The 232226-nt window shown below is 42.1% G+C and overlaps 2 protein-coding genes across 2 annotated transcripts; one reads left to right on the top strand and one right to left on the bottom strand.

Annotated features, from left to right (window-relative positions):
* Positions 1-30683: 30683 nt before the first annotated feature.
* VWF (von Willebrand factor) lies at positions 30684-172125 on the bottom strand. Its single transcript, XM_032688784.1, has 52 exons — positions 172011-172125; positions 170429-170483; positions 169712-169870; positions 168742-168844; positions 168443-168651; positions 159645-159769; positions 151303-151516; positions 149327-149449; positions 146754-146865; positions 144865-144911; positions 141347-141483; positions 139849-139987; positions 138891-138991; positions 136231-136426; positions 135065-135280; positions 129288-129528; positions 128423-128517; positions 126720-126880; positions 117996-118099; positions 114633-114771; positions 113553-113687; positions 110472-110618; positions 109695-109835; positions 107957-108076; positions 107225-107381; positions 106493-106651; positions 105348-105483; positions 101075-102414; positions 100211-100330; positions 98242-98385; positions 89188-89331; positions 87882-88046; positions 85613-85656; positions 81108-81285; positions 77992-78212; positions 76821-77013; positions 75312-75653; positions 71873-72078; positions 67703-67805; positions 67518-67592; positions 66885-66989; positions 66203-66408; positions 64694-64843; positions 58395-58505; positions 56352-56535; positions 55076-55116; positions 49895-50008; positions 46617-46715; positions 45039-45167; positions 43846-43885; positions 32489-32586; positions 30684-31029 (listed from the first exon to the last, which is right to left on the bottom strand). The coding sequence occupies exons 1-52, from the start codon at positions 172035-172037 to the stop codon at positions 30841-30843; spliced, it is 8439 nt and encodes a 2812-aa protein (XP_032544675.1). The 5' UTR covers positions 172038-172125; the 3' UTR covers positions 30684-30840.
* Positions 172126-200126: 28001 nt separating this feature from the next.
* Positions 200127-220839, top strand: CD9 (CD9 molecule). Its single transcript, XM_032689107.1, has 8 exons — positions 200127-200328; positions 210589-210691; positions 213709-213806; positions 214996-215070; positions 215987-216079; positions 216640-216729; positions 218534-218617; positions 219344-220839. Exons 1-8 carry the CDS (start codon positions 200263-200265, stop codon positions 219407-219409), a joined length of 675 nt encoding a protein of 224 aa, XP_032544998.1. The 5' UTR covers positions 200127-200262; the 3' UTR covers positions 219410-220839.
* Positions 220840-232226: the final 11387 nt, after the last annotated feature.

A 232226-nucleotide genomic window follows, 5' to 3' on the forward strand; every position in this document is an offset into this window, starting at 1 on the left:
TGCACAGAGATTTATACCCTAAACAATTTTCCAGATGAAGCAGCAAGATCATGGAAGTCAATCTTTAGACCAGATAACAGGCATGTTACCAGTAGGGGGATTAATGAAACAGAGACTGAATCCCCACTCTAGTAGACTCAATTTCTAGGAAAAAACAGAAAAAGAAAAAAATAAAAAGAGTTAGTTAGGACACCAAACTGAAAAACAGAAGAATGGTACCTTAAAATATTACTTCATCACTCAATACTTGATCTGGGACATTAACAAACAAGCCTATAAAAGGATGATTCAATTTTGCATGGAAAGATTTTAAATTTCAATTCATTCTTAGCAAAATTATTTTAAGGGGGTTACTTTAATTTAGAAGTGTTAACAGATGGCACAAATGTGTTTCATGTAATAAGTATGTTCTCCTAATCGTATGCTACAAGCCCTTGCAGGGTGGTGTGTCCCTTCAAGGTCTCTTCCCAAAGATCAGTAGCAGTGAAAGGAAGGCTGGCTGTATTTGAAGAGGCTTGTCTAGGAGGGGATTAAGATGAAGATAATCAAAGTATTTGGGCTGGCTTGTTTGCTGGCAGGGAATTCAAAACCTCCCTGGACTGCTACAGGGAGAGACGGGGAAGAAGCACTGACAGTCTCACAGTAACATCATGTGACTCATTTTGGATAAGGCAACATGTCTTGGGGTGGATAAATAATCAGTTAAACAACAGGAAACTGGGTAGGAGGAGAACCTGCACTGCTGAAGAAAAGAGTCACCAAAGGGATTTTGCAGTGTCAGCACTATAAAACATCATATTAATTGGCCTGGAAAAAGATAAGCAGTAAGAAGGCAAACAACGCTGATGAAGGTCTTCAAGGTAGCAAGGATAAGAGCAGACTGTTAAAAATTGCAGGAAAGCTTTGCAAGAGTAAGAGCCTGAACAATGACAAGTGGCTCTCAACATAAATATATAAATAAAGCAATATCTGTGGGTTAAATCCAGATTCACACATAAGATGCTGGCCTCTGATTTGACCTATAGCAGTCAGCAATGACATCTTGGGGTTGCAACATAAAAATATCAGCTCAGTATTTTGTAAAAGCCAAGAAGTAAAGCAAACATTACATTCTATTAGGCAAGATAGAATAGACTCTAAAAAAACCCAACATTCAAACACAGCTGTACCCACCTCTTCAACTCAATGTCCACTCTTTGTCTCCTCACCTCCGAAGAGATAAGTTAGACCAAAAAAAAGGGTTCAGAGGAAGGCAAGAATCACCATAAAAGCCTTGCTATGACAGCTATAGAGGAGTCACCGAGGAGACCGAGACCTTTTGTTCTGGAAACTTAAGGAAGTTGCTGTAGAAGTCTATAAAGTGATGCATGATAAGCAGATGGGCTGTGGAGGGACAGCCTAGTGCCTCTTTCAGAGCAAGCACTAAAGGGCCTCAAAGCCAGACTAAAAATAAACAGAAGGGCATAGATATCAACGCAGTGGGTAAATAACTCTGCCTTGTCACAAGACTTTGTGGGTGCAAAAACTGAAAAATGTTTCAAGAAGAAACTAAACCAGACTTTGGAATAGAGATCCTCAAGGAGGATTTTAGGTAGGCAAACTACCTCATGTGAGGGAAAGTACCTGAAGTAAAAGTGTTTGTCATCAGGAGAACATTAGAGGAAAAGTGTCATAAATTTTTCTGCCATTCCTGTTGCTTCCTAAACATTTTACCATTGCAGCTGTTATATGCACAGAACTGCACTGATGCACTCTCTCAAACCACATTTTGTGGTAATTATGCCAATACCTAGAGAGGCAGTTCCCAGCCGGAGAAGCACAAGCCTTCTCCAGACACAATGTGGAGTTGATAAGCAGATGATCAGAAGGCAGCAAGAACAGAGGCAGCAGCCCTGAAATCTGAGCAAATCATCAAGGAAAGAAAAATATTTGCTTGAAACTTTGCAGCTGAGAAGTTTGGCAAACTGGGGAATCAGTGTCCAAGAAATACCTCGTTCATGGATGGAAAGTGTGGTATTACAATATTTCTGAGGCTCTAAGAGAGTCAACACCCTCAGTTAACATGGTACCAAGGAAATAGTATCTTCCCACAGGAGCATGGTGATCACTGAAATCAGACAGTAAATGGACAATGTTAGATTTTTAGAAATGTTCATTAGCCAGCACATTCTAGTGATCTCTGCAGAATGTGCTGAGTTATCAATAGTTTTGAAAATCAGGCCCCAGTATACCCAGTTCCCCAAAAATTATGTTCCAAAGGACAGTCACTCAGTAGATATCAGTGGAATATCTATTACAACACATACTTCAGTCATCCATCCTATCACTATATATGCCCTCATCTCCATCACCATAAATTCAGAGACACTCTGCAAATAAAAAAGAACATGACAGCCAGTCAGAATATACAAGTGCCAATTTGATCCTTTGTAACACAAAAATTAAAGGAGGATTATTAAAAAAAAAAATCAGTCACCCAGTCATTGTAACTAAAATGTGGGGTTTGTTTTCTATTACAGTTCTAAGAATAAACTGTCAGCAAATGTTCTCACAATACCAATGTTTGCTAAAGCTTGACACATTATAAAGTTCTAGGTTCCCCAATACATTTCTCAACAGCATGCAAACCCCCCATATTTTAGTAAGATTTTACTTTTGGGTTGACATAGAGATTATGAAGATTATTTTTATGTAGAAATCACTTCTAGAGATGTAAGGGTCAGGTGGATCATTAACTTTCAATGATGAAAAAGATACTTAGCAGATAGAATGCAGAATTTGAATATTAACCTGATACAATGCCAAAGTGTTTTGTGCCTTCAGGGGAAATGAATTAGCAAAGCAAAAAGGTAAGATTTGTTATTCCAAATCTGGTGGTATCAAACAAATAGAAATTTACAGGAAATCACTACCAGAGTTTTGTAATAAACATGATGCTATACACTGGTAGCTGTAAGTATCTTCCATCTTTCACATCTTAAAATCCAGTCTCATTAGAACTATTCTGCATTTTGTCATTTCCATAAATCTTTTTGCTTTTTTGACATCAGCTTACTCAAAGAAAATCACCTTGTACTCTGTCTAGACAACTTTTTAAAAATATATATTACATCACAGTGAACATTTTTGTACTTTTGTTTCAGCATGTTTGTGTCATATTTTTCCTACATTTTTACCATATTGATTTTCTGATAAATATTAGAAATTCACAAAAGGGAGGCCAAGCAATAAATCCATGTGCATACTATGCTGGGCTGTAAATTAATAATGGGAATATATGTTCAGCAACAGAACACCTAAATCACAGAATCATAGAATGGCACGAGTTGGAAGGGACCTAAAAGATCATCTATTTGCAAACCTCTGCCATAGACAGGGAGACCTTCCACTAGCCCAGGCTGTTCAGAGCCCCATCCCACCTGGCCTTGGACACTTCCAGGGATGGGGTAGCCACACCTTCTCCGAGCAACCTGTGCCAGGGCCTCCCCACCCTCACAGGGAAGAATTTCTTCCTGATATCCAATCTAAACCTCCTCTCTGTCAGTGTGAAGCCATTGCCCCTTGTCCTGTCACTACAGGCCCTTGGAAATAGTCTCTCTTCATCTTCCTTGTGAGCTGCCTTCAGGAAGTCACCCAAAAAAGTAACCCCAAAGCTTCTCTTCTCCAGGCTGAACAATCCCAACTCTCTCAGCCTTCCCTCACAGCAGAGCTGCTCCATCCCTGTGATCATCTTGGTGCCTCCTCTGCACTCACTCCAGCAGCTCCATGTCCTTCCTGGGCTGGGCCCCCAGAGCTGGAGGCAGCACTGCAGGGGGGTCTCCCCAGAGTGGGGCAGGGGGACAGAATCCCCTCCCTCAACCAAATCTTGCACAGCATAAGCCAGGTACTCTCAGGAGAGTTTTGTAAAGTCTGCCTATAGCTCAGTGGATGAGGATGCTCAAGACAAATCATTCCTGTACATTAGAAATTGTGATCCTCAGACATGTCCCAGAACACATTTAGTCTCCGCTGTATTTCCTTCTATACGTCACGATAGCAATTCACAAGTGCTAAGTCAAAGCTTTCAGAAATCAATAGGGAAAAAAATATCTCTTTATATCAGAGCTATTAAGGCCTGCAGAATGTAGCCATCACTTTTAAAGCCCTGAGAGAGTCACACACTTAAGCTCATATCTTAAGAGAGCACTTTAGGAGCATTCACGGGTTGAACATACAGGAAATCATTTCTGTAGCAGAAACTCTTCTGCTAAGTTTTGAGTGGCTCAGTAGGGTGTGCTCCTAAGGACTTAAGAGACTACTTACTGGAGAAAGAATGTCAGGACACATTCTTATAATAAACTGCTATATATATAGATAAATATTCACTGTCCTCACAGCTGGCATGGCTGGAGAAGTGTTACATACATGAACAGTTCAAAGATGATCACACACCAAGCGATATCATTAACTCCCAGTTTACAAGAAAGGAAATATCAGGACTGAAATGAAAAAGAAAAAGTGGGAGAGGGTTTTCTGGCCTTTTTCCCCCACCACCACTTGTTTTTGCAGTCTTCAGTAAACATGGATGTTTCAAGCAAAACTCTGGTCCATTTGCAGGGGGCATGACTGGGTCTGTCTGTTTAATACTGATCCCAAGATGCCTTTTCTTCTGGACATTTAATAGGGAGAGTATTCTGAGATGAGAGATTTAGAGTTATTTTGAAAAACTGGGAGCAAAAAAAACAAACAAGGGAAAAAATTAGCAGATTTAAGCAGTAATTGGCAAACAATAAGGGATGGGGAGACTAAGGCATGGCAGTGTATTAGCTGCATATTTTGGCTTGCTAAAGAAACAATACAGAAAATTGTGTCTTTGCCTTCCACTACCAAATATCCATACTGGCATTTCTATTACCCAGATATTTTATTTGTTGGTCAAGGATAGTTTGAATACACTGTAATATCTTAACCATAAATTTGGTCAGATCAAGACCTCATTTGCACAACTTTGAGAGGATGGCACATATCACTGTTTCTTTGTACTCACACCACAATTTATCTTGGCCACTCTGCTCTGTTCTTACACTGAAATTATGACCTTGGTAATACAGAATCCGTCTTTTTCTTCTGTGTTTATTTGGAACACGCTGGATTCTCATCTATTGTACACCACAACAGTAGTATAAATAGCAGTAACCACATAGATCCAGATCTGGTTATATAACTTTTGCACATGATGTGAAAACATTATAAATATAACTTTAAGTTTAGCATTCACTATTAAAAATATTGAGTGGGGTTTTTGCCAAAATATTCACACATCAATCACAGATAACTGAACAGATGTTTTGGCTGAAGCAGGTTTCAACTGGAACATTCACACATATACAAAATGACCTCTTAATACTGGTAGGATATTATGATTTTAGAGCTTTCTTAGATTTTGTTTTAATAAAGACTCTTAACTAAATATTTGCAACATGTGTTACCACTTTTCAAATATTTATAGAGAGGGTTTACAAAAAAAAATACAACTAATTGCAATGCTTCCTTTCAACTAAAAGCACAAACACACATACACAAGTTTACATAACTCTGAAAATCTAAAAAGTGCCTTAATTCCCCTGAAGTCCACATGTTAGTATAGATAGATACATATATATGGATAGATAGATAGATGGATATGCACAGTATACATACACACAGTTATATATATATATCCAAATTAGAAACCCCTGCTTGAACATTGAGCCTCCAAGGAAACTGCTTTGGTATTCAAACCTTCTCCTCCTGCTCCCACCACATTTGGGCTTTTCACATTTCCCTTTCCACTCCAGCACACTTTGGCTGCCTGTAGGTAACAAGCATAGATCAATGTGTGATCGTGATGTATTTGTCAAACAAACACAGTTTACTGGAGGAAAAAAATTACCAAATTTATGGAAGCAGTTCCCATCAACTGAACAAAAGAGATTGGCAAGCAATATTTAATAACTAGAAAATTCTACGTAATTTATGGATATTTATTTTATGATTGGTAACTAAAATTTTATAATTTCTAAGAAGTAGTCTGTAATAAATATAGCTGTTAGTGTTACAGGCAGCTGAGAGTCAGGATGAACTTTTCAAAGGCACTTACCCCTTTATACTGATCATATGAGCACACATCTGAACACAGGCACTTGGTTATGGAGAGTATCAGGCAATAGGAGTTTATTCTGTCCTCTTTGTACTTGAAAGAGCACCTAGGTTTGTACTAATGAAATGCCAGCAGGTTAAGAGAGGTGATCCTGCCCCTCCATTCATCCCTGTGAGGCTCATCTGGAGTGCTGTGTCCAGTCCTGGGCTCCTCAGGACAGGAGGGACATGGAGCTCCTGGAGCGGGTCCAGCAGAGGCTGCGGAGATGATTCAGGGACTGGAGCATCTCCCTAGGGAGGAAAGGCTGAGGGAGCTGGGGCTGTTCAGCCTCCAGAGGAGACACTGAGAGGGGACCTCATCCATGTGTGTCAGTGTCTGCAGGGAGGGGGCAGAGGATGGACCAGGCTCTGCTCGGGGGTGCCCAGCAATGGCACAGGAGGAACGGGCAGGAACTGATGCCCAGGAAGTTCCACCTGGACATGAGGAAGAACTTCTTTGTTGTGCAGTGACCGAGCACTGAACAGATTGCCCAGAGAGGGTGTGGAGTCTCCCTCCCTGGGGATATTCCAGAGCTGTCTGGACACAATCCTGCGCCGTGTGCTTTGGGATGACCCTGCTGGAGCAGGGAGGTGAGACCTGATGACCCACTGTGGTCCCTTCCAACCTACCAATTCTGTGATTCTGCTCTTACATTTCTTCCATCTTCCCATCTAATTTCAAGGGTCCAGGTAGCATGATGATGCCCATTGCCTCACTTCCTGCATTTGGTTTACAGCTTTTGATACATAGTTCCTTGGTTACACTTACTATTGTGATTTTAATTACAACTGGAGTGCTCCGTAATTATTATTTTCTTTGACGATTACCACTGATGTACAAGTGGAGGAGTAGAACTTAGAGCTACCTATCAGTCTTTCACAGTACTTAGGATTCTACTACATTAACAAAATTGCTTTTACCTTATCATTACACTTGCATCTTTTATGAAATAATGGAAGTTGGGAATTACAAGAAGCACAGTACATGACTACAGAATAGCTACACTGATATCAGGAGGATTATGAATCACTACATTATAAAACCACACCTACTTTTTAATACTAAGATAAGCTGCCTTTAATAACATAATCCAGCAAGTCACCTGATATGCAGGCTTTGTCCTGCATCGGATAATGCTCATAGAGCATTATGAAGATCTGGAAATTACCAACCATTTACAGCTGGATCTTGTAAAAGCATTTTTTGTGCCGATTTTTCTGTGAAGAGACTTGCCAGTTGGTGGCCAGATGTGACAAAACATCCCTAAACTAACAAATACTTTCCAGGAGCGTCACTGGTGAACTGTGGCTCACAGGTGAAAAACAAACTGGGGTCCCCTGTGGTGCAGGCTGTGACTTATGTCGTTACCATGGTGCTCTCAAATGCCTCCTGCAACAGAACAGTTGAAAAGTAAAGCAAGTCCTCTAATGAGCAAACTTTGGTGCCTGGCTAAAGCCAAACTTTGCCAGCTTCGGGAGAGCAGTTTCTCAAGCATGGCTTTACTTTAAAACAGGAGAGAATAAGGGAGGACCAAAACTTTTCACAGAAGTCTTTGAGAGGGAAGCAGCTGTGAAGTATGAAGTCCCTGTGTATGTAGCAGTGCACAGATTTTTCTCAGATGTCTTGGATGTTTCGAGTTCATGTCTGCAACTGCTGGACATCAGGGCTGACAAAAGAAAAGGACAAAAGAAGGACAGACCAAAGAAAAACTCACAGTCACTCTGAGGAGTGGCAGGACTGCTATGGGTATAGGATATGGAGAAGAAAGAGCATCATGGACAGAAATGGAGCCTCCTGGGAAGGGCAGAGGTCTGTGGTGGGCAGGCAGGCAGTCCTGTAGGAGACTGGTGTGAAGGTAGGGCAGTGAATATGCAGAGGCCAGAGTTAGGTGAGCAGGTCAAGCACTGGTGAGGTGAAGCAGTTACTGTGTGTTGACCTGTGTAAGCTGAGCAGTGTCACTGGAGGGAGAGAGTAAACATTATCCAGTGAACTCACAGAGACCGGTGACAAGCAGGCAGGCTTGCCAGAGCTACAGGGCACTTTGAGCTGTGCTGCAAAGGCTGACAATACACCTACAATCCAAAAAATATCATATAAAATTTCATAGGTCCCACTAACCCAACTGTGCACAATGAAAGGATGCAGAAGCCTTCCAGTGACCTTCCATAGGTACACTATCTTTAGGATATTGCTTTGTCCTGATGACCTAACAGGTTTCAGTGGCAGTTGAACATGTGCAAATCTTGAGAGGCAAGTAAACAGCGCTTATTCAAAGCCTGTAAATGGAAGTATGGAATATGAGAGCTCTAAAAAGAACAGGAACACCAGCAGTGTCCAAGTCAGGCATCAGGGCTTTACAATTTACAAATGAGTGAGAATAATAGGAGTGAGCTGAGCAAGGGAGAGAAGCAATTACACATAAATCTAGAAAAACTTAAACCTGAAAAACTAAAGGTGACCTACAGAACATACCTGGAGAAAGACAAGTAATCCCTCACATCCTGTGACCAGTTTCAATGGGAGCAGACTTTGAGTGATTTGAGGAAGACTCCTAAGTTATAGGATGGGGAAGGATATTCTTTCCCATTTTTAAGGGTCTAAAGAAAAATAACAGTAGTTTGAACTAGCACTTCAGAGATGTCAGGTTGGAATCCTCAAGTATTTGCAAGATCTTAAATATATATCCTATATCTCTGAGATGCTAATTTTTCTTTGTATTATTAAACTACTCCAGCTAAATCGTGATCGAGCTTACTGGACATGTAGACAAAGCCTGCAGAGAAATTCTCCCTGTCCCCACTGGTAAAATGATGCCATGTCTAAGGGAAGTGCACTGTGCTCCTCCAGAAGAGAAAGATGTTGGTATTCTTCCAGTGCACTCAGTGCTGGCACCAACCTATGGAAAATAATGGCCACCTCTCCATTGTCAGGAGAATGCTTATATGTGGTGCCCTTATGTTCCCCCTAGAAAGGTTGTTGTTTCCAAAGAAAAGAAGGAATATCAGTCTACAAAGCTGTTCAGTTGTTTCTCCCCTAAATACGAGTATGTCATTCTCTCTCAAACATGTTTTGCTCATTTGTTTTACCACTGGACACCTTATGAAATTCCAAGATCATCTAACTAAGAATTTCCTTAAAATATATAGTATATAGGTCTCAATCATTTTATTGATTCTATAATGTTATAACATAATTACAGAGACCCAGGGATTGATGGGAGAAGCCAGTAGGGAACTGATGAATTAATTCCTAGATGACAGATCTTAAGTATTAAGCCCAAAGCAAAAATATCCACCATTTCCATAAACAAATAAACCAAACCTCCCAAAACCAACTAACCAAACAAACAAAAATCAGAAGCCCCACAAAACCAACAAATAAAAATCCATGCACTGGTTCAAAATAAACAATTTTGTCAAACTGTTTGGTTTCAGGTGATTAAATCATTGTTATATTAACAGTAACCTGGAATAACTGCATTAAAATTACATAATATTACAGAATACAGCACAATATTGCATAAATCGAGCTCTAATATTGTTTTTTCTTTGGCCTATCACCATGAGCACACACCTGCACACAAAACAGTGATTTACTAGAGTGCACACATTTATCAGCACTGGATGTCAAGGAGAGAACCCACCCCAAAGGGTAAATTTTCCATGCTGTGAATGGGCATTTAGTCACCAAACTCCCATTAACATTAATGGGAAAACTGTGCAGCCTGATGCCACTCTGCTAAATTATTTTCTTTCCTTGTTGTTCTATTTGAGACAAAACGATTGCTGACCTGGGACAACTGGAACAGTGATACAGTTTTGCATTATTTACCCTGTCCTATGATTTAATGGACTTTGTAATGACTGGCAAAGACACATTGAAAACAACATGATTACAACTTCTATGTGGCTTAGATGTCACAGTTTCCTTTTTTTTTTTAGGATGTGGGCATGTGGCACAGGTAATTACCCTTTCCCTCTGTGGCAGCTTTCCCCCACTAAATCTGTGCTCATCCACAGAAACTATGACTGGGTGGCTGGAGCTCAGCCCCTACCTAGAATTTAGGTCTGCAAAGGATTTAAAAAGCAGTTTGTGTTGAAGAGGGTGTGCTGATTTCTGAGGGGAAATTACATTTTTTTTTTCTATAAAAGACCCCTCCACTGTCCATGCTTAACATCTCGGATATGAATCCAGTTTTTACTCCAAAATTTCTCCTTCTCATATACAATATAACACTTGAAAATGTACACAACATAAAATGTCTTGTTGTGCACCTGGAAGGGGAAAATTCCTTCTGTCCAGTGTCTCACTTCCTGGATGAATATGTTTGCCTGTCTAGGCACAGTGTCATGAGAAACAGACTTTCTAATAATAACTCAAATTTGGGCAGAATGACACACATAGCCATTAGAGTAATCAGCAAGACAAGAAGACCTTAAAAGATTTCAAACTATACAAGAATCCCACAAGCCTGAGTCATTATTTACATTACCTTTCCCTGGATCTAGCAAAAGACAGCAAATTCCACCCCCTCACTCCCCACACACACGAACAGTTGGTGTTTTCCCATAAGACAGTCCTATCCTTCAAAGATTAATTTCCATAGCCAGATTCCCCCCAGCCTTTTCTCTGCTGGAATCCACTCCTGAATCCGAGATGGTAGAAGCTGGTGAATGACACTTCGTGGAGTGCCTTTTAATCTGTTTTCTTACAGGCCAAAAAAACATGAGAAAATAACAGAGAGGCACAAGCTGAGCTCAGATCTTTTATAACAACAACATAAACCAGTACATAAATTAATGTATATATGTATAAAAGCAACATATTAAAAACAGGGACCACTTATCTACAGTGTTGCATCCACTCCCAAGAAGGATTCTCAGCACTCTTATTTATGCAAAGGAGTTGTAGGAAGGCCTCCCTGCTTTCCTTTGCATGATGTATGAAATCATGGCTAACCAGCAGTGCCCCTAAAAGATTAGCAAAACCACAGAGTAATTATCCAATCAGCAGAAATGCAGAAGTGAGCACTCCTTTGGTACCAGAGATACCCGGAGGGCTGTTTGCTGCTATAGACAAAGTAGGCAGTGGCCTGGGGACAGGAAAGCAAAGCCCCTTTTTCCCTACAAAAGAAACTGTGAAATTCAGGATGTCTGACTCCGACAAAGAACAGGTTGAGGTGCACGGGGCAGCAGTTTGGGGCAGTCCTCACACAGCACCTCACCCGAATCAACAGCAGCGTGACTTCTGTCCTTTAACATTTCAGAAAAGTGAAAAATCACAGGACTAAAATCCCTAAACTATCTCATATTTTACTACTTTATTTCCCTGAAACTAGTACTATTCAAGCTGCACTGGCCTAACCAGCTTACAGAAATTTTCACTCCCTCAGCCTCCTCCACAGGCACTCTGGCTACAGCAGCGTCACCAGCGCACTGTGACGTCCCTCAGGGCTTCAAACCATCCCCGTGGATTTAATTTGCAGATTAAAACTTCTGCTGCAAACAAGACCACTGATAATTAAAAAAATGTTTTCAGGGAATCATCTGTGCACAAGCCAAGCAGCTGATTTTGTTACTCTTGTTACTTTTCACTCCCTATCCTGCAAGCGTCCTGCTACGCCCTGACAGATGTACAAAGCCATTTCTGGGGGCTTCTCATCCACCTAGAAATGGATGTAGTTCTTCCAGCAGGTGACAGAACTCAGCACAGGACACAGAGAAATGAAGTCACGAATTAAAGAGTCTATTGGCCACTTCTACCAGGCAAGTCTGATAGAAACAGCATTATTTAAAAAATACATGGCCCAACTCCCACTGTAAATACCACCAGAATGTACACCCCAAATCTACCACCATATGAAATTCAGGATATTGATGCCTCCATTTCCCAGTCTAAAGAAAATTGATTGCCTTTACCACTGCTGGCCCAAGAGCTTTATAAATATTATTGATAGCACACAGGTGATTTTCGTACATCTTTTCAATTTTCTCTAAATCCCTTAGAAGCCACTTTGACTAAGATACTTCATAGCTGAGCATTAAGTGTCTGGATGGTAATTAAAACACACAGAGTGAGTCTGTCAGCCCATTCATCTATTCAAGTCACAACACAATCATTAAAAAACAGGATTCATAATATGGACTTTCCAGCTTTGACAGCAAAGCCATTTTAGCTCACCACCTTTTATCATGGAGCATTATTTTAATGCTGATTGAATCACACCTAACTCCCATGGGGCTACTCCAAAATCCTCTCTAAAATGGAGACATAATTTCCTCTTAAATAGTTCATCAACTTGTCAATATTTTCATCACATTCACTTCACTATCACTGAAAACCTTGCCTTGCCTGTTCAACTTTAATTTTATAAGAGCTGTGTATTACATTTCAGCTCCATATAACACAAAGGAGCAGAACATGTTTTAGCTAATTAATGTTTCTGTAACAAGAGTGGTTGAAAAATATGCATCAAATATTTATATAATTGGCTCCCCAAAGCAGTATTGCCTTGTTCTGAGTGCTGAGAGACTGAAATACAAAGTCCAAAGACCTGGAGCACAAAAGACCCCTGTCTGCTTTCAATGCTACATTACTCTGTGTGCATTCTCATTGGCTTTGGGAGGCATTCATTAACATGGATAAAGGTCTTGGACTCATATTCAATTTCCCTACCCTTTTAAAATTAATGTTAGCTAATATTAAGATTTCCTCTACACTTCACAGGAATTAATATTTTGAGACAATTAAAGCTTTCACACTGAGTACTTGCAAGATGTCTCACAGGTAGTAAAGGTATGAGATGTTTTTACTGGGATTATCCAAAAATCACGTTGATTTAGGAAGAGAACATCACTTTTTTTTCAGGGTTTTAATTACTCCTAAATTAAGGAATATCTATTATATTATTTTTGCTGCTTTTCTCCTTTACAGCTGGCAGAAGACACAGCCTTTTCCCACTGACAAATGGGGAGCACCTTAGTACAATGAAATATTGTAAATTTAATCCCATAAATAAAATGTAGCTGTAGCACTACAAGCATTTCTTTGGTTCAGGTTGGGGGTTGTTGGGAGGTTTGTTTGGCAGGTTTGGTTTTTAAGTTTGTGCATTTTTTTCCCCACAAAAATTCAAAACCACTCCTTGGAATATGAAGAAGAAAAATCCAACCACAACCATCACCATCAGTTATATTATTAACAGTGCTGCACAAGCTGATACATTGAGGATCTTAAGGATTTCCTTCCCTTGAAGTGTAATGCAATCAAGGAAGTTTAATGAGGCATTTTCAAAATGATGCTAGCTCTAAAATTCAGATTATACGAGTTTCTTGGAGGGTAATTTACACCTTGTTTTAGAATTGTCATCATCTTCCCCTTGAAATAATTTTCATTTCCTAGTTGCTTTTTAGCAAAGTACATTCAGAATCATAGAATCATTTCCAATGTGCTCAAAAATTATCCTACTTTGTCCAAATGCCAAGGTGCATCTCCAGCCTCTTCTTATTCTGTGCCTATTATGCTTTGCCATAAGTAATACTAATTGAATACAGTGTGTGTTGCATTTGCAGTCATTAAAGCAGCAGTGCAATTCAAACTTAAGGGAACTACTGGTGCTCCACATTAGGTAAAACACAACAGTTTCCCCAGAAAAAATAACTAAAAAAAAAAAAAAATCAATTCCAAGAACTGCCTGCAATATCCAGGACATTTATTGTCTCTCCTGGGAATCGAGATGCAGTTTTTAGGGCACATTCAAGAGTCCTACCAGGTTTATTTTATCTAAACTTCTAACTTTGTAGACTGGTCAAACAGGCCAGCCACAGATTCAAACATTATTTTAACTCATGTAAAACAGTAGTTTCTTATGCTGTTGTCATCAGAAGTGAGTAGGGAGTTGCCTCTTCTTTCCACCAAATATCAGTTCCACATAACCCTAAATTATCCAAATTCAGTTGTTTTCATGAGCACAGGCTATACTGGACCATCCAAATGTTCAGATTTAAAGAGACAACCAACCAAATTACACTTTGAACCTGATCTACCACTTCTGGTCCCTGACACACAGCACATCAAGACTGAAAATTGATAGTGGCAGTATTTTTTATAACACATGAACACATGTTATGGATCAGATGTGATTTGGACATACAAAATATAATCTCAGTTTAAAAACAGGAAAAAAAAAACCCAAAACAAAACAAACAAAAAAAAAACACCACTACAAACAAACAAAAAGTTGCATTAAAAGAAAAGAGTTTCTCTAGAGGATAGCAATAACAAATGATAGAAAGTTATTAGGAAGTTGAAAAATTAGTCAAAAAGTCCTTAATTCACAAATAATAACTGGGTGGTTATAGAGACAGATCATAATCTTATTTTCCACAAATTCAAAAAAGAGTAATCCACTTCTCCCCACACACAAATTATATGTCTTCACTTGTTTTCTTTTCTCTATTCTTTGACACAATGAATTGACAGTACAAATGAGAAAGATGTTTGTCAGTAGTTATTTAGCATATAACAACCATAATAACACCAAATGTTTACGAGCATCATGGAAATTCCCACTATTCCAAAACAAAAACAAAACTAAAAAACCTGGTGTTTTAGGGCTATTCTGAGTTTAATGAACTTATAGACACATATTTTTCCCACGAATAAAATCAAAAATTGTTCTCGTATCAGCTCAACATGCAATTTTAATCAACATATAAGGCCAGCTGTCCCCTTCACATGTTCCTAATCAGCATTTTCTATGAAATACACAACAAGAACCTTCAGCATGTTCCAACATGAATGAACTAACAGAAGAAAAAAAAACTCAACAGTGAAGTGAGAAAAAGAAAAGGAAGTAAAAGCCACATGTCATGGGCAGGGAAGAAAAAGGATAAGGTATAGTCCCTTCCAGTATTCTCAGGAGATTCTGGAGGAAAAAACCCTCTTTCCTCTTTTGATTAGATAGCTTATGTGTTGGGACAGGCAAAGGGAGGGCCCAGGAGTGACTCTGTACATACACAGTTAGAGAAGAGATGGAATTATATTTTTCATAATTTTCAAAGTCAATCGATTTTTTTCTCATTAAAAAACTGAACAGCAAATAGTTTCCTGAGAAATTCCCAGTTCATTTACCAAAAGCATTTTCCTCTTCGTAAGGAAAACAGTGACAAAAGGTTTTTTCTTCATCAACACTCTACAACATCATTTATCATTTTATATATTATTTAAGAGCATATGTCATCACTTGGAAAGGAGCTGAACCAGAATTTGTATCCAGCTGGACTTCGGGTAAGTAATGAGTCAAATAATCAAATCCAAATCTCCTGCTAGACTTTCTGGGTTCTGATGAAATTCGGAACTGAAAGAAGCCTCCAAAAACAGCTCTTCTCATGGGTTTTATGAAACTTGTTTATAAAAATCATAGCAGCAAGACAGCCATGTATTGAACCATAACCCAAATGTTCAGCATAAAAGAATCAGGATCTGAGATCACCCTTTTCTCTTCAGTGCAAGGATGGCTTAGCCAGGCTGTGCAGTGAAATACAACCCAGAGCCACCTGCAACTCAGCAAATTAAACAAGGAAAATGTTGAGTCAAAAGCCTTTTCTATTTCTTTCCATCCCTGCCAGTGATTTAACCTGCTCACACTGTGCCAAGTCAGTCGGACTCAAATTTTCAGACGCAATCTGTGATTTGCTCCATGTTTCGGAAGTGTTGATGGGATGCACTGGAAGCAACACGAGCTGTAAGTTCTCAGCACCTAAGTTCCTCAAGTTTGGTGTAACAAAGCAATAGAGCACCTCAAACTAGAACCCAGCAGGGACTTCCAACAGATGTAAATACCCATGGCTTTCAAAGAGGTACGGAGGGAGAGCACAGCACTCAGTGCTACAACAGGGGATTTGGAAGACCTGAGCCCAAGTAACGCAACCACAGCTCCCAGCTGACACGACCATAGAACCAGGCAACACCATGCACATGTGGGAGATTAAAAACATGAGAGTCTGGGAGGTTCTCCTGTTGCAGCACAGGAGCTGTTCATTTCACGGATGGAACAAAGAAAGGACACAGAACTTTCATATGGCTGATAAGAAAACTGAGAGTCACACGGAAAATCACTGAGTTATTCTGAGGAAATATGAAATGTCTCAACGGTGCTTTGTGTTCCAGTAAAGTACTGAAGAGATATTTTCTTCATTTTAACAATATTTAAATTTATTTTTATATATATATAAGAAAAACGTGTTTGCTGCATGTCATAAGAACAATAGATAAAGAAATATGTTTTCTGCTGAAGAGTGAAATTGCTACTCAACAGCACATTGAACAACAATAACAACCAGAGTTTTTTCAGGTAGTAAGAACCAAGCAACACAGAAACACCCGTGGCATCTTCTTGGCTTCACACTGTATTTTAGGCATGTATAAATAATATATATAATACACAAAAAATATATAATATATATTTAATAGCGTGTGCAACATATTTCTGGAGATCCCTCATTGGGGATGTTCAGTACTGAACCACTGTTCAGCAGTAACAAATTGTCTGCAGGACCAGCTCCTCAAACCGGGCATGAGACCCATCTCCAGGACATCCCACATTTTCTGTGTCTGCAGAAATGATGACATGGGAACCAGCGAGGATGCATTATGAGGAAAACAGCATATTTTTAAGAGATATTTAAAATATATTTATTTTTAAGATGTATTAAAGAGATGCTTTTAAGCAATGATTTTTAAGAAATAGCACGGGTGTGATTTGCCTCCCGATGCAAGGCGAGAGTGAAGCCACAGCCAGGCTCCTGGCCCAGCCATGGCCACGTCCTGCACGTGGCCACCTCTGACACCAAAGTGGCCATTCCCATCGGGACACCCAGCGCCAGGCACAAGGCTCGAGTCTCCCCCTCTTACCTCAGGGTCTTTCTCTATCTCCAGCCCCGCTTCCACCAGGTTGCGTTCGAACTCCTCCCGCTGCAGCCGCTTCTCCTCCTCCAGGGCGTCCAGCGGGCTCAGCACCATCACCTCCACCCCTGGCAGCCCCGGCCACTCCTGCAGGGCTCGCTGGCCATCGTCCTCCACACAGCCCTTCCTGGTGCCTCCGTTGGAAACCAGGGCCAAGGAGGCGGATCGGCGGGTGCGCTCCGGTGAGCCTGTCCCGGGCGGGGGCCGAGCGAGGCGTTTTCGGTAGTGGTAGGCTAACACATAGTCCACCTTCCTCTTGCTGTCCCTGAAGTGCATCCCACTTGGAAATGCCTTGTCCATCGCCCCTCTTTGTGTCCCATCCAGGTAGTTGTTGATAATCTGGGAGAGAAACACAGGAGTCTCACAGACAAGACACCAAAAAAGCCCAAGGAGAAGGTAGATGTGGGGTCTGTCTCCACACAAGCATGTGAATCATAGAATCAGCTGGATTGGAAAGGACCTCTGAGATCAAGTCCAACCCTTGATGCAACTCTGCCGTGGTTCCCAGACCATGGTACTGATGCCACATCCAGTCTCATCTTAAAAACCTCCAGGGATGGAGAATCCACCACTTCCCTGGGCAGCCCATTCCAATGCCTGATCACTCTCTCTGTAAAAAATTTCTTCCTAATATTCAACCTAAACCTGCCCTGGCACAGCTTAAGACCGTGAAGCTGTGAAGAATCCAGACTGGAGGTCAGCTGGGGGTAGGTGTGACCTACAAACATTCACTGCACACCAGCTTCAGTCACACTTCATTCCTCCTCTGACCATAAACAAATGGCTGGAGATAGTGGCCTTATCCCAACATGTGGGATACCTACCCCAAGGGGCAGGCACAGAGGAGCAAATCCTCACTGTCTCTCTGTCCTGCACATACACAGACCATACAGGAGAATACAGCCACACTTTGAAATGGGACGGAGAAGTGAGAATAAGGATCACATCAAACACTGGGAGATGAGAAAGCATGTGCTGTGGAGCAAAGCAGGGTAGGGAAGGGAAGCAAAAAACTGTGTCAGATGCCAAGAAACTGATCTTGGTTTGAACAAGAGAAATATCTTCAATGCAGTTCAAGGTCAAGAAGGGCAGGGATGGACAGAAACACTTCAGAAAACACCAGGGATTAGAAAGGGTACATCCCATGAATGGCTAACAGTGAGAGCTGACTTGTATTTTAAAGTATTATGAAAAGACCATGTTACTGATCAGTAACACTGCAAAAGGAAATCAATTATTAACAGCATTCAGATCACCTAAATTGCACTCAGTTTCCCCCTCAGACCATCCCTGTTTCCTCATCTCCACTCTCTGAACCTTTCTGGGGTGAAGCTGCTCCAAAGTTGACCCTGCCATCGTGCCCCATTCTGCAGCACCCATGTGGAACTCTGACACCTGGGCACTCACTTGCACTTCTTGTTCACTAAGGGAGCCCATAAGTTTTCCAAAACTGGTACCAAGCAACATTCCCAGCACAATCCTGTAGTGTAAGACCCTTCACAGAGCTCTCCACAGTGTCATTCAAATAGGGTCAGCCTGATCCAAAGCAACCTAATTCCAGACATTTATGGTTCCCATGGGTGGCTAAACAGGCAAAATCTTGACAGGTACCAGTTACAGGTTTCTTCTTTCCCCTTCCATCTCCCACACTGGTAGTTCCGAATGCAAAGTTAGCCACACATGCTGCATGGAAATTCTCTCATTTATTACCACAACGCACATTTTTGAAGGTATTATATAAAAGTCCATATTATTATATATGTAAATATCTCCCAGATTCTTGTTTGGCTTCACTTAGTTTTCCATAAAGTAGCTTTCAGCCATCATATCACTAAATGAATCTCGGTTTTGTATGCACACTACATCCTTCATTCTCTCACTAAATTACCACCAAATGATCTGTTCTGCGTATTACACTTACCACACATTTTCTGTATATACACTTCATATGTATACACACTGTGCATACAGACTTTATGTAGCCCCTTTAGGCATATCTAAACTTACACTTTCTGGCAGAATATAAAACTGCATTTTATTGCTACTCCCCATTTCCTAATTAGATATATTTTCATGTAGTACTCACGGGCAGTCCATGCAAACCTTCTGGATCCATCTCTGCCACAGTGAAGAAATACCCTCCTTGTGGAGGCAGATTTCTAGTCTCCCTCCCAGAGAGTTTCAGGCTATAGAGAGCAGGAGTGATGACATCACCACCACCAGGCCACTGGTACGAGGCAATGTATTAGCTGGTTCTGGAGAAGATGATCTCTAAGCATCCTCTCCTCCTTTATTGGAGAGTGTGGGCAGAAATGAGAAGCACAGAAAAAAAGCTTGAGATGGAACAAGGAGGTTGGAGAACACAAAAAGTCACTCAGAGGTTTTCCTGTTTATTACCGTGCGTAGCCAGCTGCCACATCCCAGCCACCTGAGAGAGCACCATAGCAACGTTTGGTGTTGCTGGAGTTACACAGAGCAGTAGGATGAAGAGATTCAACAACAGCTCTCTCGCCCTCTCTCTTGTCTCTTTTGCTCCCTCTTGCCAGCAAAGTGCTGTCCCCCACAACTATGGGTGTCTGTTGCACAGAATGCAAATCAAAATTCCCATAGATTTTAGTCAAGACATTTCCTGGCCCTAAACTGGCACTGCTTTCCTTACCATGTGACATTCTGGCTCAAGAAGACTTTATTAGGGAGGAATGCAAAGAAGTTACAATTTTCAAAAATGCCACTGAATAAACTATCAGGATCTTTTGCTCCTCTTTTCTCACAGCCATTGCAAAAGTCAGAAACAGCAATTTAAATTATTATCTTTGGTATCACTTTCACTGCTTCTAGTGACATTTTCAAGACAAGAAGCCTTCAAATAAAGCAATAAGAAAATGGAACGGTAGGATCAGCATTTCATGATGATTTTATTCTAGTCCTCTGGTAGCCAATATATCACTACAAATACATCCCAACAGCTCTGCTCTGAAGACTGCAGCCACACGACATTTCTACCTTCCGATCCAGGCCCCCCTAGCCCCTGGGCATGTGCTGGCTCAGGGTTTGAACAGACACACCCAATTTAGTCATCAACCTGCAGATCTTTTCCTACACTAGAGGTTATGGCAACACCCTTCTCTTGCTCTGAAGGATTTTGGCTAAAGCAAACAATTAAGAAAAGCTTGGTGAGATTACTACTGCAGCAATTAGTTCTTCCTGTACACTGAGAGAGACAACTGAACCACCTGAGGCTCTACTATCCATTTTATTTTTATAGTCACTTTCCCAGCTCTGGATGGATTTGATTAACGCATAGGAGGAGTGCACCATGCTTTGCCCACCCTGCTTCAATCCTCTGGAGCCTGTGGAGCAAAGCAGGGCAGGGAAGGGAAGCAAAAAACTGTGTCAGATGCTAAGAAACTGATCTTGGCTGGAACAAGAGAAATATCTTCAATGCAGTTCAAGGTCAAGAAGGGTGGGGATGGACAGAAACACTTTGGAAAACACCCGGGATTTGAGGTAAGTCAATGAACATTAAATCCTACTTACAGAGCTACTGTAGGATGCCATTTGTGCTTCACGAGCTCCATTGGTCCTGCTGCTGTGCAAGGAAGTCCTTTTGTGAGGAACAGTGAGGTATTTGCTGTTGTAGGCTGAAAAACAGTCCCTTGCTGTTTTTGCTGTCTTCTGTCCATTCAGAGTTGGGTATGAGGAGGGTAGAGGAAAGTCTGAGAATGAGAGATAAGTGTTGTTATATCAAGCAGGTTTAGTGCAGGTAGTTCCCTAAAGGACTGGGAGATACAGTTAAAAGACACTATTCAACTTCAGCTGCTGCACTTCAGTAAAGGGAGAGGGGCGAATACAACTGCAGAGGAACAACAGGTTCACCTGTGTGAACTGCTGGGGAATGGTGAACAAAGGGATACAGCACTACCCTGGTTGGTCAACAGCATTTGTACTCCTGAAATTTGGTCAAGAGGTTAGGAGCTGGAAAGTGTGCTTGTAGCTGGCTGAGCACCTCTCAGGACATCAAAGAACAGAACAATAGATTACTCTGAGTTGGAAGAGACCCACAGGGGTCATTGAGTCCAATTCCTGGCTCTGCACAGCCCCAGGAATTTCACCGTGCGCCTGAGAACATTGACAAAATGCTTTCCCAATCTGTGTGTCTCCAGTGACTGCACCCTGGTTCTCTGGATGCAGTGTTCATGGTAGGTGGAAGCCAAATGAACACCAACCAGTTGTGCCACATTTGCTTATGGCTTACAGCTAGGCCTGAAATGGATGGTGTTTCAGTTGTGGTGTGAGGTGAGCAGATCTAGTGGCATCGGGTCTGTACAGAAATTTGTGGATAATGGTCATTTTCCCCAAAGTAGTCTCTACTTTTGGACATGTAATGGTGTGAAATTCTCATTAAGTACATCTAAGTTTATACCTATATGTTTTGGTTTGAGGGACTAATGTCTGGAATCCTTTATTTTTAAACTTGTTCACCATCTCTTGTATTTGACAAATTACAGGGCCACAGTGCAGCATAACAGACCTTAAAGTTCATTTAGTTCCAACTCCCTGCCATAGCAGGGACACCTTCCATTAGACCAGGTTGCTCAGAGCCCCATCCAATCTGATCTTGAACACTTCCAGGGATTGGGCATCCACAACTTCTTTGGGCAGCCTGTGCCAGTGCCTCACCACTCTCACAATAAAGAATTTCTACTTAATATCAAATCTAAACCTACTCTCTGTAAGTTGGAGGCCATTCTCCCTTGTGCTGTCACTCCAGTCTCTCTCCACATTTCTTGTAGGCTCCCTTCAGGTACTGGAAGGCCACAGTTATGTTACCTCAGGCCCTTTTCTTTTCCAAGGCTCAACAAGCCCTTCCTCATAAGAGACGTGCTCCATCCCTCTAATCAACTTGCTGGCCCCGCTCTGGAGTCACTCCAACAGGTCAATTCCAGACAGGCAGTAGCACAGTGAAAAAATGCTGATAGAAATGGGTAGAGAAACTGTGTTGACATGCAAATGTTTCATACTCTTTCCCCCTCTAGTGGTACCATAACTGAAACAGGGTTGACTGATCTGTACCCACAGTTTCTTTGAGAAGCTCTTACTGTGGGGGAAAAACTACAGCTTGGTCCTTCCAGCATTAGTGTTTTATCCCAAGGAGAAGACAAAGGTGTGGTGCACCCATCTGTCCACTACCACTAGAGAGACAAAGTACCAATGCCTCCCCAGTCAGGTCGTTTGTCTTCCCCAGGAAAAAGGAGTATATCCAGATATATTAGTATCTCTGTTATATCCAGAGAGACACTGCATCCATGGTGTATTTCCGAAGTCTGGAATCCATATTTCCCCCTCATTTAACTGAACTCCTTCTATGCCCTGTAAATAAGCTCGATCTACTTACCCACAACTATGAGACAGTGGGGAGACAGTGGAATGCTGAAGAAGGAAAAGCTTGGAGATGGAGGGAGCTGACCCCTAAATGTTATGATTATTCTTATGTTTCCTATCAATAATAGATTAGGGTCCAGCAGCACTTGAACAGTACAGTAGATTGACTCACCAGGCTTCCCTTTCTGATCTCCCAAGGAGATTCGTGCTTGGTTTACTTTAATGAAGCACATAATGATGCCACAAGGGAAACTCCAAGGAAAATAATTAATAAGTGAAGGTTTCATTCCCAACCGCCACACACAATGTTTCTCCAGTATTTTCAGGCTAAGTCTGGGATATCTCACAAGACCTTTACACAGTCAATTAAAGACCTTTTTTCTTTCCAGTCCTTTTAACTAGACCTAGGAAAAAAGCTGCAGTTCATTTATAATAAAATGATTTCATTTCCATTATGCTTCCCAGCCTCCAGAAACTGTGTCACAAATCTGAGCTTAGCACTGGTAAACTGATGAGGCAGTGAGGGACTCCCAGTCAGAAAAAGTTTTTTGATGGAAATGCAATTGCCTTTTCTGAATTTGGAAGACTCCTGTTCTCCCAAAAGCTTTTCATCTTAGCAAAACAAACTGACTGAACCAAAATGTTTTGTTTTGAATTAAATCCACATTGATAGAATTTGCCTACGGTACTGCAGAGCCTCAGGGGCTTCTGCTTCAGATGCTGCCTGACCTCATTCTACCCTGTAAGGCTTTACTACATCTGGCCTTACATGTTCTCATTCTGTAAATATTCTGGAGGAATTAGTACCGATAGGAACAAGCTGTGTGTGTATGTATGTGAATATACATAAAGATTTTATATATGCACACATGCATAGCTTTGGTGTATATTTATATGTCTCCCCAGAGAGCAGCAGTACAGTGAATTCTTGAATTCAGACTGGAAAACAAATGTTCAAGAACCACACTCATTCTAGAAAAATAGCTGGGGAGCCATCCCTCCAGTCAAACTTCCTGAAGTTGTAAATGGCTTCCAAGGACAAGATACCTCAAGGACAGAGATCAGTGACCAGGTCTGACTCCAGTGCCAATTCACAGCCAGTCACCACCTGTCTGCTCATTCAGTCTCTCTGCTTTCCTTTGCTTCAGTTTTTTGTAAATTTAAAGGTTGGCCACACGTGCACCAGTTGACCCCCCTGCTTGTGTTTCCAAGTCCTTGTCCAAAGTGCCAGGATGAAGATGTTGCACATGCTGTCAAAAGCGGAAGGACTGAGAGGGTGTGTTAAAGGACCACACGGCTTGTAAAATAAGCAGTAATGGAGTCTGCCTAATTAGGAGCTCTGTATTAAATCCTGAGTAACAGCCAATTAACTGATCTGAGTGGTCCAGATGATCAGATTATCACAGCACAGCTACTTGCGGAATACGCTGTGAGTATCATCCAGAGCGCAGACAGTAGCCTGCTTTCATTTATCTTTCTCTCTTTCCAGTTAAGTATTAGAAATTACCTCCATTTCTGAAAGACACCACAGTTAGATTATTGCACAGACTCCTCTGAAAGGCTGTTCAAAAGATCTGCAATTTAGGAGCACTGTTTGGCAAACTTATTCCTTCCACCCTCTAAGAGGGCAGGAAAAAGAACTACTTGAATTTATTGTTTCTATGTAGCTTTACTCAAACACATCTTTTCCAAAGGATATATATATAAATAAAAAGATGCAATATGGTTGCTCTTTAGGTCTCCAGTAAACAAATGACTTCTCATCTCTAGACATGAACATCTAGAGTTGCTGATTTCAATAAAGCCAGCTGCACTTGTATAACTGATTTTAGATAAGTGCAGTGTTCTCAGATGCCTTATTTGAATAACAGAAGGATAGAATTTGACAGTTAAATTTCAAATATCTGGTATTTCTTTTTTTTTTTAGGATGGTTCAAGAACTATTTAGGTGTTTAGTCCTTTACTACTTAACTGCTACTAAAATCAGTCCCATAATTAAACTCTGCATTGTATGGTTCTCTTTATAAAGAGTATTTCTTCTTTAATCATATTCTGGAGATTGGGAAGGAAAGAGGGAAGCACCATTATGAAAGGTCAAATGCAGAGGAAGACAACTGAGATACTGATTCCTACCCAAGAGATCCACCTTGCTGATTGTCCTTGAGGCTCAGCATGTGGCAAATCAAACTGGGTGTTGGGAAGTGGTTCAGACAGGCAGATTCACCCAGGCTGTCCAAGGCATTAGTCAGGGCTTGTCACAGGTGGTTTTCCCCTTTCCCTCTGCAGTCTGAGAGGTACTCCATAAGCACTCAGATTTGCCTTGTGTGTCTCTTGGTGGAAAACAGGTGGGTGGGAACAGGGAAGAATTGGCACACCTGAAAAATTATTTTTTCTGCTTCTAGCTCCACTTCTTCCTCCCTTTGGTTACATCCCCAGTTTCATTCCCCAGGAAGTCTGCTAGCCCAGGGCATATGGCTGGGACAGGGTGCTGAAAATTAAAGTGGTCAGGGAACTATGTGGGACTGCTGCCTACCTCAAGCCTTAGCAGAACTGTCCATCTCTGATCATGTCTTAACCCTTATTTCTTCCAAGTCACACCTATACTTCAATTTCCCACCTATACTTCATACCTTCTAAGCTGAAATTTGCTTTAATCTGTACCATGCTGCATTAGACGGTATCAGAGACAATCAAAACAGCCCTGTCTTTAATTCCTATGATTCTTAAAAGGCACTGAAATGGTGGTTTTGAAGACACGGTTGAAGAAATCTCAGTCTTCTGGAGCTGTGTTGAGTTTGATGGAGATTTGCACGAGAAGTAATTCTGGAACAAGCTGGGCTTCTTCATCTACATAATACAACTCTGTCTATAACTTTTCAGACTCCTCTCCTGCTGTTTGTGGTTTTTTCTTTGTTTGTTTTGTTTGTTTTCCAATTCTACTGTACATGTAGAGATTACAGAAAGTACCTCATTTTTCTGACCTAAAGACCATATCAGGACTAACTTTAACAGTGAAGGACCTGAGACAGAAAAAGGGCACTGGAATAACTCAAAGATCAGCAGTAGACATTAAATCTAGTGCAGTGACATTAAATCTAGCACACAATGGTCTGCTATAGAAATAATTTTAGGAAAGGAACTGGATGGGAGAGCACAGAAATAGCAAGATTCTGTGAACTGTGTAACAGTTTGGAAATCACAGCAGAGATACAGCCCCAGCAAGGGTGAGATAACGTGGAAACAACCACAGAGTTTAGACTGTAACAGCAAAGCAATAGTGACTCAACATCAGCTGAATGTTATTCTAAACTTGAACACTGGGAACTCAAACACAAAGGTTCTATGCACTGAACAGATTTGCTCCTCCTGGATGGGAATTGAGAGCTCACTCCTGCACATTGTCTTCTGGAAAAGGATATTGCTCACTCCCCACAGTTGCATTGCAATAAGGCAAATGCAGGTGGAAGCAGCAGAAGTCCAGCACAAGGCATTTGCCTAGTGATTGTCTTTTCCACATGGATCACAACACTGACCCACAGCTGCACTTCCTGAGGCTTCAGAAGAAATGAACTCTGCATGTTTTATCTCTGAACTCTCTGGATGTAACCTGGGCCATAGAGTTCACTTTTTTTTTTTTCCAAATGTCCTGAAAGAAGCCAGAGGAATCCTTCCAAAGTATTCTTTTCTCCGTTCCCCACCCCCTTTCCACCTATTCCACCTCATAGGCAGCAATTAACAATGAAGCAGAGAATAAACTTACCGGGCATGTGTGTTTCCATGTTGCCTGGAGGTTTGGCTGGAAGTTGCGTCAGTGCTAATAGGATGTGGCTAACGCTGATCCTGAGCACAACCTGCTCCTGCACTGGCTTAAGCAGTGAGCAGCACTAGCAGCTATTTCCATCCTGGCTTGATCCTGCTTTAAGCAAACCACAAACAAGCTAATTAGCGAGACCTTCTGTTTTGGTGATTACCTTCATGGAGGAAAGAAGGGGAAAAAGACAATGTTCCCATGACATGAGGGGCCATGGCAATTCCCTGCTGGAACTTCAGCGTCTTGTCTTCATGCTCCACAACGCCTCAACAAGCAACATAACAGGCACAGGCATGTTTTGTCCTAACTCCCCAGAAGGCAGTGGAGAGGGAGTGGAAGAGAAGAAGCAAAAAAAACCAGCTAATGCAGAACCAGGGCTCTACAGCAGAGCCAGCTCTATCCAAAGACCCATCATTCGAGGGTTAAACCATCCTGGAGGTGGTTTCTGTGAGGAAGAGTGTCTTTATATCTGCAAAGCTTTGCAGTGCTTCCAGGTAAGAGGTAAGTGCAGAAACCTTTTTATAAAGCTCTATTTCAAGTTCTCAAGTTACCTTACTGCCTGGATGCAGCACTGTCATTCCTGCATGAAATATTCAGGGGATTATCTTGTAATCAACAGTCTGATCAGAATAGGTGATGGATCCTGCTTAGCCTTCAACCTTACAATTTAAGCAATATATTGGAAAGAAAAGTTATTGATGCCCAGTGCCATCTGAGAAAGGACTTTTAGTTGCTAATGTAATTAATTGGACTTCAAATATTTTTCTTCTTTTAGTTTATTTATGGTTTCTCTAATGTGAGAGGGAGAAATGGATTTATTCAATGACTGAATAAAGTCCAGTGGTTCCATTGGCTTGTGAATTAGGACCACGCATTTTGTCATGACCTAAGGAAGGAACAGAAGTCGTCTGTGTCACATACAGATGTGCTGATGCTCTCTGGCTGTGCTATCAAACATGCTGAGTATATAAAAGGAGCACTGCAGCTGTTGTGTCCCAAAAATTGGGCTGGGTGATGTAAAATTTTCCCAGAATGGTTGAGAAATGTGTATGGTGCTTTAAACTCATTCATTTACCCCACTGTTCTTAGTCCCTCGTTTGGAATAGCATTTCCTAATTTCTAAGTAATGTATCAACAGGTATCAAATACTTTTTTCTTTTTACCCCTGCTAGTAACTCTCAGAACTTCATTCAGAAGTTTTGAAAACAATTAATCTCTTTCCTAGCTAGAGAACGAATCTACTGCTTTCTATAGACTTATCTCAGGGAGAGGGAAATGAAAACTTTCTGAAAATTACACTATTTTATATCCACAATCTCCACTGCATCTACTAAGCACAAAACCAGAAAGGCATACCTGCTAATTTTGGAACAGTATAGGAATGCAGAGCCAGGTCCTGCTGGGACCCCTGTGGATTTATAGCTCTGCCTGCACAGGTTCAAATTACTATAAGCCATAAGGATGGGTGCATTACAGGTAACACAGTTAGCTCAGGTAATAAATAATATACACAGCACGCAATATGATAGGAAGCAATATCCAGGTGGTTAGAATGGAACTGGGATTGTAGTCTATTTTCAAGACTTTCCAATGGAGAAAATCATATCTTGGCATCACCGTGTTTCCTGAGGTACCTGGGCATGACATTAGTTGATAAGGCAGAGCTGTGACAAATAATACCAATATACTAGATTGTGTTTCACTGCTGTAGAGGAGTGGTGCTTGCAAGTCTGTAAAAGTTAGCAGAGAGATTAGGTGCTTTTAATTATTAAGAAGTTATGTAAGACTCCTCCCCAAATCCATTTGACATTCCTGTAAATCTATCCTGTAGCACACTCAGCAATCCAGACTGAGTTCTGAAGTGCTGGGATGTGTCCCGAATCATTGGTGGAAAGGCAAGGACTAGGGTAGCTCCAAACCATCCAGAATCACAAACAGTCTGTACAAGTTGGAAAACAGTACTTGAGGGAAAAAAAGCTTGGATTCATGCTCAGATTATGCAGCTCTGTACTAAGCAGAGTAGCAAGTCCAGAAATTGTAGGCTGGACTATGCTCTTCACTTCTGTCAGGGAAGGATGCTTCTGAAAATATTGGAGCTGCACTAAATCCAACTACTCCGTAAGAAAGGCAATGAAACCTCCATGAAGGGGGTTGGAGACCGTGGTCTTACCAGCACCACCTGAGCCTTAGGCAAAAGACACCTCTTTTTAGGGCAGGCTGCCTGAAAAAGTTTGATTCTCATGCCAGCAAGTCAAAGCCAAAAATGTATGTATACCTGCTCGGTCTGCTAAAGGAGATGTAATATTCCCTTCCTCTTTTTCTTTCCTGCCTGTCTGTTCCTATGACAGGATTTTCAAGGAAGAAGCTTCTTCTGGCCTTGAGCACAACAGGGATTTGGAACACATAGGTACTAGCCAGGCCTGAATAATAACACATAAACCACCCCAAAGGCCACAGGACTCTGTTCTGTAAGCAAAGCCAGCAGCTTCTCATGGTCTAAGCTGGTGCCTGACTCACACAGTTATCTGATTAGAAGACCTGTCTGCAGCCATGAAGCCTGAGGCTGCAATCCTGTCTGCTTTCATGAGATAAGAAGGGTCAGTCTGGGTGAGAAAAAAAGGAGCATTCCAGTAACAGTAAGAGGAAGACACTGCCTTTACCTGCTATCCACTCCTTTTCATGGAATCAGAGAATGGTTGTGGTTGGAAGGAACCTTAAACTTCACCCAGTTCCAACCCCCTGCCATGGGCAGGGACGCCTTCCACTATCCCAGGTTGCTCAGAGCCCCATCCAACCTGGCCTTGAACACTTCCAGGGATGGGGCAGCCACAGCTTCTCTGGATGAGCTCCTTTGAACTCTTTCTCTCATTTGCTCTGCACAGCTCAGGCTGTGCCAGTGCCTCACTGCCCTCAGGGGAAAGACTTTTTTCCTAATATCTAATCTAAACGCACTCTCTCTCAGTTTGAATCCATTGTCTGGCCCTCACCACTGCAGGTGGCTGTTCCAGGAGTTGCTGACCTGCAGCTTCAGGTGAACTGCTGTGCAATGGGTGACCCAAACCCATCTGTCAGGGAGCTCAACATTCAGAGCCAGCTCAAGAAGGAGCTGATGTGAGGATGGAAGTAACCTGGTGACAGAGATCTACTGCAGTAAGTGGGGCTGGTACCAATTAAAACTTAGTTTCTCTCCCTGGTGTTATTGTGGTCCCAGAGCAGAAGAAAGAGAGATGCATAGAAGGCCTGCACTTCTAGTACTGTGCAGCAACAGAGGACATCTTGAATGAATAATAAAGACAAAAAGGGCTTACAGCTCAATGTGTGTTGAATCCACAGCTGAATGGCAAAAGAGAAGAAGCAGGGATCTGCCTGGTTACACTACAAAAAAAATACATCTTACCTTTTTAGCTGAAAGCACAGGAGTTCTTGCTTGCTCCCAAAGAAAGCCTTTCATGCAGATGGGGAGGTGTTTTGACTATTTAAACATGTGACGGTGGCATTCATTATTTAAAAAATGTTAATTAAATGAGATGTTTAGATAATCCTTGTCTTTCAAAAATGCAAATGGAATTAACAATCTTCCCTCTCTCATATTTTTGAGAAATTAGTGCTTCCCAGTGAAACTCCTTCACTGACACCAGATTCCTCCAGGACCAAAAACATTCTGGAAAATCTTTTGTATTCCATGGCCTGGTCAGACCAATTGGAATTTAAATCCTGGTTAATTTATCCCTGCTAGCAGTAACTACATTAAACCTGCTACTGATAATTCTGCATTTGAAAGAACTCTAACTTTTGTAATTAATACAACAGATGAAGTTCTGGTATCTGGAAATAAGGGAGATCATCACTGAGCTTTCTCCTCAAGTTGGTCTGTGGTAGGGATGAAGTAAATAAGACTGTCCCTAACCCCGTTCACAAGTACTGAAGACTTGCAGAATTTACACAGCCTGTCCTTAGCACACAATTTCTTTGCATCCAGCTTCAGGAGAAACATGTTTATGCATAGCAGAAATGTATTTGGTTGTCTGAACCATTACCAGTACTGTTTGTGCATCAGGAACATCATGCTCCTACTATGAAGTACTATGCCATAAATACTGTAGTCCCTGAATAGAGCTGGGGGGAAAAAAACTTAAAGTGTGTCACTCAGGACTGAGGTGGGGAATGCAAGGGTAATGCCTCTGAAGACAATGCTGAATGATTTGGGATATGTTCTTTAAGTATAAGCAGCTGATTCGGGGTTTGATTTTTTTGTTTATGGTTGTTGGTTTGAGTTTTTCCTTGGACTACTTTCCATGGAGAAGATGAAGGGGAACAGTGCAATCTGAAATATCTCTAGTACAGAGCACCCCAAGATGAATCAGAAAATACTCTGTTGTGCTAGTAAGTTTTATTGTTTGCTGTGTTGATACAATTAGTTAGTCAGGATTCTACAGGATAAGACAGTCTACAGAGAAAATGAGGCTTGCACTGTGAAGCTCCTTCATGATGAAACTTCAGATTAAACAACTAGGCTTCTGGGAAAGACTCATTCTGTACACTTCCGAGAGTAGCATTCACACTGGGAGGCAGAAGGGATGTAGTGCTGCACCACTGTCCCGTTGGCACATCGGAACGGGATCGTGACTATGGTGGTTTGAGTGGCCTTACAGCAGCTGCACAGGTCTTCCCATTTCTCTGTCTCGAGAGAGTACCTGGTGTTGCTTCTGCACTTGCCCTAAATGGAAAAAAGAGATAGGAAGGTTGAACAGTGCCAGACCTCATTCCACTCAGAATCCCAGTTCTTCCCTTCAAAACATCCGTGGACGGCTTTGCCTGAGTTCTCTAAACATGAACTCAGAAACAGGGGCCTGATTCCAGAGTGTGGGATGCTGCTCAAAGAGTAATGTCTGATGAGCGTAAGCATAGGAGAGGTGAAGAAACTGGTCACACACAAAAAAAAGCCCATAACTTCAGTTATCACAGGTGATGTCCAGGGCTGCTGTGTTGGCTTCTGAGCACATATGGTTATCGTTCAGCTGTATGAGATCATACATTCAGAAAATGCTTTGGTCCAAATGGTGCAAACCACACATCCATTGTTGTCCTGCTGGTTGCTATTTTTTCTTGTTCTACTTGTCTGGCCACTTTAATAACTTAGAACAAGCTGTCAATATCTATAGCTATAACCTTTCATGCTTTAAAAAGAAATGGCCCCATATCACACTCTGTCAGAGTCCACTTCTTTCTGTGGCTCTGTGGTCCTATTTCTGACTCTAATGAAATAAAATAATACATATAAAATCTGTACTTTTTCAGGTGAAACTTCAATACATATCACTTTATGGCTAAGGACCACTGACTTTGTGGACAGGACAAGAGGTCAAGAATTATTAGTTATGTCATAACTTGGACTGTATACAAGAGTTGATTAAAATCCCTGTGTGAGGGTTGGTTATCTTGGACCGAGCAGCTTTCCCGCTACAACCCAGTCTGGGAAGAGAATGTCACCTTTGGTTCCCAGTCTCAGAGAGATGGGAACACCCAGAAGGGAAGCCATGCTCCTGTTTCAAAAGGAAGTTGCCCTATAAGGTATAAGCAGTGACGGGCTGGAAATTAACCTTTTAATCTGATTATGGAAGAAATGCACAAGACATGTAGAACACAACAGCTTAGTGCCAAGGCTAACAGAGAGTTATATAGCTTATAGAGCACAGAACTCAAAACATGGCACTCAAGTTTAAAGGTCTTTTAAAGTATCATTCATCTAAATACCTATTTATGTTCTCCTAATGAAACTCAGAGCCTAGGTGCTTAACTATAGACTCAGATTCAAAAATCAGCTTTACCAATGCAAAGATAAAAATTATTTTCTTTTTTTGCAGAAATTCCTCACAGAGCCACTTCAGAGTCATTAATTTCTGGTGGAAGCAAAGGAAAGTGGGATGAACACAGCCTTTGTGTCTAACATATATGCCTTTTCTTCATGCTGGCTTGAATAGGGAAAATTCAGCATCACCAAACCACTTTAGGAGATAAATGCCAATGAGTTTTACACTGAGTCAATCAGTGAGGACAGAAACTGATGCTCCACTCACTGAAGTGAAGCCATAGTGGAGGAAAATGTTTGCTTTTACAGGAGAGAAATTGGGGAAGGACAGGTCTTGGGGCAGAGGGTGGTTGCTTTTGTTAGTTACCTCACAATGAGAAATGGGCACTTCCCTTTCAGCCACACATCCGTTGATATTCCCATACTGCAGTCTGGTACTTACTGGCCGACATTCCACTTCCACACCTAAAATAAAGCAGAAGAAAAAAGTGTTTGACATTGTTGCAGAATGATTCAAATTTAGTAGTAGAATGGCTAAGGCTTAGTAGGAGAGTAGGCCTAGAGAGCAGCACTCCAAAGTAGTAGGTTAGCAGCCTTGTTCGTGAGAATGGAATGTACTGAAGAGGTAGGAACAATAATCAAAAGATTTAGCCAAGCATGTATATAACGATTTGTTACCTTAGATACAGTAAGGGTTTGCTGAACAGTTTCTATGGGGTTTCTATGGAGTAGGACAACTTAAACAGATTTATGATTAAAAGTAGATGATTACTAATTGTTATCAGTATGAAATATGAGTTTGTGTGTGTAACTAAGTGTAACTGCTTACAAGTAAGAACTGCACGTAGACATGTTTGTGTAAAGGTATAAAAACTGAACTGAAAATGAGGGTCTTCGGAATCCTGACTTGGGACGCTAGTCCTCAGGTTCCCGGGGCCCCGAATAAAGCACCCATAAACCGGCACTCTGTTGGTTTGTGTTTTCGTTACGGGCAACAGTTTTCTGGCGACAACCAGATGGGATTCCGGGGGTAGCTGGGGCGGCTCACGAGCTGATCCACTCCATGCCGGCAACCAGGTGATTTCTGGGGAGACATCGACCCGTGCCCGACCCCGCGCCCGCCGGACAACCATCCAGGTAAGCCCGGAGGTGCTTTATTCTTTCAGGTTTGTTGGTTGGGAGCCTGCCCATAAGACGGGACCGTGAGTTTACCCGCTGGGTTGGGCAAAGGTTTTATTGGGAAGCCTAGGCGCTGGTCGTAAGACGGGGCGAAAGCCGCGCTGAACCAGCACTTGTCACTCATAGCGAGACTTGACAAGTTGGTATAGGAAGGTATTGGTTTATACTGTTCGTATCGAACTGTTTACTATTTGTATTGTACTGTTTGCTGTTCGTATTGTACTGTTTATTGTGTGATTGTACAGTGTGTGTGACTATGATGCCTTTTAAAACCTTTAGGGCACTATCTTGTGCAGAAAATGATATCCCTAGCGATTCTCCGCTTGGTTGCTTGTTAAAACATTGGAAGGAAGGAAATTTCGGACAGGAGTTAAGTAAGAGACAATTGATTGATTATTGTAATAATGTATGGCCTCAATATGAAACAGAAGGAATGCAGTGGCCTAGGAATGGTACACTAACTTCGGAAATTATAACCCCTTGATGCAAAATTTACGAGAGAATGAGAGGTGGAATGAAATACCGTATTTAGATTTGTTTTATTATTTGGAACGTAAGACTGAATGGCAAAAGGAATGTGGTATGTTGGTGTTAAAAGAATTAGATGATAAATGTATAGGATGTCAAGAACCAGAGGAAGATGTGTTTTTGTTAGTCTCCCCCAGCATAACTCCAAGTGCGCCCCCGGGAGATAGTTTCTCTTCACGTGGGAGGGCACGATCACCCACCATGCCCCCGTTAGAATCGTCCTCGGATAAGGAAGTAACGAGAGGGCGAGAATGTGGTTTTGATAGAACTCCGCTAGCAGAACGGACTCGGAGGGGGCGAAAAGAAAGGGGAAGGAGTAGAGAAAAGAGACGGGGAGGGGGAAGGGAGACAGACGTTTCGCCCTCACCCCCTAGATTGATGGCCCCTTTGCGGGAAGCAGTTGGGGCAGCGGGGGGAACAGTAAATGATTTCGTGCTGCAGGAAGGTCCCGAGTGGGATCGGAATGTGTCTGGAGATTATAAAAGGTTAAGAATTTACCAGGAATTATCAGTAGAGGGAGAGTTGACAGAATTTAGAATAGATATTGGAGCTAGTTTTTCGGCAATGAATAAATTGATGGGGCCATTAAGTGATTCAACTGCATGGGTAGTAGGAGTTTCAGGACAAATAGAAGAGAAGACGTTTCTAAAACCCCTAGATATCAAATTTAGAGGAAAAGAGATACCGCAGGAAATAGAACAGGCTGTAGTGCCTTGGGTATGGGAAACAGGGGTCCCTGGAAAATCCAAAGCTGCTACTCCAGTTAGAATAGAATTAAAAGAAGGAGCACAACCTGTTAGAGTGCGACAATACCCAATTAGTTTAGAAGCTAGGAAAGGAATAGCCCCAATGATCTCACAGTTTCTAGTTTTAGGGATATTAAAAGAATGTGAGTCAGAGTTTAATACTCCCATTTTTCCAGTAAGAAAGCCTAATGGTAAGTATAGGTTAGTACAAGACTTGAGAGCAGTAAACCTCATTACAAAAGATATCCACCCAGTAGTAGCAAATCCCTATACTTTGTTAACATCTGTTTCTGAGAGATTTCAGTGGTTTACAGTGATTGACTTGAAAGATGCCTTCTTCTGCATACCACTGGCACCAGAAAGTTGGAAGATTTTTGCCTTTGAGTGGGAAAACCCAGAGACTGGACGAAAGCGACAGCTTACTTGGACTCGATTACCACAAGGATTCAAATGTTCACCTACAATATTCGGTAATCAGTTAGCAAAAGAACTTGAAGAATGGAAGACTACTCAGGTAAAGGAATCTCCTTTTTCATATATAATACTTCAGTATGTTGATGACATCTTCCTGGGAGCTACAGAACAGGGACTCTGTCGTCAGTTAACCATTAAACTGTTAAACATGCTGGGGCAAGCAGGCTACCGGGTTTCAAAAGAAAAGGCTCAACTAGTAAAACAGAAAGTTATTTATCTGGGATGTGAAATTTCTCAAGGAGTTCGGCGTTTGGGTGCAAATCGTATACAAGCAATATGTGCTATCCCAGTACCCCGAAATAATCAAGAATTAAGATCTTTTCTAGGAATGGTCGGATGGTGCAGGCTGTGGATTCCCAACTTTGGGCTGACTGCCAGACCATTATATGAAGCAGTAAAAGAGCCCAAGCTGACCTGGGGGACGAAGCAGGAGAAAGCATTCCAGGAACTGAAAAGAGCCCTCCAGGAAGCACCTGCCCTGGGACTACCAGACCTAACCAAAGAATTCCAGCTTTATGTCTGCGAGAGACAACGAACAGCTTTAGGAGTACTCACTCAGCGGTTGGGATCCTGGAAGAGACCGGTGGGGTATTTCTCCAAACAGCTGGACGCAGTAAGTGGGGGATGGCCGGGGTGCCTCAGAGCCGTGGCAGCGACGGTTATTCTAATTCAAGAAGCACGAAAATTGACTCTGGGGAAACACATGGTGGTGTACGTGCCCCACATGGTCATAGCAGTTTTGGAACAAAAAGGGGGGCATTGGCTCTCCTCTAGCCGTATGTTACAATATCAGGCTCTGTTAAGAGAGCAAGATGATGTTGAACTGAAAATCACTAACCATCTCAACCCAGCAGAATTCCTTAGGTCTACAAAGGAAGAAGGTGTCCTGGAGCACGACTGTGTAGAGACCATTGAACAGGTCTACGCGAGTAGAAAAGACCTGAAGGATGAACCACTGACAGATCCTGACTGGGAGTTGTATACTGACGGATCTAGCTTTGTGGAGAATGGCACCAGGTATGCTGGGTATGCAGTGGTCACTCTACAAGAAGTGATAGAAGCAAATGCACTACCCCCAGGTACGTCTGCACAAAAGGCCGAAATTTGGGCATTGGTGAGAGCTTTAATACTAAGTCAAGGAAGGAGAGTTAATATATGGACTGACTCCAAATATGCCTTTGGAGTAGTTCATGTTCACGGAGCACTTTGGAAAGAGAGAGGACTTCTTACTTCTCAAGGGACATCAATTAAACATCGAGAAGAAATTTTACAATTGCTAGAGGCAATACACAAGCCTTCGGCAGTGGCAATAATGCATGTCAGAGGACATCAAACTGATCCCGGACGAGAATTTCAAGGTAATCGACAGGCTGACCAAGCGGCTAAACAAGCCGCCAGAGAGGTATGGACTCAGATGGCTCTTTTACCCGTTCGGAATAATCCAGCAATAGCATATATGGAAGAAAAACCATATTATTCACAAGAAGATGAGAAATTAGCTCAAATAACAAAAGCAAGGAAAAATATTAAAGGGTGGTACATTACTCCCATAGGACAAGTAATCTTACCTGTCAGAATAATGAAAGCAGTACTCGAGATGGAACATAACAAGTGCCACTGGGGTGCAGAAGCAATGGTAAAATTTCTGAAAAATGAGGTTCTCTCAAACCAGATGTTAACATTAGCAAAAAGGGTAAATGCAATGTGTCCCATGTGTATTAAAAAAAACCCAGTGGTCAGAAAACAGGTACAAATGGGAAAGTTACAGATGATAGGACAGTTACCAGGAGACTATTGGCAAATAGATTTTTCTGAGTTGCCTAAGGCCCAATCCTATAAGTATTTGTTAGTATATGTTTGTACCTTTTCAGGATGGCCAGAAGCCTTTCCATGCAGGACTAATCAAGCAAAGGAAGTAGTTAAGACTCTTCTGAGAGAAATTATTCCGAGATTTGGGGTACCTCTAGGGTTATCATCTGATCGAGGGCCACACTTTACCGCAGGGATAGTGCAAGAAATATCTGCTATATTAGGAATAACATGGAATCTCCATACACCATGGAGACCGCAATCTAGTGGACAAGTAGAGAGGATGAATCAGACATTGAAGGGTCAATTAAAGAAAATTTGTCAAGAAGCAAAAATCCCGTGGCCCCAAGCGCTACCTCTTGCCTTGCTGAGAATCAGGATTAAACCCAGGGAGAGAATAGGAGTAAGTCCATACGAAATATTGTATGGCAAGCCCTATCATGCAGCTACCTATCAAGGGGATCCTCATGTGGTGGGGGATCAAGCAGTGTTTAACTATGTGTTATCCTTAAATAAAACTCTCACAGCCCTCAGAGGAGCGCTGCAGTGGAATCGACCTCTGCCCCTGGAGAATCCGGTTCATGACATTTCTCCAGGAGACCAAGTCTATGTGAAAAACTGGTCAGTGGAACCGTTAAAGGAAACATGAGACGGTCCTCGCCAGGTGATAATGACCACTTACACGGCGGTGAAGGTCGAGGGAATCGACAATTGGATCCATTACACCCGAATCAAGAAGGTTCCAGTCTCGTGGTCGGTAGAACCTCTCTCACCTACAAGGATGGTATTTCGAGCCAACCATTGAGGATCGTAGTATTCCTGGGGTTGATGAGTTTAGCAGAGACCACCGTGAGAATTGAGACCCCAGATCCTTATTTATTTGTACCAGAGTACACTGATGTGAATTTAACCTGTCTGTTTTCTGATGACCAGGGAGCTGAATTAAGAGATGTTAAAGTCAAATGGAGATGGAGAGATCAAGATCGAGCCATGACAGAAGGAGTGACGACAGTTTGGGATGCGACACAACAAAAAGGTTATACCGTCCTGCAGGTACCCAAAGTGTCTAAAGCTATGGAAGGAACATATATGTGTGTAGTTTGGATTTGGGAAAGTTTTGATTATGAACATATAGAAATACGGACAATAAACACGACCCAGAAAACGGTGACCAAAGTGCGAGTTATGCCCACTAGGAAACAATTTGACATGTGGGATGGTCCTCCCTTAAAAATCAATTGTGCCTTCCAATTTGATAATTGTCAGAAATCAGTTAAAGTAAAGTGGTGGAAATTGAATATGACAAATCAATCTTAGGAATCACAAAATCAAGGAGTTAGCTGGTGGTCTAACAGTAAGGGAGGTAAAGGGTGGCTGAATATTTCTGATCCCAGAGTAGGAAAAACAGAGGGTACATTTCTTTGTGTGGTCTCATGTGGAAAAGAAAAAGATTACGGGATAAGGACAGCAGTGGCCGTACCACATCAAGGAGTAAGAGTTAGACCAGAACACAGTGTTTACCCGGCCCAGGAAGGAAGTGATCTGACTTTAAGTTGCAAAATTTCAGAAGGACAGTATTCTGAATATGGGTGGTGGTTTAAGGGACAGAACTTGAAAGTCGGGAAGAGACATCAGATTGAAAAGAGGGCAGATGCAATAGTTTTGAAAATCAAAGAAATACGAAGAGGAGAAGATGAGGGCCAATATACTTGCTGGATAAATAGAGAAGACTGGTGGGATACTGGAATTACTGTCGTCTACATAAAGACTGAAAGAACAACCCGGCAAGTAAGTAACCTGCAGATTCCAGATCGAGAAGTAGAACAAGAAAACCTAGTCGTAGGCCTAATTCGTGATTTTGGGAGAGTACAGAATGTCACAAAAATCACTGCATGTCTCCCTATGCCTTATGCTGCAGGAGACCCAATCCCATGGGGAATAATTCCAGTGCCAGAAATTCCTAAAGTGTTTAAGAATACTACATGGAATTGCAGATTTGTAACCAAAACATGGAATGAAATGACAGATGCATGTTTATTAAAAGACAAAATGACCAAAAAACAATGTGAACAGATGCCCGGATTTTTCCGATGGGTAGTAGTTGGGACATGGGTAACAGGCGAAGACATTGGCCAATTAAAGGGATCTTGTTTAGTTACAGATTTGGTAACATACCCCTGTTCTAAAGTTCCAGTTCAAATAAAACGAGAAAAACAAGAAGAAGTATGTCAAAATATTACTAGCTCTACAACTATGGAGGAGTGGCAAACGATTTGGGGACCCAGCCTACTAGAGACTTATAGTTATATTGGAAAAGTACACTGGTGTATTCACTGGAAAGGGAAAAAGAATCAAACTTATTCTGCAGGAAATAGAGGAAATCATAATTGGAGGACAGAAACACGTACAAAGGAGAATTGGAATTGTATTCGAATATACACATGCGATACCCCAGACGATGAAATAGGCTTGATACCAGTCAAAACACTCTTGCAGTTAGGATGTGAATGTCGAGGATATAATCATACTATTAAAGGATCTGTGAGAAACATTGATTGTCGTACCACCACCGTTAGGAGTCCAGGAAATTTAGTGTGGGTAATGGGGCATGGCCAGTGGACCACCCACATGCCAATAGATGGTCCTGTTGTGCCTGTCACACTAGGGATACCTACTCTCTGTCCATTCTGGAAACAGGATAAGTTAACATTAGTAGAAATACAACCACGGGGAAAAAGAGAAATTAGTAAGGACATTGATGACTTGAGGTTGGGAGATTGGCATGAACCATCAGCAGGAGTTAAATTTGGATGGGTATTAGAATCTTTGTTTGCACCAATCTCAACATACCGAAACAGAGAGATGTTGTTTAAATTAATGGGACAAACTGAAAGGTTAGCAGCGGTCACTAAGAAAGGACTTAAAGATCTAAATTTACAATTACAAGCCACCACTAGGATGACAGTACAGAATCGAATGGCTTTAGATTTAATCCTATTAAAGGAACACAGAGTCTGTGGATACCTGCATGCAAAGGACGACCATTGTTGCGTGCACATCCCAAATGTCACTCAAGAAGTAGAGAAAGATATTAGTCAATTAGAACAAATTGACGAAAATGTTCATGAATTACAAAAGGAAGCAGAACACAATTGGATAGGAGAATTATTCAGCTCCCTAGGTCTTCATGTGTCAGGATGGATATCTTCTGTTATCCAGTACGGAATATTGATTGTAATAATTATTGTCATAGCCATGATTGTTTATAAGTGTCTTTTAGGAATGATTGTAAAAGAAGGTCAACATATGAGACGCATCATGAAAGCCATAACAAGAAAAGAAGTAATCTCACCGCAAGATGGATCACCTCCTGTTCATCAAGAAACTGCAGCCTGAAGATTGCTACATTTGAGCATCCTTGCAGGAAAAGCCTGAAGAATGCTCAAAAGGGGGGACATGTTGCAGAATGATTCAAATTTAGTAGTAGAATGGCTAAGGCTTAGTAGGAGAGTAGGCCTAGAGAGCAGCACTCCAAAGTAGTAGGTTAGCAGCCTTGTTCGTGAGAATGGAATGTACTGAAGAGGTAGGAACAATAATCAAAAGATTTAGCCAAGCATGTATATAACGATTTGTTACCTTAGATACAGTAAGGGTTTGCTGAACAGTTTCTATGGGGTTTCTATGGAGTAGGACAACTTAAACAGATTTATGATTAAAAGTAGATGATTACTAATTGTTATCAGTATGAAATATGAGTTTGTGTGTGTAACTAAGTGTAACTGCTTACAAGTAAGAACTGCACGTAGACATGTTTGTGTAAAGGTATAAAAACTGAACTGAAAATGAGGGTCTTCGGAATCCTGACTTGGGACGCTAGTCCTCAGGTTCCCGGGGCCCCGAATAAAGCACCCATAAACCGGCACTCTGTTGGTTTGTGTTTTCGTTACGGGCAACAACATTGCTGAAAACTGTTTTTTGTAACTCAGTTCCCCTTATTCCTGAGACTGCTGGTAGCAAGGTGTTATTCCTGGTAAGATCCTTAGTGAGGGGTGTCTCCTTAGAGGAGTTAATGTAGAGTTGTGTGACTGTATCACACTACAGCCCTAAAATTCCACTGGAGAGCAGGGTTTCCCTCATGTTTCTTTTCAATTGACTGCTTTGTTTTAAAGTCACCTTGGCCATCTAACACCCGCCTTTTGGTTTCTGTGTTACACAACTCTCCTTTTAAAGACAGTTCAGTGGTACATGAGGCAAGGAGTACAGGGAAGGGTGACACACAGGGGAACTCCAACATCCTGATGAGAGAAACAGAGCACCCTGACCTGGCTGTTCCTGTGCCTGTCACAGGAGAGACATCCCATTGCCTTGGGATGATGCCCCTTCAAGGACAGTCAGTGGGAGCAGCAGCTCTGCAGGTCACCTTAGAGACTGAGGAGAGCCACTGCCTTCTGGACTGTGTGGGACTCCTCATGCAATGCTAGGGAGGAACACCACTGACTTAGCATGGGATTTTTAGGAGAGGAACAAAAGGTGGGGGAAGAGAAGGACTAAGTGGTTTGGTGAGGAACAAGCATGGGGAAAAAAGAAAAGAAAATAAAGTCCGTGTTTCTGGCTCCAGGGCTGGAACTACAATTTCTCTTTTAATGATTTCATCACTTCAGTTGATAAAAATTGTCCACCTGGAAGGACGATTGTGTCCACCCAACTGAAAAGCACAAGCCAAATAATTGTCATGAGAGGAAACACAGCTTCATCCCCTTTTTGATCCTGACTTATCGACTTGCTTTTGAGTTACTTTATTACTCTCATTTACTTTTTTTTTCCTCGTAGGCTGTGCCTCCTCTGCAAAGGCAAATGCTTGTAACTTAACAAGACATATACAATTGGGATCAACAGAGAAAAGGTGTAAGAAGCAGAGATGCAACTGTTAAGTGGGAAAATAAGGAATATCCTTTGCAATTATCAAGCCCTCTGCCAGTTCCACAAAAATCCAGTGAGAAAATAAGCCTGTCCACTGACCACTGTCATGCTCCTACGTGCTTAAAACCTGGACCAAAGCTCTCAGATACACTAACAAACTCCAGTTATGACGGTATTACATAGAAAGGGAAATTGGCTTCTGAAATAACCTTTGCCTAAAGACATGTAAGACTCTACTGAGCCAAAGGCATCACCCTGGGCTTGAGAGGAGCTCTTTGCCCAGTTCTTATGGTACTGAGACATTTGGAAGGTAGACTCTCTCAAGATCTTGCAAGGCAATGTAATCTGTGTCCATGAGAAGCTAATTATGCTCTTGTCTGACTTTAAGAATAATTAAATTGCTGTGGTTTTGCAGTAGCTTTGCCAAGCCTTGGTGTTCCCTGGAGAGTATGTAACAGGCTGTGTGTTGCTACTGAGTGCCCTGGTGGCAAGATATAAATACAGAGGAGGGAAAAAGAGAGTCTGCTGTCTAAAAGTATCTGTTTGATTCAAAGCTATGTGTTAATCATCATCCTTCGATTGATAACCCACAGGTAGCTGGCTGGAGGCAGTATGTTGGGTTTTTCCTTATGAAAGGCCCTGAATAGGGAAGCACAGGGCTGTGCTGTAATACAGGGCTTTTCAGTTTTGACCTATATCCAGGCAAACAGCAACAGGAATAAGGATCTGAAGGTCCATACAATATGGGAGTTTTTACGTGCACACCATTTCACTTACATCAGTTTGCTTTTGCTGCTGCAAGGAGGTATCACTTTTAAATAACTGTTTAATGAATATTTGTGTTGAGCTGTGCTCATTTGGGACTGGGTTTCTCCTCAGTTACTGATTGGCACTCTCAATTAGTGCAGCCTGCCCACCACCCTTCTCTGAAATCTTAAATCTGTTTTGGTTAATAAATAATTTTGGGTATTCCTTACTTGAAGCCTGGTAGATCAAAGCTCTCTCAACTAAATTACCTCTTTGATCCATTTGATGACAGTCTATCTCAGTAGCTTTCTATTTCTCAAGCTAGAGCTCAGTGATTATATAGACAGGCAGTGGCTGCAAACTCCCTAGGAGTTGACATCCTTCATCAGGGGTATTATTGCAGCAGTTCCTGTGCCAGTGTGGTGATGGGCTGCTATGCTGGCCATCTTTTATTTATTAGCACATGCATAGCAAAAAAAAAAAAAGAAAATTAAAAAAGTAAAAGACATAACAGGACACAGGCAAGACGTTGATATTCTGACCTTATAAGAGAATACCAATCTTTTGTTACTTCTTTTAAAATTTTAAATATCTACAGTATTATTAATTTTTTACTTACAGGGGAGAAAACTGAGAGGTTTGCTGTTCACAAAAGCATCAGAGATTCATTTTAGAAATGAGAACCCAACCCTGCAATCCTTCCTTATGTAAGCAAAACCCTTTCCTACACTCACAGCCTGACTGACATTTGGATGCACGAAATTAAGAGTTGCAGGACTGACTCCTAAACTGCCAAATTTAAGATGCAGTCAGGCTGTTCCATAGGAGTGCACCTTTGTCAAGCATTTCCCCTACCATTTTTTGGTTATTATATCATCAAAAACTAGTACTGCTACTAGGTTTTGGGGGTTGGTTTTTTCTTTTGCTAAATTAATTTCAAGTTGATTGATTATTCATGAAGTGTTTTCCTCACATATTCAGTAGTATCAGGTTATGTGCCTTGTCAGGCTGTCTGTGCAGTGCTGTTCCTGTTATCACCAGATGAACAATAAAATAAAGCATTCATAATTAACATCTGCATAAAATGTGGAGAGTATCTATTTCTTTCTAAGCACTTGTGAATACTGTCAAAACACGTGTTCTAGATGACAAAACATGACAGCAGGATCCCAATCAGAGGGCGGAATTCTTTGATGGTTTATTACAACCACACTGCTGAGCTCTGTTTCATTTAACTGCACATTATGCAAAATGCAGCTCCTTACACAGTAGCTTACACTCTCTGCAATTTCTATACAAGACTCCTGGCTCATTTACTTACATGTGTCACAGCAGGTGTTACCAATTTTTGCAATTCTGCCCTAAAACAACAAAAAAACAGAAAATTCAAATTTTGGCACAAGCGATACACATTTGTTCTGCTGAAAGAACCCAAAGAATGTGTATAACAGGATATTAGGGAAAAAAAAACACCCACCTGTATCTATATTATATAAAAATATAAATCTACTTTAATAGTCTTTTCTTTATCCTTTTTAATGCTTTGAACTGGTGGCTGTATTTTCTGATAGCTGATTTGAAATAGTTTACTATATTAGCAAGTTCAACACCAGAAAAATCTTGCTTTCACCTTCTAGTAGGAGCTTTCTAAAGTAAAAACATTGGATATAAATAAATTCCTGGAAACCAGAGTGATAAAATCAATAGCATTCAAGTCTTATATCTGTTTAAGAAACGAAGTTAAACAGTCATTCATTGTTATTTCAGCAGTATAAATGAAAGTATGTCTATTCCACAGTAGCTGAAAATGTACAAACAAATCAGCATAAAACATCACATCTGTCAAGCTAAAAACTTTGTTTCTTGTTTCACTACTACCATTCAGAAAATAATTCTCAGAAATATGTGTATGGTGCAAATTGTTGAAAACCCATAGTGAAAGGAAAAAAGGAGCAATATTTACTCTGCAGGATGATGCCATTGTTGTACTAAACCCTGAGCTTCCTACAGCATTGTAAAACTTCATTTCCCTAACCTCAGAGAAAAAATGTCTTAGTATTTCAGATGCATATTTATTTGGAAAAAAAAAAAAAAAGAGGGGTTGATCTGATTGTTTTCTCAGTTTGTGTAATTATTTACTGAGTTTTCCTCTGGACATCAAACTGAAAATTATATATTTTATATATTTTACATAAATATAAAATTTTATATATATATAGTTAGAAGAACCATTTTCATATGTTTGATACCTCAAGTAGTCAGCTTCATGTTTGCTTATGAACAGAGTTACTTCTCCCCCACAATACTGCCCCACAAAAAAACAACATATATTTTAAAACGGAGAAAACTTACATCTTTCTGAATTTCAAAGGAAGTTCAAATTCAGTTTAGCCAAGGGGCTGGGAGAGGGCTGGGGTTTCCCACCCTAACACACATAAGGTACCCATATACAGCACCATAAACATGACAGAGTCCATTAGAAATCCTGGAAACAGGAGCCATTTCACTACTTACTCCTTCAGCCAAGCATCTTCTGGAATCAAATGGAGGACAGCTCGTGATTCTCCTTTCCCAGACAAATTCCCCTTTCTCATTGACTCTGCAGGAGTGACTGTCACAGCCATCCTGAAGGGTTTCATTTGGCTGTAAAGATTTAAGGGTTGTTAGCTTCACGCAGAAACAACTGGGGACAGGAAGTTTTCATTCATTTACTGATATTTCAATGAACCTACCATGGTGGTGACATTATAAAACACAGAAATCTTTAGTGAACAGAATTGTTTATCAACTATTTACTCATCTCCTATTTACTTCCACAGCCATATTGGTTACAGCTCTGTCAAGACTGCCAAAGCCTGACCTTTTCCAGCTCTCAAAAGGGAAGAAATTTCCATTAACTTCAATGAGAAACTTCTCTAAGTGAGAAACTTGGGAGTTTAGCCTATGAATTGTCTTTTAAAGAGATATACATTAAACTATTTACCTTCTGACTGAGTTGGGAGCTTCTTTAAAAAAATACATAAAAACACGCCCCCACCAACACCCAGAATCATTTAGGTTGGAATAAACCCTTAAGAACAAATCCAGCCACTAACCTCACACTGCCAAGCCCACCACTAAACCATGTACCCAAGTGCCACATCTACACATCCCTTAAATCCCTCCAGGGATGGTGACTCCACCATTGCCTTGGGCAGCCTGTTCCAGTGCTTCACAACCCACTTTCAGTGAAGATGTTTTTCCCCATATCCAATCTAAACCTCCTCTGGTACAACTTGAGGCTGTTTCCTCTTGCCCTGTGACTTGTTACCTGAGAGCAGAGCCTGACCCCCACCTGGGTGCAACCTCCTGTCAGGGAGTTGTAGAGAGTGAGAAGGTCCCCCCTAACCCTCCATTTCTCCAGGCTAAACATCCCCAGCTCCCTCAGTTGCTCCTCACAGGACTTGTGCTCCAGACCCTTCACCAGCTTCATGGCTTTTCCCCATTACTCTCCCCATCTAAAACTTCTCTCAGGAAAGGAAGGAAAGAAAATTTTACATGCTGTGCCTTGTGACAGATGATGGGTTTTAACCAGAAAAATATGCATTCCTGTTTAAGGACCTATCATGCATCAAGACCAGGTTGGATGGGGCTCTGAGCAACTTGGTCTAGTGGAAGGTGTCCCTGCCCATAGTAGGGGGTTGGAACAAGATGATTTTTAAGGTTCCTCTGAACCCAAACCATTCTAGGATTCTATGCTGGATTTTTTGTTTTTAAATTCCTGTTTTCAACTTAAATTATCTATGTCACATTTTAAATTAGATTTTAATTTCCTCTAAGTACTTGTATCCCAGTTAAAGTTCCTTGTTTGCAGGTACATCTGGAATGTCACTCTATAATTTTGCACTCTGGTATGAAGCAGCCTATTTTCTCATTTACTAACAGATTCACTTTCTTGGTCAATCATCCTGAGACATAAAAGAAAAAGCACTAGTAATCCCATGCTACCTAATCAAAAAGGAGGGGGGAAAAAGCATTTTCCTTGGGTTCAGCAAAAGCCTGTGATAGCTTTACATTTATTCATAAATGAAAGAAAAAGTACTTAAAACTTACCTGAAGATATTGAATCCTTCCATCTTTCAGCCTGATGGCACAAGAAGTTGGCACACATTTTCCACAGCAAGAGCCAGGGATATCCTGCCTTCTGTAATTCTAGAAGGTAAAGGACATTTTTCTGGATTTATTTTGTTTTAACTATGCATCCTACATTTATTTTAAGAAGGATTTTTAGAAAAACTAAAATACAGTGGACAAGGTGATAGCCAGCAAAATGCTTTTTTAAACAGTAGGACTAGACTTGCTTAATCTAATTAGCTGCATACTTTTCCTTTTTTAAAAGGCTGGCATTAATCCTTGTACTGATTTATTATACAATGGAGAAAAAAGTTTATTTCCGAGTACAAAGCCTCCTGTGCCCACAAAATCCAACATTTTTTGACTATAACAGTTGCAAGGTCAGGATCACTAAACAACACACGACAGCAGGAGAGGGTAGCTTGGAAAAGTAGTTGGAAGTGCTTAAATCAGGGAGAAAAGGGCAGGATAATCAGTGGGGAGGGAAAGGGGAGGAAAAGGTTGGGGTGGAAAATTTGGACTATGGAAAGAAAAAGGAAATGGCCTGATAAAACAAGAAATTAAAGGGCATCCGAGGGGCTATGATATAATAGGGAAGGGAGGAAGGGAGAGGGAGAAAGGGAGGAAGAAAGGGAAAGTTGGGAGAAAGGGGTAAAGAAGAAAGGAAAGAAGGAAGGAAAGAAAGCAAGGAAAGAGAGGAATATGGAGCCCCATAAACAGCACAGAAGGAAAAAACAGTGGCAAGGAAAAGAGCATGGGAGAATGAGCAGCACTATATGAAGAGGAAGAAAGATAAAGAGTGGATAATGGAAAGGAAAATAAAAAACCAAACCAGAAAAGAGCCAAGTTAACATGTGAGGTGTCCCACAGTAATGTCTCCAGCTGCTCCACATAACCAACAGCTGCTTATGATGAGCTGAACATTTTCAAGACAACAAATACTTTCTTCTTGAGTGAAGGCATGCATGTCATCCATATGTTTTTTACAGAAAGAGAATTTGGGAAAGGTGGGGGGTTACTACTAAATCATTGGGAGAAAACATAGTTCATTGTTATTTAGGTGAACTTGCTCTACTAGCAAAAATGTAAGCACCTAAAGTAGGTCGTAAAATGTCCAAAAAAAAATGACCCTCCTGAGCAGAATATGCTGCAGTTGGCTGCACTTCAATTACCAGTGCATTTACTTTCACAACTTCAACATCCAGGAGAAAACAGGTGCTCCTGAGAGAATATGTACTCTAGTACTTATCTGGTTTTATCCATTATGAAGGAATTGCTGAATTGCTTTTAATCTAGGTATACCATGAAGTCAAAGACTTTGAGACAGCAAGGATCCTAAGTCTGTGTGTGAATCCCACTGGCCTTACAGGGATATATTCTGTGTCTTATTTGATAGTTTTTACCCCTCAAGCTCCACAGATTCATTACAATGGCTAGAAAGGGATATCTATACCTAGACCTGCAACTTCCCTTGGGTAGCTGCACATCTCCCAAACACAGATTCATAGTCCTTAATAAGCCCAACTGGAAATGGCCCTTCCTCCAGGGTTTTTTGTTTAGTCTGTGCTTTTGGGTCAGGTGGGGGAAAGGAGCTGTTTGGGAATTGTGTGGGTGGTGAAAGAAGCAGGAGTGGAATGTCTCCTCATTCTTTTTACCACGTATTATATTGATTCCTCTACCTTTAGTTCCTACAGCTGGCTTCTTGCCCTGAACAGCAAGAATGAATGTTTGTGTATTCTGTGTGTGGGAACATACATATGCATACGTGCTTCTGGCCACAAATTCATTCTAGTGTATCTGGTTTTTTTCATGGATCTGCCAGGTTATATTTTGTGGAGGTGAGAAAGATGCTCAGCACTGAGCTTGGCCATTTATTTACCCTTCAGAAGCTTGTGTCTATAATCATACCTTACAGGAGGGGGTATTAGGGTCCAGAACCACAAAAAGCATTCCAGATTCTCTCTTTTCCCACAGACCACATCCACATCAGCAAATAAAAGGGGTCAAGGCCAGTTTTCTGGCCCTGCAGACAAGCAGAACACGTATGTATGACTAATCTACATTGTCCACACAAAACAGGTTGGCCTTGGGCTGTCCTGTGCCCAGGTACTATTTGGAAGTTTTCTAGTCTCAACAGGCCATGTGGGACACTGCAGACAATTCTTCAAGCTAAGGGGTGTCAGGACATAATCTGAGCCTGCAGTTTTGCTGTATTTTGTTTATTAGTAGAGACGAATCTCTACAGAAACTTGACTTACTACACTTCCCGTCTTTTCCATTTCTGCTAAGGGATTGAAAATTGAACTCATCCAAAACTCTGCCCCTTTTTTTTCCAGGGACCTTATCCATGTATGCCTGTCCTGGACATCAGTCAGGAATCCCATATGATCATGTTAGAGATGTGGATTTTTGGTGCTTGCACAGGCCCCTGGGTTTGGTTGGGCCCATTGGACTTCATCCATTATCCAGGAAAAGGCAGAAGAGGAAGGGGCATTTAAGCCTTTTTCTGTGAAACCTAGCTGCTGGTTTGTGCTCTTTGGACATGGGGAGATTAAACCATCCTCTACAACTCGCTCAGGTCTCCTTCTACTTGAGGTATTGGTGTCAAAAGAGAAAACTATTTGATTTAGCAGAGCTAGTCAGGCCCTCCACTCACACAGTTGGTCAGTGAAGTAAAAATGGGAGATATTTTCCTTTGGCTTTCCCAGCCAAACTCATTCCTTGCAGGTGATGGCAGCAAAGCGGCAGCAAAGACTTCAAAAATTCAAGTGGAACTGATGGAGACAGTCACCTCAAATCACCTAAGGCATGGCTGGGAAGTGGACAGAAATACTAATGAGCCCAGCTATTGGACAATTTGGAATAGTCATGGAAAAGCCCTGAAGGATGGATATCTGGCTGAGCTGCCAATCCCTGGAGAGACTGTAGGAAAGGGGACACAGCAGGTCCTATTTCAAATTATTTGCCAAACATTATACTGCCTTAAAGGTAAGTAATCCAACATACACAATAAAATGTGCCCATGGAGCTGAGAACCATGTAAAGTTATCTTTCCTGTGCTGTGGATTTAGATCAGATTTGGTCTTATATCATCTAATTCATGGGAAGAAGGACACAGAGCCATGACTTCTCAGAGAAACCTGAAGAAAGGCAAAAGGTCCCAGAGTTATACCAAACAGAAATTGGTGTATACAGTGAAAACAGGACCTTCTCATCAGACAATTCTTAACAAGAACATCCAGACTGCTCTCACTTACCCCTGGGCACGGTGGGCAGCTCACTTTTGTACATCTCAGAGTGTATTTCCGAGGCGTTGGCTGGAAGTAGCAGTCACATGTTGTGCACTGATCCACCATCAGGCGCCTCCCAGCCTGAAACATCAGAACCAGTTTGTCAGTGAGTGACTGTCTCTTCAGCAAAACTCAAATAAACAAGCCATTTTATCTAGGATAAATCTCTTTCATTAAATCTTGCATTGTAACTCTTTGCTAGACAAACGAGAAAACCAATGCCCTCAGTTTCCAGAGACCCAAACTTTTGCATCTCTGATTTCAGAACAAGCAGCATAGCACAAGACTATTTTTCAATAAAGCCCTTTAGAAGTTCTTAATCTGAGAAATGGCACCAGCATTTCTTACTCTGTTGCTTACAAAGCTAGCAAGCAAGAAAGGAATCCTTGAAAGTCAAGAGGAAGATCTTATCATGAGCTGTCCTGACTGTGTGGTTGCCAACAGTTCATTTTTCAACTGTAATGAACTGGTTTGCCAACAAGTTTTTATTCTTGAGCCACCACAACCCACAGATGATGGGCAGAAATTGCTTGTTATTGTTCTTGTACTAATACTGCTTGGAATCTCTAAAGGCCTAAAAGCTTAAAATTGAGAAAGGACGAAATAAAACAAAATCAGAAACAGAATTACTGATTGAAGAACCCTACTTGTCCATAGTTACAAGCAAACCAGTGGCTGAGCTGGCCCACAGTGCAAATTCCCTGAGCTCTTCCCCAACACCTTTTTTGCTGGATCCCATCACCTTCTCAAAGCAAGTAAACTGACATTTCAAATGTAGAGCAAAAATGCCAAATCATTAAACGGGAAACAAAAGGACGTGGGGTTAGTAATTGGATTCCCAGCACTGAAAGGATTTCTAAATACAAAGTCTTTCTTCTGCCCAAGTGCAGAGCCTTTCACTTCAACCCCAAAATAACAAACCACTAACACTGAAGGGACAAAGTGGGAGAAGTCTATTCAAGATTTTCACAAAGAACTTCTAAAAGTTAATAAATAAAGTAAACAGATATTTCATATTGCTAGATTATGAAAGCTTTGAGTTGTGCTTCAAAAATCAATGGAATGCCACTGCTGACTTCCTTTGGAACAAGAACTTCCCATGCTACATGCTATGCATATCCTTAGATTCCTTTTTTAATTATTACACACTAGTAAATGTTCATGGAAAAAATGGAGCAAAAATAAGAAGCTGGATAAAGTAATTGTGTAAAGGTAATGCACTTGTGGGTAGTTTAGAGCCAATACTCTGACATATACCCTCAAGGACAAATGTTCTGATTAAAGGATTTTAGCTACCTTCTTATTCTGTGCCCCAGGACAACAGAGATCCTCAGGCCTCAGCCATTTTCTATAAAGCACCAGCAACAGTAATGGCTTTTTTCTTGTTTTGTGGAGGCCTAGAAAAGAGATCCTCCACATACGACATGATGGAAGAGGCAATACCAGTGGGGGGAGATCTCACCTTGAGGCCTCAGCATGGGACTCAGCTTTTGTGGTTTAACTTTTTGCAGTGAATATCATTAAGCTGGAGCGTTAAGAAACCTCAGTGGATACAGGCATGAGGATACACTCCTATTTCGCTATGGGAGAGGGATGGTGGGCTGCTTTTGGCTGGGGTAGAGTTAATTTTCTTCCCAGTGGCTACTATGGGGCTGTGTTTTGGATTTTTAATGAACAAATTCATTGTGATAATACAGATGATATATATTTTACATACACACACACACACACACACATATATATGTATATGGTGATAATATAGAGCTGGTTTTGCTGTTGGTGAGCTATTGCTTGCACAGAGCCAAGGTCTCTTCCGCTTTTCCTGCTGCCATGCTGGTGAGGAGACTGGAGGTGCCTGGAAGGCTAGGAGGAGACAGGGCCAGGACAGGTGATCCCACATGACAAAAGGGATATTCCAGACCACATGGTATTGTGTATATAAAGTGAAGGGAAGATGGAAGAAGGTGTGGACGTTTGGAGTGATGGCGTTCATCTTCCCAAGTCACTGTTACACATGATGGAGCCCTGCTTTCCTGGAGATGGCTGAACACCTGCCTGCCCATGGGAAGCAGTGAATTAATTCCTTGTTTTGATTTGCTTTGCTTGCATGGCTTTTTCTTTCCTTGTTAAACTATCTTTATCTTAACCCATGAGTTTTCCAACTTTTACCCTTCCTGTTCTCTTCCCGACCCCCCTGGGGGGGGAGTGAGTGAGCTTGGTTGGTGGCTGGGGTTAAACCACAACAGATGGATAGCAAATACCATATCAAACTCCAAATGTTTTGTTTCATCTCAACATTGGAAAGCATTCAGGCACCGGAGTGATGGTCCTAGGACAGAACACGTGGCATTCAACCCAGTGACACAAGCACTGCTCTCCACGTTCGCAGCTCCACACGCACGTGTACATGTACACATATTGTGGAGTCAGTAATTGGATTCCTTGCAAATCTGGGAGATGCCCTCATCATGTTGACCTGCTTCAAACTGTGGCTGGATTTGTTCAGTTTAGTACCATAACCATACTTAATTCAGGCCTTCTAGAAGAATGCCTCAGCAGCTCCAGGCTTTAACACCACAAAGAAAAGGTTTATAAAGCCCCAACTGATATTATAATTGATATCCTTGTCGAATCTTCTAATAGTTCTGACATTCCAATGAATACAAAATAGATAGATGAAGCTGAGTTTATATCAAAAATCACTGTTACAGGCAGGAACACAGGGATTACTAGAGACATGTTGAAATGAAATCCTCACACACAAGCGCCTCAAACTTTAGGGGGTAGGTCTTACCTTGATCCAAAGTTTGCTTAGCATGGCAGAACTGAATGAAATAATGGATTGATACATCTTTTCTCCTTTATATAACACACCTATCCTGTGTTTTCTTGGCTAATGTGAAATGAAATGTCAATATCTGCTAACCCCTCGCAACCAAAATAACCTGCATAAAGCCCAAATCTACTCAGGTCTGCCTCAAAAAATGCCACTCAGTAAAAGCCTGGGAACATAGATGAGTGATACAAATAATTCTTTTGGTAAACACAGCAACCTGCTTGGAATTCTGCCGTTGAAACCCACAGCATTGTTAAGAACAGCAGAGTGAATGCAATGCAGCAAATTACTGGAATATAATATTGGTAACCAGACATAAGACAAAAATGTAAAGGGATTAAGGACACAGTCAGTTACCAGCACGGCAGTAAAAGATTCAAAATTTGGAACTATTTAGTGAATGAGTTAATGCAGCAAAGTTTTCCCTTGATATAAAATAAAACTTGAAACCTGTTCTTCAAGGACCCAGAATAAAGGTTTTGAAATCCAGGAAGTAAAAACTTCTGTGGACAGCACATCTTTCCTGACCAGGACTCTGGAACCAGTCATTGGAGCAGAGAATAATACAAGGTAAAGCTGTAGTAACGCCAGCTGCTCGAAAGCTTTCAGACATACAGAGAATTAACTTACAATATCTCATTAAATGAAGCTTAATCGAAAAGTTCATTCATTTTAGACAAGTTCTAATATAATAAGAATTAATCAAAATGTAGTTTTGTTCAGCTGAAACACTTCATAAATTTAATTACAAATTTGGATAATTTGATTAAATAGGAATTTTTTTCAATACTGTAGAAGCAGGAATGTTTTGAAGTCTCAGAAATACAGGTATCTCTCATTTCACCTTCAAAGTGGCATTTTGTTTCAAAATTTGCTTATACTTTATTTTAAAGTATTTTTAAATATTTCAAAACACTTGAGAAAAAAAAGACTTTACTTGACAGATCAGGTAGAGGTTTTGTTGGAAGAGGAAAAAAATTAGTTGGTCGTGAAAGAATAGCATGCAAGTGGAGAGACAACTGTTTGCAACACAGAATTTATATATATATGTTTATCCTATATAACAGAAGGTGGCAGGAGCTGGGAATTACTATCCTGCTTGACATTCCCTACAAGTACGGTCTCTAGAAAGCCACAACTAGTTCTAAAGACACATTATAGAGGATACAAGGAGAAGAATCAAAGAAAAGAAGATTATTTCAGATTTTTACCACTTTTAAGCAAGTGTTCTGACAAGAAAGGCAGAGTTATTCCTTGGACTTAGTTCTCCAGGGAAGTAATCCCTACACAGAATGATGGATGTTTGATGACATGACTTTAGCTCTAAAATACTGATAAACTATGAAAAAAAAATCCAAGCCAAGGGAAATAGATGGAGAAATGTTCCCCCGTCATATCTCCTCTAAAATAGAAAGAGATTTGAGTAAATTCACCTTTAAATAAATGAAAAAGGAAGACATATGTTGACAAAGCAGGAATACAGAGGCTAAAAGTTAGGTTAAATGACTAAAAGAGAACCTGTTTCCCTGGGGGATGATGAGAATATTTAGAGCTCCTTGACACCAGAGGTGCTGCCAGAATATGGATTTAGGGAAACAATGGACAATTGACAGAGCTCGCCAAAGATAAACTCGGCATAAATGAGATCAGATGCTTAACTCCCATCATTCCCACTGTCATGGGCTGGGTTAAACATGTCTTAATCTATCCATTAAATACACAGTTGAGGAAAAATTTCCTCAGAGGGCATATCAGCAGGGATCTTGAAAGGGAAAAGAGGTCAAACAGTGAGGAAGCTCAGCTTTCCTGTTCCTGCTAATAGCCAAGGAGGGATACCTCTCCTTCCACACAGGTGGAGCAAGTCTCCATCCTTTTTTAATCTGCCTTATCCTCTAAACAGAATATGGGAAGTTTTTGCTTCCCTAAAGTGGGCAAGGATCATTTCTGAGATTAACCCTCGCAGATAGTTTCCTGTGTGCTTGGTAGTCTGCAAACCATTACATAATGCAGATTATCACTATTTCTAAGCACTTTTCTCAAGCATCCTTTCAAGATAAGGAAACACTACTGTCCCTATTTTGCAGAAATACTCACTGTCATTTAGGAAGACCATGGCAGGGTCATGAGCTGGACATAGACATGCTGAGCCCCTTGCCACTGCTTTTACTCCAAGGTCTCCCTTGCAGAGATTGTATCTGAAAAAAGCTGCCCTTTATTCTCTCTGTGTATATTCTGGCAAGTGTGTTTCCTTCAAAAGCTCATTCATATATCTAAATCTCTTACCATCACAAGTAAAAGGAATTGTATCTTACCCCAATTATAGTGCCATTCAAAGGACAACCATTCAAGGGGACTGAAAAAGAAGACAATATTCCATTTAGCATTATCATTATAATGACAGTACCAAGATTTAATCAATCACAGGTATGACTTATTATAGTTCCAACTCGAAGAAATGTACACCAAGTTTCACTGTAAAGAGTCATATCTGAGCCCTCTTACATTACACCTTGAAAGGCAGCAATATTTGTCAGTTATCCTTAATTCCACATCAAAATATCCCTTGCTGAGCTATTTTTTAACAAGTAAATGGTACAATGTAAACTTTCCCCTCCAGTTCAAGCCTCACATTCTCAGAATATGCACCCAGGTTTTCTGCAAGTTACAGTGTGTATATCCTCTCCTCTTCCCACTGCTACCTCCTCACTCTGTGGTTGCACACATAGTTGTCAACTAAACATGACTGTGAGTCCTCCCAGATTGAGGCCAATTAGCCACATCTTTAGATTTGGACTTTGGAGCCAAGTCTATGCTAGGAATCACAGAATCATAGGCACATTGGAAGGGATGAAAGATCATCTTTTTCCAACCCTCCTGTCATGGGCAGGGATACCACTAGACCAGGTTGCTCAGAGCACCATCCAGCCTGGCTTGGAACACTTCCAGGGATGGGGCAGCCACAGCTTCTCTGGGCAACCTGTGCCAGGGCCTCACCATCCTCACAGGGAAGAATTTCTTCCTAATACCTAACCTAAACCTACTCTCTGTTTGAAGCCATTCCCCCTTGTCCTGTCACTACATGGTAAATAGTCTCTCTCCATCTTCCTTGTGGGTTCCAGAGCTGGAGGCAGCACTGCAGGGGGTTCTCCCCAGAGCAGGGCAGAGGGGCAGAATCCCCCCTACCCTGCTGCCCACACTGCTTTGGGTGCAGCCCAGGGCATGGGGGGAGTTCTGACTGCCAGCACATGTGGCCAGCTCATGCACAGCCAAAATCTCAGACAGGCAGAGGGTACCACGGCTGCCTGCAAACTCCCTTTTCCTGGTAGGCACTGGAAAGAGCTTTGAACCTTCATAGGCCAAAAGCATCTCAAGCTCTCTTAAATGCCTAGCAATGCAGAAACAAAGCCCAGTATGTGTCTCTGAAGCAATGCAAAAGAGCTTCAACAGCCCATGGTTCAACAGGAGACAGTGAACACCAGCTGGGAAGAAGCTGGAAGGAATGCTGAGTTGGAAGGGACCCACAAGGGTCATTGAGTCCAACTCCTGGTCCTGCACAGGACCATCCGTTTGTCATACACAAAACCTTACCACATCTGCAGGAAGGACAGCAGTCAATTATTTGGTTGCACTGCAGCTCAGTTCCCTCTGGGCAGGCAGGCACATCCATCTGAGCACAAGAAACATTCTTTTCCTGCACAAAAACCTCATTGTTCACCTGGACACAGGAGTTGATAACGCAGCGGTTGAAGGGGGATCGCCACTCTGAGCCGACCTGATGGGAAATTATAAAAGAATTAAATATAGGCAGCAGTATTTGTGCCACTGGAGAGAGAGAAAACCACCACGGCCAGCACGCTAGTTTGCCAAAAGCACATTTACTCCATCAGGAACACCCTGTTCTCCACAAATCCTTACCATGACAATCACTTTATAGAGCTGCTTTGTTTGTAGAGAATAGGAATTACAGGAAAAATTCCTAGAGGTGGAAAATAAAAGGACAGGTCAAATAACATATGTAAAAAGCACTTCTAAGTAGATTTAAATCTGCATTTGTTGCCTGGTAGCTGGATGCACTGCATTGCTGTGTGGCTGAGCTGGCCCTCTTTCTGCTGGAGCCTGCTGCAAATGAGCTCTGCTAAGCCCAAAGAAGGCTTTGGTAATAGGCTCTAGACCTGAAAACACTTGTAAATGTAGAAGAGACCAGATCCAGGATCTGTTGATAGTTTTACTGATTACAATCACCCATGGGGTCAGACAAAGCGGGAACTTCAAGTGCTATTTATGGGAAGGGACATCACCACAGGTCAGAAAGAAGATGCTGCCACAGTTCAGTGCTGGGAGGAGCTGGTCACTGCTTTGCAGCTTTATGCCTCCACTGGTACCATCCCAAACACACTTCAAGAACAGTGAAAGTAAAAATCAGACCCTCAACTGCAGTAAATTCAAACATCTTTGCTCTCAGGCTACACTTTCCTCTCGTGTGTTAAATATTTAGTTCTCAGTTAGTGACAAAAGATTTCAAAGAGGACACAGCAAGAAAGAGACTGCAGAGTATAACACAGTGGGACATTAAATAGGGCTTCTGAAGACTTGTTTTATGAAAATTATTGATCCACATTAAGAAATGGCCTTGTTAAAATCAGGGAAGAGGCAGGCTGCATACGTTAACATGTCTGGGGTTTTTTAAGACAGCAGCAGATTCCTTTGTCAAATAAGGAATTAAAAAGTTAATACTAAATATGTGAAAGTGAGATGTAGATAAAGACACAGATACGTTATAAAGAACAGCACTTGGAGGAAAAAAATATAGGATGGCCTATTATTTTAAATATATTTAAATTACTGTTCTTGCCTTTGTTGAATCCAAAGCTCTACACAGGATTAAGCAATTTAAGGCTACTGAGGCTGGCAAAAGCTTGCCAAGGGTGGCTGGGTTAGGGATAGAGTGCTGAATAGACTGAAGGAATTAAAATTGTACGGAAGAAAAAAACAAATGTCCAAATAGCTTTGCAGAATGGTAGAGTATCTGCAGTGCATTTTAAATGGGTGTTGCATGCACTCACTTCCTGGTGGGTCTTTGAATCCTCAGGGAAGAGGCACATTGCTGAAAATAAACTGTTATTTTGAGCAGAAAACAAGTGTGGCCTGGACAACTGTGGTCTGATCTGACATGCAGCAATCATCTTCAGCAACCAGAGAATAATTCACCTTTCTATCCTCATTGATTTCCTGATATTTCAGTGTGTACCAAATAGGATATCCTATTTGAATAGGTCTGTGAAAATCAAGCATTCCACTACCCCATCCACCTGCTGCTCAGAGAGCAGTACAAATTAATTGGGATAATTTAAGCAAATAGCTGACAGCATTATGTCCCACTAACATTCCTTCAAGCTACCATTTCTGAAATCAGTAATTTTACACAAAACATATTACCCAGAAAAGGGTGGGGAACGTTTACTTGTTAGAATCAAGTGGGTAGGTCACATGCCACGTGAACCATTGCTCCCCAGTGCTGCTTGATGTGTAGAAGAAATAGCTGGTGTCTTCTTCACCTCCTTCTGTGGAACATGAAACAATTCCAGGGTGTTTCTGCTGGAAGAGGAAGTGTCCACACCACTGGCACCTCACCTGATACAAAGGAGGATCTGCATCCCCCCGAGGCCGGAACCGCGGCTCCTCACAGGCAACCTTCTGGCACCTCCCACAGCACTCCCCTTCTGGGACAACATACTTGTATCCCTGTAGGAGAAAAGAAAAGGACTGACTGATCCAGGAACAGAAGACAAATGAGAAGATTGATCCTAAAAGGGTTCAATGTTTAATGTCAGCACCAGTTTCTGAAAAGGGGAGCTTGAAAAACAATTGTAAGGCCACACGTTGCTCTTACAAGTGGTTGACCCAGCTCAGCATCCTGTTAAACCTTTAACATCACCTGTCAGAAGAGATAAATTAAAATGCACACGACGTTAGAAGCAGAAATTCTCATCTCATTAGTTCCTGCCTAATCTGTATTTTGAAGACATGTTCACTGCAGCTACATGGACTAACTCGAGATGCTGTCCTTGCTCGGGTCATGCCAATCGACAGGTGGGCCTTGTGTAGTTTCTTTTAGCAAGCTGTAAAGAGCAAGTCTTTCCAATAATACAGCCCCACAGAGAAGTGCAAAAGAAAAAACAAGTCCACCTCTAAGGTTGCCAGAATTGCCCTGCTATTAGGTAAATTTTGAGAGAAGACTACATGTGAATATATATCCAGTTTAAACAAGCCCACTATGTTAAGCCACTGTTTTTCCATACAATACCTATATAGTTATGAGATTTATTTTTTATTTTAAAAATATTTTACATTACATATATATAAATATATTTATAAAATACATATTTTGTAAAAGAAAATTAAAGGGAAAAATTGTTCTTGTGGTGTCTTGGAGATTAATCAGCACTCAAAACTCCCCTTCCCACTCCTGAGAATTCAAGGGTAGAATTCAGTCTGAGCACATTCAAATATCTGACTGCCCTGTGCTTAAGAAGAGAGAAAAGGTTGGTCAGATGTAGTCCAGGGATCAGTTTTGATTGATCATTTCATCTTTTCATACAATCGCAGAATCATTTAAGTTGAAAAAGACCTTTAAGATCATCAAATTGAACCATTAACCCAGCACTGCCAAGTCCAAAGCAATATAAGCCCATACATTAACTGCAAAAGGTATTTTAAAAAAATTCTAGAAATTAAGATAACATAAAATGAAACTACTATGCAACACTAGAGATAATGTAACTTATCAAAGTCTAACACTTAATTATGGAAAATTAAATAAGCAGCATGAAAATTATAATTGAACAGCAGAACCTCTGATACATTCATAGAATAGAGAACTAAAAAAATCTTGTGAATTCAGGGAAATTATAAATAGGTCAACTAAAAAAAAAAAAAAAAACACACAAACAACAGGAATCCCAATTCTCACTTTTAATACATATTCATCTCCTGAAACAAGTAACCAAATACTTAAACATTGGAGTATCTAAGTGAAAGAAAGCAATGAGCTTTAATCTAATTAGAAATAATATATTCTACATTTAACAGCCAAGCAGTCTCCAAGGGGCAAAACATAACACTGATTTCAATACAGAGTTGAAAGAAAGATGTTCTGCCATAGAAAATACTGTTCATGTGAAAAATACCAATGAAAATAAGCATAATTTTATTTTGGTCAAACCCTTTGAACTGAATTACTGAAGTATTTCCAACTGCTCCCTCCCTTCATGAAATATCCCTGATTTGCAACATGAAGCACATTAGCAAACCTTAATAATCAGTGAACTTTGATATGGAAGTGTATTTCATATAATATTATAAAATGTGATGCCAGAGTTTGACCCAGCTTTGGGGGGAAAGTTGTTCTTTGTGTTTTATGTTACTTTTAGCTGCTAAATACAGGTCTGAAGCATTGGAAGTATCACATGCAGCTTTTTATTTGTGTGGCAAACTCAGAGAAGTAAAAATCCATGACATGTTTGTGTCTAGAATAAAGCAAAATCCAGCTGCAGGACCCAAATTTCACTAAATTGGTTTGAACAGAGACATCTTAAGTGCAAAGAGGTGCTACACAGCAGACTCCAGGGGTGATTTCCACCCCTAAGGCACTGACAAGATCACAGAATCATAGAATGGCCTGTGTTGGAAGGGACCTTAAAGATCATCTTGTTCCAGCCCCCTGTCATGGCAAGGGACACCTTCCACTAGCCCAGGTTGCTCAGAGCCCCATCCAACCTGGCCTTGGACACTTCCAGGGATGGGACAGCCACAGCTTCTCTGGGCAACCTGTGTCAGGGCCTCACCACCCTCATAGGGAAGAATTTCTTCCTAATATCCAATCTAACCCTCCTCTCTGTCAGTTTGAAGCCATTCCCCCTTGTCTTGTCACTCCAGGCCCTTGGAAATAGTCTCTCTCCATCTTCCTTGTGGGCTCCCTTCAGGTACTGAAAGACTACAATTAGGTCATCCCAGAGCCTTCTCTTCTCCAGGCTGAACAATCCCAACTCTCTCAGCCTTTTCCTCACAGCAGAGCTGCTCCATCCCTCTGATCATCTTGGTGCCTCCTCTGGACTTGCTCCAGCAGGTCCATGTCCTTCATGTACTATTGTAGGGTTTGGACAGTTCAACCTGCCTGAGTGGCCCTTTTGGTGCTTGGTGTGTTCAAAACCTGAGGACTCTGATTCCTAAGGGGAAGAAAAACAGATCACAGCTCCCAATCTCAGCACCTGCTGAACTTCTAACACACCCCCTGAACCACCTGCAACAGCCTATGAGCTCCTTAAAAAGCAGAGCATCTCTCTGTACTTGAGGGATAAGGTGGACAGTGACTCCTCACAGTCACAGATCCTCCACAGCTTTAGAAATATTTCATCATTAGAAAATCTCACCTTTTGCACCTCACACAGTGGAAATTTGGGCCCACAGGAACAACAAAAGCTTTATTTTACAGGACTAAACCAATTTTCCTGCCCCAGGAGGGAAGAGGTGAGGAACCACAAGGCAGCTCTTGTGTTTGAACTCCCTCCTTTATTCTAGTGTTGCTCAGGACACGTAGTTCATCTCTTCTAGAGAAGAGATGGCTTTGGCCAGAAAACTCTGTCCTGCCTGTTGGCCAACAAAGCAGGAAAGAACAGAAGTTATTCCTCAACATAGTGTTTTGAAGAAGGCTCCACTGTTTGCCTTTTACATATCGAGATGATGGTACCTAGAGAGTGTTGGGAGGAACCAAAGACAATGAAAATGGCACCAGTAAACTGAGAAAAAACCCATTGAGATGGATAGAAATCAACTTGAAATGCTGAAAGCAAAATCTTCAGTGGTGATGAGCCAGGACAATTCTGGAGACTTCTCTGGAGCTGCACTCATTTACCACAGGTGAGGACTTACAAACAGAGTTAAGTCTCTAGAACATTAAAGTACCATTTCCTAATTCCCATAACAAAATATGCTTTAAAATGCAAGCAGGATGTTTGAAATTACATCCCGAGACTTCCACAGATTTTAAATGAGATTCTGCACATCTAATATTCAAACAGTCTTCCTTTTACATTATTTTCTTTGGCCTCCCCTTAATATACACTATTAAGCCATTTACTACCATGCTTTATATGCTACTTCAAAGGAGAATATTCCTTTAAAATACTGGAGATTAAAGTCCTAGCTTTTGCAGTCAATATATATTATAACCATCATTCACTATGCTTTTGCATGTAAGGCACAAATATTCTTTATTTTAAGTTAATTAACCAAGATGCTTGGAAATCTAACCTAATTAATTTACAAACATTTGGCCAGATGGTTTTGTCTTAAACACTTACCCCAGAAACCTATGCTTTATTGTTCTCATAATCATCTAATACTTTAAATTATCCAATAAATTTGTTCATTTAAATGGAACATCCACCTTTTTTCCATAGCATTTATTTACCTTACTCCAAAATTACAGATACAATTTGATTGAGTTTTGCCATGCTAAGGACAACAGTACCATCTTTCATTCATAAACATGAAGAAGCTAGTACATATTATGGGATTTTGGGGTTTTTTTTCCTCTTTTTGTGTAGCTAGACAAAAAACCCCCAAACTGTTTTCACAAAAGTCAGAGGACACAGTCATACAAGATACTGCACAACTTTAACACCTGACAATGAAATTAATGACCATGAGCAGCAGAGAACCTTAGTAATGATCCATGATTAAAGTATGTATTTAATGCAAATACAACTTTCAATGCCATTTAATCTGCACTGAAAAATAAGCTTTAAAGTCTATTCAAACTGCATTACAGCACTACTGCTATCCTTGATAAGTATATCCATGAACCAGGAATAAGCAAAGGAAAAAAAATCTGAGCTATCCAGGTACTCCAACAGCCACAGTTTTGGTTGTACAACTTTGATACCATTAAAGGAGCAGAAGAAATAACAGATTCCCAAAAAGAACTGGCAGCTTTTCCACCTAGTCATTTTATTTGTTCTTAAACAGGTTGGGGTTTTTTTTGATACTGCAATGTCAAGGAACTGCAGCTCTGCAATAGTTTATTGACTAACAAATCATCGATAAAGCTATGGCTGTGAGCTGAAACACAGCCAGATATTTCAGATCTAGTATTTCATAGTAATTGCCATACTAGAAACAACAAACTGAAGGGATTCTCTTGCAACAGCTGAAAACTCTCACATCTACCCTCATGTTTTCACTGCATTTGGCAACCTCAGAACTTTCTCACCCAACTCTGGACTTGCAGAAGCATTAGTGTGGATTGTTAGTTTTTCTCTAATGGATTTGGTTTTAGCTCTGGTCCTAGAGAATGATGCAGCGTTTAAGACATAGCAGAGGAAAATATTATTCAAAAAAATTTATATCTTGTTCATAGCTTCTCAAGTACACACACATATGTGCTATCCAGCCTTGTTCTGATACAGAGACTATAAGTTAAATTATATTGAGATATAGTTGCATTAAGGCACTTGAAATTTTTTGAAAACCAGGGCACAATTATCTTAATAGAGTTCAGAAATGAGAAATGCTGTACAGATATTGGTTTGCTTAACTGAAAAATTCATAGTCAGATTTCAGTGCATGATTTACTGGTTTAAAACACATAAATAAATTTAAAAGATAATTGAAAACTACTTAGACAATTCGAGGTTTCTGCCAGAACATTGAGTCTTGAGGTGCTGCACATAAATGCTCTGTGCCCAAGGTCAATCTTTGACTCCCAGACACATTATTAAAGATGTTACAACACACATTTGGAAATGTTGCTTGGTCAACTGTTTGAATTTCGTGGGGGCTGATACAATATGTAGCCTTATACAAACATTTTAAAACTCAGATTTGAAGAGCATTAACACCAGCTCATCTTTGCTTCTGCACTGGGCAATAAAACAAATTAGCTGCTTCCGTATTTCAGTTCATGGTTCAAGGAAGGACAAACTCATGGGGAAAATCCTGGGTCAAAAAAGACCTCAGAGAATACTCTGAACCCCAAACAGTTGCTCCACATGGACCCTGCACAGCCTCCTCAACCTGCAGATTGTGAGCACGTGAGACCACAGACTACGGAGGAGCTGCTTCAAGTCATACAATCATGGAATATGCTGACTTGGAAGGGACCCACAAGGATCATCAAATCCAACTGCTGGCCCTGCAAAGGACAGCTCCAACAATCCCACCATGTGCCTGAGAGTGTTGTCCTTGAACTTCTTAGACAGGTTTGGTGCCATGACTACTTCCCTGGGGAGTCTTTTCCAGTGCTCAACCATCCTCTGGGTGAAAACCTTTTCTTAATATCCAACTTAAGTCATATTCCTCCACCAACTTTTTGTACCAATTATCTGTCTGTTCCTGCTTGACCAGCTATGTCAATATAACAGAGTAGCTCATACTTCCTTTGCAGGCTTCCAAAACACGGAATTTTATGACATGTAGCAGATGTCTGAGCGTAATAAAGGCCACAGCATGTGGTGTTATTACTGCTACAATGGGCTGAGCTGAGCAACAGACAGATCTGAAATGTGAACTTCAGAAAGTGAACTTGAGCTAGAACAGACATTTGTAATTGAACTTCAGACATCATGAGTACTTATTGTGCAAGTGGTGTAAATGACAGACACTTCAGGATGCAGTTTTTCTTTTATCAAAATACAAAATAAATTTGTCACTGATTTTCTTGGCAGCAGGATACGATCCTAAAACAATAACACTAAAATCAAGTCAGTAATGCTCAGGCCCTCTTAGACTCCGTTCCCAAGATAATTTTGTTGCTACAACACTTATTTTCTATTTTTCTCTGGTTTCTCTGTAAACAAGCAGGTTTAAAAGCAATCACTTCAGATCCCCATCAGGGCTCTGCTGGCTAAAGCACTGTTTAGATGTTTACTCACCCGAGAGCAGAACGTGTTACACACTTTGTCACGACATTCACTCATCTGAAGTCCCGTAACATCATCCCTCATACCAGTGCAAGAGCATTCCCTGCAACCATCTTCCCAGGTCGTTCCAACGGAGTAGATTATGTTGTTGTGCACACACACCTGTTAAATGCAACAATTAACACATGAAAGAGCACACTGCTGCTGTAAGGGCACACTGCTGCCTCCAAAAGGTTGCATTTTAAGGTGTGAAACCTATTAAAAATTTTATGGAATATTTTGAACCCCCTAGAAATGCTACAGGTCTTAAAATTGTGGCCATTCTGTTGAGGAAAGGAAAAATAAAATCTAAAGGTTTCTAAAGAATAAACTGGAGAATTTTATCTGCAGCCGGTGGAATTGCCTGGGGTCTGACTCAGCTTCCCTATAAGTATAATGTGACACAATATTTAGAGATACCAAACAGTGAGTCCTGTAGAAGGAGCCTTGCATGCAAAACTTCTTCCAGCTAAATCATCTGACCTGGAAAGATCCTACCTGGGGCTAAAAGCACTCATTCTCTTGTATCCTTAGGCCATCACAGCTACCCCAAAAAGCAGTGCCATCTCTTCCACTGAACTTTCTATTAGTACATTTTACAGCATGGTGTCAAAGAGAAGAGCACCACTTATTTTTACAGATATAGCAAGTAAGTCCCAGAGACATAAAATAAATTATGCAAGGTCATGAACTACTTAGAAATAGGAAAAAAAAAAGCTAGAACTCCTGAGATGCAAGAAAATGTAACCCTATGTTAAAGTTTAATGAGAAGGCTCGCTTGCCCTGCAATTTCTCCTCTAAGCAAGCTTACCTTAAAGGTAGACACAGTATAAAAACTTAATAAAAGGTATGCAAAATAAGAAAAATATACATTAGTGAAGCTTTAACAGAGTGAAGTATTATTAATTTGGCAAAATCTTAAAAGTGACAATATAGTTCTTATAAGATACAACACCTCCAGCAGTAACAAAGGTAATCAACAGGCACAAAGAGTTTAGGTCTAAGGTATACCATAAATTTAGCATGGGATTGGAAGAATATATATTAACTGTAGTGATGCAAAGGCATGTAGCTCTGTTATCCCAAACCAAATTGAAAATCTAAAAATTATCGTTGAAATTCCTGTTTGAATGACCTTTAAGTTTCAAATGGTTTGGTACATATATATATATATATGTATTTTATATATATATATAGGTATTCTATATATATGTAAGTATTTTCTATATATATGTTTATACTTTTTGGGGTTTTTTTAAATGTGGTTGTATCAAAGCCACAAAAAATGGATTGGTTCTGTCAGAAGAAATTACTGTAATAGAAGAAGCGTCAGTATGTCTTTCAGCCACATGTAAATTAAAAGTGCCCTGGCACCATTTTCCAGCAGTCTCATTAGTTTGTAACACCTGCTTACTTTGGTGCTGCCACTCCATGCACAAATGACACTGTCATCTGTGGAGAAGGTGTTTCTTTTTCCCTTACCCTGTCTGGAACGCAGGTGGTGGATACACAGCCACAGTCATTGGTGAGATATGTGGAGAGATATCCCAGAGGGCAGCTCACTGTCGAGTTCCTACAGTTGCAGGTACACTCATATTTATCACAGCACTCAGTCTTCGTAACAGTCAGCTCCCGATGTGGTGGGCAGGAAGGTCTTGGAATTGAGCTGCATGCTTCCCTGTTGCAGGCTACCAGGAAAAGGTGGGTACCATGTCAAACTCATGGAATTCCAGAGCACTGCTAGAGAACAAGACAGTTCTCCGGCAGCAAGGCACTTATTGCTACTGCAAGCTGTTGTAAATCTACTTAAAGACTAAGTAGTAACGCAGATATAAAAGGTTCAGGTCAAAGATTGTGCTGCAGGTTCAGGAAAAGTTCCTGCCCTGCCAAAATATTCTTGTCTCATATACAAACAAGATGTATAAAATAAGCATAAAGGTCAGAGTGCACGTGTCCAAGAGCAAAGTGTTTCTCTAGTCCTTAATTCAAAAGTGTCCTCAGAAAGTGCCAACAACACCCTTCTTTCAAGTATGTGAAATCATTACATGCCAGTTGGCTTCAAAATTAAACCTTTCAGAGGAGAAAAATATGTCTAAAGGAGTTGTCAGTGCTGCTCAAATGCAATGCTCCAGTCTCTCTCCCTGCTAAGAAAAAAATATCTTACCACATGTATAATTTGGTCTGCATTCTCCCGGGTTGGTCAGAGCAATCTGCTGGCCAAACTCACAGACAGGGGCAGGAGGCAAATGACAGGAAACCAGATCACAGACTAAGAACAGAAATTGAGAGTGTTTAAGACCGTGCCTGACTAGTCAGTTCTCAAGACACACACACAAAATGCACATCCCCACTAAACTTCTTTTTCCTACACTCAATTGCTGTCCTAAAATATGAAGTATATTAGAGTTCAATAGGTCAGAGTTTGTTTTCAAAATAGCTTAGAGAAGAGTTCAAGCTTGGGTTATGGGGATTAAGGTTCTAATGTTATATTTAATGTACAAATATAGACCATGCAAAAATAGATACTTGAAAAAAGACCATTTTAATGTCACTTAGACAAAAAAAAATTGCTCCATTCCCTTCCTCAACTGTTACAGAAAGAGGGACAAAGTTGGAAGTGAAGGGAGAATCACATCCTTAGGAGCTCTTTCTTTTTTCACATGGATGACTACACAGTCATTCAGTGGTTTCAAAAATGCAGCATTTAAATAAATTAAAAAAAAAAAAAAGATTGTAAATCTTAGGAATATCTGGTAAAAGTACAGACAGAAGAATCCAAAAGTTTATGAGAACCTACCACACTCATACTCGGGGCAGCACTGGCCGGGGCCCCAGCGCAGATGAGGGATTTCACATGGACCACACTGAGCAGCTGGAGCGAGAAAAAAGAATCCATAAAACAAGTTTGGATTAGAACTAGAAAACCAGGGTACCAAAAACATCAATTCAAGCCCAGTCATACTTAGAACAAAATGGATTTACGTTTGAGAGTTGGGCAAGGTCGGACCGTGCAGTTTATTTTCTGGTTATCGAGACACGTGCAGATCATGCAGGGCTCATCAGCAGGAATCCATGTTTCCATGTGCTGCAGGAAAAAAACCCAACAGATTGTTAGAAAGAAATCAAATATTCTGGTCACTGATATATTAGTGGTGCAAGTGGGAGTGTGTGAGAGTGAGCAACAGTAACTTGGAAAACCAGAAGTCTCTGTGGAGGGTTGGCTGGTTGCTCTGTTAACACTAAGAAACTAAGGAGACACATAATTCTGAAATGACTGTAGTGTACCAACTTAGCAAAGGATGTAAAGAATGCATGAGTGGGATGAGGAATTACTATTGTTTTAAGCACAAAAAATGTTCAGATGTTATACATGCAATTGCAGGCTATTGTGAGTAACAGTAGAGCAATTATATACCATGATTGCATGTTCAGGGGTAATAAGGGAAACATTATTATTTTGGGAAATACATAGAAGTGTCTGCTTTTCCAAATCAGTAATACTCAAACACAGAGAAATAAACAGTGCATTTTTTTTTTAATTAAGAATATTTGGAGTGTGAGAATCAAGAATCACTTGATTCTCCAGTGGACTGAAGCCTAGAAAAGCACTATAGCAACCCCAAAACTGAAACTATCATTGTAGTGACTACCTGGAGGTGATAAGCATGTTCAGAAACCACCAGTAAAGTGATTTTTGAGCCACTGCTCCTTCCCATGAGAGAGAGGAAATCATTGATGTTGAAGATGTAGTTGCCTATACAGAACTATCGACATTTAACACCAATGTGAATAGGGAGGTAAGAGGGAAAAGATGCATTATGGGATAATAATGTTCATTTGCACAACTGAACAGGTTAGGATGGCACAAAGGAAAATGGTTCATCCAGAAAACTCTGGAGCAAAACTAACGCTCTGCTGAGCCCTTGAGTGATGAGAAGAAAGGAAGGAAATATCTCAGCATGCTGCCACCTGTACCCAGTGATATTTGTATGTTTTAAGCCACCCTAGGAGTCCAAAAAGCAGTTTCTTTTCCAAGGTTAACCACATGGCAAGGATAAAATGCCAAGCATGTTAGAACAAGCCAACCAGAGGTTTAACAAAGCTTAGGAACCAGATCACATAGGGCTGGTTAATCTATAGAAAATACATCCCAGTCAAGAAAGCTTGCATCAATGTATTGACAGTAAACTATCTTGGGAAAACAACTCTGCCCTCTGCCAGGACACTCCATGGCCTCAGGGTTTAACAAGTCCTGAGAAGGCAGCAGACAGAGAATTCCTACATTTACAGGTGGGTGTGTGTAAAGATTGTGGCTATTTCATTTTTCTCTTTCTCTGAGAAAGAGAATCACATTTGCTCTAACATTTTCAGCAGGTTTGATCTTCATGTAGGTTTTCTTCAGTGTAAGGAGTAGTCTCTCCCTAATTACCAGAAGAAATTACAAGAGAGCACAGTGTTAGTAAAGCTCTTTATGAGTGCTGGTACTGAGAATCCAGGCACAACTTGGGCTAGAAAAGAACAGAGGAATGAACCCCAGAGGGAAAGAAGGGGGTTAAGGAAATCATGACCCATCCCCAATTGCACTGCCTGTTGTATTGCTCACACAACTAATCCTTCAATGATGGAGACACAAAACAACTGCCTGAGCTGATCCCTCCTGCCCTCCACCAGGCAGCTGCTCCTGAGCCTGGCCATTGGGGAATAGATGAGAGGTTGTTGAAGTTAAAACCCAATAAGGGACCTGGGACAACTTCTGAATTTCAGAACCTCTGCAACAACAAGTAGGTATCACTGCAGACATTATTTCCAAGGTGTGCACTGAGCTTTTCTCCACAAGTGCTTGAAACTATTATTTAAAAGGAAAATGCACTGCATTTCCTGAGGATTCAGGGATTTCAGCCACACAGATTCTAGACTTTAATCTACATTTGCAATAACTGTTTCATATAGAATCATAGTACAATAATAGAGTTGTCAGGGTCACCCAGGAGTTGTGCACAACTGATCTGTGTTTAGAGCAGCAATTATACATACTGCAAGCTATATTTTCCTTCAAGAGAATTAGTTATATTTGCAAGTCAAGGGGGGTGATCCTGCCCCTCCACTCAGCCCTGGTGAGGCACATCTGGAGTGCCGTGACCAGTCCTGGGCTCCTCAGGACAAGGAGGGACACGGAGCTCCTGGAACGGATCCAGCAGAGGCTGCGGAGATGATTCAGGGACTGGAGCATCTCCCTGAGGAGGAAAGGCTGAGGGAGCTGGGGCTGTTCAGCCTCCAGAGGAGACACTGAGAGGGGACCTCATCCATGTGTGTCAGTGTCTGCAGGGAGGGGACAGGGGATGTGTACTCAGGGGTGCTCAGCAACGGGACAAGAGGCCACGGGCAGGAACTGATGCCCAGGAAGTTCCAGCTGGACATGAGGAAGAACTTCTTTGCTGTGCAGTGACCAAGCACTGAACAGATTGCCCAGAGAGGGTGTGGAGTCTCCCTCACTGGAGATATTCTGGAGTTGTCTGGACACAATCCTGTGCCATGTGCTCTGGGATGACCCTGCTGGAGCAGGGAGGTGGGACCAGATGACCCACTGTGGTCCCTCCCAACCTGACCCATTCTGGGATTCTGTGACATGGGGCTGCATCAGCACAGCTCTGGCCTGGAACACTTGCCTCACTAAGTCAACTGCATCCCCTGATGGTACCCCACCACCTAAAGAAAGGTGTTCACTCTGTCAAGTTTGATGCTTTTTTCATTATGTTAATCAATGCAAACAAGTATTTAAAAGAGATGTTTCAGCCACTGCTTCCTTTCAGCTTAACCGTAATGTCATAATACTTCATTCTTTCTGAATGAAATGTGTGTCTAAATTTGCATGAGTAAAATGAAGTTATTCAGAATACATACATTCATTTAGCTTTTTGTAGTCTATCTTTTTACTTAAAGAATAAATATCCACACACAGAGCTTTCTGTTATTTACAGAAGATCTAAGTTAGAAAAACTATTATGCCTTTGACAACAAACACAAAGGTTTGGTGGGCATGAAAAAAATCCAAAAATCTCATTAAGAATCTAAAACCCATAAAACACTGAAAATAGAGTCCCTTCTTCAAATCCTGTAACAAAAATGTAGGTTTCAGAGGACTGGCTGATTTATGTGCAAATTCCCTGAGCTGAGTAGCTGGGGGTGAAGAGGAACCACCCCTGTTACCTGGAACAGGGGACACAGGGAGGAGCTGTCACACCCTCTGTTTGATGCTGGAATCAACAGCACCCATAGGTCTTCCCAATCCCACACTGACAGGGAGAGGGCAAAGTGGGTTTTCAGAAGAACTAAAATGATGAATTTCATCAAAGGAATAATTCTCATTGAAAAAAAAAAAAGGGATATAGACAACTGTGACTTGACATAAGGTTGTCTTGTTCTCACTGTTCCCCATCAATACTGAAAATATTTTGTAGAATCATAGAATATCCTGAATTGGAAAGGACCCACAGGGATCATCGAGTCCAACTCCTGGCCCTCGCACAGACACCCCAACAATCCACCCTGTCCTTGCAGGACAAGCAACAATCCCACCTGTCCTTGAGAGCATTGTCCAACACTCCTTGAGCTCTGGTAGCCTTGGTGCTGTGACTATGCCCTGGGGAGCTGTTCAGTGCCCAACCACTCTCTGGGGGAAGAACCTTTCCCAATATCCAACATAACCCTCCTCTGACACAGCTCCAGCCATTCCCTCGGGTCCTGTCCCTGCTCACAGAGCAGAGATCAGTGCCTGCCCCTCTGCTGCCCCTCCTGAGGAGTTCAGTAAACTTGGCCAAGACAACATAGTACATTATAGGTAAGGGTTCCAGATTTATGATTAAATTGTCATTACAGGCAAAAGGTTATGCCATCCCTCCACTCTTTCCTTAGACCTCCTCCACATGGATTTGTCATGCCTTTCCAGGTCTGTACAGTCCCAGCTGCGAATTTTATATCCATCCCAGCCAATTTCACAGTAGGGGAGCTACAAGGGGCTGACAGCCGGCCGGTTATGAGGAACTGAGCTAGAAGACAAAGCATCCAAAGGGGATTAGACTTACAGGACAGATTTACTTGTGAAAGTACAAACCCCAACCACTCACAAAGGTAAGTTGCCATGTACGTGGTTACCTGGTGGCGTGTGCCATCTTCAGTGACACACTCTGTGCAGACTTCCTCACTAACACAGCTGTCACCAAAAAGCACCTGTCCCTCTGGACAGAAGCAGCCTTCTGTGGGATAATCCTTGCAGACACTGACTGTGGTACTGTTCTCACAGCTCTTCACGCAGGCTCTGTGGCAGTGATCATATGTCAAGTATGTGGCACATTTCATTGCTGAGGAAGACAGAAAAAAAACCAACCACCTTTATCTAAAGAGATCTGAAATACAGATCAATCTTTCCATTCAAGTATTCTTTAGAATTCTTTGGATTTTAGGAGGCCATCAGCCTTTGCAGACACTAACATCCTGGAAAATACATTTTTTAAAACTAATAAAATCCACAGTGGAAAGTGATGGAAGGCATTTGCCTCTGTGACAGTCCATGCAGAATTCAGCAAACCACATGAATAGACAACACATGACTTACTCTGACAATGATACAATGCCTTGGGTGAGTTGCTCACCTGCCTAACTTTGTTTTCAACACTGGGCCAGAGACATAAGAATTTAGAACCACTTTTATGTGTATTAGAGAAGCACCGATAACTGCATGATTAGAAAACATCCAGGACAGACTAAAATATTGAATAAATTTTTGGTTGTTTTTTTTTTTTTAAACAACTTGATAGGCCACAGTGTTCCCAGGAAACTAAAGAAAGCTGAAAACCATTTTGGTACTTCAAAACCGCACCTACTAGATTTCTGTTTCTTTTAAACTCAATTGCCACATTAACAGAATTAGCTGAATTAAGGAAATGTGCATTCACCTCTAAGTCCTTCTAAAATTTTTACTGATGCATTCACAACACTGGGACTATTGTCTCTAAAAGCAAACACAAAATTAAGGTTCCAGCTATTCAAGAAATCTATGGATGCAGCTTCCATACTGTGTACTCCCTCAAGCCTACTTATTTTTCTCTACAGCTTCAATTAGGAAAAGTGTTTCTTATTTCCCAGTCTGTGACTGCTGTGAGGTTTAAAATTTTTTCAGTCCCCTGACAAAAAACACTGAAAGAAAATTACTGAATGAAGACCTGAGATGCCAAATAAACGTTCATCAGCTGAACTATCTACACACACCCTACTTAGCAGCCAAAGGAAACAGAAAAGTAATATATTTAACATTAACCCTTTCCTCCTTCAAGCCATGTTTAATCCAATTATTCCATAGAATCATAGAATGCTGGGAGTTGAGAGGGACCTTAAAGCTCATCCAGTTCCAAATCCCTGCCATGGGCAAGGGACACCTTCCACTAGCCCAGGTTGCTCAGAGCCCCATCCAACCTGGCCTTGGACACTTCCAGGGATACAGGGGTAACCACAGCTTCTCTGGGCAACCTGTGCCAGGGCCTCACCACCCTCACAGGGAAGAATTTCTTCCCAATATCCAATCTAAATCTCCTCTCTGTCAGTTTGAAGCCATTCCTCCTTGTCACTACAGGCCCTTGGAAATAGTATCTTCATCTTCCTTGTGGGCTCCCTTCAGGTACTGGGAGGCCAGAATAGGTCACCCTGAAGCCTTCTCTTTTCCAGGCTGAATATATATGAATTCCAGAGAGTATATTCACCTATGCAGGCAGAGCAGTCAGAAAGGTCTTGTACTGCTTGGAATTGTCCCAATATGGGATGACAAAACCCAGATCAAATGCTAAAAGAATGACAGGGACTCACTGGACTGGGGAGAAGGAAGCAAGGTAACCCAGAACCAAGCCATTGCTATTAAACATGTTTTGGTAGAGTGATTAAGCTGTACTATTTAGTCATTAATGTAATCTGTATAAACCAAATGTTGGCAGTTTTATTTTGGCAATTGCACACAGGCACGTGCTTGAAGGAAGATGATGATGCTGTTGTTAAGACACTAAAGACTTTTATGCAACTAGTATTAAAATGAGCAACTCTTTGTCTATCCCTTTACACACTGTGGCACCAGAGGGGAATTTGAAAAATGCAGAGAGTTATTAAGGTAATCCATTGACATCCAGCTTTGGATGTTACAATTTGCAAAGTCTGACTGAAGCACTAAGTTTGGATATAGGCTGGCAACATTCTCTCTCTGCTTTCTAGGACTATACTCCAAACAGACTGTGTTCAATATCCTATTATTCCTGAAAGATATTTTAAAAATTAACTGGAGGCTCAGACCAAATTCACATTCTTGACTCCCTATCCTATAATCCCCTCAGTCTGAGTTTAAAACATGAACAAAAGCAGAACATGGAGTGATTTTTTATTATATCAGGCCATTAGGATCCTGGTTCTCCAGCTGTGAAATGGAAACTACCTGAGCAGAAAGAGGGAAAGAAAGCAAAGCAACAAGAACCAACTAAACTAGAGAGGCAGGAGATGTGAAAACCAACTGGGACAATCAAGACAGAGTAACGAGGAGGTAGCTGGGAAAGAAAATACCTACATACATATACCTCTGAGATACTCATATGAACCAGAAGTATTGAGTGAATATCTGAATGTCCAGTGCCATCACTGCAGACAGTGAGAGGAGAAGAAACAGGAAGATAAAGAAGAAGCACTTGCCTATAAGAACTTAGGACAGTAGGCATACAAAGCAACAACTGTTTGAATTTGGCACTAGCATGCTTGTCTTGCTAGTCTTGATTGGGTTCTGGGTGATTTGCAGGACTCACATCCTGCTATGCTCCCTTCTCACAGCACAAACTTTTCACTTCCAAAACACAAGCAACACACAGGCAGAAAGAGAACCACATCTGCAGAGCAAATTACAGCTGGTTCAATCAGCGTAGCATGGCATGCCCTGGCAAGAAATGACACCACAGAGAGTGGCCTTTCCCAGTTTCTCCCTGTAGCAGAAACTTAAAATCTCACTGGCTCTTCCATCACATTCTCAAAAGTTTAGGCTTTGGTTGAAATGGAAGGAATTTTATGAACCAACTACAAAGAAGTCTTATTGCGTGCCATTATGCACACGTACGGGAAGCAGTTGCGTTAGTCCAAAGTATGAGTTTCCATGGCCACCTCAGACCCTCCAATGTCTGTATCAAAGCAAGGACATCTGCTTCTAAAACAGGCAGAATGAGAGCAGGCTATCAGCCCAAACCTGGCCCCAAAATGGTTCAGTGGCTGCAGAGTCAGGTACTGTCACACGGTTGTGTGTACCTGTGCACAGCTTTCACAGTATTTTTATCTCTCTAGCCTTGCATTTGACTAGTTAGCAGTCTACCAACTTTCTCCACAATATGCAGCTCAGTGGATGACAAACCAGTTATTTGATCTGCAATACGACCTGTACGATAAATGTGATCTGGAACTTCTGCCCTGTTGCAAAGCCTTCAAAAATCAATATTACACTGACAAGACAGTCACTGTCACCACCATCACACAGTAAGACAATTTCTACACCAGTTTTAACGCAGAGTGAAACCCTTACGACAAATCTCGGGTGTTCTCCAGTGCACGCAGACGTCGTGCTCCCTGCAGAGGTGAGCGTAGGAAGTTATCATCTCACAGGCTTCGTCCTCATAGCAGCTGTTCTCCATGCAGGCCTCGTAGAACATGTTGGGGGAGATTATCCTGTGGCACTCCACAAACCAATCGGAGAGCAGGAGGTGGCAGAGGCTCGTGGCGTGCTCAGAACACCTGTCTTCCCTCCGGATCTCACAGACCTTCCCTGGCTCTTCCACTGTCCAGTCTTGGATAAACACACTGCTGTCAGGAGTGACAGAGCCATTGCGTAACGTGAAGTCGTTGACGTGGTTCTGGTCACACACCCCTGTAGGAGGGTGAGTAAAAGAAAAAGGAAAAGTCTGAATACAGTCAGCAATAAAATAAACCTGGAGAAAACAGGGACAGGACGGATGACACTGGTTGGGGCAGTTCAGTGGCTACCAAGGGGGAGAGGAATGAATGTCATAGAATCACAGAATCAACTAGGTTGGAAAAGACCTCTGAGATCATTGAGTCCAACCTTTGACCCAACACCACCTTGTCACCCAGACCATGGCACCAAGTGCCACATCCAGTCTCTTCTGGAACACCTCCAGGGATGGTGACTCCACCACCTCCCTGGGCAGCCAATTCCAATGTCCAATCACTCTCTCTGTAAAGAATTTCTTCCTAATGTCCAACCTAAACCTCCCCTGGTGCAGCTGAAGACTCCACCCCCTTGTCCTACTGCTGGTTCCTGGGAGAAGACACCAACCTCCAACTGGCTACAACCTCGTTTCAGGGAGCTGTAGAGAGTGATGAGGTCTCCCTGAGCCTCCTCTTGTCCAGGCTGAGCCCCCCCAGCTCCCTCAGCTGCTCCCTATAGGACTTGTGCTCCAGTCCCTTCACCAGCCTTGTTGCCCTTCTTTGGACACGCTCCAGCCCCTCAATATCCTTCCTAAATTGAAGGGTCTGGAACTGGACAGTTATGTTCCTTACCATTCCTATTATAAATAGAGGCACAAAAATGGTCTCCATTCCCATTTCCTTTTTAATTGAGGTACAGTTTATGCCACAGAGGTTTAAGGTGTACCATAGATTATATCATTGAGGATACCATAGAATTAATTCTCCCGGATAGTAATCCCCCTCTCAAACATTTCACCTTCCCTGCAAGCATAGGTCATGCCTCTCATAAACATATATGCAACAACTTAAAGGTAAACCCTCAAGCAAAAAAAGCCACCAATCTCCTTGAAAATATGACTAAGAAAAACACGAGAGCAGTCTTACCTGTCCTTTCTAAGGCATTACTGGGAGTCAGTGGTCAGTGAGCTGTTACACTGCTGGTCATAGCAGAAAAAAACTACACAGATTTGCAGTGCTCCCTCAACAGTGAGGGATCAGTTCAGCCAGAAAGTTTACAGCTTCAAAGCCATACAAGTTACAATAAAATAAAGAGAAGCTTGAGCCCAAGTGGGGAGCTGTTAAAACTACTACCTTTGAAACTTACCACAAAGGCCTTTTGTTCCTGAAGAAAAGCTCTTTGAATTAAGTTTAAGAAGAAATTCATTGTTTATTGGAGTAAATGTGAGATTATGTCCAAGATGGAAGAACTGGATTTCATGGATTACCGCTCCATAGACAGTGACTCCAAACAAAGAGTTAGAGTAGGGGATACGAACCCTTTCACCATTAACAGTCACCTGTTTTCAAAAAAAGGCAAGGTCATCACATAAGTTTTAGCAAGCAGTTAAAATCAACCTAAATTTACAGTTGAAGCACATTTGACTTCACAAGTACTTGAAGGTCCAACTGAGTCTGGATATAAGAATCAATTTTGCTGAAATTTTCTATTGAGTCTGAAAACCTACAGAAGTACTTGACCTTCATTTTGTGAATTATATGAACAACTCTTTCAACATTTTCCCCTGTAAGTGCACTCCTTGAGCATCAAGTATTGACAGAGTAGCAATCTCATGCCATGAAGTTTAAATAATGCCTACAGGCCCTGATTTTCAATACCTCAGTGAAAAGTCAAGGCTGTCCAGCATCATGCAGAACTGGGTGTAGGTGTTTTGGTCCACCCTATTTTGCTACATGAGTCAGAAGTGATCATCTTTGCAAGTTAGACAAGTTATGTCTGTGGACCCAAAGACTGAAAAATGGGTCATATTGGGTTTGAATACGTCTCTGCCCATAAAACAGATGTAATGCATACTGAGATGCTCTTTCTTCTGACACTGAGGCCCAACCACACAAGGTAAAAACCAACTGTCTTCAGTGAGCCAGTCATTCACAGCTTTGTGAGGAGCAGAGTGCTCTCCCACGTACCAAACAAAAACATTATATAAAGGACCTCTGCCAAAAGAGGAGAATCACAGTGCACAATGTCCTGTCTATAATCCCTGCCTTTCTGGATGAAATGTCAGGGAGATGCTGCCAAATCCCATGTTCTTGACATTGTCACACCAGCACAACGTGGAGAACAAGAGGAAAAACGTGCCTGGCTCGTTATGTGAACATCGATTGTATCGTGAAAAGGAAAAGAGGCATTTGCTCAGAAGCCTAAAAATAGGCTGAAAGGGTTCAGAAATTAGATAAAGGGAAAAAATTGTCCTCATAACCTGGATTCTATAGCATGAGCAGCCAATGCACAGATCAGTTCATTGTGTTTAGCTTACTGCCATGTTACTGAAGAGCTGAACAGACACATCACGATGTTTCACTTCCATGGAGTCCATGCAGTTCATCTTTGGTGCTGCTCTGCAGGGTCCTTCATGGAGGAGAACTTCAACATCGTGTTGCATGTCTTGAAACAAGGTGTAGGAGCAATTGCCAGCCAGCTTAAAATTCAGTCCATCAAAGGTGACAATGTGTCGAGACGAACTTCCCATACAGACACCTGCAAATAAACAACAACCACCGAAGAAAGCCATAGAGGCATTTGCCTTAGTTTAAATTAAGACTATTTCTCCACAATCATTTATGGGCATGTGGAACCAATTAATTGGGAAGGCGAGGAAAGTAATGAATTGCAAATGATGCAGCACATCATTGACAAGAAATTTTGGTAAATACTTCATCACACGTGGTGTTTTTTTGAAATATCTTTGTCTGGAACAATTACTATTACAAGAGATTTGGATAAACCCATAGAAAATCCTTTTGCCTGAAATTTGCTCACATTGAATATGATTTAGTAATAGATATTATATGAAAAATAAAACAGGGAAAATCCCTTCCATATTTCTAGAAAGACCATAACACACTTTTTAAATTTTGCATTGTATCTTAACTATGGCATTCTATTTTATTCTGTGTAGTATTACATTTGAAACCAAATAACACTATTTCACTCCTATCAAACATATGACCCAAGTTAATACCTGGGGACTTTTTTTTTTTCCCAGTTGGAAACAGGAAAAAAGCAAGAGAAATAATATGCACAGGATAAACCAATGGTCAGCTGACAGCTCAGTGTTCTAGTCATTAGGTTGTAAACACCTCCTTGTCTTCACAAACTGGAAAACAAGAATTATAATCTCAAGAATACCAAAACAAAACCTGATGTTTCTGGCTCCTATATTTTCAAATCTCTTGCCTAAAGATAATAAGGACAATAAAAGCAATGTCAGCAAAACATGTAAGGAGGAAAATTATCATTGTTAATAATTCAGTACTTGGCTTCTAACTGAGATCTGAGAATAATCAGTTTCCTAATCAATGACCTTCAAACTTAATTTCCCAGGAAAAACAGCAAACAACTCAGAGGAGGGAAGGAAGCCAGTCTATCTTGTGTGCTGTTGGGCACTGAGTTGTCAAGAGATACATCCCTTTGAGAGCACTGGAGCATCCTCAGGCACTTTACTGTATCTGCTTATTAAGTTCATATATAAACAACGTTTATAAAAAAAGCTATAAACCCATGTTTTGCAACCTTTATTTATTCGTGGACATCTAAAAAAATTCTAAGGATAATGGGAATCCTTTCAAAATTCTCAAAGGTATTTGTAGTACAAAATGCATTAATGGAATTTATTTTAAAGTAGCCCAAGAGCACACAATAGTCGAGTCACACACTGCAAATCATGTTACTATAAAACTAAAAAGCTTGCAACAAGTTCAGCAAGTTATACCTTTAGTTACACCTTGATAGTCTAGTTACACCTTTATAGTGTAACTCCTGAACTGTTCTCTGAACTTTTAAATGACATAAGAACTCTTTTTCAAGTACTTCCTCTTTACAAAACCATTTGTCACATCACCCACACTGTCAAGCCATCACTTGAAAGCATGTTTTAGCTCTCTAAATAAGTGAATCACAAGTCAATTTAAGATGCATTGCCGTGATTCTGCTGTGGGTTTTGGCTCTGACTTCAGCACACACAGCACCAAAATCAGCCTTTCCACCTGCTATGAATGTTGCTTTAGCTGACCCAGCATCACCCTGGTTGCACTAAGTTGTCATTAAAACAAGGGGTCTTGACCCAGGAGTTCTTTAATCGCCTGGGTGGGTTGGGTTTTTTTAATTCTCTTCTTCTATAACATATGAAAATTTACTATTTTTCCCCTCACATTCTGCACCATCTTAGGGAAAAAAATATTTGGGTATTGTGGCTCATTAAATTCACAAAGAGTTGTTAGCTCTTGTTAAATACCAACAATCTCAAGTGAACCATAGGTCTTTTCCTGATAATCAGCTAACTGTGCAAATGATAATTTTCATTTCATCTTTTCAGAAATTTCTTATAAAGGCACATTTTGCATGCCTAAAGTAATGCCTTCATGTTGATCCTATGTATGTAGTAAGGATCAAGAAAATTATTAAAGATGGGTAGGTAACATAAGAATAATCTTTCAGACATTATAAAATATTTAAGACTATCTAACTCAAGTCTTTCTACCCTTCTGAACTACTTATATCAAAACAGAAAGGTTAGATTTAAAGGGTTTGGATAATCAAACACACTTTTAGGAATGCTAAAACTTGGGGTGTAAAAATTTTGTGTGTATAACAGTTCAGGGATCAAAATCCAGCTACCAGCTTAGTTATTTCAAGCAGTATTTGGAATAAATTGTTCTTAAATCAGCCAGTTCAGGAGAGGATATTTTAAATTCAGATTATACTTTATGAAGACGAGTTATATATAGGGTTGTGACTTACTTTCAAAAAGCAATCTTATTACTTAAGATGTAAGCCTATTTTCTTTTTAATGAACTGGTCACCAGCCTCAGGGCTGCATCTCTGTACCCTGTAAGTGTGAGTAGGTACACTTAATTTCTGTTCCAGTCATCCCAGCCAAGGCACCAATCACACAGAGTGTGAGATTATATGGAGACAGGGAGCATTTTTTGTTGATGGTTCTATAATACATGTGTGTGATTGAGGTCAGGTCAAACCCTCAAGCTTAGAGGCCGAGCAAGAATAAATCACTTGCTTACAGCCTGCCAAGGTAAATTCCTGTTTGCTTCCATACATCCTCCTTCCCAGTACACACAGCTTTGGAAATCGAGTGTTAGATTCCCTGATAAAACACTGTAGCTCCACTAATGCAAAAAATAAGCTCACAGTGGTCCCAAACTTGCAAACAGCACTGGACATTCCAGCAACAGGGCAACTGTCATGCTCCTAGCTATTTTGGTTAATCGCTGTACAGCAATTAAACAGCAATTCCTCCCATCCCAGCCACCTCTGATGTGTACAACGGCTGAGCAGCTGCACTCAGCATTACATTTCTGAGAAAACATTTCAAGTGATGGGGAAGGAGAGGCAACACATGCAAAGACAGATACTCACACGGACACATCCAGCGGCAGCCACACGTTTCTTCAACCTTCACAGCAGGGAGGTTGCTGTGACACACCGGCTTTGCCATCCTCTCACAGTTAATGTGGTGGCTCTCCAGAACTGTGTAATCTCCTGGAAGGCATGTCACAGTGTGGCACTGGTCTGGTAATGTCCATTTGTCACCAGGCTGGGTAGGGAGACACGGAGATTCAACAGTGAAAAGATGGGCAGGGGGCAGGAAAACACAAAGCTTGGCTGGTGCCACAACCCCACAGTTAACAAGTACAGGGACTGTGACTCAAATTAGCCTTGGAAAACTAAATAAAGGAATGCAGTGTATTAAGGACTCCATGACAATTAGAAAGTTGAAATTAGCAACACTAAGAAACAGACTCTGAAATTCCAAGCCAAAGGTAACAGTCTTGAACAGGAAATGCTTTGCTACAACAAAATGAAGTGTCTGATACTCCACCACTTGCCATCCTACAGCATGCGTGGATAGCAGAGTCAACAAAGAATTGCCCTCAGCTTTGCTTTAAATTTCAAAGCCTTTAGTCTTCATAAGCCACAGATGGTCATGGCACAGCAGGAATTAACAATATTTGTTCCAAGTTAGAAAGGCATAGAATATTGTAATTATCCAAAACTCTGAAATTTTAAAACAGTTCCTCCCTTCCCAAAGGGAATTTGTTCCTTTACCATATCAATGTTATTACATAAATGTAGTGGATTTGTAAAACTAAAAATTAAATGTAAAATATACTCTTAGTTTCTAAAGGCCAGTCTAAATTTTAAGGTACCAGGATTACATACTAATAAATGACAGAGAAATAGATGTGGTCACAACCTGGAGTATCTCAAGATTCCTATCTGCAAAAAACCGAGCTCCCTGGCCCAAATCCCACAGAACTCTATACTCCATAAACAGGCTCAATGAATTTCAAAACAGTGTTCATCCCTGAGGTCTGCATTCCCAAGAATATCCCCAAATGTGGGAAACAGCACTTCCCAGACCTATCTCTACAGAGGTGAGTCCAGAAACATCAGCACAAGTGAGACATTAGTTCTACGAACTGGGTTAACATTTCTTGATATCCACAAGCAGAAACACGTGGGAAAGAAAAAATTGCTATGGGGGAAGGTGATCTCCCATCATGTCCTTCTCACTTTAACCATCATTCCCATAAAAAAGAAGAGCAAAGGATTAAAACAACTAGAAAACAACATAATTCACAGATGAGTCTTGTCACTGAATGTTCAAGCTGAGAATAGCACTGTGAAAGTATTGCTCTGTATCTCTGAGCTATGTGATTCCATCAAGTCTAAACAAGAACAGTCCAAGAACAGTCAGACTTGCAGCCATAAAAAAATTACATATTAAATACAAGTTAATTTACTGGACCTGTTTCAGGACTTTGAGAAGGCAACTGAAAGTTGCTTAATACTTTTCAGGCTTGTGAGCCTAGAGGAAGCTGTGAAAAAGTGACAAGAGGAGCTTTAAGTATGGAAAAAGTATTTAGATAGGAAGAAATAGAATGTTTTTTAATTATAGTTGTCTCGCCTACAACTCACTAAAAGAGGAGCACCTGGAAGGGTACAAATACAGCTGTGCAAGTCTGGCTTCCATACATATTTAATTGTTTTTATTTCACTCCTTAACAGGACATCTATTGGAAAACATCTAAGAGCTGGACAAGAATAGCAAAGCACAGCACAGTAAAACAAAAATACCAGCTGAAGTATCACAAAAAAGCCAAGAATCCTGGTGCAGAGGAAGATGCAGGGACTCTGAAGACAAAGAAAGCCTAAATCCCAGTTGCTATGAAATCGTAGGAGTTAAACACGACAGAAAGGGAAGGAAAATCAGGGGTTTCTAAATAGTGAAGGATGTCTGCTGAAAGCAGTGAGCCTGCCAGGACACTGCAGGAAGCCTCAGACTTCCTCTCTGAGGGAGCTCTGAACCTACAGACCTGGACTTGTACACTCTTCCCTTGCTGTGCATCTGCAGGAGGGAGAGACATGTACCTCGAGCAGCTTTCTCAGCTGGCACCTTTTAATTTATTCAGGGGTTTATTTGTTTGTCTGTTCTGTAAGCCAAGAGCTGAGCTATACAAGAAAAGCCATGGTACAGACACTGCTAGTTTAGGAACGTGGTTTTTATTGCCATACATAGACTAGAAATGCAGAAGATCAAAGATCACTTCATGATGAAATGCTACTATTATAAGACCCACACTTTTATTATCATCTTTATGCCCGCTGAAAACCATCATAACAAGACTAATGATGAAAATTAACTACATTAACAAAAAACCTTAACCTACCATAATTGTTCTGATATTCTGTCAGATGGCAAGTTCAAATATGAAACCAGTGGCTCTTTGCACACCCTGTATTTAGCACTCCTGTAACTCCCTGCCACTGGATCTGATGAGTACTAAAAACTTACGTGGATTCAAAGAATGGCTGAATAAATTCATGGAGGAGAAAACTATCCAGCCCTATCTAACATAAAAAGGTGTCACTATCACCTGAGAGTGTCCCTGAGACACAAATTGTTCAAGGCTGGGACAATTCAAGGAATTTTCACACATATTTAATTACATTCCTCCCCTGGCTCCTATTTTTGGTCACAAAATACAGGGGGCTGGATGGGATTTTGGCCTGTCCCAGCACATTTGATCTGCTATCCTTCTGCTACTAACAGTGACCTTAGTCATGAATCTTCCTTCAACAATCCTTTCCAGGGTAGAGGTAATAACAAAACCAAAAAAAAAAAAGTAACAAATCATGTTCTCCATGATACTGATAGGATTTAGGGTGATATTTTTGATCCTGAGTGCTCTGATTTCCTTGCGAACTGCACGAGATCAGTTCCCACAATCTCCAGGTGCATGACAGACATCCCGCCTGGGGAACTGAGCCTCCTGCAATAACTCTGAGTAACCCCTGAAATACTGTGAACCCAATGTAAAAGCCTGTGTTTTCTGAATTAGGGAAGAGCCTTGATTCTTCATCCCCGTGGATTTGTGGAATTTGCTGGAAGAGGGGAACAGAACAGTGGCACCTTCCTGCCAGTGAGGCAGAGTGCAGAGTGTGGGTGCTGCCCCGGGACACTCCCACGGTGTCCTGGAGGCTCCCAGGGATGCTCAGCAGCCTGTTCCAAAAGGCAATGGCCACCACAGTGCCTTGTAACACCTATTTTTTTCTGGCTGACAGAAGAGGTAACACAAAATCCCCCTAAAGGCTGCCCTTTGAAAGTGTGGCTTGTTTTCCCAAGGACTGGAGCCCGGCCTGTTTTCCTCGAAGAGCATTTTAGCCAGAACGGAAATTGTGCTTTGAGTTTATCACCGAAAAAAATGAAACCTGACATGTCTGAAATTCAAGTTTAGCCTTCCTAGCATCTATCTCCACATACCTCTGTCTGCTCTAGGAGCCCCAAGGCCTGGACACATGCAGTTCAAATCACAAATAATCTGATTATTTTTTTGGTTTTAATTAAAGAAATTTTTCAAATTTATTTTTTGTTTGTTGGTTGGTTTTTTTTTTTATTTAGGCTGTCAGCCTCGAAGCCACCAGATTATTAGTGCCTGATTTAGCTAAAGCCTTTCTGTGTTCTCACCAGCTGACCGAGGCCAGCCCTGTAAGGCAGTTTTGACATATTTCCTGTGTCTAGACAATTCATAAGCATTTCTTTATTAGCCACATCCTTCCTTACAGTCATGTCTTCACAAGGGAAAAATCAAAGGAATATTTTTAAGGTACTAGAAATTCAAGATAAATCCTAGACTAGAGCTCATAACTGATCCCTACTAGAAAACATGGCACAAGCTTATGCTAATATTTTTAAAAGCATGAAGGATCATATGCTCTCAAAAACCTTGGTGTTTCACCTGAGATGAAGAAACTTAACCTTTTATAACGTCTAGATCATTGCTTTCTTAGACCTGGATCACTTTTGAGAGATCATACAGGTTTACAAGCATTTCTGAGCATTTTCTCGGGATCAATAAGAGCTTTTCCACGAACAAACACAGAGAACTTTGCTTCTATTACTTAAGAGATTATTTCCCCTAAAGAGATAATTATCACACAATAATTATCTTCCTATAAGATTTCCACAGGGACAAAGTATTTGTAATTTTAGCAGAAGGACAGGGTCTGCACAATGATGTTGCCTCCCCCTACACATGCACCCTTTTTTTGGCCATGTTTAGCTGTCCCAGAAGTTCTTTCACCAGGAGAGGAAATGCATTTTTCATTGTCAGGGAAGACACACATTATCACAAGTTTTGGTTCTGCACTGCCTTCAGTAGCATTCAACACTGCAAGATGAGGTGTCTCCTTTGTGTGCAAAGTTACCCCACCACTTCAAAAGGCAACATTTTCCTCCTAAAAACAATTCTTAATATTTTCCCATACTTTTTTTTTCATGTTATCTCTGAAGATATTCATGCTCCTGCACAGACTTTGCAACTTGAAAGCCAGATGGACAACCCAGGCAATACACTTACATTTTTTTTGTTTCCATCCTCATCCATACATTCTCTGACAGGGTCTGAAAGAGAAGAAGACATATTTTAGTCATCTCACTCCCTCACCCAGCCTTTTAAGTGGCAGTCACCAAAACACAGAGTGCTTATTTAAAAACATGATTTAGGCTGTAAGTTTATTTGTGTGTGTTAGAATGTGTGAATCCCTACCTCAAGACTGCAGGCTTTTGTACAAAGTGTATAAGTAACAGAAGGTATAAACTTTGTTACTGCTCCCATTTCGTTACTTTTGCAACGACACTGATCCCAAAACAACCTGTGAGCAATAGCTGGGCTGTAATTCTACAGCACTTCTTGCACTGACAGCTCCGCCCAGGTGGCACTTTAAAAAATCCTGACTTTAACTCTGAGTGAAGGTCCAGCCTTACTTCTGAATCATTTGAGGAATTGAGAATATTTCTAGGAAGTAGCAGGTGATGAGAATTTATGCACACACATTTATTAAATGCCAACAGACAAATACAGCATAAATGTGCAAATAGCTGCAATAAGAGTACTCAAATTCAGCTTCCTTAAATTCAGGCATTACTGTGATGAGCAGGTTTTTTATAGAACCAGTTAAATGGTCACAGGGCACCCACTGAATTGCAGTTTCTATGTTTATGTGCTCTCACTACACACCTAGAGCTATATGGGAAGGAATCTCATATAGGTACTATGGCATGACAACGTGATAACCACATGTCTAGGAAATTAAAACACTGACTAGCAAACTCTTTCTAGAATATTATACTATGCTATCTTATATTCACTATATGCTCTGTCTTTTCCAGGACAAGTAATGTATTTTGAAAGCATTTAGGAAATCTTTTAAACCTTTTTAATAGTATTATTTTTGGTACACTTCCATACATAACGCAAGACTCCCTCCGTACAAGAAATCCAACTGTGTGAGTCTGGAGGGGAAAATTATGCTTTACAGATTGTAAGAAACTTAAAACGAACAAAAAAATCCAAACAAGAAAATAAATCCCCACAAAAAAATAAGACTATAGTTTTCCACCCCACAGCAAAGGCTTTACCAACAGCAAAAGGAAGAGCTAAATTTTTCAAATTGAGGTGTTGAAGATTAGATATTATGATTCAAGTTTTTTTGAGCTGTTAGAAAAGCTTTCATAAAAATACAAAGCTCTCACCTCTAGTACTAATAGGTTATAGCACAGATTGCAATAAGAAAATAGTTACTGGTTCCAAATTCCTGCTCCCCATCCAATATCTTGGATCAATGTAATTTACAGCAAGAAAAATCACGTATTTTACAGTGTGAAGAGAGGAAATGCATCTTTAAAAGCTTATTTTAAAAGAAAAGAAAGAAAATGGCAGCTGTTTAAATCTAGAAAATGGCAGCTGTTTGATGCTCCGGAGAGATTTTAAAATGCCAGAAGTGATCCCAGCGGAGAACGATCGGATATCTCCAAGCTGGACTGTGAATGCTCTGCAACTTCCTCATTCTCAGTGGTACTTGGCTCTGCAAAAAAGTCCACTTATTGTAAAGGAGATGTAACTAAGCCCTTGTAATGCTGGTAAAAACCTGTGCAATGACTAACACTATGAGACAGTAGTTTGTGGTGAGAACACAAAGATGCTATTGGAATAGAAATAACAATATGTGTAATAAATATCTATATACACACAAATCAAGGCGGCAAAAGTAGTAAAATACTGGTCAGTGTTGAATCAAGGTTCCTTAGAGGAGGAGTATTTTCATGTATAAATAAATTAATATTTCGTTAAAATATTTTGCACTTTTTTCCCAGCATTGGTTTTCCTGGAAAAGTTAATTACTTCTTCTTTTTGATTCTACGTGGGCTGAATTTTTTGTAGACATACACATCATGTCTGAAAAATATGCAATTTGAAATCTGTACCCCCAACTAACGTTTCTGAAGCATGTCCCACTCAGTCATGACAGCTTGAGCTGTCCTTCAGTTGATGATCAGCCCTGATTATTAAGAAGGTGACAACTCAAAAGTTCAGGCCCAAGAAGTTCTAAAAACCTCGCTGGAAGTTGGCTGATTGGAATACCAACTGACTACACGCTTTAAAGGCTCAGGTTTTGTTTCACATGGAAGTGATGACAGTGGTCTAGGTTAACACTTGTGATGATTGTTGGTAAAACACCAGCGAAGGAACGCTGGGTTGACTTCTACAATGAGAAAAGTCATTCTGGTTTGGGCATTTCGAGGTTTGTGTTTTGCTCCAGTCATGCAGCCACAACTATTGGACTTACCCATGCACACTTTTTTGATAAATTGGCTATTCAGTGTGATCATAGTGGATAAATCTTCGAAATTCTGGAGCTTCATGATTCTGGTAGCAGCAGATGGCCCAGCCAAAGTCCTTAGTTGCTCTTCATCATAACTGTTCCCAACACCAATTGGAAAAAGGGATACCCCTAGGAAAAGAGAAGAAAAAGGTTTTAATTAGGCAATGCACAGGAGAAGGAGATCTTTGCTCATGGGAGTGGTGGAGTCATCATCACTGGAAGTATTTAAAAGGCATGTAGATGTGGCACTTGGGGACTGGCAGTGCTGGGGTAACAGCTGGACTTGATGATCTTGAAGGTCTTTTCAAACATAAATGATTGTATCATTCTATGGGGCTTTTTTTCATTTGTTTCTTAAAAAGAAAAATAAAAAAAGAACTGAGAAATGTTTTTCTCCAACAGTTAATTGTAACATATTCCTTGCATAATTCCCTCCACATTGGCTAAAGGCAACTAAGGGCTGAAATGGTAATGCTCTAATCACAGCATTAACTAGGATGAGCTCTATTAATCTCAAGCATAGTAAGATCATGCATGGTCAACAAAATGCAGCTGCAGACTTAATGAAAACATCTTCACTTTTTTAATAATGCAAAAAGTCTCAATATATTGTTTTCTTTTTTCAGTTACATGGCAATTGGATTATTTTCAAACCATTTAATTAAAAATAACACTTGATAGTTGCTATGTAGTCCATGCCTTATTCAATGGCTCCCAAAGCAGCCTTCAAAGTAAGTCAAAGTTCCTCAGCTAAACACCTGAGGAAGCTGAGGTCAGAAAGAACAGACAGAAAACTTGAAAAATCATCATGCAGCCCATACTGATAGCAGAAGTATTCCTGTACAGGTCAGTGCAGAATCTGAGCAATACCTCCAATTATTATTATTATTATTATTGTTATTATTATTATTATTACAGTGAACCTTTCAAGGATCACTGTCCTGCGACACTACTGAATTTATAATATCAGATACATTCCTGTCATCCCCGTCTATCCATAGTACTTTGGAAAATGAAATGCCACTAATGTGTGAAGCCCATGGAAGCTGTTCAGCTTAAACTGCAGATTGGTACTGAATTTACCAGTAACTCAAAGGCATCTTCATCAGGCACATTTTGTTCAGGTCTGTTTCTTACTGGAACATCGTGCACAGTAAGGCCAGAACTTACATGAACATACCAGTGTCTTAATTTTCCATCTTTTGTTATAGCACATTACTTAAAATGCAACAACCCTATTTAAAAATAGTGACAATGAAAGGAGATTTACTGTTGAGTCTTGCAGAAAGAGCAGCAGCCTCCACAGAGTCTTCTGACCTCCCCGACACGATGACTATGGCAACCTTTGATGCGCTGGGTCTGCCCCCGTGGGATTCTGACATTGCATTCTGGACTACAAAATCAATGGCATTTCCTGAGAAGAAATGAAGAGATAAATAAGAGATATGATAGAAAACTCAGAAGAGAGTATAAAACTAAATCTTATTTTACTGTTAGTATGTTATATTAGTAGGTACTGAAAACAGTGATTCTTAAAGGACTTTTAACGCCTGATTTATTGCTGCTACATGCAAGATCTCAGCTATTAAGAACCTTCCAGTACTATTTACACATCTCAACACAGGAGGACCATCCTCAGCTACCCAGTTTCTGCAGTAATGGGAACTTTACTACCTTTCCTTGGCCACAAGAATAAAGCTATGCTCCTCACTTCAGTGCAACGCCACAGTAAGACTTCTGGAAAAGGTAACTACTAAAGAAAAGAACATATTGCAGAGATGATGTTCTTATTTCCCAACTGCCAAGCAACAGTGACATCCAGTGGCGATCTGATGCACAACTCCACACCATGACGAGCTGTACACACAAGTTTCTCTTGCTCCTAGTGAATATCTATTGCTTCTTTAATTTCATCAACTTTTAGTATGGGTGTGAAAAGCACACCTTGCATCCCCACTACCAGCAACCTCTCTGAAGTCTAATCTCAGAGTAACCCATAATGTAACCGGGTGGTACATATTAAAAACAACCTAAAAAAAACCAAACCCACACCAGACCCCACAAAACTTGCAAAGAAATTCTACCTTAGCTAGCAAATCACAAACTGGCTTAAATTGTAAGCTGCTGCCCTTTCATTTAACATCTGTGAACACTCAGGCAAATTTTTGTTGAAAATCATAACCTCAACAAGAGAGCACTTTGTTAGTACTTGCATTTAGACATGTATTTGCACAAATATTTATACTGGGAATCATGATATGCAGCTTTCTTAAAAGCTCCTTTGGGCTTGAAAGTTATCAGGTCAGGAAGTAGAAATGGTACCGGGTGACTGATGTGACATTCAGGGCAAACAGTGAACAGTGAACAATAAACACTTTAAAAGACTAGTTCCTCTTAGTAATCTGTAATAACTGTGGAGCAGAAATAGGTTTGCCTAAGGAATTCACTGTACAATTTATAATAACAAACATATTTGAAAAACACTGGAAGTCAGACCATAGATAATTCACCAGCACACCCTCAGTGTACCTTAGCACACCTCAACACTTGGTACTTTGTCTGTCTGCATCATGTCACCCAAACTTATTCAGTGACAGAAGCAAAAATCCTTTTCCCAAGCTGCTGCAAGCATGGACAACCTCTAGGAATCTCAGTCAGCACACTGACTATTGATAAGGCTGAGAGAGCTGGGGTTATTCAGCCTGGAGAAGAGAGGACTCCAGAGAGACCCACTGTAGCCTTTCAGTACTTAAAGGGAGTTTAAAACAAAAGAGAGAGAGCGACTTTTTGCATGAGCAGACAGCGACAGGACGAAGGGGAGTGGTTTTAAACTAGAAAAAGAGAGATTTAGATTTGATGTGAGGAAGAAATTTTTTACTCAGGGGTGGGGAGACCCTGGCACAGGCTGCCCAGAGAAGCTGTGGCTGCCCCATCCCTGGAAGTGTTCAGGGCCAGGCTGGATTGGGCTCTGGGCAACCTGAGACACTGGGTGACATCCCTGCCCATGGTAGAAGTGTTGGAAAGAGATGATCCTTAAGGTCCCTTCCAACCCAAATCATTCTGAGATTCTATGATATCATGGCAACAGCAATTGGATATTCTACAAGGTTTCAATAAGAGTTTTAGGAAGAATTTACCCCTTGGAAGAATCTAGCCTAGAATAGATATCTGAAAAAAAACTCAAATGTTTCCTTTGCCACAGCACTGGTTTGCAGGTCAAGTTTCCTTCTCAAATACTGTTGCTTCCCCCACCCTTCCCTGTTGTCCTATACACCCCTACAGTCCCTGACAGCCTCATATCCCCTTTCCAACTTATCCAGTCACTTCTCCATTAGCCCATTATCACTAATTCCTCCACAGCCTCATGTTCAAGTGTCATCTCTCCACACAGATGCCCAAAACTAAAGATCTGGGACCAACCAGGAACAGCTGCCAGGCCCTGTTGGACTTAAAGCAGGAATAGGATCCACACCAATTTCCCCTTTTATAACCTTCCATCTCTCACATGGCGTTACCTCCACTATAAATCTCCTCTCTAGAAATGTCACCTATTTTCCCAAGCCCAACTTCTTAAACAGAATGATTCATGTTTGTTTAAATCAATTCAACAGAATGCTTTCAACAGTATTTAAGAACACAACAGGATGTCTCTCTTCTGTTTCTTGCTATGCAATTACCATCTTTTATTTAGTTCTTCCAACAGTGTAGATAAATTTCATTCCTATAATTTGATTTTCATTCCCACTATAATTCTGAATTATATTTTATATATGAAATAAAAATGCTTCTGAGTTTCTGTTCAGTGAAAATCTCAACATTTTGAATATTTTTCTACTTGCAAAAAACCACATTTTAAAGCACCATTATTGTTCAGGTGATGGTGATTCCATTTCACAAACTACTATTCCTGACCACAAAAATTAACTACCTCCAGGTATTAACTCATGTCCTCTACAGCTGTCTCACAACCCTTGCTACAAATGGTTTTGTGTCCGTAGAGGTGGAATGTTAGATGCAAAGTTGCAGGTTAGCTATAAATAACTGAGGATAAAACAAAATACAGAAAATTATTATGACTATATTCCAAATCCCTGAGATTGCTCCAGGATGGTCACTGTGCCAGAAGATTGACTCATTTCCCTTTTGTCCTATAAATAATTACAAAAAAGAAAGTATTTCAGGTTTTAACTTTCAAGTATTTTAAGTTAAACTTTTGCACAGTAAGAATCACAAATGACTTTTCATTCAATTTGTGACAAGCACTTGAAATTTCTCTGTTTGCTGTTTGGGTTTTTTTAATGACCCTTTGATTTTTGTGTGTTGGTGGGGGCACCAGCAGCTCCAGCTCCCTTTCTCTTTCTCACATTAATTCTGAAAATTTTCAGAAACTTCCATACATATTTGTAAACTGGAAAATCCATTATTTTAATAATTTCTCGTAAAGAAATCAAATACCACTGCAACAGAACCAGTGACTATTTTAAAGTCCCCCAAAAACAGTTACTCAATTTAATGCACGGAAAATTTGTTTTAGTGTCCTAAAAACTCTTCGGATTTCTCCCCTTATTTTGAAGCCAGCTCCCGAGAAAAGAGCCAGGTGTCTGAAGACATGATCAAATGAACACTTTTGTCCTGCTAGAGGGACTCAAAGTCCCCATCCCAAACTGGAAGCTGTCACTTCTCAGCTGTTTGTCTCTATATCTCACCACAGAGGGAAATACCAAATCCCTCAGAGACCACAATAAAAACTCTTCACCGCTAGTGAACCAGCCAACTTGAACATTTCCTTACTATGACACAACAGTAAACTGACATTTCCACACCAATAAAGGAAATTTAACATGTTTACACTGAGATAAACACCAACCCAAGGCTGTATTAAGACCGGAAAGAGTGTTCAAAGCATAGAAACAGAGGGAGAATCATAGAATGGTCTGGGACCTTAAAGACCATCTTATTCCAACCCCCTGCCATGGACAGCGACACCTTCCACTAGCCCAGATTGCTCAGAGCTCCATCCAACCTGGCCTTGGACACTTCCAGGGATGGGGCAGCCACAGCTTCTCTGGGCAACCTGTGCCAGACAAAACATCCCTTGGCAGCATTGACAGGGGGTATCATACAAGCCCCAGTGAATTCAATGGGAGGTTTGCTGTGGGCTTTAGGGCTCGGTTGCACATTTTTAAGCATTTTCTCTGTGACCCTAAGCCTGGAGTAGCAGCCAATATGTTCTCACATACTGAATACAAGAGTAAACTATGTTACTGTCACGTGTTCTTTTTACAAATGGTTTCTGTTTCTTACATACACAATGTGCTACCAAAAGAAAAAAAAAAAGGCAACAAACAGCCTTTGGAAGCCAAATTACTTCTACACTCACATGTATTTTAGGCATCAGACATACAACCTATGAGAAATCAAGATGGAAGTCTCAAAGCCAAGAGCATTCACTGCATGCAGGAGAACAGCAGAACTGAGAGCAGTGTGACACACAATAAAATATCTATTCCCAAAGGCAGTAGATGCTATGGGGAATGTGTGTCTAGTTGTCTGTTCCTGAATTCTTGTCCCCTCTTCTCCTTCTGCCTCCTAACCTGTTACACTTGTGGTGGCCCTGACAGGCATAATGAACACAATTAATTTCTCACATGCTCACACCCTCCCTTCCCAAATTTCACATCTAGACATTTATCTGAAGAACTGAACAAAAAGGCCTGGCCTGAAGGAGCACTGAGCCCTTCCAGCTCAGTCAGTAGGGCTTGACCCAAATCATCGGATATGTCCAGGGAAAAAATGTAAATAAATAAAAAGAGAAAACAAAATAGCAGTTGATCTATACAGGCTACTTTAAAAAAGGTGTTTCTAAATCAAGAGGCATTTCAGTCATTCCAAAGGCTGCCAGCACAGAATAGCACCTTCTCCCCATCTTCCAGTGCTGATACACTCCTGCCTTATTGATACTATAGAGTATAAAAATTGTCATGTTAGGAATAATCATTAAAGCAAAACCAACAGAAGATATCCCACAAGGCTGAAGGCTGGGGAGGGGAAAGGAGAAGAGATGGCATTACTCCATGATCCTCCCAGCTAAGATGCTGAAAATCTGATGTTCAACTTCTGACAGTCAGAAAGGGCTTTGTAAGAACCTTTTTTTGGTTGAATTCAACAAGACTATTTAATAAGGGTTAATTAGCTAAATAATTTTTTCCTATTTTTTTTTAATCACCTGATGGACTTTTAAGCCAGAATTGTATTCTGAAGTAATAATTCAGAATGTAGAAACCTCTACATGAACCAAAGACTGAAAGCTGGTTAAATGGACATAAACAAGCTTAATGATAAAAGACAATCTGCTATTGAGTAGGGTTGGAGGTGTTTACTGGGAGTCTACAGGGAATTACACCAGATTCTGCCTTATTGAACAGTTTCATTAATGATTTGGATAGAGGAGGAAAAATGTGTAAAAAGGCATGCTAATCTGAATCACAGATATTAGATTGGGAGCAGTTATGAACATCATGGAATGATTTGAAAGAGCACAAGGTGCCCAAGAAATGTATGAAATATATCCAAGAAGTAAAAATGAAGCTTCATCCCAGAATTAGCCAATCTGGAACACACAGACACGTGTCTGTTTGGTGGACACCTCAGGGAAAGCAGAAACTTCCTAAGAGCAATGTTTGCAATTATTCTCTTTAATTTTGTCTGAAAGGAGGAGTGAAATGTAAAGCCCCCATGAGGGTCTGGGAGTTGTGACAGACAGGGGAATCCAGTTGGACAGAGGTTCCTGCTGGGAACTTGCGAATTAGTGCCTTAAGTGGCCTCAGTGGTTTCTCTAACATTTCTGCAACATCTTGACCAAAAAAGAAAAAGTACTGCAAGAGACCTTAATCATCCACAAGTCCTGAAAGCTTCCTGGGAAAGAAACAAAAAAGAAATAGTTCCTCAGAACTTGAAGTGATACAGAAGCAGCCAACACTATCTGAATGGTGGATATTCCAGATTGGATCTATTTAACCAAGGACTTGTCTAATAAGGAGCAACCCTCCATAATGATAATCATGGAAACACAGAATGGTTTGTGTTGGAAGGGACCTTAGGTATCATCTACTTCCAACCAGGGAGACCTTTCACTTGACCAGGTCACTCAGAGCTCTGTGATCCTGAAGCTGATCTTGATATCTTAATTTAGGGTCTTGAAATTGAGTTGGGATTTTTTATTTTACTGAAAATAGAAGAATATTTTAATTTTGAAACAACTTAGCTATTGCAAATTGATCCCACAGATCAGTTCTTTAGATAGTCAGTTTTGAGCACACTGATATTCTGGCATTAACATGTGTCGATTAACAGAATGGCTGAACTTCTCATGAGCATCACAAATCTCAGTCCAACACCTCACCAACACTGAAAGGAGCAGGCTACAAGGCCCCAAAACCTCTCTTCTACTCTCCTGTCTCTGCAGGAAATCACAAATCCTGCATTTTGCTTACCACCAAGGGCTTTTGATGATCCTGGGCCTCACCAGGAGCACATTCAACCCACAAACCTTGTAAGAAATGAATTGCAAAAAAACAAGCAAGCAAAAAAACCCAGAGGACAGTGAATTAAATTAGCTCAGGCAAGAGATTAGTATGCACCCCAAGCCGGCTTCAGAAAGCAGTTGGCACCACCAGCTCAGAAATACTAGCAGGAAAACAAGTAAAGAAGATCTCTGTCAGTGAATGGGAGTCCTCTGATCAGAGCAGCTGCTGGCAAACCCATGGCCTTGGGTGGGTGATGGGGAGCAAGATTCTGGAAATTCTGTATAGACCACATCACCTGGGACACAGATCTGCAAAAGGAAAAGTGCTGTGGTGGGTCTGTGCTTCTTAAACTACAGTGAAGTTTAGAAGAAAAAGACAATTTATACCTTCTTAATCATGACAGCAAAGATGAATGCTGCTAATCAAATATTTTAATAATAATTGGAAGTTGCAGTAATACTATTGAAGTTTGTTTTTTTTCTTGGTGGTGGGGAAAACAAATTTCTTTCCCTGATGATGCTTTTAATACAGTTGAGCCACACTTCCTCCAAATTTTGAGTCTGAGGCAGACAGTGGGCATGGGAAACATCAGCCTAAATGAGAGACTTTTACTAGCATTATAAGCAAGCAAAGCCATGTTTTTATAAAGTGTTAAGCAGTATTTACTGTAGGGATTGCTCAATGTGCTCCCTGTGACTCTCCTAAACACCAATGAATGCTGAACAGAGGCACGTTTTTGTGATCCTCAGTTCTCTTGCACAGATCACTTTTTGAGCTGAATGAAGGCTTATTCAGTCAGCTCTTCTTGCAGTTATTCTTCTTTTTTTTTAGTTGTTTCTTAAGTGAAGTTGAAAACAATTTCATGACGTTTTAATATCCCCAGAGCTTCCTCTTGATAAGTTACTTGAGCCAAAATTTGCCTGATGTTATTGAATGTCCCCATTGCATAAGCATGGGGAAACTTTGTGGTATAGGCTGCTTTTTTCTGTTCTTTCTATGCCCTCAAATACTCTGCACTAAAAGGTCTCTCTCTCTTCTGGAGTTTCCCTGTGGTTAAGTGACAAAGAAAAGGGAACACTTTCTGCTGATGGCAACAGTCTACAGTTGCTCTCTGCACATACAGCTTTTTTGACTAAATTAGCCTGATTTGGATCAGCAAAGACAGAATAAAGATTACACTGGATTGTGCTTCCACCATAGGGAGGCCAGTGCAAATGAGAAGAAACATCACCAGTCTGATAGCAATGACATTTTTGATGGGTAAATCCTGAGCAAGCATAGGCTAGAAAAGATTTCCAAAGCTGCCTAAAGAACTGCAACATCCTAACGGAGCCATCTACACTTCTCAAGTAGCCTCTGCATTTCCAGAGGCTGGAGTACAGACACAAAGACATGAATGGTCTTACTTTTCCTGTCTCCTACACAGCCAGGAGGATTCACACACGTTACAAGGTGCAGGACAGGACCGCAGTGACTTATTTTCATTACTTCATTTGGGAGGAACTACTTCTACTCTATTCCATTTTGGTTCATTATAGCACATCCCTCATCACGGTCTCTGAGCATTTTCCAATGAGACATAAACAAATCACTAACGAGGATGTCATGTGGCTGCCTCTCCCATTTCATTTCCCAAAGGCCATGTTTGCTCTGTTTATCCTGCAGTTCCGAGTGCCTTTCTATGCACATTACATGGAAGGCTTCACAAAACTTATCTATGTGTATGCAACAACTTATCCCACAATGAGCCTATAGAAGTCTCATCAGCCATCTGGTATTTTTATTTCTCCAGGCTGAGAAAGCAATCATAGCTAATCCTCCTGCGAACTATGGAAGTCAAGTTTTATTTCTCACTTTTCTGGACCAATAACTCTTTACAGTCCAAAGTAGGCCAAAGACCCTAAAAATCTCTGTATTCCTTGACTCTTAAAGGACCCTAACGCTAGGTGTCTGCCAGAACAAATGTGGTTCCAATCCAGAAGAACAAAATTCTCAGTATATCTGGTGAAAGATCAGATATGCTGCAGGAGAATCATTTCTTGCTGAACCCTGCAACTGATACATGTGTGTGCACTGACTTTCCACAGACCCAGTGGGAAATCTGTGTGATGTTTTAGCACATGAAAATTGAAGTGGACCTGTTTTTCAGTTGTCTGGAACAGAAGATGACATTTCACAAGGAACTCTTAGCTAAGGTGCCGCCTTGGGCAATCCTTGCTCCCTGGCACCATCCCCAGTCCTTGTGCCAGCCCAAGTCCTTGTGGAACCAGCACAACAACTTGGATGAGGGAGCTGAACCACAAAGAATATAACTGCTGTTTTCCTGGTTTTCAACCAGGTGGGTTAGACTGGCTCAGCACAGACATCTGCAAGGGCAGCTACTGAAGTCAGTGTAAGCAGTTCTGCTGCTAAATGTCTCATCAACTAATCAGCACTGAAAGGTTAATGATCAAAGTCTTTACTTCTTAATTATGTTTTGCTGGCTTGGAAGGTAATGAATGCAAATCCTGAGAATTACTTCAAGGCTTCTTTCCAAAATACATTAAGATAAACTATAATTTGTGTAACCTACTAATACATTTTAATAGAGAAAATTGAACCTTAATAAGCAACATACACATAATAAAGGTATGAATGAACAAAAGAAAAAAACCAACAACTTAAGAGTCCTACTCCAGAACACTACCACAATGGCACTGGCATAAATTGCTGCTTGGGGTCAGGCTGTATTTAGCATTTCTGAGGGGTGGTGGATTTCCTCCTCTTGCTTAAACATCAACAGGCAAAAAATCACTCACCTAGTCTGGTAGGACCTTGCTCCCTTTGTTGAATGGACTGCACCATGTCTACAAGCCTTTCAGTCTCTTGAGGCACGTTCCACGAGATTTCTAGATTATTTTCCCTGGCATATTGCAGAACTGACACATGAACTGAAGTATCACCTGAAGCAGAAAGAAGAAAATAAACACTTTAAGCAGTGCATATGAATGCCTTAAAATAAATCTAAAGGATACCTTGTGCTTGTGATTTACATTAAGCACAACTAGACAGTGATTTTTCCATCAGAACGTGAAAGCTGCATTTTCAATCAAAAGATCAAAACTGAACAATACCCATATGAAAAAAATATGCAACTGCTGGAAACCGTTGATTTTCTGTCAGGAGTCAGTATGCAGTGTTTTACCCCAAATCAATTTGACCATGATTGGAGAATTTCACTTTATTGATCTCCAATATTATTCCTTTTCCATTTTAAAATTGTCTAAACATCATTTTTTTTTTATGTGCACACTGTTTTGCACAAGCAGTAGTTTGATGTCCCATTTGTCAGGTGGGCCAAGCTCCCCGGATGACAGCATTCCATGCAAAATTCCTTCTGTCACACATCACTGGAGTGACGTGCATGGGACATAGTGCATCCAGGGGGCTTGAGCAGCGCAAGCAAATGAAGAGAAATTCCAAGTTCTGCTTTCTTCTGACATCCTGGTTCTGATTATACATTATGTAAGAAGTATCAATAAAACTGTTAACTGAGAGTTGATATAGATAGTTATAAAATATCAGATTTGCAGAATTGAACCAGGCAACACATTGCTTATAATGATTGGCTGTATCTCTCCTCATGGCCTTAGAAGGACCACAATTAGTCTTTACCAATTCGTTGCAAAACATTTATGAATGAAGTTAATCATGTTATTTCATCTACCCAAATGTTGCAGTCCTATATTGATCTGAATATTGGTTACCATCTACACTTTATAGTTTTTTCATGGAGGAGTATTTCATAGTTAGTTTATTGATGTCCTTTTGTTAATGATATAACATTTGCTATTACAGGTTTCAAAGATAAGGAAGACACCTGGACTAAAAGAAATTGCCTCTTTATTGTATAGTTTGTGTTTATTTCACTTGTCTTGCTTCTTTATATCATGCGTGAATGCAATTTTCAGAATCAGAGTGTCTTCCATGTAGGATCTCTAAAAAATCCAAGTTATTCTACACATACAGAAATGCTATACTTTTCCTCTGTGAGCTCTCTAATTATCACCTCCTTTGGAAGCACAGGTATAACACAAACATGTGAGAAACACCACCAGTAACAGCAGTTGCTTCCTGGAAATGGTTTAATGCTGAACTGAAAAAGTACAATTCTAATTAAGAAAAATAATCCAGGTTTGTTAAATGCTACTGGGAAAACAAAGGATCCTGTGTAGCCCTTGCCATGTGGATGGACTTGGTACAATGGCACACAAAGACCAAAACCTTGCAGTCAGACCAAACCTGAAGCAAAACCCCTCTGAATTACCCATTCTGACTTGGACCAGAACTGAACTTGAGCTATTATTTTCAAGTATGTTGAACCCAATTCAGAACTGAACCAAAACTATGTATTTTCACTTTTCTGTCACAATAATATTTAAGTAAATCTCCATGCTGTGACAGAGACCCCTTGTCCTGTTTGGCACACACAGTATTTATATGGAAGTGCTCAACATCACATGTCCAAGCTACTCCTCATCACACGACTCACAGAACTGGATGTCAAACTTGTATCTCCCTGAACCACAACAGCTTGATTTGGGAGGAAACCGAACTGTATCTGAACAAAAAACTTGACTAGCCTGATTTCCCCGATATAAACTTCAACTGGAATGAGTTATTTAAAAACAAAAATTGAAAAACCTACGCTGAGGAGCTGCTTTGTCCTGTACAAGTAAAAGAACACCAAACATCTCCGTGTGTTTTAGTTAAAAGACAGGTACGTACTGATCACGACACTTTCCATAAATGCCCGCACAAAGCTTTTCATTTCCTCGAACTCTGCTGTTCCAATATTGGAACTTCCATCCAGAAGAAACATGACATCCATAGGTTTGTTGCACAGCTCTGAGGGTGGGGTGGAGGAAAAGGGAAAAAGGTTATTTTATACATGATAAGCAGAAGTAGCATCTGCTAATCTATGGGTAGGAGCAGAAAGGGCAGATATATTTGTATCTTGGGAAAACAAAGCAGGATAATGACCAGTTAAAACAGTAAGTGATGCCCCTTTAATGAAAGCCCTGAGATTCATATTCAGTGGGATGCATGAGTATTTCAATTCCTGCTTTTGTACTAATTTTATTTAACTCTCAGGGGACTAAAATGAAAACCAACAGCAAACAATGACAACAAAAAAAACCCAATATGAACCAACAACAAACAGAACAGAAACAAATGAACAAAACCCAAAAAATAACTTCATCACCCCCAAACAAACAAACAAAAAAGCAATAAAAAAAAGAAAAACCCAATGAAGACTTCAGGAAACAGAAAGTAAATTTTTGTATTATATTAGAGAAGAATAAGTGGTTTTCTCCTCTGGTCGATTTGAAAACTACTGTACTTTACTGACAAAAGAACACAAGAAATTCTGAGCCTACAGAAGGCTCACTGCAGGTCTGTGCAGAGTTCTGCTGAACTGGGGCAACATCTTCATCCTCCAGTGAAGACAGATAGTCCTTCCCTGGCATTTGGACAACAAGATACCAAACCAGACACAGGGGCCCTTCAAATGTCATCAATTTGAGGGGTAAAGGGAAGAGATAGGACAGAGGAAAGAGGAAATTACACAGAAAATACATCCAATTTTACCCATAATTTCGGTCCAACGTCTGTGAGAGCAGCATGACTGCAGCACTAATTCAGGTGCTTCTTCAATAAGTCTGTTATAACTATTCAAAATAATTGGGTTATTAGGCTGGCTGATCCTTCTGAGCTCTTGGATATTTGCACCAGGGGTTATGCCTATGGGAATAACATTTATGCTCCTGGGGGGTCGTGTGATAACATCTGTGGAAGGACTGGATGACACCATATATACCAAGCGAGGAACATCTTGCCTGCCCCCATTCGCTGTTGTAAATGTGTGTTTAGAAATATAATTGAGGGCATTTCCAGTGTTGGTAGCCTTCCCTCCTTGGTAGGGTATGCCCCTCACCTTCTCAATAATATCTTCCTTTGACTGCATTTCCCTAAAGGAATACTCCAGAGTGACAGTCTCTGAATACTGCATGATTGTAACATGAATATCGTCCCATCCCACGTTCATTCCTGTGACCACCTTCTCAATGAACTCCTTCACTTTATTGAAATTTTCCTCCCCCACATTGTCAGAGCCTTCCACAAGAAAAGCAATATCCAGCTTTTGGGGAGGGGGCTTTGCTGAAGAGGGTGATGGGGCTGTGGATCCCAAAGGGGGAAGCAGGACACCAGACATGGTTGGAGCGGATGTAGCCAGTAACAGAGAACTTTCTTCAGGTCCCAGTTCACAGAGACCATCAATGAGATCATCTCCCCTGTCCATTAGTTCTAAAACATTGCTCACTCGGTAGGATCTATTAAGTGGTGACTGCCTTTCAATGAACTTGACTTGCTCCACGTTGATGTGGGGCCCGATCCCCACAGGTATTACTGCGATATCTCTGTTCTTCATTAGTTGGAGGATGCCGCGGACTTTTCCTGAAGACTTGCTTGCTATAAACAGCACTGCAATTCTGGCAGCATTGGTCCTTTCTGCTTTTCCAAACACGTGAAACACAGTGTATTTAAGGACTTCAGAGGCAGACGCTTCTTTATCACCAGTGTATTTTATGCCTTGGACAATTTTTCTCATCTGGGAATTTGTTTTAATGTCTTTAAGGCCAAGATAGATTGTGGGACCGCCCCTATACACTAGAACTGACACTCGGATTTTCTTTTGGGAGATGTGGAGTTTCTTCATCACACCAATTACAAAAGACTTCAGCTGTTCAAAGTCCTCCTCTGACAGTTTATTGGAGCCATCAATTAGGAAGGCCAAGTCCATCATCTTGCTGCACGAGTATTCACTGGCTGGTCGCTCAATATCCTCCTCTGGAATAGGAGTTGTCATTGTTAGGGTGCTCTCCACAGGCTCACAGGCTACACAGGTTAAGTTCTTCCCTTCACATAGACTACAAAAATTGGAAGCAACTGTAAATAATAATGCTTATAATAACACATCATCCACATATAATAAAAGAATGTTCATACAAAACCAATTAAATATCTCAAAAGCACAACAAAAATAAAGTATGACATGAAGGATTTTTTCCCCCTCCAGCCCATTTCCCCACAGCTCCTCCCCTCAAGGTATTGTACAGCTAAATCCTACATGTTTATGCACGTTTGTCCTTACATCAGCCTTTGGCAGAATGTGTAAAATCCATGTCTGAAAACTGTCTAGGAACCCACCGAGCATCAGCACAGATGCCTACAAGCTATTGGTGGACTGAACTGGTTAATCCTGTTTGTTTCACAAGGAAGCAAACCATGAGGCAAACTGGAGGCAGCCAACACAAAGTAAAATCCTAGAGTAGGAAAGATGTTTTAGCTCTGATACGACTCCGCACAGTTTGTACAGGGGCCTGGTTTACCCAGCTTTTAACCTTGGTGAAATTAGGCCTTTTTTCTTCCTCTGAAGTGCTCCGAATTCCTGGGTTTTTTTCCGACTTCATTTTGTTCTGAATACAACATTTAGCACATGTTTGTCCTCCATTGTTTTTTATGTCTCTTATCTTCCTGTTATTTACCATGATTTCTTTCAGTCCCTTTTCTCATATTAAATGGTTTATTTCCAATGTTTCTACTCACCTCCATTTTTCCCTTTCTAGATCAGCTCCTATTTTCGTTTTCCCCCATCTCTGCCTTTTCCACTATTCACCCTTCTGTACCACTGTGAGCTTTTTCACCTCTGTCACCCTCCACCTTTCAGGAACTTGTTTATAATTCATCCATCTTTAGCAAGTCTTTAAAACTTCTGCCCTTCTGATTCATGCTTGCATGATTCTCTTTATCTCCTAGAATCATAGAATCATTTGGGCTGGAAGGGACTCTTAGAAGCCATCTAGTCCAACCCTCCTGCAAAAAGCAGGGACATCTTCAACAGATCATGCTCCTCAGAACCCCATCCAGCCTGACCTGAAATGTTTCCCAGGATGGGGTATCTACTACCTCTCTGGGCAAACTATGCCAGTGTTCTACAACTCTCATTGTAAAAAACTTCTTCCTTATATCCAGTCTAAACTGGCTCTCTCTCAGTTTAAAATCATTACTCCTTGTCCTGTCAGAGCAGGCTCTGCTAAAAAGTTTGTCCCCATCTTTCTCATAGGCTCCCTTTAAGTACTGAAAGGTCACACCAAGGTCTCTCTGGATAATTCTCCTCTCCAGGCTGAACAATCCCAACTCTCTCTGCCTTTCCTCACAGGAGAGGTGTTCCAGCCCTCTGATCAGCTTCACTTATCAGAGCAAAGAACATGACTGTACTCACACACAGGGTGGAACAGAGTCAGTCTATATGTTCTCCTTGTCTTACTGGACAGTCCAAGAAACAGAATAGGGAAAGGTGAAAGAGCAAGGATCGAAAAATGCTTGTTTTCACTGCCAGAGAAAACCCAGGATGTACGAACTAAATGAGTCAATAATGGAAGAAGGTGCCATTTTCCAGGAAAATGCTTCACTTTACACATGGCACCTTCATTTAAGTTCTCTTAGTTTAAGTGTTCTGTTCTCTTCAGCCTTATTGCAGTATCTTCCTAATTGCAAAATGCACAGCTACTTCTGGCATTAACATACAGCAGCAGGAGATTTATTATTTTAATCCTAATATAAACAAGGCTCTTCTAGTTTCCAATTTCCTTTGGATATTTGCTATGAAATTAATTTTGTGCAATATTTTCTATTGTTTGTACAGATGGTGTAGGCATCTAAATTAGGTGACAGTTATGCAAAAGGATGTTTCCCTAGTGAGGTAAGTTTTCCTAATGTTCTGAAATCTTTTGTGAGCAATGGCCAGTGTATCAACATTTAAGATAAATTATTATTAAGGATTACAAAAATTAGAGAACAGAGACTCATTTATGGAGACTCTTTTTTGACCTTTTGATGGAATTCAAGGTTCTTTGTGTATATTGTTAAAAAAATATATATTTAATTGATCAGCCTTAGGGCTCAAGCCCTGGGTTTATAGCACAGACATACGTGAGCCCTGGCAAGAGACCAGGAATTGGAAGTTTGTACCCACTTAGAGCTTCTGTGAGGTTCAGAGCACTTGGAGTTAAGGTGTTAGTTTGGCCTAATAACTGCTGAGGTTTCACAACTCACTTTCCATTAAATCTGATCAATTTACAGGATGGAAAAATCTCTTGTATTCACAGCATTATAAGTGACTGGTGAAAGTATCCATCAAGGGTCCAGACACCTGGAGAATGCCAGACTTTCAGACAATACATAATATGCCACAGGGCATTATACAGAATGCAAACAGTCTCTGCTGCACTGCAGCTGAGGGCCCTCATCCTGCTCGGTGCACAGCACCATGCACCCTGCACCCTGCCATGCATTCCATCACATTTGGAAATGCATGCATGCAGGATCAGACTGCCTTAAAATCTTATGGATATTGGTTTTCCAGTAACAGTACACAATTCCAACTGCTAATATTCTCAGAAAGTTCTACAATGAGTGCACACTCGGACCCCGCGCCATGCGCAGGATATTTTTTAGCGCTGGCAGAGGGAAAGAGTCTGACAACTTTATTGACGTTGAATCACACATTGCACAAAAAGAAGTGAAACATCTGAAGCCAGTGGGGCCACCTACACATGGGAAAAGGCCTTTTTTGAAAGGAATTTATGAATTTTAGTTCAGCTGACATCCTATAATCCCTACCGTCACTGAAAAACTTCAGCTTTGGGCTCTATGTGAAGGGGAATTGACGTAAAAAGTGGCTTCCAAGCTTCTCTGTCAGTGATATATTTAAAGTTAAACCCATAAACTTATTAATGTGGATGTACTTCACCCCTGTCCCTTCATCCCACTCAACATTCACTGCATAAACCCATCATACCAAGATTGACAGCGCTGTAGATCATCTCTGTTCAAAACTACTCTCCTTCCATGTGGGATCTTGTCATCTCCAACTGCACACACGGGACAGTCTTCTGGACTGACACAATCCAGGGACAGTTCATCAAGTATTTTCCCTGTTTCAAAATAGCACATCAGTAAAAAGATGCCAATTTTCACAAATTTTAAAACTAATCATTGCACTAAAAACATATTGACTCTTCGCAGGTGGGCTCAAACCTTCTGAACACTGTGTTTGGTTTTATGCCCACTGCCAGCTCAACACAGAGCAGTATCTCCTTCCTTCATAATGGCTTCTATTTAGATATTGGAAGTACTTAACCGGGTGTATAACCTGCAACAGCCAGCACCACATGGAAGGTGAACATATCTTTAGAACAAAACAGGGGAGATGACAGGAGAAAATGGCATTTCCCTTTGTACATGTGTATTGTTTATTTCTCCCCCTATCCCCTACCTCATTCTGGTCAGAGACATCAGGGCCCAGAATAGTCATTTTGGTTCTTAAAATACCTTTTTTCTTTGCCTTCATGTCTTCTTGCTCTGTCTTTAGGAACAATTTATCTGAGTTTTCACTCTCCTTTTGGCTCTTGTTTTGCACTATTTCTCTTTCACTCCATCTTTCCTCTCCCTGCCCCATATTTACTGTATTTTTTTCCTTTCCCTTTTCTACGAGATAGTTGTTGGGAGCAGTTAAGCTGGAAGCTCAGGCTCACAGGGGGATGCCTGCTGGGCACCCTCAGGAGCATCTTGGAGGTATTAAGCCCATCAAGGCAATGGGTTACCCCCACTGTCATAGTTGCTCTGAAGGAGAGTATTTTATCAATGTCCAGGACAAGTTCATACCCTACTTTAACCACATAGCCAACAATCTCTGTTGCCACAGAGCCCCTAATCCTCCTATCCTCCTTTCCTATCCACCTGTTCCCATCTTCTCTTGTTCTTGCTGGCAGTGTTTCATCCTCCTCTTTTAGGCACCACTTCATGCCCTCCCCCCTCAAACTAAGATGATCAACCATCTCCCTACTTAGGCAGTAAGAAATTGTGGTGAAAACACATCAGTAAGCCTGTCAAGCAGAAGAAAAAGATAAGTAACTGTTTAAGTAAAGTAAAAGATGGACTTACCTGCAGGACAGTGTACGTGGCATCCTTCCACACACTGCAGAGGACACTCCAAAGGCTGTGGGTGTTGGCACGTTATAGGACAAGCAGGCCCACAGCTGTTATATCTCCATTCACATTGATAGTCTAATTCATTTTTATTCAGGTCCTCACAGCTTTGTGCTATGCAGGGAAAGAATCAGAGGCAAAAAATGTCAAACCAGAGTATTTATTCACCATGCCTCTCAGAACTATGACACCAAGTGTCATATAAAGTGGACCACATATTCCTAGAAAAACAAATATTTCCACCTATAAACAATTTTTATTTATTTATTTTTTTTTACTACATGCAGGGCAGGCCACTTCTTCACACTTGCATCTTTTTTTTACATAATGAAGTACTTGCTCTAGACCAGAGATGATTGGGTTTGATAACTGCAAATGCAAAAACTCCACAAACTTTAAGCTTTAATTAATGCACACATATATATATGTATTACAGAGAACATTTCTGTCTCTAGATTTGTTTGCACCACACATTATGGCATCTTCTAACTGATGGAATGGAGTTTTGAGGTACGACTCTGAACAGAAATAGAAAACGGAGTGGAAATGCCAGCCTGAGCTGCCAGCCCGGTCCCATTAAGGTGAAGCCCTCTGGACATCAGTGGAAGCAGAGAAGTCTGACCAGCTTATCTGAGCCAAAATCCTGAACCTTTTCACCCAGTTCTTCCTCATGTACCCAGTACTTACGGCACAGGGTCTGTGACCTCCAGTGAACAGCGACCCCTTTCTGTGCACAGACATGAGCGTAGGCTGCGATGGTGTCACAGAAACAGGCACAGTCCCCAATAGATTCACAAGCACAAGTGTCATACATGCAAATGTCTATGTAGGGCTCAGGATTCACCTACAAAAGAGAAACACGGGGCACAGTACACTCAGTGATTCCCCTCATCTCCTTCCTGTAGACGTATTTAACCTTCAGATGGTTTGAGTGCTCCACTTGTCAAGAGTTGAGGTGCCACATAAATCAGTGCTGATATTCCTCCTGATGTCAGCAAGACCACGCCCTCAAAGTTGCTATATAAACTGCAGTTTGTTGTCTCTTACTATTCCCCATATGAAACAATTTTATATGTTTTTAGGTCTCATTCCCATCCCTCTTGTGCAGCACCTTGGGTATTACATTAGCTCAGCACCCCCTTCCCTCAAGTCTCAACCCTTATGTTTCACTTCATGTGCCAGCCTCTGGGCTGTACAGTAAAATCTCCCTCAGTTACTCTATAGCTTACTCCCACGCGGTATTCTGCATTTTCCCAGGAAGCATCAGCTACAGGACAGGACGAGAGATGAGAACACGAGTCAGCCTCCTCCAAGTCCCACGTGCTGTCAGCACAACCACACCTTTCCCCTTAGCTAAAACCAGTGTCAGCACAGACCACACAGAATTGAAGAATGTGAAACACATGACCCAATACTCACAAATTTTTTGCATTCTTTGAAGAGATCTCCAGACAAAATGCTGCATGATGTTTCTACCATCATCTGTTTCACTATGTTTCCATTACACAGTGGAGACATCAAGGTCTGTTCCAGGTTGGGCTTAATATTGTAAGAGACAATAGAGATTGCATTAGCCTTGCCTTTAAGACCTCAGTACTCCTCAAACTGAAGCAAGAGGCTCACTAGCAATTTTTCATGACAAAGGTAATTGTTTCTTTGAGTAAAGTTTCAACTTGTACAACCCACACAGATCCTGCCATGGCAGAATGCAGAGCAGAGTAGATCACCTCCTAGATTTTCTCCAGCTCTTATTTGTACACTGCAGTTTTAACTTAGACATTTTGGTGACAGTAAGACACTCTGTACCAAACACTCATCCTGAAAAATGATCATCCACATCTCTGCAGAAGGTCAACAAGGCTCAGAAATATGACCAGACTTCAGCAGACAATATCCAAGGCCACTACTGAATGGTTCAGTAGTCTCTCTCTCTCTCCCATTTAATTTATCTAAGAGCACAGAGCACTAGCATTGACATGGCATTTATCACTGTGACACTCTACAGGTTCTGTCCTGTGCCTGTGACACTGAAATGAGAAGCTGCTCCTTCTCAGCCTGACTCCTCAGTATTGCAAATTCCTCTGTGCTCCAACCAACTCACATGAACAGTGACATTCAGCATTCAACAACACTGTGGCTATGTCACACTTGCACATAATTAGCAAAGCAACCCAAAAGATTTCATGTGATCAAGAATAAATGTTTCATTTCAACTTTCTGATCATTTAAATATTTTCTTAAAAGATCCAAGAAAGGCTTTTTGTCTTCCCCCCACCCTCCTCTGACCAGTTAGACAAATTTTCAAGAAAAAGTTTTTAGCCTTAAAAAGCATCAGCTGAATGAGATGCTTCATTTTACAAATGTCAAAACAAGTTGTCTTCAAGCTGCTTCCCCACATTTTTTGATTTGGAAATACTATGGGTTATTATTATCATTTGCCAGCTCAATATAAATTTATTACTCAGTTCCATTCTTTCAAAATTCTGTATTTGGAAAAGAGAACACAGACTCTCATGTGTAATTTAATTAGTACCCTATGAAATCTCCAGCACTGGGACATAAACAACACTTCCAGATAGCAGGTACCCTGCCCAAAATTCAGATGCAACCATAGATGGCAATAAAGTCTCATGTCCCCTCTCAATATCCTGCTCTTTCTGATCAAGCCATTCCAATTTTAAAACAATAACTGAATGCTCTTTAGAAAAAGAATGAGAAGCAAATAGAAAGAAATTAACATATGTATTCTGTTGTTTGTAATGGACAAACTAAGATTTGGGATATAGAACTTTGGATAGGGAAATATGAAATTTTTATCTGAATTCCCCGTGACTGAAACTTACAGCTGGTTGTCGTCAGGTTAAACAGTAAAATGAGATTTCCAGTTATACCTTGATTTCAAGCATCTGGGTTGGATAACTCCATGAACAGCCCCTGCACCATACAGATTGGCTGTTTTGACATTCATCTGAAGCCAGGCAACACAGCAGCATTGTGTAAGTTAATTGATCTCTTATCAGATTTCAAGAAATAACATTATTTGGCAAAAACATGGGGAAAGGAGTTAATTTCTACTTATCCTTTCAAACCTCTTTGCCCACTCCTGAGTGATACTGTAACTCTCATTAATTAGTTTTCACAGTTCATTCACACTCACCTTTTCAACATCAGCACAGGATGGACTAACTTTCCAAGAATTCCCAAAGTCAACTGGATCTACTTCAAGATGTTCACTGCTGCTGGTCAAATCATTGTTTTGGATTCCATCAAAATTTCCACACAGACCACACACTTGATCCTTGCAGGGAAAGAAACACAAACCACATAAATCTTACATCTGTACACTGGCTTAGGGTTTTGTTGAGAAGTCTTTTTAGCCTAGAGCTTTAATGCCATGAGGCTTAAAAGCTGAATTACCCAGGCTCTTGCCAAGTCCACTAAAATAGACATGGTCTTTCACAGAAAAGTTTAGCTCTTGTTCCCATTCTGCTTAGCTGAAAGTAGGACCACACCGTCCCCAGAAAGCAAGACAACTCTAATCAGCAGTGCCTGCTGGCTGTACTTGGAGTATGGCCCTACAATCCTATTTTATTTCTGGAGATGACAGTCCTCAGGAATCTGGCTCCTTACACTGCTCTTCCCGAATACAGAAGAAATCGCTCAAGGTACAGTTATTCTGAGGCACCTCAGCATTCAGCCTTTCTGTCATAGCTCATCTCCAGTGAGCCAGGATTTACACCTCACAATTGAACTACCAGGAAAGCAAGGCAGCCTAATGGTATTACCAAAGAAAAGCCTTTATTTTCAAGCAAGTGCCTAATACTCCATGGAAATCTATCAGCAAGTCTGCATTAAAAAAAAAGAATGCTGTTCCCCAGAGAGAGGGTAAGGGCATTCTTTAGCGAGAATAAGAAGAAAAGCAAAAAACACTTACTTTGAAATTGCCTTTTAAGATAACAGAGACTCCCATGGCCAGATCCCAGGTCACACTGATGCTCTTGCCCAGTAAAATGATGTAATAACGGCCAGACTTCATGACTTCTAAATTATTTTCATCATTAGGAGGTATCTTGATGTTCACCTTAGCAAGAGAAACACATTGTGTTATCAACAGTGGCTCTAGTTACTATTTCAAGTCCCAGTGGAACACGTGCTCATAGGTTAACAGGTACTTTCAAACATGCTGTTCTCTAGAGAGTTCCCACACACTATCCAGATGCTCCAGAGCAAAATAGAAAATTGGGATACAAGTGCAGCATTTCAATCTCATCCCATTTCTATAATTTTTGGATGTGGTCCCTCGTGCTCCCAGGATATAACATACACTCACCACAAATACTGACACACAGAGCAGTGAGGGCTGATAAAGAAGACAGGGTATTCCTAATTAATGATCAGTTTAGTATTTGGGCAATGGTTCACTGAATAATTGCGTCTTGGTTTTTAGTTTTTTGTTTGGGGGGGGGGTTATATTTCATCTTTTTAGGAAACTAATTCTGTGCTCCTGAGGGCTGGCAACAACTAAGGGATTGGCTAAGTTTGAGTTTAATAGGAACTAGAAAAACCACATGCATCAGTGGCTTCTGAAGGACCAGAGTCTGATCTTGAAGTCAGGAAGAACTTTCTTCCCAACTCTACACCAACAGGAAAAATCCAGAGAGATTCCTTTCAGCGTATCTTCATTTTTCCATCGCTTTCCCTTCCCCTGGGACTATTTCTCTTCCATCTGGCTGCAACTTCACTGCCTCCAGCTTCTAAGAATTTAAGAGATTAATTTAAAACACTTTCTTTCACACCATAATCCCCTTTCAGTGGGTACTCTAATAGAATTATTAACCACATTTGGAAAGAAAAGTCTGGTACAGCTGTTACTTTAAGCACCATTAATGCATTAACTGTTTAATTGTGAAAGAGGCAGATGAAAAGTTTCAATCAATACAATCAAGGGAGAAAGAGGAGCCCACAAACTATTCATCCACTCCCTAGTTTGAGGGAGAAATATTTCCTTATTCCACTATTCTTTCTTTCTCAATTCGGCAAAAGCTCAGCAATGAAATTCAGTTCTCTTCACCTCTGAGTTATCATCAGAAACTTTTAACTCCAAAGAAGAGAGTTCACATCTTCCATGGATCTCCTAAGGAGGGCCTTCAATGTTTTTAGAGGAGAACATGTTAAAAATATTTAGGTAATGGAAGTTCTTTTACTTTCTCCTATGTCCCATGTATGACTACACAGCCTAGTCACTTGGTTGCTACTAGAGCAGCTTTTGTCTTTCCAAACTCAGGCAAAAAACAGAGGACAAAGTTGAGCTGGGAGGTTGACCTACATTACAAAATTTCTATGTTTATGGTGGCTTTTTTCCCAACCATGAAGTCCAACTTTTGACCTTGCAAACTGGCAGATTTATTTCACAAATCTTGGCAAAAATTATTTCACAATTTTTTTTTGTAAATGTCAGCCAGAACTGTAACATATACATACTTCAATTAAGTCCCCATTTACCTAAAATTAGAAGCTGCTCTCAAAACAGATCATCTTAAAACAATGCTATTTGGAAACATTTTAATGGAAAAAAAATAGTCGATACCCGGGCTTGCTTTTAAGAATTCTTGTGGATGAAGAATGCAGGAAGTCATCACTGGGTGAGAATTTGCCTAAGAGTTGTTTTCCCTTGATCTCTATTTTGTTTGCTGTTATTTCTAGGCAAACTTGTTCTAGATACTGTTACACTGAGAATTAAACTCTCTAAAAAGACAACTAAAAATTCAGTAGGGTTGTGTGGACAGTGTAGTAATACAGATCCAGCTCCTGCAAGGACAGGCTCTCTCAGGAACCAAACACCCTCTGTTGCTGGAGTCACTGGATGCTGAATCACCTCCTGCCTTTTCTGGCCCTTTCTTAGGTGTCCAAATGGAAGCACAGCTTTTCTGAAAATCTGTCACCTAAAGAAGCTTTCAGACAAAGCCTGACTTGATGGAATGATCCCTGTACTGCTACTCACCCTCAACCAGGCAGGGAATTCTTTAGCAGTAAAAATAAAGAATTGGGTAATCAATATGTCCTATGTTCATTCCTCCAGCATCCCAAAGCCTACATGGATCATATGCTGCCAAGATGCCCTGCCCAGACACTATCAATAATGGGCATGTTTTCAGTCTTCCTGTCAAGGATCAGTGGCACTTTGCAGGCAATTCAAAACCTGGTACAGCTTTGTCTGTTAACTCAAAATAAGGTAAATGTAGAGTGGTTTCACATTTCACTGGGAACATTCTTGCAAATTCTCTGGTGCAGATGCCAGTTCAGAGCACAGGACTTCTGAAAATGGAGCAATTGAAACACTATAATCCACTGCAGCTCTGCAGTGTTTGAACACAGAGGGCCTTAATTGTTGCAGTGCTCAAGGCAAAGAGCTGAGTGACTTCTGCCCTCTGGAAAGCTTGTTTCCTGCTGTGGAGGGACATGGGAGATGGAAGTGATTCTTGGTCAGTTCTTCAGTGTTTGTGGGTAGGAAAGGGGAGGAAAAAGAAGAATCCAGTCATCTGGATATTCCATCTGGCAATTTAACATTCTGCATTATCAACTCATTTGAGCCATGACTTCTTTTTTTTACTGTGTGTTCAGTCCTTCAGATTGCTAAATTAGGTCTGATGTTTTACTAGTTATGGGTCAGTGACTGGGTTGTCCAGAGAGGTTGTGGCTGCCCCATGCCTGGAGGGGGCCTAGGTGAAGGTGTCCCTGCCCACAACAGGGGGGTTGGAACTAGGTGGTTTTAAAGGTCCCTTCCAACCCAAACCATTCTGTGTGAGATAAATTTGTTGGCATCAAGGAGAAATACCAAAATGGCATTATACCTCTTGGAGTAAAATGGGTCATTATAATCCTCCTAATCTTTTCATTTTATGATCAAGAACCCCTGAGCATGAGGTCATTTATGCCTCATATCTTACTAAAAATTTTGAAATTCTTTTCCCAAAAAAAAGAAAAAAGGAAAGCAAGAGAAAAGAAGCATACATACATTTCCATTAAACAACTCTATTTCCCCTCCTCCATACAGAAGGATAACTCTTTTGCTGCACTTTTCTCCAGTGAAGCCACAACCTTCATTTGCAATTAGTATCCTGAATGTTCCAGAGTCATCCCTGCAGAAATCCTATCAGATAAAAAATAAATCAATGAGTCAGTAACATGGTACATTTTAAAAACACGTACAGAGAAAAACACCTAGAGCAAACAGAAGCCTCAGATAACACCCTGTGTAATCTTGGCCAATAGGATATATGTTGGCATGTCCAGTATTCCCATATTCATTTATTTTGTGCTTAGCCTTGATATTCATGAGGTCCATCCCTGAATACACAGATATTATTTGATTTACAAGACTCTACAGCTTCAGTGCTAAAATTAAAATACAAATCTAGAAGGTTAGGTTAGAAAGAAGAATTAGGAAGAAATTTGCACAGTCTTGAGTCAGAAGTTTGATACCCACGCTTTTCTACCTGTACATGAAAAATAATTACAGTAATGCCAACCTATTTCTTGGGGAGCAATGATGTATCGTAATATATTGATTTTCTTTTCTTTGTGAGGTCCATCTCTCCTCTTTGTTGTGAGGGAAATGGATATTTTCAATGTATTCCAAAAGGGCTGGTGCATGGAAGAGGACAGTGACTGTGCCAGAGGGAAAGAGCAGAGTCTCTGTTCTGAGGGAATTTAGGGAAGGTTTACTGAGCATTCCTTGTCCCAGCCAGACAGTAAGCCACTACAACAGGATAGAGAGTCTAGTGGAGAATGAGGAAAAATTGATTTTTTATGGATATCCACAATTCCATGTTAGAGATGAGGTTCAGACAGCTCTTCTGTCATAAGGTTTGTGACTGCCAGCTAGACACGTGACAACCTAAATTTCTATACAACAAAATGCAATCTTCAAAATTCTCAAGACATCTTTGAAGTCTGAAAGCTCTACTCTCCTCTACCATCCACCTGGCTCACTAATTAAAATATTTTACTGTGATTTATCCCAACATTGGCCTTCTCACCTGACGTAAAACACCTGTATATTATCAGGCAGCTTTAGCATTTGACATGCTCTTACCTGAACTAATACATACAGACAGTTTCCTGGAAACTTGTATTTCAGTCCATCAAATGTCAAGTAATGAGCTGTGCCAATAACAGTGCAGGTCCCATCACACAAATTTTTGGTGCACTCCCACTTCCGACCCTGGCACACACTGTGACAGAGAGAACAAGTCAGTGACAATCATCATTACTGCAATGTATATAATAAACAACAAAAGGCAAGGTGCTTTAGGCAAAGTGAAAGTGCCACAGTTTCTGCCCCCAGGAACTCATTACCACACGCCAGATGAGAGGCTCTCTCATCAATATAAATTAGCATATGTCAGCATTGGGTGTATAAATTCAAATTATGCATTAATGTTAAGTGAATAAGGGATATGTTTCTCTGTTTCTTAAAAACTGCATGTAGGAATACGAGCTTTTTGAATCTCCCTATTCCAAAAAGTGGCCTGGACAGGCCTCTTTTGGAGTAATATTTTGTAATATCATTAACATTTTATTTTGGATATGCTGCTGCGCTTCAAGTACCATTTTAGAAAAACAGGGCACCAACTCTGTCTATTTGCCCTTTTCCAGAGATATCCTGGAGGACCACAAGCCTTGCTACAGAAGCTGAAGGTATGAAAGGGGATCTTTCCCTCAACACCCAAAGGCTTTTGATCAGTGACATAAATTGATTTGCTAACTAGCAAGAGACTGAGCAAATAAAATAAAAACCAAGGTCAATGGGGAGTTAGAACAGCAGCTGACACCATATCAAATAATACGACTTTAATAACATAATAAGCAATATCTTGCTTGAGGGTAGCAAAACATTCGTCTACTAAACACTCTATGAACGCAGATGGACACCATCGGTGCCCCAGGAATTTTCTAATCAAGTTCTGAAAGGGCAGGGAAAGGGGAATTTTATCTGTGCTTTACAGAAATAAAAACTCAGGGATAAAGAACCTGAAATACTTTCCCAAGATCAAACTGCTACCCAAAGAAAAACCAGGCACTGAACTGAGTTCTCCAGTAATGCCTTAACCCAAACATCAGCGTTGTTTAATCTTGGTAACATTTCACATTATAACAAATATTCTGCAATATATTTTCTTCGACAAATGAAACTTCAGTAATATGAAACCTATTACACCCTCTGACATTAATTCTCTGCTAATAGTTAGAGTAAGACCAAGGTTTTGTCTATATGTGCACGGGCAGATTATAAGGTACGTGGCAGAGCAAAATTCAGATTAGCAGATTCCTGCTGTGTGCTGCTTCCTAAGTGTTACTCCAAAACTTTCATTGAGCTCTGCAATGAATTCCCAATACGTTGCATAACAAAAGTTTTGCCACTGGCTTAGGCTTGGAGACATTCCGTTGTTCATGAATTAGGGCCTCCCATATGTCAAGCTGGATGTAAACGCCAAATCTGACACCTCTGGCTCATATATTGCGTTTGCAGGTGTTCACATCTGGCTAAGAACAAGTGAGAATGAGAACTCCTGCAACAGCAGTACAAAAAGCAAAAACAAAAGGAAAGGAAGATCTGACCTCCAAAACGCAGACTCTCAATTCTTATTAATTCTCAAAGCAACAGTAATTTCCTATATCACTTTCTAAATGACATTTGACTTGATATTTGCTGAGAACTATCATGAAACTTTTCAAAGACACATAGTTCAAAAAAGCCCTAGTGGCATTTTTGAGGGACCCTATTTCCAATTTTACTTTCACATACAAGAAAAATACCTAAAATGCGAGGAAGAACTTTTTATCAATGAGACAAAGCCTGATTTCTAACATTTTCTTAACCCAGACATTGAAGGAAATTCTATGTATTTGAGGAAATGTCACTTACAACAGGCAGTCACAAGAATGAAGCAACATGGTTATGACTATTTTAAGATCAAAGATTATAAGAATGACTGAAAATAGAAGGACTGTGCATGGTTATTACAAAGAATCTTGCAAATTTCACAACAACACCTAGGAGTTTTACTCTTCTTGTTTCAATAAAATTTTCATCATGTCTGTTTTTCATCTGAGTCACTTTTACCTATACGAAATGTAAGCAAGATTATAGCACTGGTATCTACACAAAATATCAGCTTCTCCTCCATCTTTCTCCCTTTCAAATCTACTTTTCCCCAGGTTTAATTACAGTGGATGATTCACAATGTTATATGTAGCTACAAAGGAAAGAAATGAAACAAAACACTGAAAGGTCAAAATTTCCACATAAAACCTTAATTCAAATCTAACTTACACTAGTTAGGAGTGGTCCCACTAGTTTAAGAATACAAGACTTGAAATCACTGTTACTCAGAGGTCAATGTACCAAACAAAATCCAAGCCAAAAGACTATTCGACAGTGATTCTCTGATCCAACTCCACCCAGTCACACAGAGAATAACAAACATTGTTCCTGGGGTGCCACAAAGCTGGTCAGGGACATTTTGGATAGAATTTATGACAGATTCTGAAGTGTAAATTCAAGGAAAACAGAGTTTTCACACTGTTGGTGGCTCAGTGTCCTACACCTTGGACTCTTGGAGCTCTGCAGGGGAGAGCCAACATTCCCTCCACGCACACATGCAGAAAGTAAAGCACCTCCAGTGCAGCCAGTGTGCTGTGCAGGCAGAAGTCAAGAGTGGCAAATACAATCTACCTCACCAAAGGCTGTGCTGAGGACTTCCCTTCATGCAAATTGAACAGCCCATCACTTTCTTGTGAACCTATAAATTCTTTTTCATGGACCACACAGGATAAGGGTGAAAGACATGGAGCACTTTTTTCTTCTAAGCTATCAGAGGTTTCACTCTTTTTTCCCCCCAATGTATCAATGGGCTGAGCACTCTTTAGAGATATAAGAGGTCAACTCTGTCTCTGCCTAACTCTTTAATATTTTCCTGAAGGGTATCTATCATATTATAACTGGCACATGACACCCCTTCTGCTGATGCAGCTTCTGGCTGAAAAGGACTGATTTGAAGGGTCTCAAGTAGCAAAAAAAAAAAAAAAAAAGGGAAGCATGACAGAAAAGCTTAGTGACAAAGCGCAGACTCCATTCCTCCCACCCCAGAGGAGCTCCTATATTGTTATCTTGTGCTGCAAAATCAAGGAGCAAATCCACTAGCTAGTGCCTACAGAGGATTTGCACAGTCACACAACCTTTTTGTAAGGTACCAGGTACAGGTTGTTAGATATTACGAGGAGTTTTGCTGGGTCTTCATGCAACATGCAAAGGGAATGTGATGGTCTGTGCCACATGGGCTGCAAAACCCGAGTTCCTATAAAACAGACCTGTTAAGCCAACAATACTTGGTGTTATTAGAAACATGTCAGATGCCCAAGAGAAAAACAGGAAAGTGATGTTCCAGTGGCTCACCAGGTGTTGCAGTCCTTAGTCACTGTCTCTCCCTTGGCATATTCTCTTCCATTGTGGAAACACGGGCATCTCTCAGGAGCAACACACCTGTTTTCATGTCGCACCTACCAAAACACAGAGTTTGTCACCACGTGGGTCTGTTGGTACCTGTCCCAACAAAGGGGAGCAAGGAGTGAGGAGCAAACAAAGAACATGGGGATAAAGAGTAAAGGAACAGATAGACAAAATGGTTCAGGACTATCTAAGGTAAGACAAGGTACAGCACTACTAATATTTTTCCCCATAAACATAAATAGAACTATGGGCAGATATATTACATCTTGCTCCCACCAGCTTGAGCTGCTGGGGGAATGGATTAGATTATACAAGAATGTCACAATGAGAAAGTCCAATCTGACCCAAAGCAGGGTGCAGTGGGGATAAAACAGGTGAACCCAAATATGGAGAGCAGGTGAATAGCACGTGCTTCTCACACACAGCAAACTCAAGGAAGGCCTACCAGAAAAGCAGCCAGACACAGGGCTCAGCTGGACTAAAACCAGAAATAGGATCACTGAGGAGGAGACCAGGAACCATAGTGCCAGAAGAATCCATGTGCAAATGCAGATGCTGTTGTCACAGACAACAGACCCTTAACAAAGCCCACTCTCCTCTGTCAGCTCCCCTCTGAAAATTGCAGTAACCATTCATTTTCTTTCAAATCCTTACTTACTTCCTAGAAGGTAAGATAAATATCAACCTACTTGAGATTTTATTCCACTCTCACAAACTCAGTTGCTGGGAAATAGGTCATTATGAACTATCTACAATTTTTTCTTTTTCAGTTTTACCCTACTGATCTTAGTTTCTCTTTGTATAAAAACAAATAGTTTTCCCTCTTAAATGAAAAAAAAAAAAAAAAAACAAACCAAAACCCCATTAACCAAACAAAAGCAAGCAATGTCTTTAGACTATTTGGGTTTTTCCATTCTTTTTCTGTTTTCTTTTTCTGTGATCACTTTCCATTTTGAAGACACATAGTTTTAGAGAATCAAACACAACCAAAAGTGGCTATGCTGAATTTTCACTCAGTCGTGGTTCTGCAAAGTCAGGGATAGGTTTGGCTCTTGCTTCATGGAATACCTAAATGGAGAGCCCTTCCCCTTTCTCTCATTCAAAAGTCACAAAATATCACCTTCCCACTTAAAACTTGTTCAAATCATTAAAATAGTTTCTTTTTTACCATTAAATATGGGCCAATGCAGTCTGAACACCAGGTTAATAAAGAAGAACAAATCTGCCTTTTCCTATGGGGACCTAGAACTGCCACCCGGAACAACTAATAAAAAAGATTTCACAGCCCGGAGTCCCTTCAATCCCATGCAGTTTCATGTGCTCTGTGGCTTGTGGAAAGCTGTATTATGCCAAATAAAAACCCTCCAGTAGAAGCAAGATGGAAACAAAGAAGTGCTTTTCTAGATGATAGAGCTGCAGCTCTGCCTCAGACTTAATAGTTACAAAGGATGGCGAGAAAACAGTCCAGAGAAGACCACATGTTTCCAAGGGAGTTTAATTCCTTCTTTTCTTCCTTCCTGGTGGCATTTAGAAAAAAAAAAGCACTATATGACTTCACACTCTTGGCTACGTTTGAGTTTTTGCAGAGCGTTCAGCAACACAGTTCACAATAAACTCGGGGGCTTGCCTCGGGATACAAAACTTGGGATTAGACAGCTGGTTAGTAAAAGAAGGATTAGGACTTATTCTACTTGCTCCTCCACATCTTCACAGACTAGCATTAGTATTTCTATCACAACCAGTTTAGCAACTGTTGATCCAGTGACAAAGAGGGGAGAGTACCTTGCCTGAACACTGCAGAGTGGGTGGGTTGGATTTAGAAAGCAGGACATAAAAACCCAAAGTGGACTTTCACTAGATGACTAAACATTTTTTGCTGCAAAACTCAATGAATTATGATTTTGTTAACAGTAACACACACAATCTACTGGTTATACTGACACCACATCCAAAAGCTGGTGTACATCTGGCAGCCCAGTGCCATGCACCATTACAAGCACTATCTGGTACTACAAGACCAGTAGCACTATCCACAAACAGCTGAGTTTTCTGGGGAAGTCATAGAATCATAGAATCATAGAATCAGCTGGGTTGCAAGGGACCTCAGAGATCATCAGGTGCAACCCTTGATCCAACACCGCTGTGGTTACCAGACCATGGCACTGCTGCCACATCCAGTCTCATCTTAAAAACTGCCAGGGATGGAGAATCCATCACTTCTCTGAGCAGAATTTCTTCCTAATATCCAACCTAAACCTGCCCTAGCACAGCTTAAGACCATGCCCTTTTGTCTTGCTGATAGCTGCCTGGGAGAAGAGACCAACCCCCACCTGGCTAAAACCTCCTGTCAGGGAGCTGTAGAGAGTGAGGAGGTCTCCCCTGAGCCTCCTCTTCTCCAGGCTCAACAACCCCAGCTCCCTCAGCCTCTCCTTATAGGAGTTGTGCTTGAGTCCCTTCACCTTCCTTGTTGCTCTTCTCTGGACCTGCTCCAGCCCCTCAATGTCCTTCCTGAACTGAGCGGCCCAGAACTGGACACAGCACTCCAGGTGTGGCCTCACCAGCGCTGAGTCCAGGGGAAGAATCACTTCCCTGGACCTGTTGGCCACACTGTTCCTGATCCAGGCCAGGATGCCATTGTGCCACCCGGGCACACTGCTGGCTCATGTTCAGCTTCCTGTCAATCCTAACTCTCAGGTCCCTCTCTGCCTGGCAGAGGTCCCTCAATATAACAGTAGATAGCAGTTAATATGGAGATTTAGCAATCCTGAGTGCTTGACATGATAGGAGGCATGAGCTCTGGGGAGGCAGCCTCAAGAAAAGACAGGTCTGTAATGAGAATAGCTCCTGTTTGCACCAATAAACACCTGATGAAGATGCTCTACATCCATGGGATTACAAGTGGTTGACTAGCTAATGATTCCCCCACTACTGAGGGAGAAGACAGAAATGTCCATCGTTTCCTTGCTCTGCCTTATTAATTGCTAAACAACCAAGTCTTGCAAAGGAAAGGACAACATTACAGATATCAGAAGCTTTAAGATTCTTCTCACCTAAACTTACAGGGGGTGATTATCCCACACTGCTCTGCACTGGTGTGGTCTCACCTCAAGTATGGGGGCAGTTTGGGGCACCACAATATGAGAAGGATCTAAAGCTGTCAGAGTGTCCAAAGGAGGGACACGAAGATGGTGAAGGATTTGCAGAGGAAGCCACACCAGAAGTGGCTGAGGGCACTCGGTCTGTTCAGCTGGGGAAGAGGAGACTGAGGAGAGACCTCACAGCACCTGCAGCTTCCTCACAAGGGGAAGCAGAGGGGCAGAAACTGATCTCTTTGTGACCAGGGACAGGACTCGAGGGAATGGCTGGAGATGTGTCAAGGCAGTTTAAGGTTGTATATTGGGAAAAGGTTCTTCCCCCAGTGGTTGGGCACTGAACAGGCTCCCCAGGGCAGTGGTCACAGTACCAAGACTGACAGAGCTCAAGGAGTGTTTGGACAACACTCTCAGGCACAGGGTGGATTCTTGGGGTTGTCCTGTGCAGAGCCAGGACCCAGGCTCGATGATCCTTGTAGATCCCTTCAAACTCAGGAGATCCTCTGATTCTAAACTCCATCTCAATAAGCCTAAACTTTGATCTCTCCTGGTCAACACAATTCGATGAGTATCTCTGTGTCAAGGGAAGCTCAGACATTCACTCTGTTCCTCCTGACACCTGCAGGGCTTCAGCAGAAAGTCAGCCAAAGGTATAAAGGAGTACAGGATTAAGCAAAGGAACTGGGTCATATTAGAAGCCAACAGTTAATAGGCTTTAGAATAATAGACTGGCCTGGGTTGGAAGGGACCTTAAAGAACATCCCCTGCCATAGGCAGGGACACCTTCCACTATCCCAGGTTGCTCAGAGCCCCATCCAACCTGTCCATGGACACTTCCAGGGATGGGGCAGCCACAGCTTCTCTGGGCAACCTGTGCCAGGGCCTCACCACCCACGGTAAAGAATTTCTCCCATAAATGTATTGTTTTAACTAAAACAGCCTGTGACCATTTCTGTGCAGACAAAGACAAGTCAAAAACATGTTAGGAGAGAGCATCAAAATGTGCTGGTTAACACTTGACTTTTCTTTCTTACATTAGCTGTACGCTTCTTATGTTTATGTACCCACCTCCTCATGAAGACATAATACAGGATAAGCCTCCACTGAAAAAAACCAACAGAGCTAGCTAGCTGGAAAAATCAAAATAACACTCAGGTAAATTTTAGCTGAAAACCAGTTTGGAAGGGAAAAAAAAACAACCTTCCAAACTTTCCTGATTAATATGTTTAGGGTTTATATTTTTTTCATTTTTCTACTGATATAAAGTTCTAGAATTAGTTTTATTTCAGCAGTCAGAATGTAACAAAATGTTTCATTTCACTTTAAAACCTTAGTTTTTCTTCAGTTGTTGGAAATTGAAAGAAACTAATTTTCTAGTTTTGGAGCGTCTGGATTTTGTGCTTTCTGATTGTTCTGCTCCTCTTTTTCCCCAGAAAGGTGGTTAACACTCCATTTGTATATTTATTAATATTTTCCAATGGGAAAAACCTGGAGTGCAGTAAACTAATCTGAGAAAGCATATTTTCCCCCACACTTCTGCACATATGTTATGATTTATCTTTTCTGCTCTGCAAACGGGTGACAAGTATGGAGAATTTCCCACCCTCCAGATGATCAAAGACAGAAAAAGAAAAACTACTTTTTGTGACATACTGAACATTTTTATTTGCTAGAAATCAAAACAATGTAAAATACTAAGTCAAGATGAACTGGAAAACTTATTTTTCAGTTGAAAGAAATTAGGTTTTATCTGCATTTTCTGGGGAAATAATCAATTGGTTGGCAATTTCTCACCCCAGCAAATTTTCCAATTCAAACCAAGCCAGCTGGAGCATCATGTTCATGAGCAATCATTGATTTATTTCTTTTTCATTATTTTTCAGATATGTAATTGAAAATTGGCAGGGTATTTGTCCACACAGATTTTAGACTATGGATTCCTCTGTTTAAGACTGATAACTAACTGACCTGTAAATATCTCTTTACACGTGTAGGGATAACTTAATTACACATTAACTGCCACATACACTTGCAAATTGTACTGGAGAGTACTGTAGTTTATGTAAACTACATATCTGACTGTGTTTCCTGATGGTATCATACAATCATGGAATGGTTTGGGTTGAAAGGGACCTTAAAGATCATCTTGTTCCAAGCCCCTGCCATGGGCAGGGACACCTGCCACTAGACCAGGTTGCTCAGAGCCCCATCCAAACCGGCACTGGACACTTCCAGGGAAGGGTGAATCCACTACTTATGAACCATTTTAGGCAAGCAAGAAGATTAATTATTTTGCTAACAAGTTATCCATGATCATTGATAATTTTCATATGCTATAGTACCACAAAAAAGTCTTTAGTAAAAAGGCACAGTTTCTTCCAGAACATGCAAATATTTATGGGAATAAATATTCACTAATCAATAATTCCCACAGACCTTCCTGCAAACAGTAGCTCACCTCTGTGAGTGCTTGTAAATTAATCAGGATTACAGAACACCAACAAGGGAGACGAACCAGTAAAAGAAATATCCATTTCTTTTTCCACTCCCCTATTGCTACCTTCTGTTGGCACAAGTCTGGAAAACACAGACTTTGTGACTTTGTAGAGCTTTGCCTCATTGTGCCCAGCCTAAGTTAGAAAGAGGTAGGATGGAAAGGAGCAGCTGGTCACCACCTCAGATCCTTCTCACATTGTCAGGTAATTCTGGGAGCACAAAGGCTCACTGAAGAACACAGAAATAAGAAAGAATTCTCCCCCAAACCTCATCCTATTGGTGAGGAGGAAACTGTTCTTTGACAACCAGCTGGCAGGTCCTGTGGAGCCAGGAGTAACACATGGAAAAGGGGAACCACATGGCAAAGGCACTGGGGTTGATCCCATCTTTGCATGGGATTGTCTCTACACCAGCTTTTCCCAGCATGACTTTGGTGTATCTCCTAAATTCTATTCCTCACCAGATGGGAAGCCAAGGAGAACAAGTAATTCCAGGCCGAGCTTAGTGGAAGATTGAACCATACTGTCATCTAGTGGACAAAGAACTTATTTTACTAGTTCTTTAAAAACAAAAAAATACTGAGCCCGACTCTTCTATCCAAAACCTGACAAACCATCTTGAATTCAGGGGTTTGTTCCACACCACTGAAGAGTCAACTGGAGTTTCCAATTCCAAAAGGCCAAAGACTGCTCCCGTGGCAAGAATTTTATGAAGGAATTGTTTGTTCCAACTTACTGAAAAGGAATACACAATTCTGTGCTAAACATGAAGGTTAATTACCAGGAAGCTGATTTGGGGGAGTTTTCTTTTTCCTGTTGTGTCGCTATCATAATTTGTTTTCCAGAACTATGTCCAAAGATACTACCATATCCTGGAACTGAAACAAAATCTCAAGCCCCTTCACGAAATCAAAGAGGTCTGACTGTCACATACAGAGAAAAAACTGTTCACCCTGGCAATCTAGGAACTTTACAAGTCCACAAGCTTTTCTAAGTTTAGTTCTCCCACTACCATTTAGGAATATTCTTCTCTAAACAGACATACATTTGAAAACTGAAACGTGAAAAGAAGCAATACTTTTTTTTTTAAATTGTGGTGAAAATTTATGGATGCTTTCAAATTCTGTTCTGTATTTTTCACTTTGTACCTCCAAGACATTTCACAAGCCTGAGCTTTTGCCTACAGCTGCCATTTTATTCTGGAGTAGCATCTATTGATATAAATGTGTATATATCAGCAAAATATGGTAGTAATGTTCAAGAAATACGTTAATATTAATGCTAGAAATTACTGTATTATGAGAATTTAGGCGAGGGCTGTTTTTCTAGAAAGATAATGGAAGGAACCTGGGGTCAGAAAACACCTGTATTGATACAGAAGAGGAAAAAACAACATACCTTTATAAAAAGACAAAGTTCCAAGTGAAGTCAATTGCTTTTTAAAATGGAATTTAAAGTAGTGAAGTAAATTCATTAAAGCTGAAGCCTAAGCATAAACATACATCTAAACCCTAGAAGTAATAAGCCACGTTTCATTTGCTAACACTCAATATCCAATTCATATTCATGAGCCTGAACCTTGAGCAGGTATAAAGGATAAAAAAACCCTAAAAATAATATTTTTCATGTCTAGACTTCCTGGGATGCAACATTTGAGAACATCAGGCTTTCTTATGTGCTTCTCTCAGTCTGAAAACTGTACCAGTAATGCCTCCAAGCACCACAGCTATCAAAAACCATCTCAAACAAAATAAAGACACAACCTCAATTCTTTTTCCAACATATGCTAGGTATGTTCATCTGCATTTCATGCATTGAACATCTAAAGCTTCTTAGATACCATCACTTTCCCTGGACATGGAACTCAAAATTGCCATTTACTGAACTTCATAAAGAGTGTACCATGTGCTCCACCTCTATCCTGGGCTAAACCCCAGTCCCCTCTGAGATCCTGCACGTGACTTTTCACCTGCCCAGATGTCTTGCACAGCACTGAACTGATGCTTGTTTCTACTGCTCAGAGAACAGCATCAAGAGAACTGCTCTCATCAAGAGACAGAGAACTGCTGTTCTGTCTACTTTTTATCAGGGTTCTAAATTGACACTGAGTTCACGGTCACTGACTGAGTAAAAACCTATTTGCTCTATTTAAAAAATTACTAAACTATTGATTAAATTTGAGGGTTGCAGTGGGACATAAACCTGAACTCCAGAAAGCAGCGAAAAACCATGCTCAGCACACCACCTGCAAGTCCAGGACACCTTGTGGCATCTTCTTAGCAAGTTCTGTGACCCACATTCCTTCACGCGGGGAAGTCTCAGTTTGGTAAAACACACAGGATGGAAGCAGTAGACATGGAAACTTGACAAGGGCAGGGACACCTTCCACTAGACCAGGTTGCTCAGAGCCCCATCCAATCTGGCCTTCAACACTTCCAGGGATGGGGCAGCCACAGCTTCTCCGGGCAACCTGTGCCAGGGCCTACCACGGCACAGGTGGTAGGCCCTGGCACAGGGAAGAATTTCTTCCCAATATCCAATCTGAACCACTTTCTGTCAGTATGAAGCCATTCCTCCTCGTCCTGTCACTCCAAGCCCTTGGAAATAGTCTCTCTCCACCTTTCTTGTGGGCTCCCTTCAGGCCACAATTAGGTCACTCCAAAGCCTTCTCTTTTCCAGGCTGAACAATCCCAATTCTCTGAGCCTTTCCTCATAAGAGAGGTGCTCCATCCCCCTAATTAACCTGGATGTGGGGTCAGTATTTGGGATGTGGGTGTCTGTGTACTTCTAGCTCTGACTAGGAAAGTTCAGAAAGACTGAGGCGGTGTTTAATAGCAGAGTTGAAGAAAGATATAAACTGGTCTTAAAAGTGAGTTCTTGAATTTTGATTATTAATTATTATTACAAACTAAAGTTCATCTTCTATGAAGATATACTAATACACATTCTTTAAATCAGCCACAATTTGACAGTCAATACCTCACAACCACCTATTTCCAAGGTGCAAGAAGACTGCTGGTAGAAAAGAAGGAAGGCAAGGAAGCAAAGAGAATCTGCTTCTCTGTGCAGTTAAGCCTGCTTACCATCCCTTTTGGACAGGCACATCCAGATATGCAGCCATGGCTGATGCACTCCAAGTCATAGTTCTGGCAAGTCTTGGCACACTCCAATCCTTCTGCCCTTGGGTTGTTTGCAGGACACAAAATCGTTTCCATGGGGGGTCTGCACAACAGGCTCCTTTTTACTTTAAAGAATAATTTTACAAAAATTGCAATTAGAACTCAAGTATTGCTAGCACAGTATTTTTTCTAAAAGATGGATCAACGTTTCTAATAGAAAACTAATTTTTAGAATATAGACACTACACCACTATGCCATGAAATTGTAAAGAAAACAGTCCCTACTTGCCATGAAGCGAGCTCAGTTAGGCTGCCATAAAAGCAGCCTAATACTGAAACAAAAAAAGCTGCACTAAACATAACAGTGCAATTCCAAACATTAACCATGTCAGCAGAAAACTGATATTCCAAGAAGCAACAGCATCACATATGATTGTATTTAGAACCACTTTCCACACAGAGTATAACAACTTTAGTGACTATAAATAACAACACCCTTAACTTAAATACAAGCTCTTTGAGACTTCCAGATTCTGTCAGAAGGTCAGAATGTCCCAGGAGACTCCAGGTCATTATTTCAAGCACTACTAGCAATATGCCTCTCTGAGGTTTTGGTAAGTCTTAGCACCCTCATATCAGGAAAAGTATGCCTTAACAACATTGGTTAGAGATACACCTAGAAGGCTTCACCTGAAGAACAGGTGAGCCAACCTGGTGGTCTAACAAGAAACATTAAGCAGGTCACTACCCTGTACCTACAGTCGGATTTACAGTGTTTTCCACTAGGAGCTTTGGCAACAAGGATGCCTGGTAGTTTATCAGAAGTTGCAAAGATCAACAATAACCCTTTGTCTCTAAGGCACCGGTAAATACCAACCAAAAACCTTCTCCAAGCACCGTGCATTTGGCAGTGTGCCATGGAAGACACCGTGTTTGACACTACCCCTGGGGTTCACAAAGGGATCATAGAATCCTAGAATATCCTGGAGTTGGAAGGGACCCACAAGGATCATCAAAGTCCAGCTCCCAGATATTCCCAAGCCTCTCCAAATCCCCACTAGCCCTGTCCCCTCTGAGATGCCTCCAGTCTCAAACCCCTTCTCTGATCACAACCCCATAAATTCTATCCACATATCAGTGGGAAACTCCAAAAAATCCCATGGTACTGCTGTTCTGTCTCCACTGCAGTGCCTAGCTCTGTGAGGCAGCTGTCAGTCTCCAGGAGGTTTTATGGCTGGAAGGCACAGTGGGAGCCTGGCAGCAGTCTGACCTTCAGGCCACAGAAAGCTTCATTTGCACCAGGAAGAAGAGTTTGCAACCTGCCCGTCAGAAGCAGGAGGTATAAGCTGGTTAGTCACTGATGGCATGTGATCCTCAAATCTGGGGGCCTCAGATCACTGCCAAGAGACCCTTTAATCTCTTCAGCTCAAGAGAGATTACAGTAGCTAATTATGATTTTGAAAGGTGAGACTCAATGAGTTCTGCATCCTCTCAGGCAAACATTTTGTTTCTATCCTATAACCAAAAAAAAAAAAAAAATTAGAAAAATACAAGCTCACCAGCCATTGCAACCTCTGGTACTTCTTCCCTAATCTACATTATCAAGAAATTGAATAAGAAAAAAAAAACAAAAACCAGGAAATAATTATTTTTTAAGACATACTAACTTCTGGCAGATGGCCTCTCATCAGCAAAAACATCAGGCAGGAAGGCACCAGGAGCTCTGTTTGTACTGCAGTGCATGAAGCCATTTTCACAATAGCTTAAAAAAAAACACAAATAGAGCTTATAGTTAATCCAACAACATTTAGCTTTCACTCACATTGTGGTTTTCAGACAACAGGGAACTTGTCAGTACTAAAATTACACCTCTCCCTGGGGCTGATTTGTTCTCTCCATCCACTATGTCTGTCAACCTTAGAGGCTTTCTTTAGAGTTGATGTGATACACTAACATAGTAACCCTACTGCCTGCTAGCCCTGCCCTGCTGAATCCAGTGCATCTGCACAGGGATAAAGCTGGGCAAGGTAATAGGCAGTTTTGCTGTGGAGAGAGGTAAGGGTCAATCTAGTGCATGAAACTCAGGATTTTTGTGGTAAAGGGGAAAAGGAGAAGATACTGCTCCCAAAACTGGGCTTGCCAGGAGCTGCCCAGCAATTACATTCCTGCTCTCAGTGTGCCACTACTCAACAATTAGAAATGCTCTTTAATATTTGTATCTCTGATAGAGGTAATTAAGTTTTAATGTTTAAGAAATGTATCACAGTACATTAAAGTGACATTTTAAAAGCCTACAGAGTAGGTATTGTCAGTAATTAAACTCCATTTCAAACTGGTAGGAACTGTTCATAGAACAGGGCTAAAGACTGTTTTCTGACTAAGGTGGCATTTGAAATTACGTGGATAGAGATGCAATAGCAAAACTCACCACTTGGTTTTTTGGAGGCACAGGAACTGACCCTGTTAACCACTCCAGCTATCCAAAAATTTGAGTCACAGTGTTGAGGGATGAGTTACGAATGGCACACTTACCACATGGTGTAATGATCCGAAAAAACATCCTCTGGCTGAAAGATCTCCCCATCATAGTAACAAGAGCAGTGAGACTTTGGCACACACTGCTCGTGCTCGTCCAGGTAGTGCCCAGGGGGACAGTAGCAGCCTTCCACACAGAGCTCCTCACAGTCCTCATCCGGGTAGGACAGGGAGCGGCAGGTCTGGTTGCACGGTGTCCCGCACTGCTGGTACACCTGCCCTTCAGGACAGGCCATTGCTGTGGGAAGACAGGCACATGAGGGAGACTGGCATTTGATCCGAAGCCAGCCAAAGGAAAAGCTGCCTACACCAGTTTGGGAAGTGGGATTGAAAGGCCTTTATCTATTATCATCAGTAGAGGCCTGTATTGCGCTGTCTCTCCTTAACTCTGCAGCACCAGTGCAGCCAAGGGCACTGCTTGTGTAGGCACAAACAAAACCTTACTACATGCAGTTCCCAATAAGTGTCAGGACTGGACTTCAACTCCTGCAATGGAAACCCATCCACAAAATTTCATCCAGAACAAGAAGCACGAGCGCTGTCCAACTCCTGTTATTATTTGGATAGAAGCCTTCTGGTACCCGAAGATGAAGAGAGACTATTTCCAAGGGCATGGAGTGACAGGGCAAGCAGGAATGGTTTCAAACTGACAGAGAGTGGTTTAGATCAGATGTTAGGAAAAAAAATCTTTACTATGAAGCTAGTGAGGCCCTGGCACAGGTTGCCCAGAGAGGTTGTGGCTGCCCCATCCCTGGAAGTGTTGAAGGCCAGGTTGGATGGGGCTCTGAGCAACCTGGCATAGTGGGAGGTGTCCCTGCCCATGGTAGGGGGTTGGAAGAAGATGAGGTCCCTTCCAACCCAGGCCATTCTACAATTCTACATGTTAGGAGCATTACAAGTGTCATGTACATATTCACACCCTCCTGCCTTTCCAACATGGTTAGGGACAATTTGGTCAAAATAAGCATAAAAGTACTTTTCTGCCTTGATAAGCAGGTGCTGCAATACTTTACAGCCTCACATCCCAGAAGCACTTAGTGATTTCCATGGAAACAGGTACAAATAATGAAGTAATTTAGCAATCATGGAGCCAAACCCTGGGTACTAACGATTTTCTATTATGAATTCACCTTTATGGAGACCATACGGACTTTGGAGCCACTTTGGCTTCTTTGTATAACTTTCACTTCCAGAGTGCTGATTTTGAGGCGTCCACCTCTGCACACATCAGCATCAACACTAGGTGGCAGCTACGACAACACATTGCAGAGGAGAAGAAAACAGATTAGTATTATTAAGGGCTTTAATTTAACAGGCCTCCTGATAACCAGGATTTACAAAATCTATCGTGTATAGCAACCTTCCACAGCAAACAGTCAGATTTATAAGATGATGAAGAAGGATGTTCAGCAGAGCGAGGGAAGCAGCTGCAAATAAAAGTTGGCACATTGGTACCTTGCTAAAACCAAGATCAAAGGGTTACATAGAAAGCTCTTCCTCTCCTTATACCTGCAGAATGATGTGATAATCCCTACCCTCTCTTCTGTGAACACACAGCCCTGGGAACTGTGATGGCAGTGGCAGGAAAACAATAACAAGGCTACAGGCCTGCAGCCTCCTCCAGGTGTCAGCTGGGCTAACAAAGCAAGGACTTCATGCCAACAAACGTCGCACAAAATTCTTCTGAAATGAAGAATTACTTCTGCCTACTGAAGACAGACATGGTGGCACCAACATCTCCCCAACTTCTGTTGAGGCTCCTGCATTCCCATAGACAGGAACACAATCCCCTAACTTAAGGATCCAGCCCAGAGGAATCTAAGGTGGCTTGAAGCCTCCTCCAGAGCAAAGATCTCCCAAGTTTGCAACTTGTGCCCAAACTATTTAATACATCTTTCAAAACACAGCCCAAGAAATTTACGTTTGCTCATCCACACAGTAGGCAGAGTAAATGCTTCCTAACTCAAAACTAAGTAGATGAAATGTTCACTCATAGTAACAGGAGTCTCTGGCAGAAGCTCACAGAAACGTGCTTCTAATTTACATAAACACAATCTTTGCAGTAAATCAAATACTGAACGGGCACAGCCCAGGGCTGAGGACCATTTTAAAAATAACTTTCATCACTAAAGGCGTGTCCAAGCAGGAACAACCATGAGGCCTCAGCCAAAACTATTATTTGCTACACATGAACCTCTAGAAACAAGGAACTGCTTTGACAGATTTCAGGCACGTACATCAGTTTACTATACAGGATAACTGAGCCCAGAATTCTGCCCTATTTTCTAGTCAGTGGTGACACTCCCTGTCCACAGTGACTACTTTACAGTGGATCCCTTTCTTAGCTCAAATTTGTAACTCATTTGGGTGAATGGCTTCAAACTGAAAGAGGGCAGGTTTATATTAGATATTAGGAAGAAATTCTTTACTGTGAGGATGGTGAGGCCCTGGCACAGGTTGCCCAGAGAAGCTGGGGCTGCCCCATCCCTGGAAGTGTTGAAGGCCAGGTTGGATGGGGCTCTGAGTAACCTGGCATAGTGGGAGGTGTTCCTGCATACTGCAGAAGGGTTGGACCTAAGTGACCCTTAAGGCCCCTTCCAACCCAAACCATTCTGTGATTTTATGATTTACTTGCTCATGCACCTACTAGGATTTTTGAAACATTCCCTCTTTTTCCAGCTATGCAACCCAATGCCATGCTCACAGTCCATGTCCCACTCCACTGCTCCATCACCTCCCAGCAACATCTGTTTTTAACAGCAAAAAGGTGAGACAACTGACCTGGGAGGGGACTTGTCTGTACACTGTGTAATACACTGCCACTAAAAAAAAAACCTCCATCCAATTACTGCCAGGAAAGTGAGAGGAAAAGGCAAGGTACATTCAGTCTTTGTGGATGCCTGTTATGAAAACTAAACAGCTCAACACTGTGCTCTGAAGCACAGCCTATCCCAGGAATAACATGAGAAACAGTGGGAACACATTGGAAAAATGTGTATGCAGCAGACAGCTCATGCAGCTTTTGTGGGTGGAGTGAAAGAGGCATAAACCCCAACCAGTTTCTTGGGTAACACAAGGTGAAAACGTTATCGCGTCCAAGTCAGAGGCTCTGGGTGAAGGTGCACCCTGTCAGGACTAGATTTAACACAGCTCCTCCCTCCATGCTGAGGCTCATCATGTGATGTAGCCACCCCCAAACTCTGCTCAGAGCCTGCCGTTAATTCCCCACTCCATCACTCTTGGATTTATCCTATACAGATCGTCTTACAGAAGCCATGCAGACAAGGACTGTCCCAGCACTACCACCTCAAGGAAAACAGTGGGCTTAACAACAGGTCCTAAAAACTGAAGATCAAGGGACCTGTTGACTGAATCCTCTTTGCCAAAGAACAATACATGCATACATATAGACATGTGCTACAGAGAATCACAGAATCATTTATATTGGAAAAGACCCTAAAGATCATTAAATCCAACCATTAAAGTAACATTATCAATTCCAACACTAAACCATGTCCCTAAGTGCCACATCCACACTTTTAAATACCTCCAAAAATCACCACCCTGGACAGCCCATTCCAATGCTTGACAACCCTTTACGTGAAGAAATTCTTCCTAATATCAAATCTAAACCTCCCCCGGTGCAACTTGAGGCTATTTTCTCTTGTTCTGTCACTTGTTACATGGGAGAAGAGACCAACTCCCACCTGGCTACAACCTCCTTTCAGGGAGTTGTGGAGAGCAATAAGGTCCCACCGGAGCCTCCTGTTCTCCAGGCTGAGGCCCCCCAGCTTCCTGAGCCCCTACTCATAGGGCTTATTCTCCAGACCCTTCCCCAGCTCTGTTGCCCTTCTCTGGACACCTCAATGTCCTTCCTGCAGTGAGGGGCCCAGAACTGGACACAGGATTTGAGGTGTGGCCTCACCAGTGCCCACTACAGAGAGACAATCCCTGTCCTGGTCCTGCTGCCACACTATTGCTGATCCAAGCCAGGTGCCATTGGCCTCTTGCCCCCCTGGGCACACCTGGGCTCACGTCCAGCTGCTGTCACCAGCACCCCCAGGGCCTTTCCCAACGGGCACTGGCTCTGGTGCTTAATCATGGTGGGCTGCAGGGGTGTGAGTCAGGCCTTAAATAATCAAACAGCAACTAAAATAATAAAGACATGGGAGTTGTTAGCCTGACACACAGCAGAACTGCTGTGCTGCGTTAATGACTTTCCTCCCTGACACTCCTCCACTTCAAATCAAGCAAACTGGTTCTGTCAAGTCATTTCCCAAGAAAGCAAATCTCTGTGGACCAAGGCAGGAGTGGAGCACACATTCAGTGCAATGGGCCATCAGCACAAATTACACGAGCTGCACATTCACATCTTGAGACCATTAAAAGAGGGATTGTTCTCCTTCATGTGACAGGAGATGTCTTGGGCATCAGAATCATTTAATGGGGGCTGATGGATCTGCAATCAGGGAAACCATCACAGTATGAGAGCACAAAGCTCAGAATGTAATGCACAGATAGGAAGGAGCAGCTCTGCACTATTAAAGTTTAATTGTAAAAATTGACTTGCTCAATTACAGAAAGACCAATGGTGCATTATCACTGCACCATTTGTTTCGGCCTCCAGACCTGCAGAGTTCTAAAAGGATTTTTATTACATTACTCTTCCACTATCTGAACATTTACATAAATTAGGTAAAACATTATGAAACCATGCAGCACTTAAACACAAACTGGTTTGTTCTCATTCGCAGTAAATATTCTCCAGCCTCCAGGAGCTGTGGTTACTGACTTTACTTGCACAGACCCTACCAGGTGGAAGGCCAATGACCCCTCTTTTTCACTCTTTTCCAATTTCTACACACTCAGTTTATAAATGTTCTTCCCACCCTCTGTTTGGAAAGAAGCAGCAGAACAGATCTGGAGAGCTGCCAAGTACACATACTTTTCCCCAAAATTTTCAATTGTCTTCTTTCCTTAATAACAAAGTTGCTCAGGAAAATGGAAAAACATCCACTTCACAAATATTTATGGGGAAGAGAGTGTCCATGCTCAATCAAAATTGCATTGCAATGGATTTTTTCCTCCCACACTGACCTAACAGAGAAAGAAAAGAAATAAAACGTGTTGGATTCTTCTGCTCCAGCCTCTTAGCCATTTGGCTGCTAATCTTGCACTGGATAAAAGACATGTCAGAGAGCCTGTGGGATCTCCATCCTTGGAGATACTCAAAACTTACCTGGATATGATCTCAGGCAACCTACAGTAAGTTAGCCCTGCTATGAGAAGGGTGGTATCACAAGACTGCCAGAATTCCCTTCTGATATAAGTTTGTCTCGACCAAGTACCTGCCTTTGTGCTTTCTCCAGCCCCTCACATTCAGCTACATCAGGAGTCACTGATGAGGTCAGGACATGGGAAGCATGGGCCTCAAAAGTAGGCAATTCATGGATTACTGCAAATCACTTGGAGATTCCTACCCTGGGATAGTCAGAAAGTTTCCAGGTGAATACCTAAAGCTTAAATACAGCTGAAAATGGAAATCCAGTTAAAAGTTGTGCAGAGGTATGGTAGCTGAGTGCTTCTCTCCCCCAGTGTAGAGCAGTGTCTGGGAAGAGTTTTTGCATCCTTGCTAGTGTAGAGGACAGACTCTCTCATCATGCCATGTTTAGCACCTTGCAGGAATCATCTCATTCTAGATTTCTCATCCAACATTGTCAGAAAAATTCCTTCAAGACAAGGAATATAAGTGGGTGTGGCAGCATTTCACTTACGGCAGAAGTCAGGTTCTCTCCACTGGACCAGGATGCCCTTCCTGGCACAGGCTGCTGCATAATTAGCAATAGCAGAGCACAGGCAATCCTTGCCACTGGAGCAGGAGCAAACGTCAAAGCGGCAGTTCTTCACGTAGGGAGTGGGACTGACTTCATGGTGACAGGTTTCAAATGCAGGAGACATCAGAATTGAGCAGGAGTCCTCAGCATATTTGGCTACAAAGAGAAAAATTACATGTTTGCACTGAATCAATCAGTGGCTTGCAAGAAAAGCACAGAAGAAGAAAACAGGATCAAGCAGGCACAGATAACATCACAGCTCATATGTCATGAGCTCTACTGAAAGAATAATGTTTCACTAGTAAAACAAATCAAGAAAAAGCAATGCTTTTATATTCTGTTACCACTGTTTCTGGTGCTGTACTTCCTTTTACAGGGCCTTTGCTTTCTGCTGCTTTTTATATTTGCAAAATTAAACCCTCCAGGCTGCACTACACTCACAAATCACCAGTGCCTGCTCTGACCTACAGCAAGAAATTTTTTTCTGAGCTTGCTTCTCCCAGGAATCAGAGGTTGCTGGAGCACCTGGGACAAGAAAATTGCTCTGAGAATTTATCCCCATTGTCCAGCCAGGAGAGCCAAGCAGTGTGGAGGGAAGAAGGAAGGTTGTCTGTTGGGATGCAGTAAAATGAGGGAGACAAGGAACTGAGAAAAGTGTTTAAGCTCTAAGCACAGAGGGACCAAGAAAAGGTGTTTTCTCCATCCAGAGGGTAAACATGGTATTGCTCACACTTGCAAGATGTGTGCTGTGACTGTGATGGTCTAACTCCAGCTGTGGTCCAAACTGATCAGCAGCATGATTCCACAATACTGACTTTTGTTTTCAATTCTCACAAAATATTACATTTTCCTGCATTGATCTGAGCCTCTGGGGGTTGTTTTTGTTGTTGTTTGCAAGGTTTTTTTAAACATATTACAGCCGCCCTGCTGGTAATGTAAGCACCATTAGCTTCTTCTCTTTCTCTTTATTTTCTTTTATTTATTTTCAATTGTTATTGTAGCTTCTTCTCTTGTTCTTTATTTTATTTTAATTTTAGAGGGTTTTTTTATGTAAAATTAAAGATCACAGTTTGCAACACATTTTCATTTTGGATGGATTTCAGTACCTAAACGAGGATTGAGGTTGCACGGGTCACTGTCTTGTTTTAACAAGTCTTGGCAGTCTGCATTGAGCTTCCAGGAGTTTCCAAAATCTTCCAGAAGAGATTCCACCATGCCAGAAGGTGTAAGAAAATCATCCCCTTGGTTTCCATTGTAATTCCCACATAGGCCACACATCCTTTCAGAATAGACTGGAGACAGCTGAGGAACACAACATTAGCCTGGTCATCCTGCAGAACAGGTTACCACGGTATAGCAAGATTTTTTAACGAATTCACCATACACAATTCAATAATCAAGAAAATTATCATTAACACTCATTAAAATACTACAGATGATGTAATTCCACTACATTTTTAAACTCCTAGAAAAATGCTATTAGTAGCAGCAGGACAATTTTTGCCCAGTACAGTGATAATTTCAGATGGTAACTGAAGGTTACTAGGAGAAAAATAGCTTATTTTTGTGCCTTGATTATCAGTCCAGCTTAGTCTTTCCCTGTTTTCCCACTTCATGCATATAAATGAGCAGGGCAACACTGGGGGTTGCATATTTTTAACGTAGTGAGATGATTATACTTCCAAGGGTAATTTGGGAAAAGATACTGCACCTGAAACCGTTTCCCATTTTAAAGGAAAATTTGAAGATGAAGGAACTTTAAACAGGCTGTCTTGTCACAAAACAGAGGCAATATCAGAGGAGATGTTTTCCTCAACATTATTGAGGGAAAATCAGGAAGAAACAACTACCCCTAAAGCTACCTCACATTAGAACTTCCTCCTGCCTAGAGGAACTTCTGACACGGTAAAAGCAGCGTTGTTAACAACCCATAGAGCAGATGCACTTTTCACCATGCCTTATTCCTGCTGCAAATCCAGGGGCAGCTGAAATGTGACCCTAAACCTAGAGGTGAACAGGGAGAAATCTCCTAAGCAAGATCTGCAACACAAAGGCACCAATAGGTTTTATTTTAGTAGGAACTGTCAGTTTGTATTAGAAGTAAAGCTCTGGGACATTACAAGTACTACCAACTACTTGAGAGCTGACTCACGGTTTTAATGCATAATTAAAGATAAAAAACATCCTCCAAAAGATACCCTAACACTACCCACCATTCAAACAAGGTGGTCAGAGAGTAAATATGCAGCATCAAAAGGAACAACCACGAATTATTAGAGTATATGAGTCCTTACTACTCCAACAGTCAAGGAAGCTACTCTTTCATGTACTCTGCAGATGGAACAATGACTCATAGAAATCCCAATTCTGGTGTATTTTAGAGAGGAAGCTCAAATCACAAATATCAAGCAGTCACAGAAAGGGGAGCCTTCTTGAGGAACACAGAAAGAATTTTTGCCAGAAGCCTGGCCAAGGTAATGGAAGTGTATCACTTCCCCCAATTGTCAGAAATACTTGGCAACGGGTCAGTCTACAAATCCAGCATAAATTAACTCTCCAAAAGCAGTTGAAAAGATGCTTTAGATACCCAGCAAGGGAAGGAGGAGATGATTGGAGAAACTTCCACCACTTTTATGAGCAGAGGATGTGGGGAGCAGAAAATTAGATTTGCTTTAAGGGAGAGAAAAAATTTGCCAGGCAATACAGGCCTCTGACCAGGCAGAAAAATACTTTGAATACTGAGGAAAGTCAAAACTTCTGAGATGTGCCAAGGGACTGAAGTGAATCATTCTAAGCCCAAAAAGAACTTGGAGAACAGAAATACAGGTTAAATCAAAAAAAAACAACCACAAAACCACAGGTGCTTTCCAAAGTTATTCTCGACTTCCCTTATCTGTTGTCTTTTCAATTCTTGAACTCAATTGTGAACCAGTTTCAGGAACCTTTACACTGTGCCAGATGTGACATTTAAGCCAGATTTCAGGGCAGGCAAGGAGAATGCAAAAGCAAGGCCATGGTTCAGAGAGGGCAGCGTTCACCGCTCGGCAGAAAGTCCCAGGAAAACTGACTTTCTTGGCAAAACTCCTCTCAGTGAGCAGAACCACCCCACACAGGGTCCAGCTGCAGATCCCCTTTTACGAGGGGGGTTCAAAGGCAGCACAGGCTGTGGTTACAGCTTCCCTTACAGCTCATTTCCTTTAAACCTGGCTTGGGTATTTCTACACTCTGCTCTGGTCTGCAGCACCAACAAACCCTAATTGTTAATCAAGCCTGACTTCAAACATTCCTCACGGTAGAAGGAGCACGCAACACATCTACAAGCTAATTCCTTCTTCCTGGAAATTATGAGTAACTGTGTCCGTGGAGCCATTTTATTCCCTTATTTTAAGTCATTCATATCCATTGCTTTAGACAGGACAGTCAAAGCAAATAAAAGCAAAAACCGAGTTTGGAGGGTATCTGCTCAACAAAACACAAAACTATTCCTGGTTAATAATGGCTGTCAGAGCACTAAAAAAAAAAAAAAAAAAAGAATATAAAAAAAGAAAAGAAAGGAGAAAAAAAAGTTACCAAGTTGCTGTAGGATCAAATGTTTGTTTCTGCAATACAAAAGGACCTGTGTATCACTCCGGGGGTAGCAAAATAGAAAGGAATTTCTAATATGCAACACAAAGCAAGTTCTCACTTCGGACAAGAAAACCTTTGTACACAGGGTGGGAAGAGAGGAGGGGTGAACAGTCAGAAATAAAACAGACAGAAAGAGTACCTTCACCAGGAGTTCACCACGGCCATCCCAGTCAATCTGCAGGTGCTCCCCATAGGAAAGGCGAACTGAAGTCCTCACCACACGCTGGATACGGAGGGCACCTGAAGACAATCCCAGAGTGTGTCAGTCAGTGAAGGCAGGATGTGATGTCTCATTGCCTGGGACAGCTGTGTCGTGCTGAAAGGGCCAACAGAGCAGGGGGCACACAGGCCCACCAAAGCCGGGGTGCCCGCAATGCCCACATCACATTTCCCAAGCTTTGTGCCCCCTCAGCAGTTGACATCTACATGAACTTGCCCACAGGCTCTGCTTCAGGGCACTAAGGGGCCCTAGCAGAGGATATATGTGCATTTTGCCAAACCTCAGGCATTAACTGTGACATTTTGCAAGATGTAGAGACAGGACAAGGGGGAATGACTTCAAACTGACAGAGAGTAGGTTTAGATTGGGTATTGTGAAAAAATTCTTCCCTGTGAGGGTGGGGAGGCCCTGGCACTGGTTGCCCAGAGAAGCTGTGGCTGCCCCATCCCTGGAAGTGTTCAAGGCCAGGTTGGACAGGGCTTGGAGCAACGTGGTCTAGTGGAAGGTATCCCTGCCCATGGTAGAAGGGTTGGAATTGGATGGGCTTTAAGGCCCCTTCCAACCCAAACCCTTCTATGATTCCATGATTTCAAGCTTCTGGATAAAAAGTAATAGTTTCAAAAAGAATAGACTGACAGTGGTTTTCACAAGTCTGATAAATGTAGACCAGCTTAATTCTCCTGATTTTAGAGGATCTGAGTCAAGATGTGTTGGCTGCACAGAGAGAAGCTAAAATGACAGAGCCTGTAGAAGAGACTGCATGTGAGAATTTGGTACTAAAAACACTTTTTGATTGACCTGGGCTAAGGCACAAAAGGAAACACTAGTAAGTAGGACTCTTTCAGTGGCTGGCCAGAGTCAGCCCATGAGAACACACCTTGTAGCAAAGGGATCTGTATGTCTTGTCCATTCAGTGAAACTCCTCCACCATGTTTCATTTTAATGATGCTGTTGTCCATATCCCGGATCCGGACAGAAGCTGAGCGAGTGCACACGGCATCAGGATCATCTGCACACTACAGAGAAGGGAAAATCTGCCTCAAGCTTTCACTTTATTGGTGACTCAGCCCCAGGCCCCCAGAAGGCATTTCAGCATCTAAATTTGGAGGTGTTGGGTGTCACAATGCTTTTATGGATCTGGTTTCTGCATCCCACAAACACTAGGCTGGCAGCCTCCCCTCCATTATCCCACTAATCACACACCAGGGAGCTCCCTGTCTCAGAGCCTGGAAAGCAATCTGTGGGTGCTACACCAGACCCCAGGGAGCAGCCCATGCCAATGACAAGCCCCCAGCTGTGGCAGGGGCAGGAAGGGGTGGAGGTATCCTGGAGGAGAATGTCACTTCACTGACCCACACAGCCCATCAGCCTGGGAAACAGCTACGAATTTCACACCACCCAAGACTTGTGTGGTATTTATTTTCCTAGCTGTGGGTTACGCAGCTGAGGAACAAGGATTGCAGGGCCCCAGGTCTCCTCCCTGGTTTCGAAAGGGGAGTTTCAGTGGAAACCTGTTCTGCAGGTTCTCAAGCACAGATGATCTCAGAGCTGCACTATCAGAGCTTACTAATGCATGACACAGACATCGATGGTGTGTAGAACCATTACAGCCCAGTTCTCCAAAGTCTGGGACTTCTCTGTTGCTGTAAAACAGACTGATACTCCCCTTCTCTCCTGTCACTCTCCTGACTCAATCACACCTCTCCCTGCCCTCAGTTCCTCCATTCCCATCACCTTTCTTTCTCTCTGCTTCTTTCAGTGCCCTTTTCAGTCTCTGGCTTTCACCTATTCCCCATGGTCAATTAATCATGACCACATTAACCTTCCTGTGACACCGACCCAGGATCTCCATCCCTCCCTGCACTGGCCTGACTCCCTTTCCTGCCCCTCTCCAGCTGTCTCCACTCCTTGCCTCCAGCTGCCTCTCACACATCCATGGTGGGGGGGACGGACGGCAGAAAGTCAGGAGCTGCTGACTGGCTACAAAAAAAAAAATCACCGGATAATATGACTAAATGGAAAGCAACTCAAGGCACTGCTCTGCAAATGCACTCCCTTTGGTATCCAAGGAAATGTCCTTTCCCCACAGGCATTCCCCAGTGGCCAGGGTGCTTTGCAAGGGGTGAACCCTTTCCTGAGTTTGTTTGCTCAGCAGGCAAAGAGGTGGTGAGGGCCCATTCTCCAAACCTCCATCTCCAAGTAGGCTTCTGGGAATGTCAGCAAGGAGAATCAAAACACTTATTAACTAAGGAGAAAGACTGTTATTTAAACTAATTATTTCACAGGGAAATTGCTCCTGTTGGCCTGTGCATCTGCAATTCCTGTCACGCTCTCCCAAGAGGATGCGCAGATGCTCCAGCCAAGGCTGCTGTTACCTGCACCGTCTCAATGATCACAGAGAAGGAATTTTCCACGCAATCCTTGGCAAATAAGTACTGACAAATCCCGCTGAAGGTGAAATACTTGTTGTCAAAGCTTTTGAAGTGGGACTGGCCGGTGACAGAGCATTCTCCTGGAAAAGGCAAAGAGCCATTAATCACCCCCCCGTGCCAGTGGTGAGCAAAATCCTGCCTGGCCCCCACAAGCCACTGAGGGGGAAGAGTAGCCTGGTGGAACAGGTTGTACAAGGCCCAAGCTCCCTGCAGACCAGAAAGCACCAGCAAGATGCTTATCTCACTGTTTATTCCTGTAAGGCATTACCAGTAGTAACAGAGGCACCAACAACAGCTGGAGAATACAGCAAAAATCGCACTCAGGAGTTGAAATTTGTGCCTATGGAAAAGCCTGTATAACATTTCAAATGGATGATCATGAGGACATCAGTGAAAAATGCCCTGGAAATTTATCACTGTCATCTCATGGTCACAAGCTCATGGCAAACTAGGTCATACCTGGTACCTGAGATAGGTGCTGGTGGCACTAAACCATTTTAAACAGCAACCCACGCTCTGTCATATAGGAACTATGTTACCCTCTCCTTACAATGGGGAAACTGAGGCACAGAGCATGGAAGTACTAATGCCTAAGGCTGGCAAAGCTGGGAAACACACTCAGGATTATCCAGTATTAGTCATACACTGCATACAATTGGACATGTTGCCTCTTTTATCCATGTGCAGAAGCCTGCAACATCTTGACATTACATACTTTAAATCCAATTTGACTTAACCCAGTGGGGCACATCTGCATCCATGGAGCTGGCAGCAGAGTGCAGGTGTCTTTACAGAGTAGAAAATTAAAATTCTTAACAAAACTTGTTGGACTCTCATGGCTGCTTTACTCTGAACCATTACCTCAATTAACTAGCATAAAAGTTAAAAAATTATTCTATAATTACAATAGCTACATCTAAAGTCCTTACAGAAAAATGTGGAAGTCTGGCAAGCTCACTCTTCCAATACAAAATGGGGCTACTTAAATATATCAACATTTTAAGATGTTTTGGTAAGTTGTGGCTTTTCATTTCCAGGAAGTCAGTAATCCAGATGCCACAGCTGGGATTTAGTACCCTGTTATGCAAACACGGGGGAAGCTCCAACTCCACAGACTTTGCAAAGAAAATCTTTCATATGAGAAGACCATCACAGTTAGAGATGATCCCATAGCAAAAAAGGTGGGCAGAGACATCCCTGTCCAGAACAAAATTCGGGTGCTGGGCCTACATTGGCAATCTCCTGACAAAGGATGGAGAAAGATTAAATGTTACAAGCTGGCAGGTGAACCCCATGAGTTATTCTCTCTTCACTGCCTTCGAGTCCCACATAAGATCTATTCAATGACCATCACATGGAAATTTCCCTCTTCAACATGTTATTCAGTGTTAACCATCCTAAACCAGTCAGTGCTAAAGCACAGTTTCACAGATCCTGAGGATTCTTAGCCTTGCACAGCTCTGATTTGCCCTAAGAGACATCTGCACCATCCAGACAGCTGTCTGTCATCCCCTGGAGAATAAAGCAGCTTGGCACTTACTAGCTGACCTTGGAAATGCTACTTTCTGTTCAATTAAACTTGGACAAAGGTAAACCAAGTATTATTGTACTCAACTTCAGAGTCAGTTAACTGGCTATCAGGTGGGGAAAACAGATCTAAAGAAAACTAGGCCTAACCCACCATATTACAGTTTGATTTCCAGGGCATTCTCTGCAACCAGGAACCAACAGGACAGGTTTGCAGCACACAGAGCTAGGGAACTGCTATCCAAGACAAGTCCCAGCCCTTTGGCATTGCTCCTGGAAGGGAAATTTCTTTCCTGAGGCAAAGTCTCTCCTTATGAGTCCCTCTGTCTGCTCCATTTTGGTGTAATGCATCCCAGGAAATTTCCTGAAACCTACTGCCTTCATAATTATTTCAATTATGATATCAGCTTGAGAGCTTCTTGCTAGTGCCAGCCAGCTTCTGCTAGTTGGCTGCCCTTCCTCCATTTGGGGACCCAGCTTTATCACCAAACTTACTGGTGCCAAACTGGGCAATTCCTTCCCACAATATCAAAGCCATCTTTCCTAACAAACAAGTTGGTTAAAAAAAAATAATGGAACTACCTAGAGTTTATATAAGTACATAAACTTTCTGGACACATGATTTTAGAAATATTTGTGGTAACCAACCAACAATAAAAACATGCTGCAATATTGCTGCAAATAGAGACAAACAGCACAGGGAGCAATATAAATCTGGCTACTTTGGGAAGTTTTGCTGCCCTCCCATACTGTCTCAGCACAGTTTACTGTTGTTTGTAGGCACATGTACAACAACGAACACCTCAAGCACAGAGCTCACTAAAAACATCACCTCTGGTTTGAACATTTGCATAGATCATCACCACCCCTTTTTTAAGTGCTGACACGTGGAAGCAAGTGCTCTTTCAGTCTAAAGCAGGAGGAAATGGAGCATTGATGGGTCAGGCAAGCTTAATGTTTATAAAAAGACAGTTATTTTTATTGAGTATTTTAAGACTGTTGCGACGTTCCTAATTTGTGAGTATTGCACAGTCTTATTTGCTCTTTTCCTGTCCAGCCCTAACCCCAGTCTCTTCTCATCCCTTCCACTCTGAGTTCCCCAAATCAAGGAGAATAATGAGTTAAAGGAGCTGTACTGTCTCCCTGCAGATTTCTGCACACAATGCAAGAAGGGTCAGATGCTGTTTCAGGTCAACCAGATCGTTCCGTGGCCGAACATGGTGCAGGAACCAAGGCAGGGGTTGAGCCACAGGACTAGCAGGAGGAAATAATTTGCTGGCCAATGCACAACACGAAAAGCCACATTCTCCAGGCAGACAAAAATCTGGGACAGCAGCCATCAGTACCCATGAGTTTGGGAGGTGGAGGGGGAGGAAAAGGAGCAAGAGCACCTGCAGAGCTGCCTCTCCAGTCTGTCACCATCCATGGAAGGCAGGGCAGCCACTTTCTCCCCGGGGCTGTAGCTCCTTCACCCACAACATGACCTTTGGGGCCCAAATCCTGGGGGTATTGAGTAATCCAATCTATTCTCAGTACTTCCAATTGTCCCATCAACACAAGTATGCTGATTCAAACAATCAATTTAGGAATTGTATCTGGTCAAAGAAACCCAGGAATGTTCCTCTACCTGAAAGCCAGTCCTCTGAATACACAGACCCTTATATCTTGGTAAATCAAGTAAATAAAAAAAGAACCATTCTTCTCACCAAACAGGATTTTTCATTGCTGCACATAAACCATACAGCACAATGTCTGACTTGTCTCACAAGAGGAACCTACAAGTATGATCCCATCTGGATGCATTGGAGCGAGCAAGCAAGAACAAAGACAGATTCATCTTTTTTGTGGAAAAAAAGAATATAAGTGGGATGTAAGTGGGAGGGATGTAGGCAAGGCTTGCTTGTCAAAACCTGAAAAGAGTAAAGCCAACATACCTGGGCATTCCCCATTGCTGCAGAGCCAGGTGCCACGCCGACAAATGCTAGAAAACAAAAGGGCAAGTTAGACAAGAGGATGTGAATTCAAATCCTCTGTTGCAATTTTTTCCCAAACTACTGAAACACAGGCCCCTGTTCCAGGGAAGTTAGACCGGTCCCCAACATGCTCTCCATCTCCCATAACCTCATTTCTTAATGTATTCATCCCTTCTTACCATTATTTGACAGCAACTGTTGGTGATATGAATGGAAATGGTTGCAAAATTCAAGAATTTCTGATGTTCCCTGCCAAAGCTCTGTGTTTAACATATATATTCAGCTGTATTCCACTGATGTGGAATGCGTTTTCAATGCAGTTCTCAAGGTATGTTCATCAATACAACAGAATCACAGGGGGAGAAAAAATGTTTGAAGGGACCTTTAGAAAAATCATATACTACAACTCCCAGCTGAAAGAAGGCAATGTCAAAGGTATATCAGGTGGCTGAGGACCTTGTCCATTTGAGTTTAGAAATATCCAAGTTGAGGTCCCACAGACTCTTTGGGCAGTTGTCCCAGTGCAGCACCATCTCAGGGGAAGAATTTTTCCTTGTTTCAAAACAGAATTCCCTCTACTGCAGCTTGTGTCCATGGCTTCATACTCCTCTGCTATTTGCCTCTGAGAAGAGTTTGGCCCAGTCTTCTTTACAGCCTGTCTTTAGGCAGTGACAGTCCCCTCATTACTCTTTAAACAAATCTATTCCCCTTTGCTTCTCCTCACAGACTCCCCTGCTGCAATCACCTCCAGTGTCCTCCACAAGACTCCCTCCAGTCCACAGTCCTCTCTCTTGCATTGCTGGGCCCTGGTAATGCTACTCCTGTCATGTCCTCACGAGTCCATCACTGGAGAGCAATAATCCCTCTCCTCCAAGTCAGTCAGACTTCTGCTAAAGACTTGAAAACCATTTGTGGGGAGTCAGTGTATTAAGGATAAATGCAGAGTCAATGGAACAATCTTCTCCACAGCAGTATCAAGTTTGAATAACAGGAAGCAAAAAAAAAAAAAAATACAAACAAAAAAAATAGCCTGTCAGGCAGCACTCATCTCCCAAGAGCACTAAGTTGGAACAATGTGGCCAAGCTCCAGAGAGCTCCAGGGAAAAAGACAAAATGCTAATGTTATGGTTCATGTTTTGTGACACGTGGTGCAGGTAATGAAAACGTTCTGATTAACAAAGATGATGCACAGACCACCTTTCTTCTGCATATCATGGTTTTCACTGAGTCCTCCTTCTGTACTCTAATTGGAAACTTCTGAGTACAGAGTTGTCTGAACTCCTTCCACAAATGTGTCTACACTTTAAACAAAACCAGATCAGGAATATATTAGTCATTCCCCTTCCTTTCTTTAGACTGCTAGCCTTCCCTTTCAGGTTGGCATTCCTGAGTCAAGGAAAAATTGTGGGCCATGCTAGGAAGACTCATTAGCTTTGTGATAAGTTCCAAGGACATGCCTCAGGCTAACCCCTCTTGGAAAGAAATGGGGCTTAGAGGTTAAATAAATGTAGGAAGTCAAAACAAAGACACCGCTGCTGACACTAACCAGACAAGGGAACCTGCCGGTCAGTCTTATCCACAGGAAACAGGTAGTTCTGTCTGTTTGAAGGAGTGTGACCTCCACATTGTTCTATCAGATCAAATATCCCTTTAAAAGCAGAGCTGATTTTGCCTTTGTGAACAGCTCACTTCTTGGAAGGGGCTGACAATTCCAATAAGAGAGGCAAGTCCTTTGCCAATAAAAGGAAATTTTTAAAAAGTAGAGCAATTTCTAGAAAGATCATCCAAAACAGTAACCAGTGACCCACGTGCAGTCTATGGCAGCCACACCAGAACAACACAGAGTTTACCATGAGTTGCAGTCCTGGGAGATGGTGAAGCCAGGAGGATAATGTTTTCCAGAGTGGATGCAGGAGCACTCGGAGCTTTCAATGCAGTGTTCACCATCAAGGAGCAGCCCCTCTGGATAGGTTGGGTAGCATCAGATACATGTACCACACACACACAGGGACAGAAATGCAAATACAATTAGATTTTCTAGTTCTTCATATATTTTGGCAAGACTTCATGTGCATTGTTATCCATACTTAATCACATACAGCAATAAAAAGGAATGAGGCTTGCCAAAAAGCCTCACAGGGGCTGCTGTCTGCTTTCCCTCTAGTGCTGCCTCTCCCTCAGATGTGCTGAGCAAACCATTTCTGGTGCTCCCAGTAAAGCTCTTTGCTTAGCAAGTCCCCAGGTCCAAAACACCTGACTGTTGGGAAAACTCTGCACTGACTGCAGTAAAGGGTGTCCAGGCAGGTTTTGTATTAGACATAAGAGGACCAAAGGGTAGGCAATGTAGGGAATGAAGAAACAAATTTGGATACCATGTCAGTCTAGCAGAGAGGTCTGAGAGAAAGAAACACTATCATGAGGAGCTGTGGAATCTCTTCTCAACTTCAGCAGAAGCAAAAAGCAAAAGGGCCAACTTCCCTTGAGGTTTCCATATTACAAAACTGTAATTACCTGCTCTATATAGAGAGTATTTTATCTACAAAGATAAGTGGAGGCACAAAAGAGTTACAGGACTTGTCTGAGGTAGCACTACAAGCTAGAAAAAGAAAAAAGGACAAGTTTCTTTCTCTGCAATCCCTATATTGAGAGAGAGTTGAGATTCCTCCATTTTTAAAAGAGCTGCTGTAGCAAAACATTTTGTTTCTTGAAAACCTCTCTCCCTTCTCCTCGAAGGACTCCTTCCAATAGCCCACAGAGACTTTGGTTCTTTTCCCTGGCAGGAGCAGTCACCACAGACAGCAAGACACAGGTAAGTGCCCTTTCTCCCATTCTTTCCATAGAGCTGCCTGGAAAGATCTTGGCTGTTTAGAAAATCCTTTCAGTGAGGGATATTCAAAAGAAGATCTGAGCATTTAAGAGATGTATGGCTCTCCAGAGAGCACAAGAAAACGGAATGCCTGCCTTTTTTCCTGGCAATAGTAATTCCATTTACAGTAATTAAAGGAACTGTGAAGCATTTAAGGGAGGAAAAGACAAAAAAAAAGAAAAAGACATTTGTTGAACAGATCCTTCAGATCCTTTTTACACTTGGAGAACTAGAAGAAAGATAAACAAAGGTATAATCCTCATCCTAAATCCCTCTAGCCATCTGCCAGATCCTCCTGGTTTTCTATTAAACTCAAATCAAGGTTCTTCCCTTTTGACTGTGCGCTAAGTAAAAGTTTTGAACCCCTGATTGTTATTTCTTTCCATGCAGTTCCATCTACCCATCTACTTGTTCCTCGTGCCCTATGCCCTTCATGTGGAGCTCCTGCTTCTGTGCTCTTCAGTGTCTGTCCCCTTAAACCTTTCCTGTGCTGAACTGACCAGTGTGCCTACCAAGGGAAGAACACAGTGAGAGCCCTTGTGCAGCCAGTGGATTCATCTCCTTCAGCTCTTGCCAACACCCCCAGGAACTGCACAAATGTAGCAGCCAGATCCTTCCCAACAAAATAAGCTCCTGTGTCTGGTTATATAATCTGTCACCCTCCATGGGCACCTTCCCAGGTCCTGCCACAGAGTGACAGCTTTGAACCTCCAGTAAGTAAGAGACTGGCAAATAAATAGGAAACTACTAAGCTCTGAATGCAATGACTCCTCAATTGTCATTACTGCCTTGTTGTGGAAAGCAAATTATGATCTCCCTAAACCTCCACTGCACTTGGTATCTTGCACAGAAGGACAGTAAATACCTCCGTGCATTCACACCAAGTCCAGATTTGACAGGGTGAAAGGCAGAGACAGTCCTATTGAAAACAAACAAAACCAATCAAACCAAAAAACAGCCAAAAATCAGCTTGGTCTGGAAGCATGTGGAGCTTTGCAGACAGGAATCAAACTCTCCCCCTGCAGTTAAGTACAACAGACAGAAGAGGAAGATTGTGGTGGTTGAGCTTCCCCCTTTAATCCAATCTCATCTCCTGTATGAAAGATTCAATAATAAGTGAAATTATTCATTTGAAATCACAAAGATTTTTGAAATTATATTGTGAGCTCTACATGGACTGTTTTTTTGCAAGAAATTCCTTCAGTATATGCTCTGTTGTTTCTTCCTCTAACTGCGTGCCTCTAACCAAAGCAATTCATAAGGAATACATCAAGGATAAGCAGTCCCTCACCAAGAAATAAAGGCAATCCTAGAGTAGTAGTTGGTACTGATTTTCACAGAAACATTTACTTTTTAGTTGGGTCTGAAAAATGGCCCTTTCATGGAGTGAGCATACAGGCATTACAGAAACTGGTTTATTCTGGGGCTGGAGCACAGAAAACAGAAGTGTTTCTGGTTTAAGAAAATTTAGGGGAAGACACAGCTCTCCTTCTTCTAATAAAATAGGTAGCATGACTGCCAAATGTTTCTCTTTAAATAACCCAGTAAAAAAATTACCAGGGCAGCTGCAGCCATCAACACATTGTCCATGACACACTTCATTGATATTCAGGCTCTGGCAGGTTTTGGTACATGGGGATACACATTCTTTATACTCCATGCCAACTGGACATCTTGGCCCTGAAACAAATAAAAGAAATTAGAAATGCAAATTCTTTAATAAATCTTAAATAAATAAATCCCTTAATTATCAAAGGTTGAACCACAGAGACATCAAAAGGTCATACCCTCTCCAATCATTGATTCCTTTTTCAGAAGCAGGACCTTTAAGAAACATTTGATTTTCATTTTGCTGCAACATCATCACATGTCAGGTAGTGTAGTAGATACTTAAGACTTAATTTGTCTCCTAATAAATCGAGTCTTAATAGCTAAACCCAAGTGCATTAAGAACAATCAAACAATGGGGAGAAGTTTTGCAATAAGTCATTTGGACAGACAGTGTGTTCTGTACCTTTAAGCTATGCAGTTTGTGGAATTATACTCTTCGGTAAGACTCCTCCTTCCAGACAACTGCCAGCACAGGATAACACCAGTGCCATGGTACCTTCACAGCTGTCAGGCCATTATACAAGCACACACTACAGCCATTCCTTCATTCCAATGCACAGACACACCATACCCTTCAAGACTGCGTGGGCACGGAGTGGGAAGAAGAGATTACAGCCTGCCCTTTCCCATGAAATCCTCCATTGAAGGAGGTGGGAGGGTAATGGAGGAGTTGTCTTGCCCTTGGTGCCCTGGGCTTGGGCACCAGCTCAGATTTGTACAGTGTGCCCAGAACTAGAGCCATTCCCATACCTCCAGTGTAACACCATCATCATCTCCTGAGACAGCATAACAGCAGAGATGAAGGGTGATGGAAAATTAAGTTCCTGATGTGGCAGCAGGCCACTTCTCTTTTTCCTGACTCATTAAAAAAACATGGCTTGTGAATTCAAAGGTTAGAAATGAGTTTTAGAGCTCCTGGGATCACAGAAAGGTTCATTTCACTTGTGGCTTTAATCAGACTTACAAACAGCCCCAGCAAAAATGGGTTCTCTGGATCACACCCTGAGCCAGGAGATGAGCCTTCATCAGATCCCTTTTATGTCCCAATGGAAAGGTAACCAAATACTGCTAGAACTCAGACTCTCCTTTGTGTGCAATCTCTATCCCTGGTGTACAATCCCTCCAACGTGGTTGGCAGTATCTTCCTGCCCTAACCATCATCTGAAGGCACAGTTTTCTTCAGTGGTGGCCAGTGGCATAATGCCTTTACCAGAGAAGAAATTGTTGTCAGTACAAACAAGTCAGTTATTCCACAGAATCAATTTACATAAACATCCTGAGAAAATTGGGGGTTTTGTGTAATGAAAAGCTATGAGAAAAACATCCAAGCCAGTCTGTGCACTTCCCTGTTGCAAAATCTCAGCAGAGATGCAATCAGGACCTCTGACGAGAGCAAAACTGGGCGAATAAAGGCAGCAGTTGAAGATACAATCAGGATCCCTAACCTAGACAATAATTGGCTTAAAAAAGGCAACATCCCAATTTCAATGTAATTGGTTGAAGCAAATAAAAGGTGAAACAATTGTTTTTATGGAAAAAAGGTTAGAGAGCCTTTCACTAGATGCTGATTTACAAGTACCTGTTGAATAATGTCACACATTTGAATCATATGTGAAATAGCTCCTAAACATCCCAGTCTATACCTTTATGTACCAAATAAGTCTTCACAGACTTTGTAAACCAAGGTGGCACACATAACAGCTCAGGATCTTCTTTAAAGAGGATTCAAACAATTCTGTCTTAGGGACAAAAACTTCTAGAACAAAGGCAGGGGATGGAGAGCTGAAGGAGATTGTAACCCGCCGTGCCTGAACCAACATCCTTAAAAAGCACCGGTTGCTTTTAGTTGCAGGACATAAATCTGCAAGACAGGCATGATCTTATTTGGGATAAGCAGCCTAGGAATAATTCTGCCAGCTTACTGCATGAGCTCTCTTCAGGCCACCCATCCAAAATCACTCCTTCGTGGGCACAGCTCCTTGCGTAATCCAGGAATGCTGGGCAGTGACAGTCTGTGTGGGTGCAGGCACAGATGTCTCTCTCACAGAGACTGATGTAGGGCTCGGGATCTACTCGATGGTGGCACCGGGAGAAGGTGGAAGATGTTCTCAGCAGCTGGCAGGCTTCCATGATGCCCTGCACAAGAATTGAGGAGCAAAGGTAGAAAGGAGAGAGAAAAAAGAGACAAAATTACTTCCTATAATTGCAGGAAGAAGGGAGAAAACCCAGCTTTTCCAACATGCTGTCAGCACTGTTGTTAAACAACATCACAGTTATTATTTAACACCACCATGCAGTTAATTACATCATAGTCAAGAGGTAATAGTGATTAATGTCCATTCCTTCATCACATCCACATATACAGAGTTACATTAATACACTGATTATTATAGAATAAGGTGTCACACAAGGGGTGTTTCACGCAGAAACATGTCAGTCACCCAGCAAATGGATGGAAGCATACTACCTTCTTCAATCACAGAGCTCACAGAATATTCTGAGTTGGAAGGGACCCACAAGGATCACCAAGTCTAGCTCTTAAGTGAATGGCCCACACAGGGGCAAAACCCACAACCTTGGCTTTATTGGCAACACATTTTAACCAGCTGAGCTAATCTCAGGGCCTGCTTTCCACCCAGCAAAGAATCAGATGGTGTCTGGTTTACCAGGAAAAGAGGAGCCCAGGACTGAGGCATGGAGGAAGAAAAATTACCAGGTCATCTTTTGAATAACGGCGGAACAGGGTAAGTTTTAGAGTGAAAGACTGAGCCTGACTTGAAATCCCAGGAATGAAATTTGTTTCCCACTTCTGGCCACACTTGCCTGTTGCTCCTGCTGGCTTGTCCAATGCACAACAGCTCAGATAAATAGCAGAAGAATAACCCAGGGAAGAAAAGCAATTTTTTTCTGCTCTTCTGGTGAGTTAAATCAGCATGTTGACAGCAAGAGCGAGGGATAGACTGCACAGTGAGAGGGGGGGAGGATATCAACACCTCTCTTTTCAGACAGCAGCAACCTAAGAGGAAACTTAGCTGTATGTGAAAAGAAACCTAAGTGTATGACTAAGTTTTCCATGGGAGGCCCCTAAATAGATTCTTATGTGCACATTATATCACATTCAATAACTCCGAGGTCCTCAATGCAATTTTCTGAAAGGATGGCACTGAGTTTAGATAAATGGGAAAAATATTTCTTGATACGACCCTGGCACAGAGAGTTGAAGTGTAATTTTATTCTACTTATTTGTCAGTTTTTTATGTAATCGAGTTATGTTTTGTATGTTACATTCAGTGGTTGGAGGTGGTGAGCATGTTCTTCAGAGTATTTCACAGTAACATTACTCCTGAATACATTAACATGTACCTGAGGTTACAGCACATACAAGTTGCTGTGTAAAAAAAAAAAAAAAAAAAAAAAAAAGTCTTGCTTTCTCATTTTTGGGACATGAAAAATCCCACAGAGTTGAGCAGTCAGCAGAAATTTAGAGATCTTCTCTCAATGGCAGCTGTTATACCTGTATAGGAAAACTGCTGAGTAGAAAATACTTATTTTGCTAAAGGGTGCTTTGTTCAGGGGATCAACTCAAGCTAGTACATGTCTGAAGCAAGATAGAATTTCTTACTTATGAAAACAAACCAACCAGAAATGTCTAGTCCATTTTGAGTTTAGCAAAGGGCTCAGTGAACAACACAGAGGTTTTGAGCTTTCTGAGAGTGGTCTCGGGAAAGTTAAAACAATGTTAACTGAGAGCTGAACACGGTGGTCCTTCAGAAAATCACTGGAATAATTCTGACACCTAAATAGCAGCCACCATGCTGAATCAGAGGGGGGAAAAAGTAGAAGGGAGGGAGCAGGAACTACATAAATGGTGGTTGGTGCTGCTGCAAGACTACACAGAAGTACAAGAAAGCTGAAAAAGTGCCCTAAGGGTGGAAATAGCAACAACAGAAGCAGGCAAAAAAGCCATTAAAGCAGTGCTTCAAGATGAAACTGATATAACCAAAAGTGAGCTCAGAGCCATTCAGAGGATGAGCAGCACAGCAGCTCCTGGATCAAAGCCTTGATCCAGATGGCATCAAGTGCACCAGAAAACCAGTATCTGCAACAAGCCCATTTAGGGGCTGTTGTAATATAATTTCTTAACAAGGAATTAATTTGTTAAAAAGTTAATACAACTCAACTGTTATGTTACAGTAAAACTCAGACTGTATGTTCCATTAAAAGGAAAACTAGCAGAAACATTTTTTTGACCACGGTTATTACATATCAGTAAATTTTAGATTTGAAAGCAACCTAAAAAAATAAAGCAGTTTACATACACACAAAAAATTAAACAGTTTTTCTTTTCCTATAGTGTTCTTTGGTCTTGGACTTGTTCAGCAACAGCATAGCTAAAGGTTGAGCTCTAGTTGATTGTCAAGAAGCCAAGTCATGCGCTAAAAAGCAACAAAAAGTACTTTTTTTTTCCCATGTAAAGGTTTTCTTGCCATTCAAATTTCTTCAGATTTTCCAGTGACTTTACAGGAGAAATTAGAGCTGAAATTTTCCCATCCTTTAGTTATATCTCAACTATTGTGATGAATTAATGAACATAAGCTGAAATATTGTAGAATCATACAATATCCTGAGTTGGAAGGGCCCCACAAGGAGCATCCAAGTCCAACTCCTGGCCCTGCACAGGACACCCCAACAATCCCACCCTGTGCCTGAGAGCATTGTCCAAATGCTCCCTGAGCTCTGGCAGCCTTGGGGCTGCGCCCACTGCCCTGGGGAGCCTGTTCCAATACGAGTAAATCCAAAAAGATACAAAACAAAACAAATGAGGGTGGTCAAACACTGGAACAAGTGTTCAGAGAAGCTGTGGAAGCACCACCCTTGGAGACACCAGAAATGTGAGAGGACAAGGACCTGAGCAGCCTGACCTAGGATGGCCTTGTTGGAAGCAGGGAATTGGACTCAATGACCTCTAATGGTCCCTTCAAACTTAAACCATTCTGCAAACTCGTTTTATTTTCTCTCCCTTTCTTTAAAACTCAGCGGTTGGGCTGAACTGTGAGAGGTCCTTATTCTTTAGTTTAGGAGGCAGTGTGATATGGTGAGCATCAGATCTTGGCAGCCTTATCCACTGCTGTAACACTCCTGCTCGTGGATCAACAGCTCCAGAAGCTGCTCCACACAAAGAAATATTTAAACCCAACAGATCAGGGAGTGAAGCCTCAGGCTGAAACAGTGCTTAGAGTAAAGCTGTCTGTAAGATTAAAACTAGAAGAACTAACTGCAGTATCCAAAATACAGGTGAAAGTCATAAAACTTCTCCCTCCACTTCTGTAGAAGTTCTATTTTAAATGTTTCTTTAAATGGATCAGCAGCAGCCTGGCACTAACAACCCTCAGTGACCACAAACTTGCTGACCTTCCTTCTTCCCCAGTCCCACCACACAGAGCTGGAGGTGGAATTTTGTACATTCTTCCCATTTCTGTGGCATTGCCTTCTGCTGCTGCATGAACTGCATTTGTCTGTTGCTTAACAAATGCCATTAAAGAGATATAACCTAAAAAATAACAGCAGAAATCAGACACCCCCTCTCATTCCCTTTAATTTAAGCCCTAAGGTATATAGATGCACAGAGTTTCTCCAGATCATTCAGGAAGGGTATATTTATGGAATCACTGAATTACTTGGGTTGGAAGGGACACTAAAGCTCCTCTAGGCCAATCCCCTGCCATGGGCAGGGACACCTTTCACAAGACCAGGTTGCTCCAAGCCCCATTAAACGTTTCCAGAGGTGGGGCTGGACCTCTGGACCTTTGCTGGACCTGCTTCTGACTTCTACCATGACAAATTATGGTTCAAAGCTGAAAACTTCTGCTTGCTTTCCCATCTGGGGATGAATGCTATTACTTTATTGCATATGGAAGTACTCTGTGGGATAACGAGCAGGACTATTTCTTACAAATCACAGCAAAATCTGAATTTTGGGAAAAGTAGAAACTACTCAAATTTCACTTTCAGTCATTTTCACATCACGTGTTATAAGTATAATTTCCTCATAAGAAAGAAAAAAAGGAAATAATACAATGAATACAGTGAAGTCTGGCCTCCACACACCATTTATATTAGATGTGAAATCTAGAATACAAAGGTAACATAACAGAACACATAAATCAATTGCAATGTTTTAAAAGATAAATATTTTTGTTTTCAAGGCTGCCTCATTACTACAGTTTTCCACATTACTCTTTTATACTTCAACATCCATGTTACCCACGCCATTGGTCACCTGAGAGCTTCTGAGATTGCAGCACTTCATTGAAAAGACAGCCTAAATCAGCACAAGCAAGTGGTGAAAAAATGGATCAGACAAAGCAGTGAAGCTCCTTTCCAGTAACTAAAGAGCAGCTGCTGAGGGCAGGGCTTAATAGGAAAGCAGCAGCTTACTTCCTCCTTCTAAAACTACCCAGTTTGGAATGCTCTCTGGATCACAAGGCAAGGCAGACAACAGGTAGTCGCATATGCATAAGAGTGTGTGTGTGTATGTGTATGTGTGTGTGTTAGAGGTGGTGGGCAGGGAGAGTCCCTGAGCAACAGTGGAGTAAGAGTGTGAGCTGGTTCAAGATTTTCAGCTGATACACAGAGGCATTAGTCAAGACAAACCCACAAAATTTCCAGCGTTTTCTAGGATTTGAAGATAAAATTGCTACAGAGCTTTCTAATTTCACTGCATAGAATCAGAGTGGAAGGGACCTTAAAGATCATCTCATTCCAACCCCCGTGCCATGGGCAGAGACACCTTCCACTATCCCAGGTTGCTGAGAGCCCCATCCAAGCTGGCCTTGGACACTCCCAGGGATGGGGCATTTACGGTTTCTCTGGGCAACCAGGGCCTCACCACTGTCACAGAGAAAAACTTCCCAATATCCAATATAAACCTACTCTGTCAGCTTAAAGCCATTCCCCCTTGGCCTGTCACTACAATTCCCAATGAAAGAAGTCAGAAGTCATCTCTCCAAGGTTGCTGTTGGAGTGGGAAGGGGGACAGGGAGGCTGAGAGAGAGGGCAAAGAGAGCCACAGACCTCCCAGCATGAGGGCACAGGGGTGGGAGGAGTGCTCTGAACCAGAGCTGTTGTTTTCCTCACCTAACAGCTGATCGGGTGCCAGGGAGGGAAGGAGGCTGGGAGACAGAGGAGATTTACATTCCTGGAGCTGAAGTAAGCAAACAAAGCACACTATTAAAAAGCCCTACATTCTTCAGCAGGCACTTGTTTGGCCGGACTTCTATTAATAGCCCTGTGTTTATTCTTGCACGGGGAATAAATTAAAGCAATGTTAAATGCTGTGAGCTCATGAACTCACATGGGAGAGAATATAATTTCATTCACTTTGCAGGAAAGCAAACTTTACCACAAAACATCAATATTTAATATGATCCATAGAAGACTCACAAGTTGCAGTCGACCCATCAGACTGGAGTTTGCCCTGCATGCCACTCCCCAGCCTCAGCTGCAATTTTGACATTTTCTAAACATTAAACTGGCCTGAATAGACCAACTTCCCACATCCACAACCAGTCACAAGAACTAGCCCTGAAACCATGTTTAAACAACCATAGAACAGCCTGGGTTGGAAGGGACCTCCAAGATCATCTTGTTTCAATCCTCTGCTATGATCAGGGTCACCTTCCTCTAGACCAGGTTGCTCAGAGCCCCATCCAACCTGGCCTTGAACACTTCCAGGGATACAGGGGCAACCACAGCTTCTCTGGGCAACCTATGCCAGGGCCTACCACCCTCAAAGGGAAGAATTTCTTCCCAATATACAATTTAAACCTCCTCTCTGTCAGTTTGAAGCCATTTCCTCTTGTCCTGTCACTCCAGGCCCTTGGAAATAGTCTCTCTCCATCTTCCTTGTGGGCTCCCTTCAGGCACAGGAAGACCACAATTAGGTCACTCCAAAGCTTCTCTTTTCCAGGCTGAACAATCCCAATTCTATCAGCCTGTCCTGCTTTGCAGTCCTGTCCCTCAGAAGATCTCAGCCAGATAGGAACTCCTCGTGCTTTGGTCCCACCCTTGGCACCACACACCATTTCTCAAGCCAGGTGTTCAATCAGTTCTGACCGTGACAGAAACAGCCCACACACACCAGGTCTGCTCAAGCAAGAAGCACAGGCTGGAGATTCCCAGCCTGAAATCAGGGCTGTCACTTCCTCAGCCAGTTTTACAGGCAGCGAGGCTGAAGCACCCCCATCCAAAAGCTTAGTGGAAATATAAATTTAGGGTCAGAACTTTGCAACTTGTCCAACTCTTAGTTAGCCTTTTCCAGGAAACTGTGAAACCAGCACTCAAAGTAGCTGATTAGCAGATATGCTCCAGGAAGTGTTACTAGTTTTGAGAAATTATTTGAACCTAGTTTAGCAAGTATCAGTCTACAGGACTTGAATAGCAAGAAACTAACAGTTCAGTTTTGTCCTCAGTTACTCTGGTATAAATCTAAACCTGGCACCTACCAAGTAATTCTGATTTACAACAGAGTACATGGAATCAGATGTAACCCCTCAGTGGGTGAATTCACCATGACATTCATCATCTGTAACACCACATGTTTCAGTATATATTCAAAGCTACTTTCCTCCCTGAGCTGATAACCATCTTCCTGCATCCACACTGTGTCTAATGGAAACAAGGAACTTATTTATATTTATAAAAGACAAGGAAAAAATAGGTTGATGCAGCAAAGGGGGTCACAGAGTTGGCCAAGACAAACGGTTCTGTGTTTCTTCAGTAAATCAGTACTGCTATCTGTATGCATAGCTGAAGGAAGCATCTCCTCCTAGCAAGGGAAATAGCCTGGTGGCAAACAGTTTTTGCAACACCTACAGAAAACATCTCCTCTGTCAGAAATAGCCTGGTTGGAGCATCTTCTTGCTCTGTTGACTCCCAGGTATATAAACTGCAACACATTCACAAATACAGTTTGGGTGGTGGTGCCTACAGAGGCTTCAGAACTGACAATTCCCTGATGGTAGAGTCAGAAAGGGAATTAACTACCTCATTCTACAGGCATCACTGAAACACACCTTTCCTAAGTAATACCAAAGTTTCTTTGGCAGCAACTCACACTTCAGGCTCAAATAAGCTGTTGCATTCTCTGCTTGATTGATGCTTGTGTGTTAGGTTTTGGGGGGTTATTTGGGGGGAAGGAAAGGGGGTTATATATATATGTGCTGCAGCTTTAGAAAGAACAGGTAGGGTTCAATAGGAGAGAAAAATTGCATTCACTAGTGAGTGAACAGTTCCTTCCTCAACAACTTACATAAAACTGGTCAGAACATGCAGCCTCCAGGGTCACTTCTTCACACCTTTACCATACAGTCCAATTACCAAACTGAAAACCAGAAAGGTTAGCATTAAAAGAACAATCCCAGCGTGCAACAACTGGGAAGGCCAGTGCAGAAATCCTCCTGCCAGCACCAGCAGGGAGGGCACATCAGCTCAGGAACCGCAAGCACACGGCTGCATCCTGCACTCAGCCTCACGCTGACAAGGGCCCAGAGGCAGCAGGAGCCAACGCTGAGGACGTGTCACTTCCACCTTCTGCCTGCACCTGACCCTGCTGCACCACAGCAGGGCCCACAGCCAGCCACCATCAGCCCTGCGCTTCACACCTGACAGGCTGGAGGAGGAGCTGCACACCTTGCTCCAGTGCAGCAGCAAAATCAGTGCCTGGCACAGCTACCTCACACCACAGCACCCCAGGAACACAGCATGGGTATCTCCTGCATCTCTCATCCTAACCACTTGCTGGGGGAGGACCACGTTAGGTAAAGATGCGGATTCAAAAAAACATTACCCTCGTTGCAGTCCACAACTTCCTCAGGAGGGGAAGTGGAGGGGCAGGCACTGATCTCTGCTCTCAGTGACAGGACCCAAGGGAACTGCATGAAGCTGTGTCAGGAGAGCTTCAGGTTGGACTTTAGGAAAAGGTTCTTCACCCAGAGGTTGGTTGGACAGTGGAAAAAGCTGCCCAGGTCAGTGGTCATGGCCCCAAACCTAACAGAGCTCAAGGAGTGTTTGGACAACACTCTCAGACACATGGTGGGATTCTTGGGGTTGTTCTGTGCAGGGCCAAGAGTAGGACTTTGATGCTCCTTGTGGGTCCCTTCCAACTCAGGATATTCTGTGATTTGTGTTCTCCTGCCAGAGGGCAGGTTAGTTGCCTTTCAGGTAGGGGAGGACTGAAACCGGAATAGCATCTCACAGCACCAACCTTCTCTGCAACATCAGATGAAATGTTGCAAGTGTTGCTTGGAGTCTGCACTCTCTTGCAGCGCTTGTTTTCACTGTGCAAAGCCCAGGAGTTTGCAAAATCATAACTGTTCCCCACCAGGGTCCCTGGGAATGAAAAAGAGGAGAAGCACATGGTTGTTGAGGGGTTTCAGCAACAAGTGGGCAGTACTGGCTATTCTCAAGGTGACAGTCTGCTGAAAGCTGTCTTTAAAAATAAAAACTGTCATATCAAATGGATTTCTATTCTAAGAAGACTAACTGTAGAAAAGCCATTATCAGTGATCTGGACTGACTCCTGCAGAGGAGCTCTCTGAGCTCAAGGACACACTAAAACTTGCAGAAGGCAGCTCCCAGCACTTCTCACACCTGCATGAATGTGGTAGAGATGTTGCTGGTAAGCTGTAAACTGCAGAAGCCAAAGCACACCTACACATCTTCCTACTATTTAGAAGTTGTCAATAAAACACAAGATATATTAGAGAGGCAAACAAAATGCAGCTGTTTTCCCCACACAAGCATTAGCATTCCTGATCCCAGCTAGCCTTGATTTTTCTCCTATCCAAAACTAAATCACGTATGCTAGGAAACTTAACATACGCCATAATGGTTTGAGCCCATCATCTGTGATGACGATGATGATACATCTTCCTGTGTAAGATTTGCATCCACTTTGCAAAAAAGCAGAACTGAAGGAGTTTGTATGGCTGCCACTTCCTGGGAGATGCAAAGCCACCTCTCTGCTTTTCTTGCTCCATCCTCCTCCATCCCAGAAAGAGAATGCTCCCTCCACCCCCTTTTCCCTCCCATGATCTGTCTCATTTCAGGACTAGCTCTGCTTCCTTCTGTGGGTTTCTGCTAGAAAACAGTTCATTTCATGCATCTCAGTTCCCTACAGTTGCTTTTTAAAACCCTGCTGTGCTGCATGTGAGAATATCAATTGCCACCATTAATGCACTCCCAAGACCTTTATGCAGAGAATGTGTTGAAATACAACCCTGACTGAAAAAAAAAAAAAAAAAAAAAAGAAAGACATCCCAAATATATCTATATTTTATAATATATGTAGATATAATAAAGACTCCATTGAGCTACCTGCTGCATGGTAAGTACAAAAACACAGAATACACTGACCACTAAAACTGTTCCTAAACTATGGGGCAGTCATGAAAACTGCACTGAGAATGCTATGGCAGATGCATTAAAGCCTGTAGCCTTCAGTAGACTTTTGTGCAAACTAGAAATTAGGGACTTACAAAGGTAGCATGTGCTAGGCCCACAGCAGATGTCAGAGCAGGAAGACTCAGAGGAAAGGATGGAAGGGAAAGGTGGTAAAAGGTGTGAAGTTTTCATCCATACAGCCAAGGCTTGGCACAGGAGAAGACATGCAGCAATAAGAAGAACACAAGCCTTTAGTTTAGCACAGATTATATACATTAGAGCAACAGTGGAATCCAGCCTGAGGAGAAGCAAGGTGCCAAATTAAATGTATCCCCTTCTGTTTGCAGTAATTCAGTCTTCTAGTTATGTAACAGGAGTTGGGCTCTGCTCCAAAGCAATACTCCTCTGGCCCTGAATGCACATCCATGCCAGGCTTCCTGCTGGCAGGGACCCATGGATGCTCATTCATACAGAAGTTAAGTTTTGAAGGCTGGGACAACTGTTGGCTCAGAAATGTCGGTCACCTGTTTTTCCAATTCTCCCCCTGCAATATATTTTTTTTTTCTTCTGTGGTCCTTGTAAATTTATACCTCTTATACAACTCTTTTACAAAATATTTCCGTCATACTATTTTAGTTCTTCTGCTGCATTCTATGATTATTACTTTCAAGTAAGTGAGGGGTCTAGAGAGTAACTCCTATGAGGAGCAGCTGAGGGAGCTGGGGGTGTTCAGCCCAGAGAAAAGGAGGCTCAGGAGAGACCTTATCATTCTCTACAACTCCCTGAAAGGAGTTGGAGCCAGGCTCTTCCCGCAGGTAACAAGTGACAGGATTAGAGGAAATGGCTTCAAGCTGTGCCAGGGGAGATTTAGGTTGGACACCAGGAGGAATTTCTTCACTGAAGGCATTGGAACAGACTGCCCAGGGAGGTGATGGAGTCACCGTCCCTGGAGGTGTTCAAGAGCAGAGCTCTCAATGCTCTTGTCTAGTTGACAAGTTGGACTTGATGATCTCGAGGGTCTTTTCCAACCTAAATGATTCTGTGATTCTGTAAATTCTTTACAAAATAAATAAATTTCAAACCTTGTTTGGAGTTGTTTGGGTTTTTTTAGAACCTGCTTTTCAAACCCTCTTGTTGCCAGCATCTGACTGTATACTAGCAAACAGTGGAAATGTGAAAAGGAGTTGGACATGAAGGTTTCTCTGATCATCAGAAGACCTCTAATATGAAATTATGAAGTGACTTGGGCCGCTGAGCTACTGAACAAATTGGCATCATGGAATAAGTTATTTCTGCAGAGGGTTCCTTTGGAGAGGACTCTCACACTATGCACCCTGTCGATCAGTGTGGGGATTCTCAAATACATCATCTACTTGATGAGGTTTCAGGGGAAAAAAGCAGGGAGGGAGAAATGTCTCCAGCACATCTGACTGCTCCGGGCAGAGGGAAGAGCAGCTGCCAAAACCTCTGCCTTTCCCCATGGCACCTACTTTTCCTTCTGCTGAAAGACTCGAGTGGGTAGGAAAGGAAAGGCAGTGGAAGGGACAACAAAAGCAGCCTAAAAAATAATATTAAGTGTGCAGGAGTGTTATCAACAGAGCATCCAGGCAGCTGAGCTGCCTGATCTGGCACTGTTTTCCCACTATGCCATCCTCTCCTGCACAGCAGAGTTTTGTTTTCCATCTGTCCCTTCAGTTCCTTCAGGTTTTTTTTCCTTCTTAAGGCAGCCAAGATTCTGGTGAAACAACTCATAGCCAGGGCTCATCAGAGCCCTACACCCAGAAACCCTCTGTATGGCCTGGGTGGGACTTTTGATAAAGAACTTGTTTAGTCTAAGTTTTACAGGAAATGTGTTGAAAATAGAAGCTGTCACAAAATGTAATGTAAGCAAAGCATTTGAACACCAGTGCTGGAAGAACTGGTGCCTGATATGGACCATGGTACACAGACAGATACCAGCATGCAAACTGGCTGCTCAAAAGCCAAGACCCCCAGGCAGCCAGTTGGTGTGCAATCTCCTTTTAGGACTCAAGATGGGTGCAGGAGGTAGATCTTCAAGGACAACACAAATCTCACCTTCTCCTAGCATCCCAGAAACATCACTACACTGAAGACCCTGCCAAGGTCTTCAAGAAGGCCACTCACCAACCACCTGAGCAACAGGCAGGGTCTCTGGGGGGCATTCTTTAGTGCTCTGATTGCTGCCCTCACATGTCTCTCACTTTGGAGATGCTTACAGACAGGTGATGTTCACTCTTGACAGAAAAATCTGTGTCCACACTGATATCTGAGTCTCACAGTCACCAGTTCCTTTTGAAATCTGAAGCTGGTATGCTGCTTGTTTACTTTGAGACCCGTGGTCAGGCAAGGCAAAGCATTAACAACACAACCCTGTGCTCAAGGCACCCAGTGGGAAGCAGGAACCCTGACCTCCTCCAGATTTTCCATATGGCCATAGGCCCATCAGATAACTCTCTCAGGGTCTGTTAACTCATCTGTAAAATACATGCAAGAATTTGCTCAAGACACTACAGTCCTGTGAGTTTTAATTGGTAAATAGAGTCTTAGCTGGTAAAGAACCAACTTTCACATGTTGGTTATTTACCAAGCAAAGAGGGGGATTTTGTTTGTTAGGGTGGGGTTTTTTGTTTGGTGGTTTTTGGGTGGGTTTTGTTTTGGGGTTTTTTTTACACAGTTTTACATGGTTTAGTACATAGTTCCAGATGAGCAAAACTATTGGCAAGGTTGACCAAAATTGACCCATAGTTTGCATCACATTAATGACATGAAATAATGAAGTCATGGGCTACAAAGTCTTTCCTGCCCTCTCCAGATCAATGAACATAAAATTAATAATATTGAACATGAGAGGGAATGAGCCATCCCCCAAAATCTACAGCCTAGTGATGAAGGCACACTCCTCACAACGGAAATGTCTAACCTCGATTCCAGAACCAGATTAAAGCAGGTTATGAATGCAGGTTTTTGGCATCTCAGCTAAGGTCCTATTACAAAGACAGGTGCAACATAAGTCATCTTCACCTTTACCATTTGTGACAGCTTAATTCCCCTTGTTTCCAAATGAAAATGCAGGAAAGAAAATGAGATCACTTACTCACACCAAACAAAATCTTTAAACTGGCCTAAAATCAAATTACTGATATTGTTTAAAACGCCAAGAAATTTGCATTTCAGAATGACCAAAACTTTCATTTACTTTCCTAGGAAAAAAAAAAAGATTAAATACTTATTAGCTGCACTACTATCACCGTGAGTTTGGAACATGCTTTAAAAGCTTCTGATACCAGGTACCACACACAGAGAAGTTTTATATTCACTCATATGCATCTATACCACTTCTGGAATGAAATCATTACCTGAAATATCAGATTTTTCCTTGCAAATATTGTCTGCTTCTACTTGTTTAACCTATATTCACTCTCCTGTGAACAGATATATTCATCATATATTCTGTATTTCAGCAGCTTAAAGGTTGGAATATGTTGCTGACACCTGTAGCAGGCTCAGAATATCAAGACTTTATCCAAAATTCTCCAGGGCTATTGTTTTATCATTAATATCTTAGTAATTTGGAGACAGATTCCCAGAAACATGCCTCCTGCCAGTGCCAAGAAAAGCATCATGGGATGCTGAATTAATTTAGGTTGGTATATTTTTTAATTCCATTATGCTAAGAGTGTGTAACATGGACAAAAAAGAAAATGACTGATTAATATCCCTGTGTTGGACTTGAATGATCTCTTCAGCACAAATAGACTTCACTGACGACCTGGACATCCAAGCACACATCACAGCAATATCACAAACATCACAGCAATATCACAATTTTAGGCTGCCTGATTTCTTTGTATAAAGAATATTACCTCTCCCAACTGCTACCAAACAAAAAACCCTACAAAGCTTCCAAGACCTTTTTTTTTTATATTTTAGTTATGCTTAAAGTGTGAGAACAAACTCTCAAGGGGCTTGTTTTTGCTGCCACATCCAATAAACAAACAACCCCGTACAATATAATCCATCTTGTTTGTAAGTCTAGACAGGACATGAGCACTTCTCCACAGGATGAACTATTGTAGTAACCATGTCGATGAGAGTGACTCAACACCCCATCCTCTGTCTGAAGGGCAATGTGTGTCTGCAACTTTAGGAAAAGGTTCTTCTCCCAAAGGGTGCTTGGGCACTGAACAGGCTCCCAAAGGAAGTGGTCACAGCCCTAAACCTGGCAGAGCTCAAGGAGTGTTTGGGCAACGCTCTCAAGCACATGGGGGGATTGTTGGGGTGTCTGTGCAGGGCCAGGAGTTGGACTCAATGATCCTTGTGGGTCCTTTCCAAGTCAGGAGATTCTGTGATATCTGAAACCTACAGGGAAGGCTTTATTTTTATTTTTTTCTGGGGGTGGGAGGATGTCAAGAGCTAATGCCTAAGGCTGCCACCTTCAAACCTGGGTCCTACCAAGGTAAATCTGCCAAGGTATCACATCTCTCAGACCCTCCAGGAACTCAAACAGCTGAACACCAAAAGTGTACACAGAAGCAATGTGTGTTATCCTCTCATCAGTTCTCAGTTTCCATACCAAAACACAGTGAGGATTCATAAGAGTGCCATGACAACATATGATTGGGTGGATCATAAAGCATGAGTATAAACAGAATATGAGTATAAATACATCAAGAGAAAAAAAAGAGCAATTGCACACTGTTCACTAAGTTTTAAACACCCTTCTCTTTCTGCCTCCTCTATTTATTTGCTGTAAGTGGTACTGTCCAGTGATACAGCAGGTTCTTTGCCTCTTATTTCACCACCACTCAAAAAATAATCCAAATACAAACAGTTAATGAAGTTCTATATCACTCTCTTAGGGGCAAAACAAACTAACTTTGTGTTATTAAATCACAATAATTTCTTGCCCTAAAATATGGAGAAAACATATTTTCATTTGTTTTCAACATAAACATTGCCTTTTTTTGAAACCATGACAAACATGGGATGAAAGACAACATTTGTGGGCTAGATTCTACCCAAAACAACTCTGACTTCCGCACAAATTCGGAATCTGGTCCTCTGGTGCTATAAAGAAGTCCTAGAAATAGGCCATCACATCACGTGAGTTTCCTCCTATGCAAAGATGATACAGAAGAACCATCTGAGCTACAGCCTGTGAGAGACTTCAGAAGATAACATTTTGGCTGCAGACCTTTCCATCACAGTGGTTCTTACAGGCAAGGACTAGCAGCAACCAGACAGGTACCATTTCAGTGTAAATCAACACAGCTTGAAGGCCAGGGCATCCTGAGGGGCCTGACCAGCCTTTAAAACACCTGGAAGAAGGTTTCACACATCTCATAGCTGTGACAAGCTCACTGGCTATAGCACAATACCTGAGGCACAACCTCTGTGATCACCTCCTTCCTTTGCCTCTGACGTTCAGATCTGCACCGTGTCCCTCAGGGCTTTCCAGATGAGAGACCATAATCTTGGCAACATTGGATTGTCGTCTTTTCCCTTTGCACACTGTGCTTCCATTGCATATTATTCTGAAGCTCAAAGATCTTAATGCATTTATTATCAAACCCATCCCAGAAAGCTATCTAATGGATTAGAACTGAGGCCCCAATCTGATAAATTCCTGATTCTAAGAGGAAGCAGTGGGCACACCAACAGGAGAGTTCAGTCTGCTGGTAACCTTAAGGCAACCCTTCGGTGCCCTCAGATCACTAAGTCTTTACACCAAGCTCACATCCTGGGATGGGTTGACCTTTATGAGATGTAATCAGGCTGAAAGGAGAGCAGACAAAAGTTGCAGTGAAAAGAGAAGGGTAAACTTCTTCATAGGCTACTAGTAGGCTGCCAGTTCTTTTCATTGAAAGAATATTACCTCTCCCAGCTGCTTGTGTTGTCCCTTACCTGGAAGTTAGCTTCAATAGTTGTTTTTTTTTTTTTTTAAAGAAGCAATCTGAATTATTAAAAACTGATTTTACTTGAAGCAAGTTAAGAATCGCTCCAATGAACCAGCAGAGCTGCCAGAGAGACAAACAGAGCGTGGGTGGAGTGACATCCCTCACTGATACAACAAATTCAAACATTAACTCATTCTAATTCCTTCTAAATTAGTTTAAATGAAAGCTCTGTTGTATCAGAGTGAAATACTGGCAGAATTGCTGACACACAATTGTGGTTTTCAGGCTAAAAATCAGAGAAATGTATATCCACACAGGATACTGAATAAGGAAAGCTCTGACTTCTGTAAGAGACACAGAAAACACATGTTCTATGTCATCTTCTCTATTTTTTTTTCAGCTCCTCTAAGCAGTGAGCTTGTCATGGACTTCATTACACTCAGAAATCTGTGGCTGTGAAAGGACTGCTTTTGTTTTTTTAAGAGGGAGGATACAGCCTCCAGCACGTAAAACAAATACAGCATGAAACACATTTAAACATGAGCAGCAGAAGGGCCTCTTCTACATTTGAACAGGCAATACAATCTCCTTTTCTGTTCCTGCTTTTCATAAAAGCCTTACTACTATTTACTGTCTTGAGAAAAGCATATAAACTTCATAATCTCAACTTACTCAGACATTAAGGTATCCAAGCCCTGCCAAACAATTCTGTGACCAGAGTTTGTTTCTCATTTTTTACACTGCTGAAGAACATATTAATCATTTTAACACACTATGAGATACGGTGGTTTTCTGTACACTGAAGATATGCTTATGTATCCCAAGTGTCAGTAAGACATCTCTGCAGCACTGGCAGGCTCCTTTTCAAGTTGCTTTGTCTCCCTTTCTATTTTCTGAATAATTTATTTTTATTACATGTAAAGTATTACATTATCATTCTAACTTACTAATGTATTAATTAACTTTCAACCTCTCTCTTTCAGGTAAGTGCTCAGAATTAAAAGACACTGAAATACCACAAATAAAGATCAGTCATAGGACTTCAAAGTCATATTCAGGGCTTTTCAAAAACTCTTAGTCTTCACCCACACTGGCAGACTTCACATAAAGGTGTACTGAGCAGCAAAAGTCACTTCTCACCAGGAATTGGTGTGATACCAGGTGCACCTCCAATCCAACAGCCCTTACAGACAGGGAAATGTCATTAAAAGGTAACTTAATAGAACAGTAGCCCATGCCAAATCCAAGTACAAACCTGCCAGCAGCAGGAATTTAATCTCCTACTGTTGCAACGCTATTTATTCTTACTCCCACTTGTCTAACTCATGAAAAATTAGAGGTTGAATCAATGTGTATGTCTTACATCTATTTTGCTGTGTTGTCTTCTAGTCAGTCTCCCCACATCCTACATTGTACATGGATTAACCTGGAGCTTTACCTTTGTATTTTAAAGTTTCAAGGTTTCTAAATGTGCTAAGTTCAGATGCCTGGGCTTCTTGCAGGAATGAGATGTGACAGCAATTTCCTTTCAGGAGAAAGGGAGATGAAAGGACTTAAGACAGCTTTTCAGTGCACCAAGATGAGGTACCTGACAGGTTCTGCAGAAACCTTTTGCTGTTTCAGCAAACTCTTTGTTGAATCACCCAACAGGAAAAGTGTGCAGAGCATACATTAAAATGCAGTCAGTTAGTCCTAGTCTTACCTTCCTGAGTTCTGAAGTCATCTTCAAGGAATTTATTAAAATTGCCACACAACCCACAGGTCTTATTATAGTGCTTTTCTTGAAGGAGTATCTGAATGTTTCCACTGATATCAATCTTCACCACAAAGCCATGCTCATCACTGGATATTTTATGATAACCTGCCTCCTTCTCTATAAATATACCATTGGAGGCAAAAGGTATGGAAACCCTGTGAAGAAAAACAGGAGATTCTCAGAATATGACACACACACAAAAAAATCAGGTTGTTTTCTGTTGAAATACCAATTCCCACAGGTACCTTTTGTCTTCCTGCATCACAGCTCCATCTAAAGAGAAGCGGATATTGAAATATTCCCCAAGGTACACAGAGATGCCAATTTTCTCCCCATTCTGGTAATCACCTGAAGAGATGAGATATAACCAAATACTGTTAGTTCTGGGAGCTGGGAGGACAATTTGTAAGTACATATTGCAGGGTTGGGAGCATATCTTCTAACATACAAAGAATTTGTTCCAGGCTGTTCAAATTGAGGAAGAAAATTATTTAAGTTGTTATGTTTCCTTTTCAGAGTGACAGGATCAGTTTACTTAAATTTACATGAGTCACTAAAAACTCATGTTAAACACTAAAAACATGTTAAACTATGACCAATACAGAACAGTCATCAGTGAATATAAAAACATCTACCAAAGCAGATTGGTATGAAAGTAATATCTAGTTTTGGTACACATATCATCAGTTTCTAATCCCAAGAATAACTCTGCAAATTTATGCTAATTCCAAGGTCTTCTGTCCTCCAGGATGGGATTTTTCTTACTGGGGGTGATTTAGCATACAGATAAAATTAGTTCTACAGGGTCGAATACTTCCTATTCCCATACTCAGTTTTAAGATCTACATTCTCCTGGAAAATTCAAAATTAAAAAAGGTCTTGCTTTCCATCTTTAGAAGAGCCAGTAGGAAAATCTCTGTTTCTTAGCAGCTTATTTACATGAGAGCTACATTACCAAGGGATAACAGAAGCCTCAAAATTAATCCTACTTTCTAAAACAAGCCCAAAAAAAACAACACAACCCACCAAAAAGAAACCAAAACCAACCAACCAAACAAACAAAAAAAAAAAAAGAAAAAAAAACAAACCAAACTAAAAAAAAAAAAAGGCAGCAAAGCCCCTCAGCCAAGATCCTTTTCATGCAGTGGTCCATCCTATCTGACAAAGAGCAACTACTTGGGTTTTTTTCAGTGACGGAACCCAGCTCAGACTCACCTAAGAGCATGAAGGAGTGCTTGTGACAGTCCCCAGCAAGGAGGTAGCTGCAGTCCCCAGCAAAATCATAGAAAGAACCATCAAAAGTTTTGATATGATCATTCCCAAAAAGGCTGCAACGGGAACCTGATGACTCCTGAGGCAAAGAGCCTGATAACCCTGGATATCAAAACATAACATAACATGGAATTTCAAACAATCATTTTGTAGTTCAGGAATTTATCTGATGGAATTTATCACCATTGATCATCTCATGTCCTAGTAGCTTCTAGGCAGACTGTAAGCCTGGCATGGCAGTCCATGGGATCAAGCACAGATTTTTTTATTACATTCATTTGTGAAATTGGTTTTTTGCATTACTTCTACCGACCCAAAACTTGCATGGGTAATTTCAGTCCTGATTGTTTGAGGAATGCCATTTGTTTGTGCCTGCCTGCAATCCCATTAAATTCTATAGGGCACTAGCAAAGCCCCATAGTTTGTTCAGTCCAACATCACCGACTTCAGGGAATTTTTGGGACTCAACATAGTGCTTGTTTCAAGGTAAAGAGACAAAAGGAATAATTTTATCAATGTCTCCAGCATGATGAGAATAATCCCTTAGCCCGTATTGCAGGACTGGATGGGCACAAAGGAGGAACAGGGGCAATATCTCACAGATGCAATTGCAAATAAATTGTAGTCCCTAGACAGTAGAAAATAAACATGTTTTCCTACCTGTGACTACAGTGGCCAGCAGTAGGTTTGTTTGCAGCACTGCCAAGAGGAGCATCTGTCAAAAATCCAAAAGAGAGAGTTTAGAACACTCTTAGTTTAGGACACACAGTCTGTTTCATGACTCCTCACCACCTTCTACCCTCTCTTTATACAGGTATTTTCAAGGTTCTACAACATTTCAGAAAGCAATAATCCGTGTAGACAGTAGTTCAGGTACCCAGCCATCCTGCTTTAACAAGGTAATCTAGGAGGATAATCATTCTTTGCTTCCATTTTCACCTCTCATTGCAGGAAAACGAGCTACTCCACAGGAACTGCAACCCAAAATACACACGTACTCCAGTTTACCTCGGTTAACACATTGCACACACAAAGCCCTTCAAAACACAGCATTATTTATCAGACAGCCTGACTTGAAGAAGCACCTCTGACTGGGTCAGCCAGCTTGGCTCCAGTAGAATTCACCTGTGCTGCACAAGATTTGCATCCTGCCCAAACATTCACAAAGGGAAAGAATATATAGGTTTTGCACCAGCCAGCAGGTCTGGCTGGCAAACCACTATAACTACATGCATTTAATCCACTGATTTCAGGGTGATAATGTGCTTGAGATAAGAGGGAAGAAGTAAAGGGAGGAAATAGTGCAGAGATTAGAGACCCAGATTGGAAACTTCCATTCACCAAAATCAGTTTTAGCATTGCCTCCTGCTTTCTACAACCAAAACATCAGCCTTTGTTCTCTGTATGTCTATAAGCTACCTTCTGTACAACCAGGCCTTTAAAAATAATATTATTAATAATAATAATAGGATAGGAGTGATGCAGATGGTGAACTACATGTGTTCTGTGACAAGACATTAACAGTTCAGGATGAAAGCTGTAGGGAGCTCCATCTAAGGGTGTTAATTTCAGTGATAATATAAGCAACTAGAGAGGCATAAATATACCATACTTAATATATTAATGCCAGGACACCAGACACACCTTTTCATAAGAGCCCTCCAATTAAAGATTGGAATGCATTTTGCAAAGACAAATTCTGATTTCAGGTTACAGACACACATTTCTTACTGCTGTTAGTTATGGAGGTCCCATTCACAGCCACATAAATAAATGCTGAGTTTGCCTTGTTTGCAAAAGACAAGAAAAGAAAGATCTACTATGAAAGTCAGTCTAACATAATGCTGCTAATCCCAAACTGACAAGAGGCTCCAAGATAGCCAAGAAGTGGTAACTGCATGGGAATGCAACAAAGTGATGGTAAGGAAAACAACAGGCATTATCTCAGATTACACATTTTCTACTGTATTTTTAGTGCATGCACAGTGTAATTGTGACTGAATCAAATATTGTTTTTCTTTATTAACCCTTCAGCTTTACAAATCAGGCAAAGAAAAAAAGACAGGGTATAAACTCCTTCCCTTCAGTCCCCTTCCACCTCCCACTCTATTCTGAACTGCAGATGAAGTTTCCCCCAGTTCTCGTGGAGCAGGTGCCACTAACAAATCAGAACACAACCCAGTAAGATCCAGCATGTCCCCCTCCATAATTTTATTGCTGGCTTAATTAGAAATGAAAGTACCTTCTGTGTGAGATTCCTCTTGCACATGAAGAAGAAACTCCTCCAGTTTCCACCTATAGCCTACAACACCATTGTTCCCCTGTTGCTTCAGAAATCAGGACTGGAATGGCTTTGGTCTGAAATTTCTTGTTTTTGTACAAGCCAGGAACTCTTGTCCATTTTAAAGGAAAGATAAAAACAGAACGTCACATCCGCCTGACCCTCAAGACAATAGATTAAATTGCTATCATGGAAATCAGCAGCCTTAATTGCCAGAATGGTACAATGAGGGGAAGCAGTTTTTAAAACTTACATGACAGATAAGTCTTTGAAATCCATTTTGCATGTGTATGTGTGACAAATCTCACTGGTTGAGCCAATAGGCAGCATATTTATGTGACAGACTATTGTTAAAGAGGAATAGTAGGATGCTCCATACCTCAAAGACCACAGAACCAGGTAGTATTTTTTTCCTACAAACAACTGCCATAAAGGAGAAAAAAAGAAAGAAAAATTCAGAGCTAGTAATGACCTGGCTCATTCTCTAGGTACAAACACATTTGAATTCTGCCACATTCTATCAGATCAATTCATTTGGTCCTTGAAATGTTGATGGGGGTACCCTCTGGAACAACAAGTGGTAACAAGTTAATCCTGCACTTACTTGTTTGCAGAGTGGGCACAAGTTTTATGGGCACATGTGCAGCACTGAGAAGAAAAATGCAGAGCAGATGACATCTTACTTTACTTTCCATGTATTATTTTCAATAGCAATTCATATTTTCAATAGTAATTCATATTTTCAATGAACAAAGGGGTTAGGAGGCGACACATGCCGTTGACTGGGAGGTGTTCTCTCATCTTGGGTCCAGCTGCCACATCTCAGCAGGTCCTTCATACCTTTGAGAGCCTAAGCATGAGTGATCCCACACAGATGTTCTCCCTTTCATGATAGGAAAGCCAGTATTACTCATGATATGGGGAATAAGATCTATCCCCATGGTCACTTAGCTTCTCAGGTTTAATCCTTTCAGTCCCTGAGCCCCACATAAGTCACTTAATTTGGTAACTTCCCCTTGCAAATCCAAATCCAACAGGCCTTTGATTCACATTTCTTCATTTCACTCTATCTTGTATGTGTGAAAGTCCCTTGAAAAAGTCCTTAAAAACAGAAGCATTGCTGGTTCTGGTCTGTAGAGATCTCTTATCGTTGTTACAAACAGCAGCCAATTACTGAACAACACTGGGCTGTTTAGTCTGTAATGGGATGGATGGCCCAGGTCTTCCTTTATTAGATTTTGTGCCACTGCCTTCACACCCTGACAAGCTGAAGGCCAAGCAAGGGACAAAGCAAAAGTCTGAGCCTATCAAAAGGTGCTTTGGAGAGAAACAGGCTGCAGAAGGACAGGTTACTGAACCTGGACTGAGCCTCTGAAGATCTCGAGCCCTCCTCTACATGAGGGGACATTTTGTGTCTTGCACTGCCAGTGTCTAATAGATGGTTCAGATAAACTAGACATCAAGACACATTTGAAGTGTCTGAGGGAGCTTGGGAAACATAACAGAAAATTAATTAGACAGACACACAAAGAACAAGCTTCCTTTTCCCCTCCTGGCTCTTTGTCCTCTTAAAAAAAAAAAATGGTAATTAAAGAATGCATTTATTGGCTGATATCCAACAGAACGTTTAGTGGTGCTTGGGTAGATCTGAAATGCTATTTTCCAAATAGTACACCTGAGACAGAGGAGAAAATACATAAACAACTATGCATTGTTGTCAAAAGAACATCTATAGTCCATTTTTGGAATAGCATAGGAAGTACTTCTGAGAAAAATTATCCCTAATACTGCTTTTCATTGCTTTGTTCAAATATTAGTTTGCATGCAACAAGTCCATGAGAGAACACACACTTGTCACGGAGTTTGTTACACAAACAAATACATAAGTGCCTGGATTATAAAACCTGCAGTGCTGAGTGTAGGAACAGTGATGAAACACGCAGGGCCAACAACATACAGGGCTGAACAACACCAAAACAGCCAAAATAAACCACGAAGATTTCAGCCTGATCCCGGCCCTGTGTAAGTATGTTGAGTTGAGGTATTGTACTTAATTTCTGCAGGCAATGGCATTGATTGGTTTTTATGAGGTCTGAAAAAGTGTTCTTGGCATCTTGAGTAAAGTGAACTCCCCGATGCACACAAAAATCAAATGAAGGATGGAAATGTAGGAAAAGACAGAAAAACAAAAGATAAAATCATGATTAGAGGTAGGAAGCAACTTCCCTGAAAGGGGAAGAAATTCCTAATCTTAGAAAAGTCATTGAAAGAACAGACGAGGAGCACCTATCCCATCACAAACAGCACAGAGAAGTTAAGTAGGAAATAAGTGCTCATCATTTCTCCCGGTGTAAAGGCTGTGAGCAAGCAACAAAATTTTCAGGGAGTTGCCTTTAAAGCACAGAACTAGAAGGTCTCAGCATAGGTTACTATGTCAAAAAAAAAGTCAAATTAATGAAGGGCTACTCCATCACAGGGATGGACCAAACCTCAGGGATCAAATGATGAATCAGAGAGAGCTTGTGGCTTAGAAAGTCTTTACCTTACTGAGTATTAGATAAAGAAACATTCTTTCTTATAACCTTTTCCTAAGCAATGCTGCTAGCCACCAAAATCCCACCTTTTGGTAAAAAGAAAAAAAAAATACCAAAAACCACAACACCAAAAACCAACCAAAAAACAACAAACAAACGAAAACCCCACAACCAAGACATATTTCTTTATCCTGTCCCAGGCTACAAGAAGGTCTGTTTCAGTGTTTTTTCACAACTGAGTTTCACGTTGACTTTCCCATTAGTGACCCACCAGTGAAACTCAGCATAAGCAGCAACGAATAAGCCAAAAGCAAGAATAATTGCAAACACTTCTGAAAATAAGAGCATCTCATAATAGTTCCTGAAAGTTTAGAAAAGTTTCTTCTGCATTCCCTCTTACCTTTCCCATGCCCAAGGAGGAAGAAAAGAGAAGAGGGGAAAGATGGGGAGAGAAGGAGAAAAAAAAAAAGGGGGGGGAGAATAAATCAAAAATATCCACACAGGAGGATATCAGTTGGCAAAGTCCACATAACCACATATTTGAACTTTTTTCTTTGGAATATTTAGGCTACTGTACTCACTGGGGAAAAAGCCAAGGTAGATGCACAAAGCACACTAGTACCAAAATGGAGTATTGATCTTCCCCATGCAGAAAAATCCTTGGATGAGATTTATACTCCATCATTTTTCATTGACACATTTTAAGGGCATAAGTAAGGGCAGGGGAAATAAATCAGATATTCAAGAGGAGGAAAACAGCCCTAGTGGCTGAAACAGCAAACTTAATATGTCCCAGCAGTGCAGATGGTACCAGGAGTAGGGGATGATCATGTGGGCTGCCCTGCCCATGTCCCTGAGTAGCGCTGGAGCAATGGAAAGATGGATAATAGCCAAACTGTGTCACAACAAGAAAGCTGGAGCCACCATCCGTCCCTCTGTCAGCTGCACACAACAGTGTAAAATAAATTTCAGCAACAAGCAGCAAAATAAATGTCTTTGAAGGGCAGGGGGGTTGGAACTACATCATCTTTAAGATCCCTCCCAACCCAGGCCGTTCTACAACTCAGAAATGCCCAGAAATTCTATTTGAAAAACTAAACAGTGCCATTGGCTCTAGTCCCATATGAATTCCGGGGCATTAGTGCATTTTGGGGGTCATCTGTGCTCAGTTCCTTTTCCTGGCACAATAAATGATGGGTAGTTTAAAGATTGATACCTCTCAGAGAGGACAGGAGGCACCAATCACCCACATTTTGCATTTGAAAACCCTCAGCCTCCGGACATCCTTCCACACACTGGGAAGTTCACAAGGCAAACCAAACACTTGCTATGTCCTGACTGGGCAGCCCAGCAGGGAAGGGCATTATTCAAGGTAATCCTTCTTACTACCGGTTTAACTCCTCCCCTGGTGGCAAACAGCTGGGATTTCCAATTTTACAGCCTTTCCCAGGGTTGTATTTTGAGTCATCGGAGCCAAAAGGACCTCAGGCCCTTTGGTGCTACTCTTCAGCATAGCTACCAAATCACCAGGCTACAGACCTGGCAGGTAGCAGTACAATGATTCTACAACATCTCCAGGGAGTAAGAATTATCCTGTTGAGAGATCTTCAGCTGGTGCCAACCGGTGCTGCTCTGCTGAAGTCAGTGGCACTACTTTACTCTGTGCTTGCTGAAGAGCCACAAATTTGCATTACATTACAAAGAGTTACCAGAAACTGAACGGAAGGGCAGGGAAGAGATTATTTTTCTCCTGGTTATGGATAATTTATCCCTTATGTAAGTTAGGCATTGCCTTGATACACCTCTAACTGTACCTTCTAGACACCAACCAGTCTCAGCATTCCCAGGAAGGGTGTGCTCCTGTGGCAGAACAGCACAGCCTGGGAGGGGATTGCCCATTTTCAGTCTCCTCCTCTAAGGGTTTGGAAGCAGTTGCTCACTGCTCTCTCCTTCTGCTTGTTAATGTCTTAAATCTCCACCCCTGGGTTGAAAATTTTCTGCATAAAGAGAGTCAAACAAGGCAAATTCAACTATTTCCTCAAGTGTGGTTTTTCTATTTTTCTGCCTCGACCTCCCAGCTACTCAAAACTCCAGTCTTACTGGTTTACACGGTGTATTTACAGGTGTGAGGTCTTCCAAGCAGGGTACACAATACATACGTGATATTCACTTTACCAAGTCCACAATTAACTCTGTGGGATGTTTTGTATCCATGTAGCCTGTTCCAGACAGAGCAAACATTTCAGCATCCTTGTCATAACTGACATCAGACACTAATCAGTCAACCACCACAACATCACCATCAGGCTGCTGAATACAAAAAATACATGCAGTGTGAGGGAATTTTCCCAATAATATAATAGGAGAAAATGAGAGCCTGAATTGTGCAGCATGATGTCATGCCAATTTTCAACCCCCCACGCTTTAAAAGCAGTTAATCCCTCTCTCCGGGATTAAATTTGTCCAAATGCATGGCTGCTAAAAGGTCTTTAGCTGAAACCATGAAAATAATTACCAACTAACACTTCTAGGCTGCAGATCTGTAAAACAGGTGCAGTAACAATTCACCTTGTGACACTATATATACACTACAATAATTAATTACTACATTAGGCAATCACTCTCAGATACACACCAATATCTCCAAATCTTATTTATACGAAAGATGTCCTTAGTTGGTCTTTTAACTGGAATATCCGAGGTTTGATCAAGCACCAGGAATGGTTGCATGTGCAAATATACATCAGTTTATACACACACTCGCATAAATCCACCAATTACATTGGTGTTGACAGGTGTTAATATACTGTGAAAGAAGGAGAAGTAAACAGGAACAGCCAAAAGACAGGAAATATCCTCTTAATGTGGGTAGATAGATGAAAAAAAATAGAGGAGAAAAGCCTTCTTTCTCATATGTGTGTGTGTTCTTACAAATAATGTCTGGATTTGTAGGTTCTTATAGCTAAATGTCTTGATTTTGTACCACCTATCTTGTAAGTATCTGTGATTTTGCTCCTAAAACTCAATTGCCCTTCAGTATAAATCCACTTATTATTTCAGCAGTTATGGCAACTGAAACAAGAGCTACAGTTTTCCAGATGAGAATTAAACAGCCTGAGTGGCTATTTTCACAGAGTGAGGCCTTGCCATAACAGAAGGGAGCAAACACAGACTCGGTGCTGCTGCTTTGAGTAGCTATTTCATCCCTCTCCCCCCTTCTGTAATAAGACAGAAACAATACTTTGTGTATTTGCATCACAAGTGTGTCAGCACGGATAAATTAATTAACGTCTTCTTGCTCCACGCACAGGGCTGGTCTAAGGTCCCAGGAGAGTTACTAATTATGAAGTTTACTAATGATAGACTTCCTGAGATGCTGCTGCATGAGCACAGGTTTCCATCCAGGGTCACAACAAACATCTCTGCACTGCCCAACTCAGACAGCATCCAGAGCCAGCTGGAGCTTCTGTGTTCAAGGCTGACCCCTGTAGGTTTGTCCCAAATTAATTATTTTTCAAACTAGAGCAGCACCAGGGTTCATTCAACATTTCAACACAAATGTTAGCAAACTGTTATGACAATGCCAAACCACGTTAAAAATGCATGCTGTAACTCGGGTTTCTGTTGGCTCAGTACATTAGTGAAAACTTCAGAAACACCTCACCACGCTTTCTCCACATACCTGCCCCGACAGCGAGTCCAAGGCAATTCTCCACCATACACTTATTAAGTCAAATCAACTGAGCTCCCAGGTTGACTCCCTGAAGTGCATTTTTCCCCATTTTTAATGGTTTTCATGACTCATCTCTAACTCTGTCCAGAAACCAGAACTAGAGCCAGGTTTAAATATCTAACAGTGCTGCTGTTCCTAGAATGCAAAATTGCTCATATCCCTCCCTCCCCCACCAGCACCTTCTACCAGCTCACCACTGGTAGAAGCTCACTTTAAATAGCATAAAGCAGAGATAAATGTCATCATACTCTACCAGAAACAAACCACCTCAGAAGGATAATTATCATTCAGCAATATATAATTAATGTGATGAGCACTCAGTTGTTGTTGAGTTTTCTAGTCACCCAAATGAGGTGCCTAAATATGTTGTATTAATACAATTTTCCAAAGTTGTGATCTCACTAAATATTTCTAAGGTTTGTTATACATGATCTGTTTTTCCTAAAGCCACCAAAATTCATAGAAAGTTCAAGTAGCATAATGTCTACCCAGATCCTTTCACGTTAAGTATAGATTATTTGGCCTTGTCAGTTTAAAATATCCAACATGAATTTACAACGATGTTTAGCAAGATTGTAGATGTTTGCTGCCCTCATAAGTAATGAAAAAAATCGTCACATCACTTCCTGATGAAAAGTTATTTTTACATAAAAACAGGTTACATTAGTGCTGTCAAAGTACAGCTGGCCAGAAATACCAGTAAGCAAGGGGAACCTTATCCATTAAAATATTTCTTCCATTAATTCCAACTTTGCTGGGATTTCAACTGTCATATATCTACATGAGTTTCAATCACTATCTTCACATTGGCCTTCACTTAATTAAATATTTATACATGCTTTCAGCCTTGTTGATTTAAATATTTTTTGAATATGGGCTAAAAAAAAGGAAATTTCTCTGACTAAATATTACTATACCCTTTCTAGTGTCAGGAAACTTCTGCACAAAAAACAGTTGTAAAAGACTGAGTTTAGTGCTATGAATTAAACTGAATTGCAGAAAGATGCCAGTTCCCATTGAAGAATAGGGGGTTTCTGAAAATCTTCACTAGGAAGAGTGACCTTGGTCCCCAGGACTAAAATTTTGCCCTAGGGAAGATATTACAATGCATCAAGTGGAGCCAAGATTTTACCTTAAATGCTTATTTCATTTTCTTAATCACTTTTGAAAAAGAAAGGGTGTGATTTTAACTCACTTCTATAATGGTGAGCAAGAAACAACTCTAATAATAAGCAGATGGTTAAGACAAAAATCCCGTGTTCCTGTTTCTGAAATGCTGATTTACCCCAGTACAAGACAGAGCATGTTACTCATTGTGGAGGACAATTAAGTCGCAGAAACATTCACTGTTCCTTGTGAACAACTGGCACCATTATGTGACCAACAAATCTGTGTCCTATGCACATTCCTTACCACCACCCCTCTTTTTCCTGCAGTCATCTAAGATAAACACAAAGGATGAAAAAAGAAAAAAAAAAGGGGGCAAAACCCTCAGATTTTCCTCTAGTTCCTGGTTTCCTTCTTCACATATTGGGATCGAGTACATATCCTAAAATCACAAGACATCAACAACAATACAAGAACTATGAAATTCGAGAATAGTAATTGGTTCTCTCTCATATGCCTTTTGATTTTTTTCTAACATCCAAGATTAGCATTTATAAGATTTTCTTCAGACACAAGAAGGGTATGTTTCTGAAACATACTTCAAGATAAAAAAAGCTGAGATATTCACAAGAACTCCCAATCCCCACATTTAGCATTCAAGTAAAAGATAAAACTGTCCAAATACTATAAATTTCCAATATATCATCAAGCAAGTTGACAATGCAGATTAGAATCACAGAATATCCCGAGCTGAACAGGATCCACAAGGATGATCGAGTCCAACTCCTAGCCCTGCACAGGACAACCCCAAGAATCCACCATGTCCCTGAGAGCGTTGTCCAAATGCTCCTTGAGCTCCGTCAGCCTTGGGGCTGTGCCCAGTGCCCAACCACCCTCTGGGGGAAGAACCTTTTCCCAATATTCAACATAACCCTCCATGACACAGCTCCAGCCGTTCCCTCGGGTCCTGTTATTGGTGACCAGAGAGATCAGTGCCTGCCCCTCCTATGCCCCTCATGAGGAAGCTGCAGATGCTGTGAGGTCTCCCCTCGATCTCTTCTTCTCCTCACACGCTCCTCAGCCGCTCCTCACACGGCTTCAAATCAAGGCCCTTCACCATCTTCACAGCTTCCTTTGGACACTCCCTAATGGCTTCATATCTTTCTGATATTGTGGTGCCCAAAACTGCCCCTATGTTGCAGGTGAGGCCACCCCAGGTCAGAGCAGAGCGGGACAATCCCCTCCCTGGCCCGGCTGGAGATGCTGTCCCTGATGCCCCCAGGACAGGGTTGGCCCTCCTGGCTGCCAGGGCACTGCTGACTCGTGTCCAACTGGCCACTAAGCAGGACCCCCAGGGCTCCTTCCAAGCACTGTTTTCTCATTCCCTAGTCTGTCCGTACATCAGGGTTGCCCCATCCCAGGTGCAGAATCTGGCACTTCCCCTTGTTGAACTTCACAATGTTCGTGATTATCCAGCCCTCTGATTTGTTGAGGGCTCTCTGCAGGGCCTCCCTGCCTTCAAGGGAATCAACAGCTCCTCCTAATTTAGTTAATCAGCAACCTTAGTTATTCCTTCACGTCCTCTGTCTAAGTCATTTATGAAGATGTTGAAGAGAACTGGTCCTAAGGTGGAGCCCTGTGGAACCCACTAGTGACCAGTCACCAGCCTGATGGAACCTCAATCACTGTAACTCTTTGTGCTTGACCCATGAGCCAGTTGTTCACCCATCACATCACACTGGAGGTGATGGACAGAGAGAGAGTGTGTGTGTGTCTCTCCCACTGCACTGTTCCTAAAACTATACCCTCTAAGTTTGACTTGATCCAAATAAAACATGGATCAAGTAGTCCAATCTTTTTCTATTTGGAATTGGGCAAGAACCATGCAAAACTGCATCCTAATAAAAGTTTAGTTTTTCAAGAGCCTCCAAGCTGACAGCTACCTTGGGCTCAATATTTTAAGGGCCCATTTCCAAAGGCTTTATCTTCAGAACAACAACAAAAAGACAGTATCTCCTGTGCTTGCTTAACAAAATCCTGGTCATAAACCGTTCAAAGCACAAAACAGTTAAAAATTAAGCTTACTTTCTGCATCAAACAAAAGTAATCAGAACCTATTCTTTTTTCCTTCTCTTGCTTAGTAGAAAAATGAATGGTATTTAGAAGGAAAGTGCCTGAAGGTATTTGCAAGCATGAATATACCTGCATTTTTTTCTTTATTTGCTTTTTACTTTTGTTCACATCCTTCTCCTGTTTCAGACATAGAAACAATTCTGGAAGTCCTTGGGCTCCAGTGCACAGGTAAGTGAGCTATTGATCCCAGCAGTCTGACATGCTCCATGGGAGACGAGATTCATGGATGGATGTACCTTCTCAGGAAGGTTAAGGCAGATTTTATAGCATATATGAGACTGGCAAAAGCCAGGTTTAATTTGAAGCCAGTGGGCTGAGAAGAGACTGTAGCAGCCCAGAGGAAATAAAGGGTCCCACCACAGAGACAGAGTGAAGCAAAGTGATCCTTAATTACAAGGGCACACAGGTTTTCATAGGGTATTGAGGGAACTTGCCAGAAGGGAAGGCGGAACCAGGGAGGAGCATGCTAAACAGGGACACATAAGGGAAAAAGGGGAGGGTCTTAACCATAAATGGTGAGACACAACTATATAAGGAATAATCAAATAAGGAAATGCCACGTTCCAGCAACTGGGAGCCAATCTGAAACAAGGGAAAAAGTAAGGGCACAGAACAAGGGTGAATTTCTACATAAATGAATAAAAGGCGTACATTAAAAGGTATAAAACACAATGCCTTAAAGCATATGCTTAACATAACGTCCACACAGCTCTAATATTCATTTGAAGGTGGTAAAAGTGGTGTCTTCAGGAGTTCCCCAGATTTCATTTACTGTCTCTTGTTCAAACTTCCACATTTCATAGCTGTCAGGATTTCAGTTCTCCACAGGAGACTACACCCACCTTTCAGACCTGGTGTTCAGGTGCTTTACCATGGTAGTTGCAATGTCTTTCTTGCTCTTTCCCATTTCACCTTCCAACAGAGGGCATGAAATCATCTTCAGTCACATTTCAACTGGAAAATGAATGGCAAAGGTTTCCAAAAGCTAGCTCACATTTTGCTTTAATACAGACTTTTTAATTAACATGCTGTGACATAAACTTCTTTTACACACATTTATCTTTCCATTTATGTCATGGTAAAGATAGCTAAGATTGTATATAATGTATTGTAGTATTTATTTGTACAGTTATTGTGGTGCCTGGAAAACCCATCTCACACTGGGTTGAGATGTGGGAGGGGGGGCTTGGACTAGGGAATTGGATTTTAGGGCTCTCAAACCATGACATTTTGTTTCCTTGTACCCCTGATTTAGGAAACACATTCCAGGTCACATCACTTTCAGACTCTCAGGGGATAGGAGGTAGAGATGCACAGGAGGTACTGCCATAGCAGGTGCCACACTAATTGCACAAAGACAACTCTACAGCAATTACAGTGATGGCAGAAGTGACAAAACTGATTCCAGGGAGATATTTTTCCCCGCTCACAAGTCACAAACATCCACTATTTTAACGAAAACTGCAAGCCATAAACTAAACCACAAGAAGTTCCACCTCAACATGAGGAAGGATTCCTTTACACTGAGAGTGGCAGAGCACTGGAACAGCTGCCCAGGGAGGTCGGTCGTGGAGTCTCCCTCTCAGAAGACATCCCAGACCCACCTGGACGCATTGCTGTGTCACCTGCTCCAGTGTGACAGTGATTGCACAGACCCACCGGATTGAGTTCAAGCTGGCAAATCGTTTACTGATGGTGGAGCACACATTTATATGGCCCTCAATGACATCGGAGGTTACCTAACCACAGAGCACGTGCTGCTTCCCCAAGGATCATTCTGGAGCCCATCCACTGGGCATGCACAGTCCAGCACTTTCTTCGGGGGTCTGCTGTGGAGACTACATTTCCCATCCTTCCGTGCGACATTCTTCCTGTAAAGAGTTAAACCCTTTCCCCACACTCCAGGTGACCCCGCCTTGGCAGGGGGTTTGGACAAGATGATCTCCAGAGGTGCCTTCCAATCTGAACTATTCTATGATTCTTTGATGTGTAGAACCATCAATTACTCTATGCAGGAGAGCGGCAAAAACAGAATAACTTCTCTGTAAGTAAAAAAAAAAAAACAAACCACATTGAAAATGTTTTATATCTATTATAAAACATATTATAGCATAGGCATTCCTTTGGGAAAACAAAAAGAAAGAAAAATACCTTTCAATTATTTAAAACACTGCATTCTAAATCAGGAACAGAGTCACATCTTGTTCATTAAAAGACAACATGAAACATAATTCTCATAAACACACACTGCTTTTCTTCCAGACTCAAAAGCATCAAGCCAATTACATATATCTAAAACTGCAAATGCATCCCACAAGACGTGTTTTATTTATAAAGAGGAAAGAAAAATACTTCCATTTTAGACCCGTAGGAGTACCTACAAGACTAGTCACAGACCAGTGTCCCACTACAGTAAGTGCTGTCCAAACACAGAACAAAATACTCTGGCCAAACCAAAGCATCAGCAGGAAGACCACAGAAAGAACACTTGAATGAGGAAGTTATGCTGAAAAAATTTTACATATCACTGAGTTGACCTTGGGAATTTACTAGCTTTAGAAGTAAAGTAAGTTTTAAATATTTTAACACTACTTCCAGCTATTTGTAGCTTCAGTCTAAAACCTGTAGCTCGAGTTAGAGCAAAAAGGCCTGTTTAGAGAAGACAAACCAAAGAAAGCATTCCCCAAAGAAAAGCTGTAAAGTACTAAAGCCTGAATTTCCAGTAACTAGAACTACAGTGTTACAAACATGGGCTAAACCACAGATTTAATCCCGCCAGAGACTGAAAAACATCAAGCTGCCATATTTAAGCACCAGAAACCAACTTGTATGACATGTTATTATTATGTCCAAATCTGTGCTCCATGAAATTGTGGAAGGGCTCTGTCCTGAACTGGTGGTTCTGGGGCACTGAACTCAAGTTTATTATGAGCTCCTGCCCGTGGGACCAGGCTCTTCCAAATTTCTGGCCTCCTGATTGACGGCTGGGGATTAACAGCACTGAAAAGTAAAATTCAAAATTTCCTAAGGAGATGTATTTTAAGCTTGTTTTTCATCCTAGTTTAAACCTTACTTATATACATATTTTAATATATATTTAATTCTTTGGCCCCTTTTGACCAAATCATGTTATCTTCATGTTTCATGAAGATAAGCAACTTTGGTGGAATGGGAAATACTGTCCTCAGCAAAAGAAAAACTGAAGCACCCACTCAAGCAATTACCAGCATTGCCTCAGCTACAAACCAGTCAATGGTTTTTCCCTGATGGTAGTTTGTAAATAAAGGAGGGGTATTTAACTCCACTATCATTCCCAACATTATTTATATATGTATAGACATATTTTTTTAATGTGCCATCTGGAAAATCTGGCATGGGATTTGCAAAGTTGCTGTCCTGCCTCCTGGTGAAAAGGCAGAAGCTCAAAGTATGGGAATTCCCATTAGACCTGTAAAACTCCACAATCTGGTGGTAACTGAGCTAACTGGGAAAAAACATTTTTGCCATTTAGAAAATTTTTCATTTCCAAAAAGTTTTCATCCCCATTTGGGAGGCTTCCTACATATCCTACATCCCCCACTACCTAGGAGTCTAATGAACCTGTGGGCTGAAAAAAAGGAATTAGGGCAAGGGGGCAGATTGATATCTGAACCACAAGTACCACAGGCACATCACCTCTTCTGATGATCTAGAATTTTCCATCAATAATGTTAGAAAGCCTCTGACCAGCTGTATTGAAAACTCAGGAGCCACAGCTCCTGTCAAACAGTACCACAGTGCCCCTTCTCATCAATTAATTTGCTCAACAGGTAATGCACCAAGAGAACAAGGAGGCTGTTTGAAGGACTTTTGGTGGGGACAAAGGAAGGCTTGTGAATTTACCCAGAAATGCCACTCAACCAGGTAGGAAGATAAATCCTACACGGATGTTCTGGATAGAATAATGCTCAGAGCAGTTCTCAGTCTGGTTTTATCCAGTTGCTGCTGAACAGAACAGGAGCTGAGCAGTTCAGTGACATAAAAGAATGCAAATACTACTCACATCATTTATCCTGACAGAGACTAAAAAGTGTGATGGCAGATCTGCTCAGACCACCACCCTACGAGGGTGCCCATAAAGAGCAAAACAGGGCCTTGATGGTGGCTTTGACTGCAGAACTGCCAAGGACATGGCCAATATTGGTTCACTAATTATTGTGCCTCTCCTGTCTCTCTTTTGTCTCATCTTTTACACACACTGCAAACTATTTGGAGCTGGCACCTTCCTGCTATTCTCAGTTTGTGCAGCACGTATAGTGAGGTGCACAACTCTTGTTACAAATAGCATCGGCACCACCTCACCGGGGGAAAAACAAAACAAAACAAACCAAAAAAAAAAGGTCAAAACTGAGCTCTACCACATGCACTGAACTTGTTGAGTGTAAGCCCATGGAATGGAGGGAAGGTAAAACCTCGGAAAGTGATGAAAGACACATTCATACCTAGGCTAGAGTTTACAGCCATCAAGGAGCTAATCTCACAACTGACATAAATCCTAGTCTAGACAAAGCTTTATACACTGAAAGGAGTAAAAATACTCCTTTGATGCAATGGCATCAAATACAGCTTCACACCCTTCTGTAGTGAAGGTTGAGACCATTTAGCTCAGGCTAGAGAAGATTTTAAGCACCAGAGATTCATGCTGGCTTCCACTGCCTTTTCAACACACCACGTAAGTTCAGAGCCCCTCAGATACAGGCCTACGAAGCCCACGCCAGTTATTTGCAAAGGTTATTTTGCATATTTGTGTCCCAACTGATGCCACAGTTGGTGAGCTACTGCCCCATAGTGAGAACACGATAGTCCTCAACGCTGCTTTGCAGAAGTCCCTCACAACCTCATGCACCAGGTCAGTCAGTCCCCCTGATTCTTGCTCCCTCCGTCCGTTTCAAGCATTTTACATATCTTAGGATGCCTCACGCAGAAAAGAACAGAAAGGGTGTTGCACTAATCAAGAAGAGGGAGTGCAGCAGATTAAGAGATAGTAAGGAACAAGCACGCAGCCAAGGCACTCCAATTCCCAGTCACTGCCAGGAAGCCAGACTCCAAAATATTCAGCCAGGGCTAAAGGAGCATTCTGAAAAATTACTTTTAAAAAATTGCACACATCTTTACAAAATAGTCATTGTTAAGAATCCTTGTTCACTGAAGGTAAGGATGTGCAGCAATAACTTGTTGTCAGTGCTAAAGAAATCTCCAGAACCCAGAGACTAACAAGGTAAGGCACTATAAATGCAAACTGCTGAGAAGTGAGAAATGCAGAGTTAAAGGCTGCTTTGTGAGAAGGTGGATACTTTAAATCCATCCTGCTTGATGCAAAGCAGGAATAAATCTGCACTTCTCTTGCTGTTGTTACAGAGGCTGCCCAGCAATTACTCCTGCCTCCAGAATAAAACATTTCTACCACAGTAAGGGCAGAGGACAGAGCAGGAGGCAGCGTGGTCAGTGCTGTGGTGAGTCCAGCTGTGTTCACTGGCACAGGGAGGAAGAACAAGGCCAGAGGGGGATGTGTGTATCTTCCAAAATGCAAACATGCAGTGTTTCAGGAGAAGTTATGTTCTGAAAGCTTTCACCTGTCAGATGCCAGGACTTCCCTCCCTGCCACCCCAGCTACCCTGCTCTTCAGCACATGTATCATTACTCTTCTGCAACTTCTGTTGCCATAGAACCAGTCTTGCTGTGGTTTGTATCTTGGCAGATCTTCAGATAGGAGGAAAACATCCTTTCTGGCAGGCACAAGCCCCTGCAACATCATGAGACCAAGTACAGCAAGGGCCAGATTAAATCTGAGGTTTATTAATACTGACTTTGGGCAAAGGCTTTACTCAATATACAATACTGACTTTTCCAGCTCAGGATGTGTTAGGGTGAGGTTGCTCTCAAGCATGACTATATTTACTATAATCCCAGATCACATGCTGGTGTATTAAGATAAAAATGTCTTTGAACTTTTAAATTTACTTCCCTGGATTTTTTTTGGTACTTATTCAGCACTGGTACTAGTATCACTCTGATAAGAAAAAGCAGGTTACATTATTCTAACTGTGCAAATACAATTCAAACTTTTTCTGGGGAATATTTTCTATGCACTTTAAAGTATGGAGTTCTAAAATGATAAGAACACACCTGGATTTGCATCCAGCAGAAAAAACACCTACTGGGCTGCTGCTGGCTGTGCTGAGGAGCCCTTGAAATGAAAACAAACCAACCACAAATCACACTAATGGGAAGGCTGTCACTTCTGGATTCAGTCCTAGAAATGAAATATAATAGGAGAAAAGAAATATTGGCTTTAGTCCCAGATACAAAAAGTAAATCATCAGAGAGCAGAGAATGACATTCCTCTCCTCCCCTTCATCCCAAACCAGACATCAGATTTATCGACACGAGTAATCAGAAACTTTCCCACCTCCTGACAATCCAACTTAAAAAAAAATTGAGAAAAGGAAAAACCAAACCCAAACCACAACAAACAGAACAGCTGTATATGGAGACTACACATATCTATCATATCTATTAAATACATGATACAATTACCTACAAAATCAGGAATCTCAGTTCAGCTGTAAATTTCCACAGTTTCCTTGGAGTGGGGAATGTTACACACAGAAGGTATTTTGTGAAACTATTTACATCTATATATTTATGTATGTGTATACATGTATAGGTAGATATAGATAAATGTCTGAGGACTGAAGTATTCTCAGTTTCCTGACCTGGTATCTCAAGCTTCCCCCTCAGGTGCACGGCCACAGACTTTAAAAGGACTAGAACATATTAAATGGCAAAAATCCTGGTAATAATATCCAACACAAATATCATATCATTGCTGTGGGGCTTTTAGCTTTATTTTTGTATTATCTAACCCCAGGTTTGAGCCCACATTCCATGAAGCCTCAGTAGGATCAAGCACTTGGACAACACATATTTAGACACTAAAACTAATGGCCTTGAATTACAAGTGGAGACTTTTTGAAATATGCATTTCTAATCCAGGTACTCAAAGAGGATGTGGGACTTTCCTAAAAGCTTTGCTACCAAGTGGCAGCTGAGCAGTGGAAAACCCAGCTTTCACACGGTTGTTAGTTCTGTGGTCAGAGAAGAATAGCTGTGTACTCAGCTCCCAGAGCCTTCTGAAGAATATATTCCAGTCCTCCAGAGCTCTGGTATCTGGCAAATCTTCAATATCACATACTTGATGACTATCCTAGTGTGCTCCAGGATAATGCTGAATTATGAACCCAGCCCTTTGCACAAAGTGTTCCCGTGTTTTCTTTTCAAAAGACTTCCCTCCTCCACCCAGAAAGTTAAAGAAGCGATTCAAGCCCTGCTGTGGTAACACCAAGTCTGTGTTTTTAGCTAAGAGGAGGGCAAAGCAGGGAGAACAGAAGTTTACAGGGAAAAAGAGGGACAAATCAGCAGCCCTGATGAGAAGTTAGAGCCCAGGCCACATGGAAAAATCTGTGCCTCTCATCCTTTCCATATAAAGGATTGAGAGCAAAATGTTCAGGAAATGACAGTGCTCACGTCAGAGATGATTCGAGAGAAGCATGAGTCCTGAGGAAACAAAAGAATTCAAGGTAAGCAAATATGCAACAAAGTTTAAGAAAAATAGATTTAGAAAAATAAAACAATCAAATGGATCAACAATCAGATGGACCTTGGCCTGAGTGCTGCCCCTTAGAGGCTGAGTGACACTTGTTATGCCCTAAACTGCAACCTCAAGCCATATCCACAGGGTGTATTATTTTAATTTCAAAAGATACCTTTCAAACACCTCTTTCTGATAATTTTTCATTACTTGCTTTGGAATAATAAAGATACTTGGCAAAATCTTCAAGCTTAGCAATTTAAGTTAAGCACTTTGTATAGAGACTTAAAAATAGAGATATCCACACACCTAACTCACTGCTGAGTATTTTTAAAAGACCCTTACTTTTTAATGATGGCAAAGCCCTCTGAGTGGAAGACAATGAGGACATCTGAGAACTACAGCTTTAGTTAACACCAAACTCTGAGACTGAACAAAACAAACCATTTCTTGCTCTGTATATAACTGACAGGTTAGCAATTCCAGCCAAACATTTCCTCAATTTTCCATGATGAGTCATACCAAACACTGGACAGCTTCATGGCAACAAGTTTGTATGCAAGTAATGGAAGGTACAAATGAAATAATTCAAAAATTGCTAAACTACAAGATTGGTATCTACACTTAATATTAACTAGACATGTCAGATTTTATAGCACATTAGAGACCATACCTGGACAGGCAGAACTGAGGCTCATTTCGTGTACACTTGTGTTCAGGTTCAGATATACAATAGGTTATTTGAAATTTTTAGGAATAAGCGGGTATGCTATAAATCAAACTCAATGTCATTGTAGCTAGCAAGGAACCATACAATGCCCACAGACAAGCAAGATCATAATATTCTGTTAGGGAAGTGATTTATTACTTGGCATTTCTTGAAGTTTTAGAGCCATTAGTGGACTAGACTCACACGCCAGTTTTGAGACACACCTCTGAGTCCGCCTCTGCCTACTGGCATTTGAAGACTGGTTGTTAAAGTTAAAAACTCTACTCCTTTTTTCCCCAAGACACTCCAAAAGGTCTACTGCTTCTATTATTTTTTTCCTAGGTCTAGGTTATCCAGGTTTGGGTCTACTTTACTTCAATCCCTTATCCTCCACATCATCTGGAGAGACTGCTCCTCCTTCCTCCAGGAGGAGTCTTCATAGGCTTATTGAGCAGCTATAATCCTTTAAGGAAACAAGAACAGCCAGTCTAGCCCTGAGAAAACATGCCTTCAGGTATCTCAAAAGATTTCTGAAGAGAACATAATTCCCTCCTACTTCAATTATGCTCACTATTAACATCTTTCCCCTTCAGTTTGGAGTTAGAATCAATTGCCTTCTAACAAGGCTTCTCCAGAGCCAAGTCTTCTTTATACATTTTGGCTTTGGAGCACTCAACTTCAAACTCCTAAAAGAGGTTACAACTTTTTAGGAGATCCTCACTGCTTGCTGTAAGGCTCCCTTGCAGCAATCTAGAGATAAACTCAATTGTTCATTCACACTTCCCTGCCACAAGACACTTTCTAAAGAACTCAACAGTGCTTTAAAGCCTGAAAGCCACAAGCCTCCTTGATCAACTGAAGTCCCCTGTCACCCTGACCTGAGGCCATGAGCTGGAGAAAAACTGACCAACCAAAGCTATAGATCCAACACAACTTTAGAGCAGTAATATCTGAAGTTATGGCTATGCACAGTACAAATATAATTTCAAATGTAATAGTGAGATAAATAAGATTACATCTTAAATCAAAACCAAAGGATTTTAATTGTGTCTGAAAAAAAACCCAAAAACCAAAATAATATGGTGATGCTTATTTACAACCTCTTTAGCTTCTCAGGTGGAGACTCATTTCAGAAAACATTACATAAACAAGACTTACAATTTAGAGATTCTAACGCTGCCTCTTTGCAAACATGAAGAATACCCAGAAATACACATACCAACCACCATTTCTAAGGAGGCTTTCAATCCTTACTTCATGACTTGATAGGTATGGAAGAGATGATTTTCAATGATGCCCTGTCTTGATTCTTGTTTCGATCCACAAGTTCCATCTGAGGTTTTGGCACCAGGTCAGAGAAGCTGCAGTTGTCAGTGGTCAGCAAATTGAAGTTCACCTGGGGCTCACCAACCAATCCTAAGACCTATGGTTTTGCTCCACAGCAAGAAAGTGTCACAAGTTATATTGACATAAGTAGCATAATAACTGTGCTTTTAAAGAAAGATTTTAAGTTTAACATAACACAAGCTGAGGCTGAGATGGGAAGAAATACAAAACCATGGCTTTAAAAACGTACCTTACTCTCTGAAAACTCTCCTATGGAAACAAGCCTTCCTGACTGATACCACAGGGCATGTACTGGCCCAGATTTCTCCAGGAGGGTTTAATTAATCATTTAATTAATGGTAATTTGAGGAGTTGAAGAAGCGTGTGTCCATCATTTCAAGGCAGCTTGAGCCACAGGAAGAAACACATGAGAATAGTTGTAAGATATAAAACATAGTGCTCCTTTACTTTACTCACCACATCTTGTCTTTAATGAAGGAATGTTACCTTGCCCCTATTAGTATCATGTGGAAAAGGGAAAGCACATTCAGCAACCTGTTCATACTGAAAATCTTGCTTTGCTTCTGGATTTAATGTAAATACAGCCTTGTCTGGGCACTCACTAAAGAAGACTTGGCAATCAGCTCAAATTTGCTGTGGCCTACCTCATCTTAGCTTTTACATTTCTTTACCTCTTCTAAAGAGCAGTCCTACATATGATGTATTTCTTTCCTATGCTATTTCCTAAACTCCAATAATTTTTTCAAGAAAGAAGGGAGTTGTTTTCATTTTACAATGCCTGAAAGTCACAGATTGAAGGTAGAAACCTTTTTTCTTGCTCTCACTCTTGAAGATACAGATTGGTTTGCCTCAAGCAGGTCTTGATGATCCATGCTTCTCTCATTCCATCACTGAAGTGATTAAATGTCCAGGTAAGCACAGAGAGGAAAAGAATCAAAACAGATAGATTTCAACTCCCCAGGCCCCATCCATCACCTCTATAAAGCCTCTTGCAACAGCTTCCCAGCTGATTTACATTTGACAACAGCAAATGTGATTGGCCAAATGCTCTGAAGTACTGAGAACAGAAAGGAGACCCATCCTATCATGCTTTTCAGTAGCAGCTGTAGCAAAATAAATTACATAATGTGTTGCATATACTAGCTGGATGCCTGCCCACAACACTTTGCCCTCCACTCTTATGATATTAGAACAACTAAAAATAAAAATATCAACACAGCATGACACTGGCATTACTTTCCAAAGCCTGAGAAGATACTCAAGTACCTCCTGGTAATTTCAGAGACAAATGCTCACCTGCACTTTAAAAGAAGGGTCCACAAGGAACACATTTTAAGTCCTTGTCAGCTGATTTTCCTAATGTAAAGGATGTGACATGATTAGAAGCCCTCCTTACATACAAAGATAAGCTGCAGCCCAACACCACTGGCAATTAAAGTCCTGTTAGGAGTTTTCCTATGAATAATAATCCTGTGACACGGGCTGGGATGACCCATATGCTGAGATCAAAAGCAGCAGTTGTCACCTGTGGGCATTGAACCTTGTTCCAGGTCTGCAGGAAAGATTTTGTGCAGTAAAAAAAGAGATGCTGAAGGAAAGGGGAAGTGAGTTTTTCACAGGCTTCTCAAGCTATGAAGCAATCTGTGGTGTGATCAGCAGGAAATGACCAGAGACCTCATGATGACACTAAGAGTCTGTAAAGAGAAATAGTTGAGAAACCCTATTCTTGCTCACTTATCATCCCACAGAGGCCATTAAAGTCAATGACTTCACTAGAATGACAAAAATAAACAGTTCATTTTGAGATATAGTTCCATAATACTTTTTTTTCTCAGAGACCTCAAATGACATCTGCAGAACTGACAGGTTCAAAGGAGCAATATTCAATACTGCAACTTCTCCTATTCAGCAATATTTCCTCCTCAGTTCTCAAGACAATTAAAAGAAACTGAAGGGAGAAAAGGAAAATAACCAAGAAAATGTGAAAAGAATTCAAGATCTAATTGGAGTGGGCATGGGAGGTAAGGAGTAAGAAAGATAAATCAATGGAACAAAATATAAAGCTCAACCCTACAAACAGCTACCTTTTTATCCACGTACCCAAAGCTATACATAGCTGCTTTAATAACCAAAGAGTGGTTTGCAAGCTTAAAATTCATGTGTTTGTAAAATAAAGAATTTGAGAGCAAAACTGGAAGACAAAGTCAGCCTGATTTAGTCCATCATGAATTAAACCTGTGCTGGAATATCTGTCTAGGTCAGCTTCCTCAGACGCGTGCTTTTTCGGAATTAAAAATTAAAAACTTCACCTGCAAGTGCTGTGTGGTTACCCAGAAATAAAACCCTCTCCATCTCAAACAGGGAGGACGTTACTCTGCAACAGCTTATCTAGAATGCCCTCTAATTAATTGAGTCATGCTAAGTTTCAGTGAAGATAGAGCTTATGGAGCTTTTTTGTGTACCATAACACACCCTAATAAACCACTACTGCTAAAAACAAAAGGCATCTTCCAATTTTTTTTATTTTCATGTATGATTTTGTTTGTTTGTTTATCATTGTTGTTTTGGATAATTCTTTCTCTGTTCTTGGCCTTTGCATAAAGAAAGATAATTTTCTTTATAAAAGAACAATGGTAAGAATCTCCTGGAACACTTCAGCATAACTAAAAAAACTGGGGGAAAAATATCCCCACTTTCTTTATTGGTAAACATTACTTTTCCTGCTTTCTTACACTGAATGAAAGTTAAACTCTCAGCATTCTAAAGGCTCAGTTGCATAACTCCAACATTCCTAGTTAGCTGTGAAAAATATTTATACTTACACATTCAAAAGGATTTATAAGACTGAGATTCTGCTGGAGTGTTCAGACTGCTTTGCATCATAAATTTAAATTGTAAAATACCTAATGGAACCACGAATCTCGGATTAAATATAATATCTTGACCATTTCCCAACCTGGCAGCGCTGGGAAGAATAGCCTGAGAATGCACTGCACAGCTCTGAGTAAACCAAATTCCTGATGCCTCCTGCTAATGGTCTGTTTGAGCTACACACTGGAACCTGATACACAGAGAAGTGTTTACATTTTAACTGAACCACTATTCAACCTGTGCAGGTAGTTCCTCACCCCTCCAGCAGTGTAAAAGTGCTCGAGAACAGCCCTGGGGGAGCAGCACTTGGAAGGAATCACGGATGTTTTAAAAGCTTGATGTAATGAGTTATTCCTTCCACTGGAGATACAGGTGAAAACCAGGGACACCTTAGTGTGCAGTAGAGAATAAGAATGCAAGAGAGTGTCTGGGTATCACCAGTTTATGCCAACAATTCACACCACTTTTCTGTTTAGAGCAACAATTTGGTTTATTCTAAATAGCACCGTGTCAGAGCCCCAGTCAAGGGGTACAAGTTAGAATCAGTGACCCTTGGTAGGCACTGGTACCTGCCCTTCACAACAATAAGAGAGCACATTGTGGCCTGTGTTTTCTCAGCTATCAGACACAGATCTCAAGCCGTGCACTGTTTTCTAATGCTGCCTGTATTTCTCTCTCATGTACTAGAAAAGCCAGGATCACTTTTCCAGTGCCTTCTACAAAACTCCTACCTGAGCCTCAGTGGCTTGATTTTTAATCTGACATCTAGAAAGGTCTGCCCTAGGTCACCACACATGCTACAGTGCTAAATTATAGCAAGGGAGGTGTGGCACATCGTGAGTCCCTGTGCTCAAGAACCTGATACAAGATCATGAACCTCGATAGCAGCCACAGCCTGTGGCCCTGCTTCTGTCCTCTGCTCCTAAAATAACCTCATCTTTAACAAGAGGTCTGACACATGCAGAGAGCAAGAAAGATGAATCACACTTGAGGCTGCATCCATGTTACAGCCACAATTTCCAAACAGGCATTTTGCAACCTTTCAGAGTAACAGCACTTGTCACTACCAGCAGCCTATTGTTTATTAAAGCTTTGGGCTCCGGTCCTACAGACACGAGACTGCTCTCATGCTGAAACCAGGGACAGGTACTGCTGGCTGAAGCAGGAGGGTCTTAAATGGTAGTTTAACTTGAAAAGGAGTTAAACCATATTCTACGCGTTCAGTGGCATCAAACTGCTACCATGAAAAATTAAGGGAGATGCAGACCATTTTTTGTGTTCTGTGACAATAAAAAGGCAGGTGTGTTTTCTTTTCCCTAAGTAAAACCATAACATTTTCCACATCCCAGAATGGTTCAGGTTGGAAGGGACCACAGTGGGTCACCTGGTGCCACCTCCCTTCTCCAGCAGGGTCATGCCAGAACACATGGCACAGGACTGCGTCCAGACAGTTCTGGAGTATCTCCAGCGAGGAAGACTCCACACCCTCTCTGGGCACATCTCTTCCAGTTACTGAACAGGAAAGTTCTTCCTCATGTTCAGGGGAATTTCCTGGGCATCAGTGTCTGCCCATTGCCTCTGGGTCCCACGAAGCAGAGCCTGTTCCTGACATCCTTCCTTCCTGAAATGACCTACTTTAGTAAGAAAGAGTGTGAATTATTTGGAATGGATGCTTGTACTTTGACTAAAACTTTAAGTTTAAACAACTAAGAACAAAATATTTTTGCTTTTTATCCCATGCATTTTATCTGAGACTTTGAAAATGATAACTGATTACAAAACAATTTGAAGCAACTATGAAATAAGGGTTCCTAAGTTCAAATTGAGATTTTCCAGTAAAATGATAGCTCATTATGAAACAATTTTATACGGGTTCCTAAGTTCATATTGAGATTCTTGCTTTCCTGACATTGTCACTACTTACGTGTCATACACAAATGTTTTATGCCAAATATTTGCAAGGATGTGCCTAAATCTCTTCTAAACTTCTTCAAATCAGTTTAAAAAAAAAAAAAAGTATATTTAAAACATAGAAAATTAAAGAAGCCTGGGTTTGGGTTTTCACTACCAGCTACACCTCCAGTTACAGAGGAAGACTTAATTTCCAGTGAGATCTCACAGGACTTTGTGGTTTCTTCAAAGCCTTTCTCTCGTGGCAGAAAGCAGACACACTTCCAGGATGCACAGCTTTACTCACAGCACGAGTTCTTCCAGAATGTATCTGTTATGGATACCAAACACCAAATACTTTTCCACCAGGAGTGGAAAAAGGCCTTTGACACGGAGTTATCGGCGTGACTGAATCTATGAGGCATTTTTGCAATGACTCATTCCATTTTGCAATGGAATTACAATCTTGACTCTCTTGCTCCAGGACCAACCTCTCCCTCACAGCCCCAGATGTGAAAGCCAGCAGGAACCACTCACCCATCTTGGCTCTCTCCCATCCATCTCCACTCCAAATTATTGAAATGAACAAAGTAAGTGCCTGTTAAATATCATTTGATAAGGTGAGAACAGAAAAAGTAAGGCACTTAACCTGAAGTGTCACAGATGAAGTTGGGGGTGGATTTTGAGGGAGAAGAGGAAATAGGAGGTCACAGACTCTACGTCAGTGTCATCTGGGTCATCCTAAACTCTCAACTCCCTGACAGTAGAGAAGTGGTGTATTTCCTCACCGGATGGACGGATCCAGCCTAGCACACAATGTACCACAATCACCCCTTGCACAGCAAAATATTATCACTGAAGTTAAAAAACAAGCAAAACAACCTTTTGGGTTTTTTCTTTTGTGTCTGGCTGGTACAGTCAGAGATGTATTTCTCTAAAAGGAACAAAATTGTTATTATTTTTCTCCTTTAATCCACACTTCTCAAGAAACTCTGTTAATCCCTAACCTTCACTGGGAGAAGCTTTGTACTTTATCTCTCTGCAGTTCCAATAGCTTATGCCTGGCTGTTTAAGGGAGCTGAAAGAAAGATTTTAGAAGACCTGAAATTGTTTATGCAAAGAAGGCTAAAGGCCTCAAGGTTATTGACACTCATCTTTCCACATATTCACAAGGTAGAGATAAGGGGAAAATGGTCAAGGAGGCTGTGAAACACAGGAATTCTGCTGTTCTTAACAGTGGATCCCACTATCCTTTAATACAGTCAGGAGAGAAAGCCTCACTGTCCCTTGCTTTGCTATAGGAATCAAAGGATCAGGGTCCTTTGGATCGTGTAGACAGAGGGGAAAACCCTTCCTGGTGAGAAACAAACTTCACAATTGGCCCAAGCAGGACAGTCAGTTTCACATTAAAGCAGAATAAAGTTACTCCGAATATCTGTATATGAAAACTAAGTCAGCGTTGTGTCTAGATTATCAGAAGGGTAATTTTAAAAGGCTTCTGGTAAACTCAGATTGCTTCTTATCATCAATATCCTGAATTTGCTTTCTCTGTTGCAGTAGGACAAAGTAACACTTTAACCATCCAGTACAATTTTTAAGTGCAGATAATAAATATTTCATGCAAAATGCCTGTTATTCCACGTAAATACAAAGTTTTAAAACAATAAATCATTTTGAAGTACTTCTACAAGGGTCTTGAGTTTCCATTAGTGATTTCTATTATGCAGAAAATCAGCTGATTACTATCTCATTTCACTAGTTAGAGAAGTTCAGGTACAGTCAGAAAGATGCACCTACTAAATGATCAGACTTTTGAAGAATGAAACACAAATGTTCTCTCCGGATCCTTCACACGGAATGACAAAAAAAAAAGCCACATGAGCACAGATTCTAATTATTTTCATTTCATATTCTTGAGAATATTAAAGATGCACAAATGTATTTCACTTCCTTATAAATTAATTCACCAGATGAATGGGGAGAGTTTAATTTTTTACAAACTCACAGGAGGTTTTGATCCAACAGGTCCATTTCTGGCTTCTGATCAAAAGGCTACTGCCCATGAATTTTAATGGGAGTTCCTTTAACACAGCATAAGCATGAAAAGTTTAATAATACAAGGGCAGGAGAGGAGGTATACAAAATTTTTCCTTGTTCCTTAATTTAAGAAAGTTAGGGGAAGCCATATTACTGATATTAACTAACAGCATAAATTCTTAGTGGCAAAGTGACAAAAGAAAACCAACCCAAAAGCCATACAGAAAATGCGTCTGAGCTCAAGAGTGAGACATAGGACTTGCCCTTGCTCAGTTTATACAAGAGTTTAGTCATTTGCTCTTACTAATTTCAGCCTTGCTGGATCTATTTGGTTGTGGCCAGCCTCTATCCCTCTGCTTCCCCTTATTTTACAGAACAAACCAAAATGCTTGATGTAGAGTTGGCTTCAAGTTAAGCACCATTCGCCCTCCTCTCTTAAGTCAAGCTCATCTACTACCAGCCTGTGTAGGGACCCCAAACCAAAAGCAGCAGCAAACTTCTGATGGCATCCTTTAATATGCCACAGCTCCTCGTTCTTCTGCTTTGGGACTCTCAGAGAGTCAGGCTACTTGGATGCTTGGCGGAGGCAGCAATGACTCGCAAAAAAGCAACACAGCAGCCAGCCACCCTTCCCAAACTCTCCTTTGCCATTTATGCCTGTCCTGCAGCAGCAACAGAAGCCTCTCAGTTTGGCTACTCACAACCATCCTTGCATTTTTCCAAGCTCTTTATATTTTTCCCTTGCTTTCTAATGGAAAGGTATTAATGTTTTGTAACCTGCTCTGGGCAACAGCTGCCCAAGTCAATGTCTCTCCCCCAGTGTATCACCTCTGGAATGTGCTCTGTCTTATCGTTTATTTTGGCAACAATAACTCCAACATGTTTTTACTTGCATTTCAGTAAGGCTTCTCTGTTCTTACTGTTCTGCTGGGGGGGGGGGGGGGTGTTGGGTCTCAGTACCTGTTGAATTTCTAGTCCCACTGTATTAAAGATAAATTAAGGTACAAGCCCTCAGCCTTCATTCCTGAGCTAACAGGCTCAGAAGTTGGGTGCTGAACTCCCATTTAAAATTAAAGGAAAATTCTTAGCTGAAGTTCAACATGTTTATTCTCACAACTGGGGTGACCTAAGGGCACGTGCACAACCAGTTAGCATGGATCTCTTGGCAGGCTGAAACTTATCCCACCTTATTTTCCTAAAGTGCATGTCTATAACTTTATACAGACATATTTGAAAGATTAAAGGAGTTAAACTATGCTGTAAGTTTATCTGGTATGAGAAAATACCCATTTCAGCCAGACTGATGCATTTAAGTTAAATTAAACGTCCAGAAGAGAGCCACAAAGATGATGAGGGGTCTGGAGCATCTCTCTTAGGAGGAGAGACCGTGGGAGCTGGGGCTAAGACTGAGGGGAGATCTCATTAATGCATATAAATATCTCAAAGACAGGTGCCAGGAGGATGGTGCCAGGCTCTTTTCAGTGTGCCCAGCAACAGGATGATGAGCAACGACCATAAACTGAAACACAGGAAGTTTCACCTCCCCACGAGGAAGAACTTATTTACACTGAGGGTGGCCGAGCACTGGAACAGCTGCCCAGGGCGAACGTGGAGTCTCCCTATCTGGAGACATTCCAAACCCCCCTGGACGCGTTCCCGCCTCACCTGCTCCAGGTGACCCTGCCTTGGCGGGGAGTTGGGACTGGGTGATCCTCAGAGGTCCCTCCCAATGCTAACCAGTCTGTGATTCTGTGTTCTATGCAAGAGCAGGGGGGAGGTGGGTGGGGAAGGGGTGTTTGGTTGGATATTAGGACAAAGTTCTTCCTCCAGAGGGTGGTCGGGCACTGGAACGGCCCCAAGCCTGGCCGAGCTCAAGGAGCGCCCTCAGGCACACGGTGGGACTGCTGGTGCTGTGCTGCGCAGGGCCAGGAGCCGGGCTTTGATGATCCTTGCGGGTCCCTGCCAGCTCAGGGCGTTCCACGACTCCCTGAAAGCGCCGGCCCGCGCTCAGCTCCCCGTCCCAGCGCCGCGTCCCCGATCCCGCCCGGCGGGCCCGGCGGGGCGGAGCGGGGCGGGCGGGCGGCAGGTGCGGGGCGGCGGCCGGGGCGGCCCCGGGGGCGGGCGGAGGGGAGTCCCCGGAGGATCCTGGGCACAGCCGGATTTAAGGAGCGGCGCCGGACCGAGGGAGCCTCGCCCCGACCGTGCCTGCAAGAGCCGCCACCATGCCCGTCAAAGGAGGCACCAAGTGCATCAAGTACCTGCTCTTCGGCTTCAACTTCATCTTCTGGGTGAGGCACCGGGGGCCGCGCCCGGCTCGCTGCCCGGCAGGGAGCCCGCGGGGCGGAGGGGGGGCGGTATTTTGCGTGGTTTTTCTTGCCTTTTTTTTGCCGTCTTCCCTACTTTCAGCCGCCCGGCAGGAGGGGGGGGGGGGTGCCCGGGTGCTCCCCCCTTTATTTATGGGGTTATCACAGGGCGGTCTGTGTGTCCTGCCGGGCGGGAAGGGGGTGCTGGGACTGCGGGCAGCTCCCCCCCCAGCGGTGTCGGAGGGGGAGATACGGCATTCTCCCAGAAAATCCCTGCAAGTCCTGCTCCTCGGTGGCTTTCCCGGTGCCGGGGCTGTGCCCGGGGGGAGCTGTTTGTGGTTGTCCCGTGTGTGTGAACTCCTGGTGGGAGCCTCGGTCAAAAGCGCGGCTTCCCTTCGCGAAGGGAGCCCTGAACTCGTCCTAATCTGTCGGAGTACAGCCGCCAGCACAGGGTGAGACTGTGTTCTGTAGTTTCTGCCTTTCTCTTGTCCTGCCTGTCTCTAGTTGGCCGAGCAGTCTCACAAAGCACGGCTGAGCTGAGGGTCGTGGCTGTTCCCAAGCTCTCGGGCAGTGGGCATCTCAGTTTAGCGTTGTCTGCTCCATGGAAAAGTACGAAGGCAGCGCAGCACAGCTGCCTGTGTGCCCGATGGATAGGTGTGGAGTGTGAGGTTCAACGTACAGATTTTCCTAGGGTTTTTTGCCGCAGTGGAGAAGTGCGTGTGTGACCCTCCGATGTGGAGGAATTAAGTTGGAGCTGTGGAAAGAAGCCACTTCTGGAGCCAGTTTTACAGCATTGCACGTGGGATGAGCGGAAGGCGCAACGGTAAATGGATAAAATACTCGTGATGTCTCAAGTTAAAGCGTGGCTTTCAGCAAAGCTGAGAAAACGGAGAGGGAAGTTGTGCAAAAGCAGTTCACACAGGAAAGCACAGTATTGCCACCCGAGACTCGTCAGGAGAGTGAGCAAGGGTGTCCCCTCTGGAGGGTTGTAGCTGACGAGAAGAAAAACCAAAAAAAAAAAAAGCACTGGCTGAGACCTCTGGGTCGGTGAGTTTCTAAACGTCATGTTGAAACAGACTGGTTTGCTTTATGGTTGGTCTTTTTGTTTGTTTGTTTGTTTTAAAAGCTACAGAGTTTCTACAAACTATTTTATAGGACAAAAGTGCTTGTGGTTGCTGCAAAGAAGCTCTTGACATGAGCATCGTCACCTCATTCTCTGGGGCCCAGGGCTGAGAATAAAGATCGTGGTTTTGTTTGGCTCAGGAGGTACCTGTTGCTTGGGAGTGTCGTGGTAATAAAGCTCTGAAGCTTTACTTGCACCTTTGAGTGCTTAGTAAGCATGGATGCAGGATTGACCTGTTAACACAGTGGAGGGAAGGAAGAGTAGCTGGCAGAACCCAGGGAGGATGTGGGGAAAAAGAAGAGTGAGAAAAAAAAATTAAAGGGAGATTAATGCATCTTGAATATCCCAGCAAGCGTCTGGAAGCTCCAAGAGGTAGTAAAATGCAAACAGCTTGGGTTAGCCCAGAGATAAGCGTGTGTTTGACCAGCTGGAGTAGTCTTTGGCTTTTGGGAGTCACCATGTGTCATTGTGCCCTGCCGAAAGTGTTGAGGGGGAGTTTAGAGCACAGTGTCCTCTATGGAAGAATAAAGTAGCAGTATCAGGCCTGTTAGGCCTCAGTGAACAGCATATAGGGAGAGGTGTCCTGGGGCTGGCAGCACTAGAGGGAAACCACCCTAATAAGAAAGGCGGCTTTTAACATTTCCTACAGCCTTGGAGATGTGAAAAGTCTGTGGAGTAAAGGAAGTAAATTGAACAGAACTGTGGTACCAGAGTGCAATTCTCTACTCACTTTTAAAAAATAAGTTCAAAAAATAAGTTCACCCCCCTAAAAGGGCAGGTGAGGGATTTCAAAGGCCTGCAGCAAACCTGCAGGTATCTGTGGATCGCATGTTGGGTCAAATGTGTTTGCATCCTTCAGAGGCTTGAGGGAGGGTGAGAGGAAGCATAAAGGCTGAAACAACTTGGTATAGGAGGTTATTAAAACAAAAATTGGGGAACTGCCAAAGTTGAAGCTGTATTGAAAAGAAGGAAGTAAAGGTTCATAAATGCTGGTGGGTCAAATACAAAAGATCAATAACGTTAGCCAGAGGAAAGGTTTAGGAATAATTACAAAAGTAAACCCAACTAATAATCCCTCTTCAGACACATTAGGACCAGGGTGCTTCCCAGGGAGTCCTTAAGGACAGGCAGTAATAGGTCCGAGTGTTAGTCTCATTTTGCAGGACTTCATTTTACTGGAGATCTTATTGAAGTTCTGTGCCATAATGTGTCTCTGACTCTGAGCCCTGCACAGGCTTGAACTGACTCCTTGATGCAGAGGAGAAGAAACAGCAACAAATGCTGGTTATCAACTCTCCTGGGTCGCACAATAGTTACTTCAGAAGTATAAATGCATCGCAGTTGGGTAACCCTCCCTGCTCACCATCCATCTCAGTGCTGGAGGGCTGGAATGCAATGAATTTGAGGCTGGGTTTTTGCTTTGTGCTGTTCTGGGATACATGAAGAGTGGCACACATGGTGCATCTGGAATAGGCAGAGAAGATTCTTCAAAAAGAAGCAGCCTAGAGTTATCAACGAGGTGGTTTGGGGCAGATGCTGCCAAAGAGCAATGAAGTCTTGGGAGAAAAGGATCTTTGATGGCTTCACAAAAGCACCAGGTGGGTGCTCAGCACCAACACAGCAAAACCAGCTTCAGAAGTGAAGGTCCCAGAGAAGAGGGAAGATCGGCCTAAAGCTGCGTGAATCCATGGCATGCTGGTGTCCTGTGAGCTGCTCTGGTCTTCTGCCTACCTTGGGAGGATCACAGTGGAGCTTGGTGATGTTTGGGAAAGGAAGAGAAGGGTTTCTACCATCAGAAACTGGAAGTCAATTGGGATTTTTCAGCCTAGAGGTCTGTAGGATCCTGATTGTCCGGGTAATAGGTGGGGCCTGACTGTATTGGAAGAACCAGTGAGCAAGAACTGTGGGATATTAAGCCCACAGGGTCACTTTTGGAAGAAAAGTGTTTTGACTGTGGGAACAGCAGTGGTGTTTTCTCCACAGCAGGTGCTGTGGAAGTAGATAGGTGAAGGGTACCTGGCTCACATGGGGTTCAGCCTTTCATTAATTTTTCTTCTTTCAAGGTGCTGTCTTGTGTCTTTGCACAACCTTGAAGTGCTGAACATGTAAACCAGGAGTTTAGTCCTGGGAAATGCTGCTGTCTGCCCTGTTCTAATAACCTTTTCTGAGGAGCACCCTGTAGGATGTTGTGCTTGGATCTGGTGATAACTGATCTGATGGCCTTTCTCCAGCTAGGAAGGCTGGACACTACCATGGTGTTCAGTGAAACTTTTGGGACTTCAGAGCTTGGGTTGAAGTCTTACTTGTGGCCTGAGTGGAAAGTGGAGAGAGACCAGTGGATGTTTGCTATGAGTGCTTCTGAAGTTGGGTTAAGCACTACACTTGTAGAGAATGGGTTTTACTTTTGTGTTTGAAAAGCTCAGTAAGTTGGGTGATTCAGACCCCTCTCGAGGGGTGGGAATGAAGGCTGGCTGTGTTTTCCCTTTGGATCAAGTATTGCTGCAGGCACCAGGCTCCTTGCTGGTGTTGTCCCACCCGGGTTTGCAAACAGCTCTGCTGCCCTGGTATCCGTGGCATTCTGCTCTGTAATGAAACTTGTACCAGTTCAGATCTTCAGAAGTTCGGCATGGATTTGGGGTGGGGGAGGGAGGTGACGAAGCTGATACTTAACTTTAAAGACTTTTTTTGTTTCCCACCAGACTGGTTTGAGCTTGGCAAGAAGTCAGTGGAAGCAACACATTATGTGCCTTAAACCCAAGCAGTGGAGTGGTCTTAGCAAAGCTGGCTTTGAGCAGCCTTAGTGTGAACAGTGCTTGATTAGCTGGAGTTGTGCAATAGTGACTGCTTCTAGCTGAACACCCTTAACTCCCGAGGTTTGCTCTGGCTTGTTGACCCGGGTGACAAAACCTTTTCCGAGGAAAACTGTGGGTTCCTGGGCAACTCGGCGCATGCCGGGCAAGCGCCTGCGTGTTCTCCCACTGCTGCGGAGCAAAAAGCAAGGGCTTGCATCTTTAAACTTAAGTGCTGGAGTTTCCCCTTGTGAGTTTTGTGGCACACAAAGACATCAGCTGCTAATATTTATAATGAAATGTGTTTTAGGCACAGAAGTGCTGTAGCATACAGTCAGGGTTCAGGTTGAGGTTTTGAGCAAGTCATTTCCCTGCTTTACACTATTAGGCAAATGCCTTGTCCTGGCTCCCTGCTCTCCAGAGTGTTTTATGAGCAAATGCATTTGTCTGTGGTAGTGCCTGCTAAAGAAAGATGAGCAAAATTAGTCCTGGAGAGCTCTTTTCTTTCTGTGACTTGAAGATAGGCGTGACTTCATTCTGAACCATAATCTCAGCTGGTTGCAATTCAAAGGGTCTTTCCTGCTCCAGTGGAGCAGAGGACTTGCAGGATGGACAGGTAAATATGCATGTTTGTATGCATATATGCAGGCACATACAGGAGGGACAGAAGTTAGTTGCTTTAGCTTGCTCTAATCTAACTGATTTAGTATGAATCAAAATGCTGCTTGGGCTCAGTTCAGTATATTCTGACTCCAGTTAAGTGCTGTGAAGTCAGGACTGAGTTGGACTGTGTTGCCTTGAGAAACCTGATGTGAATCTACTTGTCCTTAGAGTTCTAGCAGACCTAGCTCCTATTTGCAATTCAAATTGCAAATATAGTAGGCTGGCTTCTGAATAGGAACTTGTATGAAATGGGCACTAGTCTTGGCAGTGGTTCAGGAATTCTGTAATGCTGCTCCTACTGTACTGGAGCACCATTTTATTGCAATAAATGCTGTGACATTAACACAGGCCACAACATTCTTGAAACTAGCTAAGCAGAAAGAAAATACTTCCTTTCCTATCCTTTTTTTTTCCCCAAAGAAGTTTGCAAATAGCTGCAGTTTCTTGTGTAACTGCAGCACTCATTGCACATCTGTTAGGGAAGCCTTTTTTTTTTTTCCTAAAGAAGTTTGAAAACCTGTGCTGTTGTGGATAACACTAATCCTGTAATTGAGGGATGAGAGTGATGATGAGCCTCATCTGTACTTACTGTTTATGAGGTTTTATTTATAGAGGACAGAAAAAGACAGTTCATTACTACTCAGTGTTCTCTTTGCCTGTTGCTTTGCAGTGTTACAGGTCTGGTCCTGGCTTTGTTAGTTGAGTCTTTACACAGTGAGAAAGAAGTTGCTTGTCTGTCTTATGCAGAGTCAAATCTTTAACTAAAAGTTTAAGTGTCTATGAAATGAAGATGGTGGCTTTTTCAGTGTACTCTTGGCATACCTTGGGGAAAACCTACGTAAGGAGCAGTCGTGTAGAGCCCGACATACCTTCCTACTTCCAGGAAAAAAAAATCAGTAAGTGATTGCATCTGTTGGATGCAGTGCTTAGCTGACAGCACTGAACGTAGTACTCATCTTTGACTGACTTCTGTATTCCCACAGTCACTTACTTTCTGCTGGAGGTAATGCCATGAGCTTGGTACAGGTTGTAGGTGAGCTTGGCCTGAATGTGCTAAAATAGCAGAAACCCACAGTTTCACATACAAAGGCTTTTTCTACAGACTTTGAGCCACAGATCAGGAGTTCTTGCAGTGTCTCCTTTCTTCTCTATCCCTGCCCTCCACCCTGTGGAAGTGGAGGAAGGGCTGTAAACTGCTGGATGCTGAGGGAGGGTGTCCCCCTCCCAAAGCTTTGTCTGCCAGCTCTAAGGATTTGATAACTGCTTGGACCTTGAGCTTGAGAGGGGGTTCCCCCTGTGGAAAGATAAGATTTTGTAAGGCGTCTGTAGCAAGTGGGGTACTTGTCTTGGGATTGTTCTTTCTCAGGATGGGTCAAGGTGACAAGGTTAGAAGGGACTAAACAAAATGGTCCTTGCAAAATAGTGGTTAAATCCAAAAGAAACTTTCCAGCTTCCCAAAATAGTATCACGTATTGTGCTTATGTTAACGAAATTGGACCTTATATTTTGGAAAGCTCAAGTTTTTAACCTGTGTTTAAACCAGCACCATTAAATCTAATTATTCCCTGTGCAAGCTTTCTGCTGGGAAACCATATCTGTGAAACCTCAGGTGTTGGGAAGGGAGGAGTGGAATGCAGTGGGAATTGCTTGATAGTATTCTGTGCTGAGGAATAGTCAAGTCCATGTTCAAGTTAGCCAAGGATGGTGAGGGGAGGAAGGCAGAGTGTTCCCTGTGGCTCCTGCCTCCAAGATGGACAGGTTGTTTCTCATCTCAGGTGTATCCTGACTGTGGTCCTTTGTCAGTTGTGTCTTGGCACATGGAAGGCTAAAAGAAAGTATTATCAGAGATAAATACTGGGACACACCCTTAGATACACCAGAGGCAAAATCATGTCCTTGTCAAGGAGGAGGAGGGCAGAGCAGTGGAAAGGGCTGACTGTGGAGAAAGCACTTGTTGGTGTGGGATGGGAGGAGGGAATTCTTTCACAGCAGGGCTGTGTAAGATAGGAAGGCAGACCAAAAAAAGCTGTTTTTCCTATTGCAACAGGCAGAAAGAATTGTGCAGGAGTGAGCTTTTGAGACAAGAGGAGTATGTTAGCATGTGATGCAAAAAACCCAAGAAGCCGGCATAGAACTGAATAGGAATGACCAGGTAGTTGTATCCTTTTTTAGCACATGTCCATTGCAGCCACAGAATGGGCAAGTGGAGCAGAAACGAGCTGGGAGCTGTGATTGGTGGCTGGGGAAAAGCAAGGAAGGCTCATCAGCTTGAGCAGGGAAGTCAGTAGCATGGTGTTACTGGAAAATCACTGCCATACACTTTCCAATACCGGGATTGAGTAGTACCCGTTTAACTTCACATTTTGATCAGATTGGAGAAAAAAAAAACCAACCTCTCTTCTAAGCTTCTTTTTCTATAATTGTCACTACAGAAACATACTACCTTACACGTCTGATAAGCACACAAACTTGCTTTTAACTTTGTGTGTGCAAAACTAAGAGACCAACTTCAGGAATACAGAGTGCTGTTCTTCTGTTAAATTTCTTTTCCAGCACAGGATAGATCTACTTAGAAACACTCCCTGTTGCTCAACTCCTATGACAAAACAGGTCTGTTAGATGGCAAAACGCTTGGATTTCCAAAAAAAGCCCCAACAGCTGAGTCTGCAGGGGATCTGCTTCCATGCAGCTAAGGGGAGGGGGCTTGCACCCCTTTCCCAGGGAGGAAAAACACAGCTGCCAAACCTGCTGGCACAGCACTGGGGAGCACAGAAGTGCCTGTGCATCAGCCTCTGCTGTGCCAGAGTGGTTAGAGGTTCTGCCAAGTGCCCACAGGGCTGTGCCTGCCTCTTGCTCAGAGGCTGATGTTGGTGTGTCCTTGTTTCTCCTTGTTTTGATGGAAATTCGAAGCTTCGAGTTACTTGCCTTCTGCTTTAAAACTGCCTTTTTTAGTTCAGTGGTCAGTGTGGGTAGGAAGAGCACAAACTTGAGAACACAAGTCTGCTTTCCTTAAGAAACTGGGACAAAAAGTTGCTTATTATTGAAAGAAGGAGCTGCATTTTATTTCTAGTCCAACATGGAGAGAATTACCACTTTATTTAATTCTACCAGTTTTTCAGTGCTGTGGAGTAGTTCACTGGCCTGGTGTTATCACTATTCTGTGATCCCTTAAGTCTCTTGCCTTCTTGGCATCTTCTTAACCTTTCCACAGAGTGGCTGCTCTTCCAAGGTGAAAACATGCCACTACTTTACTCTGGGTGGTGGTGAGGGAGGGTGAAGTTTTGTTTTTTGAGAGGAGCTGTATTGGGTACACCATCCCTCCCTAATCTGAACTGACCAGTTTGTTTCTGAGGAGATAATACACTAAGCCTTCTCCTTTGCTTGCAGTTTTAAGATTATCTGTATGGTTGTTGTATGGCTTAAAGTTTCTTTACTATTTGAGTACTCTGGCCTTAAAGGTCTGCTGGGGGATCAGCCCTGGATTTTAGTCCTTTCCTGTGCCCTGCTCTGTTTGCTGTGCTCTCTACTCAAACACTGAGTCTTGTCAAGCCACAAATACTTGTAGGTGGGTGAGAACAGCTGGGTGTGCTCAGGCTTATGTCTTTACAGTTCATAAGTTCTAGCAAAAGAAGCAGAAGCTGTAGGTTTCTTCTAATGATGCAGGTGTGGATTGCTATAAAAGCTGAAGACTGTTCAGTGACCCAGCAGTGAGTCTCAGTGTTGTTAAATACTGGATGCCTTAACTGTAGGCTAGAAGCTGTTCATGAATTTTTTTCCATCACTAAGCTCTTCTGGTTTTTGAGCTGAGGCACTGAGGTGAGATGAGATTGCAAAGGCTTTTTGAAATGGTGCTGTAGCAAGGAGTGCAGGTAGAGCAGCAACCCTTCTCCCTGCCAGTCCCCATGTTGCACCTCTCCCTCCCCTCAGGGTGCTGCTGTGGCACAATAAATGGAAATAATAACCCTGCTGTGACATGGTGTGTCGTACCAAGGTTCTTCAGCATAACTTAATGTTGTCAGTGTAGCCCTCACAAGGCAGGCAGGCAGGAGGTATGTGCAGGTGTGCTTTGTGAGCAAGCACCTGGGACACCAACAAAGTGCCTTTTGCGTAGGTCTGGAAATCTCCACTTGGGTTTGGCTCTTCCTTTGTTGTGTATCACTTGATCTGTTTTCCCTGCAGCTCCTCTTTGAGGCAGGCTTGGGACTCGGGTGCCTGCCATACAAGAAATGCTGGTTTTCTTGGCACTGCTGGCCTCCTGCTTTCCTTTGCTGATACCTGAATCCTTTGCACTTCAGCTGGGATGTTTCCTGCTGGGAAGCTACAGGGGATATCCTTTCCCTTAAACCCCCTCTTAGCTTCATTCTCTGCCCTGAGTGAATCTTCAGAGCTGTCCCTGTTTTTGAAGGGCACACCTCAGAGTTAGGGGAGACACTAATGGGCTTGGTGTGGAAGGGATGTATCCACTGGTGCTTTCTGTGGGAATGCTGTCCATAATCCCACTGAAAGTTGACATTAATAAATGCTTCCCAGTTTCTTGGAAGCAAAACAAGAATGTTGTTTCCTTCTAGAAGGGACTTCTTATCAGAGATAAGGCTTTGTTGGTTTTTTTTTTTTACTTTTCATGCATTTTTTTGCCTGACCAAAGCACCAGAATTCATGAACTTACTGCTCACTTTTAAGTTTAAATTTTTAATGTCTGCTGTGATGTTTGGGATTTCTGTCCTCATCTCACTTTTGTGGAGGTTTTTTCGATAGCTAAGTGGCCCTCAAAGGAAGAGATGAGAAGCACGCTTTCCAGCTTTCTAGTTTGTCCTGGTTTCTTCTTTTTTTTTTTTTTTACATGCAAGACAACTCCATGTTTTTCTTTTCAAGGGAGGATTCAGTCTGTTCACAGTAAGCTGTTAGTGTTTGCCTTACCAGAGCGCAGTGCTCTCTTTCTTGCAACACCCTTCTGATGCCTTCTGCAAGATGTTTCATCCAAAAGCTAATTTATTTGCAAAATTACTTGCTGCAATGTTAAGAGGAACCTGGAGGCATGCAGCAAAGATAATAATGAAATAAAACTAAATATTACCTAAAATTAGGTTGTTTTGCTCTACATCAGCAATGTTGCTGCTTCAGCAGCCAGTATTTTTTTCCTCTCAGTGTGGTGACTTAATGGGTTGGTTTTATCCTGTTTTGCAAGGAAGAGCACTCTTTCTGAACTCCCTTCTATGCTACACTGAATTCTTTAACAGTCTTAATACACTAAAACTTCTGGCTGGCCTCACAAGGCACTTTTGCTTGTGATACACTTGTCCTTCAGTGTGAAGATTAAGATCACTAATCCATGCAATGTCATTGCAGTCACACAGAATGAAACAATGGGTGGAGGGGTCAGTGGAAATACTGACACTTGGCTAAACCTTGGATATTTTCAGTAAGGAACAAAAATGGCATTGTTCTCCTGTGGCATTGGACTTTATATTATGTAAAGCATCTGTCAACAAGGTGCCTCGTGTCTGGAGTAAAGTTTGTTCATGTTTTGGTGTCCCCATCCTTTTATGCTGGTCCTTTGTCATCAGCTCTTTAAATAAAAGCTGTGTCCTGTGTTTGCTTCTGATGTCGTTGCTAATGTAAGGGTGAATGTGTTAATTGGTATTATTTAACAAGGCTTCCTTGTTCTTACAGCTGGCAGGGACAGCAGTTCTTGCAGTTGGACTATGGCTTCACTTTGATTCACAGACCAAAAGCGTCTTTGAACTGGAATCCAACCAGACGACGTTTTACACAGGTGAGCTGGGACAGATCACACTGATGATGGCCAGACTGCTGAGAAACCTTTGTCTTCCTCAAGGGTGAAGACAAAACAGCCTTACACAGCCTCGGTGGGGCAGAGAGCATCTTCCCCTGGCTGGTGCTGAGGGCCAGCTGCTCTCGGGAGCTCTGATGCGAACAGCAGCGCTGTCACACGAGTGGTTTCTTGGCTCTTTGTCCTTTCTCCCGTCTTAAATCCTGCAGTTCCTCTTTGGTTGCTGTTGCTGAGCGTTTTGTAATCCCGGGGCTCCTGGTAGACACAGAGTATGTCTCTTCATGATGCTCCTCACAACATGAGTCAGCAGTTTCACACCAAACTAGATGAGTAACCACAGATGGCATCAATAACTAATTTTTTTTTCCAAAGTGACCAACCTAAGGTGCCCAAACCCACAACTCTGCCTCATCTCTCAGAAGGAGCATGTGTACTGTTGTCTAATTCTTATGTGCCCTCGTCTGCTAATTTATACTGAATGGAATGGGAAGGATGGATAAACATCTTGGTCTGTACGAGCAACTATTCCAACCAAACTGGATCAAGTAGCTTCAGGCAGCCCAGGTGGAAGTTATTCTGTGACATATTCTGTCTGCAGTATGACCAGTTAAGGGACACACACGTTTTCAGTTTGTTATGCTGGTGTCATAGGTGTTCCTAATTGAATTGGATTTTATATGAACTCTGATTCTGACATCTATGGTCACTTCTAGGCTTGGATGGGAAACACATAGACTTGGGTAGTTGTCCCCTGGAGGTGCTTTGGAGCACCTCTCCTATGAGGGAAAGCTGAGGGAATTTGGATTGTTCAGCTGGAAAACAAAAGGCTTTGGGGTGACCTAATTGTGGCCTTCTAGTACCTGAAGGGAGCCCACAAGAAAGATGGAGAGAGACTATTTCCAAGGGCCTGGGGTGACAGAACAAGGGGCAATGGTTTCAGACTGAAAGGGTAGATATAGATCAGGTATTGGGAAGAAATTCTTCCCTGTGAGGGTGGTGAGGCCCTGGCACAGGTTGCCCAGAGAAGCTGTGGTTGCCCCATCCCTGGGAGTGTTCCAGACCATGTTGGATGGGGCTTGGAACAACTCACTCTAGTGGAAGGTGTCTCTGTTCATGGCAGGGGTTTGGAATGGGCTGATCTTTAAGGTCCCTTCCAACCCAGGCCATCCCATGATTCTGTGAAACAAAGCAGCTGTGTTTTGAAGACTTCTAACAGATGGGGAAGCAAATTCAAATATGTACCTTTCTTAATGTCTGTCATCTTCAATTTGGACAATGCTTATGCATATATATTTCTCATCCCTGTAGCCCTTGGATTTGCCAGGTCCTCTATGGTGTCACTCACTGGCCATTCACAGGGTGGATGGCTTGGTCTTTCTCTTACCAAAAAAACTGGCCCCCGTGCTGGGCTACTCAGACTGTCACAACACCCAAACTGGTGCCTGAAGAGTCAGTGAAGACCTGCATGTAGGTGCAACTTGGGTTGCAGCCTCATAGTACCAGGATAGCCTGTGCCTACAGGGAGCACTGGTAGGAATGGTGAGTTAAGCTTGTTGGGAGTTAGGCTTGTGCGGCCTCTTAAGCTTATTTGTAAGAAAACTTGTATTTTTGCCCTTGATACGATGGCATCATAGCAAACTGGGTGGTTCTTGCAGCTGCCAGGAAGATTTCCAGATGCTTTTAGGTGGGCCTTGGAAAGGGAACAGAAATCTAAACTTGGCTGTTGAGCTAAATACTTAACAAGTCTTATTTTGGGTAGTCTGAAACAACTCTTTCACCTCCTGAAACGTAAAAGTTTTATGATGTGATACTTAAGCTACTGGTTGAATGCAGCCAGTGAAACCTGCTTGAAATCTCTGTAGGTTAAACAGAGTTTTTAAAAGAAGCTTAATAGGAATTCATCTTCTAACTTACTTTTCTGGGAGTAGTTACTGACTGCAGTTTCCAGTAGGAAAGGAACAGAATGTGTCATTTTGCACCCAGTACCAAAGCAAGTTACTTCAGAGGCTTTCTGTAGAACTGAAAATAAATTTTAATTTTTCAATTAGAAAGTTTAAGCTGGGATAAAAAAAATCAGTGCAGGAATTTCCTGCTGATAAGAAGTGTCAGGCTTAATCCCTTACATGTACTTAACCAAATAGATACTTATTTTGGCAGCTGATCTTATTGGTTTGCATCTGGAATATATCACTTGCAAATGCTTACATCTGGCTTTCTTTAATTAGTATTGACTGGGCCTCTGAACTGTATTTTTTGTCCACATTGATAGAAATGTCATACTCATTCTCCATGTTGTGCTGATTCTGTGATGTTTCACCACCACAGTAGCACTTTCTTGCCATCCTTTGGGAGTTGTTTTGCTCACTGCATCTTGCTGCTCTCACCAGCTCTCAGCTATGATGCTTAGGCTGGCAGTTCCCAAGTTCAGGAGCCAGAGGATTGGGCATAAATGGAGTCTTTTAGCCCAGAAATGTTTGCTTTCTCTGCTCCAACAGGCTCACTACCTAAATTCTGGGCAGAATATTTTACAAGCTCTAACACTTGTTACAGTTTGAGGAGGTCTCTGCATCAAGAACTCTCTGTTGATAAATCGCTATTCCAGCTCTAACTGCAACACACCCTCTTCACCTGAAGATAAGTTGATAACTCTGGCTCTGAGCCAGTTTTAAAAAGCGTCTTGTAGCTTGTTTTACATGGCTTTATTTTGCACATTTTCTGAAACTTGTGAAACTGCAGCAATGGTACACATCAGTTGTTACAAGTTGAAGGTTTTATTTATCAGTATATTTCCCTGCAAGTTATGAGATGTTTGCTTTGAAAATTAAGCACAGGTTTTGGTTTTTTTTGTTTTTTTTTTTTTTTCTTTTCTTGGAACACCTCAGTAAAGAAACTTAAACCTTGGTGAAAGCTACAAATGCTGTTTGTGGAGCAACTGATTTCATACCTTGCTGCTGAGGTCTCGACTAGTCTGTATATATGTTTGTTCTTCTCCTCCGTAGGTGTTTACATCCTTATTGGAGCTGGGGCGCTTATGATGCTGGTTGGTTTCTTGGGATGCTGTGGTGCATCACAGGAATCTCAGTGTATGCTTGGCCTGGTAAGTGTTCAGAGTAGTGCCTAAATTTTTAGCAGCATGATGGGAGAGGAAGGAGAATATTCTGTTGCAGTTAAAAGGCAGCAGATTGTGATTGTTTTGGCTCTGCAGTGTTTAAACTTGTGGTCACCTACATAATGGTAAAATGTTAAATATAGTTTTTAATTTCTGGTCCTAAACTCAAATGTTCATGCTATATTTGAATCAAGAGGCTGAATGTGTGACATACTCAGACACTGAAGTGTCAAGACTGGGAGTATTGTAAACACAGAACAAAAGTGTTGATAAGAGTAATGCTATTTACTAGACAGTTTATCCTGGACCCTGAAGGTTGTGCAGTCTTCAGTCTTTGAGACTAGAACTGTAGTATTTGATCCTTGAAACAACAAGCCTCTACTGTTCCTAATCACAAGATGAGCTCTTCTGGTTGACAACTGCTCTGCAAGCCAATTATTGGAGAGCAACTTCATTGTTTTCAGACTGGAGGGACCAGTTGAGCTTACTGGGCTCGTGCACATCTGTACACTTGCAGAACTACTCATCCAAATAACCAGAAGACTTGGTTAATAAAAGACTTCTACTATAGCCAGTGAAAGAACAATTCCCCTTCTGTGTAATGGAAGAACTTAAATTCAAGTATTTCTTGCAAAATGATGCCTCTAGCCCTTTGCAATTCTGAGTATCTCTCTTTAAAGTGCTTTTAAATGATAGTGGTGTTTTGGACCTGGTAGTCAATTAAAGACAGAGAACACATTTATTTCTATTTTATGGGATACACAACAAAGTGACCATAAGCTCTGTGGGAATTGGTGGCAAGCTAGGGATTAAGTAATGACTCCTAAAGCAATAGGAGTGACAAACCAGGGAAAAGAAGTGGTGTCAGCTGTTGTGATGTGTCTGAGTGACTTGGGCAACTTCAAAGTCTGAGTTAATAGATGATGGGCTTTAATTAACTCTGATCAAAAAGCAGGATTTCTGCTTGGAGAGCACTGCCAGGCTTTCCGACGCTCCCGGGAAGAAGTGCTGACCCAGTGCAGTGTGTCCTCTTTCCTAGTTTTACTGATGTTCCAGACCTCCAGCTGGGAACACTGAGTGACAGTTCCCCCAAGTCTGGACAAACTTGCAGTAAATGTGTGTGATGCTATTTTGTGATGCTGTGGTCTTCATTAATAATGTGGTCTTTCTTTTCTAGTTCTTCTTCTTCCTTTTTGTGATTTTTGCCCTTGAAATTGGTGCTGGAATCTGGGGATTTTCAAACAAAGAAAAGGTAGGTTGTTCTTTAAAGCTGGAGTGGCGGGATGCTGGAGTGGGTTTCCCAGAGCAGCTGTGGTTGCCCCATCCCTGAAGTGATCAAAGCCAGGTTGGATGAGGGCTCTGAGCAACCTGGTCTAGTGAGGGGTATCCCTGCCCATGGCAGGGGGGCTGGACTAGGTGATCTTTAAAGTTCCCTTCTGACCCAAAATATTCCATGATTCTGTGAATGTGCCCACAGTTAGCAGTCTGCTGAGATCTATACCAGTATGAGTCAAATCCTCATTACCCAGGGAGTTTGGGTGAGACAAAGAAGACTGATTCAAGCAAAACAACGCAAGAAATCTAATATCTGAATGAGACTGTAGCAGGAAAGCCAGAGTCCAAGGGGCTGTTGCCTGCTAGAGTTGCCCTCTAGGCAGTACCTGGCAGAGTTGGGAAATGAAATAGGCTATCAGGGAAGCTTTACCAGATAGGAACCAGGTCAGCTAAGGGCTCAATGTTTCTGCACCTGGTGGCCTGTCCCTCACAGTCAAGGTTGTCTTGTTTCAAAATAAGATGCTCGGTGATCAGGGTTGCTTTTCTGCTTGTCTTATACAACAGGGAAATTGTAAAACCTTCTGGAGTGCAGTAGTGAATATTTTTGGCCAGCTGGTGGACAAAGACTTGGTTCTCTCATTCCTTTTGTGAAGCTCAGAGCTTTGGAAAGGAAATCAGTCTTAGCTGCTCAGGTGTGGCTTTTAAGAGTTAGGCTCACTTGTTTCAGGTGAGAAATACTGCCCACCCTCTCTTTTCACCATCTATTTGTACATGTCAAAAGAATGGGTATTGTAGGCTGCAGAATTTTTGTTGACTGACTTGCTCAGTGTAAGTTTTTCACAATAATATTAAGGTAAGACAATCATACACCACAACTCTTTGCTGTCTTGTAGATTATTGACGAGTTGAAGGAGTTCTACATGGACACCTATAAGAAGAGAACTCAACCAGGTGCCAAAGAGACCCTGACAGCATTTCAGCTCGCTGTAAGTACATGGTTATACTGAAACTAGACAGTAATGCACCTTCTTCACTCTGTTCTCCATGTCATCCACTCCCCTGTACCAGTCAAGTATCTTACTAACTAGAAGAAACCAAAACATTATTAGTAACAAATTGCAGAGAAGATGGCTTTGTGAAGATGGTATCAGTGAATTCAGTATGTCCCTCTGAAGTGCCTAGAACTAGTTCTTGTTTTTCTAAAGCTCAGAAGCAGGCTAGGAAACCCTAGATCTGTGATACTGAGCTAGAGACATCCTAGAATGCATACCTGTGTATCTGTGAGGAGTCCATCTCTGTGTCTGTCCTTACAAGCACAAGCTGTCATCAAAATAAATGTGTGTGTACTTAGTGAGATTTAGCTCTCTTCCTTTCAGAACCTTGTCCTTTAACATAATAAAGACTTTATAAAATTAAGTTTTATAGCAGTCACATTGAACTTCAGATTTGCTAAGGTCTGTAATAAAAACTAATCTAATTTATTTCTCTGTTTTTGACCAGATGCTGAGCAAAAATAAGGATTATTAAACCCTGTTTTGTCTTGTAGCTGAACTGCTGTGGCCTTACTGGAAGTATTGAGCAGATATTCATGGAAACCTGTCCGAAAAAGACGTTGACTGAGGCAATCACTGTAAAGGTAAAGCATGACTTATTCACCATCAGCTCTGCCCAATGAGTAGAATGAGAAACACACTTCTGAGTAAACCCTTCCAGTGCGGGGAAAGTTCACATGTCACACTTGGTTACCAATCTGTGTCTGTGATCAGTCTGTTTATTGCTGTTACTGTGGAAAGAACACCCGGGGTCAGTGGGAAATCTGGCCTTGCACAGGAAATGTGCAATCTGTGTGTCACAGACTGATGGGGTGAGCAGGGAAAGATCAAAACTTTGTCTAAAATAAACCCATAATGCAAGAGAGCTCTGTTCTCCTCACTGCTCCTATTGCCACAGCACCTTCCTGGTGCTTCCCTGGGAGTGTCACCTCCCCTCTTGGTTAGGGAGACAGAGCTTGGAGGTAGGAGCAAGCCTGAAGTTTTAGCAAGGAAAAGGAGAGGGAGTTAATGCATTGATAGCCTGTTAAGGTGAGTTTGTCACTGTCAAGGCAGTTCTCTGTGTCAGGTTTTCCTGTTGGAATATTGCTGCAGAGGTACCTGTGTGCCACAGATAACAGGAGAGGCAACTTGTATAGCTCTTAACTAACCCTCTTCCTCTTTTTCTTACAACTGCCTTGCTTCATGCTCCAAGACAGTCTGTATGAGTCTTCCAATAGAAAATAAGGCTCTTAATGGAATTCCATCAATTCCATTAATAACTTAATTTTTTTTTTTTACTTTACTTGTGACAACTTGAAATATCTGACCACATGAGACCTTCAATCTGTAGTCACACCTGAATGTTTAGTCCTGCCCATGCAGTCTGTTATGAGTTAGAGTGTATGGGAGCAGCTGAGACAGCATGCAGCTCTTACTGTTTGCTTTTATTCTGCTATGTGTTTTATTCATCGGTTGACTCCATGTTGTGATGTGTTTATGGCCCAGTCCCAACTGTAGAAAAGCAGTGGATAGACTGAGATCAAAGGGATGTAATGGAGTGGCTGATTTGTGTTGCCTTTAAGAAGCAGTGCTGTATTGGTATTCTGATTGAACTGATTCATCCTTGCCAGTATATCCCTTTAATCCTTGATTCAGTCTTTTTTTTTGGACTGGATAAGGAACAACAACGGAAAAAAAGTAGCTTTCAGCAGCTCACTGTAGTTTGCTGCTGGAACAAGTAGGACAGGAGCCGGGTTGAGACTTTGACCAGCTACCAGGCTCTTAAAAGATTTATGCCTCTGTAAAAGTGCCACCTTTTTCTTGGCTGCCACATGCCTTTTCTGGGGAAGGGACTGTACTTTTTATTTTTTTCAGTTGCAATGGTAATTCATTGTCCTGGCATCATCAAACTGGCCCCTCTGGGAGTCTGCCCATTCCAGGGATGCATGCAGTCCAGGATATCAAGCCATTCCCACGCAGTGTGGGTCCATAAGGTGTCTGCAAAATTCCAGTAGCAACTGGAAATATCAAGAGTGGCTTCAAATCTATTTTGAGAAGGGATGAGCAGTGCAGCAGCAGTTTAAGTGTTGACATCCCTTAGTAACAAGCCAAGCGTGGTACAACTGCTGTTGGTCCTGATCTACCTGATAAACTGCAGGTGTTGAGAAGGGAATCCTGCTGTAGCCAAGGTGCTGTTAAGAGATTTAGAGACTTGAAGAGTAGATTTAAACTTCCGCACCAACTCTTGTGTTGGAACATCCCTGGCTTTGTTTAGGGATGTGAAAGTAAGGCCAGATGAAAGCAGCTTTCCAAAGAAACCTTTCTCTAGTGCAAGCAGACTTGAGCTCAAACAAGCAGAAACTAACCTTTGTGTGTGTGAAACACTAATGAACTGTCTGTTCTTTCCAGTCCTGCCCTGCTGCCATTGATGACGTCTTCAAATCAAAATTCAATGTCATTGGAGCAGTTGGCCTTTGCATTGCTGTGATGATGGTGAGTTCCCAGATTATTTAGAGGGATACTGTGTGTTAAGATGATACTTAGAGCAGGAGTCTGTAGAACAGTGCCTGGCATAGCAGCCCACATGGCTATTCCACTAAGGGCAAGCCCCAGCAGGATCAGGGTGTGTGCTGCAGGGCCCTGAGGCAGTGCAGAGGCTGGGATGTGTCAGAGATCCCTGCTTCTACTTTGGATTAGGACCTGTCTCCTTGTACCTTTAGCAGTGGTGAAATCGTATCGGGGGGGGGGGGTGTATATGTAGAGTGAAGATGTATTAGTCATGTTGCTGGCCCACTTTTTCATCTCAGTATCTCTTGGGTTCTTTATCTGCATATCTCTTGGGGATTCTTGCTTTTCTTTCCTTTATAACATCTAAAGGCTCTGTTAGAGAACTGAAATAACAGTGCCACTAAGAAAACTTGCGCTTTTGTGTTTGACTTCTCTGGAGAAGATGGACGCAAATATGCTGGGATGGTCAAAGATTTCTTAGGAGATATGGCAGTGGTTTTACAGCTGATCTGTTTTCAGATATTGAGGTGAAGGGGATTCATGAGAACAGAATGAACTTTGGGGGTGGAGGGGCAGGTACTGCAGAATAGAGTATATAAATACAGAACGAATTTGGCCTCTGGGCTGGGAAGAGCAGCTGTGCTTGTCCTCATGCTGATAAAAGAACATGCTTTGGTTTCCTGATTTGCAGTGTGTTTGCTTTCTTTACAGGTTATTGGCATGATATTCAGTATGATTCTCTGCTGTGCCATCCGCAGGGAAAGAGAGATGGTCTAAGAGCTACAAACCCAAGACTCCTGCACTATAAAATCTTTATCATTAACTTTAGTGTTCTGAGAGCATTTCTAAAAAGTTATATATTTGTTACCTTTTTAATGCTTTATTTGGTACTGATGTAGGTTTTGCTTTTTATGTTATAGGTTAAAATGATAAAGGTTTATCTGACTCAACACAAATATTGTACATAAAATATCTGACTTTCTTGAAACTTACATAATTTGGATATAATTTATGTTGGAGACAATTTGATAATAAAGAGTAAGATGTATTGTATTGTTTGTGGGGGAGGAGAGATGTTGCTGTATTGATTAATCCTACTGTTTGATGCATAGCATGGAGTGGAACTTGCATAACATGATAAGTGTTAAATCACTTGGGCTTTAGTACAAAGCAGGAAATAACTCCTATATCAATGCCATGTTTGAAGGGAATTCCAAGGAGTGGGAGATGCTGTCAGAGCAGGTTAGAGAAGGCATGGCCATTCCTCCTTTCCTTGGCGTGTGTGAACAAAAGCAGGTCTTAATAACATTCCTAAAATGTCACTGCAGTAACACTTTACTGTCGCCTTCCTGGAGGGTGGCAAAGGCTGAGTGTCACCAGGGTGATGTGCAGGCACTGGTGCCTTGATGCAGCCAGGCTGGGCTCTGCTCTGGAGCCAGCTGGGCCTCCTTACATCAGCCTGTCTGCTGGCAGAACTGTCCCCTGACGTGGCCTAGGCCCCTCAGCAAGGCAGATTCCCTAGTGTTTGCTCAGGATTTTTGCACTGGCTGGCTTTGTGCGTTGTTTCTCCAAAGCCACAGGGGTACAATCTCAAGGGCTTACAACACGTGTGCCAAATCTCAGGTTTCCAAGTGGAATAAACACAAGTTGCGTGAGAAGTTACTGTCCAGGTCCACAGTTGCAGAGTTGTGGCTTATCCTGTTTCAGTTAAAAAATGGATGTGGGAGAGAGTGGAGAACATCAGTGTGGAACCCTTAGCTTGAAGAATTACCAATTTGTCCTATACTTCTGCTCTAAATGGCTTTTTAAGTGGGTTTTGTCTTAAATACCTTCTGGTGGGGGCTGCCCATGGGGTCCTTACCAGCAAGTCAATGTGCTATACCTCGTGTTCCCTCACTGTAGTATCTCATCTGTGTTCTCAGAAGCTTCTGGTCTTCGTCCTCTGGGTGCTACAAATATCTCTTGGTATTCTTTGCTTGCTCCCACTTTTCTCTTGCAAGGAGGTTGGTATTTACTATGAGAAATACTGGATTTTTGTGAGGGTTGGGCTCTTTTTGAAGCTCTGAATGATGCATGAATGTATTGCCACCGTTGTTACCCACTGTCACTTGTCTAAGGCAACCATGCAGCTCTCCTCTGTAATATGTTGCACTGTTCTGTGTTCATGGGCTTTCTGAAAAAAGAATTTAAAAAAATTCAAATGGTAATCATGCTTCTGTGTGTCTTGCAGAGAGTGGAATAACTCCTGAAAGGAGCTGATCTGATTTTCTTCTGTGGGTATATGTGAGAACCTGGAGGGGAAAGAAATGTCTCATGGGAATTTGAGACCCACCCTGTCCCTGAGCTCTGGCAGAACTGAAGTGTTTTTGCCAGCTGTGTAATTCCGTGTGTGAGACTGAATGTGGCACCTGAAAGAGCTGCAGTGAATCTATCAGCCATCATGAAATTCACTGCTGACTTCAGCTGCCCTTGGGGTTTTGTGGGTGGTTTGTTGTTTTTTTTTTTTTGTTCCCTCTTCCCAGAATCATTTAGGTTGGAAAAGACCCTTAGGCTTATCAAATCCGTCCTTTGACCAATCACCACCTTGTCAACTGGACCAGAGCACTGAGTGCCACATCCAGTAATTTCTTGAGCACCTCAAGGGATGGTGACTCCAGCCCCTCCCTGGGCTGCCCTGTTCCATTGGCAGAGTCCAAGGGAAGGGTTGTAAGCAGGGAGAGGAGAACTGAGCTGTAGGCTCAGCACCTCAGAGCGTGACCGGCTTTGGGCAGGGGCTGCAGAGGAAGCTCTCAAACTGACATCCAGCTCAGCTGAAGATCCAGAAGACTTAAGTGAATAACTGCCACTGTTCCTGTGTTCCACAAAAGCTCTAGGGGGTTTCCCTGGGAGTTAATCTTTAGCTTGCAAAGCTGCTGCCTTGACCTCAGTGTTCATGCAACACTCTCTACTCTGATGCCTGCCCCCACCCCCCATATTTTTTTAAGCCCTATAGCCCAATCTTTTGCCCTTCTTTTTAAACATCCTGTGAATGTTAAGTTGGTGTTTTCTGAGGAATCAGCAGAAGGGCAAGTCTTGTTTTACCAGAGAAGATAGAGCTGATCTTTATTACTGGAGTATTACTTCCTTTTAGCAAAAACATGGGCTACAGATGCAAAACCTTGTTGCCCTCATCCTAAGATGAGCAAGCTAGCCTGGAATGAGTGCTTCAGCAATGAATACTATTGACCTATATGCTACGTTTCACTTTACAGGTACCAATTGTGATCAAATTTCCTGAAAAATTGGGTTCTAAACCCTAAAAGTCTGTAGCGCTGACTGTCCGAGCAGGGAGCAAGTTCCCATCGTCAGGGTAGGGCAGGAACAGAATGTGACTTGTGAGGTAATGTAGGGAGGCTCAGGTGTGCAAAAGGGGTAATAGATTTGGGGGTTTTGTTGGGTTTTTTTTTGTTTGGTTTTTTTTTTTTCCCTCTGGAAAGTAGGAATGGGTCAAATGCTTGTGGAGGGAGAGAGAGTGAGGGATCCCTCTTCAGAAAGTATCTGTCCAGGTTTTTTGGGATAGCAGAGAAGCATGTACTAGTGCTGGGAAAAAGTCAGGAGTAAGAAAACATTATCCTAGAGCTTCAATGTGATGTCTATTGGGAGGAATAGAGAGGATGAAGGAAAACATACAAAAAGAAAATACATCTTTGTCTCTTCTATGCCATCCTAGTTCCCCATCAGTGAACAAAAGGTGCAGCTATGTTAAAGCCTCCCTGGAATGTAAGAAATCACTCCAGAAAGGAAAAGGGCTTAAGCAGCTCTGTTTCCAAACACAAGCAAATTTCTTCTTTAAACACAGGTGCTGCTAATTTGTTGTTGTAAATTTGCTTGAAATAGCTATGTTTTATGGCCAAATGCGACAATATGCATTCTATATATCTATGGGAATTGCTTGTGGATAGCAAAGAGTTGTGGGATCTAAGTACTTTCTTGGGTTTGGATAATACAAAAGACAACTGGTAATGTAAGCCCCGTTGAGTACTTTTTAACAGTGTTAGCAGCAGTGTTTGATGTTAAATCATGGAGCCACAGGGGAGGGACCTTAAAGGTCATCTCATTCCAACCCCCCTACCATGGGCAGGGACACCTTCCACTAGACCAGGTTGCTCAGAGCCACATCCAAACTCGCCTTGAACACTTCCATGGATGGGAAGTGCTCCGAGGCTGTTCTCAGCTGTGTCCCTTTGCTGCTGTGAGGAAAACAAGGGCAGATAAAGCCAAACCCCTGAAGGATGTGGCTATTTACATGTTGTAACCCAGCATATGGAGAGTATGGGAATTTGCACCATGAAACAGCCTATTGTAAGATCAAGGAAAAAAAAAATGTTTGACTAAGGGGCAAGGATTTAGCAGTGAAGTCCGAAGGAAAGCTGGATTTGGTGATCTGCAAGGTAATTGTGCCAGGAGAAAGATTTCTAGACTTTGGAAAATTGGAACTAGCCTGCCTCAGGAATAGAGAGAGTCTCAAGCCAGCTGTGTGGTCAGCTCTGTTGGAAGAAGGTGCACCAAGGCAGGGAGAGCCTGGTTTTCCAGGGGGATGGAGTTTATTGCTGGAAAATAGCTTCATTCTTTATAATGGAGCTGGGAAAGTTGTCTGTGGTAGGACATGTCGCCATTTTACAGCAGTCCTAGGACATAAGCACCATCATCGAGTCCAGAGAAAACATCACAGGAGGTTCATGAAATCGGGAAAGGGTGTGGGAAGAAACTGGCTACAGTGGAAAGAAAGGGGTGAGCCCCACACATTGGGAGGGTTGGAGTAAATCCTATCCTCTCACACTCTTCAGAAACTTAAATCCACCCTATGTTTCAGCATTACTCACAGAGAAGATGTGTTTGCAGAAGGGGAGGATGTCGTTACCTGCAGGGTAGCTTCTGAAAGAGCTCCCAGAGGAATTGCTCCAGTAGACAGAAAAGCCTGGATTTATTTTGACAGGCTCTCCCAGTCAGGACTATACTTCTTGCTCTCCACCCATCAGGAGAAAAGTGTTTGCAGACAGTTTTTAGGAGCTGCCTGTACATCTCCACTATTTTTGCTCTTTGGATAAATCTCCCAGTCCAAGCAAGCCTTGCAGAACATGGGCTTAGAGCAATTGTCCTGAAGGAGGGGAGTGGGGGGATAAAAGGTAGTGGGGCTTAAAATCCCAGTGATAAATGTGAGTCAGATGCTGTTTCCATGGGGGATGTGCTGAGAAGTTCAGGCTCAGCCCTGCCCTGTTTCCTTGCAGGCATTTACAAGCCTCAGCAGAGCTGCCCAGCCAGCCTCCAGCTGCAGGTGATGATACAAACAGTGCCAAGGCTGCCTCCAACTACTCCAGCATCTTTTTTCATCCTATTTTCTTTATTTTTCCCTGCTGGCACCAGGCTGATAAGGTGGGGGCAGGTGAGGGTCTGTCTGCAGCTGCCACCATGAGGGACTTCCCAGGGGGACCAGGGACTCTTCCCTGGGTGAGAGTTGCTGCTCCAACTACAGAGCCCAAGCTGGGTTTTGTTGGGTTTCTAAATTTAGGGGTGGTTTATGCCTTGGCTACTGTATAATTATGATTATAAAATAGCCACCCCTTCAGTTTCTGTCTTTTGGCAGCTCTCAGGAGATGACCTAATTTGAACTGCCAGCAGTGAGGACCTTGAACCCTATCAAAAGTCACTTCTAAATGAACCTAGAACATGTAGACATTTGCCAGACTCTGCTGGCAGCGATAAAAATAGGTTAGTGAGATTTTTCCACTGCTGGACACAGGCTTCCACATGCGTGGCTCCCACAAAATGAATCCACAAGGCAGCCATTCATGGCATGTTGAATGCTTCTCTTCTCTCCCTGCTGATTTCAGGATCAATAGATATTCAGGCTGTGGCTGAGAGCTGACCTTTTATGCCTTGTTCTAACGCTGGCCTTTAGTCCTCGGCTGGCCATGCAATGGGCTGCTCTGCTTCTGCTCTGTCCCACCAGCACCACTGCTCCCTTTGCAGCATGAGCAGGGCAGGTCCTGCTGGATGAAAGGAGCTGCCATCTCCAGCTGTTACTCCTTGGCTGTGTGTGAGGAAAGAGGAGGGTGGTGGAGAGCTGGGGGAGCTGCACCGCAGGACAGGTTTTTCGGCTTCGCACTGGCTGCACCTCCAGCATCGCCTCTGCTCCTGGAAGGGTGGGGGAGTCCTGAACAGCCCTTTCCAGACCCACAGTCTCGCCTCAGCTGGAGGTTTGTAATTAAAAGAAATAGCTTTAAACAGCCTTGAGGCTGCTCTGTTGCTGGGGTTTCCCTGCCATACCCCAGTGCCTGGTTATCCTGGCGGCACAGAGTGAGTTCCCAGCAGGGAGTTGGACAACTCCATAGCTCAGGTGATGTCCCACCATCAGCAGCACAACAGAGGCAGAGGAGAGCTGGGGCCAGTGTTCAGCAAGCTCATGATTCATGGCTTGAATCCATTTGCAGGATTCAAACAGTGTAGATGCAAATAAACATGAAGAGCGGCAGTGGGTATTCAATGAAGTTACTGTTTTGCCTCTCCCTGTGTGGGACCAGCCACTCCTTTGCAGCTCCCTGTGACTTCATGGGTGTGAAAACAGAAAAATCTGTATTGTTGAGGGGGTGCCAGTGGGGTCTGTCCCTGTTTGCAGATAGAAGCCACACAGCTGTGCTGTGCCATGGGGCAGGTTGGCTGCTCCACAAGTGAGAAATGGCTTTATTCACAGTGTGAGTTCTAGGGGCAGCTGCTTATCCTGATTTTTAGTACCAAGAGACTGTTCCCCAGGAACCTCTGCCCTCACAGGATGGCTGCTTTGTAGTATGGGAGCACTGTGATTTGTAGACCCTCAACCATTAATATCACCAGACCACTGAGTACAGAAAATGATTTGCACTGTGGTTTTACTTCTATTTTCCTTCTATTTAAAATTTTCCTGGAAGACTTATAAGCATTCAGCTGCTAAGTGTGACACAGAAAGGGACTTTTTCCACTCATACACAGCCTGTGGCTGCAGCCTTTGTCCTCTGTGCCAAGCTGAAACTTTGTGTATGGTGTGCACATCAAAAGTGCTCTTGAGAAGAAACCAGGGTGGCAAATATGATGTAAAGAGGTGGAAGAGGGAAGACTGAGTCAAGTCGCCCTCTCCTGGTCATGCAAATCATGTTTTAATGGCAAGTGTGTGAGGTGAACGAGTGAGGCCTTTCTCTGTAGAGGCAGAAAGAATATTACACTGCATGCATTAATTTTTACATCAGAGGCTGTAAAAATCCCCAGGGTCTGTGGACAGTAAAGTTTGTGGATAATTAGAATCATAGGATCACAGAATAGTTCAATTTTGGAGGGACCTCAGGAGGTCCAACCTCCTGTTCAAAGCAGGGTCAGCCATGAGGTCAGACAAAGTTACTCAGGGCTTCACCTAATCCGATTCTGAAAACCTCCAAGGATGGAAATTTCAGAATCTCCTGATCCTCTGCTGGTATCCTGATGAGAAAGTTTTTCCTTATGAGTCTGAACTTCTCTTGTTTCAACCCATGCCTGTTGTCTCACACAGTGAGGAGCCTGGCTCTGCCTTTTTGGTCATCTCACAGATACTGGAAGGTTGTCATTAGCCCCCTCCCAGCAAAATGTTCTCCAGCTTGGAGAAGCCCTGTAGCCCCAGTATTAATGCTCCATCCTGGCTGTCTTCCAGCAACAGTTTGCCAGTGCTTTTCTGGTTACTGGGGAATACAAAATGTTTTGGGGACACAATGCAGTTTAATGACTTCTGAGAAGCTGGAGGTAATAACTTCCCTCAGTCCTCTGATTGTGTTCCTGCTGATGCAGCCCAGGATGCTGTTGGCCTTCCTCACTGCACGGTGGGCCATTACTGGCCAAGGTCAGAACAACTCTGCCGGTGAAAAACAATATGCAGTTCCTTTGGAACTGTGTGGGTTGGTGAAGGTTAGTATGCCCACGCTCAAGGACTTTATAGTGGAAAAAGAAACAAAACTGAAGGTAGAAATGGGGCAGAAAGATGAGCAACCAGCAAACACCACTTGGCAGGTCGTTCCTGTCAAGGATTGCTAATCCCACGTGCCAAGGTCCAGCAGTCAGGGGAAATTTCTCCTCTGTGTGAGTGCCAGCTTGACTCCACCCTTGCCTTGGCATTGCAATTAGGAAAAGCTGATTTTTGCTGCCATCAGTTCCCCTTCCTGAGCCTGTCAGTGTATATCATGAGCTGCCTCCTCTATTTTTCCCAGCAGTGGGGACACAAGTGACCACATCCCTTCCTGGAATGGGAACCTCTTGCTTACTGTGATGGCACCTTGTCACACCATGAGAGGGCCCCTCCTCCCTCGGGCTGGCAAAGCTCCCATCTCACTCTTGGGGGAGATTTCTATTAAAAAACTTAGGCTTTCCATCTATAAGCATTTTGTTTTGCAATATATGTCATATTTATCTGTAAAATTAGCCCTGCAGCTGGTCACAGCAGTTCCTCCATGCTTTTTGTGTTTTCTGTTATCAGCACCTCATCCTTGCCAGAGTTAAAGTGTCTGGGCTAAAACTTTCTGCCTTGAGTTGAACAGGTTTTTTGTACCTGCTGAAGTATCTTTGGTTATTGCCAACAATGATTCCAGTGCAAAAAATGTTTGTTTGCCTGGGTTTCAAAAAAAAAAAAATATCAGCCATTTAATTGAAGCACAGCTTCTGTTTTGGAGGCAGTGCTTGACAGTTGTGGATGGTTTCTGTCTTTATTAGCAAGGAACCCATAGCTTTTTAGAAAGAAAAAGCCACACAAATGAGAGATTCTGGGAATCTCTGGGAATTTCTGGGAATCAGAACTGAATCTGTACAGTTCTGATAGACCAGGTGGGGAAGTCACCAAAATACTTGGGCATTCAAGCATGTCCCTGGGACTAACTCAGCCCCACATGCACCTGAAATCTGCAGATACTCATCAGGCTTTGCCCGGGAACAAGAGCTGTGCCACATAATGCAAAGCAAATTTTCTCAGCCTGGCCAGAGCTGAGTTGGGTGGCTCTTGCCTTTGGCTTGCCCCTAGGAGGAGGTGACCTCACCTGACTCCCTGAGAAGGTCTCCCTGTGTGGGAAGCTCTTTCCCAGATGCTTATGGACATCTATGGATGTGCCTGGAGGATGGGATGTGGTGTAAATACTCCAGAGGCAAATCTTCTCAAGGTCAAGGTGGGAGGAAGGGCCTTTTTATATAGCAGATTCCACCAGGAACCCCTTCTCTGCCCAGGGAATGGCAGGGAGGAACTTCCTCCTGGCTGGGAATCACCCAGTGCCCAGGCATTGTCCCACCCCAGTGTGCCTCATTCTGGGGTCTTTTGGAGTTAAGGCCATCAAGGGAGACAGGCTTTTTGGATCCTTATTGGTATCCTGAGTGCCCAGCTGTTCTCTCAGGAGGTGTATCTGCTGTGCCAAGCTTACTGATCTCATTTCGGGAGCCCTGGTAAGGCAGCCTTGAAGTTTTCTCTCTAGTCATCCCTCCTGGTTAACAGGTTCATGTGAGTTCTCTCAGCCTGATACCCAATACTCCATGGCAGCTTCACAGGGCCGTGTGGTAAAACTCAGTCTTGGGTGTGTTTCCAAGCTGCTGTAGGAGCTGCGTGGGACACAACAGTGAAAGGTGCCAGATGCTGCAAAACCACCTCCTGTGGAGAGAAGGTTTTCCCACCCCCACACCTTCACTGCTGCCCTGGTTTTGCAACCTCCAGGAAAGCCTGATGCCTGGTGAGACACTTAACTTTGCAGCTCGGTGGTTGTGGTACTTCTTGGAGCTGGGAGAAAAGAGCAGCTCCAAGAGCATTAATGTACTTTACACAATGATCTCTTTTATAAGGAAATCCTTAGCACATCCAGGCCTCTGTGTACCCCAGGATGGCACTGAGAGGGTTATGCCCCTCCCTTTGGGACCTTTTGATTTTCCTTGTTGTTTTTCAAGAGAAAAATGCAAAATCCCACAGTAACCAGTGACCTCTTTCTTTGTGCCAGTCCTCAGAGCTACCAGGCAGCAACGGAGCTAGAGGCACTTCCTGCAAATCCTGGGGGAGATCCCTAGCCCCTGTAGCCTGAAGGGAATGGGTAGGGGCTGAGGGCACCACATTCCCCTTCCACCTCTGCTCCCCTCTCTGGCATCAGTTTAAAATAAAGCAGCACATCATTCCCTGTGTTTGCCAGGAGCAGCATGGAAAGCTTTCCCTGGGTGTCCTGAAGCAGGATGGCAGCAGTGCTGGGAACAAGGTGAGACTTGCATCTGGGGAAATGAAGCTGAAGAAGAGTGGCTGAGAAAGTAAAGGAAGGGAGAAAAACAAGGGCTGGAGAAAAGGGTCAGTGCTAGAAATAGAGCAGGGAAGGCAAAGGCAGAGCATAAGGACAAGGGTGAGCAAGAATGGGGAATGACAGGAACAGGTAGGATCTGGGAGAAAAGGTAATGGTCTGGGCATACAGGAGGTCAGACAAGATATAAAATAAATAAAGGGCTTCTCCAGCTTGAAATGCTGGCACTACAATAGGGTCTAGCAGCTGTCTCTTCAGTTTAGATGATGAAATCACAGCCTCCAGCCTTCTCATGGTCAATATGTGGCAATATGACCCCACTGCATGAACTGTAGCTTTTTCCATTTATTAAAACAAAACAAAACAAAACAAAAACCAATCAACCAAAAAAAACAAACAAAAAATACCACCAAAAGACCCCAACCAGAAGCAGAGCATAAATGAAATTAGGACTGTAATCTCAATCTCAGGTGACACCAGTATGGAGAGGAATGAGCACATGCATTATGACCTAAATCTGCAAGATCTGTGCTTCCCTCTTGGTAGGAACTTGGAGGCTCTACTGAACAAACCTAGGAGCTCAAGGAAAAGACAGAACAGCCTTGTAATGAAGATACATTGATTTTGTCCTGCTTCAGGCCCAAAGTGATGTGAGGCAAGTCACACAGTGGGGGTCTTTCCATATTCCTCATTTTCTGAGTTTACTTGGCAAAGTACTGGGCACACATGGCAACAGCTGAAGTGTGTAAGAGCCTTGCACTACAAAAGCCTTCACCTCCTGAAGAAAGATGCTGCTGTTACCTCAGTCCATTGCCAGTACCTGTTTCTGAACTTAAAAACATTTGTGTGCCTGAGCTCCCAAGCTGTAAAGTGAAGATGTAGAAGACAATTGTGATGCTGCCTCCTACTCCTACAGGGTGCCATGTGAATACTTTCATGTTTGTGGGGCACTGACAAACAATACTGTTGAGCATCATCAAAATGCCACATGGAAATTATTAACTACTCAGTAAGGAATTAAGATTATATGAAGTAAATATGGTCTCAGCCACACACTGGCTGAAAAGACTAAAAAGCTCCCAGTTGCTACCTACTCACTGTCTGAGACAGAGGTTCTGAGCTAAAAACAATCTTTACATACCACTTCACATATGCATAGGCACAAAAGAGCTGAATAAAAGTTGTACCTTCATAGCAGCACTTCCTAATTTTTGAATTATTAACTGAAATAATTTTCTGCATTTTTTGAAGTGAAACATTTACAGTCTTTAAAGTGCCCTGATACCCTCTGAAATGTGACTGTCACTGCTTGCACATCAGCTATGCTCTGTGGAAAGTCTCTCAGTTGGGCTTTGTTTGCTGCCTGCCAGCTCTGTTCCAAGAAGGATATTTTCCATTTTGCACACAGTTGCCAGTAAAAAAAGTCCTAGAGAATTCCACACATGCCTCTGCATCTCTCCAGATAACAGCTCCTTTTTATGTTAGTGAAACTATGTTGTAGCTAATTTTGTGCAAATACTTTTGAGGGCAAAAGGTGTTCCTGAACCAGGAGCTTAATTTAGTCGATGCTGTGTGGGCTTAGGGTTCCTCACCCATTTTCCCCTGTCTAGGTTGGGCTTTGCTGATCCAATAAGTTAAACAGAAACAATTCTTATTCTAGTATTTTATTCAGCAGCATCACATTTATACAGTCACTTTTCAGAGCACAACAGGGAATTCCCTGTCCTCCTCCTTTTAATTTTTTTTGCTGTGTTTCCAGGACCTGAGCCAGGGCAGGATGAAGGGAGGTTGTTGGGTGCCCAGTATATTATTCACCAAGAGCTTTGCCCGTGGGAGGAGTCCTGCCCACCAGACTGGAACCTGCTCAGGCTCCAGAGCAAACTTTCCTAAAAACAGCTTTCACTAAAGCTCAGCCTGCTGGAGGCACCATTACCTAAATCAGCAGAAGGATTCTTTAAATTCCTGTAGGACTTGGTGACCTTTCTCTGGGCTGGAGGGCAGCACCTCTCTCCTCTGGGTTCTCACAGATGCAATCACCTTCTCAACAAGGCAGTCGTGCTGCTGGAGACCCTCTGCTTCAAAACAGCCAAGCAGCCTCCAGCTGAGAAATGATGTTGCTGTGTCTCCCCTGGAGATACACCCACACCTCCACAGTCACAGCTTGGGTCAGGTTGGGAGGGACCACAGTGGGTCATCTGGTCCCACCTCCCTGCTCCAGCAGGGTCATCCCAGAGCACATGGCACAGGACTGTGTCCAGACAGCTCTGGAATATCCCCAGTGAGGGAGACTCCACACCCTCTCTGGGCAATCTGTTCAGTGCTTGGTCACTGCACAGCAAAGAAGTTTTTCCTCATGTCCAGGTGGAACTTCCTGGGCATCAGTTCCTGCCCGTGGCCTCTTGTGCCATTGCTGGGCACCCCCGAGCAGAGCCTGGTCCATCCTCTGTCCCCTCCCTGCAGACGCTGACACACATGGATGAGGTCCCCTCTCAGTGTCTCCTCTGGAGGCTGAACAGCCCCAGCTCCCTCAGCCTTTCCTCCTCAGGGAGATGCTCCAGTCCCTGAATCATCTCCGCAGCCTCCGCTGGACCCGCTCCAGGAGCTCCATGTCCCTCCTGTCCTGAGGAGCCCAGGACTGGACACAGCACTCCAGGGCTGAGCAGAGGAGCAGGATCACCTCCCTTGACCTGCTGGCAATGCTCTTCCCAATGCACCCCAGGCTCCATATGCCCTGTCCACCCACCCAGGTCCTGGCACAGCTGGGCTGCAGGTTAGCCCCCTGCCCACGCTGCATCCCGGTTTGTGTTGGACCAGGCAGCGCTGGCTCCCCTCCTGCTGCCCTGTTCCTCCACATCTCTTCACACCTCGGGCTTACTCTTCCACCTTTATTCAGCTGCTTCTTAGCCAGGATAGAGAGAGAGATGCATATTCCTGCAAGTATTACTCACCTCTCCCCCATGCAGAGGCTCTCCTGTGGGAGCAGCCCAGCACCACAGGGCAAGCCTCGCCTATAGGGAGGCAGGGAGATAGGGATTCCCTTTCCATTTCCTCCCTTTGCGCAGGCAGAGTTTAAAACAGTGTTTAGAATCAGTGGAATGACTCAGTAAAGTGGCTCTGGCAGAGTTGGGAGCCTAATTTGGAAAAAAAAAAAAAGGCAATGACTTTTGCATTATGATACATTGGCTGCTACTCAGTCATCAGTACACAAAGGGCTTTTCTTCCTGAGCCATTAGCTAAATGAATCACCACAGATTTCCAGTGGAGTGTTTCTCCAGAATCCCATCTCCCCTTTCTCCCCGGGCTGGACT

The sequence above is a fragment of the Chiroxiphia lanceolata genome, chromosome 5 (genome assembly GCF_009829145.1).
Source record: "Chiroxiphia lanceolata isolate bChiLan1 chromosome 5, bChiLan1.pri, whole genome shotgun sequence".
In the NCBI taxonomy this organism is placed as follows: domain Eukaryota; kingdom Metazoa; phylum Chordata; class Aves; order Passeriformes; family Pipridae; genus Chiroxiphia; species Chiroxiphia lanceolata.

Coding starts and splice junctions, on each gene's coding strand:
- VWF (XM_032688784.1), bottom strand. CDS start 172,037: ATGTGCAAGAGGAATCTCACACAGAAG. Junction 114,772..117,995: donor ACTAAGGACTGCAACACCTG/GTGAGCCACTGG, acceptor TCTCTGTCACAG/TGTGTGCCAGGGTCGGAAGT. Junction 110,619..113,552: donor TAGAGTTGTTTAATGGAAAT/GTATGTATGCTT, acceptor TCTCTTGCTAAG/GTGAACATCAAGATACCTCC.
- CD9 (XM_032689107.1), top strand. CDS start 200,263: ATGCCCGTCAAAGGAGGCACCAAGTGCATCAAGTACCTGCTCTTCGGC. Junction 210,692..213,708: donor CCAGACGACGTTTTACACAG/GTGAGCTGGGAC, acceptor TCTCCTCCGTAG/GTGTTTACATCCTTATTGGA. Junction 216,730..218,533: donor CTGAGGCAATCACTGTAAAG/GTAAAGCATGAC, acceptor TGTTCTTTCCAG/TCCTGCCCTGCTGCCATTGA.